General features: G+C 41.4%; 9 protein-coding genes, 2 long non-coding RNA genes and 1 pseudogene across 21 annotated transcripts; 5 read left to right on the forward strand and 7 right to left on the reverse strand.

Moving 5' to 3' along the window:
- Positions 1 to 6,412: 6,412 nt before the first annotated feature.
- LOC100704163 (synapse differentiation-inducing gene protein 1-like) lies at positions 6,413 to 13,684 on the forward strand. Its single transcript, XM_003447730.5, has 4 exons — positions 6,413 to 6,992; positions 8,749 to 9,241; positions 11,988 to 12,125; positions 12,823 to 13,684. Exons 2-4 carry the CDS (start codon positions 8,819 to 8,821, stop codon positions 12,979 to 12,981), a joined length of 720 nt encoding a protein of 239 aa, XP_003447778.1. The 5' UTR covers positions 6,413 to 6,992; positions 8,749 to 8,818; the 3' UTR covers positions 12,982 to 13,684.
- Positions 13,685 to 27,159: 13,475 nt separating this feature from the next.
- vsx2 (visual system homeobox 2) lies at positions 27,160 to 37,245 on the reverse strand. Its single transcript, XM_019348490.2, has 6 exons — positions 36,817 to 37,245; positions 32,417 to 33,074; positions 31,902 to 31,986; positions 31,298 to 31,421; positions 28,546 to 28,726; positions 27,160 to 28,167 (listed from the first exon to the last, which is right to left on the reverse strand). The coding sequence occupies exons 2-6, from the start codon at positions 32,832 to 32,834 to the stop codon at positions 27,788 to 27,790; spliced, it is 1,188 nt and encodes a 395-aa protein (XP_019204035.1). The 5' UTR covers positions 32,835 to 33,074; positions 36,817 to 37,245; the 3' UTR covers positions 27,160 to 27,787.
- A 104-nt stretch (positions 37,246 to 37,349) lies between these two features.
- Positions 37,350 to 48,910, reverse strand: lin52 (lin-52 DREAM MuvB core complex component). The gene is made up of 6 exons (XM_003447729.5): positions 48,763 to 48,910; positions 46,627 to 46,701; positions 46,504 to 46,541; positions 46,338 to 46,404; positions 46,065 to 46,148; positions 37,350 to 37,700 (listed from the first exon to the last, which is right to left on the reverse strand). The coding sequence occupies exons 1-6, from the start codon at positions 48,908 to 48,910 to the stop codon at positions 37,645 to 37,647; spliced, it is 468 nt and encodes a 155-aa protein (XP_003447777.4). The 3' UTR covers positions 37,350 to 37,644.
- Positions 48,911 to 49,503: 593 nt separating this feature from the next.
- On the reverse strand, positions 49,504 to 57,431 carry pomt2 (protein-O-mannosyltransferase 2). Of its 2 annotated transcripts, XM_003447797.5 has the most exons (21): positions 56,561 to 57,430; positions 56,401 to 56,485; positions 56,211 to 56,315; positions 55,334 to 55,442; positions 54,999 to 55,107; positions 54,714 to 54,873; positions 54,512 to 54,618; positions 54,347 to 54,429; positions 53,081 to 53,190; positions 52,912 to 52,978; positions 52,730 to 52,790; positions 52,537 to 52,615; positions 52,247 to 52,398; positions 52,074 to 52,165; positions 51,903 to 51,979; positions 51,742 to 51,813; positions 51,585 to 51,644; positions 51,398 to 51,503; positions 51,179 to 51,319; positions 50,806 to 50,917; positions 49,504 to 50,216 (listed from the first exon to the last, which is right to left on the reverse strand). In XM_003447797.5, the coding sequence occupies exons 1-21, from the start codon at positions 56,851 to 56,853 to the stop codon at positions 50,111 to 50,113; spliced, it is 2,286 nt and encodes a 761-aa protein (XP_003447845.1). In that variant the 5' UTR covers positions 56,854 to 57,430; the 3' UTR covers positions 49,504 to 50,110. The 2 variants fall into 2 exon arrangements, with proteins under 2 accessions (XP_003447845.1, XP_005453331.1); XM_005453274.4 differs by lacking the exon at positions 56,211 to 56,315 and having other exon boundaries at positions 50,037 to 50,216; positions 56,561 to 57,431.
- A 2,093-nt stretch (positions 57,432 to 59,524) lies between these two features.
- On the reverse strand, positions 59,525 to 147,371 carry LOC100698491 (latent-transforming growth factor beta-binding protein 2). Of its 2 annotated transcripts, none has more exons than XM_005453272.4 (41): positions 146,344 to 147,371; positions 143,651 to 143,724; positions 131,688 to 131,958; positions 114,027 to 114,286; positions 112,977 to 113,150; positions 109,935 to 110,135; positions 108,236 to 108,519; positions 107,062 to 107,164; positions 97,977 to 98,051; positions 92,772 to 92,894; positions 92,513 to 92,677; positions 90,740 to 91,060; positions 89,553 to 89,572; positions 89,277 to 89,313; positions 88,728 to 88,802; positions 87,735 to 87,860; positions 87,158 to 87,286; positions 86,860 to 86,979; positions 86,424 to 86,543; positions 82,868 to 82,987; positions 82,554 to 82,676; positions 82,317 to 82,442; positions 82,075 to 82,200; positions 81,765 to 81,890; positions 81,509 to 81,634; positions 80,881 to 81,006; positions 79,795 to 79,920; positions 79,415 to 79,534; positions 79,154 to 79,279; positions 77,355 to 77,477; positions 76,587 to 76,715; positions 70,820 to 70,948; positions 69,272 to 69,406; positions 68,007 to 68,204; positions 67,812 to 67,907; positions 67,032 to 67,160; positions 66,637 to 66,777; positions 66,302 to 66,472; positions 65,869 to 66,138; positions 64,011 to 64,160; positions 59,525 to 62,510 (listed from the first exon to the last, which is right to left on the reverse strand). In XM_005453272.4, the coding sequence occupies exons 1-41, from the start codon at positions 146,811 to 146,813 to the stop codon at positions 62,335 to 62,337; spliced, it is 6,240 nt and encodes a 2,079-aa protein (XP_005453329.1). In that variant the 5' UTR covers positions 146,814 to 147,371; the 3' UTR covers positions 59,525 to 62,334. The 2 variants fall into 2 exon arrangements, with proteins under 2 accessions (XP_005453329.1, XP_005453328.1); XM_005453271.4 differs by having other exon boundaries at positions 66,302 to 66,475; positions 146,344 to 147,370.
- Positions 146,887 to 162,086, forward strand: LOC109195972 (uncharacterized). Its single transcript, XR_002057406.2, has 3 exons — positions 146,887 to 147,012; positions 161,408 to 161,508; positions 161,702 to 162,086. It is a non-coding gene; the product is annotated as an uncharacterized LOC109195972 (long non-coding RNA).
- Positions 162,087 to 167,072: 4,986 nt separating this feature from the next.
- arel1 (apoptosis resistant E3 ubiquitin protein ligase 1) lies at positions 167,073 to 179,882 on the reverse strand. 3 transcript variants are annotated; one of them, XM_003447728.4, is made up of 22 exons: positions 179,783 to 179,882; positions 178,859 to 179,087; positions 178,273 to 178,441; positions 176,485 to 176,705; positions 175,812 to 175,883; positions 175,322 to 175,548; positions 174,961 to 175,198; positions 174,700 to 174,869; positions 174,352 to 174,532; positions 174,023 to 174,267; positions 173,669 to 173,746; positions 173,408 to 173,549; positions 173,186 to 173,307; positions 171,621 to 171,696; positions 171,402 to 171,511; positions 171,137 to 171,316; positions 170,678 to 170,803; positions 170,011 to 170,140; positions 169,830 to 169,888; positions 169,662 to 169,751; positions 169,393 to 169,568; positions 167,073 to 168,840 (listed from the first exon to the last, which is right to left on the reverse strand). In XM_003447728.4, the coding sequence occupies exons 2-22, from the start codon at positions 179,004 to 179,006 to the stop codon at positions 168,738 to 168,740; spliced, it is 3,063 nt and encodes a 1,020-aa protein (XP_003447776.2). In that variant the 5' UTR covers positions 179,007 to 179,087; positions 179,783 to 179,882; the 3' UTR covers positions 167,073 to 168,737. The 3 variants fall into 3 exon arrangements, with proteins under 3 accessions (XP_003447776.2, XP_005453326.1, XP_019204384.1); XM_005453269.4 differs by having other exon boundaries at positions 179,555 to 179,807; XM_019348839.2 differs by lacking the exon at positions 171,137 to 171,316.
- fcf1 (FCF1 rRNA-processing protein) lies at positions 179,792 to 183,010 on the forward strand. 2 transcript variants are annotated; one of them, XM_003447862.4, is made up of 8 exons: positions 179,792 to 179,926; positions 180,265 to 180,329; positions 180,441 to 180,512; positions 180,605 to 180,753; positions 180,883 to 180,955; positions 181,052 to 181,139; positions 182,278 to 182,372; positions 182,513 to 183,010. In XM_003447862.4, the coding sequence occupies exons 1-8, from the start codon at positions 179,924 to 179,926 to the stop codon at positions 182,559 to 182,561; spliced, it is 594 nt and encodes a 197-aa protein (XP_003447910.1). In that variant the 5' UTR covers positions 179,792 to 179,923; the 3' UTR covers positions 182,562 to 183,010. The 2 variants fall into 2 exon arrangements, with proteins under 2 accessions (XP_003447910.1, XP_005453327.1); XM_005453270.4 differs by lacking the exon at positions 179,792 to 179,926 and adding an exon at positions 179,965 to 180,101 and having other exon boundaries at positions 182,513 to 182,736.
- Positions 183,011 to 183,251: 241 nt separating this feature from the next.
- vash1 (vasohibin 1) lies at positions 183,252 to 187,625 on the forward strand. The gene is made up of 7 exons (XM_003447795.5): positions 183,252 to 184,181; positions 184,412 to 184,500; positions 184,875 to 184,931; positions 185,296 to 185,370; positions 186,011 to 186,392; positions 186,933 to 187,042; positions 187,205 to 187,625. The coding sequence occupies exons 1-7, from the start codon at positions 183,960 to 183,962 to the stop codon at positions 187,275 to 187,277; spliced, it is 1,008 nt and encodes a 335-aa protein (XP_003447843.1). The 5' UTR covers positions 183,252 to 183,959; the 3' UTR covers positions 187,278 to 187,625.
- Positions 187,626 to 196,705: 9,080 nt separating this feature from the next.
- On the reverse strand, positions 196,706 to 205,070 carry angel1 (angel homolog 1 (Drosophila)). Of its 5 annotated transcripts, XR_266361.4 has the most exons (11): positions 204,490 to 204,625; positions 203,110 to 203,985; positions 202,772 to 203,001; positions 202,615 to 202,684; positions 202,083 to 202,522; positions 201,854 to 201,989; positions 201,619 to 201,729; positions 201,475 to 201,508; positions 200,058 to 200,105; positions 199,851 to 199,956; positions 197,229 to 197,364 (listed from the first exon to the last, which is right to left on the reverse strand). XR_266361.4 is itself a non-coding variant. In XM_025901038.1 (10 exons), the coding sequence occupies exons 2-10, from the start codon at positions 203,789 to 203,791 to the stop codon at positions 196,940 to 196,942; spliced, it is 2,025 nt and encodes a 674-aa protein (XP_025756823.1). In that variant the 5' UTR covers positions 203,792 to 203,985; positions 204,917 to 205,070; the 3' UTR covers positions 196,706 to 196,939. The 5 variants fall into 5 exon arrangements, 4 of the variants coding, with proteins under 4 accessions (XP_025756823.1, XP_005453324.1, XP_019204678.1 ...); XM_025901038.1 differs by lacking the exons at positions 199,851 to 199,956; positions 200,058 to 200,105; positions 204,490 to 204,625 and adding exons at positions 196,706 to 197,100; positions 204,917 to 205,070 and having other exon boundaries at positions 197,204 to 197,364; XM_005453267.4 differs by lacking the exons at positions 199,851 to 199,956; positions 200,058 to 200,105 and adding an exon at positions 196,706 to 197,100 and having other exon boundaries at positions 197,204 to 197,364.
- A 746-nt stretch (positions 205,071 to 205,816) lies between these two features.
- On the forward strand, positions 205,817 to 208,316 carry LOC112843140 (uncharacterized). Of its 2 annotated transcripts, none has more exons than XR_003215287.1 (3): positions 205,817 to 206,309; positions 206,691 to 206,926; positions 207,155 to 208,316. It is a non-coding gene; the product is annotated as an uncharacterized LOC112843140 (long non-coding RNA). The 2 variants fall into 2 exon arrangements; XR_003215288.1 differs by having other exon boundaries at positions 206,790 to 206,926.
- A 203-nt stretch (positions 208,317 to 208,519) lies between these two features.
- On the reverse strand, positions 208,520 to 218,368 carry LOC102078081 (sorting nexin-14-like; annotated as a pseudogene).
- Between the last annotated feature and the right edge of the window lie 45,459 nt (positions 218,369 to 263,827).

The following is a 263,827-nucleotide window of genomic DNA, read 5'->3' on the forward strand; positions in this document are numbered from 1 at the left end:
GTCCTTGAAAATGAAGGGAGAGTCCCTGGGTTTTCCAGCTATCAGTAAACATCAGTATCCAGCAGCTCCCTGTGTGTGTTATTCGCTTGCAAAGCCAAAATCTACATCAGACTTTCTTCCTGACAGTTTGCAGTGCCACAATGAAACACCATGTGCACCTTTGGCTCAATGTCATGTGAAAAAATAGGTCATTATGAAATGAATGAGAGATTAAAGAGGACCTGATTAAATCTCCATCAAAGCCATCACTCAGCATAATGAGCACTTCAATAAAATATGGATATGCCAATAAAATATGTATACTTCCAGAAGTCTTTAGTGTCCAGCATCTCTGGAGTCACAGTTCATTTTCCATTACCCTTAATAAATCTGTAAGTGGGTGTACGGGCCAGACTTCTGGGCATGTATTTATTCATAAACGTGGATGCTCAGATCAGAATTTAGACCAAACGGGAGGGGAAAAAAGCAACACCTCCTCTGTGGTTTAGCATGCTCTGATTGCTCCAATTGTGGTTGTGAGGCTCTCATTACATCCTGCAGATCGCCTCCGTTCCTCTCTTGATGTCGAGAATAAACAACACAGACATTGCATGTGGCAACTCTGGCCTTGAATGCAGGAAAAAATTGCATTTCGATGAATTATGCACAGCTAGACATTTATTATTCAGCCTAACAAGGAAAAGCAATGTCAATTATGGCGCAGACATGTTGTCACATATCAGCCACAGTCATATCAGCTCATGCACAAGCTTACGGTAATTGTTCTCCCAATGACATTTATTCTTATGTGAGAAAAAATTCTTCACAAACTGTGTCAGGGTCGTGCTGATCTTATTGCTAACATACATTGCATCAGCTTAATTATTGCTGTCCTAATTACAATATCCTGCATGTGCAATAAGATCATGACCTCACTGAAAAGACAAATACCAGCTGGATCCCTTTACATTGCTTTTCAGGGCTCTGTTGCCGCAGACAGGTGTTGCGAGGTAGATGACCAAAATGATGTAGTAGAGGAGACCGATCATTTAATGAGCCTTGGACCAGAGTGCTCCGATGGATGAGCTGTTACAGAAAGCACTTCCTTCATCTTAGATCCTGATGATTAGTCTTCTCCCAGGGGTTACACGCGTGTGCACTGATTCTCTTAAAAGGCTGTCCAAGTCAACGCATATCCTGTGGTGCGACGCTGAGATGTCACTGACACAGAAAACAATCGCGTGGCAGAGCACCGTGGATTTCTGGCAGGGTGTTAAGCCATATTCGTCCTGTGGAAACGAGACTCACGTCTCCTGCGGGTGCATTAGAGGCTTTTGAAAATGAAAGGCTGGCTAGCGCTCACAAACAAGTAGTCCTATCCTGATCTTTTGACACCCACAGGAATCCCTGGGTTATATTGTTTATTTGTCACAACACCAGCCAAAGTGACAGCGCGCGCTGAAAATAGCTTTTTAAATAAGGGCAGCCACAGCAGTCTGCCAGGGCTCAGATAATAAACCCTCCTGAAATTACAGCTCAGAGAAGAACATTAAAGAGGAACATTAGGGAGTGTGTGGCTATTGATCCAAATCAGTGGAGGAGTTTTACGGTGCATGCATAATATAAGCTTCATGAAATGAAATAATTAGTTTTACAGTTTTCGTTCCGGCAGAATATGGCTTTCAGCTACATTAGATTGCAGAACGTGATGAAATCTATGACAACCTTTACATCAGCATTTTAGTTTGAGTGTTTGCTGCACACCAAAAGATTTCATATATATGACAGAAGCTGTAATACAAGTTTATCTGGGACACTGAATCTACCCAAGCATTAGACTTTCTTAAGTAAAATGCAGTCCTGATCAAATGAAAGCACTGTAATTTATCTTAACTGGCTGATCCAAGGAGATCAACTAGTTAAGATAAAGTAGAAATGAGTCCTTTTTAAACTTCTTAAACTTCATTAGTAATATCTATGTATGTGCTACAAGATCTTTTTGCATTTTAATCTGTGCAACTTTGGTTTTGTGTTAAAGATGAGTCACTTAACACCAAATCATCAACTACTGATCACCTAGGTCTATGCAGTTTGTCTGTTTCATAACTTTTCTTTCAGATGAAATGCATTAGTTGTCTGTTGAGTCCACTCTTTAAGAGTGCTGAGGGTGGGGGCTTAGCAATTAGATTAAAATGCCAAAACACTCCGTGGAGCTGAGGAAAACTGCATAATTCAGTATTATTTTCTTTTGGGCTTGTCAGTGAAAGTAACTCCTTTTGCATTTCACATATTCATTTCATCATTTCATCAATAGACTTCAGTGACGCGCCCTCCAGTAGGTTCTTGCGAGTCAGTGATTTTGAGGTGGGGTTGCAGTGACAGGTGCAAACACCAGGTAACTGACATGATGCAATGAGACAGGGCAATGAGTCACTACCGCCCTCAGCGAGCTCCCTTGCCTTAACCTGCAGCCGCTCCTGAACGATTACCTATTTATAACCCTTCCGCATGAGTCCCACAACCCCTGACAGACGGCGAAGTCTGCTTTCGTCTGAGCTCTCTTTTGCACAGAAGCATATTGAAGTTGTAATGCTAATTCCTGAGCTATTTAATAAACGCTTTAATGTATGATCTTAAAAAGTGGAAAGCTGTAACATATGCCGGGTGGTCCCATGACAAATGAGGGACAGCAGCTCTGACAGAGGCGGCCATGCATAATTGGTAATTCTCCTTATTAGACTGATGGGATAGAGTGAAAGTGAGTAAAGCCACTTCTCTGCAAGTCATACAGCGCACTGTCATGCCTGGCTGACTCATCACCTGGAATACCTGCAAACGCACTCAGAAGGATTAACAGTGTGTAGTTCATTAGGAGAGATCCAAATAGAAAATCATCTGAGGCATCGGTTCTTGAAAACCATTAAATCCCTGTAAAGAAGCAGTGGCAGTACTTAATAGCATTTTTTTTTAAAGTTTGTGAATCCAAGCAAACAATGAACAAAGCTGTGATTTTTGATTTTCTATTTTATTGTCTTTTCCTTCACAGCTCGGACTTCTGGCACAGCATCACTGCATTAGAGCGAATCCATCATATTAATGATCCTGAGGCCACTTCATTATTCACAGAGAAGCAGCTCTGCTGTCCAAATAAATTATCATTGGTGTTCCATTAATGGAAGTTTTCAAATCTAGGCACAGTGATGCCATTAATCTGCACAGTGCGTCTCTCTCTCTAGAGGACAGTTGGCTACTGTACCGGTGCCAGCGATCTGTGAAGATGAGAAACTCCCCACTGTCCTCATTCAGGTTCCGTCTGCTGGATGAAGTCCAATTATGAGTGACGTTAACTGCTGCGACTCCAGACTGGATCTCTCCCAAGTTGCACACTTTGCATTTGTTATGCACCGCTAAAGGGAAGCGTGCTCGCAGGTGAAGGGTAGAGCCACAAAGTGGTGCTTCTGTCTCAAATTGTGGATGACAAACTCCGACCTTTCCCCTCCTGATGGAGCGCTTTCAGCTAATTCGACACATATTGCATTTGTGTGTTAGATAATTGCAAAAGCCAAAAGCCTCTGCCAGTCTCTTGGGATTTCCGGCGCATCCATTCCCACTGCGCCGGCACGCAGACGCGGGCCAGCTTCCAGACACACACTGTTAATATTCTGATTGTGGAGGGACCTTGAGAAGTCACATACTCCGCAACTTTCTAACGCTTTAATGAAATTGCTTCTCATAATGTTGGCATTCACTGACTATTATGTTTTTCATTATGACAACCTTCCGTGGGAGTCAAGCTCATTTTCATTTTCTCTGGATGTAAGAGGGCAGTAAATCCATTTCCTTTAATGCTCTGCACCGTGTGGATTTATTATCAAACCCAACAAATACTAAAGTAAATTTCTATAACATGGCTCGCTGAAATTAATTTGCCTGATAGGTCACTTTATGGTAAATAAATGGACCCTTTATTTAACAAAAAAACAGGAGGGGGGCGCTTGTGTTGTGTCTTAACGCTATCTGCTTCTTTAAAAGAAAAAGCCTCTATCTGAAGCCTTCATAGATTAATGTACTTTTTTTCTGATCGTGACAGGACACAACTCTGTTATGTGCTTCCTGGCCAGCTCATTCCACCCTGAGTATGGTGTGAGTATGAGGCAGTATTTACCTGCAGCTTTTCTCCCTTCTGTGAGTTCACAAGTCTGAGGCTTGCATTATGCCTCCGGGGCTGGAAGGAGCTCCAATCTGTGTTCCTGCCAAAACCTTCACCATATGCAGAGCCTCCTCCTGCTCCTGCACCTGAATCTGGCACTGCAGGAAGTGAAGTCCTGCTGTTTTCCTAAAACTGACTTCTCTGTGCATGATGACTTTCTCACGCAGCACCTAATGTCTACAATAAAGACCGGGAGCAGAAAAATGGGTGGTAAAAAATAAACATGAACTGGTTCACACTTGTATGGAGAGGAGTAGGACTGTTGGTCTGAAGCAGTGCAGTAAATACACAAACATGTCTAAATTAAGCAATCTGTCAAGTATTCTAACAGTCAGTATGGTTTATTTTTGCCTCTTACTAATCCCATGGGCTGTTTCTGTGGTCAGAGGTGCTCTGCTGGCATAGACCTTGCAAAAGTGCTTAATCAAACATGAAATAACACACAGAATGGTCACGTGGGAAAAAGCTGCTTAAATCCTTAACCCCCCACCCCCACCCCCTTTCTTCGCAGAAGCCAGCTAGGCCAGATCAAATTAAGTGGTTTGATACTTTCTCTGCCAATCGGATTAAGCTGATTAATTCCCAAAAGTGTTTAAATGATTAAAGCTGGTTAATGGGCCTTAGGAAAGTTCACGGTGTCAGAGTCGGCTCCGATATCAAACACAGGTGGAGGAGAATCAATACAAAAAGGTAAGTGTGAAAACCTAATCGCGTTTACCTTTGCTTTTTTTTCCCCTCTTTTTTTTGCCAGTTAACAGCACACACATATCTGCATATTCAGCTCTAATTAGCTTTTATGTTTCTTGAAATTTGACGACTCTAAAGAGGGGGAAAAAAGAAATGCTTGACAAATAGCGCATCTGCCATGTAGTGACACAGTGCCTAAATATAGAGCGGAAAATGGAGCAGAAGAAAGGGACACAGAGAAAACCATAAATATTCACAGTCCATCTAAAGAAGAGTGGCAAAAGCGCCCTCTAAAGAGAAATCTTGTCTTGTCATAAACCATGCTTAATGTGCCCCCATTGAGCTTGACTGGTTTTCCTCAAGATTTCATATTTTACATGTTTCCTCTCTGGATTTTTTTTTTTTTCTTTTGGGAGGGGAGGGGTGGGTCATTTTGAATCAGATCCTCATTAGACAATGTTCCTTTTTCCTGCAGTGAAGGAAAGTGAAGGGAGAGGAAGAGAAGGAGAGAGACAGAGAGCAAGAAAGAAAGAAAGGAGGAGGAGAAGGAGGAGGATAAACTGTTACAGGTTCCGCCTCGCCCCCTCACCCCCTCTTCTAATATACTCGTCTCCTGAGGGAGTGGTATCCATCACAGAGACGGCTGGGCTGTTATGCCATGTCGCCTCGTGCATGTGAACACAAGGTGACTCTAAAAGAGAAGCAGCTCATGTGAGCCCAGTCTTATGAATGCAGCCCCATGTTTCCCCCATAAAGTGTCCATCAGCGCCTTAATGCATCTCCCAGTGAAAGTGACAGAGCCTGGGCTCGCACATTATTAACTCCAGACATTTTTATGAGCCTGTGGAACAGAGTGCTCCTTCTGAATAAGATATGTGTCCGGTGTTCAATGGCACTATATCAGTCTTTTACTTTTTGCCACAGCATGACATCCCTTGATAGACAGATTTAAGTGTGTTTTTCATGCCCATAAACTACAGACTGAGTCCCTGTAAATGCTATAGCTACTCTGATCAGTATAATTATTATATTATTCTAGAGTATGATCTGATTCCCATTTTTCCTGTGTGTAATCTATTATGTTACCAATTTGCCTGCATGGGAAATACATCTACGTTAATGTTATGCAAGCTGTGTTTACCATGATAAATTGCAGTATGTAATCAAGAGCAGCTCCTGGGAGTGGGGTGAAAGGCACATCCAAATTGGCAGTCTCATGATAAATGCATGGGATTTGTCTAAAATATTAATCAAATCTAAATGTGCAATGAATTTGATAGTGGCTTACTCCTGGGCTATATTTGGAACCAGTTCAGAGCCGTGCTGGGACAGGAGACAATGAAATTAAATTGGCAAATCTTCTCAAAACTAGTGATAGAAGCTGGACTCGTGTGAAGAATGGGGAAACCCTAAAAATTAATGTAGCAGAAGGATAGCTTTACAAAAATGTTTCCGTGTTGTGTTTATCTTTAGTGGGCGCTCTCAGCAGGGCGAGAATAACACTTAATCATTTTACTGTGAAGGTGCGAAAGTTAGAAGCAGGGCGATCATTTCACGATACAAATCAGATGCGTTTGCAAAGTGGGAATGGTGGCTCACGTGATCACACATTTCAGAGGCTATATTAAGAACCTGATTCGAAAAGGACTCTTATGCAACAATGCAAAATAGAACCGCTGGGAGGAGGCGTAAAAAGAAGAAACCCGGCCAACACTTGAGATGCTGGAGAGAGTTAGACGACCAAGCAAGAGGGAAGTTTAGAAATGTCAAATCCTTAGTCGGTAATAGAGTTCACGGCGCGACTCACGCAGCCAATCAGTTGGCTGGAGTCAGCTCAGCCTCCGTTGGAGTTGTTTGGAGCCCGAGCCTCGGTGAGATACTGTGCGTAAAATCTGCCTTAAACGCAGCAGCGGCACTGTCACAGCATCCAGAGTCCATTCTCACACACACGGACTTACTTCCGTTTGAAGAGGAGCCGCATGTTGTTGCTACGATGGCAGTTTTGCGAAAACTGTTAATGTGAAGTGGGAAGGTGGGTCCACTGCTCCGTCTCCATCGACTCAGTTGCGTCGAGGAATGATGCTGAGCAAACCTGCCGGAGGATTTTCAACTACAGGTAAGATGACTGACGGAGATGTTCAGCTGCTGGTTGCCACAATATATTCTTAGGCTGCTGTTCTAGGATAGATGTATATTTGAGAGTAGTACAGTGGGAACAAACAGGAAATTCCCTCCATTGTATATTGAAAATTAAGTTTTCCAATTTTACGTGAAGCGGACGCACCACAATAGGGGAAATATATTGTGCCTTTGTTTGTGTTTGTGGCTAAGAAAGTGTCATGTATGGATAACCCACAGCAGATTAAACAAAGACAAGGTAGATAGACAGAGGGACAGAGGTGGTCATTAATAATCGCGGAGTCCAAGACTCTCATGTGCTAAGTGCACTTATTCCAGAGTCTGATGAATTATTTGTGGATGTGAGATGTGATTTTTGTTGTCTAATGTTGTGTGTAATGGAATTCCTTGTTATCTGAAGAGCGGCTCAGGCACAGGAGCATATGAGAATGGACACAGTGTTGAAGATACTGAGCTGAGTGTTGTGTGCGTGTACATATGTGTGAGTGTGTGGGCTCACATTCAGCCACTGGCCCACATTATTCATGCTTCCCCACGGCAAATAACTGTGAAACCTATTGTGGATGCATGAGCTTTTTATTTTTTTAATCATAGGAGGTCAAAGGCTCCAAAGTTCTCCTGTAAATCTGCATGACTTTAAGGACCGCTGTCTCTGACGGCCAGGAAGTCATTGCATATAGAGGAAATAATGCATCTGTTATAACACCCTCTGCCCATTTTATTGTTTACTGTTTGTGGAGACTGTCATAGATAGATAGATAGATAGATAGATAGATAGATAGATACAGTATTTCTGTATGCCATTATGTTCCACTCAGTCACCTAAGGGACCTCAAAAATCAAAATCTCTGTGCAAAATCACAATCGCATTCAAATGTACTTGTGCATTTCCATCCCTGCAGCTTGTTTCTCAGTTTTCAGACTTTCAACTAAACAAACACATGACATAACTCGGACTTATTTTCATAACATAATGCAGCCGCTTTATCTCATTTTGCCATTAGTCACAGGATGAAAAAAATGAATTTGATGGACGAGGTCCACAGGGACTGACCATTTTGCAAAACAAAGTAGTGTATTTGCTTAACCCCAAATCTGGACATGCTCATATCACAGAGCCTCTCATTGGTGGACTCGTTGCCTTAGTGACTGCCTTTCCTGACAGCGTTCTTGTTTTTGTTTGTTACTGTTTTTGTTGTTGTTGTTTTTAATTGCTATTATTTTACATAAAGCAGTCATTTATTATTATTATTTTTTATCTTCTACTCATTAGTCCCACTCTTCAGCTGCATTTGAACATCCAGGCGGAGTCGAGGAGGCCACTTCAGACTTGTCAAATTAGTATGCACTGCGAAATACAGCACCAACTATCATCCTTTCTTCGCATTTTCATTATAGGAAGCTGTGACATGTGGAAGATATTTTTTCACTAAATGTTTATATAAAACTGGAGGGGGGGGCGTGTGAGATGCAACAGTTGAACATACACCAGATGGTGATTTTTATGGCTCAGACTGGTGAGAGCTTGGGAGAGGAATGCTGATTGTCAAACAAGATGAAATATTTCCTGCATTAAAAATCTGTTCTAGAGGGCACATTTTCATGCTTGGATCAAACTGAATTCCTATACCGCACCTAGATTAACTCTATATTCCCTAGAATGTGCTGTGATTAGATTTGACTTCTTTCTTTATGTTTCAGGTTTTATTAACTAGATGAGTTTTTTTTTTCAGCTGCCAGACTGCCCGATATTCTCTGGACTCCATCCTTTGATCCACAAGACGTTTGAACCAGCCCTCAGTCATGGAGAGCCTCAGCGAGCTCCAGAACCCCCTGCTGGACAAAACCAGCAGTCATGCAGTTCCTAACGACTACCAGGGCTACCAGTGTGACTACCCGAGCCAGCCTTATCAGGACAGCCTAATTGGCTACTACTGTGCTGGGGCCAATGGCAAGCATAAGGCTCAGCAATTCTTGGATGCCACCTCGCTCCATTTGGCAGTGGAGGCCTTCTACAGGCCCAACTTCATCCTGTGCAAGGACGACATCAGCCTTCACAGCAAGGACTCGAAAAGCGAGAGCTTTGAGACCACTTTCACGGAGAGTAAGGCGTCAGATGGCATTTCCACGGAAAACACAGTGGATAGCACGCAAGAGGAGAAGGATGCCAAGATACAGACGGTGTCCTATGAGGTGGAGGAGGAGCAGCAAGGTCCTGAGTATGAGGTCAGAGGTCACAGGAAAGGAAAATATGAATATGTTGTCTGCATAAATGGCAGGGCACCACGCTTTATAGGCATGTTATCCATAGCTCCAAGCATCTGATGCAACATGAGGAAGTCTGTATTATTAAGTTATTAGAGAAATAATAAACTTATAATTCTTCATTTTTTATACAAGGCATACAGGAATGATTACTGTAGCCATACATGCTTAAGCAGCAGACCGAAGCAAGAACCGTTTGGCAGTGTTGACAGAGTAATTGAATATTGAGTCACTATATGAAATTAAATGCGTTTCAACACTTGCTTGTAACTGTCAGGGCCAGCTTTCAGCAGAAAATGAGTCACGGTGCTGTAGTGATGCTTATTATTTCATTTGCTGTTCTAATAGACTGTCGGTGTGATTCACGCTCATTTCTCACTCTTTTCTGCAAATGGTCAATCTGCTTGTGACTCTCTGAAATGCGGTGCGGGGTAATTGTTCCCTTTTGTTTTATAATTACATTCCAACAAAATGACACATCTGATTTTTATCTATATGGGCTATTTTTTTCTCTCTTTTTTGGGGCTAATATAGTCATAATAAAAGATAACATGACAGCAAAAAAGAGCAAAGTCTTTTCAGAAGTGGTGAAAATCTAATTTCACCCAGGGACGCTTGTGAAATACTCAGGGCTCTGAGCTGGCAGAGGAAGAAGTATAGCACCCTTACCGAGCTGATGATCACGCCAGCTCCTGTCACTCGGAGGCCTGGCAGATAGATTGAGACATAGCAGCAACTGCCATTAATGCCATAAGTAATGTCGTGCTTTAAGGGTGTTAAGCGAGGCTGTGCTGATTCATGGCCGTCAGAGCAGGTGAGCCCGGAGCCAAAGTTATTCCATGTCAATTCAAAAGCGCAAATGAATGTGATTAACAGTGCTCTGATAAAAAGCTGGCTTTCCAAATGGAATATGAGACCTTTTGCTCCGTACCTACATTTCTTTACTTTCCCCTCCTGCCTCTGTGTTTGTGCGTGCATCCGTGCGCCTCAGCCCTAATATTCGAGTCATGCCGACTCAAAGAAACTGTGATTAAGAGGATTTTTAAAGCTATGGGAATATAAATAAGAGAAACAGAGCAGCAGCTGGGGAAGGTCCATATAGTTCCAAAATTACCCATATATTGTCTGTGGCAGTTTGTGTTTACACATTTTCCCTTCACAGTTGCATGTTGCTGCAGGCCTTGTGTACAATCAGCAAGAGAGAGGGGGGAAAAAACGTAGACCAAGTCTCTGGCAGGTGATGTTTGACATTTGGGTGATACAGACAAAATAAATTGCAGGTAACAAAGTAACAAGACCCTGTGCATGATGCCACTGTGATTGCCCCTGCTAACAAGGTGCACAGATACGTGCGTATGTGTGTGTGCACGCCCCGGTGTTGAGTCGTCTGTCCCCTTCAGACATTAACAAGGACTGGGAGAGAGCTGTGACAGGGCTGTTAAAGGCACTGAGCCTCGGCGGACCCCCATCAGTTATACTGGCAGACCAGACTGGGAGCGTGTTCCCAGCCGACCGGACTCTGTGTCAGGCAAGCTGTCAGTAGGACTGAATGCAGCAGTCACTCAGAACTGTTATCAGTTCTTGCTACGAAGATAAAAGGAGATTACTGCTGTTTGTACTCACCAGTTTATTCATGTGATGTCAGATTATGCAGTTACCACCAGCTGCTGTTTTGATGGATCGTACCCGTCTGTCTAGGTGGACAGTGTTCATAAAGCAGATAAGAGAGAGCTTCATAATCTCTTTCTTGGCAAAGGTATTTGTTTGTAAACTCTTTGGATCCCCCGCTGACCTCTAAATAAGGTTTCTGAGCGGAAATCCTCTGAATATAGCTCAAAGTTATTACATTACATCCAGTGTTTTGGTTAATTCGGATGCGATCAGAGGCTAGAAAATAGTTTAGAATATGCTGTGAAATGTGGCTATTTACAAGTACGGTTCCTTTTCCTCTTGCTTGCCTCACTGCCTGTTCTTTAATTACCTCTAAAATGGCTGGTTCAGTTCCCGCCTTACACATCGATTTCTGTTTTTGCACTTTCCTTTTTCCCTGCTTTGATTGATCCGAAGGCAGGAAGACTAACAAATGAAACCTTGCTCCTGTGGGGGCTGTTTATTTAGACAAACATCCTCTCCATGTCTGGGACAGCTAAGAGAAGTACGGCCACCTTCTCTTAAAGGTCACCTGTGTAGTAGTCACATTGCCATCGTTGCTGCAGGCTCGGTGTGCCCATGTGGCCTAAGTGGCATTCAGATCTATCACTCATTAGCTCCCGTGGCCCTGACTTTCAAGGTACGATGCGTTCAACAGGCTCCTGTTGAACACTTCATAAGACGCCCGGTGCATTAAGGAAAGATGGTGGAGGTCTCTCAGAGTGTAAAAGCAATTTAGCACATAAATGACGCTCTGTCCTGTCACCTTGCAATGATGGAACAATCCGTTAATCCTGTGTTATCTGTCAGACCGCTCATGTGTGTTGACAGAGGCACCAAATCCTCTCTGGCTGACTGAGCACATCCTGTCCTGGGCGGTTGTGGAACAAGGTTAGATACAGTAGAGAGGGAGCATGAGTTGTCAAGCTACGCCACCATAAAGCTGTCCAAAGTACCCCTGGCTATTTATACGTCAGCCATACTCTTTATATATAAGGTTCCACATCCGTTTTTTTTCTGACTTTTAATTTTTCTGTATAAACTCAACGTCTTCCAGAGTGACAGCTCCAGTGACAGTGAGAGTGAGGACAACTTCATCGTGCTGCCCCCTCGGGACTACTTGGGCCTCGCCATCTTCTCCATGCTCTGCTGCTTCTGGCCCTTGGGCATCGTTGCCTTTTACTACTCTCACAAGGTAAAGGCCCAGAGATCTCAAGGATATCATCAACTCTTATTACACTGCATTCTACTTAAGGTCAGTGAGCACAAGCGCTCAGACAAGTGCAGCCGCAGCCCATTTTCCACCCTGTGACCCTCCTTGCAGTTGTTTCAGATGATTGGCTATGTAAATTAAACAGATTCGGCCCACTTGTCAGTCACCTGTGTTCATTTTGGGAAACCATTAACTCTGGGGTTTTGGTTCACAGTGCGCTCCTGTGTGAGCGACCGACTGCCATTATATTGTTTTTTAACTTGTTTTGCTCATAGCTGAGAACTCATTTGCAATTATAGCAGCACCTTTGGTTGGTCTTATGGTTAGCATCCTTCTGGTCCAAAAAACCATTAGGTTCAAGCCCTCTCACCTCAAACGCAGCACAGTGTTTCTCTGTAGTTTGAAACACAATAATTGCAGAGACAATTATAGCAGAACAGAAAATAATGTGTCAAAAGAATAAATAAAGGCCAGCCTCATTTTTGATAGGAAACCAAAACACCCAAACAACACATTTGTCACTGTCAGAGGGATAATGACCTAATTGCCATGGTAACTAATGGCTCCCTGAGAGCATTTCTTGTTTTCTCTCTTTTAACTGTGGCTTTACACCTACTCAGACACTCGGTGCTGATGAGTAACACACCAGCTCATTTCACTCTCTGCTTTGTTTTGTCAGACTGGCAAGGCTGTTGCAAAGGGAGACTTCTCCAGAGCAGGGATGAGCTCCAGAAGAGCCCTATTCCTGGCTGCACTTTCCATTACCATTGGAACAGGGATGTATGTGGGGGTGGTTGTGGCCCTCATAGCCTACCTGTCCAAGCCTGGACATGTATAGCACTAGGACCACATGCTTGGAGGGTGGAGACGGTAGACATAAAGATGAAAGGAAGGGAAAGATTGGACAGATATTTGCCTCTCCTGAAGGTGTGCGTCATTGTCGAAGCTGGCTCTCTGCAAACGCAGAAGCTATATGAAGAGAAAAAACAGAAGGAGAGCGAGAGAAGAAAATATGTGTGGATGGAGTATTACTTGGACAGCATATTGATCTGGATTGAATCTTTATTTCTGGAATGCAACACTCCCGATCCCTCTACAAAAACACAAAAGGACAGTGCTGAGAAAGATGACTACTCTTCTACAAAGACTGTGCTACACTTATCTAAGAAAAAAATGAACTCATCGAGTATGACGCTACCTACCTTTTATCACATTAGTCATTTACAGCATTTTTATTTGACCTTTACATTCAGTGTATTATCTGTCCTTACTGATTGTGTATTATTCTCTTTGTAAATGAATTTCTTGGAAAAACAGTCAGCCAATGGATTTCTGGGTGATTATTCATTTAAGGAATACTCGAAAGGGATCCAGTTAGTAAGACGTGATAAGTGGACCCCTGACAGAAAGACAACAAATGTGTCAAGTGTACACAAAGCTGCCAAGCAGTGGACTAGAAATTTATTAGTGTCTATTGTGTACTGTAAATTTAGTCAATAAATACATTTGGCATGAATAATTAAACACTCTAATGTCTCATATTCCCTTATTCAATTTTCTTTGACAGGTCCGCCTCAGAGCAGGGATAGTTCTGCACTGGCATGGGGCTAGAAAAAAAGCAAGTAATTAACTGAACTCCAGATTATGATTTGATTTAAAAAAACAAAATTAAAAACCTCATTCACAACACAAAGTTTCACATATTAAGGGATGTGTTTAGGTACGAAATCCCAGTGGACCAAAAGCTTAGAGTTAGCTTAGACTGCCTCAGCTGCTGATTTCTGTTTCTCGATGTGAACACAGCACCTGTTGTTCAAACACACTGTTTATGACGGGCAGCCAATCACAACAAAGTTGGTTTAACTGGAAGGCGACTAACATAGTGGGCGTTTATCAATATGCGTACTTGTGCGTACTTGCGTTCTCGTGTACTCGTGATACGTCATCAGTCGGAGACCAAGTACTGTTCCAATTCGAAGTACGCATCACGCCGAGAACGCGAAAAAGTCCCGGATGTGTTCTCGATCCGCCCATTTTATCGAGCATGCATCGGTGTAGACTTGGGACAGCTATATATCCCAGAATGCATTTCGTCCAAAACTCAACAGCGGACTCCCGGCACATCGTCCCCCCCCTCCCCTCCCCGCCCGCTCGCGGTCTTCTCACTACTCAGGTTAAAGAAACTCCAGCAGCTGTCTATAGTATTGAGTGTCCACTAGAATAGAAATAAAAGCGTTCTAACATCTCACCTGCTTGTTTTTATTAAGGTATGTACACGTATGTACATGTACACTATTTGTATTAATAGAGGTTTCACTACTGAGGTTAAAAATGATATATAAGTTACTTAGATCACTTCTAAATGTTAATGTTTGGTTTATTTCAGTGTTTTATTTGTTCCTGAGTAAACCGGTTTGGCTGTGATTAAAGTTAAGCTTCATAACATGTTACTCACAGTTAAATTAGGAGGGGACGGCAGTAAAAACTCCGGACCTGTGACATCATCACGTACGCTGGTACAAATCACGAGTCCGTGCTCGCGTTCTCGGCGGGTACGTACTCCCGTGCGTTCTCGGCGAGTACGTACTCACCGAGAACGCGAGTACGTACTCGCGTACTTGGGCATTGATAAACGGCCAGTTTGTTTCAGAGACAGAATGGACTGAGGGGACAGTCTTGTGCTGCAGCTGAACAGCTAAATCGTTAGTGGTTAGCTTAAAGTATTGAATGATGGAAAGTTGCAGCAGTTAGCTGGACTGAAATAGTTAGCTAAACTAATGAACAATAAACACTTAAACTATTTAAGCTACATTTGACATCGTTTATAATGAAAAGTGATTAATAAACAGTGCTTAAACTAATATCTAAACTGATACAATATTATCATTAGCTATGGTAAATGGACTGGTTCTTATATAGCGCTTTTCTGCTCTACTCTTTTCTACCTGTTTTCTCAAAGCATTTTATACAACATGCCTCATTCACCCAATCATACAAGCACTTTTTTCTATCTTAAAGAGCTTTCTATATAATGTTCACGCGTTCACACATCAAAGAGAAACTTGGGGTTTGTTGCCCACAGACTGGAGCAGCCATGGATCAAACCACCAATCTTCTGATTAGATGACCTGCGCTACCCCTGTGAGCTGACGGCTACCTAAACCTTATCAACAAATAGTTAAAACTATTGGTTGGATAAATGCAACGGTAAAATTTCTCAAACATCCAAGCTAGTCAGTGAAACATTTAGCATCAAAACCTACAACACTACGCAAAAGTCTTGAGTCACAGCATGTAAGACAAAAACAGCCCGAACTCTCTGAAGTCTTCAGAAATAGCTCTCCGGGCTTCTTGGATGACATTTAAAGCTCTTCTTTGTCAGTATGATCCCACACTGCTTCAATAATGTTGAGATCAGGCTGTGGGGAGGCCATCAATTTTCCATCAATTTTGACAAGATGTCCAACATCACTGATTGAAATGCAGCCCCAAACATGACAGAGACTCCATTGTGTTTTACAGATGACTTTAGACACTCACTGTTTTACCTCTCATGACTTCGTCTGTACATATTGACAAAAACGCAAAATTTCTACTCATCAGTCCATAAGAACTGTTGCCACTGATTTGCAGGTCAGTTCTTGTGTAATTTGATATACCTCAGCCATTTCGCTCCATTTCCTAAAATGACACACTGCACTCTTGAGAGATATGCCAAGTCTTGACATCGACCCTTCAACTGGGACTATGTTTGATGAGGTTTCAGCAAAAAGTAGATTGGATCTGAAGGGCCAGATACATCTCTCAGGTTCTGTGCCATGTCTTAGCAGAATTGTTTTTCCTGTTTCTTAAGGACACGACTTTCAGATACTGCCCATCTGCTGTGGAAAGGGTTTTAAGCCTTCATGCTTTTGTTCTCTACTTGTCCAGTTTCCTCAATTTGTTTCTTTTCGGACACAGAGCATACTGTGCCAAGAGATGACAAATTTTCAGCTAATAGCTCTTTGGGAATCACCTTGTTGGCACATAAATACTATTTTATGCCTGTCCAACTATGCTATCCTTGAGATTTTTCATAGATTCAACTTAAGAAATGGGAGCAAATTATGTGGCTGCTAGCGAAACAGTGCCTTAAGACACAATTTATATTTATGTGTAGACACAATGCTGGTTAATCCTTTGAGATAGGTACACTTTGACAAAATTAACAACTTTTTTTTTTCAAAGAAGTGATCCAAGGTCATTTATTCTGTGTCTTTTATGAACTGGCATTCTGAATTCATGAGATTATGTTGTCACAATGTAAAACCTGTTTACCGTTTCTGCAGCAGATGTATTTTTACTGTAGTCTGCAACGTCTGTTAAAACAGCTCCAAGTCTCGGTTGATGAAGGCATCCTTTGGCTTATTTATAAGGCTGTCAAGGTACATCAGAGAACAAAGGTTGGAAACAAGTAAACGGGACACCGATTGTGTGGTTTGCAAAGCCTGTCAAAGCTTATTGTCGACCACGGAGCATTAGATTGACCACTTACTGTTGCAGGCACAAGCCAGTGCAGTCACTGGCATGTCTCTTCACTGTCGTTTGGCATCACTCACTGTCGAGGCTCGAGGTGACTTCAGCTGCCAGAATGCTGTGAGCAGGAACAGGAACAGTGCCTACACTCTGAAGTCAGAATGTCAAAACAAAATTAGACCAGCGCTTCACTCGGCTCGAAAACTTGGAACCACCACCACGCACGTCCCGTTCCCTTGCCCCACCTGCCATGCATACAGTTCATTAGCCTCAGAGTAATAGCTGTCAGGTTCAGCTCTGCAGACAGCATAGCCAAGAAGCAGGAGAAAACAGATCACAACAAATAAATGTAGTAGACACTAATATTTAATTGCTAAGAATCCTACCCATCATAAAATCAATTCAGGCAAATATTTGGCACATTAATGAAAAATTTTCTTGAGTCATATGAAGGACACACAGTCCTGCAACAGACGACTTGTGCACATGATGTTGCTTTAAAGCAGCAGCACAGGTAACCACTTCGTATAATAAACCCTGCCTTATCAGCAAACTGTTTACTGAGGTCATAAATCAGAGTGAATTTTAATTTTCCACATAGAATTCCACATCCGTTTGCCCCCCATACCCAGTCATTAGAAAGGATTCACGTTCAAGGCACTTCTTTAATAGCTTCAGACGCTGAGACTGCATCCATCTTTCACATTCAGGTGCTGAAGAGAACAATAAAAAGAGGAACAGAAGAAGAGAAAGTGGACGAACAACTAAAATAAGTCTCAAACTGGCCCTCAGCTGCTGTCCAAACCTTTGTGGAACCAAATACAGGAAGACAGAGACCTAGCTGGCTTTCCACTGCCAGACAAGCAAGTAACAGCAGCTGGTCATGTCCCACACTGCAGAACATGTTAGCCTGTGTTAGCAAAATCTTGTTTGCTCATCAAGACTGTACTGGACAGGCACAACATGAAGTAAGGAAATTTGTGTTTGTGTAGATTATATCTTTGTTGTAACAATGTATCTTGGCAATATCACTGGAAAGCGTGTTTATATCCACTTAAATGGTGCCACATTTGTAAGGAAAATGCGTTTGTGGGTTGAGCAGCAGAGTTGAGCATGAGGGTTGCACCCATGAAGAACTTGGCCAAATCTGCAACGGTATAAGATTTATTGCCAAGATGCATTGTTACAACATAGAAATCATTGATACAAATGCATATGTTCTTAATTTATAAGTTTATATACATACCTGTATAATTAAGGCAAAGGAATGCCTGTGTTACTATTTTAAGCAGAAATAAGAAGAGCGACTATTGACCTCTGTTTGTTTTATACATATATATACATATATGTACAGCCCATTCTGTATCAGATAGACTAGATAGCAAGTCTTACAGGAAGCCTGCATACCCGGACCTTTCCTAAATTCATCTGCTTTCTCTTTTTCAGCTTCTCCCCGAGCAAGTTTCTAATGCATGAAATGTGGCTTGATGGGGGAGACGGGGGCGAAAGTGCCGCTCTCATCAATGGGAGCTGTATGGGGTGCTGAAGTGGGCTCACTCTGAGAGAAAGTGCAGCGTTGCATGTGTTTTCTCTCCCTCAATAGATAGGAAGCTTCACCCACGCCTGCTAGCTCACTCACAGCATCCATAGCAAGCTCAGACCACCAGAAGCAAACTGATTTTATTAGTCATCCACCCCCACGTGAATAAAAACTTTCCAAGAGGCAGCAGGTTGAACGTGTACTTCTTCAAATATTGCAGCGCACATGTGAGCTGCGCTGTAAGCATCACCGTACGTAATCCAGGCTTTTCATTTTGAAAGGACACTACATTCTTTGTACCGAGTTTCTAAATATAATCGCATCTATAATTATCCGATTTTGTCGAGTCACACCCCCACCTTGTCACATCACATCATGAAAATAGACTGAATGGGTCTTGTACGCAGAACTAAAGTAGGACAATCACATTTCTAGAAGAATAACTGTGATGAATGAGCTGTAACAAAAAGCCCAATAAACTGGAATGGAGTGGAAACACAAAAACACATTAAAGCTGAGTGCTGAATAAATAGCGAGCATCATCACGCAACTGAAAGGCATTTTCAGATTATCATCACCACTTTAATAAATACTTGTCACCTCTTCCTGCTCACAACTAGACGACCGACGAGTAGACGATATCTTTAGTGGCTGAAGTCGCAGCAGATGGCCGCCCCTCCCTGAGCCTGGTTCTGCCGGAGGTTTCTTCCTGTTAAAAGGGAGTTTTTCCTTCCCACTGTCGCCAAAGTGCTTGCTCATAGGGGGTCATATGATTGTTGGGTTTTTCTCTGTATTTATTATTGTGCGATCTATTGTACAATATAAAGCGCCTTGAGGCGACTTTTGTTGTGATTTGGCGCTATATAAATAAAATTGAATTGAATTGAATTGAATTGAATTGAAGTGGTTGCGAGAAAGAACGATACCTGCTAGCTTTTATTACAGATGTTGTGATTTTTTCCCCCTTCTTTTTATTGACCTATTGAAGAAAAAATCGTGGACATTTCTCTTTTGAAAAAGAAATAAGACTCAACAGAAACCACAATCTAAACTTGCCATTCAAAGGGAAGTTGTAAATGAGGAAGTGGACATTGTGACCTGAAATTTCACACAGTTGGAGATGTGGCGGTTATCTCATTAAAGTGGCAAAACCTCTTTGCTCGGTATTGTGTGACGGATCTTAAATCAAAAGCACATAGTTCAGCTGGTAGATTATAGACTCTTGCATTCTGTCTGAAGTTCATCAGCTTTCATGTAGACAGATAAATGTAAAAATTTTATCTATATTTGATTATTCCGGAGACATTTTTTAGGTCAAAAATAGCTCCAATGACTTCTCTGGAATGGGTAAAACTAAACTGACATCTGAAACCTCAGAGATTTCAGCTGTTTATATGCAGACACAAGAAGCAAAGAGCGGTATAGTCCTCAGTCAGCATTTCCACATTGCCAGCAGTTTCTGATGGTCCCATTCAAGCACATTCAGATTCAAATGTAAAAGCTTTTTTTCTTCCTCTCTTTACTGAAATGTGTTTATTTATATTCCATTTGTATTTATTTTACAGACTGATGTCCTCCCTGTAGGATTTGAAAACCCCACACACATACACACTCTTTAAGAATATTCTGGGACATGCTCCAACCTCTCACAATGCCGCATTATATAGGTAGATACTGGAAATGGATGGAAGAATGTATTTATTAAAATACTGCAGGAGGAAACATGTAACAGCCAAAAATATTTATTTTTTATTTTATTTGTGAGATAAAGAATTTATCAAATGGAATCCCAAATCTTAGAGATTAAAGTTGCTGTCTGTCACTGAGTGATTTCCCCCCTTTTTTAAACAAAGTAATATGGAAGAGTTTTTTTGTTTGTTTGTTTTTTGTCTGCCAGGGTCCCTTTTAACTTGAGATACATTTTGGGAGCTCATTCTAAATATATTTATTAAATATGTGAACAGGAGGATTAACAATCCACAGCATATGCCAGAAGAGATACTCTTATTGCTTAATTAAACGATGCATTTTTTTTTTATTTATGTTTTTATATAAACACACAGCCACTTAATTAGTTACATATTACAAATATGTAATCAGCCTTTTATCTACTGGAGCCATCCCTGGGGTTACAAAGAAATGTCTGTAAAAAGATCAATTGTCTAATGAGTGACAGGGGTCAGAGGAGAATGACCAAAACTAATTCAACCTAACGGGAAGGCAACATTAATGCAAATAACCACTTTATATAGGCAATGTATGCAGAAGAGCATCTGTGAATCCATAACATGTTGTACTTTAGAGCAGGTGAGCTACAGCAGCAGAAGACCACACAGGTTGTCAACTAAGAACAAGAAACTGAGGCTACGATTCAAATGGGCTCGTCACAGTTGGACAACAGAAGATTGGATAAACATTGTATGGTCTGATGAGTAAACAACATGATAGCATGGATCCATCCTCCCTTGTATAAATAGTTCAGGCTGCTGCTGCTACTGGTGCTACTGCTGGTGGTGTAAAGGTGGCAAACCTGCAGCAACTGTGTACTGCTGTCATGTTAACATGGACTCTCTGAGGAATGTTTCCGGCTCCTTGTTGAGTCTGTGCCGTGAAGACTTGAAGCAGTTCTGAAGACAATATAGGGGGACCAACCCTGTACTAGCAATGTGTCCTCAAAAGGCATAAAATAATCTCTGATCACTGAACTTAAAACTGTGTTTGCTGCTGAATATATGCAATTCCAAAGAGAACCTTCTGATTTTCAGTGCTGGGTTACAGTATTGTAGCTATGGCAAAAAAGGAGTACACCCTGTATCAGTTCTAAGGTTTACTTTTCAGGCTATCATAAAAAATAATCATTGGTGGGTCTTAAAATTAGGTTGACATCAGATGGACAACACATGACATATTAGACTGTGCCATTATTTATTTATCAAAAATTAAAGCAAAATGCAGAAATAATGTCTGAAAAACTAAGCACACCTTTACTGCTTCTATAGGAATTGGGAGGAGAAGTAGCAGCCAGCTGCTGCTAACCAGTCACACCTGATTAATTGATCATCAGCAAACAAGTATGAATGCCTCCATAAAAGCACGAGCTTTAGTTTGCAGTATTCAGGTGTGTGTTATAGTTTGGTGCAAAGACATCAGCACTTGTCTAAGAGAAGCAATTGTTGCTGCCCATCTGTCTGGGAAAGGTTATATAGTCATTTCCGAACAATTTAAAGTCCATCATTCTACAGTGAGAAAGATGATTCACAAGTGAGCAAGAAGTGACCCAGGAGTGGTCGTCCCCGGAAATTCACCCCAAGGTGAGGGAGTGCTATGCTTCTGTGTCTGTAATGGACTGAAACAAAGCTACGACATGTATCAATTATAATATCAAAACTTTTTCATTTGCACCCCTTTAAAAAAGTCATATCAAATACTCAGTGCAATAAGTGATGAACATGAACCAGGGACGTTTACTAAAGTATCATATATGAGTACAGTTGAGTTTACATTAAAGCTATTTCATGGTTTTACTTCATTAGACTTCACAGGGAAATACATGTCTGATGACACTGGATTTTGTGACATCATTGGTTAATTTATTAGTCTGTTTTTCCTCTTTTGGTTGTTTAACTAGTACTTTGCAACATTTCTAGCTTTTAAAATGAAGCAGAGTCACTTTGCGTCCTTTTAAAATACAATCTTATGAAAAAACCCAGTGAAATAATTCATAATAAAACACACACACATACATTTCCTCAAGTACTTTATTTCAGTAGAGTTTTGAGGTACTTTATTTTTCCACTTTATACTGTTTCATGGGTCTGCTTCATTATGTTTCAGAGAGAAATATTGTACTTGTCACGCCACTACATTTTTTAACACTACACCGGCTGTTCTTTTAAGCTGTTGGTTTACGACCTTTCCTACCTTTAAAATGAACCAGCAAATGAGTATTTTTACTCATTTGCTGCTCTGATTATTTCATTTCAGTGAATTTAAGGGATTTAAAGAGGTTACCATATTCAGTGTTTCATTTTGGAGTTTTCTGGGCTCTGAACTGCAATGTGTGGGAAACAATGTTACATAAAATAGATATTTTGGTGGCATAGTCCACCTTTACTTCAATTCAGTTCAGTTCAGTTTTATTTAAATAGCACCCAATCACAGTGGTCACCTCAAGGAGCTTTAAGGTAAAGATCCTACAATAATACAGAGGAAAGTTCAACAATCAGACTGTGAGCAAGCACTTGGCGACAGTGGGAAGGAAAAACTCCCTTTCAATAGGAAGAAACCTCCAGCAGAACCAGGCTCATCTAATCATTCACACTGTAACCTACGGTCCTTGTAATTCAGATCCATGTAACTTAGTAGGAAAAATCTGTATTCCAAACAGGTGTTCTGAGGCACTTTTTAGTATGCATCAGGAAATAAAGACATCCCCACAACTCTTAGCACAACACTTGTCAGCATCCATTTCTGTAAACCCATCTGTCTTCTCTTCTCTCCCTCCCTTCAAACCCCACTTTCACATCAGAGTTAAGCTCATCTTTGAAGCATTTCACACATTCATGCTTATCTGCCCTCGCACCTTTGTCGCACAGCAACATGCCTCCCTCTCTGTGGCGCCGGCATTTGCCAGGACGCACACTGGATTGATAAGGGCCTCGCAGTCTCATCTTCTGGCTTCACTTATCACCCTTGAGCAACAAGGGAGCGCGGTCTATGCATTCATGGTTCTCTTCATTGATAAGAACAGACCGGACACTTTTTTCCCCTTTTTTGCCTCTTTGCTCAGAGCATTCCTCAAAACCGCTGTCTTATGCCAGCCAAAGCATTTAATGCAGCTGTAAGATAAGACTCTAGAAGATGTGATGGTTTTTAATTGCAACCTGAGTGCCTGACACCTTACGGGTAGCGGTAATGTAATTTTCCTAGACAAGAAATATGAAGCAGCAAGTAATAAAAGCCAGTAAGATCATTTTAAGGTAAACAGAGTCTAACACAGTTTATGTCTGCCCAGATGACTGGAGCTGGCATCTGAAACTATCTACAGATGGCCTGCTGAAAATACCGAGCACTGAAGGCTGGAGGGCGGCTGCAGTGGATGGCTGCTGGTGTCGTGCCACACATCATAAATCTTTCTGGGACAAGCAGTCAAGTCCAACTTCAAGAGATAACTGATATCCATTAGTAGAGTAGGCAGCAGTGACAAAGAGCAGTCTTTGTCTGTAGCACTCAGATGAGACAGAGGACACACATCCAGAGACAAAGAACTCCCATCATGCTGCTTTAATCGGGCTATAAATCTGACACACAGCATTTAGAGAGATTTGAAATCCAGCAGTGTGTTTTATGCAAGGGAAATGTGTGTATAACATTTTTGAATGAGAAACATTGTGAACAAATCATTCTCTCTTGCTTAATTTTACAATGTTGATGCTATAGGAAATGTCAACAAGTGAGCAGGTGAGGAAACATAATGAAATATTCTTGTTTTTTACACCAGCTACTCATAAATCTGCTATACTGGGGAGAAAACAGAGGATTGTTCAATGCAGCAGACTTCAATCAACAGATTAATCAAATGATTTGAGGATTAAAGAAGCATAATTATTGCACAAAGAGACTAATATATCATGCAGACACTCAGAACACTGATTTCAGTGAAATTTCAATATTAAGGAGATAATAATTCTAATCCAGAGACATGTAAGAGACAGCCAGCTGGGTCAGTGTGGCTTTCAAAAAAAAAAAAAAGAACCGTGGAGATGAAATCAGTCCCCGGGCAGCACAGATCATTTAGCCACAGTATCAATTCCATCTCCATTAACCCACAGCAGACAGCCTCATCACAGAGAGCACCAGAAGAGTGACAAGAGATGACAAATATTGATCAAGATATCAGATCCTGTCTGCTCAGAAGCTTGTAATACGACCCTTTTTCTCTTCATCCTGACAGATATGAATCGATGATAAGATGGAAATGATTTTCCTGGATTTTTGTACATGGACAGGATTTTGTGAAATATGTCATTGAGAAGCTGTGTTTTAATTAAATTTACATGGACATACGTGGATTCAGGGCTTTTGATTTTAAATGCTCAAGATTGAAGCTCAATACTGCCACCCTGTGGCCAGAATAATCGATTTCTTTATCAACCTAGAGGATTTTGCATTTTATGCTATTGATAGAGTGCAAATATTCTATTTGTCTATGTTAACAGACTGTATATGCACACTGTTTGTATTTATAAATTTTATGTTGGTGTATACTATGTGGAAAAATAAAATACCAGTGCATGAAGATGTGCACAAATCATGGCACACGTGCTTTTGCTAAGATTATGGGCATATAACGATTATTTTATGAGATGTGGATTGATCGTTTAGATTAAAAAAGAAAGAAAGACAGAAAGAAATTGAAGTTTGCAGACAACGCAGCCATCTGCTGATAATGAAATCTCCTGAGCAGATATTGAGTTTCCTTTTTCACCTGCAGCTTTATTATTTCCTATTAGCATTATTGTCTGTTTTAAATCTAGCTTGTGGCAAAACCTTCATGCACAAGAGAAAGGCATGCTATTCATCACATGAGGAATGACTTGAAATGAGAGTTTTAACTTCTTTAGTTGTGCGGTGGCTTTATTTCTATGGTTTGGGGTTTTATTGTTAACTCCTGCTTCTGTGCTGACATTTGAACCACACATTTTGCAATTTCTAAACCCACCAGAGAGCCTATCTTCATGTTCTCAAATAAAGATGTAATGAAAAGCCATCTGCAAGAGATGCTCAGGTTTTTGATTGTACTGATAGGGTTATGCAGCAGGGGGCAGAACAGCACCACATTTCATTACACTGCGGTCTATCTATATCTCCGTTTGATTTCAAGTCTGCATGAAACTGGAGCCAAGAGGCTTCCAAAAATGATCTGTATGCACTTAATCTCACTCATAAAGTCATATCGCTCAGAACCCCATCAAAAAGAAATTGAATGTTAATATTGCATTAGTCAGAAATCTTTCCATAAAGCTCCCCCAGATATCACTTTGCATGGATTGAGATGATCTTATCATGGTCTTCAACAAGCAGACTGCCCATCAAAAGGGATACTGTGAATTACCTCCTCATATCCAATGTAAACAGCTTGATCTTCACCAAATCTGGTCTATAATAACCTTCTATTTCACTCTCAGAGGATTAAATAGCTTTGCACTTTAGAGGAATAATCCTAACTCTGTATATGTCTTGGCCTCAATAACTGAAACGGGCTGAGGGTGTGTGGAGTAGAGGTGTATGTATATTGCCATTCATTACGCTCACTCAGTTTCAAATAGCTATCGGGCTCATGGGGGGATTTCTTCTTTAAGGATGGTGCAGTAAGGAGGATGCAGTTTAATATGATGTTTATTTTCAGCTTTAAATTCTTCAGAATAGTAAGAAAGAGGAAGATTGAGAAGGAGAGAGAGAGATAGCAACTTGTAAGAGTTCAAGAGTTTAACTTCAGGGCGCTTTAGGAAACACAGGAACCATCAATCGCCAATTAAGTACTGTTAATTGTTTGGCAGTTGCCAACCAATTAACAGCAGTAAACCAGGCATAGGCAGTGCAATATTTACATGCTAAAACATTCTAACTAGCACTAAACACATAATAGAGTTGAGGCTGATGAAATGGCATTAATTTTGTAAATGTCTTATTATATAAACACAGAGAGAGATAGCTAGATAGATAGACAGGCTAACTAACGTGCCCTGGAATTCTTTCACTGAAATACCAGACTCTTATTGGCACCACAGAAGAAGTCATGAGACCACCAGCAGGGTTTATCCTCTGAGGATCTTGAATGTCATACAACAGTTTGTTGAGACCAACACAAGGGTATAAAGCTAAAATAAGATATCATTTAGTGATACATAAACTGGAAACGTATGTCTAGGTTAGCGAAGGCTACGAAATAAGATGAGCTTGAAACCAGTAATGGTTCTTGTGAGCATGAAATGTATCTGCTGTGGTGTCCCTTAATGCTAAATCTATCAGGTCTGAAGATTATTCTGCAGCTGGTTATTTTTGTGCTCTGCCCTGAAAGTATAGAAATATCAGAAATGATGATATCTGAAATATCTTTCTAAGGTTTTAATATCAAGAATTAAACCTTCCTTAACATTGCTGCTCACAAATTAACTCATCAGTGGAGAAGAATCTTCTTAACATCAACATTTCCTGCTCTCCTGGCACATCCCAGAGCATTTTTACCCATCGTTATTGATTGTATGTATACTTATCTCTGTCAACAAAGTAATTAACAACCTTTTCCCTATCGACTGACATTATGATTTCGAACTGAGAGCCATTCACTGCGGAGACATTCGGGGCCACACTGAGCGCAGTCGTCCCTTGCCTTTTGAAATTGCTCTCCGTTTAATTGGAATGGAACGCGGTTGTTCAACTCATTAAGAAGCCCCATTAGAAAGTGTGTGAAATGTGATATGGATTATAGCTAATGCGGCCACGTAGATGTGTTGTAAAGCCGAGTTCAAATGCCCTGATAGAAAGTTTTATAAACAGCCGGGGGAGAAATGAAGATTACCAACAAATGAAGCTGTTAGACTTTGGCTAAGTATTCAGATAAGAGGATGAAACAGCTTGAGTGTTGGACGCTAACAGCATGTATTGACGTGATTTGAAATCAGGCTAAGGTCATCCTGCTTCACTCTCTTCTCCTGTCCCAAAAGCTCTGGTTCCCCTAGTTTAATCTGAAATTGAAGGCTCTCAACTGCGACGGATTATGGGGGGCTAACCCAAGCATGGAGCCGGGGGCGGTCTCCTAATCAGCCCAGCCAGCAGAGCAGCAAGTGACAACAAGTAGCTACTCCAGCAAGGAGGGGATCTTCAATGCCATTCAATAGTTACAGCAACAGGGCGGTAATCGAATCATTTAAAGCAAAAGAACTGACACCAAAACCCACATTTAATAAACAGTGATTTCTATTTTATGCTTTGTATTTTGAGTGATACATATTTTGAAATGAAAACACAAACATTTTTAAGACTACATGAAAACATATTACAAATTTGTGTCTTTAGTGGGACCGATTAATATATCAATTATTTACAGCACGATATAGGACAACATTTACTGTCTTTCTCTTGAAAGAGTTCTGTCGGTGGGGCGGCTCTTGTCTAAAACGTCAGCACTTAGTAACTGTACAAGCAAAGGTTAAAATGAAATGCAGACTTTGACACACTGACTGCTCGTTGCAAGTACTTCATGTTGCACTGGATGAAATTCTGCTCATCTGGCTCTCTCTATATAATTGTGGGATCTATATACAGTGATATTTCTCACTCTTGCTCTTTTCAGCCTTTCTCTATGATGATCAAGCAACAGCTGTATGTTTTGAAGTGAATCAGGGAGGGGGAAAAGTGCATTTGCATCTTGTGTGCAGCAGCAAACCAGATGAGTTTTCTCCTTAAAGGAGTCCAGATGCAGGCCATCTGCAGGACAGCGAGTCATACCAGGTAAGTCCATGCTTAAAGCAGCCAGACCACTGCGTTCACTCGTGAAAACAAGAGTCCTCAGTGAATTCGACAGTCTCTATGGACTTTTCTGCTCCTCTGGTGAACTCAGGGGATCGCTGGCTTTCTCCTCGGCCTCCTGTCTCTCCGGTTTGCCCTCCAACTGTCTGTCATGAGAAACTGTTCCCAGCACTTTGGCACTGTGCTCCTGTGCTTTTGCCCTGAGCGCGGCAATGCTGTTCTCTCTCAGTTCCTCTTTAGAAATGACAGACTTGCCTTCTGACCTCTTCTCCTCGGCCTCGGCGTCTTCTGCCCTCTGAGAGCTCGGCTGCTGGGGTGCATCGCCCTTTCCTGACGGCGGGGGTGCTCCAGCCTCCATGGACTTTTTGTGCATCCCTGCAAAGAGTTGCGGGTATTCAGATTTAGAATAGCGTCTGTTGATTGGTAAGCCATCCTGGACTGAAAATAGCAAGCAAAAACAGTTGCGGTTTAGAAAATAATGTTTAAATGGACAGTGGCAATGCATGACCAGGGTACTGGATGAAAAATATTTTGCATGCTGATTTCAATTTAGGAAATATATTTGCTTTAGAAGGTCATGCTTAGGGGGGAAAGGGAACAAGACACGGGGTACTTGTGGAAAGTCAGAATAAACGCATTAATCTCAGCTTGTTAACTCAGTGAAGTGCAACCTCTTATTATTTAAAATTATGCTTATTCAGTCATCACTAACTGACTGAACTGTGCAGCTAAGATGTGCTTTGCATCTACAAAAATGGATGAACTAGGAAAAAAAAGTGGAAAAATCAGTAAAAGTAAAATAAAAAAAAGCCTCACCAAGCAGCCAGGGGGCGCAGGACTCCATGATACCATCCTTTGCAGACTTGAGGATGGACTCTGGCAGAGGGATTGAATGCCTCACCATGGCTCCATACAGTCCATATTCAGCCATCACTGTGCTGCGACCCCAGCATTTCTCCCTCTTCCTCCACTTGGCCCTCCGGTTCTGAAACCACACCTGTAACACAGGAAGAAGTTCCCCAGTTTTTAGCTATATCGCCTAAGTCATCATCTACTCTTCTTGCTGCATAGTCATAATCTCATATGAGCTTATATGAGTGAGTCAGGTTTCAGGTCACTGCAGCAGAGGCCGAAATATGTGCAAGAGATTAAATTAGATTCATTCAAATAACCTTTTAATTTTGAATAAATAGTTTGTGGAAACAGCCGAGATGGACTTGAATAGTGTTGGGGCTTTTGATTACTGTTACAGAGGATATTGGGAATGAATTTTCAGTAATTTGGCAACCACAAGAAGAGGAAATCAGAGTTTCACCATGGCAGACTGTTTCAGAATGGCAATCTTATTGAATCTGCTGCATTATGTGCAAGATGCAACAATTTGTATCCTAAACAGGTTTGGGCTTTTTTGATGGATCATCTGCTAATATTTTAAGCCACCAATGAGATCAAATTTTGAGGGTGGAAAAAATCGGTTTGAGTTGTGTTTATCCAGCCAAAACGTGCTGTTAGTCCAATAATAAACGCTTAACGATGACAAAGAAATTCTAATTCAAACTTTTCCAGAAGGGATAATCAAACCCTCCTAATTAATCCATTCCATCCATTTACTGTCATTTTAGGCTTTTCTAAAAGTGCCCTTTTAGAAAGTTAAAGCCTAGTCTTAGTTATTTTAAAGATGACTCATTTAGGAATCCAGTGCGATTCAAAGTGACTTAAGATAACAACTTAAGTCCTGTTTTGCTTGAGTCCATTGATTTCCCATAGCCTGCAGGTTCCAGGTGTAACAGATCTCTGCCTCCTGTCACTGCTTATCTCAAACTACCTGGTGGCATTATAGATGGTGTGACACAACAAGACACTTCACTTGGCCACGGCCAGCAAACTGCTTAAAGCCCGGAGTGTCTGTGTGTGCGCTGAGAGAAAGAGAGAGGCCAAATTGATTGTATAGCACAACACAGGATTGTTAAGCACTCAGCTTAGGCACCTCTGATGGCTCTGTGAGAGGAGGAAGGAGGGAGGGCAGACAGAAGACTCAAGCGAGGACAGATTTTAAATCGAAAGCGATCAAATCGTTTTCAAGCTTTTTTATTTTATTTTTTTCTTCTGGTAATTCTGATGGATAACCCTTATTTCATACAAGATACTTTTTTTAATGAGAAATTGCTTATGTGCCCCTTAAAAAGAAGCCAGTGTGTAAGCCGCGAGGAGGAGCGACCCAGGGGCACGCCGAGGCTGATTGAAAAATAAGTTAATTTCAGGCCCAATCGATGGTGGGCAGGCGGGCAAATATCACGGGAAATTAAACTACCGGGACTCGTGGGATCAGCGCTATTGACCCATGCTAATAAATTCAATGTAGTTATTTCATTTGAACTCCCTGCGTCTCTCTCCAAGCAGCAGCAGCCAGCCAGCCTCCCGAGCTCGTCTGATTTAACTAATTACACTCAATGAGAAAATTGGGTGTTAATTTTATTTAGGATGGGAGCAGGCCCTGGGGTTATTTATTTATTTCCTTTTATTATTTATTCCAGGCCGTACTGTTGCAGCCCGGTAATGAGAACGAGATTAAAAGGCACCCCGGCAGATGGATGGTCCAGGTCACACTGCAATCTTCTTCCGCCTTGATAGCTTGATTAGGTCGTTAGCGGCTCCTTCTCTGAGAACAAATTGTTTCACATCCAACTGCGCCTGATGAGAGATTATCTGTCCTGGCGAGGATGCTGGAGGAGAGCAGTCTTTGTTCAGACGGGAGGAGGAGGAAGAGGAGGAAGGGGAGGAGGAAGGGGGGCCTCATCGCTGATCGATTTGCTGGGGCTCACTTAGACCATCGTCCCTTTAACATCAGAGCAGCATCAGGGGCAGCTGGCGGCCTCCACTCAAATATTACAGCGGGTTATTAGCACTGATGGAAAGGTGAAGGATGAGCGAAGCGCATTCGCCCGAACAGGTGCATATTCATGAGGAGAGCGATTAGAATATTCACACAAATCATTAAGGCTGATGAGTTCAGAACGACACGAATCCGGTTTTAAAGAGACTGTTGCTTATTTTTTCAGAATGGCCCACAAAGCCCACATGCGCTGTTTAAAAATGTAAAATTAGATCGAATCCTTTGAATACAACGAAATTAATGTGAAACCCTATGAGATACTTTCACTCTGCTGTTGCTTTGATTAGCCAGTTGTGTATGTGCAAAGCAACTGTATGAAAAAAAATATGTACAAATAAAACTATGCTTTAAATGAATGTTTTACGCAGTTTTTTCCTTTGTATTTTAAATGAATAATATTAAACGTCGCATTTTTACAGGCACAACTGGGCAAAAATAGATTGAAATAACCGAACAACTTTATACTTCTTATAAAAATAAAATAAAACAAAATAAAATAAAATAAAATAAAGAATTCTTTGAACAGCAAAAAAAAAAAAATGGAATTGCAAAACCCAAACCAATGAAAGCTCCATGGTCTTTTTTTTCTAATTCAATAAATATTCATATCTTTTTATCATTTATTATTATAATTATCGGGTTTATACATATATATATATATGTATATATATATACCTGTATCCTGTCTTCAGGTAGCTCTGTTTTCATGGCCAGCATCTCTCGGGCATAAACATCCGGGTAGTGCGCTTCATTAAATGCCTTTTCTAGCTCCTCCAGCTGATACGAGGTGAATATGGTCCTGTGGAAACGGGTTAAATACAGGCTAGTGAAATATATTATTGTGCTTTGAAAACAAAAAACACACAAAAAAACTTTTTTTTTTCTTTCTGATAAACTAATGAATACACGTGGATGTTTTAACACACACAATTTGCAAAAACTAAAAAGGCGTTTTAGCTTTGAGTGACAGTTTTAATAACTTAAATAAAATCAGAACAGTGCCCTGTTTTTCAGATTTGTTTTTATGGATAGCAATAATTTGAGAAAATAAAAGCTCACGAGCAGTAAATCCTTATCTGCACAGTTGTGAGTGTCAATGAAACAGTAAGACCAAAAATTAAAAATTAAAAAATTGAAAAGAACAGCCACAGTGCATTTTGTTTAACGGAAAGGGCCCTAATATTTTTTTTTTTTTATTTGAACAAAGAGATGTTGTATTAACATGAAATGTAACATTATCATCATTTTTTTCCCCTGAAATCCAGAAATCAGCACTAACCGGTGGCGTCTTTTCTTCCTTTTCTTGCTCTGACTTACTGACGACTTGGAGAGTTTTCGTTCATTAGAAGACAAATCTTCAGAGTCTGAGAAGAAGACGTAAAGTTTAATGACATATGCAAAGCCGTTTTTAAAAGATCACAGCAAATGTTTGCAACGACACAGCACAGGTTTAAATAAACCTGTCACAGCCTAAAACATTCCAGTTCAAACACGATACTACTACTACTAATACTACTATTAATACTACTACTACTAAAAATAATAATAATAATAATAATAATAATAATAATAATAATAATAATAATAATAATAATAATAATAATGATGATGATGATGATGATGATGATGGTGGTGATAATAATAATAATAATAATAATAAAAATGAGGAAATGGAAGAAATCTGGAATCTGTGTTAATCCACAGTAACACAGTGAGTGGAAATGCGATAATAATATAACTGCTGTAATAATTTCACGGCTTGTTATGAATCATTAGAAAGTGACTGCAGATCACCTGAGCTGGCAGACTGGCTGGTGTCCAGCGGGCCCACGGACCTGCTGTGGGGCTGCAGGTGAACATCTTGCCCGTCAGACAGCACAGTCTCCAAAAACGCTGGCTGGCTGTAAAACGATGGAATCCCACCAGGGCCGATTAATCCCATCCCGACACCCACGCCGGCGGGGCCCAGCATGGACCTGGCGGCGATAAGGTGCGCCCCGGCCGGCAGCGAGGCCAGTGGGCTCCTCGGGGCTACGGATGGCTCCTTATTCAGACCCAGTATCTCCTGGATGCCGAAGCCGGTGCACCTGGGCGGTGGATTGGTCGCGCCGCTCTTCGGCTGGTGGCTGTTACTCCCTCCATTAACACCCAGAGAGGTTTTCTCCGATAGATTTAAACTTTCCGACAACACGGCGCCCTGTTTCCCCGTCATAGTGTCTCCGATCTTCCTTGAAAGGCCTGTTTCTTATCACGGCGTCTAACAGGACGGTCCCCAGTGCATGATCCTCTGCGTAACACACAAGAGCCCTTTAGAAAATGGTCCTTTTATCCAACAGGTCCATCCCAACAAGAGGCAGAACCAGCAGCCAATCAGCTGCAAGGATTCAGGATTCCTGTGGATCATGGATGCATTATACGCCCTCCCGAATGGATATCTGTGTTTTCCTGAGGACTGCGTGGATAAATGAAGACGAGATCCGAGGTAAAAAAGAACAAACGACCTTTAAGTTTGCAATCTGTTGGAAGAAACAATGAGCGATGGAACAGATAAGGAACATCAAAACTGCAGCACTAGAACCGGACTTACTGGGAACAAAAAACAAAACAAAAAACAGCGTTTATACTCGCAGTCTGCCTGCCCTTACAAGTCCAAATATATGAAACAGTCTATTTCACACCGTTGAAATTCTGCATGTTTGGCAATCTGATGGAATAACTCTGTGATGCCTTTCCTTACACACACACACACACACACACACACACACACACACACACACACACACACACACACACTCAAAGTCAGTTATGATCTCTCTGCCTAACCACTGGCTCATAGGAGTGGATAATTGATCTCCAGATGCTGTGGGAAACTCATCACACGCGAATCAAAGGCCCTCCCAAAAACGACAGCTGGACGACATGGACCCAGTCTGCGCTGCACGGTCCTGCACAGCGTTAATCCCACAGCAGCAGCAGACTACACAGATTATAAACCACAGGGGGATTTTTCTTGGAGGATGTAGGAAATTAAACAGAATATGAGCAACGAACACACAAAATAATACAAAACTAACAAGAAACTCCCACAGCATGTTTTTTGTTATAATAATAATAATAATAATAATAATAATAATAATAATAATAATAATAATAAATTATAAAATAATTATTTCATTCATTTTATTTGAATAACAGAACAAAAGAAAACATGTTTCTTTGCGTTACGGTTTTAATTACTTTGATCTTTTATTATTATTATCATTATTATTATTATTATTATTATTATTATTATTAAAGATGCAGACCAAAATGTTAAAAATCTTATAAGGATAATTTAACAGTTTTCTTTTAAAAAAATATTTATGATACATTTATTTGGAAAGCACAGAGGACAGGGATTTGCCCGCTGCGTGCAGAGATGCAAATAGTTTTCATTTACTTTCTTTACTGAAGTAAACGTGCCAGTATTATGCAAAAAAGCAATCTGTGTGGTAAAATCAGCATCGTCACAGGTATATCATTCTAATTAAAACCTGTGGGAATGAGTCATGTAGGTGGTGAAAGCGTGGGTCTCCGTTATGGAAAGAAGAGTCTGGTGGGAGCTCAGCGCCTTAGCTGATCGCTACTTCAAAATTTGACTGCTTATTAAGAAGGAGAAACAAATATCTATTGCTTGCTGCAATCAGTGGTTGGCCAGTTGAAACTAATTAGGACCTATTTAGTGGAAATTCTATTAATGATGAAATCAATGTTATTAGGATATGCTAATGCACATCAGCCCGCTGGGATCGAGTCATTTATTAACAAGGAAGGGTGTGAGTCACAGGGACATGGCAACTACAGGGAACTTAGTTCCCTCCCTCTCACTCAATCATCACTCCTGTTCCAATCTATACGTTTTTTCTTCTCTTCTCATGTTTTTGTCGGTGGTAGAATGGTTTCTCCTTTGTGTTTACTTTTATTAGTCCATCTCCTCTGAAAACTGGTCCATGCTGATTTACATGCAGAAGAGAGGATGACTAATAAGGCTGTAGATTAAGGGAAGATTTAGTTCAGTCATTCGTGTAGATTAGGTTGCCCATCAAAGACCTGCAGGATCTAACGCCTGTAGATTAAAAAGAAAACAGCTGTTGGATTTGTTGGCTGTTGGAACAGTTTGTATTTTTTTTTTTGTTTGTTTGTTTATTTGCCCCCCTCCTCCGAGAACACACACACACACACACACACACACACACACACACACACACACTACATCATTTCTTTTCTTCCCCCCGCTCTTCGTGCTTCTGTGCTGCGTGTCCTCAAACATTTGGAAATGAAAGCAGCTTTCAGACAGGAGTGGCCTGCAGAAGGTGAGGCTCTGCTAAAACAGCTGTGAGATTTAAAATGTTAAAAATAAAAAGGCCAATGCAGCGTATTCACGGGAAGGTCACACACACTCTGGTGAATGGATACGTCACATGGACTGCCTGTAGCTTTCTTTTGAGGTGTCCAATCTGACTGCTGTAAGACTGTTTAAAAAAACAAAACAGAAACGTCTTATGCAAGAGGTGTGTGTGCTCAATCAGTTTGAATCCTTGGTGTTGAAACAAGGTGCAGGCAACTTGATGACAGCGCACATGTAGCGCAGAGTCAGGGAGGGGGGGGGACTACTAAAGCTCAGCCAAAAGCCTCTGCTTTCCCAAAGCACTTCCAGGGCGTGATGTTATGCGATGCCCTCCTCCCTCTCCTCCTCCCCCGGTATACTGAAAGAGTTTGCAAGCCCCGCAGCTTTCTCATGGCTCCTCCACAATGGCATGTTTGGTAGCTGCCCGTCGGCATTGCTTAATTAGGCGAGGAGTTGATTAATTTGCACTAATTGACAGCTAATTTAAGGACTCGGGGCACATCGGATTGACGTTTGTCGGGGCACAGAGGCTACGTGAGGTCAGGGCAACGCACTGCGGATGGATGGAGTGTTTCTCTTTTTTTCCTCCCTCCATATGGATGACCAGCTCTGCGGGGACTGACCCGTTTCTCGAAGAGACTGCTTGGCTGGACTGAGGCTATACGGGTGACAGGAAGCCACCAGTGCGTACACCATATTGAGGATGTCAGCTCGTTTAACACGTCAGCGCTCAGCAGACTGATCAATGTTCGCCAGTCAGCATCAACAGGTGTCCCAGTCAACCAGTCCCACAGGCGGCAGGGCCACTTCAAATGGGCATTACAGTTGTTGCACTGAATGCATAAATGCGGGAAATGCAGACACACTGACTTTAAAATAATGCACTTTTTTATAATGTGTATAGAAGTCCCGCAACATGCCTACGATTAGAATCACATTATCGTCAAATGCACTCTGTAGAGCATAAATAAAAGACTGCATAATCTAAGCTTCTGCACTTTAATGTGAATAGAATTTGCATGATTTCAACCAATCCCCTCAGAAACTGTTAACTTGTCCCGCTTTGAAAAAACATTATTACACATTTTTGTGTGGGGGCTTTCACAGACAATATGAAAGTAGTTTTTAATATTTATATCTAGAGGGGCTTCACCTTTTAGCAAACATGAGGAACCTAGGAAGTGTAGTGCACTTTAAAGTTATTGAATACATTAATAAACGAAGGCCTTCCGAAAAGAGAACAGAGACGATAAATCCGAAAACCCTCAATTTATTTTTTGTGGCTTTAAAATATCTACAAACTCAGTAAATGCTTTAACTTCATAAAGCCACCACGTCACAAGTCATTGGTAACACTTGGTGGGATCACATCTAAAAAAAAAAATTCTTCAGTGAAATCCCTGGTTTTATTTGTAATGTTTCTCAGCACCCGAACGAAAAACTCCAGTTTAAGAAGCGTGCACAGGCCTTCAGCTTACTGAGGCCATAAATAAAGACGGGCTGGGCTTCTTTTCTATCCACACTTTGCGTCAGCGGCTCGCCAGACTGCAAGTCCCAGGACACTCCAGTAAGAAACACGGACAAAGCCAAAGTGCTGCATGAATACATATTTTCGGAGGGGTGAGCCAGGGTCCGTGTAGGTCACGAGGGGTGAAGCCAGTGAGGCAATGGCGGCCTCTGTCCGTGTGAATCGGAAAGACGACTGGGGGCTTATTAGCGGCCTGGGGAGAAGTGTAACTTGTTGGGAGTGAGCGGCCAGAGCCCCTGCGACATCTCCAGCCGAGAACAGTCCGAGGCATTGTCTTACCTAATTATGGCGGATGGACTTCTTTTTGTTTCCCATTCGGCATGCCTGTCTGATTCTCTTTTTGCCCGGCCGCTAGCTCCGACAACGCTGAAGTGTGCTAATTAGAAAAGAAATGGTCCTAGTAATTATGTCAACTCTTATTAACGGCGATGACAATGAGCAATATTATTTTTACGCAATGTTTTGTGTAGGGGACCCTGCTTCCAATGCTCATTAAAAAGAAAACATGCCCCGATAGCCGAGAAAGCACTCCCACGTCGGAGCTCCTTACATGTCCACAGCAGAGAGGTGCTGCACTCTGTGGAGTGGCAGAGGCATGAAGTTATTGCCCTAATTAAAAGTTGAACAGTCTCTAAAAACTTTTGCATCACTACAGTTGGCTCCTTTGGCTGCAAACGTAATCACTTCACAAGAGACTTTAATTTTTTTTTTTTTTAAAAAAGCAAAGATCTTTTCATTTTAACAGTTTATTATATAATTTCACAAACTGCAAAAAAAAAAAAAAAAAAAAAAAAAAGGATCATGTTCAAAAGTATGAATAAATAGGGAACATTTAATCAAGGTAGATCTACAAGTCAGGGAGTAATCCAGAGAAAAGTAAGAACTTTCAAAAAGAATAAAAGATTATTTAGAGAACAGCAGTTATACACAGGAGTCTGATGAGAACACATCAGCAATGTTAGTGAGCATTTTGCTCTATTTAATCAGAATGCAGTCCTTGAACTTCACTGTGAAGGTCTGAACATGTTCACAGCGTACTGGTGAATGCAACGACTGCAATCACTGTGAAATCCAAAAATTTCGGTCAGCTGAAAAAGTAAAGATAAATCACTTCTTGGGCCTCTCCAAGATGTTTAGGAACTTTCCCCTGGTCATTTCTCTGGCTGGAAAACAAGAAAACACATTTTAGATAAACTACAGCACAGTGTCAGGCACCTTTCAACAGTCTTCTTAGTAAGTTGTTCAAATCAGAAACAAATTGTCTTGTGCAACACTTGGTTACAGCTCTAACAACTTCAGAAAAGCTTGTTAGTAATGCAAAGCATGTATTTAATATCTCCAGTGTCACATCGGGAGGCAATTTATACAAACATCTGTTCATTCAGGACATGAAAATAAACATAAAATTGAGACGCAGCTACCAAAGAGTCTTGTGATTACAAAATTGTTGCCTCACTAGTGAGATACAGGTACTTAGACCTATGCATGTATATAAGCATTAATGTGTATGTGATTTAAGAAGCAAAAATGATTACATTGACACACACTAACAGAAACATAATACTCATTCAAGTTTAAGATGAATAATTGAGTGAGTGAAGGCTTCATTGTTAGGGTTGTGCAATGAAACTTAGGTCCCATTGATAAATGTAAGGGGCTGTGACAGGTCATCCTAAGAAATATTACATTATTCAGACGAGAAGCAAAGATTGTGTTTTGCCTCATCTCACACTGTCCTAAAAGACTGAGTTACTAGTTTAGTTAAAACTCTGGATACAACTGTTCTTAAATCTGTTGGTTTTCTTCCCTTTTTTCTTATAATTTAACTCTGTGGAAGCTGATGCTTCAGATGAGAAGAAATTGAAACATAATACACGGTGAGTGCAGCAGCCTCACTTGCTATTAAAATGTTCCGTTATTAAGGGGCGGCCAATCAGAAAAAAAGGGAGAATTAAGGACAGAAGAGAAGAGCCCAGTAAGGAGGATTATTTTCAACTGTGAAAATAGAATAGAATGTGAGAATTAAAAAAATAGAGCTGGAAAACAGCATAATAGATATTGTATCTACAGGAGATGAGTCTTCATACCTTTTAGATTTTCCATTATAACAGAGTGTGAGCTATTCAATTTGAAATGTGTATAATGAACAGCAATTTTATCACATCCACACACTAAGACCAACCCTACCAACACACCAACGTTGTCGCTTACTGTCACTATAGCACCAGATAAAGAAATGTATTCACGTGGGATTCAGTGAACAAGGTTTTGCCAGCATCTTGGCACCGAGTCTTGAAACATAATCGTCCCTGCTGAAGATCCTTTATTAAAATGCCTTTCTCTGGGAGACCAATCATTGCTGACGCTTTTCTATCAAAGACAAACCCGAGTGTGAATATAGAGACTACAGACAGTTTCCTGCAGCATCATCATAAACCGCACAGAGGCACCTTCTAGGTACAGTAATTACTGCTCGAGATAAGAAGAGGATCAGCCTCTCTGCTTCAACTACAGATTTTAAAAAGCGCAAAGCTTGGATCGCCTTCTTTACTGTTACAAATGTTGTACATCAGACAAATAAATGATGACAGAGCAGCAGACAGAAGTTATTTTAAATGGGCTTTAAGCATAAAGTCACCCACCTTCATAACGCCTGTAAAGAAGACTGTGACTAACTGTTTGGTGTCTGTGTGTGCTGGTGCAGAGGGGCCCCGCCTCCTCTGCCCAATGTGGCTAATGAAAAAGCCAGGGCAGTTAGTAATTTAGATGAGTTGCCCAGGGTGGAATGATAATGGTGCATCTGGGCGTGGGGGCCATGTCACCTTGAGGTGTCCATCATTAGGTTGAAGATGATGCTAACTGGAATGGGATGGGTCCATTTTCCAATTTTCCATCTCTTCAAATCACCCTAAACGGAGTCATCAACGGACCTCTGGCCACGCATAGGATTCTTTAGATTGAAGTGAAGCCATCAAAATTAGGCAAGGGAAAGCAATTACACTGGGATGACCCTTAAACTGGCAGAAAGATGGTGTCACTATTATTTGAAGCAGCATCAGAAGGAACGGTAAAAGGGCAGCAGTTAATATTTGGATTTTTAACATGAAATGCTTCTCTCTTTCTTATTATCACTTTCTCCAACAGATCAAAACCAGATCAAAGGTAGCAGTGCCTCTCCTGAGATTACTCGCCCTGCTGAATGTCTCATTAATTACGGTTCACTCCAGCCTCCCCTTTCTCAGATAGAAACTCAAATATCTAATATCATAACTTTAAAGACCCCATTACACATAAATCAGTTATGAAATAGTAATGTGGGATTTATTTTCATAAAACGAGAAGCGCTGGCAGCGTGCGGGGCTCTGTGTGTTAGCGATAAAGCTTTAAAAAAAAAAGAGCAAAGTGAGAATAAACTGTAACTAAATATACGGTTACACATTGTAGGACCACTGACTGTCTGCAGCCATACCACAGGCTCTGTCCAGCTGAAGCTGAAAGTACCTTAAGCTAAATGATAACAAAAGCCAGTATGTTTGAAAAAAAGTTAACAAAATCTGAGAATATCCACAAAAACTGACTGTATTTTTTCTCTATATTTTTCGTATTTTCTGTCTTATTTTTGGTTCAAAACAGCTTAACACTCCTCATATGTTTTAACAATGCAGTAGCCCAAGCAGGATGAGTTTCATAAAAATCCTCTATTAAAACAAGTTTTAAGAGTATGTTTGAGACTTCAGTTGAAGCTTTTTGCATCTGCAGTATAAAACAAGAGAGCTACTACTATTATTGCTATTATTTTAAAGGATTTGGCTCTTTTGCATGAGCGATGTTACTCTGCAATTCTATTGAAAATTTACAGCACTGTTACAGCTGCAGTCTCCAGCATGCGTCTGTAATATACTAATGTACAGAATTTTTATAAATGCTCAGAGATATGACAGCTACAATGTTCAGAAAAAACAGCAACGTAGTAGAGTCTATGGCCTTAAATGTGGTGCAGCATTCTGCTGTTTATGCAACAGGGATAATAAGAATTATTATCAAGAATTAGAACTGTATACACTGTATATTCTGTGTATTTATTATTTCACTCCTATTGCCTGTTCTTATTGTCCTTATCTTCAACATATGCTGCTCGGTTGTTTGTTAATTGCCCCTTGGGGATAAATAAAGTCTTCTGATTCTGATTCATATTCTGCCTATTTGTGGAGTGATAGTATATCCAAGTAAAGTACGAAATCTCTCAGTCACACAGTTCAATTCAATTTTATTTTTTAGCGCCAACATACAACAAGAGTGACCTGAAACAACTTTATATTGTTGGGTAATGATATTACAATATTCGAGAGTAAACTCCAACAATCAGATATAAGTGAGCACTTGGTGACAGTGAGAAGGAAGAACTCCCTTTTAACAGGAAGAGACCTCCATCAGAACAAGGTTCAGGACAGAGCAGCCAGATGCCATGACTGGTTGGGGGTTGAGGGGAAAGACAAGACAAAAACTATTGCAAGGGAAGATATATGTTAACAGCTGTCTGCAGTGGTTATCTAGTTAGTGCACTATATCACATTTTTTATTGCAGGACTGAGTAGGCAAGAGAATTTTGAAGACAGCCTTTGTCTTCTCCCATTCAGACTGCATTTGCACTTCATTGTTTTCTACTTCATGTCCATGTTCTCTTTTCCCTGTAACTGATTTTGGATTTGGACTCAGCATCCATGTTTACAAAGTATAGATGGACCAAAGTGGTACCCTCACAACCCAAAAATCACACAAAGGTTGCCATATACTGCAAACATACTCAGACGAAATTATGTACCTCAGATAAAATGTAACGATAGGTGGTTGATCTTAATTACAATGTTTATTTTGCTGGATCTGTTTTTTCTAGACTTTCTATGACTGATCAAAAGAGACTCCAATAGCTGTTCATTTTTGGAAAATAAACAAAAGAGCATCACTACAGAACACCTGACAAGCACACACTCACTCAAAAGCTTGCTGACCAACGCACACAAACACATACACACAGGCTTTGTCATACACCCGAAGAGATCAGATCAATACTGATTAGGGAGACTTAGAGATTTGTTTAGTTGATTAGAAAGGTCAATCACTAATTTTGCACTAAGTTAATCAGCATCTTGTTACGACTACCATCCATACTAAATGGCACCTTATGGATTCTGCGGGCCATCGCCTTGTCCTGTTGATTTGTTACCATCTAATTATCATTTAGCCCTAATGGCCACAGATTCCATCATCATATGTTATGGTAGTTTATCAAACACAGCCACAACATACAGTATATGTCAATTTTACCTAAATTAAACATTCCCCTTGGCTTGATTTGCAATTTTTTTTAAAATAAGAAATTGTACCTCATCAGCCCCATACCCTCTGGATGTGGATTTTGGCTCTGATTTGGTACACTGAAACAATGGAGATTAACCTATATCTGCAAGCGGCTAAGTATGCCAGGAAATATGTCCTCTGAAGCATCAGAGCCTGCGCTGTTGCAACCCAAATGTTGCTGCAATTTTCTGCTCGACACTGGTAAATCATCCTCACTTGCCAAATCCCATGTGGCTGAAATGAAAATGCAGAGGAAACGCAGTGGTGTAACATCTCACTTTCCTCTCATTTACAACAAGTGATCTGCGTGCCATTGTAACAGCCCCCCTCCTACCAATCCCCTGTGTATAAAATGAGAGTAATCATCACTTTGCCCAACCCAAATCTCCCCCCCTCCACCCACTCCCACCGCCCAAATGGCAAGCTCCCAGTGAGCTCCCGGATGCCTGTTAGAAGCCAGGACCGATGACCACCTGGGTTAACTGAAGTCATAGACCCCAAGTCTGACGGACCCGATTCACTTTCATTAAGCGTTAAGAGGACTTATCTGACCCTCAATGACCATCTCCGAGAGGTGCTCGGCTATTACGGGGTGTAAGCTTTATTTAATGGATTTAACATCCACTTTCACTGCCCTTGTCCCCAGGGAGGAGGGAGACACAGAGGAAATGACACACACAAACACTCAAGCATGGAAACACTTGGAGGCACACATATTCATCCAACGCACCCGCTGAACACCCCCGCCTTGCTACACATACACCTGACGCTCATGTTTGTGTTCAAAATTCAATTACCCACTTATTGATACTTCACAGGGATATTTAAGATGCAGACACGAGCTGTGATTTCCCAGGGGAGCCACTGGTTCCTCTTTATGTCCCAACCGAGAGAGGCCCACCCCTCCTCCTCCTCCTCCTCCTCCAATGCATTTTCGCCTGGCTGACACACACACACACACATCCACACACCAAAACAAACACATCTGCACCTCCCAACCCCTGCCCCAGCCTATGCCTGTTCAAGAGGTGTCCTTATTAATAGGCAATCAGTCAAAAATCATTCATTAAAAAGCCTAAAAGGTTTTACACCCACACTATGATTAGCTGGGAAAGAAAATCCAATGAATTCCTAATGCCTTTATGGAAATGAGGTGTCATTTCCGATCTGCTCAGGGAGGCGGCAGGCGGGCAGGCAGGACTGAGGAGCAGTGAGTATGTGTATGTGTTTGTGTGTTAGCTCTGCCTCTCTCACAGCCCCAACACTGATTCTTGTATAAGATATGACGAAGCTCTGTCAGATACAGCTGCAACATTCTTACCATGGAAGGAGATGCTCATATCAGCCTTTTGCAATATGTCTGTTGAACTACTTAAGAGTTTTCAAGATGACGAATGATGACATGTATAATTATTAGTGCTAGTAACGAAATAAGACCCACCCATATTTTAGCAATGCCTGTGCGGGAGCCAATTTCAGAAAGCTAATAACAGAAAGCCTACGGGTACTAAGTGTTTAAGATGATTAAGAAGGTAAGAATTGAACCATCCTAGATCCTTATTTTTACTTTCAGCACACATGAGGTGCCACTGTGAATAAGATGCACCACAACGCTGCCATTCATTGTAACTATGAGACCAAAGAAAAGCAGGGGACAGGTAAAAAGAGTAGCACAGGGAACTAGCAGAGGTTAGGAGGAGGAGGAAGAGTGGTAGCGGTGGTGGGGAGGTATCCTCTGTTCCTCATTCAGCTGTTGTCAGCTGAGGTACTTCATAACCACCCGCCCTGCGGTCAGCCCGCCCTGATGGATTGATGGAGGCACATTAGCACTAGTGGGGCCCAGTGAATGCAATCATATTCAGCAGCGGCATGCTTCTAATAGGCCGGAGATTGATCCTAAGGGTGTGGAGGAGGAGGTGGTGGATGAAGCCCCATTAGGAGCTGTCAGAAGGGTGACCTTCAGTCTCACCTTCACACAAGAAGATGCAACAGGGTTGGCCGGGGTATGTGCTAGGTGGCATCATGGCAGGAGAGAGGTAATGCAGGGTGCAACAGAAGCCACGACATATGATTGCACACCCAGAAGGCAACGAGTCGTGCAGTCTTTCTTTTCTTTTTTTTCCAATTATCAATCTTTTTTTTTAATTTAATTATAGGTCATATTTTTCCTTACAATTTTTATAGCAATGTGGAGATGACAAAATTATTTTGATTAGTTCCACCACCTGACACAATTTTGAGGGAGGAAAACATAGTTAGTTTAACTTTAAAACTTTAAGAGGGTGCATGTTCTGAATATATTATAGTAACCACTGCTGAGAGACATCTGATGTCACTGTTATACGTTCATGAAAACACTCAACAACCACCACAACAACAAATTTTCTGTTGTTCTGTGTAAAATGAATCTGCAATAACACGAACTAATGACACATTCTAGGGAAGACATGTTAAATGGCAGTCAGTTGAGGCCACAAGTGTGAGAGTGCAAAATCCCACCAGCTCCAGCAGCCATGTTACCAGTCGTCTCAGTAGCTGAGGCCCTTCAGTGCATCCCAAAGGAACACTCAGCTTTCAATTACCTCCAATAACAGCACTTATCAGAGTCCTCAGCTTTCCCTAGGGACCACAGGCTTGATGCCCACGCTCAGTGGCCCACGACAGGGGTATTCATCATGGGGCGGAGTAACAGATGGGGCCTGAGAAATAGGCACGCGCCAAACCCTCTGGGACTAACTGGGCCAGCATCACACAGCCCTTTTTTTGGGTTGCTTGTGGGAGGAGGGTGTGTCCTTATCCCCCTCATATCCATGTTACATACATATGTACAAATATTAGAAAAAGCAGAAACCTACATTAATGCTGCTTAAGCGCATTCTAGGAAAAGGGAAATTTCTGGTTCAAATCTCCTTTCTCACTGCAGTAGGGTGGGTGGGTTTTCACTACTTGATTGTGCTCTGCCATTAACCAGCTCCAACTTTAATGGTCCACATGTTGAAGGGGGGAGGGCAGTAAATCCTGTCCTCTGCCCTCGCTCTACCATGCCTCTGCGGAGTATGTTTACGGGTACTGAAGAGTGCACAAACATGATGAAAAAGTAGCTGAGATTTACAAGGCCTCCCCTGACAGCCCGGAAAAGGAGAAAATTAAACCAGAGAGCATTAAACAGGCACCGATTACAGGGCTGCTCTGACACCAATAATAACCGTCATTGTGTCCCGTCATCCCGGGGTACATGACATGATTGCAAAGCCTGCAGTCCTGCACCTATGACAGCTAACATCTTTATACCAGCCAGATTACATGCTTCTCCTGGTTTAGGCAAAGGCCGGGAGATCAGACATTTTTCAGCTAAATAGATTTTAAAGTTATGGCTTATGCAACTAAAGCACAGGCACCCTGTTAATATTTATGTACCGACAGACATTTGTAGATCAGAGCATTGTAGCAAATCTTTGCCATTAAAATCACTCAACCATCTAAAAATCTCATATTGTTAGATAGTTGAACAAGTGCTGCTTTCAAATTTTTATCAAAGCCTATCCATATTATTTTTTGCATTATTTGGCTCAGATTGTCTTTATTGACTTTTACAAAGTACTGCACTTCTAATGTAACTGAGCCAAAATCTGACTGGAAAAATTAAAACCGATTTTTCTCTTCGGGAAATATGAGCACTTAGCTACATCTCTCTAATCCACACTCCACAAGGATTATGACAATGGTGGCACTGGGGGAATGGATTAAAAATAGATTTTGCATCCATCAAATGCTTGGGCATTTGTCCCCTCTGGGCATACTTTTCTTTCTTACCATTCAAGTTTAACAATATTACCCTAAATTCGGTATTTAAGATGTTGAGGTCAACATGCTTGCTGTTAGACACAAGCTTCGGGAGTTGAAGTTACATTTTCATTTTTTTTTTCTGTCTTTGGACAAAAGCATACAGGCCCACGTGAAGTCAATCTATTGGGATTTCTCAGTGTTATGATTCTTAAAGATGCTGGGAAGTTACTTCTTCCAGACAGAGAAGCAAAACCCAAGAGAGGCCTATGAGCACCATCTAGTGGTAACATGTGACCACATCCTTTTCGAACTCTTAGTGATTTTAAAGGTATAAAGGCTGGATTATCTGTACACTGGCATGTGTGTGCTGTTTGTTTACTTACACTCCTCTAAGCCCAGTTGGTACGCTAGATTCTGAAGTCCTTTGACCTTCTCCATCAGGTTGGCTGTGGTCAGGCTACCCAGCTCTACAGAAGGATAATAAGACCCATAATAAAAGCACTAACCCAACTTCAGCAAAATGTTAACCCATTTGACAGGATTATATAGTAAGTCTGCCTCTGTCCCCCAGTCTTTCTGTTTAACACCAACTGTAACAAGTAAACTGAAAAATCTGTCTGGGAAAAAAAAACATAATTTTGGCTATTTGGACCAACCTTTCAACATTTCAATATCCTCACTCTCCAGATCTGACATCCATTTTGGGGGTGAATTGCAGATGGGCTGTGATAAAGAGTTACAGATCACGCATCATGAAGTGTGACAAGCCTATTTATGTTTCTAATGTGTAACTCAAACTCAGCCATATTGAATCTAACTCACATTTTTACAAGATGCAGCGAACTCTGCGACTCCAGGTACTGTATGAGAGATCAGAGAATAATAAAGTTTATGCATAATAAATGCTACGGTAACCAGTCACATAGGCGCAGGAGATAAACTTACACTGCTCTGGCCACAAGTCTGGGGATGCTCTATCCAACTTCTCAAAACTCAGCAATGATGACTCAAAATCATCACCTATCGAGACAAAGAAAACAAATTAGAGCCAGTAGATTTAAGTTCCTACTGTAACCACGAGGCATGAACTGTGGGCAACAAATGCAAGAATGACATCGTGAAATGATGTTTCAGCGTTCCCTTAGAGCTGCTACTCCTCTGCATCAGAAGGAGCCAGCTCAGGTGGTACAGGCATCTGACGAGCTAGGTCTGAGCATCTCTGCTAAGACTGCTCCCCCACAACCCTGAACATGTAAGTGGCACTAAATAGATGGATGGATTTTCACAGAAGAAAAACATCTTTACTAAAAAAAAAAAAAATCCCTGGGTATCTTTCACCCAGTGACAGTTGTGATAGGCTCCATTCTCCCTGCAACACTGAATAATGCTGAATAAGTGGCTTGTTCAGAGAAACATGAGTCTCCTAAAATCAATACATAGCTGTGCTGAATGATCACCTTTATCATATAATAAAAAAAATCTATTTTGATGCAAGTTGTCTTTTATAGAATAACAATGGTCCCATCTATATCAAATTCTATGGTACTCACAGTCACTAAACCTTATTTTGGACTTATAAGTCACAAGGCGCTCCATTAAAAAATAACAGATAAGGATCTATGTTTAGTAAGAATGGTGGTGTTCCATCCATCCAGTGAAATTACAGGGACGTAACAGCCTTAAGAATTAACGAGGGATGATGAAGTTGTCTATGTATACATACAGCATGTCACAATTGTATAAAAAGTGGAAAATGCTGGGCTGTTTACCAGCTTTCCAGCAATGTATTTCACAAACTTTCACAAACACTGATTGACTGTGTACCATTATCTGCTCAGCAGTAACATGACCTACACACAGTAGTGACAATACAGGCAGAAAATTGGGTCAGAGCCAGTCTGTCTGGCAAATCGTGTGATAACACCTTATTTTAACAGCCCCAGGCATCTTCTTCCATGTTTAATGCCATGTACAGTACAGTGCAAAAGTCTTGAGCCACCCATCATTTCTTTACATTTTCCTTCCACTGAACCAGACTTTGACCAGTGTTGACCAGTAGTTCTCCAGATTTAGTGAAGATATTTCAAAGTTTTTCTTTGGCCATTTGTTACTTTTCCCCTTATTTTCCACCTAATCATTAATACGTGACCATTTTAAGAGGATTGTTTGTCAAGCCACTTAACACTGATCTATGAATTCATTCAAGCATACAAAATCACTTAACTCAAGAGGTATTAGGCACTTTGTTACTAGCAGCCAATTGCAAAACATAATTTTCTCTAATTTCTTCAGTTGAGCCTACAAAGAAATGACAAATGAAACACGGACTGACAATATAAATTAGCATTTGCACATCAAGGAACCCAAAGAGCTATTACCCCCAAACCTGGCATATTTACAGAATGCAATGTGCATTTGAGGAAAAGGGGAGAAAAGGCTGAGGTATGTCAAATTACACAAAGACTAGATTGGATGGATTGCAATGTTAAATTTTGGGTCAAATTACTCTCAATTTGTATGGAAGAAATTACGAAAGAGGTACAACAGTGAGTGTCTACAGTCATCTTTAAAACACACGGCGCTTTACTGTTAAACATACAAAATGATAAATTTCAAGTACACAGCTCCCATTAATAAGAGTAACGAGATGTACAACACAGAAAAAAACGTTAGAAAAAAGAAGAAGAAAGAAATACAACCGAAACAAAAACACTGTAGTTGTTATGAAACTGGTCTAAGGAGGGATGATTTAACCTGTTAGTAGTACAGCAGTAACTAACAGCTAATATTTTAGCTAGCAGCATCCACAGCTTCAGCTCTGTGAGTCAGACTACACGACAGAATTCAAGCTTGCTACCCGCTCTTCTTCCCCATTTACTGGACCGAACGCCGGGGCTAGTGAGGGCTTTAGCCAACGGAAAAACATGTCCAAACAGCAAAAATACGGCACTAACATGCGTATTCTGTCGTCTGTGGGTCTTCAGCTAAAACAGGATTATAGTTCTTAACGGTTTAATGTGCTTAAAGATCTCAATTTTACATTTTATACACAGCGTCGCAGGGTAAAGAATTAGAATTTACCTCCATTTGGAGACGCCATCTTCACAATAATCACGTGATAAACGACAGCCAATGGCAGCGGCAGCAGCAGCTCTGACATTTGACGAGTGTATGTGGTGTACTTCAGAAACACGCCACCAGGCGGCCCGCTGGTATAATGTTGGAGCATAAACCCAGTATTAAGTTCAAATCAGAAAAAATATACAACGAACACTAAGTAACTGACGGTTATATTTTGATCGGGGTGACTTCGGTTCCTACATTTAAACTAACAATATAACTTTGGGACCACAGGAATATGTTTATACACCTGCGACCAAAGCAATGTATTATATTATACGTAATTATTTTCAAGGGGGACCTATATCAAGCAGTGTAAAGTTTTCAGATTTAAGGATATTTTGACCTTTTGTAATTATATTGGATATAATTTTTATGGAATTAAAATTTTGGACAAAAATGTTTTAAAACAATCAATACCCTATTACTTTTTATGCTATTACAGGGATATTTCTGGAATGATACTTTGAACTCTTGACTTTTATCAGATTTCTACACATTTCTGAGCTTTTGGGGATATCTCAAGTGGTGATTCATATTTTAATTATCAACACTGAAAATATCATTTTAATCTCAGTAAAATAAAAAAAGGTTCAACTCAATATAATAATAAAGACATGCTTCATGTTATTGTACAGAACATAAAAACAATTTAAAGATTTCCTTCAACTTAAAAAAAGCAGAAAACTTTATAAGTAAAGATACAGAATGCAGGATCACTGTTTATTGATCACATTAAAATGTAAACACAGAGTCGGTACCTAGTGTAAAAATAGCGAGTAACAAAGCACTATTGGCTAAGTACAGTACCAAAATACTAAGTAATGAGTAAAATCAGAAAATCCCTAATCAAAATACAGTCTAATAGCTTCCAACTATGTACAAAATTTAAAAAACAAAAATCAGGGACATGTAGCATTTAAACCTTTAAAACTTACTTTTTAAAACCTTTTTCCTTTCAGGCACTTTAGCTTATTGTTTTGAATTACAGTACACATTAAATCTAGGAACAGAAGTTGTGATGTTAGTTAAGGCCTCTCAGAGACAAAGTTAAGATTCCCACTTACACCACAATCTGGCTTTCACATTGCATTGAGTTAGGTCTGCTTTATCAAGCATTCTTCATGCATGATAGACAACGTCAGGTGCAAATGCTGTGACACAAATACTAAGACACGTACAAATTCAATCAGTACCTTTTAAGAATCACTTCTATGTGCAAACACTCTACTCTGTCAGTTTTAAGTCCCTTATATTCAGAACAGTTGGTGCAAGTCACATCATTAGTGTCATCTTCCTGCAAAGCAGACTAGAACTCCCAGGAGTCCATCCACTTCAGACCAGCCATGGCGCTGCCCGGCTCGTGTGCTAGCGGACCCGTCATGCCATAGGACAGCGGATGAAACAGGTAGAAACTGACAGACAATGAATGGATCACAGTCAGTTACACTAAGCAGATGAAAAACTTTCATTCATGTGCTAAAATGGGCTGTGAGATCTAAAGTCACAGCAGCAAGAAGTTCATGTAAGACCCTCAGTGTAATTATTCTTTTCATATTTAGTAAGAATTAGCAGAGAAGCTTCTTGCTGAGAGCCAGATGAGAAAGTTGTAATCCTATTAGAATATCTGTATGATAGTCCATCCAAACTTGAAAACTGTATTACATCTACATGATATACATGACAATATGTAGCATATTAAGAGCACCTGCTTCCTTTAACTTAAATGATTTATCAATCATGATGGACTGTAGGTATTAATCTTGTCATTAATTCTCAACAAAACAATAACAATCCTTTAATAATTCATAATCTTTTCATCCACAGCTACAAGAACGTCATGGCTTATTAAACCATTAGGAGCATCAAGAGCATCAATCAAAGTATACAACAATGGATGGAGTATCATAAAGAACTACATTATGTAGCAGATATCTCACAGTAATGATAGGCTGTTTCTGACAGTGTTAAGAACAAGCTGATTCTTCATACTACTCAGCTCACCTGTAAAGAATACTAAACAGAAGCAGCAGCTGCCCAGTTCGCTGGAACCAATAAGAATAAGGTGGGTGGAGTAGAAGGTCAGCACTTCTGAAAAGGATGTCTAACGTCAGTCCTGGAGGAAAAAAATACAATTATTTAACCAAAATTGCAACAACTGTCAGTCAAGTATGCAAAACTGAGATAACTGTGTCCCAAACACTGTCGGCTCTAATGCAAGCCATTAAGTGAAGTAAGTTGTAAGTGAAGTATTGGCTACACCCACCAAACCTGCTGAAAAAAGCTTCTTATGTGTGGCTTCTACTTCAGTTCTGTAACTCTGCACTACCCTCTGCACTTTATAGTTGGAATACAGAAATCCAGCACAGTTTGGTACCTGTTAGCATGCTGCTGAAGAGCATTGCAGGGAAGTAGTGATGAAAGTAGAGGATACGACCCATCGTAAAAAAAGGTGCATAATGCAGGAGCCAACCAAGCATCAGCAGTCCACCTCCTCTCACAAGCACAAGAGAATGCTCTGAAACACAGGACAATACTACTTTACTTAAAGTCACTATGCAAAAGCATACTGTTAAGCCACCATTATTTACCATACCTATTCTTTGTTGGCCCAGTGAAAAACCTCTTTGGGTGGCTATGGAAGCCACCGCCACCATGGTGAAATACAACCCCAAACTGGCCAGATTTATCCACCACACCACCTGAAAACCATTTTCACCATGAGGACACTGATCTGCTGGTTAAATGAGATTGTAAGCATAAAAACTTAAAAACAAACTTACAGGGTTCCCCAGCAGGTAAACGCGGTACTCTGTCGCATTTACTCCTGAAAACCTCAAGCCCTTCACGGAAACAAATTACATTAAGTTAAAAGATAAAAAGTATAAATTTATATTTATATATATAACTAAAATAGATTTTATATAGAGTGTAATGCACCTGGTAGTTGATGGGCCAGTGCCAAGGTTTTGAATTCATCTCATTGTCTTTGGGTTTTAAGCCACTATTTCCCTAAAAGACAATAAAATAAAAAGAAAAGAAATGAAGATGCACTTTCTTTTAAAGCAGATGAGCTTATTTATTCTCTTATTATTACTTACTCTAAACATAACAATATGGGACTCCAGTAAGATTTCCAGAAAATTAGGCTTCAGCACAGACAGACTAATGTTGGGTACTGCCAGAACACACAATACACAACATGTTAGCTGCTGTCTGACATCAAGAAGTGCAAACACAAAATAGGAATACATTGAATGAATTGATCATACATTTTGGATTAATATGGTCCTCAATGTTCCACTGAGAGCTTGGGGTCTCCTTCAAGTAGGGACTACAGGTCACCTCTATTTGTTCCCAGCCCCTAAACAGAAACAACATTTGTAGTGCGTTTTGACCTGTTGTGTACAAAGTCATCTCAAATTTAAAAGTATGCTAGTTTTACCACTTTGGAAGAGTTTTGCCAGAGGAGTAAAGCACACAGCCGGTAGCTCGATGTAGAAAGCGAACTTTGCTGCGCAGCACCTTTACTGGGTCACCCTTCCGACCTCCACACACCTCCATCTGCCACAGGTCATTGGCGTCCCCTGTGCCATTCTAAGAATAGACCAAAAATAATTTTAGTATTGGTGTACAGAACACCCATAAAACCCCAAAACAGAATATGCAATAAATATGTCAAGTCCAACTGAATCTGTATTTTTAGTGCAGATGTTATGTTAAAGCCTTCCTTACAATGCCATAACCTGTAACCTGGAAGTGCTTCTTGGTCAGAGGCGCCTCATGGAGGTGACTGTGAAGGTTACGTGTTGTCCTGAAAGAAACACACACACACACACACACACACACACAAAGAGATTTGGGAAGGAACTGAGACTGAATCACTTTAAATAAAATGTGCATTTTTCTTGTCATTCATAATACTTACTCTTTATGCTCCAGTCGAACGATATCACCATGGCGAACAAGATCAGGGTTGCCAGATTGAGCTTTTTTAAAAAACAAAACAAAACAATAGATATAAACAATAAAACAACAATTCCTTATCCTAGTTGGATTTTAACATTGTCTTTGGCAACATTGTTAAATATATCAATGTCAGTTCCTCACAATTATTATCTTGTTGTCTGTGAACCACCCACAAGTTGTTGTAGTCCTTATGGAGGTAGGCTGTCACCTGTAAGCAAACAAATCATAAGAAAACATTTAAAGTTAAAAAAACAAAGAAACTACAAATATAAATATATAAAATATTTCAGTTTTCAACAATTAGCCTGACCTGCTGCTGCCTTGCGCCAACTCCTTCTGGGTATAAGTGCCAATGAGAGTGCAAATAACCTCCAGCAATACGGAGGTTTTTTATTGTAACGGTAGAGCCAAATGCCAGATCTGCATGAGAAAAACAACAAATCATAGGATCACTACCATCGTAAGAAAATGTAAATTAATAGATTAAATTAAACACATTTTTTTGTTTATGTCTCACATAACCACATAATGCACACAATCAAAATAAAACTTTTATACTGACATAATAATGTTTTTTGTATTTTCTGGAGGGTGGAGGTGTTTAATATTTGTGTGTGTTTTTTCTCTTCTTTGTCCTTTTTTTTTAAATAGCTAAGTGATTTAATAAAGTCCAATTATTTTACTGTTAAACAATTAATTTACATTTAATAATATTTATATTATAGTGATCTTACAGAACAGTACAAAAGAGGAAACTGGACAAGTGGTGGACAAAAGAAGTAGTGCCAGGTCTAAAAACTAACTGTAGGAGATCAACAGTATCTAAAAGTCATGTCCTTAAGAAATGCATTTAGTCAAAGCCGTTAGGTTTGCTTTTGCACTGATCCTGAGAATGAGATCGATCTGTCTTCCAACTAATGTTGTAACCAGACCCACAGCCTTTCCCGAAACCAAACCAAACAGTTAGAGGAAAGCACAAAATGAAAACAGAACTTAGCAGTGAGCGAAACAGAACCCAAATTGCTGTCTCCAAGTCTACTATGATTTATGCCACCGCAAATATCACAAACATAATTTTTTGGGATGCAATGTAGTATTGCAACGGCTTCGACTTTGTAATAAAGACTCAGACTGCGTTCTACAAACAAATGATCAAATAATTAGTAAATAATGATTAGTAATCAATATATCATTTGACATTTACGGTAAATAACTATTAACAAATGCTGAATTAACGATAGATTTCCCATTTATCAGCAACAGTTGATGTCAAAGTGTTACATCATGGAAACAAGTAAAATAATTACATTTATTCAGCGTGCCTATTGAAATGTTTTGAAAAGTAACAAGTGGTCCTTGCACCAACCGCTTAAGGGATTAAACCCTTGATAGTGAAATCCTTATAAAACTTTCCCAGGACAGTAAAATGTAAGCAAACCTTTCAGCCCATCTGGCTATCATATTAGAGGAATGTCTACGTTTCTCTTTGACCTCTTTTTCCACTTTCTGAGTAGCGTTTAAGTAAACACAGCTGCAGTGACATTTGGTTTTATTTAGAGCTCTGTTTGCAACTCACACTCAGGCATAGATGCATTGTGTAGGTTGTTCCCAATTAGACGAGACTGAAAGGCTGAACTGAAGAAACCATCTCCTGGTCCACTGGCAAGAAAAAAACATAGTGATCACTCACATAATGCGGTAAATGTCAACATATGTGTATTTATTAAACACCCATTCTCACCTTTTGTTCAGCACAACAAAGTGGACAGCAAATATTGTAACATAGAGGATGAGGGGAAGCAGGATGAGTGCAAAAGCCCGAGCAAGGAAGTGCTTTGCAATGTCGACCTGGTGCCAGGAAACATGAGGAAAAGGGCGGTCAAACCTCCAATATTCACTGACAATATCAGCACCAGTAAGCTTAGAAATATCCTGCTGTTTACCAGCGAGAGGCTCATATCTCCCAGAAGTCTCCATAGGTCCCCGATTGTGTTCAGTCCCACCAGGACGATGACAAACAGACCCACAAACTTTACCCCCAAAGCCCCAGCAAGGTTTATACCAGTAAGTACCAGCCAAAACCACCAGGAGGCAGTGAAGGACCTGGAAAAACAAGAAAGAAAAGAAAAGAAAACATTAAGTAGGGAAGAAGGAAAGCAGTTAATATTATTAACAGGCCATAGTGGACCTTTCACTCTTGACAAACTGAGATTCCATTGGTGTCCTACCTATATCTCTGCTGGTTGAATTTCACCATACTCAGCACTGCTGCCATGATGAAAAACATGAGTATAGGGTCTAACAGGATGTACTGGGAGATGGTGATGCAGCCAGTGTCTGTCAGAAAGGTGTTGAACACATTGATTCACCTCAACTCAACATACACAGTAATCAAAGGAGATATCAGCTGAAAAGGAAGACAATGACCAGGATGGAAAATCATTTTTAAGTCACTCTGAGTCTGAGTCATACTGCAGTCATTTCTTCACTGCTTACATACTGTTGCTATGTGTAAGAAATCCCTAGCAACTTTCAACATTCAGACAATTAAATGATGATTTACCAAATATGAGCAAGGTAGCAGCGATGATAGCAGCGGTGCAGGAGTTAGACAGCTCCAACACTATAAGGTAGGCAAAGATGGGGAGGAAGGAGCCCAGCACGGCGCAAAACTGCAGGAAAGGAGGAAGAACAAACAAATCAGCACCTTGAATTCATCTCTTAGGTATTTCTTACATTTGTCTATTAAAACTGTATCGGCAATCAATTAGGAAAAGGGTCATTCCATGTCGACTGCATACATGCTTCCAGTCTGACCATCTCTGAGACACTTCTTCATAGATAAACCACCAATTTTGAGCTTTCTAATATTTTAGGTTTGCATATAAAATATCCATATTTTGTGATGAAGTTAGGGGCATTATACATTTTCCCAAAATTAGTTTTTGAAATATTTACATTTTTCTTCATAAGCACAGACCCAGAGGGTATATTTCAATACTTGTGAAATTGACAGACTTTATGAAAAAGAGCATAAAATTAGTATGGTGGTTAGCAATAACTCACAGAAAGAACGTTGGGTTCAAATCGACCATCCTACTGGGGCATTTCTGGGTGGAGTTTGCATGTTTTCCAGGTACTTTGGCTTCCTCCCACAATCCAGAAAGATACAGTTTGTGGGGTTAGGTTAACTGGTGATTACGCAGAAAATGCACTTCAGAAAAGGCTTGAAAATGCCCCTGAGATCAGCACAAAAACTCTTCTTTTTTTTTGTATTAACATGCAAACTAATTTAGCAGATTTACTGTTAAGAAGCGTATGATAAACCAGGATTTTTTATCAGGGAAATCAGAGATTGTCAGACTGGGAATTCTTCTTATATTTGGTCAATTCATATCTTGACCCAAAAAGCAGTTTTCCAAGAGTGACAAGCAGCATACCCCTCTCATCCCCCAGTAGTTTTGGTTTTCATATTTATCTCCCGGCTTTATGAAAGGAAAGGTGCCATTATAGCCACTCATGTAACCAGCCAGCCCTATCAGCATCTGCAACAGAGTGTCAAAGGTCAACAGGTACGGGACTGAAGAGCCTTGCATGAAGACAGACCAAAGACATACTCTGCCATCTCACCTTCCCAAGAGGAGGGTGGACATCAAAGAAGAAGGTCCTGTTGATGTAGTAGCTCCCCATTTTTCCAAAGTGAGTCTCATCCCAGCTGAAAGACCCAAATCACTCATCTTGTAAACAAGACTCAGAGTAAGCATTGCTTCATGGAGTAAATGTCACTCACCACACATGAGGGGGCTCAGTTAACTTATAGAGGCGTGTAGAAAAAGACAGCCCTGCCACAAGCATCAGCAGCACTTTGCTTGGAGATTCAATGCTTCCTCTAGCCACAAACTGACCAGATGGTCCGTTTGAGGACTGGGTGTCACCTCCTGCTAAGAGTCCAGCAGTTTGACTGTTCTTGTCCTTGGACACAGGAGTGAATGTGGTCTGAAAGCTCTTTTCTGGTGTGGGACATGTTTTCCTGTTCCGTAGTGCTAAGGTGTTCCACTTTGGAGTGCATTCTGCTTTTGCCATTAGGAAAATAACCCCGTAATACAAACGACCAGATCCCTTTCCCACCAGGTAAATCAGTATTTGGGTGATACTACCTAACCATATGATATGTGGTGATACCTAACTGCGCTGTCAGGGGCGAGACTCAGCACGGATATTAATAGAAAGAAACGTTTGAACAGCTAGCAGCACTTCTCAAAGCTGTGTGTCAAAACAGGCGATACCGACAGTGAACGTCCCACCTACTCTACTCAACAAATTACAACACATGATATCAGTTACACTGTCCCCAACTTAATGAGAAATTTCTTCAATAAACCCCCGCTCTAACTTTCTAGCTAAGTACGCCGCTGGTCCAATGGCGACATTTAGAATAATATTAGCTAGGAGCTAACAGTCTACAATTACAGCTTAATTAATCAGTGGTTTTACATTAGGAGCAGCTCGACACCTTACGGGAGGTTGTAGCTCGAGTCAATGAAACACGTTTGAGACACGCAGGCTTCTAGGAGATGTATTCCTGTGTAATACATCCACGTATTTATGTGGACGATGGACGATTAAAGAATAAACTAAATTTCCCAAAATCCTTCTGGGATGTCGTAGGGATACCTACGGATCCCTGAAAGGGTCATGTTGGCATGTTAGGAATTTTTCTTTGAGATTTTTCTAAAATAATGTTTGTTAATATTGTTTAATATTATGTTTGTACATTTCAGTTTTCCTTAATACACCCATGGGTATAACATATCACCAGATCAGGGAGACGCTTTTTAGATTGCGAATAAACGCATTTAAAGTTTGGCCAATGTGGAAAGGTGTGAATAAGTAGGTGTAGTTCAGAAGTAAGCCCACTAGAGGGAAATATAGTATAATAAGTGCCTTTAATTAATGAGAGAACATCTCACGGTAGATTTTGTTAACACAGTATGCACTTGCTGACCCCACACTCGTTAGCCTCGTGGATACACGGTTTTTAGGAACTGGATTTGGTCCATCACTGATCAGTCTTGCGCTGCAATGTTGAATCATTTTTCTTTGACATTTTAAGCTTTTAATTTACCACAGTTTGAAGAAAAACTGTCAGCATGTTTGTGTGTGTTCATTTCTGTCGACCCCTGCATTCAAAACAAATGTATTAATTTAAATAAAATGTTATTTTGTCATAGATCACCCTAACAAATAGTTGTCAAAACAAACGGAAAAGTATTATATTGTGTATATCTTTATTTAGCTTTATTTTGTATTTTTAAATGTAGTTTAAGAAATTTGTAGTGCAGTAGAAACAGGTGCAAATTGTAGGCTTTTGTTATGTTTTGAGTACAATTATTTTTTATTATTTTTTATTTACGTGGCTATAGCTATTTATGGGTAGCATTAAATTGATTACTTAATAAAATTTGATTAAATGTTAAGTAATAAAAATCTTGAGGTTTGTTTTCCAGAAAATAATGATACTCATTCAGGAACATGTATTCATATTGTTATAACCTGTTGTCTGTGAAGGTTCTCAGTCATCCAGGTCATCGTAGTCAAAGGAGTTTGCAAAGAAAAGCGTCTGGACTTCTTTGAGTTGCTTGAAGACGTTTCACCTCTCATCCGAGAAGCTTCTTCAGTTCTAAGGTCAAATGGCCGAGACTCCCAGATTTAAACCCAGTGGGAGTTTAAACCTGTTATTGTAATGTACATATACATCATTCTTTATATACCCTTATGTTATTATTACAAACACTGACAGCAAGAAACATACACTTTGGCCTTCAGATCAATCTTTTGACCCTGAAGCTGAGGTCAGAGGTCAAATGTGACAAGATATTTTTTTATTGTTTTATGTTGCTTTCTATATGTTGACAGGACACAACACACAAGACTCATAGTCATCACAGTATTTAATGAGGTCATAAGGCTTTTTGTCCATTTTTGACCAATAAATCATTGAGCTGACCCTGAAGACCTTGATGGGTGTAAGCCAGATTTGAATGGATTTTAAACATCACATCATTCTACACCCCTGCCAAGTTTCTCAAGCCTTTTCCAGCTATTGTGTTTACAGACAGAAAGAATGACGTGCACGCAAATGCTACCAAAAACGTAACCTCCTTAGCAGAAGTAATAAAAAATCAAGATAACTCTGCTTTGACGAGCTACAATTTATATGGTTTCTCAAACAAATTTACTTTAATAATAATTCAGTAACATCAGTAGTTACTAATATGGCTTAATTTATTTTAGAGGGAAAAACACTGACATTTGTGAAAAAAAGAAAAAAAAAGAAATCCTACACGTGTTTAACCACAAGATGTGTTTCTGCATCAATACTTTTACTTCAGAATGATTTGATAGCTTATAGTATAATTAAACACTATTTTAAAAATATAAAATAAGTTATTAGTTTTTATTTATTGATTTAAATTGTTCCAACAATTACCACCGAGCATATCATGATTACAAAATAATATGTCCATGATTGGTGTAGATACTTTAACCACACTGTTTGGGAACCTCACAGCTTTGTGTAGCAATAAGCTCTAATGACTTTAATGATCATCATTTGTATATCGCATACTAAAACAAACTCACTGTTCTTGTTTTATCCCAGTAAACTCCCTAAATTACTCTGCGTGTATACACATGGTGAATGCAATGTGTGTTGGGTGCTATTTGTCGAAGTAAATTATCAAACACGCACATCTTTTTTTTAATGTTTTATTTTGATGACTGATAGTGATTACAGTCAAGAGGTAAACAAAATGAATGAGCATGATGTTTCCACTGACCACAGCTTTACATTTATCTCACGTTATTTGTGGTTTTGAAAGATTTTAAATATTCTTTTAGATTGAATTTAAATCTTAAAGTTATGGTTCAGGTGATGATTTAACCGGAAGACAATAGTGGATGTAGAAAACAACACAAAATATTTATACAACTGTAGATTTATAGGCTAGGGAAGCAGGTTAATGGCGAAATTTAGTCATCCTCCAGACTCTGAATTAGACTTTAATGTTTCTGTGTTGCTGCAATTTCATCCTGAATATACAAGACTACAAGGCACGTGTGGTTACTCAGAAACCAGAAAGCTGATACTGTCTATGATACATTCATGACATAAGGATCCACCAGAGACTAAAGCAAATAAAGTTCACAATGACTAATATTTAGCTGTAAAGTTGTGATGTGCAGAAGTGGGTGCTCGCATTCCGAAAGCGTCGTCTTTGCGATGGAGGAGTCAGAATGTCTGTAATTAGAACAGTGCTGCCACTTCCAAAAAATATAATTCATTGTCTGCTCCACAGGGCAGGGTATTCACACAGTTCCTCTGGTACAGTGTCAGCCACTCTCCTCATACATAAAAAGAAATGCTTTAAAAACATTTTTACAGACATAAATCTACAAAAAGCTATAATGACAGATATTTCTTACATTTTATGTTTTATGTCGAACAAAATATTTGTTGTGCTATAATGCAATGAGAGAATATATAACAAAAATAATACATAGTACTAGATCTGTACAAAATACACCAAACCTCTCCAACAAATGAAACCTTTGTCTTTACATGTGTTCAGAGATGCAGACATGGGAAGGGTCTGGATGTGAGATTCGAATTCCAAATATGTTACGTGTGGAAAAACAAATCCTTTTGCCTGTTTGATGTGGTTGCATGAAACAAATATCCTGTCGCACACTTTCGAAGCCAACAAAGAGAAGAATCAACACCGTGATCGTCTACTGTAAAACAAGCTTAATATTGTTAATAAGAAAGGTACTGTTGTCCTACATTGCTGCTGATATCGCATGAAAATGGAGTCAAACATAAGAAGACAGGTTATATACGCTCACTGTCCATATCATTAGGTACAACTGTTTATCTGCTCCTTAATGGAACTCTCTAATCAGCCAATTACATGGCAGACTCAATACATTTTAGTATGTAGACCTGGTCATAACGAGTTGATGAAGATCAAAGTAAGCATCAGAATGGGGAAAATCAGCTGATCTGCTTAGATTTTTCCCACATGACCATCTGTAGGTTTTAGAAGAAGGGTCTATGTACACTTTGGCTACAGCAACAAACGACCACACTGGGAGCAAGTCCTGTCAGGTTCAACAAAATTGGACAAACAAAGATTGGAAAAACGCTGCCTGGTCTGATGAGTCTCTATTTCTGCTATGACATTTAGATGGCTGGGTCAGAATTTGGAATAATCAACATGAAAGCATGGATCATTGGTTCTGGTGGTGGTGGTGTAATGGTGTGAGGGATATTTTCTTGGCACATTTCTCTTCCTGAGAACTGAGAAAAAAAAATCTTTCAGTTGAACTTTTTTTGTGATTTGTTTGTCCACTACAGAGGACATAAATGAACAAGCTGGGTCTCAGGAGGATAAGCAGAGATCCCACCTGGGCTCATTAGTACCAAATAAGTCTACCAAAGTATTGTTGCTGATCATGTCCATCCCTTTATGACCACTGTGTACCCATCTTCAGATGGCTGCGTCCAGCAGGATAACATGCTGTGTCAGAAAGTTCAAATAATCTCAAACTGGTTTCTTAAACTGACCAAAATCTCTGCTGAATGTTTCCAGCACCTCGTTAAATCTATGCCACAAATAATTAAGGCAGTTCTGAAGGTAAAAGGAGGCCCAGACCAGTACTAGCAAGGTGCACCTAATGATCTGGTCAGTGAGAGTACATCACAATGCTTTCCGTGTGTCACACAGATCATCTTATACATCTACAGTCTCTCCATGCCCACATAAAGGGTGAAGCTGGTATTATGGAAGTTTCGCTGCTTTGACCTCCCAGTTCTCGGTCCAGAGCTTCTTCAATGGCAGCTTGTAGGTCATCTTAAAGAAAGACAGCTGTGGGAAAAGTTCCGTGTTGAATTTCTGTTTAGTCCAATGTAATTGAGACTGAGAAATTGATGAGGTTTGACAGTGATGAGCATCCTGATATACAGTATGGCTGATTTCTGATGACATTCCTTCTTTTACAAAATACATTTATTATTTCCCCACACTGTCTCTGACATCAATTACAGAGACAAGTAACATGAGACGAATCAAGTACGCCATCTGAAATATTTTGCTTTCTTAGTTAGCAGAGGCCCGTCATGTAAATGAAATAAATAACACACAAAAAGAGAAGGTGATAGAGAAAATAAAGTGGAAATATATAAATCTGCATATCAAATTGCCTGGGCTTACTGAATAACAAAGATCAGTCCACAAAATCCCTTTAAGGCAAATGGATATTTGGAGAATGCTAAATCCCATGTAATACATTCACTGCACAATTCCTGGTCCTCTTGAATGTGTGTGAGGGGGATATAAATGCATCCTGTGCTGAATGCAAGTGTGTGTTTTCTATATGTACATGTGTCAGTATGTGTGCGTGTGGTATGTAGGGAAACGAGACTGGACGTTTCAGCATTACTGTTGGAGGTTTAGAGTCAAGCCCTGGGGGAAAATGGGCAGAGAAGCTGGCACTCCAACATACTCAGTTTCCTGCCTCCCTAAGCCTAGACTCTGGGATCGCCGGGATGCATTTGTGTGGCTTGGCGGAGGCCACGAAGCCCGGCAAGCAGGTGCATTTGTATGATCCCTCTGTGTTTGTGCACTCCCCGTTCTGACACAAAGGAACATTGTCGCTGATGTCCTCACACTCGTTTATGTCTGAGGAGAAAGGACAGAGTATGAGTTAGTCAGCAGGGAGAATCCAAAAAGAAAAAGCTGCCTATGACACATCTGCTGCTGAGGGGTCACCTCAAAATTATAATTCTTTCCTTCCCTTTCCCGTCCTGTCCTTTCCTCTCCTTGCTTTCCTTTCCTGTCCTTTCCATGTTAAACTCCAACAAATTTGAGTTCTGTTCTAACTTTTCATCGTGATACATGACCACATCAGAAACTATGATTTAAACACATGAAAATACTTTTGATAATTACTTGTTTTTCAAGAAAATAAATCAAAAAGTTAATAGTTCTCAAATGTGAGGATTAGGTGCTTGCCTTTCTCTTGAAGTATTGTTCGACTCACATCATACAGTACACAAATCAGTGAATGCATCAGGGGCAATTTGGGGTTCAGCTTCCTGCCAAGGACACTCGATATGTGGACTGGAGGAGGTGGGGATCAAACCACCAACCTTCTGATAAGTGGACAGCTCATCCTATCTCCTCAGCTGTAGCTGCTCAACAAGTGACCAACACAAGTGTTTTAATTACTTTCACAAAGATTTGCTGTTGGAGGTACTTTCCCTCAACACGATAAATGTGTTGCATAAAATCTCATATATCTTTAATCAAACATGCCGTCATGTTGCGTGTCAGCTGGACAGGATCTGCACTCGATTTCCCAGCCATCTTGAGAGCCGGACTTCTAAGAACGATGGTAAAATTAACAATCCACTGGATTGTGTTTCCTTTTGGCCTTCAACAGGTTGTTCTTTCTCTTTTCCAGCATGGGAGGTCTGATTGTCATTTCATAGCAGTCAATCTCAAATGACCCTCTTTGTGTTTATGTCATGTTCTGCTGGGGAAATGCTAGCGGTGAGATTTATAAAAGGAGGCAGGGCATGAGTTGCATAGCTCCCACATGTTTCCACGGTTTTCAATGACTTTTCTTGGGAAAACTGGCTGGCCTTGAAGTCGATAAGCCTGTACGCGGACAGAATCTTGCAATCATAGAATTTCATTACGAAAAGACTCTGTTTTCTTACAAAACAAACAAAGTAAATTTTTTTAATAAATATCTCATGTAACACACAAGTGGCTAAGATTCAAGGCCTCCTTGCTCTTGGCAGTGTACAACCAGGGAATGTCAAACCAAAGGGTAACACACGATGGTTTTGTGGAGTACACTGCTTTCATTAGTTTCCCATAAAACATAAGTTAATGCAAGGTTGTTAAATTTAAAGCTTCTCCTTGAGGGCAAAGATTTACAGCATGAAGAGTTACCCTACTGGCTCCAGAAGGTTGAAACATGAAAGCAGAGTTCACTGTGGTTTGTTTTCAAGATTCAGTACCATATTTTTAAATGAGATATGATGTTATATGAAGTGACTGATTCGCCTATTGATCCCAGGAAGCCCCTGAACATTCTTTATTAGGAAAACATGATCTAAATGTGGGCAGCCTACTGAGAAGGCCCCTAAAGATGCTGCAGGAAAAACCCACCTATACAGGCCATCTTGTCTAGATCAAGTTCATAACCGTCTAAGCAGTCGCAGGTGTAGCCCTCTCGCACTCGAACGCAGCGACCGTTTTCACACCCATTCAGGATTCCACATTCTTCCGCCCGGAGACCTTCAAAACCTTCATAGCGTTCTGATTGGACAAATATACAGACAGACATGATATTGTTGCAACATTTATTCAAAGAAAACATTTTCCCAAACTCTCATAATGCTAGACGTCAGCTGACCTGTTAGGACATCCAGTCCACTAATGGGTTGTTTGATATCCTTGTTCACAAAACCAACATAAAATATTCTGGCCTATACGTTGCTGTACAAAAGTTTTGAGCCACCCGTCATTTCTTTATATCCTAGTTCTAAGAAGCCAGACTTGTATCTTGTACTTGAGCTACAGTTCTCCAGGCTTTTGAAGGTCTTTCAAAGTTTTTCTTTGGACATTGGCCGCTTTTTCACTCATTTTCACCCCAGTCCTTGACCATTTTCTCAGCAATGTTTAAGCCATTTAACACTGATCCATCGATAATTCAAGATTAAATGAGCACCAAACTCGAGGGATGAACTAGTGTTGTGTCTACACTTAACAGACAACTTAGCAAAGAACCAATTTTAAGTAATTTCTTCAGGCATTTTGCTACTATTAACCTCTCAACAACACGTCATTTGCTCTAATTTCTGTTATTGAATCTGCATAAAATTTTAAATATAATGATGTTTGACAGCATAAAATTGTATTGTAATTGCATCAACAAGGTGATTTACAACAAGCTATTAGATGAAAAACTGACATATATTGGAATGGTGTGCGGTGTGTCTTTAAAACAAAAAAATTATTTTCAGCAGATGAAGAGCGTTTGTAAGCTACGTCTTTAAGAAATTGGACAAATTGCTCAATGAAGCCTTATCAGGAAGGGTCTCATTCAAAGGGTGGCCATCAAAAGGCCATTCTCAAGGAAGGGAAAAAGGGAGAAATGGCTGAAGTATCCAAAATTACACAGTGATTGGGCTGAAAATCAGAGATAACGGGTCTTATTGAATAAAGAATCCAAATTAGAAATTTTTGGTTCAACTTGTCAAAATGTACAAAGGAGATGTCAGTAGAGAGGTACAGCAGTGAGTGTCTACAGGCATCTGTGATCATCTTGGGATCTTGTCAAAACTGTTAGAATTATGAACAATAGATCAGATTTTGATCCACCATGCAATACTATCTGGTTTGATAGGAAACAGCTTCATTCTTAAGCATCACAATAATCCTAAACACACCGCCAATGCAGTAAAAACATACCTGGATAGAAAAACACAGAATGGAATACTGTCAGTCATTGATCTCCCCAGAGCCAAGAGCTCAACATTACTGAAGCGGCGTGGGATCATCTTGTCATAATGCTTAACAAGTATGAGCCAACATCCAAAGAAGAGCTTTGAATGTCCTTCAGAAAGCCTGGAGAAATATTCCTGAAGACAACTTAAGCAATTACAAGAAAGCTTGCCTAAGAGAGTTCAGGCTGTGTTCAAGAATAGAGGTGCTCATACTAAATATTGACTTTTAGGCTTGTTAGAATGGTACAAGCTGCCAAGTTTCTGCCTAATATGCTATATATATATATATATATCCATGTATGTTTGCACAATTTAATAAACTGATGTACTGATTTCCCATTTCCTAGCAAAACATAAAGAAAGCAGGGTGTGGCTCAAGACTTTTGCACAGTACTGTAGCTGCTGTATATATTAAAGCTACTTTGAATCCCAGGTAGGTATATTTGCCTATACATGATAAGCTTATGAAATATTATGTTAAACTACTAAAACAGAACAAACTGCATGCGTATACTCACCAGCATATGGATCCACTCGCTGCGGCTGGTACTCTCTCGGCTGGACACTGGGCACTCGGACGGGGACGTGGAGGGGTGGCTGTTGAACGCCGTAGTAGTTCTCACCTTCAGAAATATCATAGGGTCCACCAGCACCGCCGTAATGATCCCAGTATGGAGGGCCAAAATGTTCTGCAGGGTCATCTATCCCCTCAACACCGTACTCATATCCTATTCGCTCTCGCAGACTATCTGAACTTCCTCTTACGTTGCACATTACTGCATAGTCAGCTGTACACAACAGCAAACAAGGGATGGAAATGATCATTTACTTTTGAAGTCAAATGGAAAATTACAAAATCATTACTGTATGAATATGCTATGCTATGAACACAGTACATAGATTTATTATGAAACTGAAAAATCGCTATCTTATGTGATTCCTGCTTCTCACCAGAGTCTTTCCTGGGACAGAGGGCACAGTGTCCACTCCAGGCAACACCATGCAGGCAGCAACACTCAGTGTATGTAGTTCTGCGATCTGTGAGCGGTTTGGCACACATGTTGTCGCCCTCGAGTTGCTGCCAGCAAATATCCACGTGCACGTCATCTTCTGAGTCCACAACTTCTGGGATGTACAATGAGAAGGGTTTAACAGAAAAAACAAGAGAATCGGAAAAATATAACTTCAAGAGTCAGCTAACCAAGTTATACTTTTTCTTTGAATATCCAAGAAGAATAAATTGTCAAAAAAAATGTAATCAGTTTGTGTGTGTGTGTGTGTCACACCCTCTGTGGTGTTGAGATCAATGCAGCGTCGCCGTGTGCTGTCGAGAACCAACGGAGGGCTGCAGAAACAGTTGAATGACCCGGCCGTGTTTACACACACCCCGTTCTCGCAGACATTTCCAAATGCACACTCATCATAATCTTAAAAAAATGAGTGCAAAGAGACTCAGATGTCACCAAAATCATTGCATTTTAACACATTAGCATGGTAATACAAAGCAGACCACGAATGAGACCATACATTTTTGAATATATGTAAATGATATTGGATTTGTGGACCATAGTCTGTACATTAGTAATTAATATAAAAAAAACCCCACAACAACAACAAAGTTCCAGTTATATTTGTTGTGGTGATGAACGATATAATAGGTAATAAAAAAAAACTTTCTTACCCACACACTCAAGCCGAATGTTATCGTAGAAGAAGCCGGAGCGACAGTAGCAAGTATACGTAGAAAAGAGATTTGAACACTGCCCATTCTTACAGATGTCGGGCCCAAAAATCTCACATTCATTTACATCTAAGGGGCAAAGACAGAGAGAGCTGCGTCATGTGCGTCATGTTGCAATGTGTGAGCTGGAAAGTTTCAAATCCTGACCCTGTTTCTAAAAGCACTGGCACTGTGCTAGAACTGTCATTCGCTTCTTTTTTAAAAAGCTGCAATTACAGTAAATACTCAGATATACAGGCACGTTTACCATGAGGCTGGTCCATCTGGCTTTAAAAGTTGCTGCAGGTGAAAATAAAACATTTCACCTTTCTGTGCCAGTGTAAAGTCTGATAGGAAGATTAAAAATGCTGGTGACAGCCAGTGCTGCCCCTGATACACTTATAGCATAAATTTGAAAATCCTGACTTTCAGAAAGATTTTCAGAAAACTCGACCCTGTGACCCTGACTCTAAGGTCAAGGTAACTAAGATTAACTAACTAAGGTGACATCTTTTTTAGAGATTTTCAGAATACTTGACTTCTGATCTTAAACTTGAGATCAAGGCCTCCATTATTTAACCTGGTGTCTTTCTCGAGTTATTGCATTTGCAAACTTGTGAATCCATGCTGGATGCCCAACCCCAGTGTGAGAACAAAACCCCATCATGGTTTAACAGCTGAGGGGTTAAAACAGGGAAAATCCATAAAACGAGGTAGCATTTACGAGCGAAGAGTGTGTACCTATGTAAGTCCGTTGCTCATCTCCAAAACTTTGTACAGAGGAAGCAGGCAAGGGTAGCAATCCACTGCCGTAAGGGCACAGCTGTTTGTAATCATCTGAAAAACAAAGACAAGCAGATTAACAAAACACAGAAAAATGCTGGGCTAATATTACAACATGTTCACTTTATTCCGATAATAAAGCTCTTGTTGTACCACTTCCTTGGACGGGACAGGCGTGGATTTCACAGTTGTCGCCCCAGCCTGCTCCAGCCGTGCAGCAGCACTCCTGCTTGGTGGTGTTGTGAGACAAGACGTTGTCGCAGAAGTTTGCGTCATTCAGATTATAGTAACACTCCCTCCTCTCCTCTGCCGAGGTGGGGAACGCAGGGATGGGTTTGGTGTCCCTCTCAGCTGTAGGTGAACAAAGAATAAAGCAGGTGAGGGGATGTCAGAGATCACGGTCGTGAAAGCATCTGTGGATTTAGTCATGGTCTGGTGTTTGAGGAAGGAAAAATGCTCTCTGATACAGCTTTTTGAAGTCATACCTCACTACACAGATGAGCCCTCCAGGAAGCTAAAGTTACAATAAATCCTACACTTGAGGTGCACATCATCACACCGTAACAGTGTCGAAGGGCCTCCGCTCTTTCATCCATCCACATCCCTTCAGCAGGTAGTGCATTACCCTCGCCTGCCACTGCTGAGCCTGCTCATTTGTCCAAAGGCATGGGCTCAGGCATTTCACCGTTAAGCTGCTGGCTTAGCCAAATGGAAACACTGGCATGTGAGTCAACACACCATTCAGTCTCACATGATTGATTAACACACGTCGAAAGCAAACAGTGGAATGTGGCAAAAAGGTACACAAAGGCATAACTGGGGTTTAGAGCCCAGGCAGAAGAAAAAACATCCCCGCTGAGGGCACGTAGCTTAATAATGTAAATACCCCCAATTTGTGTACACATGTGCCTATCAAACTGGGAATGTGATGATATTTCCATGACTCAAAAGGCTTTAGTCATCCTGAAATTACACTGCATTGCATATCTTTAACCTCTGCACTTTCCGATTATTTTAGCACAAGAGCACAGAGCAATGTGTCTTTAGCTCTAATTGCTAATAGCTACACCTTATCCCTGTTTGTCTTGGTGGGGAAATGGGTTTACAGTAACTAAGGCCCCAGGGCATTTGCTTGGCCCCGATTGAGAAGTTACTTCATCGTTTGTCCGGCGGATTAGGCTAATACAAATTTTTGCGGGAAACCCACCCAACCATAACCCCAGCCTATAAAGAAAAAAAATGGAAACACGCAGGTCAAAAGATACTCTAAGAGACGTGGAGTAAGCCATGTCCACCTAGTCGCCCTTGTTTGGATAATGAGAGACGGCTCATTAAATCAGGGAAAACTTCGTCTCCCAATGACGGGATTGAGAATTTAGTCCTGTGAGTCACTGTGAGTTCTAGTCCTGCTCTATTACCCATGGAACGGCACTGGCTGGTGTGGGGATCAAATTCCTCATTGTCGTTGGGGCAGATGCACAGGAAGCTGCCATCGAAGTTCTCACACAGGGCCTCCCCACACAGCGCCAAGCTCATCTCGCACTCATTCATGTCTGAGAAAAGCAGGAGAGGAAGCTTTAGGTCAGTAAAGGATCGGGAACATGCACACGGTTGTCACTAGAGTACTTGATATTCAAATGAAATAAAAGTCCTATCTATGCATCCATCCATCGCTGTTAAGAAAGATTTGATTTTTTACAAATAGATGATAAATGTCAATTTTTATTGTTTAATAACCAGTCAATTAAATTCTCTAAAGCAGCTGGAGGATGTAGTTTTTACCAGACAAATGAGTGTTAACAGTGTGTGCGTTAGAAAGTCTTTCATTTGCAGATTTGTCCACAAAAGATGTACTTTTAAGATTTAGACTATGAGTGTGCATACGTGGAAGTGGTTCAGAATGACTATTAATAGTTAGTTTCATAATTTTTTGGACAAAGGTTTACAAGGTTTACAAAACTGCTGCATCGATTGTTTAGGAATTACACCCATCTTTATGCACAGTCCTTCATTTTCAGAGGCTCAAAAGTAATTGGACAATTGACAAGCAGGTTCATGTCCAGGAGAGGCCTGCTCCATTCTTATTCCATGAAAAATGAAGCAGACATAATCGCTGAAATTCATGCAGGGTGTTTAAATATGAATATGAGGCCACCAACAGGCAAAAACAAAAGAGCAAAAACTTTAGGAGTGGGCGAATCATCAAACACTGACCAGCTCAGCAACACCAAAAGGTCTGAAAGATTAAAGTGAATGATGACAAAATTACTTACATATTTAATAATAAAAAAACACTTTATAGCATCTAACTGATGTTGTGAAGCAGCAGGATGAATGAAGTGTACAAATCTACACTCTCTGCCCAGATTCAGCCAAACGCTGCAAAAGTAATCAGACAGCTCTTCACAGCGTTGAATGAATAATGACCCAAACCATACTGCAAGAGTTTTTCAGGGAAAAGAAATAGGATATTCTTCATGGCCAAGTCAGTCTCAGTCCAACAGAGCATGCTTTTTAGTCACTGAAGACCCACAAACAAGCAGCAGTTTAAGGTGGCTGCAGTAAAGAACTAGGAGAGCATTTCCGGGGAGGAGCCTTGGGTTCTAAACCTCAGGAATCAAGACAGCAAAGGATTTTCATCTGTATTAAAAAAAAAAAATCATATTTAAGATTTAGGTTTTTGGGCCTCTGAAAATGGGGTACTGTGTATAAAAATGAGTGTATTTCCTAAACAGTTCATAGACTATCTATATAAAACTCCTTGCACTTAAACCGCATCTTTGTTTGTCTGATTTAACATCCACCATGGAGGTGTACAGAGGCGTAGCTACTACTTTGACCAACGAATTATGGATTATATTGGAATATGTTTCAACATAGCATATTTAGTTTTGAAAAACACATTTATATCAACAGCCTAGTTTAGTTTGTCTACAGCGGATACTTTCTGGACAGCAGTTACACACCGACACATCTGGTCATATCTCCCGGAGGGTTGGTGTAGCCTCGGTCACACTGGCAGCGGAATGAGCCGTCTGTGTTCTCACAGACGCCGTTGTTCCCACAGATGGTTTTGTTGTCACATTCATCAATATCTGCAAGGCGAGAGCAGGCAGAGAGGTGAGCGCAGCGTTAATATTTACAGTGTCATTCTGCACAACAGACTCTCGCACTGCCTCCGTAAACACTACGCCGCTTTCTCCAAAATAAACACCACTACCATTCTGACCGTACAATAACAAGAGAAATCACTGCCATCATAACATGTCAGGGACAGTGTACAGATTAGACAATTCGTTAAGAAGCTTTTCAAACTTTGCTCCTCGTGGATTGATTCATGGGGACTTGCTCTCTCTCTCTCTGCATGGACACAGTGTAAAGTGAGCGCAATGTGGATCTGGAAAGCTGCGGGTGAATGTTCTTTGGTTGTGTCAGCCGAGTGGGAAGTGACAGAGGAGTCCGCAGCATCCAGCCAACATTCAGTACTCACCAAGACTTTACAAGCAGCTGGAGAGTTCAGATCTGGCATTAAGAGCAGCTCTCTGGCAGGAACCACTTTCCAATCTAATCAATGAATGTACTAAAAAACAGGCTCTTACTATGAAAGGACTGAGAGCATAGGGGGACTTTGTGGGGGCCTGAAATGGAAGTTAGGAATCTGGCGGGTCTGCAGTAGTTTCTTGTTTGCAAGGCATTAAATCATAAAACATGTTTGATAAAATCACAAGAGAAACTATATGCTTTATGTCAGTTCGGCTTGTCGAAACTGTTAACACCGGACCTCGTAACCGCACTGACTCCCCCCACCAGTTGCTGTTTGAAAGGTAACATTTGTTTGCAATTTCTAACATACATGATTTAGTATTTCTTGGCATCGCCAGCATAGCAGAGGCCAAATACTGATGCTGCAGGGAGGGGGGTAAAGCTGATTATAATTGTTTTAAAAAACAATCACAGTACTTAATGGTCACACTTTAGTGACATGAAATTATTCTCTGGTCAGTTTCCCTCCTTCTTGGGTTGCTGGAATATAAATTCAGGTAACTTGATCAACAATTTGGATTAAATAAACGTGGCAAACACAGCCAGAAGTTAAGTGGCGCGGTGTGCTTGTACTTTTTCTGCAAGGCATCAAGTTAAAAACATTACAACAGGCAGGCCTCACAACTGATATGAATTGTACTGATGAAATTAAAGAATACTACTTTACTGTGTCTGTTTTATTGTAAGCGTAATTTGATTTTGTTAATATTTTCTTTTTAACTTTCATAACCTTCCATGAGCATTCCATGGAAACTATTAGTTTCCATGACTAATATTAACTCCACTGGAGTGATAATAGGTTTTGGAAAAAACAAAACAAAACTTGAAACAAATTAAAAAACATTCTGAATATGGAAAAAATCACAACAACTTGAATATTTAAATTATTTTTGATCCGTTCCACTAAAAACTCTCATTCATCTGCCTCTAACTGTAATAAAGACAAGATGTTAAGTCCAGTGGTACCTTAAACTTTCGTGACAACATGACTTATGGTGTAAAAAGCGCCATCATTCACATGTTGTCTAACCCTGTTCTATTTTGCCTATGAGTACTAACACAGGCCGCTTCAGCTGAAAAAAAAAAAGGAGAAGAAAGTGGGACAGAGAAACCGCAATCCATCTGATTTGAACAGCACGCTTGGCCAGGGCCCCGTCCTCTCCTCCAACGCAGAAGTCTCCTTTCTCAGGCTCATTGGGGGGAACTAGTCCTCTGCCAGTGTTTCTGTCCTGACTTGGACATTTCTCTAAGATGCCTCTGGGGTCAGAGACAGGGTCTCCCACCAGCTAATAAAACTGTGGAGACAAAATTGCCTTTGTCATTTGTAAAATGTTTCACTGGAAGGGCTGAGGAGGACCGAAATTGCTAGAATAGACTTGTGGGCTCAAATGGACGGACACATACTAAGAACCGCCAACTTACTGGATGTGCTTTTGAATACTTTAAGGAATTGCACACAATTGAAAAAATATATTTTAGGGAATAACATCTCAAAGGCCTAGTTAGCCATGTTTCTCTATTAAGGGGGGGAAAGTATTGTATATCAAGGTTTAAGGAACATTTTTCTCAAGTGTGAAGAGCTTAAGTGGAGTTAGGAATGTTGGAATTGACAGCAGAGACCAGCTGGGAGGTCCGGGGAGGGAAGTCGATGAAAGCTCTCTGCTAATATAAGAAATAATCAGTGTCTGAAGGCGGATTTTCATTCGTGTGTGACATGGAAGAAAATCTGTTGCAAACCACATGTTGGGATGAGATGCAATCAAAGTATCATCTCTGAGAGGAACAAGAAAATCTAGACCAAAACAAAAACTGGAATTTTGTCATCGCTGTGCCCGTCTTTTTGCAGTGTTTGAGTGATAGCATTACTTGACCAGCCATTTAGATCTGTCAACCACAGAGTCAGGGTGATAATCGCAGCACTAATGATTTGTGGGAAAAAATGAATATTACAGCATGAGATAACTCCACCAAGAGCGAGTCTCACACTAGCAGGACATGGGGTTGCCTTTCTTAGTCTTTCCATGCGATCATCAGTTACGTCAGGACACATGCAGCGCTGTAATTTGCCTGGGGGGAAGAAGTGAGGCGGGAAAGACTGAAAAGTTCAGCTGATATAGGAAAAGCTGAGATGAAGGGGCAGCACGGGCCCAAAAACAACCTATTCTAATGGTCTGACCCGGGAGGACATGCTTCCTGGATCCGGTGATGGTGGATTTGGGTGTGGAGGAGTGTTAAAAACTGGTTTCTGTGCCATGTGTTAATCTGAAGCACATGGCGGAAGGCAAAGAGAATACAGGGATACATCAATGACTGTTGACTCACCCCGCCGCAGTCCACACTTCTCCGTTGTTCTCCGGGCAACCCCTTGTCTGATTGGACCCATATGCAGAGGTTATTTCACACATGATTGGTTAAGGATAAGGTGAGGTATTTGCCTTCAGGGAAGCATGTTTGTGGGCTTTATCAGATATTACATCAACAACCGGTCCTGGGTTAACTACACTGATGACCAACCCGCGGTGTGACCAGTGTACATCTTAAAAAGAAAGTACAACTGCACGAGGAGTCACACACATGTTAAAGTCTTCAGATTTCTATACATTTACAGGGGTGGGAGGCTGGCAAGAGTGCGACCGCAGACAATTTCCGCCCTTGGGTAAAAGCCTTATTAAAGACGAGGCATAGCTCGGGGGAATTTACGAGCGTGACGGTGAATTAAAGCTAAAAACAATGATCTGCAGCACATATACACACATGCGTCCAAACACTTATGTACGGCATCGTGTTAGATTTGAGCGTAGACCTTATAGCACAGTTGCGGTGGCATTTGCTGTAGCAAAAAAAAGCCCCTCTGTTTTTCTCTTTTTGTGTCACGGCCTCTAAATCTAAATGAGCGCAGGGAGCAGAGCCAACGACAACCGCTGCCCCTTTCGAAGGCGGGTGAGTAAAAATAAAGCAATACCCCCTCGCAGAAACTGCAAATTACCGCGTCTGGTCTCTTCTTGAATATTTGATGATTTTCTTTTTACAAGCCACCAAAAAGTGCCCGGGAGTAATTGGGCTCCATCCTTGGGCTTTTTTTTAAACATTTTTTTATTGAGGTGACGGCAGCATCTCCCAAAACTTCCATTCGCGAGGTGAAACAAGCCGCTATTGTGTGTAGCGCTGAGTGATTTTAAACGTAAGAGGGCTTGGTTCTCAAACCAGGGCTGTGAGTCAACGCTGAGCTGTGCGAGTGTTTGTTGTAGCATCTAGTGAAAACAGCATCACAACATAGCAACAGGAGAAAGATGGTCAAGCACCCCTAGAGATGAGATAAATAGAGTTTTGTGGAACTATAAAAGAAAATTTTGTAATCAGGCAACATCTCAGGACTCCTAGGGAGCATGTCAGACATGTTAGCAACTGAGTGAGGGGCTCAGAAGTGGAATCAGACCAAGAGGTTCAAACCCGGGCAGCTCTGTGTGGAGTCTCCACATGTCTGTATGAGCTTTCTCCTGGAGATATGGTGTCTGCTAGATTCCTGCACAACTCTTTCAAAAGATACTTTCAGCATCAAGAATTTCACTGTTTTGGGCAAATAAAGGTATAAAATGGATCATCATACTAGAGGCAACTAAATGGCACATGGGGTGATTTAAATAAAAGGCATATATCATGGCAGGCAAAGTCCTTAACCCCTAATGCGCAGCAAGCAATGATGCAAATCTAACCTGTGTGAGCTGCTTAGCAGTGTTTTGTCTCTGAAGTCGAAAGAGCAGAGGTGAGCAGCTGGCTTCAATCAAGCCTCATCACACTAAAGGCCTCTGCACTCTTTAGCTGGTGCCAGACAGACAAGATCATAAAGTGCAGTGAGGAGGCAGCCACACATAGCCAGGATCAGTGTGGTAGATGAGGGGTGGTGGGCAGAGCTACGATCTGTCACCGGTCAACACTGCCCGCAGCAGCATTTTCTTTCCAGAGCACCATCACTTGATAGTCTAATAAAAACTTGGGGTCATAAAAACATGTGAAGCCACACTCCGCCCTGAGTGCATCTCTGCAACCACCACAGTCTCTGGTTCTCTTTCTCCAACACAAACACACACGGGAGAATGCCAAAAAAAAAACAAAAAAACCCCACACTTAACCACAGACGCGTGCACACACACACACACACACACACACACACACACACACACACAGTCATACTGACATGCACACGCAATCGGCCACAAACACCCACAGCTTCAATCTACGGTCCAACACATCATTCCATTCTGATGCTCTCAGTCTGCTTTCCCTTCTTCGCCTGTCACTCTCCAGTGACTGTTTGGATCCTCTCTAAACATGAGGAAAATATCTAGACCTTCGTTTTTGCTGGTCATAAACCCCATTTGTTGTTTTATGGTGCTATGAGAGTGACAAAGACAAGCAATACCACACTACAAAATAAAGAGCAAAAAAAAAATCAAATTTGTTGTGCAACAAACTTTGCAAATGTCTTAAGCCCAAGGTGTTCAGTCCTGCCAGGAAATACATAAGTCTTCGTGGACTCTGGAAGTCATGGACATGTGCCTGTTGTTGTTGGCTAGCTGTGTTCACAGATGTAGCGTAAGTACAAACCCACCCAGCCAATGCCAGGTGACTGTGGCTTCTCTACAAGGGGGGGAGGGGGGACACACAGTAAGCTGGCCTGACAATCTCATCTTTCTTCTCTTAGAAGAACTGCAGCGATCAGGTTCTACTTTGGGACTCTGCCAGAGTGCTCCATTAGCTCTGTTTTCAGGTGAATGACTTCTATCAGCTTCTGGCCTTACAATTGGCTTCCAATGACAGTGCGGTATTGTCTTCAAAGATCCTCAATATTGGGCTATTTTTCATTATCTTCCATGGTGGCCTTTTGTGCAGGAAGACCCAGAGGACTTGATAGCTTTTAACTTGCATCTGTCCCTATGTGTGCATGCCAACCTGATATGTGTGATGGGGTGAGAGACCTGCAGAGTGGTGTGTTGATTTGAATACTAAACTACAGCCATGGAGTAATGGAGTATTAGGGTCATGCACAGTCCATAAATAGATCGACCCCCTTTCAATACAATTAAATTTGCTTACACACAAAAACAGGCTAAAAATCCCTGTTTAATTCTTTTTCTCCACATAATTGAGCGTGCTAGTCTTTTTAAGTACAGTGCAATTTTGAAAACTCACCACAGCCTATGGCGAGTTCTCCCTCAAGGCCAGGCTGGCAACCCACAAAGCACCGGTAAGAGCCGATGGTGTTCTCGCAGCGCCAGGTGCCACACACTGAGCTCCCAAACTCCTTGCATTCGTTCTGGTCTATACAGAAGAAGAAGAGAGAGACAGATGTTTGTCAGTAACCGACAAACAGAGGCGCAAACGTAACCACATGTGCAATCAGACACAAATGCGCGCACCCCCGCACGCAAACTCGTATTCCCACCACTGCTCCTCTGCTCCCGGTGTAATGGCTGCAAAGCAGGAGTCGGCCAGGAGGCCTGTGGTGTAGCTGTCCTCAGTAAACGCAGCAGGCAAAGGGAATGGCCAAGAACAATATTATCACAGCAACCAAAGAACTTGTGAAGGAGCTAAAGGGAGACGTTCCAGAGGGAGAAACACCTCCTGCTCACAATGGGGTCATTCATACTTCCCACTGGGGAGAGGGAGCTGAGGGCTCCAGCCATGTAATCCAGGCACCCCTCAGTCCCAAGACCACGGAGGAAAGCCTCTAAGCCAGGCTTGGACACTTTCACTGGAGCCTGACGTGCTATAGATAATCAATCATATCCAACTGTGCTATACTGCGTATGCTTGAGCCTTAATGTAGCGTGACAATCAAACAGCTAAAGCTGACATGTTGTTTTAGTCAGACAGATGAAACTTCTGGGCAGAGGTAGGGTCAGTAACAACCGTGACAAACACAACTTAAAAACAAAAGGAAGTTTTAATCAGTCTTACCCTCACAGTCAGCCGTATCAGTGTTGAATTTGAAGCCGGCCTCGCACAAGCACAAGAACGAGCCCTCGCCGTTGATGCACTTTCCTCGGATGCACACATCATCCTTGCTGCATTCATCCACGTCTAAGACGGACAGAAAGTGGGGAAAGAAAAGCAGATAAATTAGCGGAAAGTGCGGCTCAAGATCTTACAGATTGATTAACAGCAATTATCTGCACAGATCCTCCATCTTCAGCGAGTCCACCGGGAGCACGGCTTCTTCTCGTATCAGAAAAAGAATGTGTAATCAAGCGCTCATCTGAACACAAGGCGTGCTGGCCATTTGGAGCGCTTAATGGTATACTTGCAAACAGGAAACAAAGCAGAAGAGAGATCTACCTCAGCTTTTCAGGCTGAGAACATTTCCCCCAGACTCGTTAAAATTAATAACGAATGCTCGATGCCTGATTAGCTGTAGATGGGTGGATAATTGCGGCATTACAGCATAGCTTATACAGTACTTGGACTTGTGGTGAAAGGTGAGGGAAAACGCAAGAAACCGGAGGAAATTCATCACTGAGGAAAATGCCTGCCTTCCTTTTCCAGTCTTTTGATAATCAGATGAATCTTACAGAGACGACAAGGTAAACACCCGATTGCAATGATAGGGAGGGAAAAAAAGCAGCACTCCAGACTTTAGGTAAATACATAAATATGCTGTGACTGGATAGCTTTGGAGTATATTCAAATCCTTCAAAGTCTTATTGAAAGGAACAGGAAGGCCATGGCAGAACTTGTTGATTTGGATTAAGCTGAGATATGTTTCAGTCTGCTGTCAGTCTTTTATTGCTCAGGCTGTTTTTTGCTGGTCTGGAAAGGCCAAGCGTCATTTTGGCCCCACCTGACTGAACATATCTTTCATTCCCATAACCTCACAAACCCTCGTCCTCCCTTCTTCACGGCCTTCAGGCTCATGTCAGAAGGGGGCCTGGCTTTTATTGTGTCAGCACTGTACACACAATGGCAGACTGCAAGAAAATATATGACAACTGCTGATTTATAGGACAATCAGGGCCCAGTATTTGTTGTGGCGAACAGCCAAAGTACCTGATCCATGCTGGGCAACTTGCTCAGTTTGTGATATCTGAAGCACTCCAAGGCCAAAGCCTTTCTGTAGAAGAACGCCCCTGCACGAGGAGTGACCCTTGTCCTCTGCTGCAAGTAAATCCTGCCAACTCCATGACCATGCCAGCACCTTGCAGAGGCCAGCCTACCTGCTTCATATCATGACAGAAGAGTTCACTGCCAGAGATCTTTTACTTAACTCATCCTCCACCAGATTGCAAGACCCACCAGAAATAACACTGATCCAATTCTGACATCCTAGCCAGAGTTATTTCATGTATTGTTTTAGTAAACTGCTCCAGATTCTTGTAAAGCCCTCCTTTAGCTGATGATCAGGCTACTACCAGTGGGTCACTGGGTGCGGCTGGAATAACATCAAACTGTCCAAGCTGAGGGAGGGTGAGCTGAGATAGTTGATGAGGCCATGGCCCATTACAGCCTGTGCACCCATGCCAGGTGTCCCAGGCTTGGCTTCAGCACCCAAGAGAGCATGGCGAGAACGGCCTGTCTGCACTCAATGAAAAAAAAGCCAATAATGTTACTGTAAAATGACTTAAGCAATATTTGAAAAAGCCATTATTGCTTTATTAACAACTTGCTCCAATCCCAAGTCTGTTCCACTTCTTTACACAAAGCCCAAGAGAATCAAGATTTCCCGCTGCTCTAAGCATTCTCGCTCCAGAGCTTTCCTGTACCTTGGCAGCCGGGGCTTCCATCGGTGGTGGTATACCCGTTAGGACAGACGCATAAGTAGGAGCCCTCAGTGTTCAGGCAGTCTCCTTCCCCACAGATCCCTCCAGCGGTTAAACACTCATTGATATCTGCCACAAACAAGCACAAATACACATAAGTACATTTACACAGCTGTGTCAATATGCCAACATGAGGTAAGCCACGAGAAACGACTAACCACTAATTTCATATTTTAGAGCTATAGTGTATTTGCATGTTTATACCTCTGCAGACTGTCCCATCCACCAGCTCCATGCCAGAGGGGCAGGAGCAGCTATAGGAGCCGATGGCGTTGGTGCACTGACCTCCCACACACAGCCTGGCGTCCTCACATTCATTCACATCTGAATTGACACACACACACAGACGTCACCGGCATGACATATCCACACCAGCTGTAAATCACTGTGCGTCACTTCAAATTTGCCCAAGTTTTGACATCTAGACCGAAAAACTTCCAGACCACACTGAACATGTGAGAGAAGTCATGCATCATGTAAGACGGCAAGTAATGACTTACTATATTGGAACAGATGACTGCGAAAATGATTGCATCGAGATCATAAAATCGAGCGACCGCAGCGAGCCGCCCATTTCACTGTACCTTCACATGAGCGCCGGTCAAATGCCAGCTCGAAGCCCGGATCACAGGCCATGCAGGAGAAGGAGCCCTCTGTGTTGGCGCAAACACCTGTGGGGCAAACACTCGGAGACTGGCACTCATCGATGTCTAAGAGATAGAAGAAGAAAAGATTGGCTATAGGTTATCATCCTAAACAAAAAAGTATATAGAGCCCCGTTTTTGTGCTTCCACTGTCTTATCTGCTAAGAATCATTAATGAGCTCAGCTTAACCTACTGTGCCGCCTAATGTACAGTAAGCAGAGCCCTCCTTATTAGATCACACTGACAGTGTTTTATTAAAAAGGGTAGAAAGATAAGTATGTGGGACAGTCACTGAATCCAAAACAGCAAGCTATTACAGGTGGCGTATAATTACTATATCTACAAACAGTCACTGGCTCACTGTTATGTGATCTCTCGAAATTCCTCGAGCTGGTACGGATTGTATTTCTTGTGGTGAAAATAGTGCGGGCCATTGTTAAGTGATTGAGATGGCTCGATTTTTTTTGCCTTTGGGTGAACAGAGTGAGTTCAACAGGGCAAGTTTGCTGCAATAAGTGAGAAGCAGGGGAGTGGCTGACTTCATTTCAAATTAAGTCCTTAATATTTTCCATGGCATCAGAGACATCCATTAAAATCCTATCAGAGGCTGACTTGATGTCGGGCTTTTACTGTGCGACTTTTTCCCAGCGCTAAGACACATCGGTGGGGGGGTGGGATCTTCCTCTGAGGCTAGATCCACACTTCTGTTTAAAAACACACCAAAGTATATGAGGCTAACTGAGACCATGTTTTAATCCATTTAAATAATCATTCCTGTTCTGCTTCCCATGAAGTCATGACAGACTTAACTTTACTGGATTCTTCAAAGCAGCCATTTCCCTGCATTTATCCCATAAATCATGTCATGAAAAATTACCAGACGCTGTAAAGATTTTCTGTAATCATGTTCTGGGCCTAATGCATTCATCTTGTACTGTGGTCCACTATAACTTTGGCTCAATTTTGCAGCATACTGAAATATCAAACTTTTCTAGGCAGGTACTTAAGTACAGATGCCCTCTTACCTTCACAGTAACGACCGTCCTCATTCACTTGAAAGCCGGCTTCACAGCTCCTGCAGGTGTACGATCCTTCAGTGTTCAGACACAGCTGACCCGGGCACAAGTTAGCCACTGAGCACTCATCCACATCTGGACACAGATACAAAGGCACATCATAGCACAGATTACCATCTCTGGCTTCAAATAAATAAAGCTTGCCAGTGGTAATCAGTTAGATGGGTAATCACTAGGGCTAGGAATCACAAATGTCGACACCTCTATCTTTTTAGCTGAGCTATCTGCAGGATATTTGCCTGACATCATCCTGTTCTATTTGAGGGCTGGTGTCTCATTGTGTTGAGCAAGGAGCAGATGATTGGTGCCAGAGGCAGAGGGGTCCAGGTTCCAGCTATGATGTGATGTCTAGAAGTATTTTAGAGTTGTTGCCTCAGATGAGGAGACTTTGGGTTCATGCTACCACACCTCATGTTATTTACATACAACATAAAGCAGCTCAGAAACAAATCTGCAGAGCAAATGAGACTCTGTTAGGTGTAGAGGTGAAGTCTGGCATGTTTGGAAAGCCAGATCTACACACACCTGGGCTCAAGCATGCAAACATAAGCAAGGACATTCCACCACAAACTCTCACCATCGCACCGCTGTCCATCCTCAGAGACTCTAAAACCGGGCTCACAGACGACACATGTGAACGAACCCTCTGTATTTGTACATGTTCCCTGGGGGCAGGCAGTGGGCAGCGCACACTCATCAATATCTGTTAGGAAACAATATGGGGACTTAGACATTCACTGGCAGACTGCAATGTTTTCACAACAACAAACTAAAAAGGGAGCTCAAAAATAAGAAAAAGCTCCATTTAAGTGAGTATTTTTCAATAAGCCAACCTTCACAGAGCTCTCCATCAAACGACACTCTGTACCCCGTGGGGCAGTTCTCACAGGTGTAAGAACCTTCTGAGTTTAGACAGATCCCGTTGACACAAGTAGACAGGGACTGGCACTCGTCAATATCTGGAAAAATACATAGTTTATATCAGTGTAAAGATTCCGTACATACGGGAAATGCAGTTTCGAGGGAAAGTCAATTTTACAGGGAAACGACAAGCTGCTCGAACGTGTTGAGTAAGCCTTTAATAGTCATAACAATGCTAATGACTTTTGCTGAATGACGAGAACAGCTGGAGACTGTTTTTACCTTCACACCTCTGCTGGTCTTGAGACACTCTGTAACCAGCCTTACACCTGGTGCAAATGTAGGACCCCTCTGTGTTGGCGCACACCCCACCTAGACACAAGTCACCCTGGGAACACTCATCAACATCTGGAAAGCGAAAAAGGGGCGAATATCATCACAAGGGGCAAAAATATCATCACTGCCTACCGGTGTTACCTTAAAACGGCAAGTTAGTGTAAACCATTAGGCGGCCAGTTTCATACCTCCACATCTCAGTCTGTCAGCAGATGGTTCAAACCCAGGCCTGCAGTTCTGGCAAGTGTAGGAACCTGCAGAGTTGATGCAAATTCCCGCAGGGCAGGCATTACCAGTTGCGCACTCATTGACATCTAGCAGGGAAATAATTTGCAGACATTAAGTTGCTGTCGAGAGTGCGCCACGAGCAGAAAAGTATGCGGTGATGAGTTACGCCCAACAGCTCTAGTTAATCCTTTGCAGACCTTCACATGATTTGCTGTCTGAGGTGACTTGGTAGCCATGGTTACAGGTGCATCTGTAGGTTCCGTCCAGATTGACGCATCGGCCGTTGAGACAGACTCCCGGAAGCAGACACTCATCCACATCTGGAGAGAAATCATAGGGGAAAAAAGAAAATAAAGCCAACCTCTAACTCTTTGTAGATTTTTTTAAAAAAAATAAATCTTCAATGGTACTGCAAGGCTTCCACGACTGCCCTATTGAGAACTACTCACAGAGATGTAACTTTGATATGGGGTGTGAATAATGTCTGACCGATCTACTGACTGACATATACCTTGGCAAACACTGTCCGGTGAGAGTTTGTAGCCTTGGAAGCAGTTGCACCTATAGGAGCCCTCGGTGTTGACACACCGCCCACGGCCGCACAAGCTTTGGTTCAAGCACTCGTTCATATCTGAAAACGCATACAGGAAGGATGTTTTAGGTTTAAAGGGCAGCAACATGGTGCAGCGTTTAGCTTTGATACCCTATACAAAGTTCTGGGTTCAAACCCCCTCCTGGGTGACTGTGTAAAGCAGGGGTGTCAAACATAAGGTGCGGGGGCCCAGAAATGGCCTGGCAAAGACTCCAAACCACCCCGTTGTACTGCTTTGGAAAATGTTGGGATGGATTGGATTGGACGTTTTACTGTATTTTCATCTTTTCCAAATGATAAAGACCTCACACAAGACCACTCATACTAATAACTAATACATTCAATGTAATTAAGAGATAGATAAACAATAAAATGACAGAAAAGTTCCTACTTTTTCACTCTCTGATAAATAATTTTCTAATTTTCACAGTGATTTCAGAGTAAAAGGGAAAAAAACAAAGTTTTATAACAAAAACTTTGTTTTATAATTACAGGACAGTCCGGGCAATGACATGCCAGAACTTTTTCTGTAATTTTATGCATTTATTTCTCACAGTTTAAGCCTAAAAAACCACACTAACAGATTTCTTTCCTTTACTACAGAAGCTTTTCTTTAACATGCACAAAGAATGAGACATGCTGCTGAAACTGCACTTTTTTTTCTTATATTAAGATATCACAGGGATTAAATATGTAGTTAAACTTCTTTACACTGACAGAAAGTGTTTCACTGGTGTGGCCCACTTAAGATCAAAGCAGGCTGTATCTGGCCTGTGATGTAAAATGAGTTTGATGTTTGCATGTTCTCCCTGTTCTTGCAAGATTTTCTTCGAGCACATGGCTTTCAGGTTGTTTGGTGATTTTAAACTGGCCACATGTGTGGATCTGCGGGCATGTTGCTGCCCTGTGATGGACCGGTCATCGGAGCAGGGATAAGCTTCGACCATAAGTTGGAAAAGCGGTTAAGAAGACGGATGCATGGATGGATAAATAGATGGACAGATTTTAGGTTTCACCCTGCCACAATTGTACTGTGGGACGAGCATAAATTAAAAGGCTTAGCTCACTGAAAATAGAACAAAAAACACACATTTTCACCACTTTTGCAGAATCTAACATTACAGATTTGTTTTTTATACTTTCAGAAATTGGCCTCTGCATACAAAAATCTTTGGATATAAAATAAAAAAATGTCTCTGTTTGGCTTGATGACACTGGGAGTAAATGAAAAAATATACTTTTATGTAAATAAAGCCTTTAAAAAAATATACAAGTCTGACAAAATGAAAAAAGCACAATACAGCAAAAAACGCTCTAGATCTATGAAAATAAGGGCTGTGTCAGCATTGTTTAGCAGTAAAAGGGAAACAATTACAGCATAATTAGTGTGCGTAATGACTACAAACAGCAGTCATTAAATTACATCAGTGCGCAGACCATGCCTCATTCATGAAAGCCTTTTACTATTTGTGGAAGTAGCTGTCTTTTCCACCTCATGAGTCAGAGCTGTTGACCCAGGAATCATAATTGTGGAAAACCTCATGTAGAAACAGTGTTTTATAGCATTGTAGTGGAATTTATCAAGTGTTAACAGTGGGTTTTCCTTTTTTTTAGGTTAGATTAAATTGTGGGAAGAGAATGAGAGTGAAGTGTGATCGTGTGGGCGACTGAGAAGAAGACTATCAAAGAGGAAGGAGCCGGTCTGCGAAAGGAGGAAGGGAGAAGAGAAGATCGTATTAAGAGTTGATAAAGACTCGGAGACTGAGCACACATGCTGGAAACTGCATGAGAGTCACAGAGTGGGTTTTGTTTGCTTAACCACGGGCACTGCCAGATGTCTGTCAGTGTGGCCCAGTGTTTTGTTTCTGCTATCACCCGGCATCTCTTAGGCCTGCCTGCGATAAGCCCCGACAAGGGAGTGGAACCGTTTTCTCAATCACACCAACAATTAGGCTTATCCACGATTTGGTCAATTGGATTCAAACTACTGCACTGTGCTGTCGGCAATTGACTGAAGCAAACGCTGGAAACTCGCTGCTGATGCTGTATGTTTTATGTGACTCCCAAAGCGGCAGACCTATGCCGCAGGGCTGTTAGCGCTACTTGTGCAAATGTCCAGAGCAAAAATATTTACCTCTGGCGTTATCCCTCATTTACGAAGTTCCTCTCAGTTACTATTTATACACCACAGGTTTACAGAGAATGTATAATAATAGCAGACTGGCAGAAACTTTAAAGCAGCCAAAGTGGTGTTTTCTTTGGTAGCACGAGAAATTGTGAGACTTTAAACCTGAGCGTCGCTCAACTGACTCACTGAAAAATCAATTTTAAAGAACTCAGAAGTGTGACTGAAGTTCACTTCCATATTTTTCATCGTGCTTTTTCGCCGTGCGAGCATTTCTGCGTTACTCCGTTCCGGGAGCTTAAGTTTCCAAACAAATTAGAGGGGTGCAAGGTCATACGGAGGGGAAGTGGTAACTAACACCAGTTGGGTTGTTATGTAACAGGGCCACTTTTAGGTTGGTAGCCGCTGGCGTGTAATCTTAAACAAAACACATACCGAGTGTAATCTGTCAGCCATTTGTGTGGTCACGTCTAGTAATCTGCAGCGAGACCTTTACAGCGGGCCACAGACAACATCACGGGTGAGTGAGAAAATTTGTTTGCGTGCCGGGACCTTTTGGCGGCGGGGGAACAGAGCCTTCGACCTTCTCATACATCTCCTGAAACTCTCACCTAGCCCAGCAGTGGTAATAAAGCCTCGCTCGCCTCTGCCGAGCCCAACAGTACAGTGGCGAGAGCTCTCCAACAATAATACACTGTTTGTTCAAGGCTGTAGCCAAGAGAAAATATTTGGACTCTCCCAAATTGAAGTATTACAAACAATCTTTTTACAGGGCCAGTGATATCAAAAGATCAGCAATAACACGGTGGATGTGTTTAAACAATATCGGGGATATTCTGGGGCTGCTCGGGTGGAGGAGTCGATTTATTATACGTGGAAACACTGAATAGACAAAGGCGGTGGAGTCGTGCTCTCAGTCCATGCTATATAGCCATCATCACTGTGGTTTTTGGGCCGTCGTTTGGGCCCAGAAGTGCTCCTTGCTCTACATAAAACATCCAATATAAAGTCGTTTGAAGCGAAAATACTATTTATTTTATCATTTTAATGCACATCAGCAGTCCCTTTGAGCAAAAAGCCACAATCCTGCAAATTTAGTTCTGCTTGTGATATTTGGGGAGCTGTACTGCATCATCGGCTGTCAACACGTCTTTAATGGCATGGCCTGTTGCCTTGTTTTTTTGTTAGGTTTTTTCGAGTGATGCCAACCAGGAACAGCAGCTTCAAGTAGGTAAAAGTTACCTAATACATAATAGGGAAGCCCTGTTTATTTCCATGCAGCGGTTGGAAACACCCTTAGGATCCTGGGTACTGGTGCCACGGCTATAATGGGGTGTGAGGTTGCCTTACCCACACATCTTTCACCGACAGGCCTGAACCCCGGTCCGCAAACCTGGCACCGGAAGGAGCCGAGAGTGTTGACGCAGACACCGTTGGGACAGGAGCTGGGATCTCTGCACTCATCTATATCTGGACAAAGCGGAAAACATGAAAAATAAAAATCTGAATTAGTTGTTGCTAAAACAATGTTACTAAGACAATATGTGCATGCATGGGAGAAAGAGAGAGTGTAAGGCCGCAAATGTACACATACACAGTCCGTCTGTCACGGAACGAGCAAAGTTTTCTTCCTGGCTTTGACTAAAGGAAAATACAATATGTGTTTTGTTAGTGCCCAGCTCATTCAGCTAATTCATGGAAGCAAACAAATAGGCCTGGCCGGGACTGCCCTGTTATGTGAACTTGAGCCTGTGTGCGTAGCTGCTTGTGCACGCACGCAAGTTACCTTCGCACACGCCTCTCCGAGACTTGGCGTAGCCAGCGTTGCATTCACAGGTGTAAGATCCCTCTGTGTTGACGCATTTGCCATTCTGGCATTTGTTGGGCATGCTGCACTCATTAATGTCTGCCAGTTTAAATGAAAACCAAGGAGAAGGGAAAAAAGAAAGTTACTGTTGTGTTCTGCAGCATTAATTAGGGCAGAATGCTTTTAAAATGAACGGCGCTGACAGACGAGGACTTGCGGTGCTTAGTTTCCATTGGAAACTTTATATCTCCTACTGTTGATTGGGGCTGTGTCTCACCTTGACAGAACTTCCTGTTCTGAGTGATCACCTGGCTGTAGCCACTGTGGCAGTGGCAGGTGTAGGACCCATAGCTGTTTATACAACGTCCCTTTCCTTCACATGGATCCTCATCGCACTCATTCACATCTACAGAAAAAGAAAGGAAAGCACGCGGCTGTTGCATTTCACCAGCACAGTACACTTTTATAGCACCGACTTCAGAGCTTCCTCTATGAAACAGAAACGACACAGGCCAAAACCCAGCTGTGTGGAGCAGAGGCTGTGTCCAAAAGCCTTTGCGAAAAAAAAGGACCACAGCATCAGCTCTCTGGATGGGCCGTGAGCTGTTGTCAAGCATCACAGGACAGGGTAGCATAAACAAACAGAGTCCTCATTTTGGCTCACTTAATTTCTCAAAGGTTTATAATCACTGGTGATGAAGACTGGCTTCTACTGTGATGATGACGGACAGAGCTGCCGTGGCATCTGGTGTCAGCATGTCTGTGTGTGTTTGTGTGCTCCTCCTTCTCTTTGAGTGTCCCACTGTTACCCCTGTTTTGCTTCATTTTTCTCTCTCGTTCCATTTGTTAGTTACCAATGCAGTTGGTCTGCAGTGCACTGAGCTTGAATCCTGGCTCGCAGAGGCAAATGTAGCCGGTCTGCACAGAAATGCATCTCCCACGGCCACATATAGCGGGGGTCGTGGCACACTTGTCAATACCTATGGATAGGAACAAAGATGTGCAGAGTTGTCACTTGAGAAACAAACAAGATTATTTGTGACCTAAGGTTGCGCAACATTGGTCTAAAAAAACAAAAAAATATATAAATGTGCATTCCACGAACACATGTTGTTCTCCATGGGAACTCATCGTGCTGTTTTATAGGTGGAGTCGTGGATGGGAGCGCTGGTTTTACAGCACTGTAGCGTTCTAACAGGTGGTATGGAGCGCGTACAAAGTGTTCGGCAAGAAACAGGTCATGCACAGTAGAGCCTGACATTAGTTTTGTACTTGTGTTTTTCTGTGCAAAAGAACGATGTTAAACTGGGTCTCTGGGTCTGGCTGATGAAAAAAAAACAAAACAAAAAAACCCAATTTCTCTATAAGATTACTATAAATTCCTCTCACTTCCTAAATCTCTCTGTCACTCTCTCGCTGAGTCTGTCACACAAACACGCTTTCACCATGTCCCGTGCTCTTCCTCAGTTTTTCATAAATCTGGCCTCTGTCCACTCAGAGTAGCTTCCTCTTCCAAAAGGCACACTCTTTCTTGGTTTCTCGGCCTCTCACCCTCTGTGCAGAACAGCAGCTTCAAGCCAAATTGGCTCTGGGAAAAGGGGTCAAATTAAGCTCTCTCCAGCTTTACTTTGGGTAAGCCTACAAAAATGCCTTATGAGTCCTGCTGCTGTCTGCCAGAAGTTTACAGAGTGTATAAAAAATGAAGAGCTGAGCCCTGTGGTGCTCTTTCACATAGCAACTTCCTGTCCACCTGTTCATTGTCATTTTGTTTGTTTTGTTTTAGATGTATGAAGTGGGGCTGAACATATCTAATTTCCTATAATGTGACTTTTTAATCTAGTGTTTACCTGTAGCTGAATCAGTATGGGATGGTTCCTTCGAATCTGGCCTCGGGTTGATGCTCGGGGAGTCCGGAAAAATATCTATTAAGACAGTTAAGGTGAGTCATAAGGCACTAGATAAGCACAAATGACAAAGTCAGCTAAATCTCTCTTAAACTTTGACAGGTTCTAGTCTCTACAACCAAAACAAGACGCCGCTTAATTTGCCAGCCACTCTAATGCCTTAGCTGCCTATTCAACACTATAAAAGTGATCTACTCATTTTTCCAGGCTAAAACAAATTACAATGACCAAAACAAATAAGGTAGACTCATTGATCATAGCCTTCAGACTTGAATGTCAAGTGTTTTCACTGGCGTGAGGGCAAAGTAAAGACTGTGAATGCCACTACTGTGTGGGAGCAGTTTATAGAAATTACACAACATGTTTGTGCTTGACAGAAAGCTTAGAGATTGTAAATCAAACCCAAAGAGGCATTAAACAACAGCTGGAGGCACTTGCTCAACTACCAGTCTCGTATGATCTGTATGAATAAAGAAGGAAAAGAGAAAATACCTGGATACTGCGGCGGTAACTCTGTCACAACAGCTGGCTGGAAAACGAGCAAATATTACTCATCAAAAAACATTTGGGCTACATTTTTCACCACCATATTTATATTCACAGCATTCCGGTATTTGTTGGTAAATTCTGTGCTAATTAGATGTGCGCATCTACCAAAATGTGGTCTGAAGAAGTTATATAATCATAACAAACCCTCCAGCTGAAATAGCTAGAACACATGCTGAGAAGAAGCATGCACCAAAGGGCTGACGAGGAGGGAGAACTTACCGGGCTCAGACTTTCCACATCTATCGCAAAAAAAAGAGGAAAAGTGTATCAGTGGAGAACACTGAAATTCTGTCTGCATTAACATGTGCCATCACAAAACACATTTTTGTTCAATTATGTGTACACGCATGTTGCCTTTAGACACTCGTCTGCAGCTTTGGTGATACTTTTTTTCCCTAACAAAAATTGGCCAGATTTTTTTTTCAAATATTTGTGAGAGATAGTGTACACCGTTGGCCAAGAAAAAAAAAGATGAAAGAAAAACATGGAATTAGATATCTCCGATAATGAAGACAAAAATCCCAAAATATTTAAAGAACTGTCTCCACATACAAATCAAAATGTTGCAGCACTGCCAATACAGTATCTCACAAGCCTTAAATCAAGAAGATGCATTTGCTTAAAATCCTGAGGATTAAGATTCATGATCCGTGTGGATTACTTGTGTGCATTTTTTTGATGCTCGCGGCGGTTTCACTTAGACGGCTGTGAATATGTTCCATCTATCGAGCTTTTATTTACGGAGATCAAAGCAGCTTGTTGGTGTTTACATTTTCACAATAATGTTAATGCACTGCATCCTGTATGTAAAAAAATGCCATTGTGCAATCACTGCAGCTGCTCTGAACTGTTTATGTCACGGGCTGTGGCGAAAATCAAGCTCGTTGCTCTTCTGACAGACTAAACTCATCAGCTGATCTACGTGCCAGCCCATATCAGTTGATGGGTCAGCTCATCCCCTTTGATGCATCCAGTTGGTATGTGTTGTTTAAGCACTACTTAAGCTCCTCTAGCCAACTTATAGTTGCTTTGCATCTTCGAGACACTTTGCAGAACAGCTCCACCCCAGCTTCGCCTTTTTCTTCTGGGTCTGACTTAATGAATGTCATCTGCTCTCAGTGATGCCTGCTCTGATCTGAATGGCCCTGCTGCTGCTTTGCCTGGCATGAAAGGCTGACTTGTGCTTTCCAGGTCCCAGATCGGAGCCATACGCTCAAATGTAAATCATTGCCAGAGAATTAACAATCTTCTTTTGACCACTGTATGGTGGTCCTGACTGAAACATCCTTGGGTTTAAATGAATACCATGTTTAGGTAACATCCAAGGCCTACGCATTCGCCAAGAACACTGTTTTAACTCTTTGTCATACAGTACAAATATTTACCAACATAAAACTTATTCTTACCATCTGTGTGTGGCGGTCTAGGTGTTTCTCTGGCTGGATGTGAGGGATGCTGTGGAGTCAAAGGGTACTGGGGTGCTTGTGGGGTCTCAGAGTAATCGGGGTATTGGGGTAGCTGCGGTGTTTCGGGGTAGCTGGGGTACTGTGGCCCACTGGGAAACGAAGGCTGAGAAAATGGAAACTGCGGATAAGTAGGGCTCTCATCCTCGAGTGACACTCCCATGCTCTGCAGCTCGACATCATCCAGCTGTCGAAGAGAAATCTGGACGTCAGATCGCGAGTAAGTGTATCCGTGGCCAGCGGGGCAGATCTCCTTGAAGTGGTCTGCAGCACAGGAGACACAGGAGCGACCAGTAAGTGATCGAAAACATCACCTCTGCATTCTGAGCTTGAGCTCGAAAAACTGACATTTAACTTTTGACAGCATAATCGTGGCTCTTATTTCTATCTGATATTCAAAGTAACACCATAAGCCATCCATGTAATACAGTTACGACAGGCACGCTGTACTTTATGCTCTGCTGTGAACAGCGAGATTGGGTTTCGGTGACTGCCGCAGAACTTAGCAAGCTGCCAGGCCAGTGACAGCTGTCAGAGGAGGCTAACAGCGATGGGATTTGAAAACATGCGGGCATATCGGCACTCTCAAACAAACAGACACAACTGTACCACTGCGGGAAGTAGAGGATCATGTAATGCTGAATGACCTTTGAACTCTTTGGTGTAAAGGCATGTGAGTGAGAGGCTAATGGAGGATTGGCTGGGTAGATAAAAGGCGAGAGACTGCACCTCTTTGTATCCGAGTCCAAAAAGCCTCAGCAATGGTGAATCCATTACAAGTGAGAGGCTCTTTGTCCCCTACCTGACCTGAAACCCGGCTACTCTATGCCAAAAGAGTCTGGAATAGAGATATGAGTAATGACAGATATGCGGTCACTGTAAATGCTTGTGTAAATACAGGAAACGTGGATATGATAGGCTACTGAATGATGAATTTAAAGTGGAGGGAAATGGGGCTATATATGATCAGAAGCCACATCTGAGGAATCGGCGTAAATATGGAATTAAACTCATTGGGCTCCTGTTACCGAGTCACAAGTAATGGCTCTGGCTGCTCTGTTCAGGGGTCTAACAGCTTTTCAGGCCATCCAAAAAGCTAACGTCCGAAATAATCAAAGGCTGTGTGCCCGCGCACTGCGTCGGTCCTAACTGAGCAGCACCGTGGAGGTCTGTGTCTATGATATCTGATCTATGACAATCCCCATGAATCACTGGCCAGTACAGACACTCAATAAAACCAGCTTGTTTCTCTCAGAGACTTTGAAGATTAAATCAGTATGAAAAAACGATGACAACTACTTCCCATGTTTCACTTGGCGAGGTCATGCATTTCTGCTGTGAAGCTTTGCCGGTTTATTAGTGGGGTTTCTCTCTGAGGGTTGGAGCGATAACACAAGACTGACTCCCACTCTTATGTAGCCTCCAAAATATGAAAACTGTTATGTTTTTGGTCCTTTTCCACTCCAAACACAGTTAGCTATTTTGAACTGCTTTACACGCCTGGCAAAGAACAGAATGGTGACTGAGCGGTAAATATTTTTTTTCCCCCTATTCTTTCATTACCATTGCTACCCCTTGCATAAGATTGCATGCAACACTTTATTTCTGCAAAAGCGTTTAACTCAAGAAGGGGAGTACAGTAAACGCAGAAATAGAAAACAAGATCATTCTTTGGGTAAGCAGAAGAGGAGCAGAGGGTAGCTTTTGGGGCTGTACCTGATCCTGGTAAAGGACAACGATCACACCCAGCTCCCCAGGCCTTGCCCACTCTGCTGCAGCAGCAGATCTGCTTGGTGAGGTGATTATTGAGTGGCAGAGAGCATGTCCCTGCTGAAACCGACCGGTAGCACGACGCCCTCTGGTCAGACACTGCTTTGTCCGCTGGTAGAGAAGAGAAATTGGAACACAAGTAAGGCATAAGAAAGCCTAGTCTTAAAGTGTGTGTTACGAATCAAAAAAACCAAGCAATACTTACAGACACAGTGGCTCCTGGCAGGATCTAACATATAGCCTGGTTTACATGTGCACCTGTAGCTTCCTTTGGTGTTGAGACATTCAGCGTTTTTACATATTCCAGGCAACAGGCACTCGTTGATGTCTGTGAAATAGGCAGAGTACATCAGTCATTTCGAATATATCCTGGCTTATGGAAATTTCATGAAGTCATGTTTATTCCCAGGAAAAAAAAATTGATTTTCAGTCTCACCCCCCACCAAAACTGCACATATCAATATCAACTTTGGTGCATTTTCTTTCCAATACACTGGGCAGCAATGATTCACACATTGAAAGGTGTCAAAAAATTGCAACAGATCATGTAAGCAAAGCCGCTCGCTGTGGGGAGGCGATGAAATATGGAAACATTAAGGTTACACAACTGCATGAAATCGTGATGACAGGAGGGAGACGTACACATTTGATGGGTGTAAAACAATACACGCTCAAAATCCCGTCTTGCTTGGAAAGTAAAATATTGCAGCTGTGGGAACACATGCAGTCATGTAGACATAGAGGATATCACTGAGAGTTTCAGATTGTCATCATCCTCAGCATCTTTCCTTCACTGCATCCAATACGGTTACGGGATCCTCAGCTTACGTCAATAAGTGAAAGTCATTAAAGAGATTTTTTTTAATTTATTTATTTTTTCCTCTGTCTGGCTTAAACCACATGCAGGAATGGTAGAGTGTGGCCAGAGGAGTTTGCCTCCTGCTCCAAGAGCTCCCGAGTCCCTAAGCTAAACGGAGACAAGCTAACTGGTTACTGTGCCAGAAGCATAGGGGGACATGCTTAAGGCGCTTAGTCATGTGATCACACTGGGACCAGGCAAGGATTGTTGTTCTACCGTGTTAAACAAAGAGTACATCATTAGGTCTTTTCCCATTGCTTTGACAACTAGAACCCGACAACCTGCCATCACAGATTTTCCCCCAATTTTAATGAATCTGCTCTTGTTTTGTTGTTTTCCTTCCTGCTGGAAAAAGTGAGCTTACAAAAGGTCGAGGCTGATAAAATCAATGGGCTGAAGGAAATCCAGGGAAAACCTTAATGTTTTTCTTGTTGTTTGTCGCCCCTTTTTCGTTTCCATTTTGGGTTTTCGTTGCTTTTCCACCTTACAGTGACGTACTGTGAAGAAACTACTGATGTCATGCCGGTTTCCCCCAAGTCATTTTTGCAGTGACTTAACTTTAGTTCAGGTAGCGTCTGGTCACCTGAAATCAGGGCACCATTTATCACATGGTCTTTAATCCATGATTCAGTCGAGTCCCAGATTAGTGCTATTGTTACAGTCTGCTGGTGGGTTGATTTAAATCGAAACCGGCTTCCATGACAACCTGCCATGACCAGCGCTAATCTCAACATCTATTCTGAATTTATACTTGGTTGCTCTTCTTGACAAACATCACTTGTGGTAAGAGCTCACGGCTTTTAGCGTGACTGTTTTTATAGTCTACCAGCACATGACAAAGTTCCCTGACTTCAAACAGTCTGCTGCTTACTTGACCTTTCCCCTCTTTGTTCAAAATTCATGTAAACACCTACAGAATTTTCTACAGAAACTATGTAAAGCAAACTGGCAACATTGTTCCTTATACTGTGTATTTTGCATTGTGAGTAAAGAGAGCACCTTTGGAGCACTTTGGAAGTCTGTGAAGTGAATACACATGGTCAGAATTTAGCCAAAGCGCCATTACTGGGAAAAACAGGCTTTTTCAACATATTTCTCTATCAGGATTTCAGCCTGAATACCAGGCTAGTAGTCGACACGATGAGTGTCAAATGTCAGTGTTGTGAAATCATAAGCAGCTTTTTATTAACTTGATCAAAAATGTCCAAAGAGTTCCATAAGACTTCATTAATCTCCTCTTTGAAGTGGTGTATGAGTAATGTGACCTGCTCCCAGCACTAGTTTACCACCCACAACACATGCACATGCATCTCTGCGGGCTTTTTCATCTAACAACCACAGCTACAAATGGCCAATTCAGTGACCTAAATTTTTGAGAAGGAAGCCTCTAAAGATAAGGAATCATCTCTGAAGTCTGAGACCTGAGAGAACGACGCTGATAGGAAATCTTATCGTGCTGTGGCGACGATGTCACTGACCGCAAAGGTCAGCGGATGTAGGCAGACTGGCAGTAAATCAAGACAATTACCAAATACGAGACAAGCCCTGTTCTGTTCCAATAAAACACATTACAAGCAGCTCGAGACTGGAGCCACAGGAAGGAGGGCTTGACCCCATCCTAATAATAATGACAAAATCTCAGAAAAAGCTGATTTTTTTTCCTTCTTGGCAGTTGGTAAAAGTCCTTAAATTAGAAATAATTTTGGGAGAACGGAGCAGCAGCCGAACGCAGATTTAAAGCACTTTAGTAAATATTGTGGGTAACTGTCAGCTTTGCTTTTTTGGAACTCAGGAAAGGAGCAACTGGAAGAGGGAAACATCTTGAAGCAATCACAGAAGAAAAGCATGAATAATAGAAAGATAAATTTCTGCATTCATTGGCTGCTCGACACATTATTGGAAAACAGGAGCGTCCTGGTCCGCAGGTCTTTCTTTTATTAAAATATGTTTCCCTGCTCAATAATTACCTGAAAACATCAATATTGCGACTGTTCTCTGCAGAAAACATGTTGAACTTGCTGAACTAAAGGATGAGGTCTTCTATAGGGAGAGTCAAAACTGTCCTCTGGACTTTAAGGTTGTTCTACGCCTCAGCAAGCATTGCCCTTTGGATCATGACACAATTAATCAAGTCAGTGACATAGCTCTTATGCGAGCCATCAGAAAAGCTGCAGTTTGTAATGTCAAAACTGTCAGCCTCAGTTGTCAGTGTTAGGTGTGAGCCTTTGAGCCATGGTTTATTTGCTCATGCTGATTTCAAGGCTATTTACTGACACCAACAAATGCAAATGGTTGGAATTCTTTAGCGGGAGAGTTGACACTGTGGGTGTTTACTGATTCCTGAACCAAACACAAGCTGACAAACAGCCACTGCTGGGATGTTGAAATGGACGATAACACAGTGTATATGTTCAGGGACAACCACGTTTGTTTTTACATACAGATAGATGGATATGCTAGCAGTCACACAGCTGCTCTGCTGCTTTTGAAAAGCAAAGCAGCAATCTGATGCTCACAAGTACTCAGAGAGCCATCCATGCCATGATCACTAACTCAGAACCCCAAGACCAATTAAAACAGGAGCCCCAGGTGCTTATTGACTGCTGAACTCCGACCCCAGACAAACCCTAACTGTGGTCTTGACCTGCTTCCCAGACATGGGAAGTGGGGGGCAAAAAAGTCAGTCTCCCAAGCAAGGATTTTAATTAAGTGTGTTCTCCAGGTACATCATTGTTTACCACAATATAATCTGAACATTAGAAGATTTTGAAAGTTTACTTCTTTGCAAACCTAACCAGGTTGCTGCTGGAGGTCTTCTATGTCATTCAGTGTTGTTACCTGCAAATGACAACAGGAGTCTTTCTTATGCTCTAGAAATGTGCTGTGAGCTAGATGGCCTCCATAAGCAGCCCCTCCAGCAGGTGGAGAAATGATTCATATGTTGCTATCACGAGTAACATTCAAGATGTTGGTGACTATCAGTGAATAGAACAGGCATATACTTAGGCATTTAAGCATGTAGGCATGGTCAAAACAACCTGCCTAAGTTTAAACTGAGAATCACAATGGGAGGAAACTTGATTTAAGTGACTTTGAACATGGTTGTTGATCCCAGACGGACTTGTCTGGGATCCTGGGATCCTAATATAAAAGTATTTTACTGTGTATTTTACAGTTTTGTTCTGTTCTTCTAGAATATCATTAAATTTACATAAATAGACTGTGATTTCACATTTCAAATGTAAATTAACGTAAAATCACTGTAATGTAATAAAACATAATTTTCTTGTTTTTTAAATGTATTTGTCTGTACATATGCATATTTAGATTGTTAAAATACATTCACAAATGTATCATGATTACACAAATATGTGTCTGTTATTTGAAAGATTGAACTGTTAAATCCAAATGTAATGCTATGGAAAAATATATAAAATGATTCTCATAAACTTTTTTTACATCAAATAATTATTACTATTATTGCTAGGGCGTTGTGTCCTTGGTCAAGACTCTTCACCTACCGCCTACTGGTGATGGCCAGAGGGGCCGATGGTGCGATATGGCAGCCTCGCCTCTGTCAGTCTGTCCCAGGACATGCAATCCATTATTATTTAAACCAACTGTTAACTGTATATTTCTGTACATTTAAGTATTATTATTCATATTGCCACATTCATTGACCTTGTTTATAGGTAATTTCATTGTTTAATCACATTAACATGTTCCTAATTTAATGTTTAAAAGCACCTGAAAAAGGCAAAATCCCATGTAAAATTAGGGCAACAAACTGTATTGTCATTACTGAAAATAAACGTATTTTTATGAGAAAGTTATTTTCTGTTATTTTATGGTATTATTTTGGTGCCCCAGCTGCCAGAATATTACTGTTTTTCGAGGATTTTTTTTTTTAACAGTGTTGTAGGGTCAGAAGTTGGATTAAAAACTATGAAAACATGGATCCATCCTGCCTTGTATCAACAGTTCAGGCTGGTGTTTGTGGTGTTATGGTGGATGGGTGTTTTCTTGGCACATTTTGGGCCTTAGTACCAGTCAAGCATCATTTAAATGCCACAACCTACCTACGTATTGTCCATGACCACAGTGTTCCCATGTTCTGATGGCTACTTTCAGCAAAGCCATCAGAACACATCATGTCAAAAAGCTCAAATAATTTCAAACCGATTTCTTGAACATAGCAATGAGTTCACTGGATTCGAATAGCTTCCACATTCACCTGACCTCAATCCAACGTGGTGGAACCGTAAATTAATATAATGGAGGAGCAGCAAGTGTGTGATGCTGTCATGTCAACATGAACTAAAATCTCTGAGAAATCTTTCCAGCACCTTGCTGAATCTATGCCGCAAAGGATTAAAGCAGTTGTGAAGATGAAAGACGGTCCAACCTGGTACTAGCAAGATATACCTGATGAAGTGGACAGTGAGTTTATTTTATCACAGTCATTTAATTATTTTTAATATATCTTTGTTACTGCTAAAATAAACATGAAGTCACTTAAAGCTCATCAGCATATTTCATGCAAAGGCTTACCTTGACAGTGTGTGAGATTCATCCGTTTAAAACCTTTGGAACATTCCACCTGTCCATTCGCGATCACTGCATATGCTGTAAACAGAAACAAAAACAACAGTTCAGAGAAGCTCAGTGATGTTAAATGACGTGCTATGCTTCTTTACTACAGCGGACTGCTTTCATCAGAGAGGGAGAAGAGAAGGAGCTCAAGTTTAGGAGAATTTAAGGGAATTTAAGGTCTCAGTAATAGGAAAAACAAGGAACCCACAACTGAGCCTTGAGGGACTCCAGCAAGAGTCAAATGGGCTCCCCATCAACTACATTTATAAGGCAGCTTTGTCATCCAACAAAATGTAATAATGCTCTATGCCATTCATAATTGTGTAAATCCCTAGGCACATCATCATAAATTTGTTGACTAAGCCTTTATGACAGCCCTGACCGTTTTCATCAACCACGGTGCAAATCTAGTTAAACGAGAGACTAAAGCTTTAACTGTGCGCACAAGGAATGACGATTAATGTGCTGCTCACAGGAAAATGATTGGCCAAAATGTCTTAACGCTTGTTTTTTGCCAAAGCAGTACAAATCACATGGTATGTGTGTGTTTCAGGTGTGCGCTTGAGAGGTGCTGCAGTAAATAACACATTTGTCGGTTACTGCCCCAGTGCGGGCAAACTGTCAGTGTTAGAAGCCTGAAAACATGGTATCATTACTCATTCGGCACCCAGTCAAGCCCCGGCACGCTCCATTAAATGTACAGGGGGTCAATGTGGCTATCATGTGGCACAGAGTAAGTCTGTTAGTGTTTAAATGTGTGTGTATCAGTATCTGTGTTTTTTAACAGAGATTAGGGGAAACTCTATGAGAGTCTTTCTTAACATAGACAGTGATTATTGGTACCAGATCTTTCCATGACTCAGATGACTCAGATTCTCTATGAATGTTGAAAAGATAATATCTAACTTCTGATTTTGAAGGGGAAAAAACGTGCATGTTTGGCTGTAGAGGACTGTAATGATGTGCTTGTTAGCAAGACAGAAGAGTCTTTAGCTATTATAGACTGTACAGTGCATCAGACAGCTCAGAGAAATGATTATAACACTTTACTCCCCTGTGCTATATACACTATATGAGGTGCAATCAAAAGTTCTGTCTCTCTGCCCATAAAAAGCAAAAACTATTTAAATCTGGTCACTGTCTCATTCAAGGTCATCTCCTTGTGTACCTCTGGAGCACTTCCAGTGCTTCTAAGCCTGAAAGTGGGGCATCAGGTGAGGAGCACGACCACCAGCATGCTCATTACTCTCTCAGACTGGTAAGGCTGAAAATGTGTAATAGCCTTAAGCATCTGAGGGAGGATATTAAGTGCAAGTGATCATGCACCAGCATACAGCACATTAAAAGTCAGGAGTTTTAACCATGCCAACACAACTGCCACTCAGCGCCCACACAACCCAACAGATTTGGCTAAAGACTTGCCCTCTTCAAGTCATCATCCACTGAGAGGAAAAAAAAACATTAAGGTTTTCTGCTCAAAGAAAGGAATGACAGCAATGACAATCTTTTGATTCACACTATGGGCGTAAAAAATAACATTATACCACAGCAATGCATTGCTTTGAATCTGCTGCCACAGTGACGAAGGGTCTAGAAAAGACGTGACGCACGCAAGAACGTAAAACACCACTGCTTTGCCAGCAGAGGTATTTGGGAAAGGGAGAGAAGTCAGTTCGGTTCAGCCCAAGAAAACCAATGTGGTGTTGACTGAAAGAGTGCTCTAGTAAGATGTAAATGATGCCTGACAGGCTAAGAACCAGAAAAGAACCATCTCCATAATCATCAGTTCTTTCTCTCTGTCCATGCCACCAGCGTTAAATACATGCTTCCGGTATTGATTCAGCTGCTCCCTTATTTACTATATAGTGTACAAGAGTCAAAATCCCAAGACAGCAATCCATCAAACCAAAACCCAGCAATCAGTCATGAGTTTGTGTCATTTTCCCAGGAGTGACTGGAATGTGTGGCACATGAAGGTTTTTTGGGAATGAAGTCCTGGAAGCTGAGTTATGTTTTGGTCCTGCTGTGACCCAGTCGACCAGGCAGGGTCGATGTACCTGAGGGTTGACAGAGCAAAAGTGGGTCAGCATGAAGCGGGCAACACGAAAAGGGGGGAACTGTGTCAAAGCAACGCCCCTGTTCCTGCCTGCCCACCTCCTCATCTTCCTCCAGACCCTCATAATCCCCCTCCGAAGTTTCTGAGTAATGAGATGTTGTGGTAGGAGCGATGGGCACGTCCTCCCGCAGTGATGAGATCAAGGAAAGTTTGGCCTGAGTGACAGCAGGGCGCACATGCCAAGGGAAGCACAGTGGGGGAGGTCCGGGAGTCTCAATAAAGCTTATTAGCAGGGAGAAGAAGACTCCCTGCAGAGATGAACAGCTTTAAGATGAATTTGAGAGAGAGGTAATATGTTGTGCTTGTGCATCTTTAAAGCCTAATTATTTGAGTAACAGTGGTGAAAAACTGAAATATTTGCACATATACAGACATGCTAACAGTAAATTTTTGTACATAGGCTCCGTTTTGGTGCTATTATGGTCTTGGGGTTTTTTCGTGTATCTGAGTTTTGGATTCCTCGATTGATGTCATTTTTATTCTAGCATTGGTGAGTTTATTATTTTAATTCTACTGCCTGTTCACCTTTCTTTGGATAACTATTTTCATAGTGCAGGGGTGTCAAACATAAGGCCCAAGGGCTAGAATTGGCTCAGTGGATGGCTTTGAAAAATTGAGAAGGAGGGCATTTGGACTTTTAAATGTATTTTAATAAGTTCTACAGATTTTCTTGCTGATAAAGACCTCACCCATGGCTATTCATACTACACCAAAATAATTACATTAAATTAAATGTTGATTAAATAATTAAATTTCCTATTTTTTCACTACTAACTAAAGAAATTTCTGTTCTTACAATGGGACCACACCCCCAAAAAAGGACGTTTTCTGTGAATTAACAGACATTTCTGCTTTATAATTACAGAACAGTATAGTCAGTGAGCTACCAGAACTTTTTTCTGTATATTTTACACATTTATTTCTTACAGATGAAGCCCAAACAGTCGTGCTGACAAATGTCTTTGATTTGCTACAGCTGAATTTTTTGAAAAAACTGAGACATGCTGTTGAAATTGTACTTATTTTTCTAATAATAAGATAATCTCAGGGATTAAATTCATGGTTAAACTCTTTTTCACTGACAGTGATGCCAAAAATTTCACTCAATTGTAAACTGAGCTGTATGTGGCCCATGATGTAAAACGAGTTCAACATCCCCGTTCTAGTGTTTTGATTTTATTTTTTAATTGACCTTTAGTTCCTTTTATTTTCCTGTCTGTGTTTCCTCTATCTCACTTTCAGTCTCACACCCTTTCTTATTATGCTACTTTTAAGACTTCTATCTAGTTGGATTTCATGTTTTACTTTGAAGGGTTCTCTATCCTGTCTTCTGTGAGTTTTACTTCCTCCTTTGTGACTGACTTCACCTGTCATTGATTGTTCTCACCTGTCTGTCTGCTCCCAGCTGTGTCTCATCATCTAATCACTGCTCTGTGTATTTAGAGTCCTCCTTCCTCTATGTCTTTGTTAGATTATCTGTTATTCGCACTCATGTGCCTACCAGGTTTCCAAGTTTTTGCCTTGACTTTTTTAAAATTCCTGTTTATTTCCTTAGATTTCAGTTTAGTTTGCTGAGTAAAGGTCAGTTTTCTCCTCTTTTGGGTTTCTAGGTTCTTCTGCCAGTTTTTGAAGTGTCATTTGTTAATCAACAAAGCTTGAGGTTCTGTACCCTGTACTTAAATCAATTCCTCACTACAAGCTAACAGGCAGATAGTGCTTAGAGTTTCCTTAAGCATATCCTGGACCTAAAAATGCTTGAACTTTAAGATAAGTTCAGTAAAAGTTTTATTGGTCCACAGGGTTGAGCTGTTTGTGGCTAGTTAAAAAAAAATTGCATAAAAGCGCTCGGCCTGCCAAAGTTCACAATGACTTTCCTAATTACTGGTTGAAACTGTATCTGCGAATCAGAACCTTGTCTTCTAACCATCAACCTCAAGAAAAGATAATCAGCCCCAAAACTAAAAATGGGTGACAACTTGGCCATGTAATTTTCATTAATATCCAAAAAGCAAAGCATGATTGTGTCCTGATTTAATGGCGTGCCAGTTCCCATGCTTGTTTCTACAATCATTTGTGTAGAAAATATAGAGCTCCACAGCCAGTGGCTTGCAAGAGTGAGCTCAAGCTGCGCATCATTAGTGTCGCCCTTGGTTACAAAGACTGTAAACTCAGACTTGTCTGTATCCCCAGAGAGAACAGACAAAACCTTTCAATTGTTGTCTATCCATTTAGCCCTGTTCAACAAAAGACTTCGTCACGCCTCACTAATTTATTGTCCATCTCCATTCAGTTGTGTTGTGCATTCCACTGGAGGCTGTTCAATAATATTTGCTCAAATTCCCTGACCTGAAAGTGTAATTCAGATTCCTGTAAACTTCTTGATAGCTCGTGTTATCCTGACTTAAATCTGAATAAATCCCTTAAGTAAAATTTGTTTAGTGAAAAGCACTGCTGGGATTTCAAATGAAAGGACAGCTTATGCAAAATAAGAGAGCTGGCTAAGAAAAAAAAGAGACAGGAAGCTGAGAAGGGAGAAAGCTTAGAGTCAGATGGGTTTCTCAGCCATACAGAAATCTTTAATTGCAGATTTTTGGTGCGATCACAATGTAGACCACCCGGCCTGCAGGCAGTTCTTCTAAGACGATTGAGTGGTCTGGTCCATCAATCACAGGGCTCAGAGCCCTTCACCAGCTTCTCTAGGGACTTGCCTCAGTGTTGGGCTTCTTCTCTTAACCAACTGGAAAACCTGAGAACTTGTGGGAGACAAGAGGGAGGAGGGATGGATGCCATCCACAGGATGCAAACGGTAGACAGTCTTCCTTTCTCTTCCATCGGGGTATACTCTAAGAAAAGACCCAAGAGCAAAGCCAAGACCTCATGATCCTTTCCATAAAATTACTTTCTGACATTCCGCCACAGGACGAACTAAAAGAAGGAGCAAACGGAGCTCTTTAATCATCAGAGTTTCAGGTCTTTTGAATCGCTACGATGGCAGAGCCATCTCTTCTTGGCCTCTGAGCCAACACTTGATTGGAGCAAACAGCTTAAAGACAAGTCATTTTCTCTCAAAACAGAATGTTTCCTTGGCAAAAGCCATACTTGCCAATCTGGCACAGACCATATCACACGGCCTGTAAATACGTCCCTGCAAGTGAAGCTAAAGCTGATCAGCAAAGATACGTGCGGTTAGCATCAGTGTCACACTGCAAATGCATAAACACAGCACCAATGTAAAAGCTGCAACATATTGCATTTGCTCAATCAACAGCAGTCTCATCTGTATAGTATTGCTTTCACACAACGATCCCATGGGACATATGATGCAATGACAAAAACAGCTTTGATGAGGAGTTTATTTCATTTTTCTGCCACATTAAATCTTTTACTGAAAACATACTTTTCATTGTCTCTATTCACGAAAGTATGCATGTCATGTCAGTGTTTGTAGTTTGACAATTTTGCTTAATGTCCTTTTCCAAGATGCTGATGGCAGTGTAACCCGCATCAAACACATTTAAAACAGAACCACATTCCTCCATAATCTCTGTGGACTATTTACCACCTGGGCTTCTTCCAAAATAAGGCATGCCACGGTACATTCCCAATAAAAAAAATATGCTTAACGTAGCTTGTATCGAATTAAGAAAAGCATCACAAATTTCAAATCCATGCGCCTCCAACTGGGATTTATTTCTCGTAGTGGTTAGGTCGGCTCAGCGCTGATTAGCTACGCTGCTGCCCAGCTAATAGATTCCATAATTTGAGTTGTTAAGGGATAACGCTAAGTCAACATCAATGAATCAAATGCTGTCAAAGAGATGCGACATCTCTATCTGATCACCACGAGAAGCTGCTGTGAAGTTGTTCCAGTGCATCTGTTCTGTTGCTGCTTGTTTCTAAGGCAAAGTAATCGCATCTCTGGTTTTTGTTGGTCATTAACAAGTGTTTGTGTTTGATCAGCGCTAATAAAAAGCAAGAAGCACAGGCTTTGGCTGGTCAGTTTAAATGTCTCAGGACTAGATGGAAGATTTGGGAAGGGATGAGTTCATGTGGGAAGATCTGGAAGCTGTGTGGAGCTCTCCGAGTGCCCCCCGACCCCCACCGCCCCTCCTTCGCCTCATCTGACTTTGCTGATCTAAACCTCATGAAGAATAGCTTCCTCATTACAGAGAGAAAACAGAGAGGAGTGGGGAGCAAAAACAGGCAGATGACTTCCACAGACAGAGGTCGAATTGAGGGTGGGGCAAAACCGTGTGAGGGCAGTGACAACACGGTGACCTCGGTGACCCAGGAAGGTAGGGTTAGAGAGAGGAAGCCAAGGCTCCCGTGGGTGTGGTGGTTACTTAAAGTCCCTGGGGACCTCTGCTCCGACTCCTTGGGAAGCCTCCCAAGGCTTCAGCCTGGCTCATGGAGAGAGTCACTGAGAGGAAAGCTGCCCATCAGTGACAGATGGGGAGACAAATGGCTTGTGAAATTCCATGAGCAGTGAAACACAGTGAGGGAAAGGCTGCCAGCTTTAGAGTGTGATGCCAACACGACAGTATAGGTCAGACTTGGGCCATAGCAATTTGCCTTCAGATAACTGGGAACCTCTGATTAATTTTCTGATTGAAATGTATCCTTAACCCAAAGATTTGCACAAACAGCCCTATCACTTGCTTTTCAAGGATAAAATTCCTCTCAGCATATAACGGATCCAGTTTCTCTTAATGGGACTCGTGTAACCAAATCACCTCCTGTCCAACTCACCTATTCTCTTTCTCACTTGACTTAACAAGTCACTGGTTAGTTCTCAAACTTGAGGACCTCTACATTGCAGAAAGAAATTGCAGTGATGGAATGAAATGGTTTAAAATCCAAGAAAAGCACAGGGTTTGCTTTGTTACTCCACTTCATCATCCGAACTAAAGAAATGGAGCTGACTTCAGCCTATTGTGGTCGATCTGGAACTCATTACAGGCCAGGAATCCTCAGCATGTGACTTTTAAAGGCACTAACTGCTAAGACTTCATCTCCCACTGAGATGGGACACACTGGCATTTATGCCTCTGCAATATCAGACCTCCTTAATATAATGAACACACAAACACATGCACAAACAGTAAAACAAGCCCACAAAATATCCCTAAGCGATACAGTGTTCTTGGTGTATAATAATATATAATATCCAGCTGAGTAACACAACTAACTGTACATTTACGGACTTGAGACACAGCCAGACTGTAACAGTAGCAATGCATTCTGGATCTATATGACTGTATCGAGAGAGTGCGATGCAGATATACTGACAGTGATGTGGAGGCAGGCAGCAAAGACTTAGCAGTCCTGTCTGCAACAGCACCCCATTAAACTGCGGTCATTCTGGCATCCTCTACCAATATCATAAAAAATGAAGTAGCAAGCCTTGCTCTTAGTCAACAGCGTGTTTAGCAATAAACTGACCAATGGTAGTAATGCACGCCTAGAAACAAACTGGCCTTCATGACATCATTATCACGTACTCAACAGGACACACGGGAGAGTCCTATTAAGCTACAGGACCTCTCTCCTCACTGCGAGCCGACGGCTGACTCAATCGCTATAAAATAAAGAGACACATCATTCTTCAGGAGCTCCACATCATTCCTGTCAAACGCATGAGAAAGCGCACACCTAGACGAGTAAGCAGGGAATGTAGCTTAGAGATAAAGCCCAAGTCTCTACCCTGAGAACAATAGCACTCTTGCAGGAATTCAAAGTATTTCTCGTATTAAAACTCACCCAAAGACTTCTGGGAGAGAGTATATGACTTCATTTTTTACTTAAGTTCTCCCTCTTTTTTTCTTTCTTTCTTTCTTTGCCATTGTGTGACCCTGGCCTACGATACGCTGCCCCCCAAAAGGAGCCACAAAAATGAGCAAATTGGGTATTCACTCTGTTTTCTCCCCCAACTTCAAAGGAGGGAGCAGGGGAAAACATCTGGGAGCCAAAAGAGATCATGCCGTGGACTTAGAAAGAATTGGAGTCTGGCATGCCTGGGGAGACAGTGCGTGGGAGGGAAGAGAATAGATCGACATCTATTATCAAGGCGGGAGACAGAGAGAGAGAGATGATGTCTGCTTCTGATCAACGTCTGGTCAGATATTAAAGAGGGTACAGTCAATCTAACAGTAAAACTAGCAAATCTGCGGGGTATGACCATAATATGACTGAGACACGCGGGAAATAACTGAATCTCCCATGTGGCACGGTACGCTGTGGGAGTGCCTAAACCAGTGCATGGACCACATCGTGCTCTCCAAGTAGTAAAAAGAGCTGTCAGAGCCCCCATCTATAGTGGACAGTGTCACCACCAAGCCTTCCTGCCAACATACAACCACCCTGTTGCTGTTTCACTTACCTACCGCAGCTCTGGTTGGGAACCAGTTGCTCATTTCCTCATTCATTCAAGGCCACATTGGCTTGCTTTGCCCGCAGGGTGGGTGGCACGCCTGCCAGGCTCTCATCTTCATGCTAAATGTGTTTTCATTTGCTTCCCGGTTTTGGTTTTATGGAAGTGAAAACAGCTTCATTTTAACAACTGGGAGCATGGGCGAGTCACGCAGCCGCTCTCAAAGGTTTTTAGAAATCTAACAAAGGCCGCTATGTTCTAGTCATCATCGCTCATTAGCATTGTTTAGGCCTGTAAAACATGCTCTGATAAAACTCCACCAAGCATAAACAATGCCTGCGAAGGCATTAATTTTTAGACACCTTAATATGAAGCAATCAGAGTGGGAAAACTCTACCTTTTGAGTCGGTGTGTGGCACAGAGCAAGATTACCAAAGGACTAACATCAACAGCAAAACAGAATATTGCACCAACAGAATTAAACCAGATTAGTTTAATTCTAATGGAACAACGAAAATAGTTACATAACTCTGGTGGCTTTAGTCAGAACAGCTTACCTGGTTTGGTCGGACACTTTTGGCACTTGTTTAGGCCCCAAGAGGCGCCAATACTTCCACAGCAATCATCCTGTTTGGTTAGCCCTGGAAGAGGCTTGCCACACTACAACAAGACACATCTGTATTAAATCTATGAAACAAGTTTGGAGAATGAGTGTTACATGTTTGGGTAGGCACGCTTGTTTGTGTGCAAGTGCGTGTGCGCGCTGGCAAGGGCGCAAATGTTTTTGTGTCAGGGTGTGCGTGTATACCTTTCTGCGAGGACAAAGCGAACCAGACACATCGGGGACTGTTTAGTTAGAGGTGGACATAAACACACCAATTCCTAAGATCAGCTATGAACCTCCTGGCGTGCTGCATTAAGGGCTCTTGGTTAAATGCTGAAGGGAGAGTCCCATCAAACTCTACTTGTCGGATTTTGTCTGATAGAAATTAAACTTAAGAGATTATATTTTTTCTTCAGATTGAATCCATTATGGTTGGATAAGACAGAAATTTGCAGGGTGAATCTGCTCTTTTGCTGAAGTTTAGTTCTTCTTTGACATAGTGACTAAGTGGTTTAATTTAAATTGCCTTACTTAACCAGAGAGGAAATAATGGAAACAGCACTTGAGCACAAACAAACTCAAGAACTAATTCTGGCAAAAACAACTCATTGTGTTGTTGCAACTGAAATACTAATAAGACCCAACAATAGCCAAGCTAACAGATGCTGTATGAGGTCTAAGATTAGCCGAGCTCACGCACTGCCACTTAAAGTCCTTTCCTTTTCCCAAGTGCTTTAGGATACATTAAAGCAAAGCACTGTAAATCTACAAAATGTGCCACAGTCTGAGCACACAGGCGATGAAAATCTCACCGTTTGGGCCACCTGGGGAGGTTTCAAGCCTCACCTTCACCTCCTCTGAATGCATCCTAACTCATAACATGATTTTGTTGAGGAAGTGGTGGAACATGAGATGGCCAGTGTGGCCAAGCCTCATAAATCCCGGACTTTACACATAAATCATTTTCACAAACTTCCTGTTTGAAGAAACAGCTAGCAGAGAAGGTTAAGGGATGTGAATATATAATGGCAGCTGTGGCTAAAACACTGTGTTCCAGTCGTTTCAACACCTAGACCACAATATTTTATGTGTATTGATATAAGTTGAGATAGCAGTGTACACGGTACCTGTCCATCGACTGTCTCCTGAAAGCATCTTCCAACATTTCCGTTCTGACGGATGTGGGTTGTGGCGTGGCCGTGGCCATTCCCGTTAGCGTGTGGGTGTCTGCTGCTGTGCTCGCTGGAGTATTCGTGTCCGTTTCCAGGCTGGGAGCGCTGCTGGACAGAGTGAGCCCCCTCTGTGGTGGCTGGTCTTTGCCCAGGTTGGACTCGAGCTACTTGGTGGATCTGGACATCAGCTTCTGGAGGATGCTGAATGTGGACGTTGACCAAGGATGGGTGGAGAGACGCTGGAGAAGAAGAGATCCAAAGCTTACACAGCATAGTAGATAGTTTACAGTGTCAAAACTTGAACCGTTTAAGGGGAAGCACCCTCTGCCAAGGGATAAAATCTGTATATACATACTGCAGTGCATGAGATCTCAGCTAAAGTCTTACGCAAACACTTGCTTCATCATCAAGTCACAAGATTTGGTGCATATTGGTAATTCCCGGCAGTGGAGAGGCCCTTAAGATGCTACAAAACAACAACAACACAAAGCGTTTCGGATTCTCTGGTTTAAATCAAATCGTTTTAAAGACTGAAAACAGTTTTGCTGAAGAGTTGAGAAGATGTTGCAATGTGAGGCTCTGTTGTCCTTCTGACACAGGGTAAGCATCCATCTTCAGGGAGTGCCAGGTTTTTTCCCAGAATCCCGACCCACTCTCATGAATCATAACCTCACACACAGACAGCAGAATCCAAGGAGAAAATGCAAAACTTAGTCCAGGACAAGAATGGCTCCATTTCATATATAAAGCATACAGGCAGGACAAACAATGTCTTTCCTGTAACATAATAACACACTGACTGGATTTGTCATTAAACGCAGTTATTAAGTAATTAATTTTTCCATAAGAAGATGAAATGTGTCTGAGTGTAATTTAATTGAATTTAGACTGGCCTTCTGCTTCTAGTTAACTGTTCCATAAAATGAGAAACTATGAAAGGAGGACACGATCGCTTACACCAGGGGATGAGAGTGAATTTATCTCTTTTATTCAAGCACAACAATTCGTATTGTTGCCGTGCTCTGTTTCTAATATCTTCTGTCTGGTAAACGCGGCATTGTGTGAACAATAAGATGACTTGTACTGAGTCATCTATGAGCTGTTCTGCTTAAAATAGAAAGTGACCTCTGCTGTTGGCAAGGAAAGCAATAACACTACACTATAAACAATGTTAAAAATGAAGCTATGCTTTTTTCTTCCTTTTTTTTTATTAAGGCAACTTCTGTTGCAAAATTCAAGTCAGGTGATTATTTTATGTTGAATGAAACTGATTAATCGCAGGCATTCATGAGATCCTTTGCTTCTGGAAGAAAGGAACAGCCAGGAAACCCACAATTGTTGTTTATTAACTGTGTTTTGCTTCTTTTTTCGACACCTCTCTGTTGGAGTGTAAGCTTTACTACAAGAATGACAACCTTGCAGTTATGAGGCACGAGTACAGCCAGAGTCATGAAGAAATGAACGTGTTAGCGAACTGACAGTCGCTCTGAGGTCTCTTAAATATGCACAATATCCAAAATGAAAAGTAATGGCCAATGTAAACTGTTATCTTGCCAGTGATGAGAGTTATCAGTGTCAAGCTACGAGCACTTGTAATCTGAAGACATGCTAATAAATTTTGAGTGAGTGGGGAGGCGTGCCGGAGCGTGATTACCTGGCTGATTGGACAGTGGGAGAGTGTACATGGAGTGGGATGGAGATTTTGGTCTCTGGTGGTTCCTGTGGCTTTGAGGGGTGGGTCGGGCAGGAGGAGGGACTGGCAGGTGACAAAACCGTCCTGTTGAGTTTGACGGACACCAGCACAGGTCCCTGCCGATGCACCGGCCTCCATTAAGACAGGGGATCTGACAGAAGACTGCAAAGATGAAGGACAAAAAATGGAGAAAAAAAGGGTTATGAATGAGAGGAATCTTTAGAAAACACAACATACCACATTTAATTGCACAGCATCATCTAACCTTACACACAAGGATCTAGTAATAAGAAACAGAAGGCGTAGTCCTAATAGGAAGGGCATGTGCTAGGGCTTCCTGTGGACAGCCTTTGTTTGCAAACGGTTAGCAACGGTCATGCTGTTCTCTGCTTTGGCACTACCAGACACCTCATTCCACATGACGTTTATAAAATCTCAACTTTGTCCTCGCGACAGAGCCATGCCCCTCACACTGTGCCTCCTTCAATGACATGTTTTGCCTCTCATCCGTAATTACATACTCCTGTGCAGGATGATGAGTGATGATGCATGATTCATGCTGTAATAATTTGCAGAAAATAATAACAAGATACCATATGGGACACGTGTTTGGATGACAAAAGGCGAAAAAGTTCCCCTAAATATCAAATATTGTCCAAAAAATGAAAGGAGTGCAACTGGCTCAAAGCCATCCAAGTAAATCCAAGTCCAAAATGTGTTCTGTCTACAATTTGATTTATATTTTGTAATTTGCCGTGGAAAGAAAAACAGAACAGACCAGCAGTGGCCAGATGGTGTTTGACAGTAGTGCTTTAACAGCCCTTTCATTGCCTTATCTTTTGGCATAAGGGATGGGTGCCAGCCCAGCACCCTACATACCTGGGCCTGTTCCCATCTACAGTTTCACTCTGACCTGACCTCTCCTAACTGAAAACATCAAAGACAATCAAATGAGGGGAAAAAAAATCTATCCAACTATGACGAATATAGAACTATTCTGGAGCATGAAGGATGAGAAAGTTAAGCAATGCACTTTTACAAAAACAAGAGACTGTTTTGCAAGATACAGATTCAAATGGCCTGCATGCTATGAGATTAAAGAGAATGCCAGACATGGAAACACACAGGGAACTGCATCCTCTGTGTCTCATTGAGGCTAACAGGGTGCAAACAGGGAACAGGGAGATGCTGGACGGTTCTGATGGCATGTAGGGAATGAGCACCCTGTCACATAACATTAACAAGAGTGGGACCACAGGACGAAAAGAGGGAGGAATAGAACAAGAACAGAATCGCGTATCAGATGGGACATTAAAAGGATTAGTAGGAGAATGCTAACAGAATAGATTAAAAACAGAATAAAAAGAAACAGAAATAAAACGAAGGAGAAACAATGCAGGGACAGAGACGGGCAGAAAGACTAAATATGTCCAGACACAGAGAAAGGCCTCCTGTGATTCGACATGCGGGCTAAATTATCAACTCAAGGAGGGCTATTAAAACCTCTCAGTGTTGGATGCATGTCTGCACTGGTCTGTGTCAGGCCAGTCCCACCCTGGTATGGGGCAGGAACTATTCTTAGACAACATCCTACTGTCGAATTTCCGCAGCAGGTTCCACGTCTGCCTATCTTTCTGTCCATTTAACAACCTCTAACGAGCGAGACGCACATGCGCACACACTTCTCACCCAATAAACAGACTTCTACCAATCTAATATCAGCTTTAAGTAAGTGTTGTACACAGGGTGTGCATCGAGAGGCACTGCTGCAATTACCCAGCGGTTTTTACTGCGCTGTTTAAGCAACGTAACAACAGCATGAGATAACTGTTTGCTGTCCACTTGACATTCCTGGACGAACACGCAGACCCGAGCAATAACAGGATGCAAGCCTAAATGGAAAGCAATCTCTTTTTAACGTGCTCTTTAACGCATGCTTTTACATAACGAAGACGGGGGATTTTTGTTTTTTGTTTGAGAATAAAAGTGGGACATAAAAACTAACCACTGAGGAAAAAGTGGAAATGCCAGGAATGTAATCTTGTGAAGGGTCTCTGCCAGGATGCTGAAGTGTTTAGAATATCTACGCCGTGTTCCAAAACCCTGCTAATGTGCACATAAATCTGCAACATCGACCTGTTTATATATTCATAAGCCTGCGATGTCCTCCTTAAATAGGTTAGTGCATTTCAGGGAGGGTTGTTTGCATGTTTGTATCGCTGTTTGAGTTTATATTTATGAGAGTTGTAACTGGAGCGGATCTATATATGTATGTGTGTGGTATGTGCGCCCTTCATCTCTAATCCATAATTAGTCTGAGGTCTAAGCTGGACCATTAAACCTGATGAGAAAACTCAGAAACACGCAGGGGGTGCGACCCTCGCCTTGGCACTAGCCGCCCCCTGCTATCCCATGGACACTCCTGTGTGAATTTGGAGCAAAGCCCTCTGGATAAATGACAGGTTTAATGTAATCCCTGTAAAACCCTGTTCATGCTGCTACTCTTTCTCTCTTTTCAGCCTCTCCCTCTCCTTTTTCATCCATTCCTGCCCTCCCAGAGAGCATGTTAAACGGTTAACGGCGAGGCCAACCGCGAGGTGTAAACCGCAAAAAGGATGGGGCTAAGTGTTGGGGAGCGTGGGACCACTAGGTCCACGTGTCTGTGTACAAGGGGAGATTAGGCCCCTTTTACAGAGCTTGCTTTTAATCTGCTCTCCCCTGTCTGTCTTTTTCTTTGACAGTGAAAGTTTTCAGCATAGCTCTCATGCTTCATCTACACCACTCTGCCTCCTGTCTAAGATTGGTATTCAGAACAGACAGCATGCCACTGGGGACCCATTTTGTCTAGCTCACCCAATAAAAAAAAGAATGAGATACCAAACACAGACTGTGTGTGAGAATCGAAAGGGAGAAAGAGAGACACTCAGGGACAACACAGAGCAGTATCACAGAGATAAGCAGGCAGACAGGCACTACTGTCAGAGGGCCGGAGTCGACACTCACAGAGTCGGAAGCCCTGGTTCTTCGGCTGCTGCTGGTGCGAGGTCTCGCTGTAGACCTCGGTCATGTCTCCCTTCTCGCAGCTATTATAGCAACGCCCTCTGGAGCACACCCTGCGGCACATCATAGGTGTGAAGACGATCTTGATGCGATCCAGGTTGGAGGTGAGGTTGGCCCCTGGAAAACACACACACACCTGGTTGAGAAGCAGCAGTAGAGACAGGCTAGAGACGAGCTGCATCCTTCCACCTTCAGCTTCACTGTGACACACTCCCCGTCTGGGCAAAAGGGAGGTTTATAAGTGCGAGGGTGTGTGCTGACGGTTGGCCAGTGGCACGCTGCAGCTGAACGTGCGATGTGCCACAGACCAGCAAAAAAAAAAAAAGAGGGGGGGTTGAGAAGGCTATTAGGTTTTTGGGCTAGCCTCCAAGCCCTTTATCTTTGAGAGAAGGTGTTTTGGATATGTGTATGTGTGAAGGAAACAAAGAGAGAGTAGGTGAGCACTGTGTAATGGTGGGAAGCTGTTCAACAGCCGTTGCTGCAGTACGGGGCTAAAAAACAGGAGGATGTAGAACGGCAGACAGCTGTGCACGCTGGATCAAAGAGGGGGAAAAAAACTGGTGACGTTCACATCACATTCCCAACAACAACCAGGGTCCAGTGTCTAACATGTCAGAGAAGTGTCTGAGTAAATTCCCAAAGGTTCGTAACTGCGCATTCTCGCACATGCTCAAACTGCAATAGCTTTGATACGGAACGTCTGTGCATGTGATGAAGACCACAGAGGGCGTGAGGTGTTTGGACAGAGGGAGAAAGGAAGTGCATCCTGGGACGCTGCCAATTTTTCCTTGTGGCTAATGTTGAACAATGACACCACAGGAAGTGTATGCATGTATTGTGGTCACTCTGAATTTCGTCAGGCATTCATAGCGATTGCATTTGTTTTGAGGTAGCTAGGGGCAGAGGATGTGAAATGATAACAGAGCCAAGATTTATGATATTCACAAATATTCAAGTGGAAGACATACATGTATTCAGTCTCATGGTACTTACCTGCTGGTAATAATGCATTGCTGAACTGTCCGTGCAGCTGGCTGTTGCTGGTTGGCCTGTGAGTATTGTGGGAATGTGTGTTGGTATGCCCGTTCCTGTTTCCATACCAGTTCCCGTGCTCGTTGCCGTTAGAGTAGCCATTGCCATTGGGCAGAGCGTTGGAGGTTATAGGCCCAGGGGATGATGGATAACGTTTCACAGTACGGGAGGTCCCGGTCTGCTGAGGGGAGGAGTCAGGAGGTCCCCGTCTCACTTGGGTCCTGTAAATTATCACAAGGCCATAAACACATGACCTCAGACAAAAGCTAATGTCCCACACACACATATATATGCAGTCACAAAGATACACCCATGAGCATCTTATACGTGTCACCATGAAATCCATTTAAGTGTGCTCAGTGTGTGCAACAGAAAGTAGGACCCCTAAGAGACAAACATGCCATCTAGCTCATAGATTACTTAATAATACTTAATCAATTTTATAGAATAAAACATTTAAGTTTAATGGAACTGGTAATACTGAATCATTCTTTAAGCACCACAATGCTAAAATAAAATAAAAGTGGACCTAACACCATACTGTTATTTTGGATCTCCACTAGAACAGCTATTATTTATTTGTATGCGATCCCTCAGTTTTATCACCATCAGAAACCAGTTATTTTAGCTTCCATATCTTTCAGGCCATCCTCTCAGTAAGCAAACTTACTTCTGATTGGCTATCGGGTTCTGCAAACAGACTCATGTGCTTGTGAGCACCACATCCTCAACTTCCTGGTTTTCAGGTTCACAAAAACAAACTTTAAATCTTTTAAACAAAACTCAGTTTCTTGTTTTGTCAGCTTCTCAAATCAGTTGGACATCTATGCTCTGCAAATATTACGCTCATTACCTGCTTATTACTGGATTTAGTCTTTCAGTCAAACGCTGTATGAAAACAAAAGTCTCTACTGTCACCCACAAAAAACGTGTAGAATAATCGTATGCAGAGCTCTCGGTTTGGTCGTCTCCTGCACAAATCCAAGAGAAGAAAACAGTAACGGCAGTCTGAAGGCCGAACTTTTGGCTCACACAAGCGGACCTTCTTCTTTGAATCTTTGAACGTGGTTAAAATGACCACCCACCATTGTATCAGTGTACATATGACAGCACACTGCAGACATCTTAAAGCCATTTCACAGGAATCGATTGGCCAACAAAATATTAGGCAGCCAAAGAGAGTCTGTGTGTGGCTCGTCTTAGAAAAGCGTGTGATTAAACACATTAGATCTTTCCATCACAACTCCAAAACCTTTCCATCACACATTGTGTCTGCATGACTAGATTATGAACTCCTTGTTTTGTCTGACTGTGGCCAACCAGAGAGCAACATCCTGAGTGTTGCAGTGAATTGGAGGAAGTATTAAAACTGGGGTCGACGAACAAAGCTCGACCAGGGCTGCAAGGGCGCAAGTTTTTTCCCCAGTGAGCATTTCATTTGGGTCAATTACTGAGCCAGTGTTGCACGACCTGGAAGTTGAGCTCATGTGAGTGACCTGGGGGAGGCGCGTGCCTCTCAGACAGACAGGCAGACAAGCCTACCTGGGTATAAGATTGATTTTGGAATGCTGGGATTCAGCCCTGCAAAAAAACAAAAAAACAAAAAAACATCTGGATCCCACTGATCGGCCCTGACAGACAGGCAGTGAAGGACAAAGGTGAGCTATGCTGGATAGATCAAATAAACACTTGTACAAAACTGTGTTTTTTTTTCTAAACCACACATCACAAATCAGCTCTGTTAACCCCCACACACACTCACAACAATAATCAAGCAAATAAACATGTGCGCACACACACAAAAATGCATATTTGTCCACACAAAAGCAAACACAGACACACCGTGTCCCAGCTGTCCTAGATATAATACAAGTCTGTGCGTGTCTCTTTATTCATAAACTACATTCCTGTTACCATGAGGAGTAGGACACCAAACGAGGAAGCCTAAAAGGTAGACAAACATGTGATAATGTTCTCTCACATCATCTTTTTAAATGACATTTAGCACCTAAAGCTGACAGGGTGGATTTGGGAGAAAGGATGTGACACAGGGAAACCAGAGGTGCTACTGCCAAGGTAATAACGATGGACAGGAGGTGGCAAAAGACCATTACGCTTCCATGCTCAAATATGATTGGGTTTTTCCATCACTAACAGTGACACCTGACCTGCAAGCATCCTGCCTCACTTCCTAGGCCTAGCCAGATGTTGCTCTGTCTACCTCTCATATGTTCAATGGCAAGATGGTTTCCTCCCAGTGTGAGCTCACGGTTACCCTCTCTGCCTGCAGATCAGGGAGCACACGGGGCAAGCACAACCTCACTCTGACGTCAAGGCCTCTGTGGCTTAAAGCGGAATCATTCCCCTCCCTTGTTCTGGGTGACTTGAAAGCAATTTCGAAGTTTACATGGGACATGGGCTGTACAGACAGATGGAAGTAATGTTTGGGGTATCAGGCAATGGCCATACAGTTTTAATTAAATCACTTAAGTCAGCAATAACAGAGCTGCTGAGCACATGGTACAAAGTCTGAAATAAGGCAAATAAAAATGAATGGAAAATAATAATAATAGCTGAGTAGTTCTCAGTCTTTCAGCAGCTGGTATCATCTGACACTTTTCAGTTCAACAAAGCTACTTAGCATTTATGAAATCCAAAATGCTCTCACCAAGCACCAATCAGGACAGACAACGCTAGCATGTGATATTAGTTGGTAAAGAGGAAACACATTCACTTACCTGGTCACTTTATTAGGTACAACCTTTCAACTGTCAAGGACAATTACTAATCAGCCAATCACATGGCAATGACTCAATGCATTTAGGCAAGTAAACGTAGTCAAGACGACCTGCCTTAAGTTCAAACCGAGTAAGGCAGAAAGGGGATTTATGTGGCTTTGTTACTGGTAAATGGTATAGCTGTTGGTGCCAGATAGGCTGGTCTGAGTATTTCAGAAACTACTGATCTACTGGGGTTTTTCTACACATTCATCTCATGGGTTTGTGGTCAGAAAAAGAGAATCTTGTGAGCAGCAGTTCTCTGGTTTAAAAGGCCTTATTGATCACAGAAGTTAAAGCAGAACGGTCAGAAGGCAACAGTAACTCAAATAACAAAGCTATGCAAAAGAGCATTCCCGAATGCACAAAAAGCTGAACTTTTGACTAAGGCAGCTAAAGACAGGAAACTTAGTTTAAAATTCACATGGGTTCGCTAAAATTTGGCAGCAGAAAAGTGGAACAATATTGCCTGGTCAGATGAGTCTAAATTTCTACAGTACGTTTAGGATGTTACAATCAGAAATGAGTGAAAACAACATAAAAGTATGGATCTATCCTGCTGTGTATCCATGAATTAGGCTGCTGGTGGTGTATTTTCTTGGCACACGTTGAGCCTCTTAGTACAAGCTGAGCATCATTTAAATGTGAGTACTGTTGCTGACCATAGCCATCCTTTTATGACTGCAGTGTACCCATCTTCTGATGGCTGAAGTTCAAATTGTCTCATACTGGTTTCTTGAACATGCCAGAAATTTGACTTCAGTGCAATCCTAGTACTGCTTCATGTTATTTAAATACTGACAGGTTGCAGGGACATCTACTTCCCTTTCTGAATAATCAGAACCTTTTAACAAAAAACAGTAAATATGTACTGACACCAAGACTGGAAATACCATTCTCAAATCCAATGCAAGCTTTAGAAGCAGGCAGTGGGTGGGCGTATGCTAAAGCATCAATAATATGTACAAATTCCAGATATTAAATCTGACTTTCTGGTGAGATGCTTTTATAGCATGAGAAGGACCCCGCCATCTCCCTAAAGCACAATTGCAGCACTTCACATGCAGACGTGAAATTGGTAGTCATCAGATATCACTCTCCAAAATAAGCACACATAATGTAATTTATGATTTCACTAGCAAGGCCCAAAGTAGTGCAAGCTTCTGAAATCATGAAGTGAAATCAGGTTATATCCATTTTATAGTTATAGACGCTCTGTGCTTGGACACTACCATGTAGTGCAAAGTTTGTCTGAGTTAAGCCCACGAAATGAAATAATTCATGTTCAGAACATGTGCTCAGTAATTATATTCACAGAGAGAGAATTAATTCTGATAAATCTTGATCCAAACACTTGATCAAAGCATCAGCTCATATCTGACAGCAAAGGAAGCCTCCAACTAAGACATGAAGTAACTGTCAGTGTCCACTATCACTCATTATCATTCATCTCACATGCATGGAAAACATTTAAAGCTAAACCTCATCACATCTGAAGAAATTACAAATCACATTCGGGGCCAAGAATCTAAGCTCTACATGAATCAACACTGCAACACTTCCAAAACACTGCAAAAAGTATTATTTGGCACTCAGCTTGCAACATACTGTATCTTTGAACTCATTTAGCATTACAATATGTGAACATTAGCTCTCACAAAGGCATGACAGCCGGCGTGAATGCCTGTTCCAGCCTCGTCAGGCTCAAATGAGTTGGAGAGGAGGCATTTTTGGAGCACAAACAGTACACAGTTAAGCACTGTGAAAACAAGCCAATATCAAGAACTGGAGGACAGTCAAAACGACTACAGATCCTCCAAATCAGTGACGCTTCCAAACAAAATAGCAGGTGTAGCATGAATTTTCATGTTAAGACTGTGATCTCTGGAAGGGCGAGGATAAATGTGGATAAAGTCAGTTATCTGGATTTGTTTAAGCACCAGAAAACTCCAACAGCAGTTGCTCGAAAAGCACCGCTTCCAACCATCCCAGTGGTGACTGTTGTTTCTGTAAGTTGCCCGGTGTCTAGCCTTTTGCTCCGACAGAAATTCAAGATTTATCTAATGATCCTGCTCACCCCGAGCACTCGCTCACACACACATGCATGCAGTGACCCAGATCTTCAAGAACTGTTTACACCTTAAACTGTCTCCGTAGCCCACACTGCATGACGACGCCGGATAAGTGTTTATGTGAAGCACAGCGCAGTAATGTATGGGCCACAGCTGATTCATTCACTAACAGTTCTGTCTCTGAGGCGCTTTCATTACCCACTGTCTCTATAAATCTCCTTGCTAAATAAAGCACACTTGTCAGTTTAACGTATTTCAGGCAGAAACACTTTTTTTCTGGCCTCAGGATGCTGAATAAGTTGGAAAGGTCAGGACTGTGTGATATTAAATGGTTTCTCACTAACTTGCTCACCACTTGAAGCTAAGCACATGTCCAGCCTGGTATAGCACATTTTTCATTTTGATTTGTTTGAGAATACCAAAGTCTGTAGCCACATGTAATGGCTTGGGTTGTTGACTTCTAGTAGCTAATGCAGAAAATAGGCTGATACGAAGAGCTTGTCTGCTTGTTAGATGGAACCATTTGGCTTTGACGAGACTGTCAAAACAAGACAGCCTGACAGTAGGCAGAAGTGTCTGGCACGAGCATCCCAGTCTGGGTCACAGTGGCTCTCAGCCTTGTCACTTGGTCCAGTTTTAGTTTTCTTTCTGTGGAGTAGGACATAACCTCTGGAGCGATGAGTGGCAAACCTCTGAATCCATCAGCAGATTTAAAACCAATCAACAAGAGTCGCTCAATAGCGCTGAGGAAAATCGAGTCATTATTCTTTTTATTTAAACAAAAAGTTAAATAGCTCCATTTACCTCTTTCCAACGTGGAACATCAGCCAAAAGAACCCTTATTACATAAGAGCTGAACATAATTAGGGCAATTTGAAGCCTACTTGTTAAATGGGGAAATAAATGATGGTCATCAAAGACCAAGTGTAAATCAAAGTTTACTCACATCCATCTCATTCAGAGGAAGCGTTAAACGCTGTTGTTCGGCTCAAAAAGTTGTGTTTGGATATGCATATCATCGCTCAAACTGAAGGGGGGGGAAAGTACAAATCTGGGAAAAAAAAAATGTGCAAACAGCAGCTGAAACAATGAAAACCTTGTACTACTCAACCACTGCAAACACTGTTGTTGGCAACAAAGAAAAGCGAAGATTTATGAGTGTATTCACGACAGACGTGCACTTTCGCAGTCAAAGAGGGAGCACTGTGAACTGTACAGCGCACTTTGTGAGGGGGTACAAAAAGTTTGGGATATAACAAAGTATGCTGGCCATTTTCCAAAGCTTTCCAAAGGTTCCTACTATGTGGCAAAGTAACGGTTACGAGATCTGAACTCGGAAAGAATTAGCCACGCAACTAACAAACAGACAAAAAACCATTAAACCGAGAACATCTTTGAAACAGACAGAAATCATCCATCTTTGTGTACAATATTTTACAATTGAGAACGTCAGCAAAGACATTTTTCAGCAAAATCTCTACAGCAGATGGTGCTCCACATTACACAGAGCCTGCAGACAAAGAGGGAGAGTGCACACTGTTGAAACTAGTCCCAGGAGGTGTTATTCAAGAACATTAGCAAAGACATACACACTTGACTCTTGTTCGTGTTTTGCTATTCAAATCCCAGTAGTGTTGTGAATCTGTGTGATGGTCCAAGACTCCAACTACAATGTAGCAAGGAAAATATTCCAGATTAGCAGTAATGATACTTGAAGGATGGCTAAGAGTCTTGTTGCCAACTATGACTTGTTTGCTTCAGAATTTGATTTAGCCAAATCTGAGCTTTTTGTATCTGATATTTGATAAGAAATTAATTGCTCACTGGATATTTTGAGTCTATTTTGTTTTTTAAAAAAATGATAGCCTTGTTTTGCCATATTCGATCTCCCCCGCCCCCCAGGAAAATGGGGGGAGAAGCTTGGTTAGGAGACTTTGGTCTGACTTAACAACCTTGGTGTATTTTAGGAGGTGAAAGAAGTCTGAAACAGAATTTATTCTTTCTTACCAACCCAGTCAACGCACCAAACCATCTGCACCACCGGTGGCCAAAACCCCACTGTGGTCACACATCTCATTCCTCAGACTTTATGGAGAACACTCTCATCCATTCATCATTCGCCACCGAGGTCCCTGTGTGTTTCTTTCAATAAAACCCTGAGGTCTGATCCTAAACATGCACCAATAAATATAATATCCAACCCCAAGGACACTTTCATTTTATTGTTGTTGTGTCCTTCCTCATAGCAACAAGGTCATGCAATGGCATAGTGGTAAAGTTTGTGCTCAGTGAAACTTCAAAAATAACTCAACACCAGCCTCTGTCACATTAAAGTCTTACCCTAAATTACAGCTTTTTGTGAATGTTTAATGTCTGGTAGTAAATGTTTTGACCTCCAGAGTCTTGGTGTTTGTCGCAGCATCTTTTGCAGGATAATCACGAAGCTCGCACATGCTGATATCTGAGTCTTAGATTGAAGCAAATATCTCAACGGCTCAGAAAATATGCCTTATCTCCCCCTCGACTAAGCTTAAGTGTGCTGCACAGGCAAGAGAGTGGTAACGGTCTATTCATTTAAGTTGTGGCAAGAAAAAATAAAGAATTTTTCGAATATTTGTGACTTTTTCTCCAAAGAGTTTGCACTGTATATGAAAATGATCAAATTGTAACTGAGTGCACCTTTGAAATTCAATTTAAATATGCCAGAAGTGCCAGTGGTCCAACATGTGTCCCATAACATAAAGTACGAATAAAAGGAAAACACCTAGTAACTGGGACATGTGCATTGCCTTAACGATAAGCTCCTCTCTACTAAAACAAGTTTTTCTCGTATACGTGGCCGCATAAGGCCAAACATCAGTGAGCAATTAAGGCCCAGTCTTTCTTTGATAACATCTCTAGTCATTATGACTTGGATAATTGTGGGTCCTGGCAGAATATTCCCCCTTGTGAAAATATGGGTGTGTCTAAGGGCTTATCGCACCAGCCACGGAGGCTGGATTAAATCATGTTCTCTCTGTCTGGACGGCCTTCCAGGAATCCCACTAGTAGCAGCCAGAGCCTGGGTGAAATGAGTTACAGTGGGGCTGGATTGATTCAGAAAGCTTTTTATTCTCCCCCAGGGGAAGAGTCTTATATTAGTGCAACAACTGGGCCTAGTGCACCATGGAAAGCAGAAAAGGGTCTTGAGAAATTGACTGAGCAAAGACTGTTATTCGGATCAGCCGAAGTGCCGCGCAGACAAATGAAGAGATGAAGTTCCACTTAATTTTATAGGTATAACTTCCCCCAGCGTCTGCATGAAAATAGATTTTCTGTAAATCTGACCTCACTGAGGTTTGCCGACATTACATGATCAAAACACATGACTCCTGCCGTCTGCTCAAACTCAGCGCAGGCCAGCACCTGTGAAATAATCAGCTCCCTTTTTTTATCTCCGGGGGGTGGGAGGGGGCAGGCAGTAGCCGTGCCAATGTGCCAAGTTTTCGCCTCAGCATTTAAAAAGCAGGGTTTTCAAATCCAGGAAGCAGTGAGTCTGGATGAAAGAAAATCAGTGTGGTTGCTGTGGTTCAGGGGCCAGAACCAAAATGCCTGCAGGCCTGGTGAGCTGAGAAGCCATTTAATATTCTCCCGTTTATTGTAGTTGCTCTGATCATTAACTTAGTAAAACGCCGCAAGACAGGTCAGCAGGAAGAGCCATTACCAACTGCTGACTGAGGCTATATATGCTGGTCAGAGTCATATGTCAGACTGCTTTCACGATAAGCCAAAAAGGGTTTCCATTTAGAAGAGTGATTAAGCAAATTTTTGAATTGGAATATAATGCTGGTTTGAAAAGAAATTTTACAGGGACCACAGGGCAAATGTAGACATGAACAAGTCCAGCTTTTGGAGGTCTACTTTTGTATAGTTTTAAACTTTTGGAGGTCTACTTCATCCCCCAGGGGAACCCACAGGAACCCTACATCCTGACATCTGAATGGATTAACTGGTCCCATGCATAGCCATACTGCTAATTCATGTTTTCAACACCATGCCCCATATCTGGGAGATGTGTCTGATTGATGCTATCTCCATCTGCCTCAGTGCCGGAGGTGGAGGCCGGAGAGCATTCCGGGACAGGCGTGCTTCTTTCTTTTTATAATTACTGTACAGTATTTGTCCGTCCGACAGCTGCATCTGCACAGGCCAGCTTGATGAGGTGGATTTGGCCACGGACGCAGAGCCCGCTGGCACGGCGACTCAGAGAGAGTGTTTCAGATGGGGCTTTAGGAGAGGTGGGACGGGGGAGAGAAAGACATATCTGTCCCATGCTGAGTGCTGAGTTCTCTATGGTCCTTTGTTCCCTCTGGCCTAGCAGGAAGCCAAACACTCATGGGACTAGTTTGGCTCTGTGATTGTAGGAAAAAAAAAAAAACACCAACCCTTCCTGGCCTGGCTCGGTTAGTATTGTTGTGTGTTAAAATTGCTCACATACAGCAATCTAGAATACATTTAGATGCGCATAGTAATAAGTGTAATGACAAATGGTTGATCAATCTTTACTATTTCACGCTGAGAAAGCCCTGGGCCATTCACAAATTTAAAAAAAGCTCACCAGGGATTGAGCTTCAGGGTACATGTCAAGTTTGCAACATCAGCACAAAATACTGTATAAACAAGCAGAAAGCCGGTGAACCTGACTCCACACAATTTCACTCCCATGCCTGGAGACAAATCAGTCCTCTAGACATGCAGTCATATGCCTGGTTTAGAAGAGAGCCCTATTCAGAGGAGAGCCGCGCACACAACCTGTGGGAATTAACTTTTACCCCTTTACTATACTTTAACCATACTTCCTGTGTAGCTCACCTTGTTTTTGGGAGCAGCCAAAAAAAGAGGATGATTCTATACAGTTCTTCTTTGAGTAGCAAAGCAGACTGCCAGGTGATACAGTCAGAAAACTTTCCCAGGCTGAGCCTTGGATATATGTTTCAGTCATAAGAAAACACTTATCTGATCAAAGTTATAAGTTTCAAGAGCAATATGTGATGTAAAGCTAATGTGGGATTTGGGCTGCTCTTAATTTATTATCCTCTCGACTCAGTCGTAGTAACAGAGACTTGCTGAGCGAATATCCACTCCTGCCTTTCTGCGTTTAAGCTCTTTGTCTCTCTTGCGTCTGATACCTGAAATTCCTCGGCAAGCATTGTGATCATTGCTCCTAAGAAAATCGGCGATAACAGCAAAACAATAATTCAGCGCAGGTGCAGAGTACACCTAGGGGATTTTGACAGGTCCCAGCAGCGCTGGTGGTGTGGTTTGTCTGGAGTGGGAGTGAAAGCAACCAGTGATCCATGATTAACATGGAAAACTCCCACTACAACCACAGTTTCCTCTGAGAAATGGCTGTGTGGCTATGTACAAAGCCTTGAGTCAACAAGCCACATAACCGCCAGCCCTATTAGTCACCAGGAAAATGGTGGGGCCGATATAAGCAGAGAACCTGTACGTATGACCAGAACACTGGGCGTTTTTCTTTTTCTTGTAGTAATACGAGTGAATTACTTGTGAGGAAATTCAAACAAAGAACAAGTGTTGATGACACAATGATCTAACTTCGTTTCATCCAGTACTTCCAATATTAGTGGCATTTAAACCCAAAGTTATATTTCCTACCTGACTGCATTGAATCATTTTTTGTGAAAACACTGAATCTGACAATACTGAACGACTTTATGTTGTACATTTTGAGCACATCATAGTGATTATTAATCAGATTTATTGTATTATATGTTTTATACTTATTCTAACAATGATAATAAATTTGATTAAATTACTATTAGCATTGTGGCTGCAATCATTCAATATAATCAGTGTGATCACTTTGCTTTTCAGTGAAGTGTGGTGGGGCTACGCCCACATTGTCTGCCTATGAACAAGAGCTTTTAGCGTTCACTGTAACAGTCAAATTATTCCACACCCCCTTCACTAATTTGCCACACTGACACTACACCATTCAGAACTGTTTGGACAGGGACAGGTTTCATAATTTTGACTCTGTGTGCCACCACAATCTAAAATTAAAGAATAAAACTCCTGCTACGCTATGTGGAGCACCACGGTGGTTTGGTGGATTCGCACTGTTGCCTTACTGCAAAGAGGTCCTGGGTTTACCTCCAACCATTTGGGCTTTCCGTGTCGTGTTTGTAGGTTCTCTCTGACTATTCCTGCTTCCGCATGCAGTCCAGCTACATGCATTTGGTGGGGTTTGGTTAATCTAAATTGGTGTGAATGTGAGAGCGAATGGTTGTCTGTCTCTCTTTATTAGACCCATGCAGAGTGTACTCTTGCCTTATGGCTGCTGGATAGGCCCTGCAATGGATAAGTGGAAAACGATGGATGACAATCAAATATCAACTGAAGTGTTGACTTTAATTTATGGGGCTGATTTTCTTCTCACATTAAACAGTAAACTTTGGACAAATAAAACTATAAACTCCACATCAGGTCTAGAAATCTGCCTTTTTTTCAATATCAGAAGACATTATTCTCGGCCAAAAACAAATTATAGGGCCTGTTTCTGGTGGGTTTCCATCCCACAGTTCAAATATATGTGAGGTTAATTGGTTTGTACGTTTCTAAAAGGGTTCACATTGTACGATGTCACTGCACTGTGTAAAACTGAGGTTCAAGTATAATCTCAGTAAGGTACAAACCACCATGTTACAGAAGGGTTAACTAGCAGTACCATCATGGGCACCACCATGTATCACTATAGGTAGAATAATGTACTTTCTTTTGCTGAAAGTGTGTCATTTATTTGCTAGTGTGAAAGTCTTCAGACCTGAAGTCTAGTCTAAACATAACGGCTTGAATTCTATGTGGTATGAATTGCAGCTTTGTTATCTATGTAGCTGCCGACACTGGCCCCGAGTCAGATCATGTAACAGACCAGAGAGAGATGACCTTTAGAGGGGTAACCTGCATGCAGCATACATCCTGCTCTACCCAGCTCTGTTTCCTGCAGAGAACTGATGTCAGAGGACGGCAAGGCAGTGGAGATTATATGAAGGACTCATAGGTGGTGGTGGTGAATACGCCCTTTACACATGGTCACCACTGGCCCTGACCTTCATACTAGGGGCCAACTGTGATCTACAGGACCTCATGCTGACATCCCACCACAGACATTACAAGAAACACTGAACTGCATTTGTTCTACAGGTCAGAGGAGGAAGCAGTTATTGGCTTGCCAGTTACATATACGATGTGCTGAGTTTTACGTTTTATGGTTAATCCCACAAAACAGGCAGTTAGGACATTTGGGACAAAACTGAAGAGGTCGGAGGAGAGGCTTAAGACTGAAGACAGGAATACAGAAGGAGGGAGTATGACAAGGAATTGTGCTTCCCAGAATCCCACAGCAAAGGAGGCTCCTCATATGTTTTGTCCATCCCACCAAGACCTTTATTTTATGCTGCCAAGCATAAATTCATTCAGTGGGGGTATTCATGGTGCACTTTATTCTCAGCCCCCCCCACAAAAAAAGGCAGACAACCAAAGAAACAGTTTTTCTTGATGGAAGAATTTATCCCCATGGATGAGGTCATTTCTAATAAATAAGTTGAAAAGAAGTTAAAAAATATGTGATAAAAATAATTTAGATAAATTATTCATAGTCAAACCTAAATCAACATAAAGACACGTGGCCATGAATAGAAGGTGAGGGTCTTAACTGAAGAGAAGACATGTGAAAGGTTTTAAAATATTCCACATTTTTTGGCAGATTTGATTTATTCTACTTCATAAATATTCAAAGAGGAGAAGGAAATGCAGAGAGATGAGGAGAAAATTCTAAGACCTTAACTTGGCTGGTCATGAGATCGGACAGATGCTGAGCTGCCGCACAAACAGTTAAGCTCTGTTGATAAGCACGCATTTGGCATACTGTATATGATGCTGGCTACCTGGCTGCCTGTACAGATGTAAAGACATTTGGCTTATTTGGCTTAGTTAGGCTGAACATCTGAATAGGTAACTGAATAAACAATTTTTACAAAATGAGCTAATAATGAGCTTAATTTTGTTTTTCTTCTAAACAAACTTAAAGAGTTTTTTTGAGGAGAAAAAAAGCTAGATGGAAGCTTAGAAATTAACAGAATACTGTGACTTGCAACAAGAAAACATAAAATTTTGCATGAAAAAAAAAACATACTTTTGACCCATGCATGAGCTTAGGAGAAGACTGTATTAAATTGATATGGATTAACAGGGATGTGTAATAGGAATGGACTGTACACTGAACCATCCTGGAAGACACAGGGCAAGCAGTTTCAAAAACCTGGCTATCACCATCCACCAGCCACATCAACAACAAAGTGGGATACAAGAGTGCAGAAGAGTAAAAGCAAGCCGAGGTGAGAGGAGCTTTGAAAGTTGGGAAGAAGTCACTGCAGCTCTGTCAGATGAATCTGGTCCTTTTAAGAAAAAAAGGGTGATAAGTGTAAATTTTTTGGCCAGTTCTTAAAAGAAGTCTGACTGCAGAGTAGTCATACGTAGACTGTAAGATGAACTCCTGAGTCTTGCAACAATCCAGCTGCTTCACAAGGTGAGAATACCTCCAGAGTGATGTTTGACTCTTAACCTTGAGTAATATTACATTATAACATTATGATAAGGTATTTTGAATCCCAAAATAAATTATTTTGTGTTGTTTGCGCATAACAATGCTCAAGTGAAGCCTCAGTCACACCTGTCGGCGAACATCTGGAAACCTCCAGTCACTAAGGAAAAATGTGCATTCTCTGACCAGTTGCGAGTGATTGCTGGAGGTCGCTGCCAATTGCTGTAAAACCGGTACAACCCCATTCATACAGGCCTAGAGACTAATCAGTGACTCCCTGGCAACTAACCATCACTAGGGCAACGTCTGCATTACACAACTGGTTGGCAAGTGGTTGTTGTTGGTTGCTGGTAGTTGCTAGTAGTTTTCCCTGAAAACAAGTGTTGGTTGCAGCAGTAAGGCAAAACTTTTACTGTGAAGTTCTTCATTTCTACAGCTTGAAAAGTACATGCAGACAAGTCTGTGTCTTCCATGCAATCTCCTAGTGACCAGAGTAATCACAAGCGCACCTTCTTTCCAGCTAGCAACTACTCACCAACTGGGTGGGGAATGCATTTTTTTTCCCTAGACAGGAAGTTGGCAGGAGTTCACCAGCTACACTCTAGGCCTGTGTGTCTGAGGCCTAAGTAATTTCATATTTTCTTATTTATTATATAACACAATTAAAAACATAAATGGAAAACCAAAGAAAATAAATATTTTAGTCAAGTGTTGACATCCTAATTTCTTTCATGCAATGGCAATTTGAAAGATGATGTTGCAACATTCTCTATTTGGTTACTGAGTAAATAGTTAAGTAAAAACACTCTGTAACAAACTTACCAAACCACAATATGAATTTCGGTTACTCAGTGCCTAATCAAAAAAAGCCTGAGTCCAGACGCAGAAGTTTTGCTGGCCTGCCGAAAACTAAGGAAAGTATCAGATTCTCAGAGATGTTGACAAACCTCAGCCGCAGACACTACACTTTCCCTGTCTGCCGCCTCCTGACATTTGCGCACAGTTGGGCTTCAAAGCTGAGTATTGACTGGACAGTGAAAAGGCCAAGCAACGTGTCTGGACAGAAGAATTACAACAGATCCGACTACAGTATATCCTGGAACTTCATGTTACCTTGTTGACTTTTTCTCTTGTTATCATTGTTTTTGTTCTTTCCCTCCTTGTTTGACTCATTCCTTTTCTACACTATTTCTTACTCTTGGCGCCACTTGACAGGCAGGGTTAGTAACAGGGTGCTGCTGACATAACAAGCCAACCCTGCTCCAAGTAAGACATATATAGTACCTCACACCTTTTGTAGTAGAAAAATTACAGGAGACTGGCTGGATGCTGCATGCACCGGGAAGCTGCTATCTCAGTATATAAGTGAGGGCAAGGCCAGCATGATCTATCTCAGCCTGAGCATCTGTCCTCCCCACTCCAGTCTTCTTACTCTTTCATTGAGCCTTGGCACCAGTCTTTCTAGCTTACTCTCACTCTCTGTGACCTCACGTTGCTCACGCTTTCCTGGCTTTGAAAACAGTGGAACCTCAGCCTGATATATGAAACCGAGACTTGCATCCACCACTTCTCCAGAGGGAGCACTGTTCCACCCCTGAAAGATCATTCTAGGCTGACAATGCAGAAAACCTGCAACAGTTCACAAGGGCTAAGCTTTAAATGTGAATCATACAAGCACTCAAATAGCTTCCTGGAAGTGTTCAGAGTCAAGTATTCTAATAACTATTTGATTAATGTTTAAATGAAGACATTTTACAATCTTGGCCGAAGCGTTTATCCTGTTCAGAAAATGACAGAGAAATATGTTGGTCACAACAACTAATGCTTGGAAATTTGGAAACTTAATAGCACTTCTTACAAGCAGTTAGTCAGCTTCGGCAGAAACACGACAGTGAAAAAGTCATAGCTGGGGTATTCGTGATTCAGAAACACTGTCGGCTTCGAACAATGTTGAACCTGCAGCCGAGTCTCACTATTTATCCCAGATCAGTGAGTCAGGACGCAAATATGTCCTGTGAGTCAAGAACAAAGCAAACATATGCATAGCAACTGTGCAATCTTCAGAAGTCTTGTATTGATTAAAAGATTTACTATGACTTCAAGATAATTGTTTTAGGAAGGAGGATGGGAAAAAAACTCTTTTATGAACCATCTGCCAAAACATTTCGTTGAGTTTTATTGTGCTACCACAAACACGTGCATAGTTCATCCAGCATAATTCCATAATACTAGCGAAAAAGCCCAAAAAGACACAAGACGCTGGCAATTAGCAAGAGGAGCGCCATAAATGTCAGACATAATTGAGAATTTTTCAGTGGGCTGGTGGAGAGAAATTACCCAAATGACAAATTGGCCAAAAAAGGAAATGATGACCTCAGTGCCCAAACGAATTATGGCACTTAAACTGACTTTGAGCGGATTAGAAAAGCACTGGGCCCAAGTCCAAAGTAGAGCACAATTTGACAAGATAAGTTTGAAGCTGTAAGCAATAAAAATCCATCAAAATATTCCCGGAAACAATTACTCCATTTCAACATCATTGACCAAAAATATGGCTCTAGTCATGGTAAAGTGATTAATCAAACCAAAAAGCTTTTTCCAACAAGATTGGAACTAAAACAGTCAGTCATCCAAGCCAAGAAACTATTAAGCCTGTCTGATTAGCAGTCTTTGGAGAATTTGCTGAATGCACTGTGAAAGAGGCCTTCATCTGAGCAATTATTAGCTGGATACATTATAGTCGCAAAGTTATTCCAATAAATCCAAGAACACACAGAACTGGTCAAAGCTTAAAGAAAGAAAAGAATCTCCTTGTACTATTTTAAGAGCAAATAGCATGGGTTAATACTTTTGTATCATACACCACGTTAGGTTTTCCTGCCTTTTACAGATTTAACTTAATACTTTTCAAAGCAAGTCAGAAAATTTATACTTGCTTTATTTGATATTTGTTCTACTTAGTGTGTATTAAGGATTTAACATATGAACCCAGTCATCTGGCTTGATTTATAACAATGGTAAACATATCCAGCACTAAAGTTGTTGGTAATGAACTGCTGTTTGTTCATGAGCCTTTAGATAAATTCTAATAGCACAATGTGTCGATTTTCTGTAAGCCTGTCTGTATGAGAGTAATTGTAGATAGAATAAATATCTGAAAAAAAAAGCAGGTTGAAATCTTACTCTTTATTTGCTCAGATTAGTTTTTTCACATTCTCAGCTCTCTGCTCAGTTCAGCTACGGTTCCTCTGCTGTTCTGCACAGCCAGCAACCTGCCCGGTTCTCCATGTGTCCATAATCTGCTCTGTCACGTCTCAATATTCCATCTGTGTCCCGTTCAGCCTCAAATAATTATTCGTCTTTTATCTAACTACAGTCTGCTAGCTGCTACATGAATGACAACAGGTGGCTGGTAACTGCTAATAGTAACACGGCTAACGTTAACATGTTAACACTAAAGATAACGGTTTAATACTTCAGTGTTGTTGATATGGTACCTTTACTGACCTCTGAAATCCCTCGTAAAGTGTTCAGTGTTATAAACATTAACGACTTCAGCTTTTCGTGAGCAGAGGAGCTTTGTGCATGTCTGTCTGTAGCAGTGCCGTGAAGTTGTGAGTAAGGTAGAAGATGCAAAGATGGCACTGTTGGCATCAATACTGCCGCAGGAGTATCTTAATATCCGAATATCATTTGTTTTGTGGGGGGATAACCAACCTACTAGCCACTGCATCACCGTGTCCCATGAATCACTGTCCTGAAGGGAAATAAACTAAAGTGACAAAATCATTTTTTGTGCCAGGCTTGCTTTTAAATTCCCTGTAACATGAGAGTTAGTCAGAGCTCATTCACAAGTCTCCAGTGGACAGTTATGAATTCACATTTTTTTGGCTTTTCTCATTTTCAGCTTTTAAAAAAAAAAAAAAACTGATATAGAACATTTTACACTTTATTGCACTTTTCAGTAAATCTAATGAATGAAATAATAAGTTATTGCTAGTTTGTTAGCTGTTAGCTTGCAAACCATGAGTAGTACCTGCTGTATGTCATAACTTTTCCAGTGTGGCAGCCCTCAGTTTCTAGCTGAGAAAAGGCTTTAGTCTTCTGAGCACTGGCAAAGCTATGGGCTATTTCTGCCTAAAATAAGAAGAGTTAGGTAATCACTTACGCAGTGTGGGCTGGCTGTCTTGTAGTCGAAGGTCGTGTGGTCTTGGCCTTTGTGGTATCAATGGCGTCTCTTTCTGAGGGCCTTTTCTGTGATTGGTCTTTCTGGAAGGGGTTGGTGCCAGGTTGAACACGCCTCAGAGCGCCTCTATCGCGGATGTACACCTGTTCTGGAGCCACCTCTTCACAGCGGGCACCCTGGAAGCCTGAGCGACACACGCAGGTATGTGGCCGGCTGCATGAGCCACGGTTTTGGCAGGGGGGCTGACAGTCAGCTGAAGAGAGACCACAGATGGAGATCAAGTTATCAGCAGGTCAAGTCAAGGCATGTACCCCCTGTGTACGAAAGGGCAGAAACAGAAAAGGCTTTGCCTGAACACAAGGGTCGACTTTAAATTGATTTAATCGAGGGGCCATTAGTTTCACTTTTTAACCAAGTTGCTTCTATTCCTTCAGCAGAGCCCCGACCTAAGAGCCTGTAGGGGCTGTCAAGCACAATTTCTCTTATGTTTTAAACTAACCTGTTTAGTCTAAATGTATATAATCACTTACATTAAATCCTTACCCAATTTCTCTCTGAGTTAAAGCCTTTAAGACAAGTTCATGGCTCTTTCCAGTGAAGCTGGTATTTCTTTAAACAGAACTTTCCTAAAAAGACCTTTTGTCTCTGATCTAGAGTCCAGTATGTGCGTTCGCTATAGCACAGCCAGTTCAAAAAGGTAATAAAAGAAAGCAGTCATAAAAAATGAGCAAATAGGAAAAACTGTACAGGAGGCCAACTGCAAATATCTGACACTTCATCAAAGAAATGTCTTGTAAAGCTGAAAAACAAACTAAATCTGATGGGGCTTACGGTACTTAAGAGATGAATGTGTGCATAATATTTATCAATAGTCTAAAAATACAAAGTACTGAGGTTATTTCATGGTCATGGAAAAATAATCTATGTCACTCTACAAGCCCACCCACATCCTCCAGACACTTCAAATACTGAAAAACACTGTGGCACGCAACTTAAAGGAATTCTGACTGATACTAATATTATACTGATATTTTGGGGTGGAACTTGAAACCAATTTTCAGCAATTAAAAATTTTTGATGCTTTAATATTTGAATGTTACAGTTTTATCAGGCAATTTTCTTGACATACATGCATACAGTACTGTGCAGGTCTCAAGCTATCCCGCTTTTCTTTATATTTTGCTACAAAAATACAAAATGGGTTCAGAGATTTTTAGAAACATGCAGACTTATAAATGGAAATACAGAGTCTGCACAATTCTAACAAGCTCAAAAGTCAATGTTTGGTATGACCACCTTAATTTTTCAACACAGCCTAAACTCTCTTATCCAAGCTTTCTTGCTAATTTTGTTTAAATAGTCTTCAGGAATAGTCCTCCAGACTTCATGAAGGACATTTAAAGGTCTCCTTTCAGTGTTGGCTGCATTTTGTTTCATTCTCTGTCATGACAATCGCACATTGCTTCAATAATGTTGAGGTTCAGGTTCTGGGAAGGCCAGTCCATGTTTTTCTATCCAGGTATACTTTTACAGCATTGGTACTGTGTTTGGGATCAGTGTCAAGCTGAAAACAGAAGCTGTTGCCCATCAGAAGCTCCACGACACAGCAGCCTCCACCATGTTTTACCAATGGCTGGAGACATTCCCTTCCTTAAGAACAGTGTTTGACAGCCACACTTCCACTGACACTATTTCTCATGAGCCTTCTTAAGGAAATGACTTTCAGATAGACTGTTCTTTTAGGCCTAATACTTCCTGTTTTGTCACTTGCCCAGTTTCCTCAGACTTTTTTAAGGGCACACTGCACACTGTGCCAAGACATGCCAGTCTTTGCTCCCATTTCTTTAGCCAAATTACCCTGAACTCTGGTCAAGACTCAGTCCTGTCTATTGCACATATGATGTATTAAACACAAACAAATCTGCAATAACTGCTTATTAGCTTTCCATAAGTGTATTTCATGGACTCCTTAGCAACTTGCCGTAAAGATGCTACCACAATGATTTGCATACTCTGCTACATGTGCTACAGACAGCGCTCAGTGGAGGCAGCCCTGCTCAACCTTATGTGGTGATGTCAAAATTCATTTTCGAATTGCTCCACAAAGTTTTCATATTGACTGTACCGTACAATATTTATGTTGATACCAATATATCTGTGGTATACCAATATCGAGCAGCTCTAATTTACAGATAATAAGCTCTCAATCTCGGGATACGAATGTATGCAGTTGACGGCCCTCGAGGATTCATGACATTATCCTCAAACACTAAATCGAGCCACTGGTCTGTAGTGGCTAAAGCAAACAGCGGCGCTCTGTCAACATGGCTATGGAATGCTATTGACACAGATGCTGGAGTGGACACTGACAAATCACAGGCAGGAACGCAGCCACAGCTCTTGGCAGCGAGGAGCGCTGGCAGTCAGATGGACCCCACCGGGTGCGAACGGCGCCCTACCTGCTGCACACTTCCTGTTATTGCAATACTGGTATGACTTTGGACATTTTATGTTTCCTTTTAGTCTTGAGCGAAAGCACAAGAGGACCCCGAGGATGCTGTTTCTGATGACAGGAGATCAAACTGACAGGAGGAAACATGACAGCGCTGTGTCACACATTTACTTTCAAAGATAAGATATGAGTACCAAATCTGCGTTTGTAGCTCTGTATTTTGGTTTTCACATTAGAGCCCTTGAATAGTTAATTGAAAACCACTACATTATGCATCGTCAGGCTGTGGTATGATCAGAAATCCTAACAAATTGCGGCTTAAATATCAGACATTCACCGCTCTTTTCAGTTTCATGGTGGAGCACATTTTATTTAGACCACCTAATTCATTTCTTTTTAATTACTCTGAGGAAAATGTACACCCCATTTGATGAAGTGTACACATGGGAAGAAATGTGGTTGTAGATTTGTATGACTTGGTATGTGATCCGAATTTTCCATCATGGGATAAAACAGGGATTGTCTGAGCTCTACTTGGCAAGAATCAAAATACATCATCTAACTAAAGCACGGGCTGGCTGGATGCCACCGTCTTGTCCGGAGTCTGCTTAACCTCAAGTTTGTGGATGAAGCAGTGGATCAACTAGGCCACAGATTCCCGGGACATTATGCTGGAGGGACAAACTAGGTATAATCAAACTGTATTCTTCAAATAAGCTTTTAGAAACAAAATGACCAAAGTGCACGGAGAGAAAAATAACCGATTCACGGCTGGCTTACGATGAGATATGTTCAATCGCGTGACCCGTTTTCAGCTGCGAGGCGCATAATTGACACCAGACAAACAAATGCTGCCTGTGCTGACAGCAGCACAGGCAGGTCAGTGACTCTGGACCTGACATATGCCCCATACGAACCGCACATAGGCTGTGACGCCGTATCTGTGGGTATCTGTGTTGTCTCTGTGCCCTGCCTCTGGGCTGTTGAGCACATTGTCACAGTAATTGCTGCCGTCCAGATTTGTCTTGCACATCATTAAAACTAATTGCCTCGCATTCCATCCATTTCACAAATATGCGCAGCAATTATTACTTTGCGAGAGTAATAATAAAATGAGAATCCATTGGAAATAAAAGAGGAGAAATGGCAAACATTCCTGGCATTTGCCGCTTCAGCCTTAATTATGAGTGAGGCAGACGGGCCAAGTTTTTGGAGTTCGTGTCCACATCCAGTCATCTGAAAAGAGGAGGGCTGCTGGACGGGTATCGAAAGCTTTGATCGATGAGCGCAAACACGCTGATCCGCACACATGAGAAATGAACACGTGGAGGAAAAAATCTTTAGTCTTTAATGTCCAAGTGGCATCTTCAAGGAAGTGCTTGACAGCTACGGTTAAAGCAAATCTCCGTCCAAAATTCACTCATGCAGTGAAGAAACGCTTTTCTTTAAATTGCTTCATTTGGGAAAGTTCTTGTTTGCATAATAACTCCTCACCAATATAAAAGCAATGCCAGGGGTTTTACTGTTTATAGTTTCTTTATTGGGTTACAGTTACCTCATAACTTCAGGTTTGCATGTGCACGTAAGTCAGACAGATTCTTGTGCCTCTTCCTCTGGTCTCTCATTTCCAGCTCAGCGCTCGTTTCCAGCGCATTACAGTCCACCAGAGATTTGCCTTCCCTTCTCTCTGATTCAAAGTAACACAACCCATTAAATCTTTACAGTCCTTTCATTCTGCAAAGGGTGACCTGAAACCATATCTGACACAATACAAACTTGTAGAAAAATCTCCTCGCTTTTTACAGGTCAGAAGAGCAAGCAAGAGGTAACCTGACATTTCTGAAAATAATATTGGTATTGAAAGCCTAATCACAATAATCTCGGGAAGGACCCGCTACAGGCTGAGAGCATTATGCACCATTATGAGATTTAGAGGCTGAAAGCTGCTCTCTTAGTACAATATGATAAAGGCCTCGACTACAAACCCTGAATCTCAGAGGCAGGAAGTTGGAAAATAAGAATGAAAGTGGAATTTAAGCAACTTGCTGCAAGTTTGCAATCTCCGTCCACATGCATGCAATGTTAGCGAAGAGGCTCAAGATTCTGAAAGTCATTCAGAGCATCGCAGGCATGAGTAAAAATCTTGTGACTCAACATGTAGTGGGGTAAACCTCATGTGATGACAGCAGGAGGCTCTTTTTAGGAGTCACCACAGAACCTGACAGATCTCATGAAATAGGTCAAGTGTTCAGGATTGCGGGGGGCCACGGTGAAGAGACAAGCTTCAAAAAATTCCGCTCATCTGGACTTGCTGTCCACTGAAGAAGTAAGAATTGGTCTATTGAGCAGTTAATACAATTGACCTTCAATGCTAACCATTTCAAGTCAGTGTTAATCTCTCCGCAACATGTGATTTCCACATGGCTGCTGGAGCGAGTGCCATCATTTCATGCTTTCCCCGAATGCTAACTTTGCTGTCTATACCCAAACTGCTGTTACTGTAACTTTGCAAGCCTTCATTAAATGCTCATAAACAAACATCTCTATTTTTATAATCAAAACCATAGGGGGAGTGCGCCTGACGCTGTGTGACTGATCCCATATTTTCTCTTTGTGGTGAAGCTTACAAGGGTAATATTTCACTAAATTAAGGTGCTTCTGTCATAGACGTGCAGTTACAGTCACAATGTGGCTTTTTTTCTTTGCTTGTTCGTTCCAGTACAGTAGTTAAAAGCTTTTCTTTTCCTAAATCTGTGTGTGTGTGGAAGGGGGGGATTTGTTAACCTACATCTGACCCATGACAATGTATACATTACTTTTAGCCATGCTGCTGTGTGCCTCTGCCACGCCCCTCAATCTCCCACATTCAGCCCCTAATGGGCCACATGCTGGGCCAGTCTGTTGAGGATATCTGGATCTGGGGGGGGGCATGCAACTAGTAAAGCTGACTCTGTGAGACGTGGTGCTCTCCAAAAACCCACAAACCCCATCCTCGTGAGGGATCACAATCCCAACAACTTCCATATGGTCTTTAAGCAGGAGGGTGCTGTGATATATGGTTGGCTATGGGCTGTGGCCTCAGTGAGAGTGTGTGTGTGTGTGTGCGACTGAAGGAGAGCGGTGCTTGCTGTTAATGTTCATCTGTAAGTGTCACTCAAGCTCAGGCTTGCTTCTTGGGGTCGCTGAACGATCTACTTCAGCAGATGGACTTCTCGCAATATGATGTCACGAATAAAGTGTGGCGTGCTAATGAAGAAGCTTTGTGTGACTAATTGCGCTCTCCCTCTCGCCTCTCTATTTAATTCTTAGCAGCTTATGAACGATGATAAACAAAAGAGGCATTTTACAAGGAGATGTTTGGGTCCAGACACTGAACAGTACATAATTTTCACCACACTTTTGTCTGTGGTAGCAATTAGAAAAACATGTGGTCTAGGAGGCCAAAACAGGGCCCAATTGCAACCTACAAAGAGAAGCACCAGCTGGACTGGAGAAAACAGCAGTCCTGGTTTGGGAAGACAAACTGAGAGCGGGCTGTCCAGTGTCTATGTTAATGATGGGGTCTGGGACAGTGGGGTGTGTATTGATTACAGGAGCTGTCTAACAGGCCATAACTCTCTACAGGACTGCCAAAGGAGTGTCATGCCCCAGAAGTGTAAACTGTGCAACCCTCACAAATCCACACATATGACACATGACGTCAACAGAAACACAAGCATCCTAAAAACCTCTTCCTGTTTTTGTAAAACAATGAATAGAGCTATGTTGGCCAGGATCTCACTGGTATTAGGTCTGTTGTCAGTTAAAATTCACTCCTTTGGAGTATTAATGAGTCTTTTTTTTTTTTTATTTGAATGACTAATCAGTGGAAACACAGTGTTTCTTTAGTGTGATTTTATTCCTGTATGATATTTATATTAGTCTTTATCTTCATCATATTGGTATATTACATACAATATGATACATATTGGGAACTAAATTCTTAGTGCTCTACATTAAGGGGATCCTGGAAATCCCATAGAAGCTTCACATTTACACATTTTCCTATCATCAGTAACTCTTCCGCTGCCAATAATAAATAAAATATTCTCATTTTGCACAAAATGGACAAACTAGGTCACTTACACATTACAGGAGCTCCTCAGACATGGAAGGCCATGGCGTGAAGCTCCCAGCACACAGTTTCTGTGCTGACGTTAATGCCTGAGGAGGTTTGGAGCTGCTCATGAGTCAGCAGAGCCTCTGTGACTTTTACGCTCTGTAACTTTAGATAGTCTGCAACTTGAATTGCTGTGGTTTAGAGTTGCTGTGAATGCTTCCACTTTGCAATAACACCACTTACAATTGATTGTGGAAAATATGTAGGAGGGAACGTCATGAACTGACTTGTTGCAACGGTGGCATCTCATTACAGTACCAGGCTTGAATTCAGAGAGCTCTTTAGAACGACCCATTCTTTCACAAGCATTTGTAAAGGCAGACTGCATGGCTAGGTGCTTGATTTTATTCAGGCACCTATTCAGTGAGATTGAAAACACCTGAATTCAAAGATCGAAAGGTGTGGCCCGGTACTTTTATCCATACAGTGTGTAGGTGGCATGTGTGGACAAGGGTACAAATCACAATAACACTAATGTGCAAGTCCAGATTCTTCATTTCAGCATATGTTTCCTCAAACAGACCAAAGATTTGACTTGATATGTCTTAATATGTCTAAGTATTGGGAGTCACAGACTTTTAAAAAATAGAAAGTGATGCAACAAATGTGCTGTAGTAAAGATGGCGGACCTACATTTCGGGGAACTGTTTTGGAGGTCAGAATACACGTGTATGTACTTGTTTCTTTGCCAGCTGCTTCCCACATGTTATAACAAAGATGAGCATTAAATGCATTTCACACATAAGATCAGGTTCAAATATGAAGTGCTGTGATGAATAAATAGACAAAGAAGAAGGCATGGTCTTATGCTTTTACGGTGAATGCAATTAATGAATTAATTTATGAAGAAAAGGCTTTGTAGGAAGGGATAACCATGAAATTTTAAACAGCAGGGTCGAGCCTTTACTGTACTGTCGGTGTTCCAGACAGGAAAGTTGTAATCCCGCTCAAGCTACCCTGGGGACATGATGGAATCAGAGAAAAATGTTGCTTGCTTTATTTTTTGCTTTGAGAGGAAAGTTACCTTGTGGTGGCAAAGGTAAAAACTGAGGGAGAGTGATTTTTCTGCATGAGGAGTTACTTTAGAGCCAGGATGGTGCTCTGAAGAGCACAGCAGGCCAAAGAAAGCTGGAAGGGAATCAAAAAGAAACTCCTTTCTACCACCTTACACTCTGTCAATCAACAACAGCCTAAGAGACTGAAAACAACTTTATTCCTCCACATGAATGAAGCACCTTTCATCTGCCCTCTCTAAGAGACAACAGGTTTAAATCAGGAGCCATCTGTGGGGTCACGCTCTCACTGTTAGCTGTACTTGCAGCATGTTGCCATATGTATCACGTGCTTTTGTCAAAACACTGTGATGTATAGCGTGGTGAAATTAATTCTGCCGCACAATCCAAAAGCGTATGCTTCGGGGAGCACTACGAGCCGGGGGTATAAAGAACGGTAGTTCCTGTCAGTGCTGCAGTTACCCTTTCCCCACTGTTTCCTGCCCTTAAGTATTCTATATTGTCCCATGCATTCACTCTGTGTGTGGCAAACCATGCCATTAATCTGATTAGTAAAACAGCCATCAACCTTAGAAGCCAGAACAACCCAGCACAACTTTAGTGCGCTCTTTTAAAGCGATCCTTTTCAGCACGCAGACTGAAATATTTCAACAGCAGTTGAATAAATCTCTATTTCTTTTTCTTAAATAAAGAACATCTGTCTTCTCCCGTCTTCTCTGCTGCCATAATGAGGTGTACACTGTTCAATTTTAAGTGACATAAGTGTTTGATGAAATTTTATAAAGATGTTTGTGTCCTTTTCCTTGTTGAGATTTTCTTAACATTTCAGTTTGGCTTTATGAGAAAATACCTCACCTATTTGTAGAATCCTACATGTTTTATGTTTTATGTTTAGCTCTAAATGAAATGCATATAATACCTGGTGATCATCGGCATAGCCACTCAACACATGAGTTCAGATTGGGACCGTGCTTTCTCATATGTAGCACACAAAAGAAGATGGCCTTCCTTAGAAGTGTTCTCTCTGCTGGAAATACTCAGTTTTGTTGAGGAACAGGATGGAGCTCAGACGGCGCACACAGGATGTAACACGTATGACAACCACTCGAATTCACAGGTCAGTTCTCACATGGTCATAAACGGACATCACACTGACTGCATGATTCTGGGCTAGGAAGCACTGAATGTCCTGTGGTAGTGAGCTGCCCATTTGCATTGTAGCAAACAAGCTCAGGGCTGCAGTCGTCATGCTAACATTATCACTCTGTGCATATTAGCAGGACTGCTTTAGGTGCAGCCCGACAGAGCTTCTGTGGCTGCTACTAAACAAACTACAGTAAACTGCTTCCATTTAAAAAAAAAAAAAAAAACGTGTGAGCAATCCGTAGTACCCTATCCACAAAATGATTTACTGCCAGCCACATGAGCGCAAAGATATGAGTGGAAAAAAACACAGTAATGTGATTTAAATCTACATTCCGGTTACAGGGGGCTTTAAAAGTTTGGGTTCTTTTTTTCAAAAAGTGTTTTAAACCAAAACTTTAAAACAGTAATTTTACGCTGGTGTACAAGACATCTAATTGAGGGTTACTGTATTTATTCTAAAACATGCCAGCAGTTCAAACTTCCCCTCTAATTCCATATCTAAGTATCTCACTGTTTTGTAAATAGTGGTTATTTAGAAGCCAGTGCAACAGATTTGTCGGTACTAAGCAAACATGCTGCTTTCTCTCATTTTTTATGGCAATTACTGTTTAGGCAGCTGCACATCATCCCCATGGTTTACTACTTATCGATGTATTTAGTGAATGCCTTGTAGAGCTGTTGGTTAAAACAACACTTTAAACTGATGGAAATTCTTATGTTTTAGTTAGAGATCTGACCATGAACTATCTGCAGTTTTCCATCTGAGCACTGCAGATAGTCACCAGGGTGTTGACAGCACCGGTAATGGAGCACACTGTCTTATAACTAAGGCAAGGCTGCTGCTTGGCTATTAGTAGTGAAGCTACAATATGGGCTCCCTATGCTCCTTTTTTCTGTGCAACTGCACTTTTGATGAACAGATGTGAATCATCACACTGAGGAACTAAGTTTTAAGTGCTGACCCAGAAACAAGATTCCCCATTTAACTCACCAGGAGCTTTGATTCTTCTTACGAGTAAACAGATGGAAATATAGCCAAGCTTGCACCTGGCCTCACTTTACCAGCCAAACGCAACACACACACACACATCTTTGGTTCTCAGCCACCATAAATAAAATTAATATTCTTTAGGTAAAACAGTGGTAGTAAAAGCCTATAAGCTTTCATCTGTAATAAAGGCAGTTAACTTCACCAGAAGCCAAACAAGTATGACACAGCAGAGGAAATGCAATGTTCTTCTCAATGATTCAAAGCCTTACACCAGAACTCACTGGCTATTTTTGGCACATGGAATTTGCTTTAATACATAAACAAGTCTGCTAACCATCAATCCTGAACTTGAAAACAGAGATAGTCAGCACCAAACCTTCCAGGATGTGGGCAGGACCGGGGATTTAGTGAACCAGATGACGATCTCTAATCAGACGCACAACCGAGACTGAGACGTCAACCTTTTAATAAACACGGCTCTTAAACGTAAAAATAGCCGCACTCCCGGGACGACCTGTGATCCAGTTCCTGTCACATGTTTTCTCTGACCTCAACGCAACTGAACAAGGAGGTATTGTGAGGAAAGCGTGATTCTAGACACTCAATACAGCCTCAGCCGCCACTTCGTATTAGACATTACTTCAATCCCTTCAGCAAAAATTTCCTAGACACAACTCAGCCACGTTATGTTTTTACTTCTTGCTCCCGCCCGGCACGTTTGTTCCTTTTCTTTCCCCCACTGTGAAGATGTTTTCTCAGGTTGCCCTCTCCCAGTAAAGCAGGCTGGATCTCGGGCAAAGACGAAGTATAGATAGCCTGAGCTTGTTTTCCTCCACGGAGGTCTTCTACGTGGGGGCTTCCAGTCCGCGCTCCAGTCTGGGGCCTTTATGTTGGCACCTTGCCGGCTGTGGCGCTTCACTCAGCTGATGATAGCATAGCCTCCAGTCAGACCTGGGTCAGGGCCAAGCCATAAGAGGGTCCAGATGGTCAGACAGTCCCCTGGCCTGCTCAGATCCACCGCTTTGTTTAACATAGGGGCGCTAGGCTGAACCTGTTATTTTCTGGCAGATTAAAAGTATTTACTCTTTTAATTTAGGTAACTCCAGCTCCACATTAAATGTAATTTACGCCTTGGTAAGTGTGCCTTTAACTCTGCATTGAGGGAGGGGGAAAATAAATGGAGGGAAGCTTTGTGTTGAGCACGAGGTAGGCAGATCTAATAAGAAGACTGCTGGAGCCAATCAGCTCGCTGTGTACCGGCTGAAATGTGTGTGAAACGGGCTTGCGTGTGTGAGGGGGAGATAATTAGCAGAAACAAAACAGAGAAAACAGTAAACAAGTCCAAAAAAAAAAAACATGGCCAGTTTTACTGCTAGATAGATGTCACTTTACAGTGTGGGTTTTACTGCGCTTGTAAAATTTAAAGATAACTTTTACTAAAAAAAAAAGGTTTTCATTCCAACCTGTTATTTCTGCCTACAGCACAACATGCAAGGACCAAATGTGGAATGAGTTGCAGCAGTCTTACTTTAGGATCATCTGAAATAGCATGTCTAACAAATGGATTTTCTCCCAGCGATAGTCTATATGCAAGCTAAAGAAAGAAACAGCAACACTGTTCGGGCTGAAAGGCGCTTTTTCAGCCCGGGTCAGTGTTACATTTTAAAGAAGTGGCTCTGTATTCATTCACAGCCTGTGTCTTCTATTCCACTTTTAATTATCTGGCTATTCAATACTGCTGCGGTCGAATAAAAAGAAGCAGCAGTTCCACCCATAATTAAGGACTGCTGTCACAAAGACAGCCAAGTGCTAAGCGTCAGTAATTTCCAAGCGAGGGTCTTACATGAAAAGAAAAAGGCAAACACTGCATGATGAACATGACCATGGGGGCAATAACACTCAGGGAAAACTTTCATAGGGCAATTCCGCTTGACAGGATAGTCATTAGTAGCCATTTACTATGTTATTTTTCAGTCTGAGGGCCTTAGATTGTAAAGCCTCTCTGTCTGCAAAGTTTACTAGTAGAGGAAGTTCTCTTCTATATAATGCATGTCAGTGTGCTTGTGTGCCACTTCACCAATTTGTGTGTCCTCGGTTGCCAAACTGAGCAGCCAAATCAAAGGATATTCAAGCAAGGTACGTTTATTTAAAGTTTACACAGGGTACTGAGTTAACGACACTTACGTTTTATGCAGCGGTTGGTTCCTGGTGCCAAAGCCCAACCAGAGCAGCACTGCTGACCTCCACAGACATTCGGCCTGAACAAAAGACCACAAAAGACGAGAAAAACAGGGTGAAATAAAAGTTCTTTTTCTCAGGTGTTAATCCACAAGGCAATAACTGTGAGTAGGGTGAACCTCCTCGCATGACAAACTGATCTGATTGCAAAGGCTGTTAAGGGTTTCAAATCCTTCTGATGTGGCTAGGCTATTGATAGGAACAACTCGGAGATTACGCTATAATTGCATTTTATTTAATAATGGAAAAAAAAAATCAGGGCAAGTCACGAAACTTTATCTGTGTGTGGACCCACAAGTCCCTCGTGCTGTTATGCGAGAGTCCAGGGTGAAGACAAATACAGAGTTATCTGAGCCCTGGAAGGATTAAGCGAGGCACACGGGACACGAAAAAACACCCTGCATCTTCTATAAATCATAGAGCAAATGAGAGATGACAAGTTTTAAACAGCTATATCTGGATTCTTTTACTCTTTAATCCTAACTGGTAGTCCAGGCCAATTTTTGCGGCGAGATAGATGAAAAGGCACCAGACCGCAAGAGCAACTCTGGGGCAACAGTCAACACGCTGGCATGGCTCTGTGCCCCATCATCTTTTCACAAGATATTACAGTAAGTGGATGTCTGACTCATGGTGATTTGAGAAGATAACGGGGATTGACTCATTGACCTCAGTTGGATCGCGCTCAGTGGATGCTCTGAGTGTTACTGAGGCGTCACAGGGATAAAATGCAGTTATTTGGACCCTCTGGCAAGCTTAGTTTTGTCATAAATCAAACACATCAGGTCAGGCTCGTTCCAAAGACATCAGTCATCACGTTCAAATTCCATCAAGGGATTTATGCATGTAATGGAGACCTTTATACAACGTAATTAGTAGCATGCCCTAGGCTAAAATATAGGTAGATAACACCTTGTTCGCACCTTGTTATATTTTTATTTAAACCTTAACATTAGGAGGCATAGTATTATTTCACCGCTGAGCTATCTGGATCAATCAACTATCTGACAGGTGCAGCGAAAACAGAAAGGGGAGTCACACTGAGTCCATCTCAATGTAAAGGAGAGCTAAGTGAGCCCAGCTCTGCCAGAGCTGCGGGGTACGGTAAATGAGCGAGTGGGAATTCCAAAGAGGAAATGTGTCATGCGAACACTTTCTCTAACAAGCAGCAGATGATTCATCTGAACTAATAAGTGTTAAAATCACCACGCAGACTACTAAAAGGTAATGTTCCCGCAGATTTACGCAACGCCCACCTTTATGTTGCTCGAAAACTCAAAGAACCCCATTCATTCAACGCTGGAATATGTGTTTTTGGCAACGTCAAGCAAGGCATTCGCCCTATCCTGCAATAAAGCATGTTGGATCTAATCCTGTACCGAGCGATTTTCTTTGCACGCTGCTTTCAGCAGACAGCACCTCGATGTCTGAGTGATGGATTGGTCCGAATGTGCTGGTTTTTTCAGGTTTAATGGTTCAGACCAAAACAACATAACACATCTGCTACGCAGAGAGAAAGGTACATGTGAGCGCTGACATCATCATATCCTGTCTGTGAAGCCTCGTGAGTTTAGTGGGGCATGCTACTTCTCAAGGTCCTGCTCACCAAAGGCATTACAGCAGAGTCAGTAGCAAGTAGGTAGCTGAGGTAGCAGGCTGTTAGACTTCTTACTTACTCAGGTAAGTGCATATCATATTTAGGCCCATCTATTTCTTCCAAACAATCCCCCATAACTCGGACATATCAATAATAGACCTGTTATGCCACACAGAAGAGATGCTTTATTTATATTTTCTGTGTCAGCAGTCCAAGATGAGCCGTTCAAATCTCCCTCTGATTATTATGTAAACATTCACCCTCCAGTGTGTATCAAGCTTTGTCCCAGTGGAACAAACAGGAGTGGATGCAGGAGGCTTCATTTAACAAAAAGAAAAGAGGTCTAATATGGAAACAGCCCGTCGTCCTGTTTAGAGTTGAACAGAGACCCAACAGGAGATTTGCAGGCTGGAGCGAGTGCCACTGGAGAAACAGGTGTTTCTGATCACCGAGCAAATTTTTTAAATGCTCACCAGCCAACGCTTTGGTGGAGCCACTACAATACATGGCCACGGGCAACAGCCTAAAACTGGAGCACTCGCTGCAGCCACTCTCCTCCTGCAATTTGAATATACTGTAATGTGTAGTAATGGGAGGAAATGGTGATAATGCAATGTTAAATAGTTCAAACACAGTTCACCCATATGCATCACATTTGCTGTTCATTACTGCCCCCGCCACATCAGCCCGGTAATCAACGGTGTTTGACCTCAGCTATTATTTCATGTTCTGCCATGACCTTGATAACAAAACCCATACGTTATTATAATTCATATTTAGTTGGCTTAAAGCTGTCACCTACTGGTTGACAAATGAATGCAGTATACAGAGTGCTTTGGGGGAATGTGCTGATTTGCCTTACAGGAAGAAAGATTACGCTAAAGGGGCCACCATCACTTTACAGTAAATCACATGGATTAATAGCTACAGCTAAATAGGTCACACGTTCCTCCTGAAGCAGCCCACTGCTCATGCAGAGTTTGATAACCCAAAGTAAAACTTTTAGACTGCTGACAGTGGGGAACTTGGCCGTCACTCTTACCCGATAAGTCGCTTAGTGCTGGCAGAGCTGTGCCTGCTGCTCTGCCTGCGGTTCACTCTGTTTCGTTGCTGCTGGCTGGCAGGGTGTCTGGCGGTGCGCCGCGCACCATCCCTCGGCGCAGAGACAAGATCTTCCCCGGAGGTGCCAGCAGCATGGACCGGTCTTTCTTTGGATATGTGCTTGCGATTCTCCTGAGATGATGTCCCCCTGGGCAGGCGGACCAGAGTCCTCGACTGACTGGTCTCAGGTGAAGAGTCACCGGATGTTCTCGAGGACGAAGCGTCCCGCGGTCCCCTCGGCGAGTGACCTCGACTGATCCCCCGGGACTGCAGCTGGTCCCAGACCGCCCGGCCTGCCCCCGCACCCTCTTTCCTCCCACCTGCCGCGTCCCTTTGACTGTCACCAACTCGCACGAGCACAACAGTCAAAAACATTAAAAGAGCAAATCCTGCACGGTCCATTTTGGGCATGCAAAGTTTTTTGAAACTACCGCGTAAAAGGGCACACGCGTTACCGTTTCTATCAAGAGCCACTAAAATAGGAGCAACTCAAAAATTAAAACGAAGAAGAAAATAAAAATAAAACGAGAAACCGTTTTACACGAGCTCAGCAAGACCGCATCCTCTCCCAACAATGAAAAATGCCCGGATACCTCTTCATAATGCCCAGGTAAGACGTAAACAGAATGTCTTCAGGTTATCAAGTCTTTACTTTTCTACAGTCCGAAAACGGAGACACTATCAGCTTTTTTTCGTTTCCCCGCGCTGAAAAAAGATGCTGTTTTACGCAAACATTATTCTATCTGCGTCTCTTTAGTTTATGTTGAACAAGAAAAGAGGGGCAAAGAGAGCAGCGCGCTGGCTCTGGGCTCTGAGGCTGTATTCTTACTCTGAGAGTTTGAATCGTGCTCGCATGAGTATCACCACCTCCTTGGATCTGAAGTCACTGGGAATTTTTGTAGGGATTGCATGCGCTTTGCGTGGAGAAACTCCCCCTTGTCGGATGTATTCTTGCTTCTACTTACAGCATCGCTCGGTCCATGTGCCCACACGCACTTTCTCTGCCAAGCTACATGTTGTTGCTCTGAATTTCTTCGAGCAGGACTGTTTTATGAATGCAGCTGCATTAATCATTACCTTCAATTTAAATTTAAGTTGACAGGGTAGAAAATATTATACAACTTCCAGATGTTTTTTTCTTCCTTTCGCAGAGCTGATTGTTTCATTATTTCAAAGTCACCGTTTTATGATTATTTTAATTAATTAGGCTTATTATTCTATTAACCCATTTCTGTGGTGGGACACACTGTGAACCATGTAAGGGCACTTTAAAGCTAATTTACAGTGGTACTGTTAAGCTTTTATAGATTGTAGGATATATGTAAAACGTGCTTCCTGATCATACACACACATTTTTATCTGGCAGTAAAAAGCTCACAGTTCAGACTCCCTCAAACTGAAACCTTGGAAAACTGGTCAAGTTATGTAACATCCCATTCATCTCCTCTTTTCATCCGCTGCATCATCACTTTCCTTCTCACTGTCTGGAAATAACACATTTCTCTTCTCCCATAAGACCCTAAACTACCCAAAGAGAGCTGGCTCGCTCCTCTCATTCAGCCCACAAAGATGCACGCCTGTCTCTTTCATGAGCACTCTCCTTACTCCCTAAGCACCATTACCACACACAGAACTGCCATCCAAAACACACTGAGTGCTGTTTTCTACCCATTCATTCTTTTTCCCAGACATGAAATATCCAAAACCCCTGAAAAGTGACGTCTGTGTTCCTCTTTTTTTGTTAGCGATCCATGCAAACTAAATCTGTGAAGGCTCGGACTGACCACTACAATTGATTACAGCTTATCTTCTAACCCATGGTAATCTAATTACAAAGAATGCCACATTTGTCTTATGCATCTAGCTTGCTGCCTGCTACTGTACCCTATTTTTGCCTGATAACAGTTAAATCAAGCATGCTTTCCTGGTGCCGATGGCAACAAAAAGATCACAGCCATCTGACCCCAGCATACATGAGGGTTACCCCTACATGGACAGACAGATCTCCTCAGTGACCTGTGCGAATGAGCAGCTGGCTGCTGCTCAAGTGTTCCTTGCTGAGTTTAAATCAATGTCTTAATCTGTTTCTGAGTCATGTTACATGCTCTTGTATCTGTGTAGGGCAGACGTTGCCAACCTTTCCTGGCAGGTGTACACCCGTGTCACACTTAAATACCTCCTTATGTTCCAGTCAGTTGATGCTTTTATTAGAAGTTTAATAAAAGCATTAATTGTTCTACCACTTGGATTCTCACTTATCGACAAGCATTTTAGACAGTTACATTTAGTTTAGTTTTATTTATCAGCCACAAGAAAATATGTCAACAGGTTATCTGTCCAACACCTTTAGTTTCTTGTCAAAAATCCATAATTTATGTTCTTCTCAGCCATCTAAAGAAACTACTCCAAACTTGGCAGGTGTATTGTTGGGAGACCTGATTCAGTGCATTAGTTTCACATCGCTGTGGAGGAATTGTGGCCCGCTGGTCTTTGCAGGATTTTTTTAAAAATAAGCCACATTGGAGGAGTTTTGAGCGTGAGTGACATGTTTAAGGTTACACCAAAGCATTTCAATGAGATTTAAGTCCAGACTTTGACAAGGCCATTCCAAAAACTTTCATCTTTTTTTTAAGCATTCAGACGAGGACTTGCTGTTACATTTACAGTCACTGTCCTCCTGCAGAACACAAGACTGCTTAACCTTCATGGCATGCACTGATGGGTGGACATTTACCTTCAGCATTTCCTAGTAGAGAGCTGGCTTCATCAATTACAGCAAGTCGTCCAGGTGCTAAAGCGGTAAAGCAGTCACAGACCATCACGCTACAACCACCATATTAGACTGATGGTGAGATGAACGTTAGGTAGATGTGTCTTTGTCTGCTCTTCGGCTATCAAAGGAACTCTTGATGCAAACTACTCCAAACTTGGCAGATAGATAGAGAGAGAGAGAGAGAGAGAGAGAGAGAGAGAGATAGATAGAGAGAGAGATTCAGATTACCCTAGATACAGTCTTTAGCATACCCCTTAACTAACCCTTGTTTGGGAATCATTAAAAATTTGTGGAGCAACAATGTTATGAAAGTGGACTTTAATGTGGCCCAATTTGATAGGCTTCAATTTGCAGCATCTGGAGGAACTCTAGAATAAATACCAGGAGGATGTCTCTGGCTATGACCGACGCTTCCACACAAAGAGTCCTTTGAAAGCTCTGGCATGACAACCAAGCCACTCCTATCATCTTTCAAATGCAGAGCAGAAATATAACTGCATTACACTGCGAGGTTTCACACAAAGCGCAGGGTCAAGTCAGCAATAATATCCAAGTCCCATGACTGAACTGACGATCCGCTTATGTGTGCGTGCCTGTGTTTGATACAGCAAGCCTGAAGTGGATTTGAATTGCCTCCACATTATTAAGTGCTTTTCATTGTCTCACGTTCGATGGCGTAATCTTGGACAAATGGATGGAAGCTGATTAACTGCATCGAGTTGAATCCGCGCTGTCAGCGTGAATGTCATATTTGCATCAGTTTAGTTGACGGCCTTGTCACTGCTGCACGAGTGAGGGGTCAGAGGTCAAGTGTAAGACACAAGACAGCTAAGCAGTATCATTACCAGAATGTAGGGCTCCTGTTATAACCAAGTATCAGCTGTGTATTCTTAGCCTCTCCTCCAGAATTTTAAGTGATCTATGTGAATCGGGCTCTTGTATTGACTTTCAATAGAGAGCACTAACAACAAGGAGCGCCAATCTCTTCATTAGCTACCTTTTGCTGTTTGTATCAAAGACTTCAACTCTCCTTTCTTTTTGCCCGGGAGCTAACATAATACTGACATTGTTCAGACTGGGCAGCGGTGAGGACCTGAGGGAAAATGTGGAAAAAGGAGGGTCATTTTGGCAGAAAACCACTTTGTAAAAACTCGAATTACGTGCTTTATTGATGTGTTATTTTTCATTGAACATGGCAGCTTTTCCTTAGAAGGATCATTACAGAAGTTCTCCATCACGCTTCATAATAGATTGAGCACTGTACATAAAACAGGCATTCGCACAACTAGAGGAAACAGTTAAAGATAGAGCGGGATCAATCTAATGCACTTAGGGCTTGGGCTGCAGGGTCTTTCCCAGCCTGTGTGAACAAAGTGCTGTCAGCTGGGTAATAGAAGTAGGTCACATGGGTGTTATTTAAGACAACCACCTTCACTTTGCCTTTCGTGATATTCGTACTTTTTATGGGTGTTACAAGTGCAGCCGTGAAACAACTGAGAAATGCATGTGCGTTTGCCTCCGAGCCATACTGTACGGTGCTGGAAACAAGAGGGAAATCTTTCAGCTCCATCTACACTTTCAAATGGCGGAGCACTCCAGAAACACGCGAAAGTCAGACAGACTGTAGCGCCACTGGCAACGTTTCTGATGCATGTCATAGCACTGGCAACACGTCCACCTTGCATTGCTTCACAGCTGAGTGATCGGCTCTTTCATTTATGGGTGTGAGCTGTTAAGTTAACAAAGACCTTTAGCTGACTGGAATGATGAAAACTGTAACAAAGATTAGATTAAGTACTTCCCTTTTACAAATTATCCTTTGGCCCCCTTTCAAAAGATTGGCTTTGATACAGAAATAATTATGTATTATTATAACCCATATTGCAGCACAGTCTGTGAAACGGAGAAACTCCTAGCAGCAGAACTGTGTATAATAAACAGTATAGTAGAGAAAGACAAGACATCCATCCTCGTACCTGCTAGCAAATGAACCCCCGTGGAGCTCTTGCACTGAATAGCTCAACTTCTTGAATGTGTCAGTAGACTCTGGCTTCTGAGATACAATTTTAAGAAAGAAAGACAGTGATTCAATCTAGATACTTGAAAAACTAATTTCATCTGACTGGTTTTGTCTAGACCAGGTGTGTCAAAGGAGTGTAGAGCCCACTTTAACCTTAAGTGGGCCGGACCACTGGATCTCCTTTTTCCGCCAGTTCAACTAGTTATAATACTAAGACTACAGGTATTTAACCAACGAAGACGTTTAACCTAATTGGTAGGGTGTGGTATCAGCGGTCATGGGGGAGGTCTTCTTATTCACGGTTCAGTATTCGCAGAATCACCTATTTCTGGAACTTATTCATGGAAAATTCACCTATTCACAGATTTTTTGGCTTGACAAGCTATTGGCTGGTGTTTGCACAGCAGTCAATCCAGGAAAAAATATGGTACATTAAGATTAAAGAGTTGGAGATAAGGAAAACCGTGGATGTTAGCTTCTGCAGTAGTGGGAAGACGGTTTCTACTGTGCGTGATAAGAGCATCGTCAGGTATATTTGGTGTTAATAACGCTTATAACTTGACGTTGACTTTTATCAGAAGGAAAAATTTTAAAACGCATGTCCTCGTTAATGTTTTTCAACGCCATCCAGTGGGCGAGATTGGAGTCTTTGCTGGGCTGATTCTGGCCCACGGGCCTCATATTTCACAATCCCAGTCTAGATACTTATTGGTGTTAATTTGCTGAATAATGCATGCTACTTGAATTTTGATCCAGAAGTCAGATAACAAATGTAAGATTTATATTTGATTACGCCAAAAATCCTACATCACAAAAAAGAAAGTAGAAGATTCCTGTGGATTCATTCAAATGTAAAATTCTAGGTTATGACATTAAAATTGCTGCCATGTATTGTTGTCTTCTTGTATGGCTTCAGTAGGCTGTGAAAATATGCTGCCTTTGTTTTGTTTTTTTACACTTTGGTTAAGTGTCTGCTGCTCCACTTCAGCCTTAAATTCTGTTGTACAGTCCTTCTGTCTCTTGAAGTTTGATTTAAAAATGTCTCCAATGAACAATATGCAGAATGATGTCACACCGCTGCATGATAAATGCTGCTGGAGCGGATTCAAAGGGTGGATCATGCTGGCAGCCAATTAGGTCAAATAAGAACATGCAATAACTTTCCAGAAAACATACATTTTTCTAAAGATGTGGGGGCCTTCTACTCATTAGCCAGATGTAGCCTAAAAGATTCAGAAATCAGTCACAGCATAAATCAGCACTGGCAGTAATGTCTAAATAGGAGCGCGATGGAGTGCCCTTGGTGACATGCATTCTTGTAAATTCTGAGTATTCAGTTCACAAAAGAAAAAAACAGCAGAGGGAGGAGTTAATGTGTGCGATAGATCATTCTGGCGTTTCAACCGGAGCTTTCTTCCTCCTCTCTGCTTTTCTGTCTCCTCCCTTTCAATTTTCCTGGCTCCTTACCCTCGATTTAAGCGTGCATCTCGTGCCGCTGGCCCGAGCCCCTGAAGCTCTCTTCCTTCTGGTCCCCCTGGTTGTGACCTGGCCGCATGGCGCTCTGGACTCTGTCGCTGTTTTGTCTTGAAGGGTTTATAGATGGGCCGTGCCTCAAAGCTTCGGCCCCTATTCTCGTTGCTTTACGGCTTTACGGTGTCTCTACCAACCGACCGTGGAAAATCAAGGTCAAGCATTTTCCACATTAGCAGCTTTACCAGGAGGACAGAAATGGATATCTGCTGGATTTACCCCTCAGCCCCTCAGCCCCTTACCCACCGCAGAAAAACAAACTGCTCCACACGTGTATCTCGCAAAAATAGGAACTGATGGTTCTCTTCATCACGTTTTCATAACACACAACATTAAAAGATGCAAGGGGTGATATTAGATTAGGTATTTTTAGAAACTGGGGCAAAGGTGAGACAATCATTTCAAAGTACATGCCAACTGTGTGGCACCAACCTGGCATCTAAACTCAGTGAGTGCACTCGAGACAAAGGGACTATTTTTTCAGTGGGAAAAGTTAAAAAGCTACAAAGGAGTGATTTCTTCTTCTTTTACACTTTATTAGTGTCAGGTAGCGTCTTATAAAATAGACCGTACTTCTGAAAAACTGCCTGAAAAACGCTGTTCCCATTAGAGTCCTTTAATTGCCTCCAGAAGGTCACGATGATTTAAGTCAAGTATCAACAAACAGCCTGTAATGTTTATAATATGGAAAGTATAGGCATGTGTGGTAAATAAACTGTACATCTGCCTTTAAATCTTATCTTTATTTACAGCAGTGTCAGCTGTAACTCACCTTTTTTGTTGTTTTTTAAACCTTGCTTTGCTGCAGGGGTTTTTTAGTGCAGACGTCGACTGTGTTATTTTATTTCACCCCTAAGCCACCCATGTGTTAGTCTGACTGCACGCACCATAAAGCAGAGATTTAACAAATTGTCAGTTGTTTTGATATTAGACTGCAGGCCTGTTGAGTAATGCAGGTTAAGTTCTGTTTATCTTTACTGCTGGGAATGGATGAGACATAAACCCTATTTGGTGGCTGACTCACTGATGACACGTGCTTCCCAGCCTTCAACATGACAGCACATAAACTTGGTATGGTGCTGGAGTTTGAGGCAAACTAATTGCTAGCTGTGTTTTGAAGGAATAATCTTCTTTCCATATGCAGCACTCGTGTAATGCTCGTGTTTAAGGCCTGCTAGTCCTGGTGCACGGGCCTTATGCTTGGGTAGCTGTGAGCAGAGAATCATGTGCTCTCTTCAGCAGTTAGGAGAATGAAAAATCTTCTTCACTGCCCCCAATTAACAGTGAAGGTCGAGCGCCAGAAAGTTACGATGCGATTTAACCCCCCGCATGAGGTCAATTTGACCTGAATAGCTTCCTATTAAGCATGATAAATTTGTTATTTTTCAATCCATTAAACATTTTCCCCATAGTCCATTTAGTCAGAACAAACCGCTGGCCCACCATAGCCTAGACTCTGCTTACCACAAGCAAACTTCAAGTAAAAAGGGGATGACACGGCGATTAGCAGAGATGACTTCAAAGTGCTCTCTGCCACAGGCTTTTGTTAATTATCAGTCGCCAGTGTTGAGTGCGTGAAGGTCAGTAGGGTAACATCAACGGCAGCATTCAACAACGGCTAAACTTTAGTCCAGTCGGTGGAACAGCTATCAATGAAACCTTGTTACGACCATGGGATCCATGGGACTGGACTGGAGGGATGCAAGGTTTAGGGAGGAAGTCTCTCTGACTACCCTGACCTGTCTGCGAGAGCCCTCCAGGCAGACAGAAACTGAGGCCTCTAACAGATGTTTGGGAAAACTGCCCCATTCATCATGGCACTTTTCAGGAATGTCTTTGAACTGTTTTTTAAATTAGTGTCACATTCATCTTTGGCAGAACCAGAGGACTTGATAGATAGATAGATAGATAGATAGATAGATAGATAGATAGATAGATAGATAGATAGATAGATAGATAGATAGATAGATAGATAGATAGATAGATACCGGTAGATAGATAGATACCGATAGATAGATAGACAGACAATGATCAGCATTTCTGATAATTCATTGTCATGCTGCATAATTTAACTGTTCTTGAGCTTCAGGCCATGAACTCTTGGTTGGACATTCTCCTTCAGGATTTCCTGGTAGAGAGCACAATTCATGGCTTGATCAGTTGTCCAGGTCCTCACACAGCAAAACAGCCCCAGACAATCACACTACTACCAGAACAATTGACTGTTGCTATGATGTTCTTGATGGATGGATAGATAAAAAGAACAGGATTTTCATGTCTTTTAAGTTGGACTTCTTGGATGTTTCCCATAACTGCCCACTTTGTGAATCACACCCATGAGAGAAATCTTGGGCTGGATATGTTATTGAGCAACTCTGTCTACCATTGCCCCACATAACACTCAGCTTCAGCTACAGTTCTCATGCACACACATGCACACACACATTGGCATGGTGTAGTATGAACTCACGGCATGGCTGCAGGGTCTCAGTCAGCCCATGTGAAACAGCTTTTTTGCTCTCGCTCTCCCATGCTGCTGCAGCAGTGGGTTTTAAATCACCCAAGGCAAAGCTGACAAGATGAAAATGACAAAACGACACACAGAAACTGTCACCAAGCCAAAGCAACAGTTCTCCACATTAGCTCGCAAAATTCATTTCATCCTGAAATAAAACACGGAGGAACAAGCACAGAATTTATTCTGTCGACTGTCTTTTGTTAACATTCCAGTTCACTGTAATGTAAAAGTATTCATATGACTCTAACCCGGCCTGCCGGTACAGCTGAGTTTTATACCGAGCGCTCAGTAGGGAGCAGGAAGAGAGGCCCCGTGCGTCCAGAGCCTCGTCTCCTGAGCAGCACTAAGCACTCAGCAGGCTTCAAGGGCGAATGTTCATTAGGGAGCCAAGTTTTAATAAGCCCGCAGACAGACATGCTGCTAAACAGCCTCAAGTGCCAGAAGAGGTGAGTTTACTTATCGTGCTGATCCTCATGACTTCATGGCATCATGAGCAATGCATCTAAATATCTACAGGACCTAGCGGTCAAATACTGTACACGATTGACAGTCAAGATGGAAATAAGTAAATACGTACTTAGTGTAAGCTGATGAATTTAGACAAAAGGGTTAAGCAGTGTTTATTTTAACCTTTATTTATAAGAGGAAAATTCACTGAGTCTGTGCCATGCTTGCTTCACAGTCACACCAGCTCAAGGTCATCCAAGAGAGTTAAATCTGTTTATTTGCTTACCTCAAATTAGTCTCCAGCAGGCCGCGCAGTCTAAACCAGCAATTAGATGAAACTTTCTGCTGCCAGGCTATTGCTTCTCTTATCAGGAAGAAAAGGGTTTTGGAAGAACTTTTCAAAACTTTTTAAAGTTATCTTAAAGCACTGCTTTACAAGTTAAAGTCCTAAGGTGCTCAAAAGAAGTTGTGAGGTTGTTTTTCTTTTCTTTTTGGGGGGGGGGGCTTCTTGAGTCACCAGGTTATGGTGAGGAAAAGTGGATATCGTGAAGAGTACAAAAACAGAAAAGCCATACTTATCTCATCAATGTCTGCTAAAAAAATGAATAGATAGATACAAATCTCAAAATTCACCTGCCAACATACCTGAAGGTCTTTCATCAAGATTTAATACATTTTAATCTTTATGAAACCCAGTAAAAGTGTAAAAGCTAGCAGTTTAAGAGGTGTTGGACAGAGCCTGACTAGCTGTTTGTTTCCAGTCTTACAGTAACGCTAAGCCAGATGATAAGTGCTTACCTGTTCATTTTTGCTCACCTGCAGGTTGAATAATATCAGATTGAGTTTCTGAAATAAAACTAGAACCCTTTTACTCAATAATGCTGCTGCTGATGTTACAGTAAACTGCATGGTTACTGTACACCACTGTTTCCAATGTGTTTACACGAATCTGCAGCTGTATCATGTCTATCAGCCTACTCCATGTTCAGTCACAGTCTATCAAAGAATTATATCCTTAAATCCAAATTTAAAAACAGGATCTCCGCAGTGGGAGCTTTGGTTTGTTCCCTGTGACTAATCTTAAGATGCAAGAAACCAGTAATATATAGCACAATGAAACAAGATCAAGGTTGCACTTTATCACTCTGTCATTATGGAGCTCTTTGACTTTAGGATAACTAATGCAGTGTTGTTTTTGCACTCGCCCTGCAGTACCCAGGACCCCTTTCTTCACGGATTGTCTTGGCACAGTCCGGAAGAGTGTTTATCTAAGGAAGAGCTAAGTTACTAAATGAATAAAAACAGGATGACAGCTGAGTAGAAAAATACACAGTGACACGGCAATTATGGAGAGCTGTTAACAAAATGATAAAGTCATAAAGCTGTCCTTCAACTGTTTCTACTTAGCTGAAGATAAGATAACCCAAGAGGAATCAATCACAGGGCTTGTATATTAAGACTTGCATGATAGATCATGATATAAGTAAATGGTGCGTGGGATGTTTAGATGCATTTCAGAGCAATTAAAAAAAAGGATTAAAATCATGCACGTTTTTTGTTTTGTACCAGATTTTTATGTTTGGAAGTCATATAAGGCTCCAGAGGATTTTGGAATGGGCAAATTGGACACTGGAAAGGAAGGGGGCAGTTTTTATTTACAGACAGCTCAGTCTCTATTTGTTGTTTTATAGATCGATTGTGACCAAGTCTCCCTCATAAAATAAATAGATGGCTCTGATGGTTGAATTCACATAAGTTCTCCTACTGTTTCCCAACACCTTATTGTTTTTATGTCACCAGTTAATAGTATTGATGAGAAGTTTGGTAACTGTTGCCTGTGCTTCTAAACGCCCAACCAGCTGTCCACCATTTAGCTTAAATAATGATTTCATGTTTGCACAAAGAGTCAGATCTTCTTATTAGATCACCGCGTCATCTCTTATGATGATGGATAGTGTCATGAGGGGTCACCTTTTTTTATTGCTGATCAGAGTCAGCGTGTATGTGTGTGTGTCTGAGGCCAAACCACATCTGGAGACAACCTGGGGGCTGTTAATCACAAACCTAAACAGAAAATAGCTCAATCTCCTTGTTTGAAACACCCAGAAACATCTTTGGTTGCATAACAGCCTTTTATTGTGCCATTTTCATTCTTAGGAAAAAAAATGGGACCGAAAATGGGAGGTTTTCATATTTATGCTGTAATAAATACAGAGGGTCTGTGGAGTTTGACTGAAAAGTGTTACACACACTGTATTTACTTGGAAGTTTATTTCCATGCAAAACCTCCTCGGAGAAGTCTTTGGGCAAATTCTTTGTTGAGGTAATGTTTACTTTGCCACAAAAATGTTGCTGTTGCGTTCTCTAACGACCATAACAACATCACTGATGAATTCGGTGGATGGAAAATGTCTCAACCGCATTTTATGTACAATGTTGGACATCTGAAAAGTTTTTGTATGCCCTTGTGGAGACGCTGGCCCATACTGTGAGCGATTTTGAAATGACGACGGCCGTTCGGCTGGGCGACTTTTAAAAAAATTGGGGGATTCCATCAGGTCTGTGAATTATGTGAACTAACTGGCAGAAATGTAACGTCTTAACAGCCGGTCTGACTGGTGACAGTTTAATGGCTGAAGATATAATAAATATCCAGTATTTTGTGTATTTACTGGGTTTCACAGCTTGGACAATGTCAACAGTGGGCCTTTACCCAATATATTTTTTTCCTCATTGTCCAAATACGGCAACCAAATTACAAGCATGTCAGCATCTCTCTCGTCTGTCAGTCTAGCCAGAGGAGGATTATATGCATGCACAGTACTGTGTAAAAGTCTTGAGTCACCCCTGATTTCTTTATAGTTTGCTTCCAAGGAGCCAGACTGTGTTGTTTAAGCGTTGCACATGACAGACAAGTTATGAAAAAAACAGTTTTAAATATTTTTTTTCTTTTTTACACCAGCAATCTGTCACACAAGCACATCATTTTTTTCCCATTTCTTTAACCAAATCTACAAAAAGTAGCAACAATATGAGCTTGACGGACATAAAATTATATTTTGCATCAGGAAAGAGCAAGTTGAAACCCTGACATACAGCATATCTGAATGGTTTTGGAGCGTATTCCTGAAAATTTTTTGGGCCTGCCAGTTCTATCTGCAGCAGATGATCGCTCGATCTGAAAGTCACGTCCTAAAGAGGAAAAAATCCAGCAAAGACCTGACACAGGACCTGAGAGATGCATCTGCACCTTCAATTAATCAATCTCCTGTTCACTGGAGCCTCATCGGAAATGTTTCAGTGGAAGGGTGGCTGTAAAAAAGCCATTTTTAAGAAAGTGAAAAAGACTGAGGTATGCAAAATTACACAACAACTGGACTAAAAATCTGTGGCAAATTTGAATGTTTACTTAAGAAGTCAGGAGCGAGGTAGAACGATGAGTGTCTGCAGCCATCTGTAAAAAACAGCGGAGGCTCTGTCATGTTTTGAGGCTGTACTGCAACCAGTGTTGTTGTTGTTCTTGTCTAAACTGATGGAATGATGAACCTTGAAAAGTACGGTCAGATTTTGATAGACCATGCAATACCATCTGGGAAGTGCCTGATTGGCAACAGCTTCCTTTTTTAGCATGACAGTGATCCCAATCACACTCCCAGTTCAGTCGAACCATACGTGCACAGAGAAACACACAATAATAAAAACAGTAAATATTCTTATTTTATTACCATATTTACCTCCTTTCCTCTCTTGATTTCTCATCATTGGTTCCTGAGCTTCTTTGACCGTTGAGCTCTCCTGGCCCTTTAGCTTGCTCGTCTCACTCCTGCAGCTGAAATGGGTTTAAATTGTTCTTCTCAGTTAATGACTTATGGTCCAACCTTCTTTTCTCTTTAAGAGTTGAGCACTCCATTTGTGTTTTTTCTCAAGTTTAATGTAAAGTGAAATAAACCCAGATGCACTGTAAAATTATTGATGGCTGTTTCCTTTGTATTTTGGCCCAGTGCCCATAGTAAAAGCAACTTTGTGTGAGCTTCCAGCCTCCTAATTTGCAGAAACATTATCAGCCATGGATTGGCCTTCCCAGATCCATGACCTGAACATTAATGATCAAGATGATCAAGATGTGCGACTATTTCAACAGAGAACAGAACATGAGGCTAGCCAACATCCAAAGAGCTTTGAATTTCCTTTAAGAAGCCTGAAGACCTATTTGTGAAGAGTATGACAAACCTAAAGAAATGACAAGAAGCTTCAGGCTATGTTAAAGAACAAACATGATCACACCAAATACTGACTTTCAAGTTCTTTAGAATTGTATGTTTGCAAATGTTCCAATAGATTGCTGCACATATTTCTCATCTTCTTAGGGAAATATAAAGAAATGTATGTTTTTCTTTTGACTATTACTGTGCAGGCATTTCACAGCACTTTTACAAATTGTTTTAAACCTATGTGTAGAACTTGTCTAGCTTTGTTATTATTCCCCTAAAAACGTCCAGGGGATGAGGGGAAGTAACAAAATGTGTCCGGGTCGAAAAAAGGAGACATAGGCAAAATGGTTAAATTAAAGAGTTTAATTACTGCTTCTATTAATAACTAAAAGAGTCGGACAAGCCGCTATCACCATTTAAAGAAACAAAACAAAACTCAAGCGTTGGTCAATAAACTGAAAAGTAAGTAAAAAATGGATTAGTGACCAAACACACTCCTCTCCACCGAGCAGGAGCAAGCAATCAGAAAACACAGCTTACTAGCTGCAACCACCAACATGGCTCTCTGGTACCTTTCTCTGGCCTTAAATACCTTTAATTGCTGAACAGCTGTACAAAAGAAAAAGGTGGCACCTAAGGCAGGAGAGACGATAGGACACGCCCACACAGGCAACTTCAGGAGGAGGCCCTGCTAGGGCCGTAACAAGCTTACAGAGTAAAAAACAACTTAAAACATGAGAGAACATTCAGAAAAGGAAAAACATTATTTTAACTCACACGTTTGAAAGGTATTGTTGAAAGTCCTCATTTTAACATCTCTAATGTGATTAATATAGACGTGTGGTGAGCCTTGGTGGCAGTCCCTCTCTAACCTTGATAAATACACAGACAGTGTCTTGCGTAATTCATACCCAGAGCCAAACAAACACTTGATGCCATGTCTGTGGCCTCTCTGATGTCCACACTTATTTCTGGATGGCATTCTCATCATCCCATTGGGTGATGACAGCCTTAACGACGAAGCAAGCCCTGCCACGACAGACTACAGTGCTATCACAGAAAGGAGCCTGGATACATTACATCATATCCTGATAAGGCTGTCTTGCACATGAAAAGTGCCCTGCTACAGACTAGCGATCTGCCCAGGGCGTACAGCACCTCTCGCCCTGTGACAGCTGGGAGAGGCTCCAGCCCTGCTGTTACCCTGAACTGCATAAGCAGTAAAAAAAAACAAAAAACGGATGGATGGGAAAGTGTACATTATTCAGCAAGATTACAATCATCAGACTTCTATATGTAGTACTGACAGTCAAGAAGAATCTGCTATTCATGAGAACATAGCTGAAATGCAGTCACGGGGGAGAACATGAAGCCTCTTTTTCACAGGGTTTAGGAAGCAGCCTGCCATTATCTAAATGGCTGTACATGTTGGGGAAGTAGCAGCTGATAGGATGCCGTCAATCTTTCTGTCAGTCCAGGCCTCACCCTGTTCCTCTCTCTTTTCAGGGTGGTCCCAACTGTGTCGACCATTTCTTGTCGGTACGACTTGGCAGAGATCACCGCAGCAGGCAGGAACACACTTCCCCTCAATCAGCAGTTTCCAGCAGGTGTGCTGTACCTCTCCCTTTCTTTCATCTGCAGCAGTATGTAGAGTGTAATTCAGTCCCGACCTAGGCCCTCCCAAACTGGCATCCCTAGGCTGAGCTGGATGTGTGCAAATAAAATGCTTTGGCTTGTTTTTGACATCTTGTTTTTGATGCTCCTGTCAAACTCTTTTTTTTCCTTCTGTCCTCTCAACAGTTTCAATTTCACAGCACAGAAGAGAAGGTGATATCTGGCTCCGTGCTGTAAACACACTGTGAGCTGGATGCTGCTGATATGTACACAAAAAAGATGGCACATGTGTTGGCCAGATGTGGTTACTATTGTTGTATTTGCTTTGCTGTGGTCAGTGAAATCCATTTAAAGCCTCTTTTTTTCTTACCGGAGAAAGTATGAATGTATTTATTACCCCCCTGAGTAAGAAAACCGTACCTCCGAGGATGACTAAAAGCTGTCAGAGTTCCACGTTGTAGTGATTTGGCCCAAGCCGCAGACCAGCAGTGGAGTGCTTTTTACAAATAAGGAGCTCTAGGTTGTGCAGGGGAACTGTGGGTAAACCTTAAGCAGGAACTCTTTTTATTTTAATTTAATAAGGAAATAAAGCACTTGAATCTACTGTTACAGTTTATAAATCAAAACTATATTAAAGGCTCCTGTATTGTCATCTGGAAGCAAATTGACCAATAAGCCAAGTTTGTCGTAATACACAGAGTAGAGGACAGTACAAAATATGGCGACTGTGCTGAACATACTGAGCTTCCTAGGTGAATAATTACAGTGCTTGGGATCAGCCCAGTGGCCTGGAGCACTCTACTGACTTGGAGTGGATGTGGTTGGAAAGAGGACTAATGCCAGGCTTATTATTGGTCATTTTCAACTAGACCCTAATATTTCTATTTGCATAACTGTGGGAGTCAGAATTCATGACAGCTAGTTTGATCCTGACCTTGTGGCACAAAAACCAGAGTTATGCAGCTTTTTATCACGCCGGAAGAATTTGTTGTAAACAGTCCTGTTCTTCTTCATGGTTCAGAAACTGTATGAAGCATTTTACATGCGTGCAGTAAAAGGGACAATTTGATATGGGGAACTTTATGAGGATACGGCCAGAAGTACTAAAAGAGCTGAGAGTCAGACTAGTGGCTCTGTAAAGCTGTATTGGAATTAAATATCCAACAGTGTTTGCAGTATACAGTGTTGTGCAAAAGTCTTGAGCCACCCCTTATTTCTTTATATCTCACTTCCAAGGTGTCAGACTTTCTTGTGACTTTGAAAGTGCTCTTCAGCAATATTTCTCCAGGCTTTCTGGAGTCTTTTCTGCTTTTTTGTTTAGTTTGTTTAGTTTGCAGTCCAGTTTGTACCAACACTGGGCTATGAAACATTCAAGCATAAAGAAGGAACCTAACTCAAGGGATGAGTCAATGTTGTGTCTACATATAACAGACAGCTTAGCAAAGAACCAATGTTAAATTGTATCTGTAGGCACTTATAAGCAGCCTATTGCAAAATCATCATTTGTCCCCATTCAAACAACAAGCTGATTCCCAAAGCCATAAAACTTGGCATAACTAAGCATGGTGTGCAGTGTGTTATTAAAGTACTCTAGGTTTTCTGAAGCATCATCAGAAATGGTCTCAGTGGAAGTTTGGCTATCAAGAAGCCATTCTTAAGGAGGGGAAATGGGGAGAACTGGACTGAAAATCTGAGTAATGAATCCATAACTGAAGTTTTTGGTTCAAATGGTCACCAATAGGTCCAAGAGTTCAGGAGAGAGGAACAACAGTAAGTTTCTACAGTCATCTCTAAAACACTGTGGGGGGTTGTCACGTTTTGGGCTGCATTTTAATCGGTGGGGTTGGGAATCTTCTCCAAATTAATGGAATTATGAAAACAGAAAAGTGCAGTGAGATTTTGATCCACCATGCAATACCATCTGGAAAGCATCTGAATGGCACCCGATTCATTTCTTTTTACATGACAATAATCCCAAACACCCAACATCATCTTGACAGACAACAGAACAAAAGGCAGCCAACATCCAAAGAAGAGCATTGAACGTCCTACAAGAAGCCTGGAGAACTATTCCTGAAGACCGCTTGACAAGAAAGCTGCCTAACAGAGTTCAGGCTCTTTGTACTATAGTAATACACTAAAAAAGATATTATCAGAATTTTTTTGTTATCATAAATCCCCTAAAAATAGATTTTTGATCTAGTGATAGCGTTAAATGAGCTGTAGTAGATCTGCGTCTAACTTGGGGAAAGCACAAATGTCTAAATGTACAGAGTAGTGCTGAGATATTTCAGAGTTTGCTGAGGGGGATGTAGGACAAGTCTCAATTAGGAATCAGCTTCTCTGCAATAGATATCTGTCCCGCTGACAATGAGTCCAACAGACACAAAAGAAAAGCCTAGTGTTATGGGGAAAAGTTGAGGAATTTCCAGAGTCACTAGGAGACTAATTGTACAAAACTGTCAAGATGTTTCAGTCTAGATTAAAATGCTCAGGTGACAGACTCAACTAGACCGCGACCCATGCTGTTAACACGGCTAAGCTGCAATTCAGGCCTGAGAATTAACCCAAATTCACAGCCTATTCACATACGCTATAGTGACAACTGTGCTAACAATAAGGGCGGAGCAGCATGGGGTATTTCTCAGACAGTTAGACAATCAACATTAGAGTCCCTGTTATTACAAAAGAAATATAACTACTGAAATGTTTCCCAACATATCAAATACAGTACAGCTGCACATCCCAGCAGGACAGCTAACCCCATGAATCAATAGGCACATTCCAGCATCATATATAATATAGACAGCCATCAGCTGAGGGACACTTAATCTCCGCTCTTGCAGTTTTTCAAAACGCGTGCTTCTGCTTGTCTCTGACCTCAGCTGTACGCATGGACGTTTATATCACTTTCAAAACAAAGCACATGTTCCTGACAGAGGAATGTATTCAAACAAGGCCCTTTCTCCTTTGTCAGGCCGCTTTTACGTGCTGTTCCAGGTAGACTTGCAGTCATCTCAGCCTAAGTGTTGAGAGCCAGGTCTCATCACTTAAATAACAGAAGAATTGATAGGAGCAACAGAGAATCTGTGAAATATCAAGAGATCAGAGGGAAAAAAAAAAATCTCTTTAATCAGCAGTAACATCCCATCCATACATTCCTGTGCCGCACTCAGTTGCCAGACCATTGTCATCACTGTGATGTGCATTTCTTACAGCTGTTTTCTCCATAATCCTCAACAACGTCAATAGCAGAACCACACTTCTAAGATGCTGATAGGCCAACTTCGGAAGGCACAGCTGAGGCAGAATTTCCCCCAAAAAGCCAAAACAGTCAAAGTCGCGTTTGTGGTAAGCCATTGTGGATGGAGGGAGGGAGGCTCTTCTTTCATACTCTGCTTCTTCTAGAGGACCAGCATGTGTGCATATGAAGAGACCTGATGTTTGGGAGGGTTTGGACCCATTTGCATGTAACATGAAATCACTAGATTGTGTACAGTAACTGTGAACTTCCTGGAGAGAACTGAAGTCCCGGCCTGCTGCTGTCCTTCAACAACCCTGATTAAGATTGGAGTCTAAATTGGCCCAATCATCGCAGATGATAAATATCTGCAGCCAATCCAGTTGGCAGTTAATCAGCACCGTCCAATCAGGTAATGAGGACCTGCATTTTGGAATGGGAAGCAGACAACCCCCACGGCTGTTTAGCAGGGAAGAGAGCGCGCGGTCGTGTTCTAAAGATGCATAAGGCGTGCCACATTTGTGTTGTCTCCCTTGTGTGGATCCCTGTCTGCGGACAATTATCTTTGATCAGAGAAACCGACGGACATCTCCTCAGAGGCAGGGGGTGTCTGAAGTGGGAAATGAGGCACTGCATTTTCGACCAAGTAAATTCTTTGGTCGAAGAGAACCACCCATAAATTGACTCCCCCCCCCCCCTCCAGGAACTTGGCAAACCCTAAACCTCCAAACCAAGCTATAGTTGGGTCTGGAGTTGTTTATGGAATAGTGCATGGAAAATTTGTCTGAGAAACATATTTTTTCTAGGCAATTTTTATCATCAGATTTATATTTATTTAAAAAACACACACAAAAAAACAACACTGTACTGTTGCTGAGCGATCTCCCACAGGTTCTGTAAGGAAAGAAGGCCTTTCCAGCATGGTACATTATTCTTAGTTAGATGCCAGAGGACGACTTTCTGATTTGTGGTCCCTCTTTAGCGAGCATTCCTGGGGGAAATTTGAGAGAGACCATTATGCAAATCCACAGGTGCATGCCAAGACCAAATAACTGGACTTCTGCCTCCAAGTACTTCAAGATGCCTTCTCCCGGCTCCTGATAGTGTTCAGACCACAGTACGAGGAGCCGCGCCAGGAATATGTGGGTATCGTGCTGATGGCCACGGGACCTGCGTAGCCACAGGCATTAAAGAGGTTTTCTTAGTTGAGGGCTTATCGGACATCGACTGAGAAAGCAAACAGGAGGGCAAGAGTGTATTTCTATCACATCCTGTGTTGATGAGGCTGCCTCCATATGATGGAAGCCATTTTTTTCCCCATTTTGCTTTCTGCATTTAGGAATCATCATACAAATTTTAATTTTAGCCCTCCAAGTTAAATTAACTTTATTCTGTATGCGCGAGCATGAGGGACAGAATGAGAAATGCTTGTAAATGGAGGAATTCCCTCTGTGTTGAAGACTTAAAGTATAGAGGGTTAGCTGAAGACAGGAAAGCTCCCTCATCACTGCAGCCAACCTGTCTGTGGGGATTACAGAAGATGCAGCATGCATCTGTCACTCATGGTGAGCTCATGTCACATGTAGAGCCAGTGCCCTCTTGTGTCTAAAACATGCATTCATCTGGCCAAGATAGTCTTATTCTCAAGCACTACACCTATTCCAGCTTTCTAAATGAATGTCACTTTAGTTTACAGTGTTTTAGGGTCAGATCAAGGTCAATTTTCAAACCAGCACACGTGAGGCACCAAACCATAGACTGGGTTTTTGGGTGGAAATGAGACGTGTTATTACACACCCCTCAGATAAGATAAATACGATACACAGAGGCTGAAATAAGATGACAAGAATTTATTCCATCATTTTTATTCCCATAAACAAAGTAGCTCCATCCAGAGAATCTCAAACATTCATCAGCAGAGGCTCGCCATTAAAAAAAAAAAACAAAACAAACAAAAACAAAACAAAGAAGTAAAAGGAAAGAATTACCCCCCCGGACCCCACCCTATCTTCAACTTCATAGGCAAATATTTCACAACATCTACATCGCTAAAAATCACACTCAGGCCATCTAATCCAAAAAGCATCTAAACATAAAACAGTAGTAAATGATCGTGAAGAGCAAAACATTAAACAACATAAAATTTACAGGACAGAACTCAGTTATACTTGTTTACAGTGATCAAGTCGTACAAGTAATGCTTACGCTAGCTTTGTGCTGGATAAATATGATGTCAGCTTTTGGTACTGGTGCTGAAGGTCAGGTCAACATTGCACAACCCAAACAAACACGAACGCCTAAACCCTGACAAACCTCTTTAACACTGTAAGATCAGCTAAAGCTCTGACATTCGATTGGCACTGAGGAGCCAATGTAAATAAATCCAACACCTACTGTCAAAATGGGATTGCTTTGCCATTTACTAAGTTCAATCTCTTGAGTCAAATTTGACTGCTTACGGGGCGAAACAAATCAAAATACTACTAAGAAGAATCATTACCTATTAACATTTTCTTTTTGCTATGAGTAAACATCACTTTTCCTAAATGCTCTACAAGCTGTCAGCAGACTTTTCCAAATTGGCCAATGACCATGTAAACTCTGCAACACAAAAGGAAGTGCTAATAAATAAGAAAAAACTTCATAAAACAAACAAACAAATAAACAAGGAAACACTTCTGTTGGCTCAGGATATCGACAAAACTAACAGCAATAAAAATAAATAGTTTTACAACAATATAACAAAGAAACAGGGTTTATTGTTCAAAGATGCTTTGCTTAGCTTACAGGATGATGGAGCATATGGCTAAAGGTTGTACAGTCAGGGCTGGAAGGAGGCAACTATGAACAAACCGTATGCACATGTTTGCCATGCATGTGCATGAAAACATACACACCTGTGTCAGAGGATGCATAGGTGGCAAAGGAGATTCTGAGGTAAACCCATGAAAGGCTGTGAATGAGTCAGTCAAAAACATTATATAACAAAATGTTTGTTATACAAGAGCTCACCCCTCCAACACCCAAACAGCTTTCACATCCACAGTAACCTCTGCATGTAATAAGAGAAAAATCATAACATGACTATTACCTACTATTGTTGAGCATGTTTCTCTCACCTACGCACCTCTCGGGATACAATCAGAGGCAAAGGGCACGAATAAGGCAGGTTTATAAAACATAAAAAACCAAAGATTAAGGGACAACAGAAACTTTACTTTCAAGACACAATAAGTTAAAATGTATATAGAAACAATATCACTTGGCTCCTTTTAAAACCCACTTCTGCTCAGACAGGAAAAAAAAAAAAAAAACTTGTAGAAATTATATTAAATCTCAACCCATCAAACGTGCAACAGTAAAGAAAATCCCTTCTCCTTAAATATTAAATCAAAAAGTAACAAGATGAAAACATTTGTATACGCGCTAGTATGTACAAATTAAAGAGTGATATTATAATATTTACATACACACATCAGTCCCTGATCGATTAAGGCCAAAGTGCTGTAGATGCACATGTCACCCACGTCACATGTAGGCTGCTGTTGCACTTAAGTGTTCCTCAGTTTGCAAAATGCCAAAGAAGCAGTTATACAGTTATACTCAAGGCCTTTGCTCTAGTATTATTCGTTTCTCAAACATATAAAACTAAGCAAACTTTAGCATCAGGAAATAAAAATTGTCCAAACACCCTTTTTCAGCAGTTGGAATTTTGTCATTTTTGTCTGTTTGTTTTTCCTTTTTTCTTTATACAAAAGTGGAATATTTTATATACAGTAGCACTAGAGTTCATATGAGATTCACCACAGACTCCTGGGACTTCCTGAAACGCTCGCTCATCTTGAGAGAGGGTATTTATTAGAGGGGGTGAGAGTGCCAACAAGTCCACCTGTTAAATGTGAACGAATGCAGGAAACCAGGGCAGTGGAGCAGTGCTGGTCTCTTGTATGTGTGAAACCACAGTGCCAGTTGATGGAAGAGTCAGAGCATGCCAAAACCCTCACTGCCCTCGCTGATGGCCAGCTTCAGCATCTTGTGCAGCTCCTCGTAGGAGTCGTAGGTAGGGAGGCACAGCTGGTTAAAACTAGACAGACACAGAGAGTCAGCATGTGGTTGAACGATTTGTTGATTTGAAAAGGAGAACAGGCTGATATTACATTATTTCTTATGTATGAAGAAAAAAATCCAATTAAAAGACCAAAAACGGAAATGATTTTAAGCATTTCCAGACATGATATAGCAAAACACACCATCACAGAGCTCTATTGTTTCCAACAACTATTAAAAACATATCAGTGAGCCATGGTGTTGCAGTGGGGGATTTTTTTTTTTCACTCTCACACAGTTTATTTTGACTCAGTCCCATGTATGCCATCCTGTTGCTGCCATAAAAAACTCATTAGTTTGTATAAATAAGCCACTGAAACTATTCCACAGAAATGTGCTATTTTCTCCCGTTTGAATAACATTTTTTTGTACAATTAAAACTACTGTATGTGTGATCTGGTCTTAAAGATTTATATCATCAGGGAAAAGACTGTTGGTTTTAGATATGATGCAGGATTTGTCAGGAGTCAGAAAAACACAGCAGCACTGTTCAGGCATGTTTTTTCTCAGTATGTGTGCTTCTACTCACCAGGTGTGTGCAGTGGGCAAAGTGCTATGTGTGGGGGCAGCGATGATCTGGAACGAGGGGCAAAGAGTGTTGAACCCGCCGTGGGGAAGCTGAGAGGAGCCGGTGGTGAACTGCAGAAGACGTGCCAGTTCTTCCTGCGTGAAGCTAGACACCACCGCCCAGAACCACTTCATCACCTGAGGGAAGGAAAAAAGAAAAGCAAACAAGATCAGACATCTCCACCAGCTGCTAGGGAAGAAGGCAAGATGAGAAAAGCGTCCGTGACGTACCTTCTCTCGGAAGTGCCACGATCCGCCAACAATCACAGCGTGGGCCTTGAAGTCCTGTACGTTTATGTCACCAGTGCCACACATCAGCAGCTAGAAGCAGAAAACCCCGTAAGTATCCGGTGTTGATTAAAATGTCAGCAGGACTTAATTACAAAACATCGCACATACCTCCAATTCGTTCTCATCAAATATGGCTAGCAGGTTTTCTGGAACCAGTTCATTCAAACCTGCAATTGATCAGGAAAAATGCACCATTTATGTGCACATTACCAGAGATCTCAAATGAGAGGAACTGGCAAGAAAAATACAAATGCAAAAATGCAGCTGTGTGCTAGCTTCATTTCCTTACCTTTGAGGAAATGTTCCACCTCATCTCTTACCTGACTGGCCAGTCTGTACTGGGCCAGCAGGTTAAGATAATGCATCTTGTTTTCATTGGTCACAGCAATTTGAGCTCCACCAGATATAAGCTCCACCACCTGGAAGAGAGGACGGAGTGAAAATGATAGAAAATGACATTTAAGGTAGGTTGAAAACTGGCAAGTAACAGCAAGAACCAGAGGAAAGAATTAGTACATATAAGACCAGAAACCCTCTTGAAAATGTCACATTACTTCTCAGCTAATTTATAAATATTTGGGCAATTCATTTTAATGTTAAAGAAACAATTTGATGAAGTAATGTCGTTATTTAATTAAAAATCTGCGAGTCTGAGCTCTGTTTCATCACAGATTTACGCAGCCAGCTATTTGGGTGATATTTTACAAGTGAACAACAAAGTTTATAAAGGATGCCAAACTCTACTCGTCCATCCTTTTATATAAACTCACCACTCTTCCTCTTTTAAGAAAAATTGAGGCTCTCGCCAAACAAGCAATATGGTTTCTTTTGTTTGGTTTACTGCTTCGATCTCCTGGGATCTCCTACATCAGTACTAAAAAAAAAAAAAAAAAAAAAAAAAAAAAAAAGAAAGAAAGAAAATAAGGGGAGGTTCCTTTCCAAAAGCGTTGCCTCACCTTCTCCAGCTGTCCCGACTTGCTATACTTTTCCTCGGCAAACACCAGGTCCATTTCACTCACGTCATTGTTTAGGATGAAGCACACTTTAGTTTTGTAGAACTCCTGGTCATCCGTCTCAAAGTACTGCATGTGGAAAATCAAACGAAAACACGGGAAAAAATTACCTTTTTAAATAAACACGGTACTTCATCTTCTAGCAGGGAACGATAAAAAGATGACTGGGTGGACTGGAGTTCTCAACTTTGAAAGCTAAGTAATTTGGATAAACAGCCAAACACATTGGGTAGTTTTCTGTTAAATAAATAATGCCAAGAAAGAAATGAGGTTTCTTGGCTTCGTCAGGAATGTTTAAGTGATGAGATAGAACAGCTGACGCTAGAGGATAAACAATAGAGACGTGACCTTCCAACTTCCGAGCAAAGTGTCTCTTTAATTGGAATGCACTGCGTTCCATACCTTGTAGTTCATTCTCAGGCCAATGATTTGGGCCAAGAAGGAACGTGTAAAGCGAGCTCGAACCAGCTGTTTGTAGGCTCCACCCAGAGCAGACTCATACAGACATTTCCCTACAACGCGACCCGCAAACTCGTACATCTTTAGGCGCAAGTGGGGTGGCCTCTCGGGATTTGGGTGTACCTGGAAAATGAAGACGAATACTCTCTCTGAGTTTCAAAACTAAGGTGTATATAGAATATACAAAGGGTTGAAAACAGTAACTCACAAGGCCCTGGTTGTTGTCACTGAAGCGGGTGAACAATTGATTCGATGTGTCAAAGAGGGTCTTGCAAATCAGTTCAAACCACTCCCTGCGCGGACCGCCCCAGTCCAGAGCTGCAGAGGAAAGATTTTAATGCACCTTAAATCCTTTTCTGATTTTAAGTGAAGCGCTTGAGGCAAAATGTCAGTACTCCATTAGGCTTCGTGTTGATTGCATGTTTACCTTCCTCGTCCTGAAACACGACCTCAAAGTTTTTACTCCAGTCAGACACTGAGAAGTTCCTTGTGGCCTTCAATGACTGAACAAAGAACAAAAATGACAAATGAAACAGTCTATATGATCATAATGGTCACGTCACTGTTATGATTACACCTGTGGTCATAAAACATAGCTTATAAAAAAAATAAAAATAAAATCTGATCAGAGTAAATATAACATCCTAAATGTAAGTCTGTGAAGGTTCTCAGTCATCCAGGTCATCGTAGTCAAAGGAGTTTGCAAAGAAAAGCGTCTGGACTTCTTTGAGTTGCTTGAAGACGTTTCACCTCTCATCCGAGAAGCTTCTTCAGTTCTAAGGTCAAATGGCCGAGAGTCCCAGATTTAAACCCAGTGGGAGTATCCCCCCAAGGAGGGACAAAGGACCCCCTGGTGATCCTCTAATCACATGCGCCAAGGTGTGAAAGCGGGTGTGGGACCTAATCAGCCAGGGTTTCGGGTGAGCTCATTGTGAAACCTGGCCCCACCCTATCATGTGATTTCCTGAGGTCAGATGGCCCAGGATGTGAGTGGGCGTTAAGGCATCTGGGAAGTTCCCTCCCCAGACGCCTTAACGCTGACATGGGACAGTACTGACATGGGAAGTTCCCTCCCCAGACGCCTTAACGCCCACTCACATCCTGGGCCATCTGACCTCAGGAAATCACATGATAGGGTGGGGCCAGGTTTCACAATGAGCTCACCCGAAACCCTGGCTGATTAGGTCCCACACCCGCTTTCACACCTTGGCGCATGTGATTAGAGGATCACCAGGGGGTCCTTTGTCCCTCCTTGGGGGGATACTCCCACTGGGTTTAAATCTGGGACTCTCGGCCATTTGACCTTAGAACTGAAGAAGCTTCTCGGATGAGAGGTGAAACGTCTTCAAGCAACTCAAAGAAGTCCAGACGCTTTTTCTTTGCAAACTCCTTTGACCATCCTAAATGTAAAGCAAAAACATTTGGAATACTGAAATCTCAGAGGACTGATGTATGTGTATGTGTATGTGTGTGTGTGTGTGTGTGTGTGTGTGTGTGTGTGTGTGTGTGTGTGTGTGTGTGTGTGTGTGTGTGTGTGTGTGTGTGTGTGTGTGTGTGTGTGTCTAGCTCATACTCAGATGGTGAAATCATGCCTCAGTTTAACACGCGCCATTTGGTTAATGCAAAATCCTCCTGCCAAGTTCAACTCTTATACAGGAATATATCAGACATGCATACTACACACACAGAGACAAAAGGGAGCACTGTTTCACCGTGTTTGGTATTGTAGAAAAAACATTTTGGAAAAAGGTCAGAGTGACATGTGAGATGATAATTTAAAAAGGCTTTCATTGATTTTTTTTTTTTTTTTTAAAATCAGAAAACATTGGTAATATATGTTTTTGGTAATAAACCTCAGATTTTAATGCTAAAAGTCATTCTGGTGCACTGTTTTGGAGAAATAATTACATACCACATGTTACACACTGGATTACACAAATTAGATCCATTCTTCTGCTTTTCCACTAGAAAGAATAACATACGCCGACTTACTGAATCCAGAATGGCGTGTCGGCTGACTTTTAGGCAGGTCTTGGTGCGAGGTCTCTTGGAATGGATGTGCCTGAGTTCACGCTGAAAGAAATTCACCTTGTCTTGGAACGTTTCAGAGCCGCCTAAAAACAACATTATTAAATTACTACTACAGTTTTCCAAAGAGACGGTATTTGCTAAGTGCAGATCGTGCAAAAGTAACTGCGTTCCACTCAAACAAACCAATATTCTTGTGCAGGAAGCGAATGAAGGTGGCAGCCATGATGTTCCTATCTTTGCAGCTTAGCTCCACAGGAGGCTGTATCCCATCATCCACTACTAGAGTTAGGTACTTGTGAACTGGGTCAGGACCATAATAGGTAAACTAAAGAAAATAATTCAATTAAACATTAATCATGTATAAAACAAAGTAATCTTAAAAAAAAACAAAAAAAACAAAAACAAACTGATTCTCCAGGATTTTCTAACATTAGTTCTGCTTACCTTTGTTCCTGGACATACTCGAAAGGTGAAAAGGCGCCATGGAATAATTTTCAGGTAGAATTCCTTCACGGATAATTGCTGTTTGAAAAAACTCAGGTTCAATGCCCTCATATTTTCATACCGACAGTTTTAAAATCTCTGAATTTAAAAAAATAAATAAATTGGAAGAGACAATAAGTATACAAGAACAACTGAAGTGTTTCAATTATTACTTCATCAGATATAATCCAGGTATTAAAGCTGTTGTGTAAATGGGTCTGTATGTGTGAATGTGGGCACTGATCGAGAGGATGAGGACAATAAAGGTGATTCTGGTTCCAGTACCTAACCATTATATTGCCACCGGTCACTTACCTTTGGCGATATGTAACAGTAGACCTTTTTTGGTTTCTTGACCTTCTCAGGTTGTCCCTCCACAGGAGAGTCATGTTCATCCTCCTCTTCTCCCATAGAGGGCCTCCTCTGGGGAGCCAACAAAGAGGAGGCTGGTAACTGCCACGATGAACTGCTGTAGTTCCCACTACTGTAAAGGTATGCCTCAAAGTAGATGCTTATGCCAGGAGTGGATACATTCTTCTCCACGCAGGCCTTTTCATTCTCTGCAACGTGCAATGCAAAGAGGAGCATTAGGCTATGAAAACAGTAGCTAATACATTTCTCTTCAGCATGTACAAGCTGCTCACCACTGAGAACAATTATGTCAAATTCCCCATTGCTGAGCGGCTGATCCTTGTAGGAGATGCGAGCCCTGAAACAGCCAGTCTTCTTCAGGGTCAGTCTCAACAGAACCTGGCACTGCTGCTTGTTGACTGAAACAGATTTGCTGTAGAGGCCCTCCAGACTGTCATCATCTGCTGTGCCAAGCTGAAAGAGCAGAAAGACTAAAAATGAATCCAAGCTTAGTTCTAAAGCTAATGGTTGTGCAATTGTGCAACTTAAGAATAAAAACTAATGCTAGGTTTTATACTCGTCATCATCAAGAAAATAATCTCAGTTTAATGGGTAAAAGAAAAGGGGTTTCACTCGCTTACAGAGTGCACATGGACACTGTAGTTTGCTTCATCTGTCAGAGATGTGGAGTTATTAGTAGGGTTTCCATACTCGTCTCTGGGCTCAATTTGTAAAGTGTGCCGCTGTCCATTTGTTAGCACCAGGGTGGAGAAATGGTAGGCTATCTTGGTTTTGGATGGAACAACTGTACCTGAAGTGAAAAAGAGAACAGAAATATAGTCATCCAAAATAAAGATTTTGTTTTGACATGTAAACTGCATGAAAACATTTTACGCATCTACCTGGCTGGAATATCTTGTAATAAGGGCTATAGGCGACATTCAGTCCGCCCAGCTTGACCGCAACCTCATAACGTCCAGCCTTGCGCACTGTAAAAGCCACTTTGACTACGTTCGACTCTGGTTCTTGCAGGACTTCCTGTGTGGCAGGGATGTCCAGGGCCAGTTCAATGTGGGTAATGTTGACCCTCAGCCCCACAGGCCGATGTGCTGGGAAAGGCTGACCATTCTTGTAGAACAGCTGAAAAGACGAAAATACAAATAGAAAGTGTCATTTAATACTGAATAGATTTTTATTATCATCTCTTTTTCCTTTCTCAACATTTATATTCACTGATCACAGACATTTGGAATCTAGTGTCACCTGGACTCTGAAACTCATAGTCTGTCCCACTTCCTGTGGTTCCTTCCAGTCCCATGACACTTTGCAGGAGCGTGGGTCCAGGTAGTTTCCCCGGACATAGTCGTAGATGCTACGATCACCGCGTCGCCCTGGATCCTCATTCTGCAGGAAGCTGACCACCCTTGCCGCAAGCTCACAGAGGAACTTGATGGTAAAGACAAACGCTATGATGGAAACAGTAATTCCACCTGCCACAAGAAGGAAAGAAGCACAAGAGTTGGAACTTATGTTTGCAATCAAAATGTTCTTTTGCCCTTAAAAAAACATTTCAGTATTAAAATAACTAAAGTTTAACCAACGTTTCATCACCAACTATTTAAAAAAAATAAACAAAAAAAAACAGCAGCACCAACTAAAGCCAAAGTGTGAGCAGGAATAAAAATCAGTCACATAAGTAAACACCAACCGTATCAGCCCAGCCTTTTATACTACTAGATAATGTTGTACTCACCAATCACGTAAAACATGAGGTCCCTTATCAAGAAGCACAGTGCCACACTACAGCCAAATATGAGAGCTCCCGCTGAGAAGACAGTAGCACAATGCACTATTGATTACTTCAACTGTAGAAACTGCTCACTTCCTCTTCCTTGTCTGCAGAGTCAGTGTCAATAATTGCACTTTCCTTTGTCTGGAGCACAGTTTTCTTATTATGCAAATTCGGGTAGGTCTTCCATACCACTAAATTTATTTTTAAATCAAATGCAAAGAAAGGGTGTGACAAAAATGGCCAGCTTTGTCCTTTAGTATGAGAAACCACACCCTGTTAAACAATAGGAAAGCCAGTAAGGTAGAGACAACATTCATGTGTTTTATTTGACAGAGATTTTTCCACAGTAGGTGTAAAGAGACTGTTTTCACACCAGGGAACAGAGAAAAACAAAGAGTTGTTTTGTTGTCAAACAGATGAAGTAACACATAACTTCGCCATTAGAGAATTTGAGCTACATTCAAATGACTTATGCTTCTTTGAGTAACATTTGTGAAAACCCTTGAAAACACTTAGCAAACAGTACTTCGGTTTATATCTTGTATCTGAATGCCTGTTGATACTTTGCAGCTGGTAACGCAACCACAACTAACATTCTTTAAAGACAACAATAAAAACGTGATCAGGGTCTCACCAAATGACCACTTCTCATTCAGACGTCTCTCAGCGAGGCTGTGCACCAGCCGGATCTCGTAGTCCTGGTCACGACTCCCCCTGGAGGTCTGGAGGATCTTGATGCCTGTAGACAACTTTATGTAATCTTCGTAGTAGTAGCCCCAGGCAGCTAAAGAAAGCTGCAGCTGACTGTCAAACTGAGAGAGATCATCCAAATTCATACAACCCAAGGTCTTCAGTCTGCAGCGTAAAACAAGAAGTGAAAGTATGTCAAGCAGGAATCCTAGCATTAAGCAACCGCCTTTCTTTTAGACTTCGGGACTGAAACCTAACATTAACTCAAGGTCTGTTAAACAAGAATGCAGCTCCAACCACACACAACAACCTGTCCGGCATGCTTAACAAAATCTGGTTTAAGTACAATTCAGGCCAGGAGCCTCAATCTTATCTCCTAAACGACTCCAGTATTACAAAAGTTAGATGGCATGACATGTTCCAACAAGCCTTTTCCAAATAAATAAAATAAAATGAAGGGAAAAAAATCTAATTCCTGTGGTGTACAAGAAGGAGGAAAATACTGGATGAGCCCAGGCAGACACAGCAAAAGATTATTAGAATTATAATAACTCTACTGTCCAGATTAATGGAAAATCATCTTTGGTTCACCAAGTCACAAATCAATAATAAATATACTGATAATTATCAGCGCACATTAATAAATATACAAACAGAAAACTTCAGAAAAACATCACAGCATCACTAATTGCATTTGGCACAAATGATCCCTCATACACCTTTTTACTAGCTAGAGGCATCCTATAAAATCTTCCTGACGACATTAGCTTAAAATCAGATCAGCAACAATGGACTGGATAAATACAGTCTATTAATAAATACAAAGAAGACCTTTAATTCTCTAAAATAAATGTTCATACTGTCTCTGTATCAGCTGACACTGAGATCATGCAGCAATTATGCTTTCACAGCATGATCTTTATGGGCAAAAAACAGATTAGTATAAAATATTATCCAATAACTGAAATCAATTCAACTGTAAGACTGCCTTTCCTATCCTTTGTTAATGAGCATGCATGATGCTGTCCCAGTTTAATATGTACATACTGACAATAATGGTACAACTAAAACTAAAAGCAACTTTAAATCCCCACTTACACTATATTTTGGTCAAAAAAAAAAATGTAATAATTAACTTTGGCTTTTCCAGTTTTTCACTGAATCAAAAGCACAGAAAACAATGATGTGAGCAATGAAGGCTTACATAAAAGCCAACAGCAGTGCAGCTATAGAGTTGCAGCCATGACCTTCAGAAATATGACACTGTATCCCACTAAAGATGTCAGGAATCTTCCTAACAAACATGATTTTCCATGTTTCTGAAACAAAGCTGACCTTTAGAAACATAACAGTTTACTCAAAAAAGAAGCACAGCACACTTGTCATTGTTTTGATAGCGCAATAACTAATACTAATCATAGCTGGTTCTGTTTGGATCAGAATAAAGCACCCAACACATATACAGAAACATCTGCATTACTGCAGGGTCTCACAAATGCAGTCTCTAAAGAACGCTTTTTACTGCAGTGACCCTCCGAAACACTGCAGCCTACACAACTCCGTGTCAGCAGACTCAGCTAACCGTGAATGGAGAGGGTGCCCTCAAGTGGACATAAATAAACCTGTAATAATCTATATTTATGACAAGCCAAAAAGTAATTAATTACATCAAAGGGTTGCTGCTCATACCAGATTAGTAGAAATGTTCAAGTTAAGACTTTTCATTGCTTACGTATGGTAATAGTGCTCCAGGTTCTGGGAGCAAAGCCACTCCTGGAAGGCAAAGTCTCGAAGCAGCTGGATGTGAGCCTCTGCAATCTCCCTCCAGCGCTGCTGTTCCTTCACCACCTCTTCCAAACGACTAAGAACACTCAGACTCAGTTCCTCGAGTGTGTGTACATCTGGATGGCACATGAACAGCATACAAAATCTCCAATACTCATACTTGCCAGTAAATCCACAACAGTATAATGACCCGAAAGGTCTAGATCCTCATTAAAACCTACTATAATGAAAGCTTAAGCCTGTGCTGATTGTATGCGCATGCCACTGGAATCAATTTAATCTGAATGTTCACTGTTTAAAACAAAAATATCACCAGAGTCAAACCTAGAGGTAATGCAATCTCTCTGAAATAAACCCATAGTAAATCCAGTTGAAAGTGATACTTTTGCCTGTGTTATTTCTGCAAAAACTCAGAAAGTCTTCTCACGCATATCACTAACATCAGCTTGCTTTAAAAAAAAGAAAAAGAAAAAGAAAAGGAAATCAGCTAAATGTCTGTATTGTTTTGGTATAGCCAACGGTGATCCACTGACCTTCAAATAAGTTTCTGTATTGAGAGAGGTTATGTCCTTTGAGCCATTCCTCGATCTGACTCTCTTTTCCTTTCTTCCAGCGCACTTCCCAGAAGAAGATCCACGACAGTGAGCAGAAGAGGAAGGTCAGGAAGAAACGGCGGTCCATCAGACCATCTTTCAGCCTTCACTCAGACTTCTCCGTGCTATAACGTACAGTTGCCAAACACCACCGAGTTATTCCAATCTCCTACAACAGAAGAAAAACAAGTTTAGCCAGACGGGATTTTTAAGAAAAAGTTGCTCAAGTAAGCAGTAGATGGAAACACCGAGGAGCCCGGGGCTGTAGACTACTCTGTCAACAAAGCATGAATATTTAAATGTCCAGAATAAAACCAATCCGTGGCATTGAAATATGTATGAAACGAGGCTCTGACAAACCTCCTTTTAGTAAGGACAAACAGGGTCAAAGATATGCAAGTCAAATCCAGTGAGCGACCCACAGTGCAGCTACTGGTTATGACAGATATTGATAACCATTCTGGTCTCGCTAGCTCAGCTGTCAGCACGTTTTCACACCATCTGCTAGCTAAAGAAATAACATATTCAAACAGAAAGCTTAACTTTAAGGTTAAGGTCAAAAGCCTCAGAAATTAAACAGGTTAACTACAACATCACCAATTCTCTCTGGTCTGTTGACACAGTGGGAAGGCTAACCTTAAACACTGCTACAGTAGCACTCCGACAAGACAACACAACGCTAACAGCTAGCAGAGTTAGCCCAGAATGTCAGCGTCCTTTCAGAAATCTCGTCGCCTGACCCAAAATGGTTATTGAGGTGCATGTCGTCACAGGTGTCTTTTGCAAAACCCCGACTACACAAAGCAAAACTCAGCAAATGCAATATTGTAATATAGCCAAACTATTATTAAACACTGCAGCTACCTTCGTCTGCGAGGCGCTAGCGTAGCCACCGGAAAATGCGCAGAACGGGCGTCGATTTTTGATTACGTCAGCGCATTGCTAACACGAGGGTAGCAAGTCGTATTTGTAGCCGGTCTGAGGGTTCAGTCACTGAAATTTGAAATGGTACGTAGTTTCTCATTGTATCAGAGTAACATCACCGACTTAACAATTTTTATCGGATAAAGTTTTGCTTTTTTAACTTGAAGGTTAGAGAGTTTTGGCAGAGTTACCGTTAAGCTAACATGCTAATGCTAATGCAACGTTTCCACATCAGATCTTTAGTTGCGACGTTTTAAAGGTTAGACAGTGAACAATATTTTTAAAACGAGCGTTAACGTTTCAAAAGGTTTTGAGTCGATTTTGTCATGCTATTTAGAAACATTAGAAATTAACACGGTTGCAGTTTCTGCTGTTATGTGTTGGTTGTGATCTATTTTGGGGTTTTAACTTCATCAATGCAGGGGAAGCAGAAAACGAAGAGGTATGCAACGATGAAAAGAATGATCAGTCTCAAGGACCAAAGAATGTGAGTTTCGGCAGTGGTTTCTGCGTCTCTGCTTTATTTAGAGCCATGTGATTCATTGCTTCACCCAATTCCCACGTAAAAAGTTGCCGTAACTCATTGTTTGTTTTGTAGAAAAGAGACAGAGAGAGCCAAAGCAAAAGAGAAAAAGAAGAAAGACCCTTCGCAGCTGAAGGAGAGAGAAGTGTAAGTTCGCCACACAACACAAATACACATTGGCTCTTTAAAGAGTGGTTGATGTTCCTTAATTTGCTTTAATTTCTTTTATTTTTGTGCAGGACTAAGTACCCATCGTGCCTCTTTTTTCAATACAACACTCAGCTTGGCCCACCATACCACATTCTGGTTGACACAAATTTTATAAACTTCTCCATCAAGGCCAAACTGGACATTGTTCAGTCTATGATGGACTGCCTTTATGCCAAATGTAAGTATTAGTGCTCAGTGGGAATTTTTAACAAAAATAATAAAGTTGCTTTATGTCACTTGTTACATATCAGCATCCAATAAACACATAGTTTATATTAATTTTGAAAATAAATTCTATCCCATCCAGGTATACCATATATTACAGACTGTGTAATGGCTGAGATTGAAAAGCTTGGAATGAAATACAGAGTCGCGCTCAGGTAAAGGCTGCTTCATGTGAATAAGCATTTCAGACTTGGATGCATTTAAAGTTATTTTTTTATTGAAACAGTCTTCACCTGGTTTGTTTTTTGTAGGATATCAAAAGATCCAAGATTTGAGCGTCTGCCTTGCACACACAAGGGAACTTACGCTGATGACTGCTTAGTCCAACGAGTGACACAGGTAATATATGCAATTAAATCTCAGTGTTAATTTATTTGCACCCACTGTTTGCTTGTCAGCAGGCACAACAGCTGAACAGTAAGCTAACATAATCAGGTAGCCTTAAAAATTGATCACAGAAAATAAAGGAACTACAGTGGAACAAACATTGTTGGACTCAGACACCCACTGAATAACTTTTCATAAAATGTGAGAATGTAATGAAACTGTTAAACAGAGGGAAAATTTGAATTTTGGGGACACTTTAGCCTAACAGTAGCTGGAATAATGTTAGCTTATAATCAGCTGCTGTTATTGTTTTGCCAGCTCATTGTCAGCTGTCAGGAAATGGCAATGTCAGATATCTAATCTTTATCTTTCTGATCTGCTGATAGTAAGAAACTGTGACAATATTGGGAATAAATGAGTATGATTATGCTTGATTTGATATGGAAAAGGATGAGGTTTTATTCATTTGACAGATGTCCAGGTCGTGTTGTCTCTTTTTTTCACGTTTTCATTTCGTTGGGGAAGACGACCCCTGCTCAGATGATAAAACATAGGTATGATCCTGCATCTCTTAAGTCTGACTTTGCAGACACCGATTGCAGATTTGATGAGGCGAGTGGTTACCCTGTACCCAGGCTGAAATTAAACAGAGTACTTCCAATAGTGAGAACCCAGCTGAAGCAATTTGTGTCCTGCTGTGTGCTACATGTGAGAAAGGACACTTTCAGACAAAGTTAAAACCTGATTTTTCTCAAGATTGTCCAGGTCTCATGTGCAAAAATGACCTCAGAGCTGATTGTAGTTAGATCAGTTAATTCTGTGTTATCACTCTGAGTTCAGGTTGTGATATGTTGCAAGTATATTATATTAGTGATATGTGGTATTTAAACAAACAATTTTTTGAATTTTCCTTTATGGATACATTGATATCGAAGCACATATATTCAGAATCTTTGTCATTATACAAAAGTAAAAGTGCAACTAAATTATATGCGAAGAAGGCAGTCTTATTAAACATTTTCTGAGGTACAAAACATAAAAACTACAATTTTTGGTAAATAAACATGATAAAATATATATGTATGTGCGTGTGTCTAACGCTGGCTATGTTGTAAGGGGAGATGTAAATTATGTAAAAATATTTCTGCAGCACAAGTGTTACATCCTGGCCACTGTTGACCGAGATCTGAAGAGAAGAGTCAGGAAGATCCCTGGAGTGCCCATCATGTACATCTCAAACCACAGGTAGCAGGGTTCTGCATTTTAATTAAAATATATGTCAGCTTTGATTGTAGGTAATTAATTTTTAAGTGTTTTTGAAATATAAAATTAAAATAATGTTATTGCTAACTTTGAAATCAATTTGTTCTTATTCTAAAAAACAGGTATAACATTGAACGGATGCCTGATGACTACGGTGCTCCAAGATTTTAATGTATCTACAGCTGACCAAGAACTGTAAATAGACTGAAGTTTCCTGTTGATTATTCCTTTCATTTGTATTAAAAATATTGAGGATTGAAGCTAATTTTGTTTTCTCTGGATACTCCTGCTTTCTTGTACAGTCCAGAGACACATACATGTTAGGTTAATATAACAAACACATTAACTGGGGATTCTGGTTTGACAGTACGGGTGAGTTTGAGTGTGAATGATTGTGATGATGACCCCTGTGATAAGCTGGTGACCTGTCTGGCGTGTATCCTTCCTCTCGCCCAGTGTCAGCAGGATTGGATAAACCTTGAATGGATGGAAGTTTAATTTTGTGAGGATGGGGTGTATTTGGTCACATTTCAAACTGCAAAATAATTTAATTGAATTATTTGTTCTTGAAACATATTGTTACAATTTTTTTGATTGAATAAAGGTGTTATTGAAATATCTTCTGTCTTCCATTTTTCCATGTTAAATGTGTAAAGTGATGTTTACTCAGAGCTAATTTAACATTTAACAGTAATGTGACATTTTATAATCAAGGAGTACATTTCCTTCTTTTCTACTTGTATACTGTTAAATTGGAAAATTGAAATATAAGCTAAAGCAGACCTCAGGTTGACAGCTTACGAGGAGCACCTAAATGCATCATCGTACCCCTGCTGAGATCATCCGCTAAGTGGGGAGCATGCGCAGGAGAAGAGATTTGGGGAGTGTCTGAGCAGCTCGTTGGATGTGAATAACCGCAGACGCTGAAGCCAAGAAGAGCATCTGCATGAACAATGAACCGGCGGACTTGGACGGAAATCGTTTGGTGAAACGGACATAAAGTGGACGTGTGAGCAGCGCTGGGGAGATGGAAATGCAGGAAAGCGGCGATTTGCTGGATGTCTGTGGCGTGAATGACCTCTAACGAAACAGGGAATTAGGAATTTATACTTTGTTGTCTGCAAAGTCAATCCTCGCATCGAGTGTTAATGTTGGCTGGCCTGTGTTTGGTTGTTGATGAACATTATAACCAAGGCCAAGCATTTTATACCTTAAGTAGCCTTATTGTCTCGATTTATTTATTTCAATTTCTGGTCATTGAATGGCCTTTAGTCTACTATTGTTTATTTCAAAGTGTCGAATAGTTATTGCAGTACGATTTTAATACACGTTATTAAACCACTGCCTCATATTTACGTGCTCTGACCACAGGCGAATATTAATTATAGCAGATCAGCCTTTCTTTTATGAAATACTGATGCCATAATCCACTCGGTGTCATGAGTTGGCCATCTGTCGCGGACACCTACTTAAACCTGCAAGCAGATTAATCAAGGTGTAAGGATTTAAAGGCATCAGTCAGGACGTTTCTGTGGCAGAACTCTGCTGGGCTTCCTGGTAAAGGAGGGGATGCTCTTGGCCACAGTTGGCTCATTGGAGGAGAGAGACGAGGAGCAGGAGGACGAAGGCGACGAAGAGTTGAGGGATGGAGGGGTGCCTTTCTATGTGAACAGAAGTGGCTTCCCGGTGGATGAGGAGACTTGGGAGAGGATGTGGCGCCATGTGGCTCGAATCCATCCCAGCGGTGAAGCATTGGCGAAGGAGATAAGAGGTGCTACTGACCTGCCCAAGGTAAAGCCCAAAGGGAGGAGGAAGGAAATGCAGCTGCTCACACAGCACTGAATATATAATGCGTGTTTTGTGCAAACTTCCCAGCACAGGAAAATTCTATTTTGCTACTTTTGCCATTAGTTATACAAAACAGAAGAGCACAGAGGTCAAACAATGCTACATTCACCAGCTGCAATGAATATCGGGATTGTGTTATGGTAATGCAGATGTTTGGATGCTCTGTCCCACAGATTCCAATACCAAGTGTGCCTACATACCAGCCTACCACCACTATCCCACAGCGCCTGGAAGCCATACAGAAGTACATCAGGGAATTGCAGTATCCTTTGAGCAAGCCGGTTAGAACTAAATCAGTGATAACAGGGTGCATTTAAAATGATTTTGAGACTATATAGATTGTTTATAGATTTTACACACCGATCATAGTCAATGTGGATGTTAAAGTGCAGAATCCCACTGACCCACTGTTTTTTTCACAGTTTAAAATATGGGCCAGACAGCTGAAATATAATGTAGGCCACCATAGATGCTATATTAGGTGAAAGCTTGATTTCCAGCCAGAGAAGGATTTCATCCATTATTAACCAACAGCCTATGACTCCCACAGAGCACTTTAAGGAGCTGCCTTTTCCTTTCTCTTAAAACATTTGTCATGTTGCCTTCTCGCACTATGACCTTAACTGTGCTTTACAGGTACAATCACACAGGAACGCAGTTTTTTGAAATAAAGAAAAGCCGCCCTCTTACTGCGTAAGGAATTCTTCAGTCACAGACTTTACAGCAGCAATCACAGGATGTCTGGGATGAGGGTCTTTGATTTCTTAATATTTACCCAGTGTTGCTGAGGGTGCATGCATATGGATCTCTCTGGTTTACTCCAGGCCTTTGTGTTTAGGAGTATCTGTCAATCAGCACAGGGCTGGAATACACTTTCCCTGACCTCACTTTATTAGATTTAGTAGTGCCAATATTATTTCCCTGGCTCAATGACAGTGCTTTTGTTTTCATGAAATCAATAACAATGTGTTCCTGTAACTGGTAGTGCAGTAGGCTGCTGTCTCCTAACTCAGAATGACATTAAATGGCACTCTCGTTTTTCTTTTGTTTTGCGCAGGTTAATGGACATTGCTAAGGAGATGACGCGGGAGGCTCTGCCAATCAAATGTCTGGAGGCAGTGATCTTGGGAATGTATCTTTATGACCACAGAGGACGTGGTGCAGGTCTTAATTTATTGTTTTGTTGGCAGCACTTTACAATACAGCCTGAGACTAAGGGTGTAATTACCCTGTAATTAAATTAAATTTCAATTAATTTTATTTAAAATTACAATGTAATTATATTTCTACACAAATACTTAAGGGTAGGTACACAAGAAATAATTATACTGTATGTAAATTTAAGTACTGCATATTTCCTGGTAGTTTAGTGAAAAAAACAGTCATTTTAAAACATTAATGGATACATGAATACATATGCATAAAATTCAATGAAATTCCATTTAATTGCTATGGAATTGCAGCCTTAGTCACAGCCGTATTATAAAGTGTTACTGTTTTGTTTTCTGCTTCACTCCAGTGGAGCCTGACAGAATGGGTTGACAAATGGATTCATAAATTTGTTTTTTGGCAGACCTACCATATGTTTTCTCATCAAATTTTGGCTTCAGATATGATCTAATATAGCGGAACAAAACAGATGGATTTTCTACATAATAAGAAGCAGCAGGCTTCACCAGATATGCCCGGTCTTAGATCAATTTGTACAGATGTTTTTTTAGACTTAGGATTTGAAGGTCAGTTGTACGTTTCCTTGACTCAGCTTGATGCAGTTACCTCACCAACAATATGCCTGCCGTGGAGCGCTTCCCCCTCAGCTTTAAATCTCAGTTCTCAGGGAACCACTTCCACCACATTGTGCTGGGAGTCCACAGCGGGGGACGCTTCGGAGCGCTGGGCATGAGCCGAAGAGAGGACCTCATGTTTAAGCCCCTGGAATTTCGAACACTACTGGACTTGGTCCAGGAGTTTGAAGGAGCATACAGGGGCTACTGGCACACCTTACGAAAAGTCAAGATTGGCCAGTACGTTTCCCACGATCCTCACAGCGTGGAGCAGATAGAGTGGAAACATTCGATACTTGATGTGGACAAGCTCACCAAGGAGGAGCTACGGAAGGAGCTGGAGAGACATACTCGAGACATGAGGCTAAAGGTAGAGTGGCGTGGCAGCTGGGACAAGTATAGAGTGCTGCATATTGGTAGCTTTGCTCTTAAATGTCTTACTTGTTGTTAATAGTTGCTTTTCTCCTGTTGGAGCTCTTAGAGGACTTAAGTCAATGATGAGAAATGTCATTTGTCATCAGCAGATGGACTGCCCTTTCTGCTTATCAAATTCCCTTTGACGTGCTCTCTCTTCATGCGTGGTGACACTGATTTGAACCGCTGTTTGAAGAGCAATCTCTCTCAAACGCCCTTCTCTCATCACCTCTCATGCTCATATAATGAAGGCAGCCTGGATGCTGAGCTCTGTGTATAATAAAACTAATGACTTGACGCTGCTCTGCAGTGCTTTACTCAAGGGTGGCTCAGTCCATCAGTAGCTGATCTTGTGCACTCAGTGCATTGCACAATCACATTAAAGACAGAGACATACTTCAGCCACTGACACTCAGAGTAATGGTGAAAGCACTGGTAGCTCACTCATGATGTTTTCAAGTGAATGAAGCTCTTATGTTCTTTTGTGGTTTTGCAGATAGGAAAGCCTGCACCTCCATCTCCCACCAAAGATAGGAGGAACAGCATGGGTTCACCCCTCAGAGGACCAGGCAGCCCCATACGGAGGATCAGCCGTGTTGAGAGGCGGTATGATTAATCACATGCTCTACATAGTTCTCAGTATTTGCGCTGGAGATGTCTTATGATCGAAGGCAAAAAGAAGGAGCTTCTAAATTAGTCACAGTTTGCTTCTTATATGAATAAACCTCGTTGTTGTTTTTAACATTTATTTTTTTATTTTTCTTGCAGCCCCTCTGGAGACAAGAAGGTTTTGGAACAAAAATCCTCCACAGATATGAACGGATACCAGATTCGAGTCTGAGGAAGATTTCTTTTTTTAGATAACTAGCAGATTTCAAAGCACCACACAGGGTGTTAGATTTTGCCATAGAATACGAGCGTAACAGAACACGTTCATTAGAAAATTATATTATTTCCACACGTGCACATATTAACTGCCACCCACTCACAAGTCCTCATGCACAAATTCAATAACCAGGATGCAGCTGCAAGCTGGACACAAAAAACACAGGGAGAGGCAAAGAATGGGACATGTGTCTGAGAGAGTTTCTGCTTGGTGCTGGAGGACACATGCGCTCTCACAGGTTAATGCTATGGCACAGCTAAAGCTGTGAAATGACATCATCTTTCAAATGTGTTTTGTTTAAAAGAAAAAGCACTAAAATGCAGCACACAAACAGTCAGTATTCAAAGGAGTTTGCAAAGAAAAAGCGTCTGGACTTCTTTAAGTTGCTTGAAGACGTTTCACCTCTCATCCGAGAAGCTTCTTCAGTTCTAAGGTCAAATGGCCGAGAGTCCCAGATTTGAACCCAGTGGGAGTATCCCCCCAAGGAGGGACAAAGGACCCCCTGGTGATCCTCTAATCACATGAGCCAAGGTGTGAAAGCAGGTGTGGGACCTAATCAGCCAGGGTTTCGGGTGAGCTCATTGTGAAACCTGGCCCCACCTTGTCATGTGAATTCCTGAGGTCAGATGGCCCAGGATGTGAGTGGGCGTTAAGGCGTCTGGGGAGGGAACTCAAAACTGGATTATAGATGGCAGACAGTTGGTGTCGTAAACCACCGCCTCTGTTCAAAGATGGTCACTCACAGTGGACATAGATGGCCTCTTTCACTCCTCTTTCAAACCATCTGTCCTCTCTGTCCAATATGTGAACATTGGTATCCTCGAAAGAGTGACCTTTATCCTTAAGATGCAGATGGACTGCTGAGTCTTGTCCTGTGGAGGTGGCTCTTCTATGTTGTGCCATGCGCTTGTGAAGTGGCTGTTTGGTCTCTCCAATGTAGAGGTCTGGGCATTCCTCGCTGCACTGTACAGCATACACCACGTTGTTCAGTCTGTGTTTTGGAGTTTTGTCTTTCGGGTGAACCAGTTTCTGTCTGAGTGTGTTGCTTGGTCTGAAGTACACTGGGATGTCGTGCTTGGAGAAAACTCTCCTGAGTTTCTCTGATACACCGGCTACATAGGGGATGACAACGTTGTTGCGTCTGTCTTTCTTATCCTCCCTCGCTGGTGTCTGATCTTCTTTTCTGTGGCTCTTTGCTGACTTTATGAATGCCCAGTTAGGATAACCACATGTTTTCAGTGCTTCCTTTACATGTGTGTGTTCCTTCTTTTTTCCCTCAGGCTTAGAGGGAACATGTTCTGCCCGGTGGTGTAGGGTCCTAATTACTCCAAGTTTGTGTTCCAGAGGGTGATGGGAGTCAAAGAGGAGGTACTGGTCCGTGTGTGTGGGCTTCCGGTAAACTTCGATGTTGAGGTTGCCATTCTCTTCAATGTGCACAGCGCAGTCCAGGAAAGGCAAACAGTTATCCTTTGTGTCTTCCCTGGTGAACTTGATGTTTTTATCCACAGCGTTAATGTGCGCAGTGAAGGATTCCACTTCTTGTGTCTTGATTTTGACCCAGGTGTCATCTACATATCTGTACCAGTGGCTGGGTACTCTCCCTTTAAAAGAGCCAAGAGCCTTCCTTTCCACTTCCTCCATGTAAAGATTGGCTACAATAGGTGACACAGGGGAGCCCATGGCACAGCCGTGTTTTTGTCTGTAGAAGCCTTCGTTGTATTTGAAGTATGTTGTGGAAGACAGGACCAACTTCACACCCGATCAGATCTGCACACTGTTAGACCTCTGCCTTACCATAACATACTTCAAATACAACGAAGGCTTCTACAGACAAAAACATGGCTGTGCCATGGGCTCCCCTGTGTCACCTATTGTAGCCAATCTTTACATGGAGGAAGTGGAAAGAAAGGCTCTTGGCTCTTTTAAAGGGAGAGTACCCAGCCACTGGTACAGATATGTAGATGACCTGGATGACTGAGAATCTTCACAGACAAACAGTCAGTATGCTGCATAATGGTACAACAACATAAAAAATGCAATATCAATTTTTTTTTTTTTTTTAAAAGTCTGATTACAGCAGTGAAATATGGATGCTCTATGGGTGCAACCACAGCTCAGTGTAAAAAGAGGAATGCCTGCTCTAATGCCTGCTCGTCTACTAAATTAGAAATTCAGTGATCCAATCAGGAACGAAGGGTAGACCGTGTGAGTTTAGCGCTTTGCTGCAAAACAGTTATACCCACTGTGTAGCCTTACCTATTCAGGCTTAAAAACAGGTAAGGAATGCTATTTATTTGGATAGGCTAAAGAAAATCTTACAAATGCACTTTTTCCCCTGCCATTTTTACAATGTTTATTTTACAATAAATATGACCTAGACTTAAGGTCAAACATTTTAGCATCTTGTTTAAGAAAAGTCTTTAATGTTACTTGACAAAAATGTTTTTACTTGAATTTGTTATGTGGACCCTTAATTTGGAGTCTCCATTAACTCCACCGCCTCTGGACTTCCTGTAACATTAACTGTCAGTCACAGTACAAGAATCTCCATGTGGGTGTGACTGTGTTTAAAGTCACCAATCACAGTAGGGCTGAGAGATTTCTAATCCTCGAATCAGGTCCTCAGAGAAGCAGAAGCAGAATTTATTCTTTTTTTAAGCAGAGTTGACTTGTGAGTGTGTAAATTTCCCTCATGCTTGGGGCTGATCTGAGCTTTGTACACACAGGTACCCTTCTTTGCCTCCCTACCCTTTTGTTTTGTTGCCAATGCTGCTCATTGAATTTGTGCCCACAGATTTAGATTTAGATCATGGAAGTGGTGGTTAATGTGTTACATGTCATATGACATGAATCTGATATTTTCCAGGGGCCAGTGATTTAACCTAAGGTTTATTTTTTTGTACACACTGGCCCATTCACAGGATTCAGTGTTGAATAGATTACCAGCAACTCCTCGCAAACAAACGCCTCACTCAGCTTCCCTGTGTTGTTACAGTATTTTTCTGTAGCAGTTACTGTGCATAGAAATTGGTGCTGGCAGTGCTCCCAACATAAAACAGAGCCGGGGCACAAGTGCAGTAATATGTAAACATTTTAAATGACTGAAAAAGTTTTGTTAAAACAAAGCGATGAAGCTGAAGCTGGACAAAAAGTACCGGCTCAGCTGCTGGACATATCACAGGTCCCTGTGCTGTCTACAGAAGCTCTCGAGGCTCGTCTGCAATCTGTCTAGTTGTACTGTAAGTGTGCAAATACATGTCATGTAGTATATATCCACTTAGACTCTGCTGGGCAACGATTACTTGTGTAGTGACTAGTTTGCAAACCACTTCCCTCGTGCCTTGTGTGATAATTCAGAGAGGAGGATAAACACTTTTTTTAAAACATCTAACCCATTATTCTTATTGCCCGACTAAACACAAAGCAGCTCTGTTTGTCTGAATCACTATGACATAAACACACGTGTCATCAGTTATTCTAACTGCTAAATATAACATCTTTCACATGAGTTAAGGCCGATGAGTAATGCAGCTGCATTTATTGTAAAGTAACAACAAGGCGAGTTTGTGTGAACTGTACTTTTATTTGTAGCAACTTTATCAAATGTTTCACTTGCCTTAAGTGGTAACCTAAGTAACTGACTTCCATCTAAACAAAAGTGTATAGCAGTTTGTTTACAGCACTTTTACCTGCATTTTGTATTTTTTTATTGGAAATGCTGTCATTTTATACCCTCGTTGTTGGCGATCACCCGTAAATACTTATTGTTTATCACACTGTTTCGAATGTTGCTGCAGCCAACGTTTTTATCTCTACGGTAGGTGTTGTCCATTCTCATGTCTTATAACACGGTTGTTTTGTATCAAAAACTGTTGATTTGCAGAATCACAATAAAGAGTCACGTTGATTATGGCAACACATCTTTATGGGTTTTTTTTATTACCTCCTACAAGAAAGTTAAGGCAGTGGTTTAGTGCGTTTGTATATCTGTTTTTTAGTGATAACTGCAAGTTATGGACAGTTTTATGACACCAGATGTGTCTCTTGGGCCCTGTGTAAGGTCTTTGTTGAATTTGTCCAATTTTTTAAAGGAATTTTAGATGGTGCTCATCTGCTGTAGATACGGTTTTAGGCCTGACACGTCTTTGGTCTTCTACTTGTCCAGGTTCCTCAGATTTTTTAAGAACACACTGTACGCTATACTGAGATATCCCAAGTTTTTGTTGTTCTCCTTGATTTAACCGAAGAAGTGGAAACAAATTTGCTTTTGTGACAGGCTTCTAGTAACAAGGTTTCTAAATATAGAATTTAAAATTGGTTCTTTGCTCAGCTTTCTATAATGTGTAAACACAAGACAGGTTCATTGCTTGAATTACGTGCCTTTTTTATGCTTTGAATGAGTCATAGGTCAGTGTTATGTGGTTTAGGAAACAGGTCAGGTACAAGGACTGGACTGAAAATTTGTGAAAAGCAGCAAATGACCAAAGAAAAAACTTTGAATGCCTGGAGATTACTCAACACCTTGCTTAAAAAATGTTAAAAAGTCTGCTAATCCTTAACAAGATCATAAACTCTATACTTAACTAGAAAAATTTGCATTTCCTGCGAAAATGCTGTGTGGATGCCTTAACGCTGAAGCTGTCTGCTGAAAAGCTGAAAAAGCTGAAAAGTTGCAAAAAGTTCTATGGTGGTGAAAAAAAAAATGTTGCCTTGAGCAGGATTCAAACCTGGCCCTCTTAGTCTCAAGGCGGCTACTCATCTCACTAAGCCAAAGCCACTCTCAATTACTCAAACTCATTCTCACAAAGAAGAGATGGCAATTTTCTGACAATTTTCCTGAAATGAGCAGAAGCTGCTGAGAATTGTGCTGGTAAGAGGAGAAAAGGCTGAAAATTTTGCAGAAAAGAGGTGAATCAGCAGAATTTCTGCTGAAAAGAGGTAAAGAAGCAAAAACTTGCGCTGAAAAGAGATGAATCAGCAGAATTTCTGCTCAAAAGAGTTTAAGAAGCAGAAAGTTGCGCTGAAAAGAGATGAATCAGCAGAATTTCTGCTTAAAAGAGTTTTTCCTGAAAACAGCTGAGATTTGTGCTAATAAGAGGTGAAAAGGCTGAAAATTTTGCAGAAGAGGTGAACAAGCAGAATTTGGGCTGAAAAGAGGTGAAAATTCTGCTGAAAACAGTTCAATCAGCAGAATTTCTGCTGAAAAGTGTTCTGCAGAACTCTTTTCAGAATTCTGCTGAAAAGATGTTTTTGCTGAAAATAGCTGAAAAAGCTGGGAAACTGAAAATTTTGCTGAAAAGGGGTGAAAAAGCTGAAATTGAGTTAAAAAAGTTTCTCTGCGTAAAACAGGTTTCTGCTTAAAACAGCTAAAAAGTTGAGATTTGTGCTGAAAACAGGTGTTCAAATCCCATGACCAGGATTTGAACCTGGCCCTTCTGGTCTCAAGGAAGCTACTCATCTCACTGAACTAAACTTGTTCCGACAAACACAAGAGATGGAGAAACTGACAATTTTGGTAAATGAGCAGAAGCTGCTGAGTTTTGTGCTGAGAAGATGTGAAAAGCTGAAAAATTTGCAGAAAAGAGGTGAATCAGCAGAATTTCTGCAGAAAAGATGGAAAGAAGAAGAACATTGCGCTGAAAAGAGGTAAATCAGCAGAATTTCTGCTGAAAAGACGGAAAGAAGCAATCACAGTAGCTGCTCATCTCACTGAGCCAAAGCAGTTCTTGTCCCACCAAGAGATATGATGAGAGAAAAAATATGCAGGGGGGGCCGAAGAAGCTGAATTGTTGTGAAAAGAGGTGAAAAAGCTGAAATTCTTCTGAAAGAGCAGAACAGGCTGAAAATTTTCAGCTACTCAATGAGCCAAACTGGTTCTCACATAACTGAAAAAAGGTGAAAAAGCTGAAAATTCTGATAAAAACATCAGAAGTGGCTGACATTTGTGCTGATAAGAGGTGAAAACGCAAACTTTCTGCTGAAAAGAGGCAGAACAACCTGGTTCTGCTCAATTTCACCAATCAGAGGTACTGCTTCTGTCTGCTTCATCAGGCTGTGTACTTGTATGTATTTCTGCCATGCAGCGTTAACAAGAATCTGAGGTCCACATTAGAAAAGCTGCTAAAATCATAAAACTTTGCAGAATTGTAATAAATTAGCAATATAAATTACAGGTCTGTGATAGTGTATAAATTTGAAGTGAAAAAAAAAAAATATTGACCAAGGTGGATTTGAACCCACGACCTTTGGGCTGCAGACCCGTGTCATTACCAATTGCGCCACCTGGAAAGGGGGCGGGTGCCTGAAAACCAGATTGATAACCAGTCAGAAATAGATCGCGGTGAGAGGTGAAAAACGCCGTTTTTTGGAGTTACAAAACGTCGTGTAACTCAAAACAGACAGATTTCCACCCCTCAAACAAACGTATTTCATTGCTCAACGGTAAGATAATTGTAAAAACTGCTTCCACTGTGAGTGTCAGCAGTGTCTGAAGATATATTGGCACAAGCCTCATGTCCTAACTTTGCTTTGTTAAAGAGATATGACGATTTGAAAATGCTTCTCATTAGAGAGTCCCAGCGCTGATTTTGAACAGACTCTCCATTGACTTTCTATGGAGAGTTTTCAGACTTTGTGTTGCTCTGAGGCGATTTGATAAAAATCTGTAACTTCCACAACAGTGATAGTGACATTTTCTGAAAGCCAGCAAAAATACCTACGTTTTGATGTATAATTTGTGGGGGTTGAGTGGAAATTGAGCGAGTAGCAAGAAGTTGTTCAGACATGAAGAGAAAATTCAGAACAGACCTGCGCTCACTCTGAGTTAATTGCATAGCAACCATAGCAACGCATGTATTTTCTGAAAAATCACAATTTTGCAACTGAAAACTTAAAGAGAGATAAGATTAAAACGGTAGAAGATCTGAAAAAGCTGAATCAGACAGGAATAGCCCAATAATTTGAGAACATTTTAAAGTTTGAATGGAGTTTCTAGGTGAAAGTATGAGGAAGTAGTCAAGTTTCAAAAACAAGCAAGTTTTAGCAGAATTGTGGAAGTTTTCCATTCATTTCAATGGGACAAATTAAAGGAAAAAAGTGTAATATTTTAAAAAGTATAATAGTAATAAACACCAAAAGTCATAGCAGTCATTAGCAGAAAGAGCCGAACAGTTTAGAGTTTGAACGGTGAAAATCGGCTGAAAACTGAAGCAGTAGTTAAACGGCGAAATACGGAGCAACTAGAAGAATAAAGTATAAAGATAAAGAATAAAGAGAAACAGGAACTCAATAGTGTGGAAGCCCTTTGAGGGCATCCACACAACAAGGAGCCACACTGTAATTTGGCGTCTTTGTGCCAGGCAGGGAATTTTTTGGTTTTCTATCTATCAGCAGTTCATAATGAGCACTGCAGATCCTTCCAGAACAAAGGGACATGATAACTAGAAAAAATTTGCATTTCCTGCGAAAATGCTGTGTGGATGCCTTAATGCTGAAGCTGTCTGCTGAAAAGCTGAAAAAAATGAAAAGTTGCAAAAAGTTGTATGGTGGTGAAAAAAAAAATGTCTCCCTGAGCAGGATTCGAACTTGGCCCCTTTAGTCTCAAGGCAGCTACTCATCTTACTAAACCAAAGTCACTCTCAATGAGTCAAACTCATTCTCACAAAAAAGATGGAGAGACGGACAATTCTGCTGAAATGAGCCGAAGCTGCTGAGAATTGTGCTGGTAAGAGAAAAGGCTGAAAATTTTGCAGAAAAGAGGTGAATCAGCAGAATTTCTGCTGAAAAGAGGTAAAGAAGCAGAAAGTTGCGCTGAAAAGAGATGAATCAGCAGAATTTCTGCTCAAAAGAGTTTTTCCTGAAAACAGCTGAGATTTGTGCTAATAAGAGGTGAAAATTCTGCTGAAAAGAGTTCATTCAGCAGAAATTCTGCTGAAAAGAGTTTTGCAGAACTCTTTTCAGAATTCTGCTGAAAAGATGTTTTTGCTGAAAATAGCTGAAAAAGCTGGGATTTGTGCTGAAAAGTGGTGAAAAAAAAATGTTGCCGTGAGAAAGGAGGGGTTTTTTTCTGAAAACAGCAGAAAAAACTGAAAATTTTGCTGAAAGGGGGTGAAGATGCTCAAATTTGTGTTGAAAACAGTTAAAAAAAAAAGTGTAACTGTGAACTGAAAAAATTGTTGCCATAAGTGGGATTTGAACCCGGGCCTCCCAGTCTTAGAACGGCTGCTCATCTCACTGAACTAAAACACAGCTCAGCCCGGCGAGCAGAAATAAGTGACCACATTGATAATGTGTTCCAGTCATTTCAATGGGCAAAAATATTGCAAAAAATATTCAATATCTCAAAAAAGTATAGAAGTTATGAGCACCAAAAGTCATAGCAGTCGTTAGCAGAAAGAGCAGAATTTTCTAGAGTTTGAACGGAGAAAATCGGCTGAAAACTGAGGGAGTAGTTAAGTCCCAAAAAACGGAGCAACTAGAAGAATAAAGATAAAGAATAAAGAGAAACAGGAACTCAATAGTGTGGAAGCCCTTTAGGGCATCCACACAACAAGAGCACACTGAGCTCTCTAAACACTATCACTGTCAGGACTACTATACAAAGCAAACAGTTCTATACTGCGATGGCAGAGTTCAACATACTGGACTTTTAGATTTCAGAATACCTTCAAATTGGAAAAAATGCTGAAAAAGTAAGACCATGCCCAAACTGAATAATCTATTTATAGTTTTACTCCAAGTAGAAATAATAGTCATGGTGTGCTCACACAGGACAAGCAGCTAGCAGGGCAAGGGAATGTCCTAACTTAGGGAGAAACAAAGTATGTTATCTTAAAATGGCTCGTCTCAAACTGGGTTAATCGAGGGGGCTGCACTAGTATATGATGAACTGAACTTTAACTGCAATTCACACAAAGTAAACAAAATCATACCAGCAGAATATCCCATAGAACATCAGAGCCACCAGATTCCTCAGTGATGAGGTAAGGGGTTCATGGTTTTCCTTCATCACAAACCTATATATCGAAACAGCATACTGACAGGGATGATGACACACTCTACAGCCTACATTTAACCCTTTCACACTAAGATTCATCATGCATTAACACTCAACACCACACAAATATTAATTCATGTCATCCAGACATCACCAGACAGTAAACACAGGGAGATGCACACATTTAAGGAATATATTTATTCAGCATTATTAACAATCTGAAAAAATATCCATAGTTTCAAAATTACTTTTAAAAGAAAAAACAAACAAACAAACAAAACAACATTCACCAACAGCAACATGAACAGGTCCATGTAGTTTCCACACCAGTAACAAAGCAATCAATGGCGGCATTTTTAAAAGAAACTGTTAAAGCATCATTAAAGAATTGTCACATTTCAGTATTTATCTACTGAAAAGCACAAAAAAGTAGACTGAATAATGGTGTCCATTATTTACGTTGCTATTTGGGAAAAAAAAAAAAAATTAAGGTCTATTCAGTTGCAAAACTATGCTTTTGTTGCCAGAAGTGAAGCAGAAAAAATTTATTTATAACAAAAACATGTATAAATGAACAGTTGGAAAGAAAATATGTTTCAACACTCAATCACAGTTCTCTCTGTCAAGCACTACTGAGATCCAGCTGAAATTTGGCAAGAAGACTGAGATGGTCCGAGGGGAATATGTGATTGGGAAGGCCATTCATTGACCACAAGACATCCTCAGACAGAAGAGAAAGAGACCCGATGAGTTTCAGGCCATCGTTCAGAAAGCTAGCACAAGCTAGGGAAAAGAAACAATAAACAACACAATATATTTAATGTCACAAATAATTCATTTAGAGCTTGAACATCTCAAATATTCTTTGTGTCAGACATCCTCATACCATGTCGACCAGTAAGAACACGTTTTGGAGAATAGAAGATGTAGTCGACTGTATGTCCGACCTCCGAATGCAGGGTTGTCACTTCTGGATTTCCAGAACCTGGGAGAATGTGCTTATAAACAGACTCTAGGTTTAACCGATGGCAGACTGTGTGTCTGAACCTGCGAAACCATAGAATTAATGATTAATAGATCTTATTTATAGTTCCAGTGGACATATTTTGCTTTTACTTATCATCTTTCATGTGTCTATCCTGTTACAGTGGTGGATGCTCATTAGTTTTGGCCAAAGATGCAATTAGGTCAACATATGTACTGTTCTGTGCAAAAGTCTTGAACCACCCCCTCCTTTCTGGATATTTTGCTTCAAATGACACTTTCGTGTTTTTAAAGTGTTCTTGAGCAATAGTTCTCCAAGCTTTCTGAAGGTCTTTCAAAGTTATACTTGCACTCCCAACATGAAACCACCTGGTTAGATACCAAACAAGTACTTGGTAAAGGTATACATTTGTCAGACCTACCGCTTATCACCCAGCCTCTTAAAAAACATAAATGCTTCCAAAGTATAACAATAGCGTCAACTCTGACAGCCTGGTGGGATGCATATCATATCACACACTCTGGAGTTAGACCATCCATTCAGTCACTAATCTTCAATAACCCAGACTTCGTATTCAATTATAGCTTGTTCAATTCAACTATTTGGAAAGAAAAAAAAGAATTACTCATCTCACTCATGGCAACATCTTTGCCATTATTTAACCCAGAAGTTCAGTATCAGAAATTCACAATTTTTGGAGTACTTACAAATAAAATCAATTTTACGTTCTAAACTTAAAATGACTCCTATTAAATGTAATTGTTCGATTCCAAAAAAAACATCTCTTAAAACTCATCTCCAATATATAAAGAATCTTGAATGAAACGACAATATCGCTCCCTATATTAAAATGGGAACAAGATCTCTCACTTAGTACTGATACTTGCTTCTGGATTCAAATCCGGATTCAAATCTGTAATAATATTTTCAGCATTCAGCATTAAAAAAAAATACCAATTTGAAACTTGTAGAATACAAAATTCAGCAAAAATGATATAAAATTGGATTTAGCGACACCGGTACTTGCATACAATGCTCTCAGAACACGCCGAGATGCAATCAGGCTCTGCACCTAAATGAAGCCCTTTTGGACCCAGATCACTGCACATCTGTCTTACTTGCTGGGCTGCCACATCCCACCATCTTTCACCTGATCACTGACAGATTCTGGTTAAAGACACTTCTCACATTGAGGTTCCTTGCACATTATACATTCTACACTCGCTCCTATATCCCCCGTGTTTCAATTATTGTATCATCCGTGTTTTTAAGTCATCTATGTCCTTGTCCTGGATCACTCTCTTCTAAGTTGCTGTCTCGTTTTGTTCAGAATAAAGTAATAACAAAAAAAAAAAAAAAAAAAGTTCTTAGTTGGATATTGGCTGCTTTTTACTCATTTTAGTCCAGTCCTTGAAACAGACCATTTTCAGAAGAATATTTTTTTGTCTTTATTAAGCCACTTCACACTGACCCATGGATCACTGAAGCATAAAAACTCAAGGGATGTTTCTTTAGGCACCTTGTTGCTTGCAGTCTGTCACAAAAAACATAATTAGGTGTATTTTCTTTAGCTGAATCTACAAAAAGTGCCAGTGATAACAAGTCTGACAGGCATAGTACTGTATTTTTGCAAAATTTCAAAAAGCTATTAGCCTAAAACTTGGCAGAGTGTGCAGTGTGTTGTTAAAAAGAAAATAGGATAACGGCACAAGTGCAGAAAAAAAGATGCAATAACAAGTCAAAAAGAAACTATCAACAGAAAATGGACAGTATTTGAAAATTATTTCGGTAAGAAATAGGAAAAAAAAAAAAAAATTCTAGATGGCCCTTCAGTTGATCCTTATTGCTAAACCCTCATCAGAAACAATTAGTGGAAGGGTAGCTACCATACCAAAAGGATGAAGAATGACAAATTACACAAGAACTGGACTGAAAGTCAGTGGTAGCAAGTCTTGTGGGATGGGAATCCATCCATCCATTCTCTTCCGCTTATCTTTGTCTATCCCAGCTGTCTTAGGGTATACCCAGTGTGTCACAGGGCTAACAGATAGAGACAGACAACCATTCGCACTCACTATGGTAACTCTATAGTTAATTGCCCAATTAACCTAACCTAACTAACTACATTGTTTTTGAACTGTGGGAGGAAGCTCGAGTACACACAGAAAGACCCCGGCCTGATGGTGAAATTGAACTCAGGACCTTCTTGCTGTGAGGCAACAGTGCTAGCCACCATGCCGCTGTGGGATGAGAATCCAAATTTGAAATTTCTCATCCCAACCATTATTAATATGCATATTAATATGAGGAGGGGAGAGGTACAAACGGCCTCTAAAGCAGTCTGTAAAATACAGGAAGGCTCTGTCGTGGTATTTCAGCCAGTGGTGTTGGGGGATCTTGTCAAAACAATGGAATTATGCATGTATAAAAATACTGTGAAGTTTTCATCCACCATGCCTCACTTATCTGAAGGCAACTGATTGGCAAAAGCTAGAATTTTCTGCAAGACAGCAATGCCAAACCTAGTACCAATGCAGTATAAGCATACCTGGATATGGAGAAAAACACTGAAGCACTGTGGGATCATCTTGACAGAGAATGAGATAAAAGGCAGCCAACATCCAAAGAAGAGCTTTCAATGTCCTTCAAAACACCTGAAGATCCATTTATAAAGACCAATTACAATAAAGTTGCCTAATAGAGTGCTGAAGAATACCAACTATTCACTTTAAAAGCTCATTAGAATTGAACAAACCTTGTATCTTTGTATGCATTTCAATAAATCTCTGCATTTCCCAAGTTCCTGGTGAAATATAAAGAAATGTAAAGAGGCTTACACAGTACTGAATATGTGATCCGTGTGACCCAAAAGCTTAGGCTCAGTGTGGGCATCCTTAATATTGTCATACCAGGTAAACAGCAGCACCATACATCTGCTACATAATGTTTTGTTTACAAAGGGCAGCAAAGTCAAAGGAGTTTGCAAAGAAAAGCGTCTGGACTTCTTTGAGTTGCTTGAAGACGTTTCACCTCTCATCCGAGAAGCTTCTTCAGTTCTAAGGTCAAATGGCCGAGAGTCCCAGATTTAAACCCAGTGGGAGTATCCCCCCAAGGAGGGACAAAGGACCCCCTGGCTCTTCTATGTTGTGCCATGCGCTTGTGAAGTGGCTGTTTGGTCTCTCCAATGTAGAGGTGAGAGAGACCAAACAGCCACTTCACAAGCGCATGGCACAACATAGAAGAGCCACCTCCACAGGACAAGACTCAGCAGTCCACCTGCATCTTAAGGATAAAGGTCACTCTTTCGAGGATGCCAATGTTCACATATTGGACAGAGAGGACAGATGGTTTGAAAGAGGAGTGAAAGAGGCCATCTATGTCCACTGTGAGCGACCATCTTTGAACAGAGGCGGTGGTTTACGACACCAACTGTCTGCCATCTATAATCCAGTTTTGAGTTCCCTTCCCAGACGCCTTAACGCCCACTCACATCCTGGGCCATCTGACCTCAGGAAATCACATGATAGGGTGGGGCCAGGTTTCACAATGAGCTCACCCGAAACCCTGGCTGATTAGGTCCCACACCCACTTTCACACCTTGGCGCATGTGATTAGAGGATCACCAGGGGGTCCTTTGTCCCTCCTTGGGGGGATACTCCCACTGGGTTTAAATCTGGGACTCTCGGCCATTTGACCTTAGAACTGAAGAAGCTTCTCGGATGAGAGGTGAAACGTCTTCAAGCAACTCAAAGAAGTCCAGACGCTTTTCTTTGCAAACTCCTTTGACTACGATGACCTGGATGACTGAGAACCTTCACAGACAAAGGGCAGCAAACAGAACAAATGGCAGCAAACAGAACAAATGGCTTAAAGGTAAGGTGGCCTTAAAGTGACAGGAGCTAAAACTACTTTTTTCAGACAGCGGATGATGCAGAGCTCTCCACTGAGGTTCACTTCAACATAAATAAGGGCTTTTTAAATCATGTAAAGCTACCATAGGAGAGTGTAAAACTAAAAACATGGAGCTAAAAATCAGCGTAAGCTTGATAATATTGTACATCATACATTAGCTCCATGTGTGATATGTAACTTTCTAAATGGTAGAAAGAATTCAGTTACAGTAACTTTAATATTATGTTGTTTATTGTCTGTTGCTTCTGTGGTAAACTGACCTTTTATCATCAAGATGATTTGCCCTTGAAGCATCTGTGCACAATAAGAAAAAAAATGAACAGAGAATCGACATATCATGTAAGGAAATCAGGAGCTTTAAATCAAAATGCGAGTGCAGTTTCTGTATTGTATTTTTGTACTACCTGGTGTGATGTCAGTCACCCCTGGAATCTCTTCCAGGCCCTGAGGACGGACACAAGCAGCTGGACAGTAGCGCAGCTGCAGCATGAAGTCGTGGCTGTACTGACATTTCCCTACGCAAGAAGAAGAAATCATCAAGCATCAATAGAAATTATGAAGAAAAGATACCACTGAAGAATGAGACATGCGCTATGGATCAATATTACTATAGTAACAGTGCACCTGACTTCACCTGACCTGATTTCTGTCTCTCAAATATCTCATTGGCAGTAGTGTACTGGCAGCTGCCAGTGATTCCCAGAGAGCTGGGCCAAAGTGGAGCCAACAGTCTGTGGCAATTGGCCTTATATGACAGATCTTCTTGACCTGATACCTGTCAGACACAGTAAATACAGAGACTCTTACTGAGGCATGAATAAATAAAAATCGAGACAGGGTGTTACTTAATTAGTTTATATTTTCTTACCATCCATGCTGGCAGGTTTTGGTAGTGGAGTTGGCTGGTAGTGATCAGCTGGTACAGAGGCATGTGTGGGACAGAGTTAAAGTCTCCACACATTATTACGTTACAGTGTTCACCTTTAGCCTTACAGGACTTGATCATGCTGTCAATTTCAGCCAGCAATATTGCTAACTGAGCCAACTTCACGTCCCCCCTCCTGGGGTTGAAAAGCAGGTGGGTGTTGGCTACACAGAGCGGCGGGCCCACCTCCTTCACTTGTGAACCCCAGTTGACCAGTGGCCGAAGAAGCAAAACAATGCCCACATTGTGCCGGTCTAACAGCTCCGTCTCAGGCTTGAAGAACTCCAGGTGAGTGGCAGCCACTTGAGAGAAGCTGCTACGAAAGCAAGTAGCACATCCATCTGTCTTTGTTCCTGTACGCCTCTTGTACACACAAGTGTAGCCTGGATCAACAACATGAACAGAATATGTGTAACGTCTTTGTCAAAACATCCCCCAACATGACTCTTCCACTGTTTTGTCTCAGCTGACCTACCCATCTGAGACAGGGCAGGATGCAGCTGTTCATGGTAGTGGTTCTCCTGAACCTCTTGAAGACACAAAATCTACACACAGAGTATTAGCGGACACCTAACATTAGATATAAAATTTTGCAGGTTAAATTTCAGAAACATGAATTTGACATGACTCACGTCTGGTAGCCATTGTTCTATTTCCTTTAAAAGCAGGTTACATCGGTAATGCCAATCCAGCACCTCCAGGGGGCAGTGTGTATACAGTTGTTGGTTGGCTTCTAGTAAGTCCTGAGCAAGAATGTTGTAGGACATTACAGTGAAGTCCATAGTTGCATTTGTGAAGGGTATGAGTGCAGGCTCTGCTGAAGCAGCACTCTCATCCATCTCTACCCAGACTCTCCACATCACTGGAAGAAGGACAGATATACATGGAGTGGGTTACTGAACTGTAAATGAGTTTTTTTTAAAGAAGTAAAAATATTAAATTAAAAACAAAATATAGCCTTCATCCTCACCTTCCAAGGGAAGTGCTGGCTCTACAGGAGGGTAATAGCTCATAGAAGGAAAAGTTATAAGTGGGCACTGCACCTCTTCTGTGAGACCAGGTCCTGCAGGGAAGTGCCAGCTGGTCTGTGCATGGTGCTGCTCGCTGAGCTTAAAGTGGGCCTGAGGATGAGAGAGAAGGGAGGGAAACACCGTCTCGGAAACGCTGACTCCATCATGTGGCTCATCTGCAGCTGGGACTATGTATTCATCCCAGCACTCTTCAAAAGTAGTCTCTAACTTTTCCATGTATGGTATTTGGATTTGGTCTTCTGCTGAGCTGGTCATTTCCGGTGTGCTCTTCTTAGCTGGAGATCCAGACTCTCCAATGGCTTGTTTCTGTACTTGAGATGTAGTATCTTTTATGGTGTCCTCTGTCTGCAGACACTGTAACTGTTCCTCGAGTGCTTGGTCTGGCATCATCTCCTCTGCTGGTGAGATTCCCCCATTCTCTGCATCCATATGCAGCACCTTATGGGGGGTAATTATTTCTCCATCCTCCTGTTTTGAATCTTGAAGGTTCTCATGACTTGCTCCATGTCTCTTTCCAGTTTCTCTCTCGTTTACTTCAGATGGTACTTCTGAAGTAATGTTTGAGTTTCCGTCACTCATTGTATCTTTATCCGGGACAGCCGTCAGAGGTTCTTTGTCCATGTTGCTCCTTGTAGTTTTTTCCTCTTCCGGGCTTGGATCTTTTACCCTTTCTTTCGTTTCTCCCTTCGAACCACCGGTTGGGTGGAGCCGCTGCTCCAGCTGCTCTGTCTGCAAATCGGTGAACCTCCGGGTTTTGGCATCCCACGCAGCTTTGTCATTAACCACGGCAGGAGGGAGGCCCTTTTCTGAGGCCTCTGTAAGCCAAGAATACAGTAAGAAAGCAGGTATGCTAAAAGGTACTAAACCTTTTACTTTAACAGGTCAACGACAACCCATGAAAACACAGACGTGCTTACGGAACATAAACAACACCATAAAAGTCATGTGATAGCGTCTTTGCGTCACAAGGGGGCGTCAAGACCTCAAGAACAGGTGCAAGCTAACTCATGTAGCACTTCATAAAGTTAGCTACACTGCAACAGCTAAATATGTTCTCCGTTACCGTTTTCACAAAGAGGAAACTTTTGGCAAATTGGGGAAACCACAACGTGTGTCACACTGAGCTTATAACGGGAAACATTACCAAAAACCTCGTGCCGGTGAAGCAGACAGCAAGAAAAGTGCTAACTAAACTTTAGCACTATTAGCTCCAGGCAGCGTGTCTGGGGAAATACATACGTAGGTTTTTTTTCAGTCCGTATTTGCTCAGCCGACAATCATAAGTTCAGACACGTTTGCAAATCCACTTTTAGATTTACCTGAGGGTCGAACGGTGAGGTACCGTGATAAATAGTAGAGCACATAAAACATCAGACTGCCAATCATGTTGCGGTACAAAAATCAACGCATGCGCACTCCGAATTTGGTGATAGCTGTGGGAGGGTAGAGGGCCTGAAGGCAAAAGTCACGTTTTTTGTGTTTTGCTTTTCCAGTGTGTTACTTTCAGTTGTTACTTTGCGATAATCTGGTCTGGAAAAAAACGGGAAAATATATATGTATATTTTTAAAATGCTCCACTCATTGCAATGAGTGGGGCAAACAGACATTTTCTAAAGGCATTGATTCAAACACACACCTGACATGTCTACTTGATCTGAAACCTGCCTTTATCTCATTAAGTCTCGATATAAAGTCAAACTTGACTAATAAATGTAAACACTATTTTAATTTAAAAAGTATTTTTGCCTTCTCTGCCGTGGCTGCTGGGGCCCTGTGGGTCCTCTGAGCCTGGCTGGGGGGCTTCTTTGCCTCCCTCCTGCTGTGTGCCCAGCCTGGAGGCTGCGGTCTGTGATCGGCTCCCGGTGCAGACAGCTCCCTGCGATAGTGTTTCCTCACTTGGCTAATGCGTACCCAGCCCAATTTTACTCTTTAGGTGTGTGTGTGTGCGGGGGGGGATGTGTGTATCAGGACCGCTTCTGTTAATGACAGTGCGGGGAATGAGTGGGAGGGTGGGGTGGGCTGCCTTTAACCATGTAAAGCACTTTGTGCTACAGTTTGTATGAAAAGTGCTTTATAAATAAAGATTGATTGATTGATTGATTGATTGATTGATTTCCAGTTGGCCAAGTCCTGTGTTGAAGCCCCTAAATCTGGGACATAGAAAATGAATTAATTCATTTTCTCTTTCTCTGGTGAATACTTGAGCGGGCATATTGTGAATTTTATCTTTTAATTACATTAAATTCAGAAGCTGTACATATTTTTAACCTCTTTATCCCAATTATGTAAGTCATCAATATGTTTGTTACCACAAAATCTAAATTTTATGATAAGGAAAGACCAGTGATGGGAATAACGGCATTACAAGTAACGGCGTTACTTTTTTCAGTAACGAGTAATCTAATTACTATTCTTATCGTTACAACACCGTAACAGTTACAAGAAAATGCAGTCCGTTACTATTTTTCAACAAACAGACGGTTGAAGCTGTGTTCAGCTTACCGCATCATATATCAGTTGCACAGAAGTTGCTGATTTATCAAATAATTAACTGTTGAGTTCTAACAAAAAAAGAAAGAAAACCAAAGATACATTTTCAGAAAACTGCATGAACACCGCTCCACAGAAATACTAACAAACCTCTTCATCTTGGCTGTCTATGATTATAAGATCTCCTCCCTGCAGCTGACAGAAATCTCTGGATTCCTTCCATGTTTTGAATTCATTTGATTTCAAGGGGAAGTAGTAACATACAGGGTTCATTAAAATCCATCCTGCAGGACAGTGTTTGCAGCCATCGCCTGTTTCCAAAAAATAATACCACCATTATAGAAAATTATGAAACAAATCATTGTGCTTTTACAATTTTATCATATACATAAATAATGAAACCGGTCTTACTAAACATTGATAAGCGTGTTCTCATGGTTTCAATTTCCTTTGTAACTTTTTCAATCTGACTTTTATAGTCATTGCTTCGTTTCGTCTGGTGTTCAAGCTCCCAGTTGGTTTGTGTCTGACGGCTCATCTCGCTGTCCAGCTGCTTCCTGGCATCCTTCATGGTTTCCACTGCAGTCTTGTAAGTGTCCTGGAGGTCGACCAGCTCTTTGCTGATGCGTTCGGTATCATCGAGCGTGAGGTGAGAATCTGTGAGTTTGTAATCTGCAAGTGTTGAAGACTGTTACTTTTCTTATTCTTTAGTAACACTATTATAAATCAGTTGATCTGACAACATTGTACATCATCAGTTTTATTTAGAAATGTTATTGTAAATTTCCAAGATTTGTACAAATCATTGTAGCAGCAGTACAATGAATCAATAAGCAGGCTGACAGCAAATTACTCGCCTCAGTACATTTAATCATTATGTCCATGTTGTAGCACATAGAAATGTTTAGTCACAGACAGACACATTTTCCCTGTAACTGTGCCTTCGCTCTAACTTTTGTTGAAAATGTGATTTATGTAATGCTTTTGCTTAATAGTAAACAGAAATATTTGTCTTTTTCAACATCCTTAGAAATGCTGTTCAACAGCTGTCACCAAATGGAGCACTCTAAACTCTGCACTGGAAAAATATTCCTTACTTCACCTGTGATCACACACTTTGGTTTTCCAGTGCAAATGAAGCTGGCAGAGGAATGGCAAAGGAAAGGAAAGACCTCACTGAGCGACAAAGATGAGGACAAAAGCTGGTGATGATTCAGTGCAGCTGGTCTCAGGGGATGAAGCAAAAGCCTGATCACCAAAAACAAGGTGAGTTTAATGTTATGATTTATTTTACTTTTTCAAGATATGTTCAATGTATGTTACTTTAATTATATAATGCTCAAGTCATTTTCCACCTCAATTTTCTCAATATTAAACCTTGTAGCTTTATTCATTTTATTTTTGGCTTAAAAGTAAACAAGAGCAACAAAAAAACCCTAACTTTTTAAAATTTCTTTCTGTTCCTCTTTGTTCCTCTGAACACATCCTGACCAGGCTGAATGAGACGGGGGAAGTAAACAGCGATACATTCACCCAGACTGCTGATGTTCCTGTATGAACTGAGAAACTTTGAACATCCAAGAAAAAGCTGAGGTTATTTTCTTTACAGCTCATATGGATCTTGATTGACTGAACATTCAGACTTTATTCTGGACTTTGCTACGGAGAGAGGTACCAACATGTGTGAGCACATGTGTACACACACACAGCATCTCACTTCATGCTTGCCCTTCCCCTAGACTCTTGTGTCACTCAGCAGTTTGTCGTATTATTGTCTTATTTGTTGAAATTTAGGGTCCATGAGCACAAGCAGGGATTTTTGCTTGATCTCATTCTCAGAGGCCTCGCTAATATTTAATGGTCGTGAAATATGTCAAACTTTTCTCCATCCCTAAAGTTAAACAGCTGAGAGCATCTTTAGCACAGCAGAGAAAAAGATGTGCACCATCAACCGGAGTTTAAGTGATCCATTTAAGTGATCCTTATGCCTTTGCTGCTGATGAAAAGTTTGCATCAGAACAAGCACTTCTAATTGTACACTGTAAAAAAATATTGTAGAATTTACGGTGAATTACTGGCAGCTGTGGTTGCCAGAATTTCACCGTGGAAAATATAGTGATAATGCAGAATACATAACGGTATACTTGTTGATAAATGTAAAATTCACAGTGAACTTTGGTTTTTGTACAATTATTACATTGAAATAAAAAACTATTATAAAGTAAACCAGTTAAAATACATTTTAATAAGCTTGTTTACCGTCTCCTATTGACAAAGCACAGAAGAGCTGTATAATACAAGACATGCCTTTTTATTCAAAAGTTCATATTTACATGAAATTATTGGCAGCTGTTGCAGCCAGAATGTTGTCTAAAAAGATTAAGGTCCAACAAATGAGGTAATAAACATAATAGGGCTAATAGAAAAATTAGAATAGAATAAAATTGTTTTAAAATTTGTCATAATTTGCTAGAAACATTAATAAAAACCAGTAGAGACAATGATTAAATTAAACAGTTAATATCCATCCGCTTCCACTTATCCTTTTTCAGGGTCGCGCTGGAGCCTATCCCAGCTTTCATGGGGCGAGAGGCGGGGTACACCCTGGACAGGTCACCAGTCTGTCACAGGGCTAACACACAGGGACAGACAACCATTCGCACTCACATTTACACCTATGCAATTTGGATTAATCAATTAACCATGCAAACTCCACACAGAAAGACCCCGGCCTGATGGTGGAATTGAACTCAGGACCTTCTTGCTGTGCAGCAACAGTGCTAACCACCGTGCCACCGTGCTGCCCTAAACAGTTAATATTTAATAATCAAATTAATGACTAAAAAGGCACTGATCTAATTAATATCAAACTTAATACAACCAACCAACAAAATTTAAAACACTTGATACTTGCAGTGGTTGGCAAAGATTCTTTTTATCCAGATTGATAGTAGAGGGCTTTCAAAACAGTCTCTGATGGTGTCTGAGGAACTGGAACAGGTTTTGGATCCAGTGTGTTTGAGCACTTGCATGTTGTTCTTCAGATGCTCGGTGTACATTAGCGTTCTTTCCTTGCAGTCTGAAAGCAAATACAAAGCACAATAAAGCAAACTGCCCATTTCAAAAGCAAATATACAATCTTACATCTAATAGAGCTGACACAATTAATCGTATAATGATTTACAATTGTGATGCATTGCAATGCGGACATAAAGCATTCTTAATCCATTCAGAAGAAAGTAATCGATTATTAAATACGGTCCCGATCAAAAGTTTAAGACCACTTGAAAAATGGCAAAAATCATCTTTTGCATGGTTGGATCTTAACAAGGTTCCAACAACATGCAACAAGCAGAAATGGGAATGAGACAAAACATTTAACTTACATTTCACAAACTTAAACTGGGACAGGCTGTTTTACAGCTGATCAAATGTTTAGGACCACATGCCTTTAAAAGGCCAAATCTGTGCAAAACTGTGGATTCATTGTCATTTTCTGTCAGGTAGTCAGACTGTCAGGATGTTCTGATGGCAAAAGCAAAAAAAAATTTCCTTTTTGAACATGGTCGGCTTGTTGAACTGCATAAGTAGGGTCGCTCACAGCGCGCTATCGCTGCTGAGGTGGGATGCAGTTAAGACGGTCATTTCCTAAATAATCCTGGGGGTTATGGAACAAAAACGTGAAGTGGAAGACCTAAAAAATCCTCAACCCAAATTAAGGCCATTAGTGGTGAAGAGCTTCAAAAAAAAAATTCTCTGATGAGAAAAAAATATAACCTTTTTTTTTCTCCTGTAAAAAAATGCAACCTTGATGGTGCTGATGGCTTCCAACCTTACTGGCATGACAAGCAGATCCCACCTGAGATGTTTTCTACGCCCTACAGACGAGGGGGCGCCACAATGGTCGGGGAGATGCTTTTTCCTTCAGTGGAACAATGGAGCTTCAGGAGGTGCAGGAGTGTCAAAAGGCTGCTGGCTATGTCCAGATGATGCAGAGAGCATTCCTCATGACTGAGGGCCCTCATCTGTGTGGTAACGACTGGGTTTTTCAACAGGACAACGCTACAGTACACAATGCCCGTAGGACAAGGGACTTCTTCCAGGAGAATAACATCACTCTTTTGGACCATCCTGCGTCTTTCCCTGATCTAAATCCAACTGAGAATGGACAACAGTTCCAGACAGTAGACACCCTTCGTGTGGCCATCTTCACCACTTGGAGAAATGTTCCCACTCACCTCATGGAAACGCTTGCATGAAGTGATCAACAAGAACAGCGGACCAATTAATTATTGAGTTCAAGTTTGGAACTTTCTGTTTTGGGGGTTTACCCATGTTTTCTGGAGGTGTGGTCCTAAACTTTTGATCAGCTGTAAAACAGCCTGTTTCAGTTTAAGCGTTGTCTTTAATAAATTGCATGCTCAAAAAATGTTTTGCTTCACTCCTATTTCTTCTTGTTGCATGTTGAAGCTCTACTTGGAACCTTGTTAAGATCCAACCATGCAAAGTATGATTTTTTGCCATTTTTCAAATGGTCTAAAACTTTGTTATTTTTAGGTTGTACAATTTGTTTTCGTCAGCCACATACATCACAGTGGACCAACACGTGCAGCCTGTGTTCAGACAAGTTTTGAGCAATAAAAAAAAGTAGCTTATATGTGACCTCCTTTATTTGTTGATGAAAAGAAAAAAAACTGAAATGAAGTTATCAAGATGCATTGGGAAAAAAATATTATTTTTTGGTGCAAAATGTCTGTAGTTTTCTAATAAAATCTCTGTTACTGAGCCTCACAGGTTCTTTTCTTCTGCTGTTGTGCATCACATGCCAGCAGTGCCTTCGCACATGCGCGATTTATTTGCAGTCTGGATGCAGTGGGGTGAAAGTCATCTGTTCCATCTTCCACTCTGTCACCAATTATGAGAGGCAACAGCTTTAAAAAGTTCCAGTTTTGTTTGTGCTGAGAATTTGTTGAGGACTGACCTCACACGGCTTTGAAGAGGTACCAGAGTCAGAGTATTTAAACTGTTTAATGCTCCAATTCAGAATGGAGTGGGTGAACCATTCTTTTTTTTCACAAAAAAATTTAAGAAACAGCGCAACATCATATGACAAAATGCCATAAAAATCTTGTGTCCTAATCAAAATGGCAAACCTGGCTGACAGATGTGAAAAGATTTTAAACAGTTGAAAACTGACTCAAACTTTACTCCTTCTATATCTGGTGTACCTTCAGTCTTGAGGTGTTCAACAGGAGAGTTGTACATCTCTATGGTGTATTCTGCTCCACACTGATTTGGATCACCACCCTGAAAAACAGATTGCGTCATTAAACAGTATCTACAGAAATGATGTGTACGACGAAAGCAGAAGCCACCAGTGCAATGTGAGCCCAAATTATCTACAGCATGCAAAACATGGTTCCTTTAATGACCCCAAACCAAAACAGCTAGTCACACTAGTTACTGGTTACCTAATAGTATTACAGATTATTAACAAGTATGTTTTAATGAGATATGTTGGTTGAGATTGTGTGCTTTTTGGGGGTTTTCTGATAAGAAAATTATCCTTAGATCCTTTTTTCAATCAGAGTTCAATTCTATTAAAAGACACGGATGACTCTAAAAACGTCCCAGCTGAAATGTTGAGTGACTTCACTCAGATGACACTAAGTGACACTGAAGGAAAAGGTCCGCACAGCCTCACCTGCCTTCCGGTCATTGCGCTCTACATCAATACAAAACACTGGAATGCGCTCCCTCTTTATGTCGTCATCGTAGAAATCAATGTACGGGATTGTGATGTTCCAGGCTGAGAGGTTTCGCGGGGTGCTCGGGGTGGAGGCCGCCTGCATAGGGGGGTCATCTTCCAGCACTATCATGGCTTTCTCCACCTTGAATAGAAGGAAGTGAGAGTGGTTGAGGTCAAGGCTTTGCGGAGTACACGATAGATGAACAACACGACCACTTTTATGCTGCAAAACACACAAAGGTAGAGGCCTGACTTTAATTTCTTTGACTTCTTTTGTTCTTTGTGTATGGGTTCTTTTTACCTTAATCATATAATCTACTCCTATCAAAATTACTATTAAATTGAACAGCAAATGTGAAGATCAGGGACAACTAAACACAAAAAAGGTGACTGAGACCTGACCACAAGTAAGGGAAGTGCAACGTATACACAGGATATCCCCTTACAATAAATGCGGAACAAGGAATTAACAGAGTAAAGACAGTAAAGTGCTGTAACAGACTGTGTTTGAAGTCACAGCAATATAAATTTACAAAAGCTCTTAAACTAGCGGATTTTCATTCATCTGACACTTTTTAAAAAAAAATTTCTTTCATTTAAGGTGGATATTTAGTCATTTTCGCAGGTCGTCTTTGTGGTTTCACAGGGAAACTCTTGCTCTTTAAAATCAACACTATCTACTGTAAAACAGGCAAATTCATGGACTCCACCTCAGAAAACGCCAGAACCCAAACGTTGGATTTAAATATTGGAAAAATAGACACATTTTATTATGCCTGAAGAAATCGGCAAAAACAAGCTTTGTCAAACTCGGCAGAGTCGGCAAATTGCACTGAAAACCTTGAAGATTTGCCCATAAGGTAGAATTAATAGACTATGTGGCTTTGTTTTCTTTACTCACCAACGCCACCATGTGGGAATTACTTCAGGAGACCCTCAATATGACTTGAAGACTCTGTTTGCAGTTACTTCTAATAATAGATCGTGGCTCAAGAGTTGGGAGTTCGCCTTGTAATTGGAAGGTTGCCGGTTCGAGCCCCGGCTCGGACAGTCTCGGTCGTTGTGTCCTTGGGCAAGACACTTCACCCCGTTGCCTACTGGTGGTGGTCAGAGGGCCCGGTGGCGCCAGTGTCCGGCAGCCTCGCCTCTGTCAGTGCGCCCCAGGGTGGCTGTGGCTACAACGTAGCTTGCCATCACCAGTGTGTGAATGGGTGCGTGAATGGGTGAATGACTGGTTATGTAAAGCGCTTTGGGGTCCTTAGGGACTAGTAAGGCGCTATATAAATACAGGCCATTTACCATTTGACACGCTGCTTTAAATTTGACATGCAGTTTAACCCTAAAAAGCAACTATCACCACGTGAGCATTATTTTATACACTATCATCATCTTATAATGAATGTTTAGGCCATTTTTAGATGTGCCTTACCATATCATCCTCCCCCTCTACCAGCCCATAGGATGGCAGCATGGCTCCTTCCATCGTTGTGCTCTTGAACACTCCTTTGATCTTACTGCCAATGCGGCTAATCCCAAAGGACTCGCCCCTCTTAGACGTACTCCTGCAGTTCAAACAAGGAGGCTATTAAACACGGAGCAAAGGAGGAGATGCGCTTGGCTTCAGCAAAGCACATGCAGCTTCAGAGAGGTGACAGAGCAGGGACTATAGGGAAGAAGAAGCAGCTTACTGTATCATGGGAGGTGAAAGTTAATCTAGCCAAACCAATGACAACATTTAACTTCACAGTCATCTTACAATAAAATGCCTGGGTTGCTGGTAAAGCGCTGCAGAGCCACAAAAACACACACACACACAACAAAGCGCTGAGCAGTGATGGACAGATGTGTAGCTTGGAGGGGATATTTTCAGGGTGTAAAAAACGCTGATGATGATCAGTTACCTGACAACCGATAAAAAGCACACAACATCACAGGTGCTCTGTGTGAGTGCCGGTTTGCTCACGTAAAATAAAAATCACCACATGACGCACAGAGATACGCCTACTACACAAGAAGCCGAGCACAGAAAAAGTGGCTGCGGTGTCGAAAACGAGACTGGAGGAAACAAAACGACAAATTAAAACAGGATCCCGTGCATAGACCCCACCATGCAGGCGTCCGGCTGGGACTGGGGTCACATGGGTGTGAAACTGGATAGCATGACATCACACTGAGCGACCTGTGACAGACAGATGGACCCTGACTTACTTGGGTGATGAGTGGCGGTGGGATAGCGAGCCATACGGGAAGTTTGTGAACATGGACTGGGCATGGAGGGAGTTAGAAGATGCAGGTGAAGAGCTGCCAGAGGCGGTGAACAGTGAGGACGGGGACTCGGGGCTCCAGTCCCAGGAGCTAAAAGCAGAACAGGGTCACATCCCCACGGCCAAGAGGAGGGAGCGGCTCGTGGATCATACCAGGGCAGGCAGTATGGTGGTCACAGAATCAGAGTGGACATACGGTCACAGACGCAGGCACGATGGTGGAAATACACAGATGCTTCTGCTCCGCGGCTGCTGAGTGACCCCTCCCTGCTGAGGGACTCTCCTCAGCTCTTTCTGGGATAGTGGCACGGCTGCCCCTCTGTTGGTCTTCCTTGGTCTCTTGTGTTCTGGGGGCCTCTGGATGTTGTGGAGTTTTGATCTCCTCCATACCTGCTTCATGCCCTGGAGGACGGGGCAGTGGCTCCCCCACACCCTCTAGCAGATCATTACATGAAGGAACCTTTTAAAAAGAAGCGCGTTCATGCTCACAGGTGTACACACGGGTGCTCACACACACAAACCACACCCTTTTTGGCTCCTACCTCAGAGCACACTGTGCGCTGTCGATCTTACGTGCTGCACAATAATGTTTAATATTTAGTATTTACTGTCATATTCCCATATATCATCGTGATGTTGTTTATTCTATTACTCTCGTTTTCTTCTGCTTGTTTTCTTTTTTCTTTCTCAACAGGTGATCGATATATGTATTTTTTTGTCTGCTTATTCTGTTGGTTTTTGTTTTTTGCCCTTTTTCTCCGTCCCTCTTCTCAACTGTTTTTCTTTCCCCCAGTCAAGTCTATCCCGTATTCAACAAGTGAAAATAAAATAAACAATAAAAGGTGAATCAAACAGACCATTACGGCAAGGCTGGGATGGTCCATTTGGTAAAGTAAATCCATTGGGCATCTTTCTTCGCCTTTAGACAATAATTCTGATGGCAAAAGAGCCAAACGGGACAGGCAAAAAAACGAAAAAAGGAAATACACAGATGGGCGTAATGGGCAGACAAACGGGCAGAGGTGGAGAAGGTTTCTTAATTGCAGGTATGGAGGGAGGTTAGCCTCGAAACTGGTCACATGTGATTGTGGGCTGCGAAAGCAATTATATGCTATCCCATCTATCGTTTTGAGTAGCGTAATTTATGCTGCTTTGGAAACTGCCTTTATAACAAGTTTGCTTTCAGGTGAAACAGAAAATGAGTTTTCCTTCATTTTAATTCTCTCATTTTGGATATAATGCTTTTATTAGCTTTATCTGCTTATAGGCTTACTGGTGACACATGCTATGATTAGCTCATAAAGGTCAGTTTACTCAGTGTTCTCTCTTTTTGCAGCTACAGCACACTCACCAAATAAAACATGTATTTAGGGGTGAAATGAGATGAGTGCTAAAAGATTATATATCATTATCGTAGTATCAGCTAGTGCTTATGAAACTGAAGCCCTCCTTGACGGCTCGGCCCCAGGCAGGGCACAGTGATTCTGTTAAAAAAAAGAAAGGCAGCACATTCCTTATGGAGCATCATCTTCTCTGAATCCAACAGCTCAGGGCACAGAATCCTGTCGTTGAACTCCTCTGAGAAGTTCAGAGAGTCAGACATCAATACGTCACAGTGATAGGTTAACTCTGCAACCCATGAGTGGTAATTTTTCCTGATAATTTCAGATGGGGTGATGAAAAGCTGTTGACTGACAGAACTGAGTAATTAAGGTAACAAGAACTATTAACAACTACTAACAATTTAGAGAAAAAAATTGAATACTTGCCAACTGCGAGGCAGAATTGGAGGACATGGACAGCGCCTTCTTGCTTTAGGAAGTTCATAAAACGAAAGAGAAGATCTTGCTGTTCTTGAATTTCCTTCAACTCCAGCTTTAGCACCTGATACAAAAGCAGGAAATAAGAGAACGAAGCAATAAAGACGTAGTGCTGCATAGTGTCACAAATGACACTATTCTCATGGTAGAATCATGCTGTGCATTCATGTTGTGACTTAATTGGGTAAATATATGGTTGCAGTGCATGGGCTTTACTTCCAGAGCAGTCAGTTACCTGCAGTCTGTGGCCTTGGGCGGCAGGATGTAAGGGAACAGTATCTCAGTCAGCTTCCTGAGGTAGAGAAGCTCATCTCTGCGACTGCGAAGAGCCACGTGGAGATCAGGACCATATTCCTCCAGGGCAGCTTGTTGAAGATGCTCTATGTTTTTTACTGAAAAGAAACCAAAAAACATTTTTTATGATAAAAGAAATAAAAAACAAACTGCTCTGTGTGATTATATCTGCCATACCCTTCTGCCTTGCTTTGCTAATAATTTCAATGTGCTTCATGGAGACTTTAAGGAGCTTTTATGTGATGAGAGATGCCACATCCACCTAAGAGAGAGAGACAAGTTTATTTGAAAATGATGAAGATGAGTTTAAAACATTCAAAGTTTTTATCTTTATAGAGTCTAAGTTTCACCTTCTGAGTCCGACGAACCAGCACAGCTGCAGAGAAACGCAAGGTCACTCTCAGCTCGTCGACAAACGCCTCGTGGTCTGTGATGTCTCTGAAAGGAAAAAGAAATCTGTCCCCTCACGTCACAGGACACAACACAGTTTGAACTCGGAGGAAGGATACAAGAAACTCTTACCTGTACCAAGGATATACAAAATTTTCCAGAACAAGCTCTAGAATCTAAAATAAAAACAATAGATTTTATTGTGCCATAATTTGATAGATTAATTTAATGTTTATTTAAAAATAATAACGTGTTTAACGAATATGTATATTACCTCTGAGAGTGAGGCATCCACTTTAGAAGGAATTTTCAGGTCAAGCCATGGCTGATAGTTTTCCAGTAACAGAGTCGGTCTATAAATATGATCAAAATTGAAAAAAAAAAGAAATGAAATAGAAAAAATTCAGTCTGACCACTAGATGGCACTGCTAAATCTCCCATGACCTAATAAGTAGGTAACTTATTGTTGTCAACCCAGTTTTATATATATATATATATATATATATATATATATATATATATATATATGTACACACACACACACACATATATATAGCATACGTAGTAACACAGTGATATGGACTTGGTCACAGATAACCTGTAAACAACGTCAGGCATTAAGCATTTATTATGCTAAATATATAACTGCTGCTGAAATAGATATAAGGTTTCAATGAAACACAAGTCAGCTTCTGTCCAGTCTACGACCATTGCACAACAGCATAACCACGTCACTCACCTGTGCCTTTTGCACTTGATTTTTCCACAAACAGCACAGCTGTGGTCCAGCGGAAACAGCTCCTGCTGGTACGACTACAAGATAAAGTCAATAGCAAAGATTATGAACCGCTGCTGCTTTTGTGCCTTTTTATTCATCATCATCAATGTGTAAGTAAGCAATGGCATGCTTCCAACAAGTGATAGACATTACATATATTTCGCACATAAGTACTGACATCATATTCAGTACTTACTTTTGACAGTTCACTCTTCGGCCGCTCCCTTCTGCCGTATTTTGCGGCTGCATTATCCACACCCACCGCCGCGCTATGGATTGTGGGATATATGGGACCACGAAGCGTGCACCGTGGCATATACAGCTAAGGGTTTCCTTCCCAGGAAGGTGAAGCTGCGCACGCTCAGTCGTGCGTGTGCAGTTTTAGATTCTGAAGCGTTATTCTGACTCCAAGGCGTCTACGCTGATGACGTAAGAGTGGTTATTTGTTTGGAACCAGCATAGAAATGGGGATCGTGTAGATGGGTCATAAATCACATCTTGTTATAATTACACAAAATGTGTGCTAAACCCCCAAACCGTTCCTTTTATACCTGACTTTTAGGACCTCCAAGCCTGTAGTTACGTTCATTATCAGTTAGAGCCCCTCCTCATTCTTTTCTCCTTCTTCTTCTTTGGTGCAACCCAATAAATACAGTGTACCCCTTTGGCCTCTCCCCTTTTCTACAATTCTCCTGGGAGAGGTGGGTGTCATTTCTTTCCAACACTTTAAAACACATATAATTCATATTTAGCCACCCTGATGTTTCTGATTGCGATTTTAGTTCAATTATTGTTATTATTAAGCCTGTTTTTTTGTTAGATGTTATAAGTGTGTAGTATGTGTGTATTATAAATGTGTTTTAGGCGCCATAAATGCTAGCATGAATATATACTCCTTGCTAGCTTGGAAGCTGTGGTGGGTTGAGCTAACCCTCTTCCCCACTGTTTGTATTTGGTCGTAGGAGCTGGAGCGGGCAAATTATTTACTTGGAGGCCTTTCTTTCTTTTACCTTTCTTATCAGACAGAACGCATAGTCATGCCGCTCGGAAGAACCGCCTTAATCGGGCTGGCTGTCGGGGCCACGGCCAGCTTGGTTGCCTTCCTTTACAGGCTCTGGGACAACAGGAGGATACGGCCAGCGGATGGAGGAGCGCTGCTGGGGGGACACGCTGGATGCCCAGGATAGGCTGGCACTGACCTCAGCTGCCCAGGAGAACCATGAGCTACATGGTTGCCCAGGATTCAATTTAACATGAACGTCACTGAATGTTTAGTATCACGTCTTTCTTATAGCGGTGATGGCCAGGCTAGTGTTGTTCCAGAAAGGGACGATGTGTAGGACCTTTGCTTAGATTGTAAGGAGACTGCAGTCAACAGGTTTTCTCAAGGGGCTATAATATATAATTTCATATAGAAAATATAAATTATATATTATAGCCCCTGGCCGAGTATGTATGTATGTATGTATATATAGATATAGAGATATATAGAGATATATATATATAGAGATATATCTATCTATCTATATCTATATATGTATATATGTATATATATATATATATATATATATATATATATATATATATATAGAGAGAGAGAGAGAGAGAGAGAGAGAGATATATAGAGATATATATATATATACGTATATATGTTGATATGTTGGATAGATTGTAAGAACTCATTTACAATAGTTTTTGGGCAAACACTTTTGGATATACTGACCAGAGTCTGACTTGAGACTGGCTTTTATTTCCATTTATTCAAGTCTAAAACAAAGCATAGCACGTTTCCTTTTCATACTGGCATTTTAAAAATAAGATTTACATCATTGTTATAAACTGATTAATAAGTTAACTGTTCCTGTATATTAAGTTGTAATGCCTTTTGTGCTGACTAAAATCTCCCAGTGGAGGTATTCCAGATAGACCAGGCCACAAGTATCATTGTCACTGCAACCTGGAGGCAGGTTGGAGACATGGATACAGTACTTATTAAATTGAAACAAGTAACTCCTGTTTCTGTCTTCAGAGATGGAGGCCCAGCAGCAGGCTCCGGCAGCAGTGGAGGCTGTGGATCAGGGGCTTTCCCCAGAGCAGCAACTGGACCAAGTGCTATGCTGCATAGCATCTCTGCGTTCAGAGGTAGCGGAGCTCAGGGGAAGTCTACAGGCAATGGCCTGGCAAATCAATCAGGATGTCAAGTGAGTTGAACTATGGTGAGCTACATAGAATCTGTCCTGCAGTACTGTGCAGAGGTTTTGTGTCACCCCTCAGTTCTTTACTGGGTCATAGTCAGTATTTGGTGTGAGCACCTTTATTCTTCAGCCGAGGCAGCTTTCTGTCATCTCTTTAAGTAGTCTTCAGGAACAGCTCTCCTAGCTTCTTGAAGGACAAAGCTCTTCTTTGTGTGGACGACTCCACACTGCTTCAATAATACTGAGGTAGGGCTCTGGGGAGGCCCATCCATAACTGATAGTTCTCCACTGCATGTTTTTGTATCCAAGTATGCTTTTACTGCATTGTCAGTGTGTTTCCAAGCAGACACTTTCAGATGACACTGGATCAAGAATCCAAATCCTCCATCTACTAACTGTTTAGTGTCTTTCACGCTGTGTTATCTTTGATATTTTTCATAGATTTGAGTAAAGTAATGGAACAAATAATGTGTTTTTGTTTTTTGCATCATGGATTGTGGGATATATGGGACCACGAAGCGTGCACCGTGCACACACAGCTAAGGGTTTCCTTCCGAGGAAGGTGAAGCTGCGCACGCTCAGTCGTGCATGTGAGGTCTCAGATTCTGAAGCGCTATTCTGACTCCAAGGCGTCTATGCTGATGACGTAAGAGTGGTTATTTGTTCGGAACCAGCATAGAAATGGGCATCGTGTAGATGTAACAGGGTCATAAATCACATTATACATTCATGATACACAGTATGTGTGTATCATGAATGTGTTTTAGGCGCCATAAATGCTAGCATGAATATATACTCCTTGCTAGCTTGGAAGCTGTGGTGGGTTGAGCTAACCCTCTTCCCCACTGTTTGTATTTGGTCGTAGGAGCTGGAGCGGGCAAATTATTTACTTGGAGGCCTTTCTTTCTTTTACCTTTCTTATCAGACAGAACGCATAGTCATGCCGCTCGGGAGAACAGTCTTAGTCGGGCTGGCTGTTGGCGCCACGGCCGGCTTGTGCTTGGTTGCCTTCTTCGTTTACAGGCAGATCAGCAGGAGGAGGTCCCAGAGCCTTGTGCTGGAGACATGGCCAGCGGCCCAGGCGGATGGAGGAGTGCTGCTGCGTGGCATCTCTACGTTTAGAGGTAGCTGAGCTCAAGGAAGGCCTACAGGTCATTGAACATATCATTCAGGATGTCAAGTGAGTTGAACTATGGTGAGCTACATAGAATCTGTCCTGCAGTACTGTGCAGAGGTTTTGTGTCACCCCTCAGAGTTCTTTACTGGGTCATAGTCAGTATTTGGTGTGAGCACCTTTATTCTTCAGCCGAGGCAGCTTTCTGTCATCTCTTTAAGTAGTCTTCAGGAACAGCTCTCCTAGCTTCTTGAAGGACAAAGCTCTTCTTTGTGTGGACGATTCCACACTGCTTCAATAATACTGAGGTAGGGCTCTGGGGAGGCCCATCCATGACTGATAGTTCTCCACTGCATGTTTTTGTATCCAAGTATGCTTTTACTGCATTGTCAGTGTGTTTCCAAGCAGACACTTTCAGATGACACTGGATCAAGAATCCAAATCCTCCATCTACTAACTGTTTAGTGTCTTTCACGCTGTGTTATCTTTGATATTTTTCATAGATTTGAGTAAAGTAATGGAACAAATAATGTGTTTTTGTTTTTTGCATCAAACTTGGTTCTTTGCTAAGTCATCTGTACATGTGAGACATTCCCTCCTGTTGTCAGTATAACTTTTAAGTGAGATATCAGTATGTAACATCTTGTTGAACATTTTCTGTCACATCGTCATTAATCACACAAAGTCTTCATGTTCCAACAGGTCGGAGTCATCATCATCATTTTTGACGGCTATGTATGCAGCAACAGTGGAAAATATTATGCGGTTAATCATGAGTTTTAGACATGGCAGGATACATGTTACAAAAACAAAATAAAAGTAAAGACACTCCAACTCCGATGAATAGTCTTTTTAGCACCTGTAACCAGGAGCCAGTGTAAAGCCAAGAAAACCAGTCACTTGTATCACTTACATAGTCCTGATTTTGGGCCTGCTGGATCTGTCTCAAAGCGTTCAGGGCGCCAGTCATGTTTGATGAGTGTACATTGTCTGGTATGTAAGTGCAGCAGGTGTTGTTGAAGAGGACGCAAAGTCCCCCTTTCTCTGCTAGTATCATGTCCAGAGCTACTCGATGTTGCATCACTGTGATCCGTAATGCATCAATTTCCTGGTTCTGCTCCTCGTTGATTTTGCACGAAGCGTTCAAGAAGAGTCCAAAACGGTAGTCCAGAGTTTCAATCCTCAGCATGCTTTTTCCAGTTCCCTGGTCCTGTCGTGGATATAGCGGTACCAGGCATTGTTCATCCAAGGGTGGATGTGGTCTTGTGTCATGTCTCTTAGGTGGCAGTTGTCTTGCGTCCATCTTTTCTGTCTGCCTCGTGATTCAGCTGTTTCCGGCATCAGCTGGGGTCCTGTAAGGGTGAGCATCGTAGTCAAAGTAACCAAGAGGGTCCACCTTCCCATGGTTGCACAGGTCCGTCACACCCTGTCACTTGGCTGCCCTAGAGTTGGTCAGCGGCTGGAGGTTGAAGTGCGAGCAATTCCCTACGGGCGCCCAATCAGCACTTCCCCCTCACCACTGAAGCAATCAAGTGTGGGTGAGATTTCCCTAATGTGGTTCCTCGGGGGTGTCGGGGTTTCCTGGGACCTCAACCCTTTTGCAGTGGCTCTGATGTATCCAGGAGGGTCTCTCTGCTATTTTGCAGGCCTCGTCAGCACTCAAGTTTTATGGCCTCTGCCAACCCCCATCACCTCACTTCAGGCCTCTGTCCTGTGTTCCACTGTCTCTTCTTGCCATTTTACTCCAAAAGTGGCAAATGTCAAACTCCAACAGTCTCCTCAAAAGTTCTTTTCACATGCACAGTGAAGTTGCAGCTTGTTGGAAACACAGTGCCATTCATACAATCAGTCAGGATGATGGGTTTGCTTTTCTTCTCCGATGCTGTTTGTCCACACTGCTGCTGCTTGCGGTGTCTCTTTGCTCAGGACTTTGCTGCTGTCTCTTTATCTGCCATGTTATTGCTCTTTGGAACTGCATTCCTTGTCTTCAGGGAGGAGTGAGAGCTCGCTTGTGAGGTTGAGGGACACATGGCGCTGTAAATAAGTTAGCCAGAAATTGGCCTGAACGTTTCCAATGGTGTTAAACTATAACTTTCTTCCGACCGCTGCATGTGGAAAATTGATTCAGGTCTGCTTTTCATCTAAAAGTGACAAAACTAAGACATTTTCATTATTATCATCACTGCTTAACCAACACATCTCTCTCTCTCTCTCTTTTTTTTTTTTTTTGCAACTGGTAACCTGCAGAATCAGCGCTCTCACAATTGGAGGCAATTACTTTTACACAGTGCACACACACACTGTGACATCAGACACATTCACACTCACTTTTTTCATCTGCATAAATAAATCATATGGCCAATGGCATGTGCCATGGTGATCCATAAGTATGAGCACAAGTTTATATAGTTATTTTTCAACCCAACAAAACAAATAAACAAGAACATGATTGCTGATGCTATGAACACTCTACACACAAGTCAAGATGCAGGAAAACTGCTCACGGAAACGCTGCACACTCCAGTTATCATAGTTATCACAGTTTTGTTTCCCTCTCTTTGATAAGTTCTCAGCCAGCTCTCGATCTGATGATGTGTAGCTTACTCATCAGCTCAGAAGAGACCGCAACGCAACCTCACACAGTGGTTGCGTGCTTTGCCCCACAGTGGCAAAGACTTGCACTTTCATATTCAATTCAGCTTCTCCATCATGTAGTTTTAGCTGTTTTACACAGGGTTCAGCATATTAGTTGTTTTCATAGGTGTGCTCTATATCTCAACCATGGCTCATAATAGGATGACAGTTTTTCAAACAGGTCAAGTGCCTCTATGCACTTCATTAGTTTAAATATTTGCCTATTTTACTTCATCTCATATGTCATTGTACTGAATTTGAGCAACCCTAAGCTTAATGCAGATTACTGTTAACAACTGGTTAAATTAATGGTCTGGAGCACAGGCTGTTATTGTTCAGGGCAATCTAAAGAATCATCTAACCATTTTGTTTCAGCAAGGGGTGGGGGAAAGCCATTCACCAGAGCACATCTTAGCTGCTGCTGATGTGGGCTGGCCTTTTCCACACGCTCTTCAAGGCTGCTGTGTTTCCTGAAAACTTATAACATTTGAATGGAATTTCTTGTTTCAGGGCAGCTCTCAGCTGGGTAACAGCTGAGGGATTGCATTTCCCTTCCCAGCTGCGGTTTGTAGCTTTTCGTGGATTTCTCCACCTATTTGCACTTATTTTACCTGCTCCGGTATGTTGTTTTTCTAGCCATTCCTCATCAGGTGTTAATTTTACTTGTTTATTCCCCATTTTCAAAGATTTTGCTGGGCCGTCACTGGCACGGTTGACTTCAGAGTGGTTGCTGATACGGCCTTCGACTTCACCCTAGAGATGAAGCGGTATCAGTTTTATGAGATAAAACTCAACCGTTCTCCTTTGTCACCAGTATGTGAGCCTCAAGCAAAGAACACAAAATGGAAGTAGTTCAGCAGCGTATTGTGCTGTAAAATCAACTTACTTCCAGACACATACACACACAGACATTTGCGCGCTAATTTGTCACAAAGTAATTTCGGCTACCTCTAAAACCAGTCTAAACTTAGTTCTTTTTGGCGAACTTAAACCTATTTTATCACGTTTCTTAAAACCTTTGCGGCCGTTTTATATATATCAAAATAGTGTTTCTCACCCTCAGGTGTCTCACTGGTGGTTCGGATCGTCAGACTGAATCCCACTGCCGCGGACCAAACTATAAACACCGGTCCGGACCCGAATTCTAAGAGGGCTGTGCACAAACTTCGGTGCTGGCTCCCCACGGCGTCAGGAATCAGTCCGCCAGATCTTGGAACAGAGTCACAGATAACAGTTCTGATGTTTCTGCACCGGCTACGAAGGACCAAAACAAATGTCAAGAGATGTATTCTAAGACACTTCTTCAGCTTCGAATCAGAGAGGAGAGAAACACAGTTTTTTTACTTGCAGCAAGGGCAGTCACAGAACACTCGCGCGGAATGGAGGGCTCCGAGACTCGCGCCGTGCCACTGCCCTGGTCTTTATTTAGATTGGTTCTGTGTCTGTGTGGGGTCAGAGTGTGACCCCATAAAGACTTCCCTACACCTGGTGGTCTGGAAGTCCAGCAGTTCATCTAAACAAAAGGCACTTAGCTAAAAACAGACATAGATACATTTATCATATCATAAAACAATAAAAGAAGGTACGACCTCTCCCATGCTCCCAAAATGTGGGTGTGAAAGCCAGAACACCCTGGAATGCACACAAAGTCTTTTCAAACTATCAAGGATCACACATCCTATCACTAAACAATCGATTATATACCTCTAAGCATATATGGAAACTTATATCATTAAAAGATTATACTGACTACTAAGTACAATTTTCCATTGACACTTCTGAGGAAGGTGAAGCTGCGAACGCTCAGTCGTGCGTGTGCAGTTTTAGATTCTGAAGCGCTATTCTGACTCCAAGGCATCTACGCTGATGACGTAAGAGTGGTTATTTGTTCGGAACCAGCATAGAAATGGGCATCGTGTAGATGGGTCATAAATCACATCTTGTTATAATTACACAAAATGTGTGCTAAACCCCCAAACCGTTCCTTTTATACCTGACTTTTAGGACCTCCAAGCCTGTAGTTACGTTCATTATCAGTTAGAGGCCCTCCTCATTCTTTTCTCCTTCTTCTTCTTTGGTGCAACCCAATAAATACAGTGTACCCCTTTGGCCTCTCCCCTTTTCTACAATTCTCCTGGGAGAGGTGGGTGTCATTTCTTTCCAACACTTTAAAACACATATAATTCATATTTAGCCACCCTGATGTTTCTGATTGCGATTTTAGTTCAATTATTGTTATTATTAAGCCTGTTTTTTTGTTAGATGTTATAAGTGTGTAGTATGTGTGTATTATAAATGTGTTTTAGGCGCCATAAATGCTAGCATGAATATATACTCCTTGCTAGCTTGGAAGCTGTGGTGGGTTGAGCTAACCCTCTTCCCCACTGTTTGTATTTGGTCGTAGGAGCTGGAGCGGGCAAATTATTTACTTGGAGGCCTTTCTTTCTTTTACCTTTCTTATCAGACAGAACGCATATAGTCATGCCGCTCGGGAGGAACGCGTTAGTCGGGCTGGCTGTCGGGGCCACGGCCGGCTTGGTTGCATTCGTTTACAGGCTCTGGGACAGCAGGAGGTGGTCCCAGAGCCTTGTGCTGGAGACACGGCCAGCGGATGGAGGAGCGCTGCTGGGGGACACGCTGGATGCCCAGGGTAGGCTGGCACTGACCTCAGCTGCCCAGGAGAACCATGAGCTACATGGTTGCCCAGGATTCAATTTAACATGAACGTCACTGAATGTTTAGTATCACGTCTTTCTTATAGCGGTGATGGCCAGGCTAGTGTTGTTCCAGAAAGGGACGTCTCCATTTTTCAGGATGCTCTATGTGTAGGACCTTTGCTTAGATTGTAAGGAGACTGCAGTCAACAGGTTTTCTCAAGGGGCTATAATATATAATTTCATATAAAAAATATAAATTATATATCATAGCCCCTGGCCGTGTGTGTGTGTGTGTGTGTGTGTGTGTATATGTTGATATGTTGGATAGATTGTAAGAACTCATTTACAACAGTTTTTGGGCAAACACTGTTGAATATACTGACCAGAGTCTGACTTGAGACTGGCTTTTATTTCCATTTATTCAAGTCTAAAACAAAGCATAGCACGTTTCCTTTTCATACTGGCATTTTAAAAATAAGATTTACATCATTGTTATAAACTGATTAATAAGTTAACTGTTCCTGTATATTAAGTTGTAATGCCTTTTGTGCTGACTAAAATCTCCCAGTGGAGGTATTCCAGATAGACCAGGCCACAAGTATCATTGTCACTGCAACCTGGAGGCAGGTTGGAGACATGGGTACAGTACTTATTAAATTGAAACAAGTAACTCCTGTTTCTGTCTTCAGAGATGGAGGCCCAGCAGCAGGCTCCGGCAGCAGTGGAGGCTGTGGATCAGGGGCTTTCCCCAGAGCAGCAACTGGACCAAGTGCTATGCTGCATAGCATCTCTGCGTTCAGAGGTAGCGGAGCTCAGGGGAAGTCTACAGGCAATGGCCTGGCAAATCAATCAGGATGTCAAGTGAGTTGCACTATGGTGAGCTACATAGAATCTGTCCTGCAGTACTGTGCAGAGGTTTTGTGTCACCCCTCAGTTCTTTACTGGGTCATAGTCAGTATTTGGTGTGAGCACCTTTATTCTTCAGCCGAGGCAGCTTTCTGTCATCTCTTTAAGTAGTCTTCAGGAACAGCTCTCCTAGCTTCTTGAAGGACAAAGCTCTTCTTTGTGTGGACGATTCCACACTGCTTCAATAATACTGAGGTAGGGCTCTGGGGAGGCCCATCCATGACTGATAGTTCTCCACTGCATGTTTTTGTATCCAAGTATGCTTTTACTGCATTGTCAGTGTGTTTCCAAGCAGACACTTTCAGATGACACTGGATCAAGAATCCAAATCCTCCATCTACTAACTGTTTAGTGTCTTTCACGCTGTGTTATCTTTGATATTTTTCATAGATTTGAGTAAAGTAATGGAACAAATAATGTGTTTTTGTTTTTTGCATCAAACTTGGTTCTTTGCCAAGTCATCTGTACATGTGAGACAACACTGGTTCAACCCTGATCTCCACACTCCCTCTCTTGACCTCTTGACCACAAGAGGTCACCATACGTTGCGTTGTGTCACTCCTCGACCCACTCAGCTGCTTCCATGTTCAACAATGGCATCATGGGCCCGGGTCACCGTTCCCAGGTCCACTGCCCTCGCTCTGACACTCTCTAGCTGTCCTCTGGCTCAGGGAATGAGACAACAACCTCAGGTGTTCGAGGTGGTCAAGTAGTAAGACTCCAGCTCCCACTTGAGAACACTTCATGCTTGAGGTTGGTCACACACAAAAGTATCAGTGAGCCTAAATTTGGTCAGTGGCAGGAGAGAATGAGAGTGCGAGCTGAGCTCAATCAGCACTCCTCCCTCACCACTGAACCCACTGACACCGGTGAGATACCCCTTACACTGGTGAATCTCTAGTGGTCTCTGCTTCTTTTCTGGGTCCCCCTCTTCTGGTTGATTCCTGGATTTTCGCCAACCCCTTCATGGTTATTCCTCTGTTTATGGGATCCATCCTCTCGAGGTGACTAGTCGGAGCCCAAACGCCATGACACTTCACCCCAGTTGCGGTCTTGGTAGTCTCTGTGTCTGTCTCTGTTGCGAAGGATCCTCGTATCTCTGTGACCTCGTCTGGTGTCTGTTCCTTTCTCTGTAAGAGACAGAAAACCAAAACATCTCCCTGCCTAGCCTTGATAATCTAATGTTCTTGTCCATTGTTCTTCCAGTAATGCAAATTTGATCTACAATATCATATTCGGGAGTCTCTGACCCAGGGACTTATTCTAATCCTAATCTATGTGTGTAAGCGTGTTTGCATCCTCTGCACTCAAAGTCAATACCTACAACATATCAGTCCGGACATCACGCCGAACGAAGCTTATGACCTTCAAAAGACTGAGTGCCAACTCATTATGAGCACATTTGCAATGTGTGTATGAAAATAATTATAACCACTCATTTTAGTAAAAGACATCAAAAACAAATGAACCATTTTTAATTCTAACACATTATAAGCTTAAGTTTTACCATACCTAAATTATTAAACACACAAATAAAGTCATAAAATGTTCATAAAACCATTGTTTGATGTTAAAACCCAACTTCCCCCTCTTTGACACACTCCCATCTGTCAATTCACCCGAGCTTGAAAATTAAAAGAAAAGGTCAGTGACATCCTGTGCTAGGGAATGAAATCAATTTAATTATCCTGTTAGATCTGTTCAACTCCTGGCTCCACCCAGAGCCTGCGTCCACAGAATTGCCTAGAAACAAAACCCTGTATTAATAGGAACTTCACATTTGTCACTCAGTCTGTTCTCACTGTTTTTCCCTCACTATTTTCAATCTGTTAATTAGAGTGCTTAAACATAAAGTAGACTGCATCCACAGTAAGTCAATACAACTGTGAATGTGGCTAATTATCAATCTATTACCAATCAATAACAAAATGATCTCTTATTTTATGCATGCTTTAGTCAACCACTCACCCAGAGGACCTTCAATCCCAGCAAATTTCTTCTCCTCATTTAATAATGTCTGTCATCCTTCCATGCCCTGGTAACTGGCCCATCCAGAGCTATATCATTTTGAAATATACAACAAGCCAAACCACATCTTGGTCACACCCACCTTTCTCCCCCCTGAGGATGTCCAACGCCATCCCAGTCTGGACTGTCAAAGGTGACTTTAACGCTGACTGTTCCGACAATCCTTTTTATAACATTTCCTGGTCAGATTAGCCAATGTCTACACACTAGTAGAAACATAATCAACATGGTCAGCATTTTACTGCGTGTTATTTCACAAAATTATAGATTCCAACGCTCCATCCTTATGTGATTTGCTACATTATGTTTATCCAGAACTTCCTTCTGTCTCTAAGTTTTGAAGAATTTTGAGTTGTTAAGTTCTCCCAATTCTTTCGATCTTTGGGCTGAAGGAAGGACAATACTCGGTGTATAAATGCTCAATCAACAATTACTTTATTCCATACAATTCAACACTTTTGAGCATAAACCATCCGGATGGGGAGACATGCATGCAGAGGGTCACAGCAAATCTCCAGCTGGTGGAGGGTTACTCAAGCCCTTATAGCCTCTAGTTGCCCCCACCTAGTCGTAAAAGCCTAAACATTCACATTCTTTCTCTCACACGGCGCCTAAGTGACTTGTACTTAAGAGTAAAATGGCCTTCTTTGGCCATTAGAAGACAGGGGCATTGGTAAATGATCAGCTGCTGCTGTCTGTTCCCCTTGTCCGCACAGAGTTGGGTAAGAAAGCCTTTGTCCACTCTGCGCCTTTTTCGTGGAACCTGTTACAGAAAGACTGGAAACTGACTGAACTGTTGTCTTTAAATGTTTTTAAAACTAAACTCAAAGGGCTACAGACTGCCTCAATAATGTGTAATTGTTTTGTGTAATTTTTAACTTTGTTTGTTTGTATGTATTTGTTTGGAAATGTGCTGCCTCTTGGCCAGGACTCCCTTGAAAAAGAGGTTTTTAATCTCAATGGGACATTCCTGGTTAAATAAAGGTTTAAAAAAAAAAAAAAAAAAAAAAAGTGGCGGCCTTGGCTCTCTGTTTTATCTCCTCCTGATGAGATTGGGCAGAAAACCTCTCCGGTATGTTCTGTTCTCTTCTAATCAGAGAAATAAGGTCATAACTCTCTGGAAACAGTATTTCTTATAACTCCGCAGTATAATGCATCATAAACAATATCATTCATTCACACTGAATCAGCAGTCTAATGTAATACAAATCGGTTTAACAAATGTAATAGTTATCACCTTCTTCTAATTCAGGAGAATAATGCAAACTAAAACTACATAGTAGTTTCACAATCTTTAATTAGGGGTATAACGTGGCATAAGATAATATAACAATCTTACAATTCCCCCCTTTTGATCTCTTTTTCAAAGAGTGTCAAATTTTAAGAATTTGACCATAAGTGAAATCTATGGTGTTATCACCCCCACCGGGGCTTACCTTTCCCACTTTTGGTGATATCCCTCCCTTGAATATTCACAATTACCCTCCTTTGGTGGCGAAAAACTGTTGGTGTGGTCAAGTGGGCACTATAGGAAACAAAAACTCAGGACAGAACAGCTATCAGTCATGTGCTTCATACAAAATTTGCATATATTTTGATTTCATATTGATCCTCTGAGTGTAATGGTACATTTTAATTTGAATTTATCAAAGCTAAACACAATAGGTTTTCCTTCTTTACTTTGCTCTTGTGCTTTTGCAGTACCACATCTCAGCACATGCCCCTGTCGGTTCTATTTTCTACAATTTACCATTTTAGGGGGAAAAATCTCGGTCACGTGGACCAGTGTTTGTTATTACATATCTCTATTTTGAATGTGACAAGTCTACCATTCCCCTGTTATTCATAGATATTGTTAAAGTTTCGGCCATTTTCCTTTATAAAATTTAACTGACTTTTCATAGTGGCCTGCCATGGTTAATAGCAACATTTTTTTCTCCACTGTAGCATTTGACACTTCCCAACAATATAATGTGATACCCTAATCAAAACACAGCCAATAGAACACAATTTTCTTAATGCAAACATCAGTAACTCAAAATTAGCAACCAAAGGGTTAAGTCTGCAGTTCCACACTCTCATGTGAAGCTGCAGTCTCCCCCGCCAGTCTTTCTCATCCTCCTGCAAAAACAAACCAAAGCAAGGCAAAGCATCCACCCTTCTCTTACAGGCTGGGTGAATTGTTTGTCAACATTTACTAATCCTAAAGTCAGTACAGTTTTTGTCTCAGTATCAAGTCCGATAAAACTTTTAGTCGTCAGTCCATCACAGTCCAGTTACATGCATACATCCACACACATACCAGATATTGCTGATAGTGGAGTCTCACGCACAATCTATTCGAGTATCCATCATCAGCAAGATGACGTCATCATTTTAAAAGGAAAACAATTCTTTGTTTTTTGGACTGGATTGACTCACTGCAATCCTTTTAGACTCAGGACTTCTCGTGTGATCAGTGTCCCATATAAGTTACTTTCTCCAAAGCCCATTATAATCATGGAGAAGCACACTTTGCAACTGTTTCCAGTAAGAATATTTCATAGCGCTTCAAATTTCAATCTTTTAGGCCTGGTTTAAAGAGCTGATTTGTTAAATCAGGAACTCACAAAATATCAAAATATCACCACCGGTGGATCACACCTCTCAGATGTTCCTATCTCAGTGCACTGTAAGAAAAGCAAAGGCAAACATAACCAACAAAATACTAATAAAATAACACATACTAGGGCCCGTTGCAGACATGTCCAAGCATAAAACCATCTCTCCCTCTCTCTTAAAGAAAGACAACTCAAACTAGGGCTGTTCGATATAACGATATATATCGGATGACGATATAAAAACGTCTATCGTTTCATTTTACGCTATCGTTTGTTTCGTGGTGTCGCAAAATAAACTGTTTATGGCAATATTTTTTCATTATTTTGATGGTCACTGTAGTGGCTATATTAATTTCCTAAAGTTCTCTCTTTCTCCTATATTTAATATAACCACACTACAGACGGACAAGCGCTTGTTTTTATGCCTTGTGGTTAGCAACAACGACGGTAAAACCACCTCGTGTCCGCTTGTTTATTTTCCACATAAACCTTTCACAATAAAGCTCAAGATCCTGTTGAGTATTTACGGATGAGAAGCAAAGAAGAGCCGTCAGATGCTAAAAAATAAACCTTAGACTCAAACGTTAGAACAGGCTTTTCCCCGCAGCACGCTGTGTAATAAATACTCACAAAGAAAACGGCGGCTGTTACAACCTATGTCTAAAAATGTATCGTTTCATGCATCAGTTAAAACACTCGACTCCAGGTATGCGACGCCCAGCTGGAAACACTTCACGCAAGTCGAGCTGCCCGACATTCACAGAATTTACAGAAAATGTTACATTTTTGTGATTTATATCGTTATCGGACGATAGATGTCTTAATATCGGGATATGAGATTTTGGTCATATCGCACAGCCCTAACTCAAACCCCACTCATAAATTAAACCACGTACTAAACAAAACCCAAAAATCAACCAGCAATTCAGAGGAAAGATTTTGCTTCCTCCTGGGACAATATTGTGTGGGAATGAGAACCTCAGGTACCGTAACACCTTTTGTTCCTCATTTAATTGAATCTCAATCACAGAAAATGCGGCGCTCCGAAATAAAACTCACACCATTAGTTCATCATTTTCACTCTGTACCACTCCTCCTCATCAGGCTGTGTGAAACACAGTAAACAATTTGGCCAAGGCCTTGAGCAGCCATACACAGACGTCACGCACAGACATTGTTTTCATAACCAAACTGTTTTAGACCTTGTCCCTTAAATCTACATAAATGCACTCTGGGTGACATAAAACACACTAAGTAATCAATGGCTTCTTATTAAAATTATTTATTTGCAGCATTTTGCGTATCAGCATAAGCATTTGTTAGCAAAGCATTCTTCATTGCATCAGCATGTGTGTGTGCATCACTCTTCATTGCACAAGCGTGTGCATGTGTATGTGTGTGGATCACTTCTCAGTGAATCAGCGTTTCGATTTTGGTGCGCGTGTGTGTGTCATTTCGTGCACATCTGTTCATCTGTGCGTTTCTCTTCATTCTGAGTCAGTGTATGTAGCTGTGTGCGTTTGTGTGTTCATCACTTTCCTGTTCTGGTGTTTTGGGTAAACCAGGGCCTGAAGCGTGCCCTGGGGTCCTGCCCTCCTCCACTGGAGTCTGTTTGCGACCATTGCTGCTGCTGCTCAAAGTTGAATCCGTCCTGGTTCTGACCCCAACTGAGGCAGTCCTTTTCTCCAGTGTCCATGCTCACTGCAGGTGTAACCTGCATCTTCTTCTGTGTTTTTGTCCATTCTGAGGTGCCTTCTGACCTCAGTTACTCCTCCTGTCTCTGGCACGCCCTTTTTGCTGCCCGATCATCCGTGTTGGTCCATCACTGTCCTGCACAGTGTTAATGCAGAGTTGTTAAGGTCAGCATGCTGTTGCTCAGCCTCACTTTTCACTCGGGCTTATTGGGCGTTTCGTCACAGCTCTGTCAGCTGAAGCTGTCTGAGAATTTTCCCTCGTGTAGTGAAACGAGCCTTAGGTTTAACGCTCTCCGTCCCCGCTGTATGAGATCCTCTTCCTGCAGCACTGTTGACATTTTTAGGTTGTTGTGGTGGGTCCAGCTGCTGCAGCATTTGGTCAGGGTCGAAGATGGTAGAGGGGAGAGCAGGAATCCAGGTCAGCCTCGGCTTTCAGGGCCGGCAAAGCAGCCTGTAATCAAGCATAAAGAGAAAAAACAAAAACAAAACAAAAACAGACGAACAGGAAAATGATGTTGTATTGGCTGTAGGGATGGGTACCGGTATCCGGTGACATAAACGGTAGTAACCAGACCGAAAAGCAACGCACATTTCGGTGCTTTTTTTTTCCTGAGATGTCATACACTTTAGATTCTAGCCAATCATTTTACGTTTCCGAGGATAGTAGGCGGGCCCAGGTACGTACGTTCTTTTAGAGCAGAGCTACAGATTAAAAACGCCTAAGGCGAAGCGGTCAAAAGTCTGGATGAACTTTACAGCAAAAGATGCAGCAGCCTGCAACAAGTGCTTTAAGGTGATACTGTGCAAAGGAGGTAACACCTCAAATCCGATGAAACACCTGGCGACGCATAGCGTTTTTTTAAAAGCCTAGAAATGCGCCGTATTTGATAGCTTGCTGCGAGACCTCACACCATGCACATCTACTGCGGGTGGGTTGCCTGTTATCGGACCCGGAGTTAGCAACATTCCCCCAAAAAATCCCGAAGAGTAGAGTCCTGGCCCCTAGCCCTGCCAGTGTAGCAGAAATGTTGATGGATGATGATGGCAGCAGCAGCCGTTCTTCTCTGCTTGAGTAGCTTAATGTTGTTCATGTGTAATTTACATTGAGTAGGCTAACCACGTTATTACATTAATGCAGAGGTTCCCAAAGTGTGGGGCCCGCCCAGAGCCATTGCAGGGAGGGAGGGTGGGAGGCGGTATGAAAAGGGAAAAAAAAGACCGCTTGGACACTGCTAGCATAATGGACAGGTTTCTGACCCACGCAAATGCAAAGCAGGAGATGAAGCATCGCCAAATATGTTTCCAAACCAACTTCCTTCCAAGTCAAAGACTACAAAATATGGTGATGCACATCTTCCTTTTGGCTTCACCTGCACAAGTGCCAAGGTAGGTCTCCCCTGCAAAATTAGTTTCCCTGCGTTGGGAGCACACGCTGGGCTCTCCAAATCATGGACAAACAGGATCCCACATTCTTGATTTTTAGTTCACAAACACTTCTTGTAATGACTACTCCTGACATTTTGGACATGTTAGCTCTTTATGCAGTAAAGTTACAGTGGGATACAAATAATATCAGGCTGATCCTGCCATAATTTGTTCCCCCCGGTTCAAATCACGGACAAACAGTATCCCACAGCTGTTTTTGTTTTTGAACCCATTTTGCACAGACAGACATTTTTTGAAAAATGTATTGACAGCAATGTTGAATATTATTACATAGGAAAAAAGAACATTTTTCTTGTAAAACAAAGGGGGGCCTGGCAAAAAAAAGTTTGGGAACCACTGCATTAATGCATGTAAGGTGAACTAGCAAACACCGTCGTAGTTACATGCAGCTGTCTTCTTGTTTGATGGCAGACACTCCCTTCACCCTGGCCAAAAAGGCTAAAATGACCAAAGAAAAAGTGGAAAACAGTTAAACATGAGAGGTTTTTGGACAAAGTTTGTTTGTTTGTTTTTTCCATTGATTAAGCACTGCTTCCAGCCAAGAGTGATACCATATATGCCCTATAGCTGCAGAAAAGGCTAACATTGTTATCTTTTTACAAAAACAAAAAAAAACAAACAAAAAAACAAAAAAAAACAGCTGAATATGAGAGGTTTTTGGACAAAGTTTGTGTTCTCCATTCTTTAAGCACTGGTTTGAGCACCGTTTAAGCACCGGCACCGTTTTAAAAGTACCGGTTTGGTACTGGTATCGGATAAAACCTAAACGATACCCATCCCTAATTGGCTGTGTTATTCAGAGAGGGGAGAAACACCGGGCCAGGCCCTGTGTCAGCCTTCTCTCCCCCTTTTTTTTTTGTTTTTTCTCACCATATAATCAACTCATAACCCACCAAGTTGACAGGACAACACAGGTACATGTTGAATTTCTTAAGATCATACTTAAACTCACAAAAGGGAATTTTCCTTCCTTCAGTAATCACTTATGTTGTTCAATCAGCAAAAAGCATCTCACAATTTGACTCTTAACCCCTAAATTTGTTGTTTCATCGCTGGTTGGTCATACCAGTCTCTTTCTTTTTTTAAGTTAAATTGTTGTCCTGCAACCCAGAGAGTTTATTTGTTAGTAGTGGATGAATTTCATCATTAAAACAACAGGTGTATGTTAATTTTCGCTGCTTTAACCTTGCTGGAAAATCTTCACGTGTTCATGAGTGTAAGCTGTTTTTTCATTGCATATGTATTTTATAATCAGGTTTAATTCATGCATCTTTTCACTGAGCTGTGGATTCAAACTGTCTCACGTCTGATTCTTTCCAAAAATAATTTCACATGTAACAATTTGTGTATGTGTGTTTTCTATTCATTAATGTAATTGTTAGTTAGTTTCTCTCTTTATTTTACCTTCTTTTTGTTTACCTCTTTGTTGTCATGTGGTGGACATCTCTAAACCATTATAAGTTCAGCCTTCAATTTCAATCCAATTATATCCTATACGCTCGTACTCGAACTCATCGGGGCTTGACCTCTAACTGGTCCCTGTCCCTCTCTTCTCACGGTGTCCTGTGTGGCCTTGAAATCTCCAGCAAACACCGTCCCAGCTCAGCCGTTTCTTCTCTGTTGATCTTTTCAGTCTTTTCTTGTAGATTAACTCCCAGCATGGCAAATATCGCATCCAGTGCCTTCAAACAGTCATGTCACTTGTCAGGTTTCCAGCTTGTAATTCAAAGCTCACGTTCATACATGCTGCTGCTTGAGCCTTCAGTGTTATAGGTCAGTTGCACTGTCTTTTGCCTGCTGTTAACTCTTCAAGTCCACGATGTTCTGTCGGTCTTCATCAGGAGATTAGCTGACGGAGAAAATGTCCTAAGCTTCTTCTCAGGGTGGGGACAAAGTAACTGTGTGTTCACACCGAACGCGATAGGCGCGAGCGAAAACGCCCCAAACGCCCCTAATTTGACGCGTGCACATTCGCACCTCGAACGCGTGTCCAAGAAAAATCCATCGCGCGTCAAAATTGCATATTTTGACGCGCGTGAACCGGAAATGTGGGAGGGATGTGGGAGGAAGTTGTGCCAGACAGTATCTTTGCTAGACGGCAGCTGTTGAGCTAGCGTTTCTATTTACTGTGGAGAGCAGAGCAGCAGCGTTAAGGACGTCCTCGCCGTACCTGGGTCCATCAAGTCCTCCAGACGGGTGAGCAGTTTGGTGAGTTTCACCACTTGCTCCAGGAGCTGCGCCTGGATGACAGCCGATTTCAGCGATATCACCGTCTTTCCCTCGCCCAGTTTGAGGACCTGCTGTCCCGCGTTGGTCCAAGCATCGCCCGCCTAGACACCAACTACAGGCGCTCAATCCCACCTGCAGAGCGCCTGTCCATCTGCCTGCGGTTAGTAAAAGTGTTTAATACGGTAGTCCTTTATTGATACCTGTGCTAATATGCTAAACTATCGTTTATACACTGCTAACATGGATGTGCTATGCTATCAATGAATGCCGTCGGTGTTTACTGATAGCAAACTGTGGTATGGAGACGACTGTTTATAATATTTCTAGTGATGCTTGAAAGGTCTCATCAAGTCCCGATTTAATTCAATTTATGCTGTTATCAGTGTTTGCATTGATAGCATGGCTGTGGTGTCTATCAGTGTATGCTCTCTGTGTTTGCTGATATCAAACTGGTACAAGGGCCACTGTGGGTTAATCTTTGTAGTGATACTCACTCCTTATTTACACCTGGTTTAATTCTGGTATAGATGAATATTTGTATGTAATCCTCGCAGCTGTCAGACTCTATAACAGGGGTCACCAGCCTTTCTTTAAACTGAGAGGTAGATAAAATTGTGAACAGTTTGGTTCATCTTTAGTTATATGGTTCTATCTTGATAAGCTATGTCTTATCACAGATTAATTTTTCAAAAATATTAATGATTTAAGCAAGGAAAGGGCTACATGTCAACATACAACTCTTTATTTCTATTAATGTCTTACTTCATTCCTGCCTGATTTACATGTTTAGGAATTATGAGTGATTGGCTCACTGTAGTGGTAAAAGTTGCTACCAATCAAATTATGATATGGTAAAGTTAAAACAAAACACAACTGACTGTTTTATATTATATCTAATATATATTATGTAATTATCCTTATAATTAGAAAATGTTTTATGTAAGATTTATGTTTTGTAATTTAAATCTGACATCACAAAAGTATTTTGGAATTTGAATAATGTATTTTGTAACTGCAGTACACATAATACTAATTTTGAACACTTTTGTCCAGGTTCCTTGCCACCGGGGACTCCTTCAGGACCATCGCGTTCAGTTTCAGAGTCGGTGTGTCCACGGTGTGCCAGATCACCCCCCAGGTAGCGACGGCCATCTGGGACTGTCTAGTGGGCGACTTCATGGCTGTGCCTTCACCTGGAGACTGGCGGTCCATCACAGAGGGATTCCAGGAGCGCTGGAACTTCCCTCTCTGCTGTGGAGCTCTGGATGGGAAGCACGTCCAGACAAAGGCCCCCCATATATCACATAGGAGACACACACATTGATATACACTAAATATTTATTTCATTTCTTTTTTTGTGGTGCCCAAATTTATGCTCCTGCTTGATTTTGTTTAAACAATTATTGCACACTTTTTGTAAATCCAGTAAACTTCTTTTCACTTCTCAAATATCACTGTGTGTGTCTCCTGTATGATATATTTAACTGACATTTTTTATTGTAACAACTAACCATTTATACAGGAAAATAATGGCTATTAACAAGGTTGCCCAAACCTTTGCATCCCACTGTATTAGTATATTCTGTCATTAGTGTAATATGAAATAAATTCTACATGTGTCAAGTCGTGTGCCAACATTTGCTGTGTAGTAGAACTGAGACAGTCATTATAAAAATTTATTTGAAATAATATTAAAATTCTCACAGAGAAAAACATTAAACATAAATATATAAAATATAACTATTTACAGAGAGACAGGAATAAAAAAAAAAAAAGACCCAGCTGCTCTCCAGAGCAGGAACAAGGCTGAGGAGGAAATGCTCCATTGCAGACTGGCGTGGCCTCTTCAGGGACTCCAGGATGGCCAGCTCCACTGCCGATGGACCGTCCTGGGACCCGTCCCTCATCTGCCTCGGAGCTGTCCTCCTCTCTGGGCGTGTAAAACACAGCACAAAACACAAAGAAATGAGAAGGCTGCTACTAGATTTTAATTTCAACATTGAAAAAACAAAACAGGATATAATCAGATTAGTTGTAGATATTTAGTAAAGGTGATCACAAGGCAATCCCACACCGAGTAAAAAGCTATCAGTGCTTGCTGTACATACCTGTGGGTGCAGCAGCAGGAGCTCAGGGACTGGGGAGCCAGGAGAAGCAACAGGGGATGCTCTGCAGCAGAATCAGTTGGTTCTATCAAGACAATATTAACTGTTAACAGGTTGAATACAATAATCATAGAGAAAGTATATACAGTGGTCCCTGTTTTATTGCAGCAGGGGTTCTCAGAATAACTAGCCCCTCGCCACGCACTTTATACACTTTTTTCCCCACACACATGAACATTAGTCACAGTTCTCACAAGTTGATTCTCAAAGTGCAAACTTTTGTAGATTGCAAAACGTAAAAGTATTTTTATGCCGCGTTTTGTCTTCATCTGCCTGCCACTTTCGTGCGCCTTTTCCTTTTCCTCCCGGTGCAGGTGTCTATTTCCGAATGAGGGTCATAGTTATGAGTGTTTTTGTGCTGTTTTTTCTATTGGACGTGATGGTTATCAAAACCAAACATGATCAATTTGGCAAGCGCAGGAGACACAGCACGGAGGAGATTTGTCAATCAGGCTGCAGAATGCAATGCTATACGGTGCAATGAAAAATCAGCGAAAAAGCGAGGCAGTGACGGATGAGCGGGACCACTGTGTGCTGTTTATTAATAAACAATATATTCCTATATGACAACATGCATAAAACCAGAACGGTATTTGTACATCAGTGGGAAAATAGCGGGACAGTAGGCGGGCTTGCTAGCTTTAGCGCGGCTTCATCGGGTCAGTCTGAAAATTAAAAAGAAGAACAAATGAACTTACCAGGTTGCCCGATCTCCTCACTTCTGTGCCTCCAAGCTCGGTCCTTTTTATTCCTGTCCTGGTAGAAGTAGCAGCTAGCATCGTATAGTTCTGGACGATTAGCCACTGCGTTGATGAGTTTTTCCTCCATACTGAATGAAGAATGAAGGGCTTTGGTTTGATCTGCCCCTTTGACCTGGTTACAGCCACGTCACCAGGCTCCTGATTGGTTGACGCGGCGCGACTTGACGCTGGAGTTCAAATTTTTCCAACTCGAGCGGTAGAGGCGAAAGACGCGTATGCACAAAATGCAACACAAAAACTCACGCGCGTGGTTTTTTCCGCGAGTCAAACGCGCCAGACGCGCTACACTGACGCGCGTTTCAGGCGTTTTGGCGTTTTCGCGACGCAAATCTGCTTCAGAATTTTCGCCGGACGCGCAATCGCGTGTCATCAGCCTCTTTCCATTGACTTTACATGTAAACCTGACGCTCTGGCTGCCTCTATCGCGTTCGGTGTGAACGCACCGTAAGAGGTCAAGCTGTAAAATTTTAAGCCAAAGCCTGGCCTTTTTGTCATCCCAATTCTGTTAATCCTTTTGCTTCAATTTTAAGTTTCCAGGTTGAGAGAAATCCACCTGTATTAACACACTAAAACATTCAATTACTATTTCTTTTCTTAAAACATCCATTGGCTTCATCTGCCTAGATTTTACTCTCTCTCTCTGGGTGCATACTTCACACAGTCAGGCAGTTGCCTTTTATGGGCATCCAGCTCCTGTCACACACACACAGCTACTCGGAGCCATATTTTCTGTTTCTCTCCTTCCTATTTCTTCAGGGTAATCAAACTCTTGTTTTTTCTTGTATTTACAGTCTACAAATCCTCTGTAGTCCTGCTAAGTCGTAATCTAAAAACAATGCACCCTTATTTCACGCACACACACTTTTAAATATACTAAATTCTTTGGTTTTACAAGCATTCACATCACAGTCTTCAGCGTGCTCAGCAGAGCTCTTTCAGATATCAGGACAATTAACAATTTTCCACACATATCACCATTCTTTCAGCTCCGTTGTGTAGCGTCATTCACGCAATACTTTCATAATCGTCTCTCACACACACACACACACACACACACACACACACACACACACACACACACACACACACACTTTTCTCTCAAACTTCCTCTTTTTCATGCACTCTGCTATGAACCCACGTAGTGTTAATATTACTTATTATTTCACACACACACACACACACACAGCCTCAAAATCGCACCAACCCTGCAGCTCACAGCCGACTTACAAGCTTCCTTCACACAAAAATCTCTTATATTACAAAGACATCTTATAATTACAACTGCACAGATTGCCAGGCCTTTTAACACCTACTCAATTTCAACAAATTTAAATTAACGGTCCAACCGATAAAGTCCAACTTTTTTGCGATCAATTAACCAGTATCAGTTCCAAACTGTGTCTGGCCTAATTTCTAAAATCCCTAAGTCTATTTAAAAGTGTCCAACACCCAAGGTCCAACCTTTGCTACCCAAAAAAGCGCAGAACCGTTCCAAACGGTAAAGTGGTCCAACCACTAGCTATTTTGGAGGTTCCCAAGTTCTCCGCAGTCGCCAACTGAACTATCCTTCCCAGAAGAAAATGCCGCGCGTCCGCGACAAATTTGAAGCGTCACCTTTGAGAACTGCACTTCTTAAAAGTCCAACTTCCGTTCTACAACAATTTATAATACTTTGAAACAACAGTCAATAACCCAAAAGAGTATATGACTGGAGCAGGTCCAACCTTCTAGCCAATAGGGACTCTAACCCAAACAATGACCAATTACCCATTATCCTATTTTCTCTTAAACATTTCCCTGTTTTCTCTTTTCATTACTTTATCTCTTTAACTCAGTACTGTCCTTTCAAAGTTCCATTATCCTTATTTCAACTTTGAATTCTCATGAGACTTTCACCAAAATCAAAACAGACATTCACCGGCAATTTTACTGAATAGACATTTAATTTTATCGTCCAATTCAGCACACTTCGGATAAAATCAACAGGCCTGTGCCTACCTCTTTTTATAAAGGCGCCTGTCCACTCAGTTCGATTGCCGGATCATGCCTGCCCATCTGACCATTTTAGGACCCCGGATTTCTCCGTCCAAGCCTCCAAGCTCGCTCACTCCCTCCTCAATACACGGACAAGCCCCCAAAATGTTACGGGTTCAGATACTGAGGATGGTACAAAAACAACAATGGTCAAACAATGATTTTTAATGAACACACGCGTGGGGAGATGAACACTGCACACAGTCAGCATCAATCTCCGCCCAAGACTACACAAGCAGTTGTTTTTATAACATCAGGGTTAGACGCCCCCTCATGCGTCAAGCAGATACAATACACGCATAATTTTCAAAACCACACGTTCTGTTGACGACTTTTGACACATTTACAAAGGACCTCTTCTCCATCTCGAGGCCAGGGGCCTCCTGTTAATCTTCTAACTCTCGCTTATCCCCTAGAACAAACTGCCCCTCATGCAGACATAATTTTGCAGTCACAAGCTTTTCCAAACTATTATTTGAACTCTTACATAAACATGAGTCTAACTACTGTTTGTGTTTGTGTGTGTGTGTGCGCGCGCACGCACGCACGCACACACACACACACACGCACGCACGCACACACACACACACACACCTCAAAATACACTGTCTGTGAGGACAGAGGCCAACTCTCATGTGTGCAATAACCTAACGGAAACTATATATGTAATATGTTGAATAAATGTTCTAATCAAATGCCACTACCCAAAGCTTAATAAAAAGGATATAAACAAATAAGAGATAATAATGAATAACGTGGTATGTGTGTTTTGTAAGCGTGTAGGCCATCTTTTCATAGCTTGTCTGGACATAGCGCCAAACAAAGCTTACGACCCTCAATTAACTGACTGAGCTTCAACTCTTTAAATAAGCACAAATGCAAGGTGTATAGAAAATGATTATAGCTGCACCTGTAATACAAGTTTTAACGTAAGGCCAACACCTTCAATAAATGCTTTGATGAAATGATAATTAATGCAATGGTAATGATGATCAGGGCTCGCAAAATCGCTAGCCCGACGTCCCGGGGCTAGCGATTTTTCCAGTCGGGCTACCAAAATCTATCTCAGCCCTGCCCGTCGGGCTATCATAGGAAGGAAAAATGTGTGTCAATGCTTTTGCATTTTCTTTCGCAAATGTAGCTGAGTAATTATGTTATTGGCATCGATGAGCCACTGTCAATATGTGACATATCGAAATCGCGTTTGAATTTGCGCTTGTTTTTTGCGATCCGTTCACTTTGCGATCGCGCGAACGGTGTGTAGAGAGCGGCAGCACTGATTGGTGAGTGACGATTAATTGCGCACCAATTCCTCTGACATAGTCTTATCACTCATTAGCTTACTATTCAAACGTGACAAGTGAAATCTCCCACAGCAAGTTTAAACATGTGAGAGGTTGACTGCGCAGAGAATCGCTGACCGTTATGTGAGTGCGTGTGTAAAAGCAGCAGGATTTACACCGGTATTTTAGTTCTGCTGAGCCAAATAAGACAGGTCAGGGTGAAGAAGGGACAACCAAATAAAAGCCTACCACAAAACGGAAAAGTTATGACAAATCAGACTATGAGGCAAAAAGAAAGCTCAGCTTTTTTGGTTTCATGGACAAAAGAATTTATGTGGCTGGAATATGACGAGCTAAATAACATAATGTTCTGCCGGGTGTGTTGTGAGTTTCATTTCATTTGAGTCGACAAGTGCCTTGGTAACTGGGACCAGTAATTTTAAGAAAGACCCCATCAGAACCCATGAGAAACGCAAGAAATGCATTATACTGCACCCAGTCTGCAACACCCAGTCTGCAATATCTTTCCCAGAACAAACGGCAATTGCAAAAAACATACTAAAAATAAACCAAGCACAAGCAGAAGTCCTGAAAAATCTTTCAAAAGCATACTGTGTTGCAAAGACTGAACTACCATTGGCCAAATTTAGCAGTTTTGCAAACTTCAAAAAGCCTTGATCTTGGTTCCACTTACCCCTTACCCTTGACTTCAGTGGAATTTTCAGATTCAGGATCTGACACAGACTGATTCATGTTCTACACAGTTCTTACAAGTTCATAGAAATTTCTGTTCAATTAGAACCAAGTATTTGAGTTGATGATTGTAATTTTTATACAGTTGTGATTTGTATTTAACAATTTTCTGATTAATTTTTGTTTCTGTTACAATATTATACTTTAATGTATAATATTGTAAAGGAAACAAAACATTAAAAAATTGCTCTCTTTTTTATTCGGGCTACTTAAATTTATTTTGGGCTACCAAAAACTGAAGAGTGCCTGCCCGAAGGGCTACCAGAGATTTTGAAATTTTGCGAGCCCTGATGATGATTATGAATATTAGCAGTAAAATATTTCCCTGATCTCCACAGTTGCCATTTAGGATAGGCAAGATGCAGGGTGTAGTAGTATGCCATAAGATACAGCAAACCTTCTCCAAGGTCATCTGTGGCAAATGTGGCGATGGGAGTGGTTCCAACTGCAATAAGACAGCGGGACCCTTCAAAGAGCAGAACAGGGCTGATGCTGGATCTTCTGTTGGCAAAAGAAAAACAAAGACAAAATTTTACAATGTACGGAGAAACGCCAAAGCTATCAGGGTAGTTCAAATACTTAACCACAAGTATGTATTAGACTTAGACTTCACTTTATTGATCCCTTTGGGGTGATACATGAATGATGACAACCATAGATCAGATGCGCTACAGACCACATTAATGTTATTTTCCTTTAGATTGACAAATACTATATAGAAAATCCCAAATATTCATGCCATTGAAAAATGTAATAAATTCTGCCTCATCACCGTTAGGATTATTTTTATTGAAATTTTTGATCTATTAGTGTTTGTGCCATTTCAGATTTCTGCACACTTTTTAAAAAAATAAAAAAATAAACTACATTGTTGGAGGACTTGGCATGGATAAAAAGGCCATATGCCAAATAAACTGTTAAAGTGAATGCTTTAGGGGCATTATTTGATAACAAATATAAAGAAACACAGACCTGAAGGACAAGAAACAGTGCTTCACTGGCATGTCCCATCTTCTTGGGTGGTGCAGCTCATGATGGGAAGAGAGTTGGTAGTGCCCTGAACAGGGCTATGTTTAAACAGAACAGGAAAGAAAGAACTAAATCAACTTTCAGTTGAATATTCAATATTATTGCCATAATTGTAATCTTTCACTTACAACTGTTGTCACCAGAACTGCTCCTTGGTGGCAAAAGCATGTTTGATCCACCACTTGAATCTGCATCATAATCTTCTCCCTGGTCACATGGTGAGATATCCATGAGACGCCTTTTCTTTAGTTTCATTCTAAATAAGAAAATGCAAATAGTTATATTACAGGAGTCCTAAACAAAATGTGTTGTGCTAGGTGTTTTTAAATCAAAAGCGGCAAAACTTGCCTCTTTGTGAACTTGAGCCCACAACTGTTTCCTCCTCATTAAATTTTCAGGCCCTGGAAGCAGGTCCCTTAAATCGTCCCTACTGAGGGTGTGGAGCAAGACCTCATCTATGTTGGCAGCTGTAAATAAAAGTCAGTAACTTCCAGAATTGTAAAAGTTGTACATCTCTTTAAATGTATACATTTCACTGTTCAAAAAAGGAAACAATTCCAAATTGTCATTTTGTTAAATACATTTAAATGTAATTAAATATAATATATTATTGATCTGACAACATAAAACTGATTCTATGTACGATCACTGTCAGTGTGTGCAACACAAAATTCATTTAGACATTAATTTGCATAAATATGCATATGCTTGGCCTACCATTTAGAACCGAACGGCTGCAATCATCCAAAGCCTCCATGATTTTCTGGTGTAGCGTTTGTCAGAACTTTTCCCTGAGGACAGAAATACATATGTTTGGGTCAAAAAGAAAAACTGAGTCAAGACACCACCTGCCATGGATCCAAAGTCTATGCAATCAGACACCTGGATAAGGTGCAAAAGACAGACCAAGTAGAGCCTAGTAGACAGAAAGCGCGCGGAAAGAAAAAAAATAAAACACTGCAGCTTTTTATTCTCCGTGGGTGGGACACCCAAAACGGACTTTTGCAAAGGCGGATATCAACTGTAGTTCTTTTGTCGTATAGCTATGTTAAGTATATTGAACACGAAACTAAATTTACCCAACTAGCACGTTAATAATTTTAAACTCTCACTGCATGCTAACAATTCAGCAAACTGTATGAACTAAGCTAGCTAGCTAGCTGTATGGCAGTTTTGGCTAACTACCCATTGGTAGTGAACTGATAATACTGCCTTGGTAAAACTTAATATTTGACCACGACTGATGTTACTACAGTCAGTCAAAGCTAAAACAACCCGAAATGTTTGTAAGCAAAAGTTAATTACCTTAACAGAATCCAGTCCGAACTTGCTCCCTCATGTCCTTCACTCCGATTCAAACAGTGAGATAATGGACAGAGCCATTTGAGGGCAGCCAGGGGGGGAGGTAGTGTTACACATTTTCGTCTGTGTAAAGCTTGTAAAACGTGAACATAACATGCATATTGAACTGGCATTAGAAAAAGACATTTTAACAAATAACCCATCAATTATTATGACTACACATTACTATACAAGTTAAATTCAGACTTGGTATAAACCACCCCTTCAAACTTGGTATTGACCTCTACCACTCTGCCCGCCAAGAACTTCTTTCAGGTCTTTTTCCCAAACAAGATGGCGTGTTTGAGGTGTGGGATTTTTGTTTTTGTTGCCTTAACATTAAAGTCTCTTTTGAGCCATATTAATAGCCATAGTCCAGACTTTCGTGTGATATGTGGGATTGATGGTTGTACAGAGGAATACAGGAACCTAACCTAGTGCTGATACATTATTCTAACTTTTTAATATGAACTAGACTATGGAACACCAAAGTGTTAAAAATGTGTCATTTAATTTTTATTTTACATTATGTATTTTTATAATATTTTATTAAATATTTATTTCACTACAATTTTTTTTTGTAATAATAGAAACATTTTGAGACACTTTCATTTTAAGCAGCTCTTTAAGCAGCAGCCAATGAGCGTTCAGGTCCCACCCACTGACCCTGATTGCCTGACTAAGAAATTCAGTTGTTAAATGACCTGAAATAAATACACCATTATGAAAAGCCCCATTATGAAACAAAAACAGACTTTGGGGAAAAATACATTTTGGAATATAAACTGATTGAATTTAATAAAATGTCTCAAAAAACTGTTCTGAAATTCATTAAAAAAATTTTACTGCTACTTTAGCTTCAAGTGACAACAGACTAAAACAATCCTCTGGACAAATGCTTATATTGATTAAGATTTTGCCATTCTTATTGGACAGTGTTGTAGAGAAAAATCCCTTTATCCAGTTTATTTTGGATTTAATTGAAATTGTTAAAATACTTTTTGCCCCAGTTTTGTCTTTACAAACTGTGTCCAAACTAAAAAAAATGATAGAAGATCATCTTAATCAATTCAGGCAACTGTTCCCAGAAAACAATGTAATCCCAAAGCAACATTACATGCTGCATCTTCCCTCTCAGATTATTGCCATGGGACCTGTAATACGTCATGTGTGCATGAGATTCGAGTCTAAACACAGTTTTTTTTAAACAACGGTCAGCCAAATTAAACTTTAAGAATGTGTGCAAGTCTCTTGTAAACCACAATCAGCTGCTGGAGTGTTGTCAAAGTGAAGCAGGAAATGAGCATCCGATATTTGTAAATGAGAAAGAACTAGGTCCTGTATCAGAGGTTGCTAATATGGAGCATTTGCAATCAAAGGTTGTTGATTTTGGGGGGGATTGAAGATGCTATACATTATGCCGTTAGAGTAAAGTGGCTTATTTTACATGTTAACAAATACATCTGACAGGTCTCTTATACTCATTTCAGCAAATGGTTTAAACCCTATCTTTGGATTTAAAAACCTGAAATAAATATACCTTCCAATGATTGACTTTCTTATTTCAAGGAAAAAGAAGAATGTTACTTATTTTGAGATATTTTTTTGTTACACTCTATCTAAAGCTATTTTTGCTTGAAATAAATGTAAAATGGTTCATTTTTAGATTTACAGACTAAATAAGAAAAAAAAAGTTATATATACACTTGAAACAAGTCTAATCATCTAACACATGAGACTGGAAACTAGCTTGTAATGTTCAATACAAGATGGACAAGATAATCTGGCTAAATTTAAGACAATAAATCTTGTTAAGCTACAAGGAATTTGCAGTGTAAGTATCATACAGTTTAAACGAAGCACTGAAACTTGCACATATTTATTATAGATGCATTGAAGCTAATCGAGATATTTACTGTCAATCTGTGGCTGCAATTAATCACTTTACTGGAAACTTTATTAACTAGTAACTTCATCAGTCATGACAGAAGCTAATATTTCTGTCCTAACATCGTTTAAACAGTAACAGATTTACTACAATATAAGCTAACGTTTACACCGTAACTTTAAGCTAGCAACATAAAGACGGTAAAACACGTAATAATATCTACAAATGCATCTTAAAGCTGTTATATTAGCACTCGGTGTATTACTAACGTAACCACATTAACATTATTGACACTCGCTGTCAGAGAGTGCCCCTTGCTTTTTTCTCCCCAGTGGAATGCAACCTGAGTCATGACCATTAATGTTTTTTAAATAAAACATCACAGGAAGGAGCTAGACTGCTTTTCATGAATTAACTGGATTGTCTAAAGTGAAATTCTAACATCCTGTCCATGTTAAAATGGATGAATTCATCTGATAATGCCTAAAGCAGGGGTAGGCAACCTTTTTGATGGCGAGTGCCATTTAAAATTTCCTCAGAAGTCAGTGTGCCATATGATTGCATTAGCAATAAATTTAATAACGCTCTATATTAACAGTTACACATTATATAGAACCACTTTATAGAATTATATTTGTTTGCAAATGTTGGCAGCTATCAGCGAATAGTTATCAGCTATTTTGAAACAAAAAAAAAAGACACTTTTTATCCATAACAAGAACTCCATAACAGCAAATGAACTGTACAACAGAAAATACAAATGCTATTTATGGTCTCCTCACAACAATGATAAGAAAAATAAACTGGGCCAATATGGTATGTTTGTTCATACAGAGACACACATGTTAATGTGATCTCTGGTCTCCCACTCAGAGACACAGGTCTCCGAGTGTCCAGCATTCAGACGGCTACCTGAGGACACTCATGTGAGAGAAAATCTGCTCACACAGATATGTAGAGCCAAATACTGTAAATAAGGCCTCTGCAATGTTCTGAAGACAGTTAAAGTTGTCAGGTAGTGATGTCCAGCAGGTGAAAATGCAAACACCATGAACACGCACAGCTGTAGATTCCAGCTGCTTCGATGTCGCATTAACTGGCATTAACTCAGCCAGTTAATGCGAGACAAATCTAGGTGCTCATTAAAGATTTCTGGTTTGATCAGAAAATAAAACATTGGTCCATACACCTGAAAGTCCCAAAACCCGCCCCTGCACAGTTACCAGCTGTCAGCTATTTAGAAACAGATCCTGGTGTTATTTGTCTCTCAGAAACAGTTCATAACTTCCCTTCAACTCATCCATGTCACCTAAAAGGTAAACCTGTTTCTCCATCACCTGTTCAGCTCTGATGATTCAGTAAGGACATCTCCTGGTTTCATCTTCATGCTTCCCTTTCACCAGATGTACAAACCATCATGACCAGCAGCTTTACAGCTGTGGCTCCAGCAAACATCATCTGATACTAGAAAGTAATATTAAATAAATTCTAACAACAGCTGATCAAGCTTAAACGTGCTGCTGTTGTTTAGCGCGACATCCGCTGGTTTCCTCTTTCTGGCGCAAATAAACAAACACAAGAGAGAAGCCGATCAGCTGATCATTGATCGTTTCATGATTGAAGTAGCAACAGGAGAGGGAGGGGGAGAGAACGAGAGAAGAAGAGGCAGCTGACAGCGTAACGACAGAATAAATCCAGCGTTGTGTCTTTTTTTCATTTTAGCTAAAGTACGGGACAAACTGTGTTCCTTTTCATAACTTCTTACCTGAAGTTCAGTTCACCTGATACTCGGCCGCCTCGGGTCTCTCCTCCTCCTGCCTCCCTTTTCTCTCATCCACCTGCTGGCCTCCACCAGTTGCTAATTTTACTGAATCTGAGGAAGCGCCGCCATAGCCACCACGACACAACTGAGTTATTTTTACACACCGACCAGCATCTGGACAAACCACCACCTTTCATTGTTTATACCGTTACAAAGGGAAGAAAAAGTCACCGGGCCACCGAGCAAATGCCCGATGGCCTGTCCAGCATTGGTCGTGCCATCAGTTAACGCGTGCCGAGGGTTGCCGACCCCTGTTCTATAAAGTGGTTTTAATAAAAAAAAAAAAAAAAAGAGGCAAAAATTAGTTTGTTTCTGTATTTAATTTTTAGAACAGTGGTACTCAGTCAGTACATATTCAGTAAATGCAAATTATTTACATGTCAGTGCACTTCAGGCATAAATCTAGACCCCTAGATAAAACATTATGGCATTATAGCAGTGACAACGCCTCCTCAGTAGCAGATGGGATTTTTCTTTTTTGAGGACGGCTTCTTTTACCTTTCAATACGGATGGTCTGTTTATGTTTTGATCAAGAGCCTTTTTTTGGGCAGCTGAAGAGGAGAAGTCCATCTTATGGCATCTTGGTCATATTACCAGGCAAAACCAAAGTATGCAGGTTCATCTGTAACAGTCCTTGTGCCACGGATCCGCACTGTTGCATCTACATTAAACAGAAGAGCAGCGACATGGGTGCAGGTCTCCGAGACTCCGGCCATACAGGTGCAGTGGGCGGCTTCAACCTTCCCTGTGATGCTCACAGTGACCCAGGGCTGCAATGCTGGTTCATTCAGTCTTTGAGAGTGCAGTACCTGAAACACACACAGACAAAGTTCATTTAAAGACAAGAACTATGAGCCAATGCCGACATAAATGTGTTTTATCTACTTTATCATAAATGTAACAAAGTGTTTAGAAAGTTAGCACATACATGTAATTTTTCATTTGTTTATGTATCCATCTATAGAACGCTGCATGTTATATTCTAAATCTGCCTGTTCTCTCTCAGAAACCTGCCTGCAGAAAATGAACCTAAAGTATGTAATGCAAGGATGTAATCACTTTAGAGATGGAGAAAGCATAAAGTGACAATAATGAATCACTTAATATGATAAGGAGATCTGCAGGTCATTAATCAATGTATAAAACTAAAGATGTATTTTTAGTGAAACAAGATACAAATATTGAAGCAAGATGTATAATTAGAATTATTTATAATAAATATGAATAAATCATTGCAATTTCTTTAACCATAAAGAATAACGAAATCCTTCAGGACAATGTCACATCAATGCACTGAACTCACTGTTATCCCTCTAACAGCCTCCACATGTTCTCACTGTAATTTCCCCCTCATGAATGAATTTATGCTGCACTAATCTGAATGTTCGGGAAAAATCAAACGCATTTTACTCGAGCTGACTTACCTTTGTTTGAATGACGACTTGTACGCGCTGATTCCACATATAAGGTACGAAAATATGTCAGGCTACTCAATAGCGGTAGGTCTTCAGGGTTTCTACTCCACAGACGTATTTCATACGGGTCCACATTTCCAATGCAGCTATTTTCTGCAAGTACCACCGCTTCGCCTCTGAACGAAATCAGTCTCTGTACAGTGAAAAGTCCATTCTCTTTTGAGCTGCTTTTAAGCATCCTGTAATCGTCGTTCCAACACAGTCTGTTTGTTTTGATTCGTAGACCCCGAAAATGGTGCCGCGCTCCCACAATGCATGGCGGCGTGACGTCAACTCAAAGCCCTATAAATAGAGTGTACCCCTTTGGCCTCTCCCCTTTTCTACATTTCCCCTGTGGGAGAGGTTGGTGTCATTTCTTTCCAACACCTTAAAACACACATATAATTCATATTTAGCCACCCTGATGTTTCTGATTGTGATTTTAGTTCAATTATTGTTATTATTAAGCCTGTTTTTTGTTAGATGTTATAAGTGTGTAGTATGTGTGTATCATAAATGTGTTTTAGGCGCCATAAATGCTAGCATGAATATATACTCCTTGCTAGCTTGGAAGTTGTGGTGGGTTGAGCTAACCCTCTTCCCCACTGTTTGTATTTGGTCGTAGGAGCTGGAGTGGGCAAATTATTTACTTGGAGGCCTTTCTTTCTTTTACCTTTCTTATCAGACAGAACGCATATAGTCATGCCGCTCGGGAGAACCGTCTTAGTCGGGCTGGCTGTCGGGGCCACGGCCGGCTTGTGCTTGGTTGCCTTCTTCGTTTACAGGCAGATCAGCAGGAGGTGGTCCCAGAGCCTTGTGCTGGAGACACGGCCAGCGGCCCGGGCGGATGGAGGAGTGCTGCTGCGTGGCATCTCTACGTTTGGAGGTAGCCAAGGAAGGCCTACAGGTCATTGAACATATCATTCAGGATGTCAAGTGAGTTGAACTATGGTGAGCTACATAGAATCTGTCCTGCAGTACTGTGCAGAGGTTTTGTGTCACCCCTCAGTTCTTTACTGGATCATAGTCAGTATTTGGTGTGAGCACCTTTATTCTTCAGCCGAGGCAGCTTTCTGTCATCTCTTTAAGTAGTCTTCAGGAACAGCTCTCCTAGCTTCTTGAAGGACAAAGCTCTTCTTTGTGTGGACGACTCCACACTGCTTCAATAATACTGAGGTAGGGCTCTGGGGAGGCCCATCCATGACTGATAGTTCTCCACTGCATGTTTTTGTATCCAAGTATGCTTTTACTGCATTGTCAGTGTGTTTCCAAGCAGACACTTTCAGATGACACTGGATCAAGAATCCAAATCCTCCATCTACTAACTGTTTAGTGTCTTTCACGCTGTGTTATCTTTGATATTTTTCATAGATTTGAGTAAAGTAATGGAACAAATAATGTGTTCCATTACATCCATGACAGAACGCAAGTCATGCCGCTTGGGAGAACCGTCGGGCTGGCTGTCGGGGCCACGGCCGGCTTGTGCTTGGTTGCCTTTACAGTTTACAGGCTCTGGGACAGCAGGAGGAAGTCCCAGAGCGTTGTGCTGGAGACACGGCCAGTGGCCCAGGCGAATGGAGGAGCGCTGCTAGGGGACACGCTGGATGCCCAGGGTAGGCTGGCACTGACCTCAGCTGCCCAGGAGAACCATGAGCTACATGGTTGCCCAGGATTCAATTTAACATGAACGTCACTGAATGTTTAGTATCACGTCTTTCTTATAGCGGTGATGGCCAGACTAGTGTTGTTCCAGAAAGGGACGTCTCCATTTTTCAGGATGCTCTATGTGTAGGACCTTTGCTTAGATTGTAAGGAGACTGCAGTCAACAGGTTTTCTCAAGGGGCTATAATATATAATTTCATATAAAAAATATAAATTATATATCATAGCCCCTGGCCATATATATGTATATATATATATATATATATATATGTTGATATGTTGGATAGATTGTAAGAACTCATTTACAATAGTTTTTGGGCAAACACTGTTGGATATACTGACCAGAGTCTGACTTGAGACTGGCTTTTATTTCCATTTATTCAAGTGTAAAACAAAGCATAGCACGTTTCCTTTTCATACTGGCATTTTAAAAATAAGATTTACATCATTGTTATAAACTGATTAATAAGTTAACTGTTCCTGTATATTAAGTTGTAATGCCTTTTGTGCTGACTAAAATCTCCCAGTGGAGGTATTCCAGATAGACCAGGCCACAAGTATCATTGTCACTGCAACCTGGAGGCAGGTTGGAGACATGGGTACAGTACTTATTAAATTGAAACAAGTAACTTGTCCCCGGTTCCGGGGACTCGGGGTCCGTGAACAGTGTGGACCTTTATTATTATTATTATTAGTATTAGTATTGTATTGTATCCCAGGTCCTCCAAGGTATGGAGGCCTGTCTCCCCCACCACTTCCCCTACCAGTGGCAGACGCCCTCAGACATCGGTGCGTTGATGGTTCTTTGTGTCCGGGGATGGGCGTCCAGGTACACACTGGCTCACTCCTTGGTGGCTGCTTATGGGGGCCTGGAGCCTGGGGCTCGCTCGGGCCACTTCGGGGGTGGGGTGCCCTCGGCCTCTCGGCCTGGGGCTCGGTCACTCTGGCACAGCTGGCTGCCGTCGGAGCTCACGGGCACGTCACTGCAACCCCCCCGGCTTCTGCTCCGCGGCTGCTGAGTGACCCCTCATCTGGGACTCTCCTCAGCTCTTTCTGGGATAGTGGCGCCTCTGTTGGTCTTCCTTGGTTTCTTGTGTTCTGGGGGCCTCTGGATGTCTGGAGTCTTGATCTCCTCCATACCTGCTTCATGTCCTGGAGGACGGGGCTGTGGCCCCCCACACCCTCTAGCAGATCATTACATGAAGGAACCTTTTAAAAACAAGCGCGTTCATGCTCACAGGTGTACACACGGGTGCTCACACACACAAACCACACCCTTTTTGGCTCCTACCTCAAAGCACACTGTGCGCTGTCGATCTTACGTGCTGCACAATGTTTAATATTTAGTATTTACTGTTATATTCCCATATATCATCGTGACGTTGTTTATTCTATTGCTCTCGTTTTCTTCTGCTTGTTTTCTTTTTTCATTCTCAACAGGTGAAATTAAAAAAGTATCTACTGTTATCTACTGTTAGCTAGCTTATTGTGATGGTGTTGTCTTTATTATGTTGCTCTTTGTTGTTTATTTTCTCTTCTGGTCTTTTATCTCCATACAGGTGATCCAGGTGTTTTGTTTGTTTTTCTTTTTTTTTTATTCCCCCCTTTCTCACCATCTCTTCTCCCCTCTATTTTTCTTTCTCTCCCTCTCTTTCTTTCATTCTTTCTCCCTATCCTATCCCCCAGTCATGTCTGTCCCGTCTTTAAAAAACAAAAATAAAATAAATACATAATTAGTTCAATCAAATGGACCAATATGGCAAGGCCATGATGATCCACTTGGTAAAGTAAATCCGCTTGGCATCTTTCTTGGCCTTCAGACAACAATTCTGATGGCTAAAGATCCAAACGGGACAGGAAAAAAAAAAAAAAGTATTGTATTGGATGTATGTTTGCTGCACTGCGCTCTTGTGTTCCATGCTGGTGTGTGTACATGTGGGTGTGTCTGCGGGTGAGGATGGAGGACAGCTACCTGCAGGCCTGATGGGTGTGGCCCTGTCAGCTGCTGGTCACGCCTAAGTTCCCACACACCTGCTTCTGATCAGGCTCGTCGGGGGAGCTATTTAACAGAGCGATGGAGCTTCCTCTGGCGCAGGATTGTTGGGTTAGACTCCACGTTAGTGTTATTAGTACCAAGTCCAGTGAGTGCATGCCCGCGGTAGTCGAATGTCCTGACAAGTTGCTCCTTTGTTATTTTTCTCCAGGAAGGAGCAGGGAAGACAAGAGCAGCGAGCACGGGGTGCGGGGACACACAGGAGCGGAAGAGCACGGAGCACAAACTTGTGGGTGAAGACACGACACGGAAGTCAAGGTGAAAACACGGGGTTTATTCTGTGAACTATTTACACCACTGTAAATAAACGCATTGCCTTCTTCACAAAGTCCTGCATCTTGGGTCCTCATTCCCCTCATCCCCACGGTCTGCCACACAGACCGTGACATAACTCCTGTTTCTGTCTTCAGAGATGGAGGCCCAGCAGCAGGCTCTGGCAGCAGTGGAGGCTGTGGTTCAGGGACTTTCCCCAGAGCAGCAACTGGAGCTCAGAAACCAGCTGGACCAAGTGCTATGCTGCGTGGCGTCTTTACGTTCAGAGGTAGCTGAGCTCAAGGAAGGCCTACAGGTCATTGCCCGGCAGATCATTCAGGATGTCAAGTGAGTTGAACTATGGTGAGCTACATAGAATCTGTCCTGCAGTACTGTGCAGAGGTTTTGTGTCACCCCTCAGTTCTTTACTGGATCATAGTCAGTATTTGGTGTGAGCACCTTTATTCTTCAGCCGAGGCAGCTTTCTGTCATCTCTTTAAGTAGTCTTCAGGAACAGCTCTCCTAGCTTCTTGAAGGACAAAGCTCTTCTTTGTGTGGACGACTCCACACTGCTTCAATAATACTGAGGTAGGGCTCTGGGGAGGCCCATCCATGACTGATAGTTCTCCACTGCATGTTTTTGTATCCAAGTATGCTTTTACTGCATTGTCAGTGTGTTTCCAAGCAGACACTTTCAGATGACACTGGATCAAGAATCCAAATCCTCCATCTACTAACTGTTTAGTGTCTTTCACGCTGTGTTATCTTTGATATTTTTCATAGATTTGAGTAAAGTAATGGAACAAATAATGTGTTTTTGTTTTTTGCATCAAACTTGGTTCTTTGCTAAGTCATCTGTACATGTGAGACAACACTGGTTCAACCCTCAAGTTAGGTTTTTTTATGCTTTAATGATTCATATTTCAGAGTACAGAAGCTTAACAAATGAATAAACAGGATCTGGAAAGCTGGAGAACAAGACGTCTTTAAAAAAGACAAAGTCTGGAAGTCAAATGTATTGAAATGAGGACCGGCTCAAAACCTTTGCACAGTAATGTATCAGTTTGGAATAAAAAAATCCTCAAAACAAAGATTAATAATTTGGAATGTAGTTGAGATCATGTGGTAGTAATGAGTATTAAGGTAAAGGCTCATTATTTTTATTTATGCGCGTGTTAATGGATTTTCACCAGGGAGCCATAGCCTGGTTACAGACATGCCTGTAGACATCTGAAGGTGTAAGAAGGATCTTAAAGGGGAAAAGAAATTAAGCCTTTGACCGCAATTGTTAGGTAACTGTTTTTCTTATTTGCTTTTTTCTCTTTTCCTCGTGATTTTTAGGCCTTTGACTGTGGATAATGTACCCGTGGATCCACAACCTCGCTCCTCAGACCCAAGGGAATAGCTGTCTTATAGCGGGATTAACAGCGCAGTTGGAATCCTTTCACTTTAATAAATGTGTCTGTGACTCAAATACTGGTGATATTTTATGACTTCATAACAGTGACAGAGTGGAACATCTGAACAAGTACAGATAAACAGGACTGGGCCATAAAATTCATATTTGATCACTGGTTATATACTTTATCAGCCATGTAATTAAGGAAAGTCACTGATAACAGTAATTTGGAATAAACGCATGGGATGATCCATGACTTGGAGCACATTATAGCAATAGTAGTGGGTTGAATGACTTGAAAAAACAAGGAAAAAAAAAAACTGCATATGACACTTGTCTTTGTAGTGCTGAGTACTTTATTACTCTTATGATCTACAGTTGTTTGCAATTGTGAAGTTTGATTTAGCTTACAGATTTGTCTTCTAGGATACAGGCTCCAAGCGGAGCTGGAAGTTGAACAACTTTAACGTTAAAATCACTGGCTAATGTTTTTCTTATGACGGGTTACAGGCTTGGAGTACAGCTGCTCCGAGGGACAAGCCCTGGGAATCTTCAAGAGAGAATGTGCAACTTTCTTCTGTATGTCTAATTGTGTGAAGCTGACACATGGCAAGGACCATGTGGCAATACAGGGTTTTCTGGGGAGGTGTCATTGTTTAAATTACAGGTGGAATGAGGTGAAGCGATGGAAGGAACAAGAGTACTGGTGGACTGTCCTGTTTGGACACAAAGCATACCTGTCACTCCCAGAAGGTTGGGGAGGATTGTGTGCCTTGGTAAAACTGAGTGATCACATGGAAATCAACAGATATGCACTCCTGAGGCATACAAGTCTTACCAAGGTCCTCGGAACGGCCTTGGCAGAGGAATAGAAGACGATATGTACGATGGTGTTGCAAAACAGACTGACGCTGGACCTGATAACAGCATCCCAAGGTGGGGTGTATAAGCTAATTGGTGAGACGTGTTGCACATTTATCCCCGATGGATATTCCACAGGCGGCGACATCTATAAGGCCCTGCAGAATCTAACAGCACTCCAGAAGTATGTGACCAATCACACGCCAGGAGCCTCAACACAGGATTGGCTCACATGGCTGACTTCTGGACCCTGGTGGCATATGCTACTGAAGATCTTGACCCCAGTATTTGTTGTTTTACTCTCTATGTTTGTTGCGGTGACCTGTATTCTCCCTTGCATTAAGAGCATGATACAAAGGATGGTGACTAATACCTTTATCTACTACGCATTAGCCCAGGAAGACCCAGAGAAGGGCATGAAAGATTGTGTTCAAATGAAGTAAGTTGATAGTTGATAACACAAGCTTTTAAAATGTCAAACAGGAGGAAATAATGTTAGGTTTAATGTATGTGTTGTAGGTTGCCATTTAAGAAGCTAGAATGCTTCTGTTTGCGCTCTATGTAACCTACGCATATGAGTACGTGCACGACCTCGATAAGGGGAACAAACAGCCTTGAGAAGAACAGATTCTACCGACAATATCCAGGGAGAGCTGCACTCCCATCATATAACCACACACATTGTATAACCATGCTTGCACAGCACAATCACACTTTGTAACCAGTTATAGTAATTTCTCATAGGTAATACAACAACAAGCTTTGTGAATATTCATGTGTGTAACCAATAAAAACAACCTGCAGGGGGAAAGGAAGTTGAAGTGGGTTGGAGACAACTGCTTCCCTCTTGCAAGTGAAAACTTGAGCTCTGTGTGACCTCGTTCCTGAGTGCGTTTCTGTTTATCCAGCAGTATCAGGGGTAAAACTCTGACAAGTAGTGTGTCACACAAACAGCAAATATTGTCAAAAAAAGTAAGAAAACATGGGGGTGCTTTGAAAAGTCCACAATACCTGAAATTTTTAATAGTCTGCAGCTGAAAGTAGCCGTTTAAACAGTTTAAATCTTAATGTTAGTGTTGGAGCTATTTGTTCTTTATTTTTATTATTTTGAAATTTGTTAAAGTTTGTTGTTGGTTTCCCAAACTGGATAAATAAACGCGACTTTCAAGTTTGGACAGTCGACTTCTTTTGCCTGCGTACAAGATCTTATCTCAGTGCAGCAGTAGCTTGTGGATTTTTAATTGTTGGACGTTTGGTTGGTCAAACTAACGGAATCACCACTACATAAAGTAAAAACTCTTGCCCGTGGACCAGAAGGAATAATCCTTCATTAATGGATATGTTGGATATATAGATTTCATGGATCACCATCGAACAAAAGTTATTAGATCGTCTTTGGAGTAATCCAGACGGACTTGCTGCTTGAGGCTTGGATCAACACGTCACTCATTCATCAACACTGGTGAGTGATAATATTGTTTAGGCCGTAAAGGAAAACGGTGAAGCTATTGGAGTTTAAAGGCATTATTTCAGTACAAGGACTGATGAACTGAGTTTTGATTTTATTTTATTTTATTTAACCTTTATTTAACCAGGAATGTCCCATTGAGATTAAAAACCTCTTTTTCAAGGGAGTCCTGGCCAAGAGGCAGCAAATTTCCAAACAAATACATACAAACAAACAAGATTAAAAATTACACAAAACAATTACACATTATTGAGGCAGTCTGTAGGGCTTTGAGTTTAGTTTTAAAAACATTTAAAGACAACAGTTCAGTCAGTTTCCAGTCTTTCTGTAACAGGTTCCACGAAAAAGGCGCAGAGTGGACAAAGGCTTTCTTACCCAACTCTGTGCGGACAAGGGGAACAGACAGCAGCAGCTGATCATTTGAACGCAAGGAGTAAGAACCACTATTTTTCCTTGTGACCAAAGTACAAATATAAGGAGGCAGCAATCCAAGCATAGCTTTGTAAATAAAAGTGTACCAATGCCCCTGTCTTCTAATGGCCAAAGAAGGCCAATTTACTCTTAAGTACAAGTCACAATGATGGGTCAAATATCTACAATTGGTGATAAACCTCAAGGAAGCATGATACACCGTGTCCAACATTAGAAGGCATGAAGAAGAAGCGTTCATATACAGAATGTCACCATAATCTAACACAGATAAAAAGGTTGCAGTGACAAGACGTTTTTTTACTGCAAAAGAAAAACACTGTTTATTACGGAAAAAGAAACGAAGTTTCAGCCTCAGTTTCTTTACAAGTCTCTCTATATGTGGTTTAAAGGTAAAGGAGTCATCTATCCAGACACCAAGGTATTTATATTCAGGTTATATTGATGTGCTAAACTGGTGCGTAATTGGATCGCTAATTGAAACATGCCCACGCCTGTCGTGGAAATGTTTGTTCACTGGAATCAGCAGGTAAATAGATGACATGTTTGTGCTTTATGCTGTGGATTGGCAGTGTGCTGTGCATCTTTGGAATGTTTGAAATAATTCAAAAGAGCGATAAAAAATGTCGAATAAGCGTAAACAAAAGGATGACACTCCGATGCAATCGGAGAAAAGAAGCATCAAGTTCACACCAAAAGGTTTAGATAAGTATATAAAACATGTCCAGAAAAGCGGAGTTCAAAATGTAAGCAAGCCTCTAAGTCAGTGGGGAAAAAAATCTCCTCCTTGGATGAAATAAATCCTGAAGACATCTCTAATATCTCAGGCGTAAAGCTGCGTTCAAAAACATTTTCAAAGCCAAAAGCCAAAGCCATCTTCTTTGCGTATTAAAGCTGCGGCTGACAAGGCAGCGCTCATGGAGCGACTCGCTGCATTAAAGAAAAAAACATTTTATTGAAGCGCAAGAGGAAAAACTGAAAAAAGGAGAAATTATCCTTGGAAACGGAGTTGGCAGCAACAAATGCAAAGCTTTGTGTCTTAAAGAAAAAAACTCGGTTCGGCCCCCGGTGAACGTTCTGATGGAATGAACTCTTATTTTGAAAGAGGGCACGTACAAGAAGGGTCTAGGTTAAACCCTTGTGCTGATACATTTGTTCCAATAGAGAGAGATTACTCTGGTATAAATGCTGCATCTGAATCACAGGTCCGTATACCTAAACAAAGTCAAAAACAACATCAGGTGGATGAGATGATGGTAAAAGTTGATGCTTCAGCTCAAGTGACGCAGCAAACACAGCCTCAATCTACTGAGAACCATACTAATGAGATTGTTATTATTATGTAAAAACACAATGACATCACTACTTTACTTGTAAAACAAAACTTATCTTCTGTCCTCCCAGCCAGAAACATCCCTGTGTTTGATGGAGACCCTTTACAGTATAGATCATTTATAAATGCCTTTGAAAATGGAGTGGAAGCTAAAAGTTATAACTGGAGCGACTGCATTTTTTTTAGAGCAGTTCACTGGGGGGCAGCCTAAAGACTTGGTGCATAGTTGTCAGCATTTACCTCCTGAGGAGGGCTATTCCAGGGCCAAACATCTTCTTGAAGAACATTTTGGGAATTAAAATTAAATTGCCTCTGCAGATATGGAGAAGATTATGAGTCGGGCACCTATTAAAAGCGAAGATGTGAAAGGTCTTCAGTCATTCTCTCTTTTTCGACAAGGATTTTGAAATCTAACACAGCAAATTGTTTATATGAAGGAGTTGGATTTGCCCTCAAACATGAGAATGATTGTTATGAAACTTCCATACAAATTGAGGGAAAAATGGAGACGAGCTAAAATGCATTGGGATAAGTTGACTTTTATCAAGGAACGGTTGTTTCCTTGTGTTTTGGTTGTTTTAAAGTTGGTCACACAAGCAAAGACTGTAGGAGTCGTTTGGATTGTGACGTGTGTCACCAAAAGCACCCAGGGGTCCTTCATATAGAGCAAAAAGATCCAGGTGCATCCTTAGAACAAAATCAACAGATGAGAAACTCTGATGTCAACTTCTCAACTGCAACCACTCAGACATGTGGGTATATTTGGCCCGGTCAAGAGGTTGATGCAGTTTTTCTATTGTTGCAGTTCAAGTTAAGAGCCAAAAGAGCAGTAGAATTGTGCCAACCAATGCATTTCTGGATCCTGGAAGTTCAGGTACATTCTGTACAGAAACCCTCGCAAAAAGACTGAATCTAAATGGTAAAAAGACCAATATCCTTCTGAGAACAATGAGTCTAAGTAGGATTGTTAGTGCACTGTCTGTCTGGTTTGGAAGCAAAGGATTTCATGGCGTTGCCAGATGTTTTGACTCAAAAAACCATGCCAGTTTCTGCGGTGAATATTCCCACGCAAGGGGATATTGATCAGTGGCCTCACCTCTTAAACTTCACAACATTGATGCAGATGCGGAGCTACTGATAGGCACTGATGCTTCCAACGCTTTAGAGTCATGGAAGGTGATACAGTGTGGAAGGTGGACCTTATGCTGTAAAAACCAAAGTTGGCAAAGTTGTTGTGGATCTGTTACCCCTCAGAGCTGCCCAAGCATATGCTGCTCCTAGATGTAAAGACCATATGGAACTCTCTGTATTTGATGAAGGAGAGATTCTGCGAGCAGTTTCCTGCCATCCAGGCTGCAGCCATCGATCCACGGATAAGAAAGTCCATGAAAAAGGAAAGGTGAGTAGTATTGAAACATAATGATAATATGGTTGAAAATGGACTCAGGTTTTAATTTTGTTTGTTTTATGCAACAAATCTGTTGTATTTTTATTTTGTTGATGTTGCAGACTGGCTAAAATGGGCAATGATGACTTAAGAAAAGCAGAGGAGTTTGTGGTGCTCATGCGGAAGCACTACACCTCCACACCAGCAGCGACAAAAGTCCGACCTGTGGTGAGATTCTGCTCATCCTGCAAAAGCTACTGCAACACTACACCGTGCAAGAAGATGACTCTGTCTTCACAAGGAGCATAAAGGAGAACATTTGGAAAGATCTTTCCAAATGATACCAGGTACAATTGATGACTTATTTATCATAAATAAAATGACAGTTATAAATACTTAAGGATAGTCCTGATGTCACATTTTCCTCCCTTTTAAAATTTTAAGGATGCTGATATCCAGAGATTCCTGGAGGAGGCCACCATCTTGGACCCCCGATTTAAATCCAAAGTGAATAAGGATGAAGTCTGGGACAGGATCAGGGAAGCAGCAAAGACAGAGGCAGGACCAGATGAGGTATTTCAATATGACAGTGTCTTACTTTGTAGCCTATTTCCATTGTGAGAGTGAGACCTTTAGTTTGATTCGTTTGTGTATTTGTCACTTTCTACTCAAGCACCAGGAGCAAGGAGACACACAGGGAAAGTTGTTCAAAGATGAAGATGAGGATGAAAAAGACTATGCAAGTTTAGTTCATCGTGAAGATAATTTAGATGTCATGGATTGTTCATTTTCTGCTTAACATTTTTATTATGTCCATTTAATTTCAGTAAAGCAGAAAAAACAACTGCCTTGGAGGAACTCTTTGAAAAGGAGGACAACGGGCTGCAGTCATTCCATCAACGGCAGCCCGTTCTTTCCCTGGCCCAGAGAGTGGATCAGGAGATCCAGCTGTATAGAAGCCTAACCCCCATCCCCTGCAAGGATAACGCCACCCTATGGTGGTGGAGCAAGAGAGAGACTCTGCCCCTGCTGTCAGCACTGGCTGAAAGCTTTCTGTGTGTGCAGGCATCCTCCACCCCGTCTGAGAGGTGGTTCTCCACAGCTGGAGAGACCATAAGTCCAGAAAGATCACGTATCCTTCCTGAAAAAGCAGATATGCTTATATTTCTGCAAAAGAATTTGTAATTCTCCATAGTTGATGGATGCAGAATTGCACAGTGCCATTGGACTTGAGTTGATTGTATTTTTGCTGGCTGATGTAGTTTTATTTTTGAGTGCTCAGCTCATATATACTTTTAAAAAGGAGAGTGTAAATGTTACTGGGCATTCTTGTGTAATTGCCACAGAATAATTTATGTTATACTTTGTTATTGCTACAGAAGAATATTTGTTTTATTATTATTTTACATTTACATTTTTTTTTCTGGGGACCTGTGGCATCCCATCGAGGAGCCGTAGGCTGTGGATCTCTTAAGATCTCACTGTTGGGTTTGTAAGGTCATGCTAGTCCTAAATTTTGTTCAAAGATAAGATATAAAACAAAGTTCTAAGCTAATCGACCTGTATGTTCTCCTTTTTAAAAAATAAGAATCGATGAGAGAATCGATAAAGAATCGAATTGTTAAACAGAATCTAAAATGGAATCAGAATCGTAGAGGCATGAGAGCTGGGGATTTCCTCAAATGTAGGAGGTGGATAAATGGGCAAGACTTTCTCAACCCGTCAGAGGAGGAGTGGCCTAAACTGGATGTGGATTGCAGTGTAATTTCTGCAGATGACCCAGAGGTCAAAAAGGACCTGACAGTGAATGTCATTGTGAAGGAATCACAAAATCCTACAAACTAAACACTTCTTGTCTTGGGCAAAACTCAAAATCTGGTTTTTAGCCTGGTTTTTAAAGCTGAAAGAGACCTTAGTGTTGCTAGGGCAGAAAGAGGAAAGAGTTGGTTGCTGCAGATCTGAATAAGAATGATCGGGAAAGTCAGAAGCAAGA

Source organism: Oreochromis niloticus, linkage group LG19 (assembly GCF_001858045.2).
Source record: "Oreochromis niloticus isolate F11D_XX linkage group LG19, O_niloticus_UMD_NMBU, whole genome shotgun sequence".
Classification (NCBI taxonomy): Eukaryota; Metazoa; Chordata; class Actinopteri; order Cichliformes; family Cichlidae; genus Oreochromis; species Oreochromis niloticus.

What these genes read in the sequence shown, in the direction of transcription:
- LOC100704163 (XM_003447730.5), top strand. Translation starts at nt 8,819, where the DNA reads ATGGAGAGCCTCAGCGAGCTCCAGAACCCCCTGCTGGACAAAACCAGC. An exon ending in AGCAAGGTCCTGAGTATGAG is followed by an intron (nt 9,242 to 11,987) that starts GTCAGAGGTCAC and finishes AACGTCTTCCAG; the next exon opens with AGTGACAGCTCCAGTGACAG. An exon ending in CCTTTTACTACTCTCACAAG is followed by an intron (nt 12,126 to 12,822) that starts GTAAAGGCCCAG and finishes TTGTTTTGTCAG; the next exon opens with ACTGGCAAGGCTGTTGCAAA.
- vsx2 (XM_019348490.2), bottom strand. Translation starts at nt 32,834, where the DNA reads ATGACGGGGAAACAGGGCGCCGTGTTGTCGGAAAGTTTAAATCTATCG. An exon ending in AGGAAGAAAAGACGCCACCG is followed by an intron (nt 31,422 to 31,901) that starts GTTAGTGCTGAT and finishes CCGTTTCCACAG; the next exon opens with GACCATATTCACCTCGTATC. An exon ending in CTGCGCCCCCTGGCTGCTTG is followed by an intron (nt 28,168 to 28,545) that starts GTGAGGCTTTTT and finishes TGCTATTTTCAG; the next exon opens with TCCAGGATGGCTTACCAATC.
- lin52 (XM_003447729.5), bottom strand. Translation starts at nt 48,910, where the DNA reads ATGCTCCAACATTATACCAGCGGGCCGCCTGGTGGCGTGTTTCTGAAG. An exon ending in GATGGCGTCTCCAAATGGAG is followed by an intron (nt 46,702 to 48,762) that starts GTAAATTCTAAT and finishes TTGTCTCGATAG; the next exon opens with GTGATGATTTTGAGTCATCA. An exon ending in CCAACTGGGCTTAGAGGAGT is followed by an intron (nt 37,701 to 46,064) that starts GTAAGTAAACAA and finishes CTTGTTTTCCAG; the next exon opens with CCAGAGAAATGACCAGGGGA.
- pomt2 (XM_003447797.5), bottom strand. Translation starts at nt 56,853, where the DNA reads ATGGCAAAAGCAGAATGCACTCCAAAGTGGAACACCTTAGCACTACGG. An exon ending in TTTGTTGTGCTGAACAAAAG is followed by an intron (nt 54,430 to 54,511) that starts GTGAGAATGGGT and finishes TTTTCTTGCCAG; the next exon opens with TGGACCAGGAGATGGTTTCT. An exon ending in GGCAAAACTCTTCCAAAGTG is followed by an intron (nt 52,166 to 52,246) that starts GTAAAACTAGCA and finishes GTTTCTGTTTAG; the next exon opens with GGGCTGGGAACAAATAGAGG.
- LOC100698491 (XM_005453271.4), bottom strand. Translation starts at nt 146,813, where the DNA reads ATGCCCAAAATGGACCGTGCAGGATTTGCTCTTTTAATGTTTTTGACT. An exon ending in ATGTGGAAAGTCTGAGCCCG is followed by an intron (nt 89,314 to 89,552) that starts GTAAGTTCTCCC and finishes CTCGTTTTCCAG; the next exon opens with CCAGCTGTTGTGACAGAGTT. An exon ending in TCGGAGAGGCGTGTGCGAAG is followed by an intron (nt 86,544 to 86,859) that starts GTAACTTGCGTG and finishes CGCTTTGTCCAG; the next exon opens with ATATAGATGAGTGCAGAGAT.
- arel1 (XM_003447728.4), bottom strand. Translation starts at nt 179,006, where the DNA reads ATGGACCGCCGTTTCTTCCTGACCTTCCTCTTCTGCTCACTGTCGTGG. An exon ending in ACAGTGTCCATGTGCACTCT is followed by an intron (nt 174,533 to 174,699) that starts GTAAGCGAGTGA and finishes CTGCTCTTTCAG; the next exon opens with CTTGGCACAGCAGATGATGA. An exon ending in CGTGGCACTTCCGAGAGAAG is followed by an intron (nt 169,569 to 169,661) that starts GTACGTCACGGA and finishes TCCTTCCCTCAG; the next exon opens with GTGATGAAGTGGTTCTGGGC.
- fcf1 (XM_003447862.4), top strand. An exon ending in CAGCTGAAGGAGAGAGAAGT is followed by an intron (nt 180,513 to 180,604) that starts GTAAGTTCGCCA and finishes ATTTTTGTGCAG; the next exon opens with GACTAAGTACCCATCGTGCC. An exon ending in ATGTACATCTCAAACCACAG is followed by an intron (nt 182,373 to 182,512) that starts GTAGCAGGGTTC and finishes TCTAAAAAACAG; the next exon opens with GTATAACATTGAACGGATGC.
- vash1 (XM_003447795.5), top strand. Translation starts at nt 183,960, where the DNA reads ATGCTCTTGGCCACAGTTGGCTCATTGGAGGAGAGAGACGAGGAGCAG. An exon ending in CTCGAGACATGAGGCTAAAG is followed by an intron (nt 186,393 to 186,932) that starts GTAGAGTGGCGT and finishes GTGGTTTTGCAG; the next exon opens with ATAGGAAAGCCTGCACCTCC. An exon ending in ATCAGCCGTGTTGAGAGGCG is followed by an intron (nt 187,043 to 187,204) that starts GTATGATTAATC and finishes TTTTTCTTGCAG; the next exon opens with CCCCTCTGGAGACAAGAAGG.
- angel1 (XM_005453267.4), bottom strand. Translation starts at nt 204,556, where the DNA reads ATGATTGGCAGTCTGATGTTTTATGTGCTCTACTATTTATCACGGTAC. An exon ending in TCCTGCCCTGTCTCAGATGG is followed by an intron (nt 202,523 to 202,614) that starts GTAGGTCAGCTG and finishes TTGTTGATCCAG; the next exon opens with GCTACACTTGTGTGTACAAG. An exon ending in AAAACCTGCCAGCATGGATG is followed by an intron (nt 201,990 to 202,082) that starts GTAAGAAAATAT and finishes TGTGTCTGACAG; the next exon opens with GTATCAGGTCAAGAAGATCT.